Genomic DNA, 217,500 nt, shown 5'->3' on the forward strand with positions numbered 1-217,500 from the left:
TACACAATTAAATAACATGACTTATTAATATTTTAAAAATGGAGATATAGCGTTTTGGAAGCAAACTCTTTATATGTAAGTCACTTTGCTAAAGGCTAAACGAACAAATCTAAATGCACTAGAGAAAATAAGAAAAAGGGACTAATAGTGGTATCTACAAGATAGAGCACAAAAAGGTAACATTATGGTCTTCATTAACTTCATTAAATGGCTACTGATCAAACATTAACAGGTTAGGTTAGAGTGAAATGAAGCAAAAATAAATATTAGTGGGAAAAGGTGGGTGTTCATTTTAAGAGTGTAGGGGCACAGGGGGAAGCAAATTATCACAGAATCTCTGAAACAGGGTGTAGGCCTGTTAGAGGATACAGGAGATGAAAATTACATTGCCCTACAAAGACAAGAACAGAGGTGTGCCCCCTGCTGACGAGTTTGTTGCCTTGTCACAAGACTACTAGATTTCATCCTGTCTGACAATAGGCAACATGAGGTAGTCTAGAATGACAGAAATGTCTATACTGCAGTAGGCCTATAGGGTAGACTGAGTACAGAAATGTCTATACTGCAGTAGGCCTATAGGGTAGACTGAGTACAGAAATGTTTATACTGCAGTAGGCCTATAGGGTAGACTGAGTACAGAAATGTCTATACTGCAGTAGGCCTATAGGGTAGACTGAGTACAGTTGGAGCATGTGTACAGTTGATACACCTTAAATATATTGTGTGCATATGCATATGCATATTACTGTCCTCTTTGATCATGGAAAATTTATAAGACACAGGTCCAAATATATAGGCAAACTGTTTTTTTTTTTTTTTTAAGTAAGATTTTCAATTCACCATGTACCCTCTACAATGAATAGCTCATTACCCTTACAGTATGTGACTGTTAAACATAACTGGTATCATTACAAACATTATTCTGTGCCCTAAAAACTGGCATATTTCATGACATTGTGTTATGTAAGGTCATTGCAAAATCTAGAGAAATGTGCGAGGTGGTCAATGGGGTACAGTTGAGACACAATGCATTGATAGTGTTATTACTTGAACATTTTGTTCCTGTTTAATTCATTTTAACCAACGGTAATTTAAATTAAATTAATACATTTAAATTAAAAACCTTTGCCCAATTGCTATTTTTTATTACCATTTTGCAATGAACAGTTAGTTAACTATACATCATTAAAATGGGTGTCTCAACTGTACTAGGTACTGTCTCAACTACTCCATATGCGTTGAGACAGTCGAGACAAAAATGCACCTTATGTTCATGAGCTAACTGTGGAAAAATATAAACTAATTATGGGTATTATTGATTGATAATATCTTAGTCAATCTACTGTAAGGAAATGGCATGTGGAATGTCATTTGGGAAATCATTTCTTTTCAGTATCTATTTTTTGTTTGATTTTGTGTAAGCAAAAAGTGTCACAACTGTACTCAATCCACCCTACTCCAGTCCATTTTGCAATGCAATGATTTGAAGTTGGCTAGGCTATCAAGACAAGGTCATACAGTGAGAGTGCACCAATAGGCCTATTAAATATAAATAGGATTAGGCCTACATGAATATAGATTTATTTAATCGCAGTGCACTGTGAAACTTAGCATTTTTTAATTTAATCAGTGATCTTATCTAAGCAGCAGTCCAGTATGGATTGAACAATATGGCCAAATTTAATGTCTCTTTTTATTTAGCCTACCTGCCCTGGGCCACATCATGGGTACTGCAGCAGACTGAATGTTACTGCCGTTTATAGCTTGCATTGTGTGTCTAATTTAGCCTAAATGAGAGCAGTGAAATCCATGCTTAGGCTAGGTTGTTCAGGGCCAGTCGACTGCACTCCCCCTGCTGTAATGTAGGCTAGTCTCGCCAACTCTCGCCTCTTCAGCATATTTCAGCATCACTAGCGCTGCGGGAGGCTGAGTAGGCTAAGGTAAAATGGTTTTGATTTTAAACTGATTTTAAACTCAATAATTGCCCCATGGAATTCACATGTAGACCGTACAACAGAGCCGTAACTGCATCTTAAGCGCTGTCAGCTATTTGTTGGTTTAGACAATGTTGCAGATATAGCCTATCGTTGTTTCAATTCTGAAGGCGCGACATTTATAAATATGTATCTACAATAACAACCTCATTGCTATATTGACGAAAATAACAGTGGAATTATGCTAAATTAGCCCATGCTCAATTTTGCAGCCTACATTTATAGTGTAGCATAATCGGACCATTCTGGTAGAACTAAACGGTAGGCTACGTCAGTGCGTGGCACCAGAAATCTGTTATTCTGTAAGTGACAGCTAGGATAGAGTTGATTCTACTCACCCTGGTCATTGAATCCGCCATTTCTCTACGAAATACAAATTAATATATTTCCTGCAGATGCCGGGTGTTACAGTGAAAGACGTCAACCAGCAGGACTTTGTGCGGGCACTTTCTGCTTTCCTCAAAAAGTAAGATCAACTTATGTAGCAAAGCTGTGTGCCTCTCTAGTGTGAAGAACTAGTCATTTTTAATGGCTATTTTGTGTTGATGGCGCATAGACGGTTTCAAAACATGGTTTCAAATGAGTCACTTAAGGACATCCCATCCTGTTTCAGGTCGGGCAAACTGAAAGTTCCAGAATGGGTAGACACAGTGAAGCTGGCAAAACACAAGGAGCTGGCACCCTGTGACGAAAACTGGTTCTACATTAGAGCAGGTAAGAGAACTTATCCCAGGTGATTGAAACTAGCTCTAGAATGACAAGTCAGGGAGAGCTGCTGTAGGTTTATTTCACTAATTGGTCTGAGCCTAGAGCCTAGGTATTATTGTATACAATAGTATACAATTGTTTTTATTTTTATGTCGAGGCTTGTAGCACCTCTGTGCTTATCACCATTGCCAATATCTGAACCATACTGTAGCATCCACAGCACGCCACTTGTACCTCAGAGGGGGTGTCGGAGTTGGTGCCATGATCAAAATCTACGGCGGTCGGCACAGAAATGGAGTGTGCCCATCCCATTTCAGTGTGGGCTCACGGAACGTGGCACGCAAAGTGCTGCAAGCGCTGGAGGGCCTCAAGATGGTGGAGAAGGACCCAAACGGGTAAGGTGTAGAACCAGAGACGTTCTAATGAGGAGAGACAGCACTCAAAAAATCCTCCATAGAAATGCATGGGGTTAGTTCATAACACCAATATGGCAGTAGTCTCTACACATATCCTGTCACTTCCTGTATGCCTCCCCATCCACTTATATAGGAAAATAGCTGCCTGATAACTGCCCAAAGTGCGTTGCAAGATGTCCGCCGAGTGGGGGGACTTGCCTAAAAGGACTTTGGTAGGTAGAACCAGCTAAAGTAGTCTACATCATCATCAGAGATGAGAAACCCGGCTTCAGGACGTAAAAGTCCTACCACATTTTCCAACCATTTACTAAACCAGATTCTCTTTAGCTCAACTCTTCAGCCAGGCAGATGAGGTAATTAGTCAAATTACCTGTTTGAGATGCACAGGTAGGACCAATACATGAGACTTTTACTTTCTGAAGCCGGGTTCTCTGATCATCAGCCCCTTGTCAGTCCGTTTTATCAGTGACCAATGCTCCAATTTACAGTATCTGCAGCAACTTGGATCCCATTTTTGTCTACACTAATTAAGTGGTGCTTGAGTTTATCCTTCTGGTGGGATGTTGTAAGCTGCTATGCTGTGAGTTAGTACATGGCAGACCTTGGATTAAGTCAGAGTTTGACATCTCCTCTTCTACAGGGGCCGCAGACTTACTCCTCAGGGTCAAAGAGATTTGGACAGAATTGCTGGACAGGTAATGCTTTTACACCCTTGTAATCACACTGTAATACTCAAATGAACGCTATTGCTAGGCATATTGTTCTAAATTTCAATGTTATTGAAAGTTCAACGTTAATGTAACTTAACCCCCCCCAAAAAAAAAAGCCATTAAAGCCAGCCAATACAACCCCCCAATAACTATAAATATGAACTGTTATAGAACATGAAGACGTGCCCCTAACCCCCCAAATGTTTAACTCAAAGTTACGCCCTTGTATTTCATTGTGCTTTGGCCTCATCATTTTATGTAAGATTGAATTTCTGTGCTTGTATGACCACAGGTTGCAGCTGCAAGCAAAAAACAGTGATGCCTCCAAAAGGGGTTGAATCGTGGAACTAACCCCGTTGACCTCCTCAATTCAGATGTGCATGAGTGATGTAACTGGTATGGAATTTAGCATGTAAGAAGAGCTTATAGTTCATGGAAAATATAACACAGCCAAATAGACACACACTACACAAGTAAGATCAGTAATATGATGTTCTGGTCATACATTGTTATGGTTTTGAGTATGCAAAATGCTAAGAAAAATGCCAAAGAAGCAATGCTAATCAATTCTCTGCAAAAACACCAGTAGTCAAAAATCAATAAATCTTGCCATAAAGACTATGCTATGCCGATAATACTTGAAGGCTATATTGCCATATCATTGCATTTTTTGATGGTTTGGTTTGTGTGTTTATTGAATGAAATCTCTGTTGAAAGCCATGTCAGTCGCCAGTTGTCTTTATTGGCTACAGAGTCTATTGTGACAGTATAGACCCTTTCAACAATAAAAACAAAAACAATGCTTGAACGTTCTACTTGGGTCCCAATCTACTTCCTCTGTATTAAGATAACATATGGAATGTTAAAAAGGAAGTCTTGTGGGGCCAACTATGATGCTGATAATGGAACTCTCTTGAAAGGGTCTATAGTCCCATTGGAGCAGAGGGGTGTACTGTATGGGTGTTTAGTTGCTGCTCATGACGCTCTGGATCCAGCTGTTGTAGCGGCACACGCGGGCGTAGACACTGGGGTGGCCCTGCTGAGCACACTCGTAGCCCCAGGAGACCACACCCTGCAGCTGGCCACCGCACACCAGAGGTCCACCAGAGTCACCCTGTATCAAGTGAACACACAGACACACACACACACACATGCACAAGCAACACAGATACACACATAGATGCACAAGCAACACAGACACACACACAAGCAGTCAGTGCATACGCACACAACACATACATACATAGACACACACACACACACACAGACGCACACACAGGTGTATAAGCAACACAGACACACACACAAGCAGTCAGTGCATACATACAACACAAACACACACAAGCGGGCAATGCACACACAAACACACACAACACATACACACACTTTAATAAGTCATTCAGCTGCTTGGGCTTTCAGTTCTCTTTACAGTAGATTTTGCTGTTTGATTTCCGACAGCTCCTCTGAACTTGGACTGTCTTGAATAAGTAAAGCGTGATTATTTATTGATGTTTCAAGGTGTGTGAAGAAATGATAGTGATGTCACCAGATTCCAGATTGTGTGATTAATGAATTATAATATAAGGAGTCAAGTGGTGATTTTTGTTTTTGATGTAATAATTCCTGGGTGACCTGCAATTATGATAAAATACTTACAGGGGTCATCAATAGATAGATAGATAGATAGATAGATAGATAGATTTGATCCCCAGGGGAAATTCAAGCCTGACTGATATCATGATTCCAGGGGATATAATTATGACATGCATTCAGCAGCTTCCCATTTTTATGATGTTACAATAACTGTCAATTGCGATTATGATGTCATGCTTGCGGTTAACTGTGATTATGATGTCATAATCGCTGGGGGTTATGATTATGATGTCATGGCTCTGACCTGGCAGCTGCTGGCTCCTCCATGCATGAAGCCGGAGCAGAGCATGTTCTCTGTCATCAGGTGGGGGTAGGCGTTCTTGCATATGCGGTCGTCGATCATAGGCTGCCTAAGGCACTGCAGACGGTCAGGCATGATAGCTGATAAAGAGAAAACACACTTGAGTGTACATCGTATTGCACAATTCAAGTTTGCTCTGCTAGAGTCATTCCAATGAGTCCCTGCAAAAGACTGCAAAAATGTAGTGACCACAAAGTAATTAATACAACCTACATTTCATGTATGGAATCTAAATGCAAGATACACATGTAATACTGAGACACACACACACACATACACTCTCTCTCAAACACACAATCTTAGTAGGGCGTTTGGTGCCCATGTCTATAGTAAAACAACACACAGATCAGTGGTGTAGCTGTAGTGGGTATACTGTGATGTAGTCTTGTTAGCTGTAGTGTGTATGTGATCAACCCCAAATGTTAATACGTATCCTTGCCTATTTTTAGTGAGTATACTGAGATAGTGATACTTTTTAAGTGGGTACACTGTTGTCCTGCGTATCACATAGACTACACCACTGACACAGACACACGTACTGTACACACACTTTCACACATCTTCACAATGTCCAGGACAAATACCCACTTTGGCCACCAGTGGCGGTGTTTCCCCATCCGGACACCATGCAGGGCTCATCGGCCACGGGGCACCTGATGGGCAGGGACACGGTCTGGACGTAGCTGTTGAGCGTAGCAGGGTGGCTCAACTTGATGAGCATGATGTCGTTGTCCAGGTTGTTGTCGTTGTAGTAGGGGTGCTTGATGATCTTGCCAGCGCTGATGTGCTGCTCGGGGCCATCGTTGGAGTTGAGGCTGTGCTCACCCAGACGCACAGTGATGCGGCTACAGAGGGACGAGAGGAACTGGACTTAGCAAGAGTCTGAGTTAACATGATGCTAATGCTAACGATGCTAACATGACTGCTTAACATGCCGTTAAACTACAGTAGTGTAGCCTAACTACATTTAGCAGTAGTTGGCTGGTAGTAGTTCCTCTATTTTATATTTGTATACTGAATTACTCCATTTTTTATGCAATTAACCATAAATCTAAAAACATTTTTCATAAATGGGTCATAAATGGATTTTTGTTTTCAATTTACCATTGCCTCTCTAGTGTAAGCCTAACTGAAAACACTTTGACTAGTTTCTGTAAGACTGCTGACTGTTTGATGGACATTTCGTAAAAAACAAAGCTGACATTCCTTCCCATTAATATTTTGGGTAATTTTAACATTTTGCTTTATCTATTATCTGAGAATATCTTCATTTCCCCCAATAGTAATATCTATAGATCAGCATCTGTTCCATAAGCAAGTGTGTAGTTAGTTTCCCAGATGAGGCACTCCTGATAAATATAAAAAACCCTTTAATCAAAAATTGGCTACATGCAGTTTCCTACCCGAAACTAGTAAGTTGCGAGGTCGGTAATCGCCTACAGAGGGCTGCTCAGACATAGCCTGGGTGTTCCCATGCTGCCTTGCGCGCGATTTGATTCACGCTGCTAAGGCAGCATGTAGACCATGGAGCAAATTTTCGCCTGAGATAGGGAACCAATCACAGAACGGGTGGGAAAGCAAGACGATGATGAGCTATGCACAGACGCATTTGATAGACATCCGTGGCACCCAATAAACGGATCTGGGCATTTTTTTCAAATACGAGAAAATGAATGTTTGGTTCCCAGACCACGTCTCATTGAGAAGTGGTGGCGCTAGCCAGGCTAGCTCAGACAATGGCAGAATTGCCATTTGTCATGTTATCAGGTTATGTGCCATCAAAATGATTTTGGAATTGACGTTATGTCAAAGTCAAAAAACTGTTGGTGGATTCTGACACCCTAGTTAGGTGGATCCTGTGTTGAAAAGCTACAGAGAGACTCCCTGTTTGCGGCGAAGCGGTTGGTAGTGGTGTGCCACTCACGAGTTGTAGCAGTGGGCAGCAGACACGACCCACTGGCTGGAGATGAGGGAGCCACCGCAGAAGTGGAAATAGCCGTCGCTCAGGGAGACCTGGTAGGGAGCAGAGTGCTTGGGGCACTCATAACCTCCCACCACCTTCTCATCGGAGGCCCCTGTTGACACGACCCAACCAGAACAACAACATCAACATATGTATTATAGATAGATGGATTTTACTGCAGCACACAAGATGCAATAAGGTGTCAACACAAAAAGAACATCACACAAGGAAATAGAGTGAAACCCAAATGGCAGTGTGCAATTACAACCCATGCACATAACAACTGTCTGTGTAATTCATTTGCACCTGTTAAATCAAGGCTACATAATTTCCGGTGTCAGCTAATAGTTCATTAAAATTAATTATTTATTTACAGGTGAATCTCCAAAAAATAGAAGATTATGGAAAAGTTATTGTTTTTCCCAGAATGTATTTCAAAAAGTGAAACTTTCATATAATTTAGAATCTTAATGATTACAGTTTACAGCTCATGTAAATTAAACTCCAGTGTCTAATTTCATAAACTTGAATTTATAATACAGAAATGTCCTGAGAAGAGCTCATAATCAGCTAATTAAGTCAAAGTAGGCTACCGGCAATGCTTTCCTGAGCCTTTAATCTCTCAGTCTGGCAGGGCAGGCGATCCACTATATTGATTTTTTTTTAGATGCACCTGTACTTACTTCCATAGTTCCATACACAGTGACCATTATATCAAGGTACATTGTTGAAGCTTCTAACTCATAGGTGACACAGTGGTGAAGAATTAGAGGAAACATTCTACCCAGCAGCACCTAGGTCAATATGACCACATTCATTTAACTCCCTGTGCCACTTCTCTGCGGTTTACTTACAAGCCACTCCGAGCAAAGCCAACAAAATCAGGGTCTTCATGTCCAAGCCGGTATAAAGCTGTTCGCTGTATGGCATGTCTCCTCCATTTTATACCTCCTGCCAGACTACAACTTTGTCAAGCTTTATCATGTGGGAAAGCTGCAGGTGTCTCCGGAACCTTCACCCCATCTAGAAAAGAATGTTTACATCGACTAATTCACTACACTACTGTATGTGCAACGCTTTTAGTTCAATACAGCTATAATATAATAATAATATATGTGAAATGGCACAGGGTTAGATCATGGTTTGTGAGAAGGAAATCTTTTTTGCTTGGTTCTATAGCTGCCTGGTTCATGTTGGTATAGATAGCCTATAGAAGCCTGGGGAAAGTAAATAATATACAATGTCCTGGCCTTGTGTTTATCAAAGACACTGTTTGTTTTTATGTATTTTTGAATCTCTGACGTGCCAGCTAAGATAGCTGAGATACAAAGTAATGGAAAATCTTGGAGGGAAAGTTTATGCAAGATGTTGGTGTAAAGATTTTTTAATGTCATAGGGCAGACAGTGAAATCAATCAATGAAAAGAAAGAAATCAATCTGTTTTAGAAGCCCTACACACCCATTATGTTTCCTTGGTGATTTGGAGATCAGAGCAGTGATGAAACTGCCTTGGGTGTTGAGCTCCAAGATCAAGCTCCAAGGCCATGCCACAGTCACACGTGTAACATCTAGAAAGTAGCATCACTGAAGTGAATGACTAGCCTGGGTGCCATTCCGAACTTAGTCCCGCCCCACGGGAAGTTCGGTCTGGCATTGCTCCATTGTGGTGGAAGTATGCTCGCCCTAAATCGGGCGGACCAATCAAATCAGGCTTTACGATGATGGACAGGTGAGCAACAGCGCCTGGTCTATCACGTCATCGGAGCATGCTTAGATTAGGCTTATGTTTGAAACAAAAACGCTGTGGCTAGAAGGATACATGGCTTTTAAGACCCCATATGGAAAATTCATATTATTTAATGAGTTTGTATCACTGAAAACGATTATTTCTAAAAACTTTGGCCAAAGTTGAGATGTGGGAAAACTGGTGGTTTCACTTTCATCAAGGGAAAACAGCGCTGTTGCATTGCCACATGTTCCCTCGTTTGTTTGAAATCTCTGATTGACCACCTGTTCGAGGGATTTGCGACAGCCTTTCCCAGCTGTTTAACATGTTTGTAGCATATCACTGTTCAATCAATTCAATTCAAGTTTATTTATATAGCACATTTCATATGGCATACACAGACTCAATGCGCTTTTAGAAAAACATTATTAAATAGACATTTAAAACACATTGATATTAAAATAAAATAAAAATAAAAAGTTAAAATGGTAATAGAAATAAAAGTTTCTGATAAAAATAATAAAAATGAAAGTCGCCACACCAACTTGGAAAGACCTTACATTTTAACCAAAAGCTGAGGCAAATAAATATGTTTTCAGTCTGTTTTTAGAAGATCTCAGTTCAGAAGGTAGGGAGTTCCAGAGTGGAGGGGCATAGTGACTAAAAGCACCATGAGCGGAACTAGTATTTATTCTCGGGATTAAGAGGAGACCTTTGCTTGAGGACCGTAGGCATCTGGCTGGAGTATATGCAGTTAACATATCAGAGATACATGATGGGGCTAAGCCATTCAATGATTTAAAAACAATAAGAAGTATTTTAAAATCAATTCTTTGTTTTACTGGGAGCCAGTGTAGTGATTTTAGTACTGGCGATATGTGATCATATCTTCTCATTCCAGTTAGTACTCTGGCAGCTGCATTTTGAATTAGCTGGAGTTTGTATAGTGTTTGCTTTGTTAGTCCAGCAAAAAGAGCATTACAGTAGTCTAATCGACTTGAGATGAAAGCATGTACAAATTTTTCTGGAGTCATGTTGAGAAAGGAGGCATCTAACTTTAGAAATGACTCTAAGGTAGTAAAAGGCAGTCTTTGAGATGCTTGAGATATGCTTCTGGAAGTTGAGTTCAGCATTTAAAGTTACCCCTAGATTTCTGACATCCTCACAAGAATTTACTGACAGGGAGGTTAACAGAGAATGAAACTTTTGTCTCAGGGCCTTAGGGCCGACTAATAAGATCTCAGTCTTATTGTCGTTGAGTTTTAAAAAGTTCTGGGCCATCCAAGTTTTGATATCCGAGATACATTGGGTAAGATAATTTAAAGGGCTAGGATCATCTGAGGAAATAGAAATGTATAATCGTGTATCATCAGCATATGAGTGATAGGAGATGTTGTACTGCTGAATGATAGACCCAAGTGGAAGCATATATAAATTAAAGAGCAGAGGACCAAGAATTGATCCCTGAGGTACCCCATATAAAATATTAATGATATTGGAAGAAAAGTTTTCAATAGAGACAGAGAATGTCCTCTCATTTAGATAGGATGCGATCCAATTAAGAACTGCACCTTTAAGACCAACCAAATGTTCAAGACGATGTAAAAGGATAACATGATCAACAGTATCAAACACTGCACTGAGGTCTAAGAGGACTAGAACTGAAACTTGGTGATTGTCTGTGGCGATTTTAAGATCATTAACAACTCTGACGAGAGCTGTTTCTGTGCTGAGGTACGACCTAAAACCTGACTGATGGATGTCGAAAAGATTGTTTAGAGACAGAAACCTGAGAAGTTGTTTATATGCAACCTTCTCAAGTATTTTGCCTAAAAATGGTAAGTTTGAGATTGGCCTATAGCTTTCAGACAGAAGGATCCAGGTTAGTTTGTTTCAGTAGTGGGGTAACAATAGCATGCTTTAGACTGCTGGGGAAGATTCCAGACTGTAGTGAGGTGTTAACAATACCTAGGATGTCAGCAGCAATGCAGCTGAAGAGCTTTTTAAAAAGCGTAGTTGGTACGGGGTCAAGAGCACAAGTAGCTGAACTAAGTTGTTCTACAGTTTCTTCCAGCTCACTCAGGTATATAGGAGTAAAACTGCACAGAGGGCCAGTGGGCCTTAATTCACTGGGAGATGTATTGCTAAAATCAACAGATGTTATATTATCCCTAATAGTTGTGATTTTTTCATTAAAATAAGTTACAAATTCATTACACTTTTCATGCAAGTGGAGTTCTGAAGGAATCATTCGAGGGGGATTGACAAGCCTATCAATGGTATTAAATAACATTTTTGAGTTGTTCGAATGTTCCGCAATGAGGTGAGAGAAGTACTGCTGTCGGGACATTTTCATTTCTTTATTATATTGACACAGCTGGTTCTTGAAATGAATGAAGTCAGCCTGCAATTTGGTTTTACACCATTTGCGTTCGGCTTTGCGGCAAGTTCTTTTTAATGCTTTAACCCTCTCAGCATTCCTCCAGGGTGCTTTGCGTTTGCTAGAAGTAGACCTGATTCTCATTGGTGCAATATTATCCATAATATTTGTTAAAGACGAGTTGAAGTACTCAACTAACTTGTTGCAGCAAGAATAGGGTGAATTCAAGTCAGAGACAGAATTAATAGAAAAGTCAGGATAAGAATTAGAATTAAAATTAAGGGCAGGGCTCAGGTCCGAGAGTGGCCTAGTGTTGGTGTAAGCAGTAATAAACTTGTCAACTGTGTTTTCCCGAATGTTGCATCTTGTAATTATTTTTGAATCTTGAGTAGTCTTAGTAATCCAAGCAACATTAAAAAATATACAGTGGTGATCTGAGATACCAACATCTAGGGTACCTACAATGGTAATGTCAAGACCTTTAGAGATGACAAGATCTTGTGACCTTGATTGTGAGTAGGTACAGAAATGTGTTGGACAAACTCAAACATTGACAATAAGTCAGTAAACTGACCAGCATAGCAATCTGTGGTAATATCAACATGAATATTAAAATCACCTGATATAAGAATAAAATCATTCTTTACTGTAATGTTAGACAAAAACTCACCAAAGTCAGATATGAAGCCTGTTTTAAGCTGTGGTGGGTGGTAAACAGTGATCATTATACAGGAATTTGAATGTGAAGATCTCATTTCAAGAGCTAAGTACTCAAAAGTAGAGTAGGTACCAAGAGAGACATTCTTACATGATAACATGTTAGAAAAGATAGCCGCAACACCACCACCTTTCTTATTAACTCTAGAACAGTGTGAAAAGGAGAAATCAGGTGGAGATACTTCAATAAGTTCCTTACTGCCTGTAGAATCCAGCCAGGTTTCAGTGAGGAAGATACCATTTAGCTTATGAGAAGTAATGAGATCATTAACTACAAATGTTTATTTGAAAGAGATCTAACATTAAAGAGTGCCATCTGAAGGGGGGATGTGGAATTGGAGTTGTACAGTTCAGTAGGCCTAGAGCCAAAATGAAAAGAGGTAGGCTTTGTCATCTCATGGCCATGAGAGACAGAGCATACAGAAGCAGGACCCACAAAGCTTGGCATGTGCATATGACTGAATGTATGTCAGAGTGTGCTGAAGGCTATGAACTGAATAAAGTTGATGGTTAACTGTTGAGTTCCTTTTTTGTTTGGATGTACACCATCCGCCCTGTACAAACTGGGATTAGTCCAGAAAATATCAAAGTTTGAGATAAAGTCATGTCCAGCAGCATGGCAAAAGTTCTTGAGCCAATTATGAAGACTGTAAAGTCTGCTAAAGACTCTCTAGAATTGAACGGAATAGGGCCAGACATGATACAACGTTTCCCCAAGCTTTCAATAGTGCAGCATAGATACTCGAGCTCTGCTTGGAGTCTGATGGAATTTCTGTCCATGACGTCATTCGTTCCCACGTGTGTGATGACAATGTTTACAGTCGGATGCCAGTCAAGGAGAGAGGGGATTCTGTTCAACAGAATTATTTTTAAAAACGGAGGGGATATAGGAGAAGAAGGATGGTTTGTGTGGTTTTATCCCTACACCTCATGGTAAGCTATTTTGTTGCTCTGATTGGTTAGGTCTATCCAATTGAGTGCAGAGGCATTCTCCCCCTGTATCGGTTGAAACACGACCCATAATTACGTCCCAATGGAGCAGTATCAGACTCATATTCTGACTAGAATTTGAGTATGACAACGTCAGGCTAGTGAATGACTATGTTTTAATGTGATTGTTTTTTTTTAATTATCTGAATCTAATCAATAATTATTGGTGCATTAATTATAGTATTGGTGTGTGCCTCTTTGCAACCGTTTTAAAGAGGCAAAAGTAGCATTCCATTTGAATGAAGCAAAAGTAGCATTCAGAATCAGGTTTTATTCGCCTATGTCCATTCAATCAAGGGGCTCTGCCGTTTTTGCATCGTCACAGGACTGGAGGTGGGGTGGCCACAGGTTCCATGATGGCAGACAGGAAAGCGGAGCTCAGAGTGCTGAACATGGATCTGTAGGGTACAGAACACACAACAACACCACACTCATTTAAAAAGCAACAAGAAGGCGAGAAGAACACAAAACCAATTCAGCTGTGGTGGAAGAGTGTCTAAAGACCCGAATATAGTCTTGTGTCTGTGTCCCATGCACGCGGCGCGTGACGAGAATTGCGTCATCAACACGGCATGCTAGGGGGGGGGGCGGCAATGTGCCACTTGCCACTTCCTCCTTCCCTACTTGTATCAATCAAGAGCAAAGTTTTATTACAGGATTACGTGAGGGTTTATTAAAGCGTAGACTAAGCATTGCTGATTGCCCCCATAGACCCCTCAAAAACTAGACACTTATCTATCTATATCTATATGAGAATGTAGGTCTTGAGGGGACAACAGAGCCTGAGGTCAGGTTGTTCCCTGCACCGGAGGTATCTTAAATGATCGGTTTCTCACTCCATAGACTGCTGCAGTTTTTTACTGAGGGATTCGGCCGTCCGGTCCAGAGTGCGGTCCCAAAGGTCGTAGAAAGGTCGGCTGATAGCGGCTCCGACAGGATCCACCAACGCCTCCTCTGAGTCTGAGTCTGAGGAACCCGTGATGGGGAGACTCCCCACGCCTGCCAACAGGCACAGAGAAGGTCAGATGACTGACTTAGCCTACTCGTTTTCTCAGCAATCTAACCACTCCAGCACTCTCTGCTATACTCATGGATTGAAAGGGGTTGGTTGTGTTTCAAATATCTGAACCAGAGCTAGGACACTCTGATCTTTGCTCTCTTTACCAGACACATGCAATAATGGAGCAAGTCAAGTGCACAATATCTCTCTTGAGCACACACACACACACACACACACACACACAAAATCAGAGCCCAGCAATTTACAATGATTTCGCAAAAACAGATTTTTCTTTCCCATTAGGCTTACACATACACAGTTCTTACCTAGTGCAAAAGCTGTGATGATCACAATGACCAAAAACTTCTTCATATCGACAGAGAGGACAACCTTCATACTCACAAACATATCACAGACACAGAGAGAGAGAGAGAGAGAGAGAGAGAGAGAGAGAGAGAGAGAGAGAGAGAAACAAGGAAAACCGTTAAATGACCCAGAGCCTCAACAAAGCAGTCATGAATGAATACGAACCCTCTTACTCAACACAATCTGACCACCTTCTCCCCACCCACTTTAGAATTAAAGAAGTATACATTGACACTTACAGTACCTGCTGTCTTCCACAGATCTTTCAAAGACGCTTCCTGTGAGAACACTGTGTGAATTTCCCTCCTAGTCTCTCCTAGTCATGACTATGTGTCTGTATGGTCTTGGTGAGATAAGCAAATATTGAAAGCTGCAGACATGTCATTCACCTGATGATGGCATCCAATCAAAGCTTTTGAACCCGCTCCCCTCTGAACTGCAGGGGTCTGTGGCACCATATCAAATCAAACTCACTCGGGAGAGAGATGTAGCACAACGTCAGTATAATAATAACCTGTCCTGGTCAAAAAAACATAGGAAAATCATCGGCCTTATGTCTGTGATCTGGGTTCACCGCTGAGAGGTTGACGCGTGTCATCTGTGCTTGTTGTTCTGATGGCTTAATTTGTTTTACCAGTGCAAACTCTTGGTCTTGGTTCAAGCATAATTAATTTGTCATTCATTGCAATCAATGTTTTGTGAAGATCAAAGTATCATTTTTATGTGCAGCATTGGCAGATCAACAGGTAGACAGGAATATCAGGGCACATCCACAACAATTTCAATTATACTAAATAGCTTTCTATCAATAAACAATGCTTTTTTGACACGTATAGTTTTATTTATAGTATTTAGCAGACGCTAAATTTAGTCTAAAGTGACTTACAATGACATTAATAAACATTGCTTTAACATTTTGAGTTTATAATCATATAGTCATATCAATATGTAAATATATCTGCCTATATATATATATATATATATATATATATATATATATATATATATATATAGGCAGATATATTATTCAGGAAAAAGTTCAAGCAGACATGCAAAGTGCAAAACATATTTACAACATATGACCACTAGGAGCTGCTTTTGTCACAGTTCAGACAAAATCTCAGTTTACAACACCGTAAGTGTTGATGACGCAATTCTCGTCACGCGCCGCGTGCATGGGACACAGACACAAGACTATATTCGGGTCTTTAGACACTCTTCCACCACAGCTGAATTGGTTTTGTGTTCTTCTCGCCTTCTTGTTGCTTTTTAAATGAGTGTGGTGTTGTTGTGTGTTCTGTACCCTACAGATCCATGTTCAGCACTCTGAGCTCCGCTTTCCTGTCTGCCATCATGGAACCTGTGGCCACCCCACCTCCAGTCCTGTGACGATGCAAAAACGGCAGAGCCCCTTGATTGAATGGACATAGGCGAATAAAACCTGATTCTGAATGCTACTTTTGCTTCATTCAAATGGAATGCTACTTTTGCCTCTTTAAAACGGTTGCAAAGAGGCACACACCAATACTATAATTAATGCACCAATAATTATTGATTAGATTCAGATAATTAAAAAAACAATCACATTAAAACATAGTCATTCACTAGCCTGGACGTTTGTCATACTCAAATTCTAGTCAGAATATGAGTCTGATACTGCTCCATTGGGACGTAATTATGGGTCGTGTTTCAACCGATACAGGGGGAGAATGCCTCTGCACTCAATTGGATAGACCTAACCAATCAGAGCAACAAAATAGCTTACCATGAGGTGTAAGGATAAAAACCACACAAACCATCCTTCTTCTCCTATATGCAATGCTTAGTCTACGCTTTAATAAACCCTCACGTAAGTAACACACTGTTAGTGCAACACCGTAATAATTCAAACTATTTAAAACTTTGGTGCTGTACAAGACCAACCTAATTGCCTTCAATATAACTTTAATTCAATGTAATTCTTCATAATTCCATGTAAAATCTTTTGTGGGATTGAAAGTCAGATGAAACATTTCCAGAGTAAGAAGCCCTTTACCATCCATAACAACGTTTCATTTAATATAAGTGTAATAAAAGTGAAGAAAAAAAATCTTTGTGCTCTTAGTTTAGTGTCTTCACAATAGCTGGGTTTTTTTTAACAGATTGATGATGAGCAATGCAATGTGGTTGGTTCCACTACAATGAAGAAGTCACAGACAGTAAAGTTCTGAAATGAAATAGGGGGAAAAAATATATTTCTCATCAAGACATATGTATGTATCATGTTACACATACATACATACATGCATGCATATAGGTCTAAATAACAAACAAATTTCCTATTTAACTTATAGACTATATGAATGATATCAAACTTACATTTAAAGAGATGTCTGTTGACGTCCATCACAAGGTTACCTGTTACCTCAATTACCTCAATCACACCTGCTCCTGTTTCATAGGCTATGCTGGAAAGCAAAATAAGACAAATAGTTCAAAAGCCTGAAAGACTCTGAACAGGAAGAACATCTCATTTTACTACCAACAGAAATTATTTGAATACTTTTCATATAATTTATATACTTTTCATTCCAGCATCAAACTATGCTATTACAGTTTTTTTAATTGTTTACACACAATTTTGAAAACCGGGTTCTTTTTTTAAAAAATATAATCACAATTATCCAAAACCACACTCAATTTGCATAATTCCTAGATTGTTTGCAAAATGACACACTTCAGTCAAAACGTATACACATATTTGTGAAAATCCTAATAGTTTTCATTTAACCAACACAGTCCTCAATGATCAGACACTATTGCAGCCAGTTCCACACTGCTGTGATAAATAAAAAACACATTTGTAAAAAAACTAATTTTAGGAAATAGCATGTGCTAGATTTTTGGCCAGAGATTGTTATGTAAGGGATAATTTATACGACAAAAGAAAATAGTGAAAACCCACAACATTCTTTATGATTAGTTTGAGATATATAGGAGAATGTACACAAATAGGGCTACTATAAACTTACCAACCACTGCACAACACTGATGCTGCAGACTGAATATTTCAAGTATTTCTTACCATAATCAGTTACAGTAATCAACCAACAATGAAATCAATGAAACAAATAAAATCTGTAAACAAATAAAAATTACTGCAGGAAGTACATACACTTTGACTCTGATGAAAAACTAAGCAACAAGAATACTGTAACTATTAATCATCTTTCCATCTGCCTCTTCCTCTACCTCCTTCTTCTCCTCTTCCTCTACCTGGGCCTCTTCCTCTACCTCCTTCATCTCCTCTTTGAGCTCCCCCTCTCATTCTCACTCTTCTTCTTCTAGCTCCTTCCATTTTTGTTGAAGACAGGTGAACTCACCTGCTGCCTTTTATAGCACACCTGAGTGCTGCATTTTCAAATTAGCACGTGTGCTTCCACAACTGGTGGATGTGATTATCCAATTTGTTCATATGGTCATTGGCAATCCGGGGCTTTGTAATGACAAGTAACCTCACAGTCCTTATCTGTGTCCAAGGTATGAAAATGTGTGTAGAGTTTTACAAATCACTGTGTGTAATGTTTTGCAAAAAGGGTGAAGCAGACGTGTGTAATGTTGTTCAAATCTGTGGAGGTGTTTTGCTCCTTGGAGTAGAATTTTGCAAATTGTGTGGACATTTTTTTTAGTGTGTAAACAATCGTAAAAAACTGTAAAGAAGAAGACACTGAGACACTGAGGAATAAACATCTGGTGATAAACGTGGATAAATAATTTATGAACGTTTTGGAGAAAATCATACCTAAATGCAGCTTCAAGTTTCTTGTATCAAGTTTCAACTATCTTGCCAATCATCTCCATGGCCTCGTTATATATCAATAGCATGTTAAAGACCCAATCAGCAAGCCCTGGGATACGGAAGGCCTCCACATCTGATAAGAGAACACAGAACATACTGTATATAGTGTGTGTGGAGTTTTGTCCGATTCACAAATTGAGACAGTAGAACAAGGCATGTGCCCTGGTTTCTCTCTCTTTCTCTCTTTGCAACACACACACACACACAAAATAAAAGACACGCAGTCACACACACACATTCAAATGCACGCGCACACACACACACACACACACACACACACACACACACACACACACACACACACACACACAAACAAATAAACACACACACACAGACACACACATGTAATATGGGACTAGAGGTGAACTGATGACAAGTATTGCCAAGAAGAATGAGATGAATAGTAGCTTGGTCATGACGAGACTCCTGCACCAGGTAAACTTTTGACAAACAAGCATGGCAAATAATCACACACACACACACACACACACACACACACACACACACACACACACAATGCTCTCACTTATCAATCAACAAGTGCATATGAAGAATGTCTGAAAATCCAGAAGAGAAGTACAGTACCGTATATGCATCTGTGTGTGTGTGTGTGTGTGTAATGACTGAACAGCTTTTTGAAGTACCTTAGAACTTTGGTGAGTATCTGAGTTAAGTCTAAACCAGCGTCTTCCTCTGAACAGCCTGGAGGATGTCAGCTTTACTCAGCGTGTGCGGTCAGACAGCAGTAGACCCAGAGGGTGAAGTGCAGTCATACCACGGGGCAGGTTGGTCGCTGATCCACAGGCCAGCGGGCAAATCAATATTAGCAGAGCATTATGGTTTCACTTAAAGGAGAACAACAAATCTCCACTCCCCAAAGTTAAAGGATAATTCCTGTATTTAGCACTTCTCTGGTTTGTTTTGGATGAACTAGAGTGGTGGACACCGAAATTTTGACGATTGGTCCTTTCTCGACTTTTCTGACTACTTAGGATTCGTTTTCAAAACTGTGCAACTCACCAAGTGGTTAACAGTATAATGGAAACAGTTCCATTATAAGCAAGGGGGCAGGTGAACGTTCGGAGGGTGTAGCTACTATGGGCAGCTTTGAGGCTAGAAGTCGACCACTTCCAGCTAGCATTCCATTGACCCCCATTCATTTTGGCGTCACTTTGACATCCAATAACGTTACATTACATCTGAAGCGTTTTAAGCCTTTATATGAGCCTTTTCTATTTTGGGAAAAATACAACATTGTGTGATTGGTGTCATAACCTCGTAACTGACTTTACGGCTGAGTAATAAACTTTTTGTCCGAAAACAATGCTATCACAACGTAATGAGCATGCGACTTGGCTTTGCACAGGAGCGAAGTAACCGTATTCTCTGGATAAGAAACTCGAAGGCAGTCTGAGGGAAAGTCCAAGGGTAAGATACAGTATGGGTCAAATCAATACCCGCACACACAAAATGTATTAAACAGCTGGCTTAAGAGACAGCCAAAATTTACTACTTACATGACAGAATTTAATTCTAATCTAACCAAACATGCCTTTTTTCATGCTGCGATTTCTAGAAAGAAAAGAAATGACATGCACAGCAGGTATGTTGAGGCAACAACACATTTTTATCTGAAAGACCTAAATGGGCTTTACATATTTTACATAACACTTATGTACATATTCATCTAGGTGTAACACAAGACAGTCATTATCATTTGAAGGTGGACAAAATTCATATTTTTGTTAGTGTCCCTTCACCAAATAGGACAGATGCTTCTATGTTTGGTACTATAATTAGATGTACCGCAAAGCGGTTACAAAATATGTCTGCCGCTCAGTCCTGCACATTCTCTTAAAGTCACGCTTGTCAATTTGTCTCCATCTCCTACTCCAGCCCCTACTGCAACTTTTGTGTATGTAAATGAATTTGTGCATAGTGTGCGTTTGTTTTTGTGTATATATGTGCTTCTCTGTGTGTGTGTGTGTGTTTGCTTGTGAGTGTGTATGTGGGGGTAATGGTGGTGTGTGTGTGTGTGTGTGTGTGTGTGTGTGTGTGTGTGTGTGTGTGTGTGTGTGTGTGTGTGTTTGTGTGTCTGCTTGCCTATGTGTGGGTGTGTGGGTGTGTTTATGTGTGTGTGTGTGTCGTGTGAGTGTGTGCGTGCGCGTATGCGTGTTTATGTGTGTGTGCGTGTGTGTGCATGTGCATGTGTACTTTGTGTGCATGTGTGTGTGTGTGTGTGTGTGTGTGTGTTTGTGTGTGTGTTTGTTTATGTCAGCCAGAGATGCCTGTGATTGCAATGCCTCGTTTTTGCTTTTTCATTTTTAAGTGGGTGGCGCTATACCTCAAATGAGTGGATATGGGATGGGTTGAAGTTAGTCATCCTAGGCCCTACGGTTCTTGCTTCGCTAGCGCAGCAGTCATAATAATGTGACGAAATACAAGATAAAAGTGACTTAAAGAGGAAATCCGGTGAGTTTTCACAATGACCACTATTTGTCGAGGTCACAGAGTACTGTCGGTATGAAAAAAAAAAGAAAACAAACGGTTTAACCTAGCTCGAGTTAGCTCAAGGCAGCTAACGCAGCCAGGCATGAGCTACCATGTACTGTACATGCCCCCAGAGTGTAGCGCTGCAGCTGCCTTGCTACATTACCTGCTGGCTGTAGCAACTCAAGCTAGGTAAAACAGATTGTGTTCATTGTTTTGGTGACTTCGACAAATGGAGATCTATGTGAAAACTTGCCGGATTTCTCCTTTAACTAAAAGCTCTCATAAAAAGGTATGTTTTCAGGTCTTTTTTTTAGTTAAAGATGTTTACAGAATTTGTCTGTTTGATATACAGAGGCAGGGTATTCCATCTTCACAATAGCTGGGCTTTGTAGCAGATTAATGATGAGCAATGTGGTTGGTTCCACATCAATGAATAGGTCACAGATAGTAAAGTTCTGAAAAGAAATTGGGGGGAATTTATGTATTTATATATGTATATATGTTATGTTACACACACACTACCGTTCAAAAGTTTGGAGACACTTAGAAATTTCCATTCCACTCCATTAGGCTATAGACAGAGTACCAGCTGAGATCATTTGCATTGTTTTTTTACTCAAGGCAGCAGTTTTCAGATTACATTATGTGCTTATATAATTACAAAAGGGCTCTCCAATGTTTTCTCAGTTAGCCTTTTAAAGTGATATCAGATTAGTAAACAGAATGTGCCTTTGCAACATTGGATGAATGGTTGCTGATAATGGGAAATGTAGATATTGCATTAAATCAGCCATTTTTTTCTACAGTCGAGGACCCTTTTGCAATTATGTAAGCACATAATGTAATCTGAAAACTGCTGTCCTGTTTAAAAAAACAATGCTGATGATCTCAGCTGATATTCTCTCTATAATGGAGTGGAATGGACATTTCTAAGTGTCTCCAAATTTTGACTGGTAGTTTACATACATATAGTACATGCATATAGGTCAAACACAACATTCATACACCCATACACTCATTTATTATTCCTTAAGAGGTGGGTTCTTTGGATGTCCTACTTAACTTATAGACTGAATGATATCACTTACATTCAAAGAGGTGTCTGATGACGTCCCAAACAAGGTTAGCTGTTGCCTCAGTCACACCTGCTCCTGTTTCAAAAGCTGTGCTGGAAAGCAAAATAAGACAAATAGTTCAATCTTGAAGCCTATGATAAGCAACACTGATGAATAAACATCTGGGGCCGTATTCACAAAGCCTTTTATCTTACCACTAGGAGTACTCCTAAATCGCACTAAAAGATTTTAGCTGGGAGTTTTCTCTTAAAAGTTATTCACAAAGCCTTTCAGACCTACTCTTAGTAAGGAAAAATGACAACTCCTAAACTAAGAGTGAGTCTTCGTTGCTATGGATGACGTCATTACTCATGCACGAGCTTGACTGAAGTGACCACCTTGATTGGCTGATGATTGTAACGCGGGAATGATTCCAAACACCTCCCTTACGATGATGAGTGACAGGTGACAGGTCTGAGAATGCGTGCACTAGTAGTGCGAAGGACGGAAGATGAATAACTGAATAAAAAGGCCTAGCCTAAATGAATAAAGAGTAAGACAAAACAAATAGCCTAGTAGCCTAATGAAACATAGGCCTACGGATTGATGCAGTAGGCTAGGCTATCTTTGCAACATTATTAAATTAATCTGTCAGTATTCGCCACTTAGGAGCTACTTTTAGCCTTAAAATTCTTTGTGAATACGGCCCCTGGTGATTAACGTGGATAAATAATTTATGAACGTTTTGTAGAAAATCATACCTATATGCAGCTTCAAGTTTCTCTCGACCAACTATCTTGCCAATCATCTCCATGGCCTCGTTATATATTTTCATCGTGTCGAAGACCCAATTAGCCTCCACACCTGATGAGAGCACACAGAACATATACTCTATAGTGTGTGTGGAGTTTTGTCTGATTCACACATTGAGACAGTAGAACAAGACGTGCACTGGACATGTACACACACACACACACACAAACACATGCATATGCATGCACACACAAAACACACACACACAAACACATGCATATGCATGCACACACACATACAAGCACAAACACACACACAAACAAACAAACAAACACACAGATATGCACAGACACACAAATGTAATATGGGACTCTATGAACTCACTGATGACAAGTACTGCCAGAAAGAATGAGATGAATAGTAGCTTGGTCATGACGAGACTCTTGTACCAGGTAAACTTTTGACAAACAAGCATGGCAAATAATCAATCACAGATGCACACGCACACACACACACAACACACACACTGGAACACACACTTCACATTGGAAACAATGCTCTCACTTATCAATCAACATATCAAGTGCATGAAGAAAATCCAGAAGTACAGTACTGTATATGTATCTGTACGTATGTGTTTGTGTGTGTGTTTGTGTGTATGTATAAACACAGGCATAGTTACTTGTGAAATGAATGAACAGCTTTTTGAAGTCCCTTAGAGCTTTGGTGAGTATCTGAGTTAAGTCTGCAGCAGCGTCTTCCTCTGAACAGCGTGGAGGATGTGAGCTTTACTCAGCGTGTGCGGTCAGACAGCAGTAGACCCAGAGGGTGAAGTGCAGTCATACCACGGGGCAGGTTGGTTGTTGATCCAGAGGCCAGCGGCTAAATCAATAATTCAATATTAGCAGAGCATTATTGTTAGCTGCGGGGACCAATCACCAAAAGTACAAAGACATGACAGTGTCTATACACTCTGCTGTTATCATGTCTTATTTTTTGCCACACGAGTCTATGGTAGCCCCTAAAAGATCATACAGTAATTTCTTGTGTATTAGCCGCATTGTGTATAAACCGCTGTTTTATGCATGTTAAAAAAACAAAAGCATATTAATACGGCCCCCGTATATTAACCTCATAGCTGAAGAAATTTTGCAAAATAAATGTAGAAACCGTGTTAGACCAATAGGTCAGAGGGTCACAGGTTCATACTATTGTATAGAACTTTGTCTAATACCAAAAGCCTGACCAGGCTATGGACACTTAAGGCCGGTGTCTGTTTGCCACCAAGAGGGTCATACTGCCCTGTTGCTCGGCGACATCTGAGGCCTCAGTGATAACATGGGCCGAAGGAGATAGTGCGTTGTTCTGTTCGGGACAGTTTTTTTCCATCTGGTCAGAGCCAGTTTTGTGCAATGGCTGGCACCTGCCACGTTAGCATGATTTGCGTTCGTATGTTTTAGTATAACAGGCTTTGTCTCAGGTTTTGACTTTGAGACGAATCGAGGAAGCGACTCGGGGAGCATCTTCTGTCAGGACGCTCAGCAGCCCGCTTCTAATAACAACCACGACTGTTAGACTCAGCTTTACTGTTCGAGACTTAGCCTGTGTTGACCCCGCCTCCCTGCGATCCGGGTTCCCGGAAGTGGCACCTGATGAAATATCTTGCTTCTCCATTTATAATCTTTGTTTAAGGCCTGAGAGTCCGTGGGTTCCACTGATTTTAGAACAGCTAGGGGGCGTTGTTAGACACAACGCACAGCGAGAACCTACGGACTCAAGTGGCTTATTGCTTTTCTAAAATGGTTACTACACATATCTGGCAAGATTTCATAAAGTAAAAAAATAAATATTAAATCACTGATAGTGTTGCTTATTGTAACAAAGTTGCTTATAAGAACAATAGGTTTTAGCCTTTTTATAGTCAGTGGTTTCAGCACGTCATGAGATGTCCATGAGAACCTTATCCTATAGCAACTGTCTGAAGAGATTCGGCAGTTCCGCTTCATCCCTTAAAGGTGTACAGAATGTTGGAAAATGAACGTTCTAAAGAATATCTGGGTTCATTGAATTCAACATAGAATTTTAGAAACTTGAATTGTTGCGGAACGGAATCTTATGTTCGAATGCTCAAAACCCACACCTTTAAGGGTTAAGTACTGAAATCAATCGATAGACAGGTAAAGATCCGGGATGGTAAAGTTCAGTTGCAACCCTAACAGGGCGCCTGCTGGTTTAGGGTCTGCAGTTAAATCAATATCGACACACACACACTGGCTTAAAGGTTGTATCAGCGATAGCGGGGATACGTCACTTTTGTTGATGTTCAAACAAAACAGAGAGCTAGCTCGTTACTCCCTCCCCCTCCCTCCCGTGCAATGGAAACTCTCCTAAACGCTCATCTCGTCGGTTATTGGTTGAAACACTTTATTTTGCCTTTGAGTGGTTGCCGAACCCTGGTTGGTAGCAGATCTCGGAGCCTAAGTTGCCTACAGAGACGTTTTTTTTGACGGCCTGCTTAGGGGGCAGGCAGCTAGCAACCTTTTTTGGGCCTGAAATCAACCTTTAAGAGACAGCCACAATTTACTATTTACATGACACAACTTAATTCTAATCTAACCAAACATGCCTTTCATGCTACAATTTCTAGAGAGAAAAAAATCCACAGCAGAAATTGTGAGGCAACAACACATTTTATTAGAAAGACCTAAATGGGCAAACACTTATTTACATATTTATCTAGGTGTAACAGAAGACAGTCATTATCAGTCATTTGAAGGTGGACAAAGTTCATATTATTGTTAGGGTCCCTTCACCAAACAGGACAGATGCTTCTATGTTTGGTACTATAACTAGATGTACCGCAAAGCGGTATAAACTGTGATCTCCACTCAGTCCTGCACATTCTCTCCACAAAAATAAATTACGCTTGTCAATTTGTCTCCATTTCCTACTCCAGCCTCTACCATTCATATGCATGTTTTTGTGTGTGTGCCTGTGTGTGTGTGTGTGTGTGTGTGTGTGTGAGTGCCTGTACAGTATGTGTGTGCATGTGTGCATGTGTACTGTGTGTGTGTGTGTGTGTGTGTGTGTGTATGTGTGTGTGTTGTGTGTGTGTGTGTGTGTGTGTGTGTCTTTATCTGTGTATTTGTTTATGTGTGCGTGCGTGCGTTTGTGGGTGTGTGTGCAGTGCACGAGTGTGTGTGTTTATGTATGTGTATGTGTGTAGCAGATATGGCCCCCCATGAACGGAATTCCATGAAACTTGGCATGCATTCAGAGGGTAACATAATGACCCTACTCTTCACATTTTGTGTAGTTTTGAACATGTCAGCCAGAGATGCCTGTGATTACAATGCCTCTTTTTTGCTTTTTCATTTTTAAGTAGGTGGCGCTATACCTCAAATAAGTGGATATGGGATGGGTTGAAGTTAGTCATCCTAAGCCCTACGGTTCTTGCTTCGCTAGCGCGGTGGTGGTCATAATAATGTGAAGAAATACAAGATAAAAGTGAGTTAAAGAAGAAATCCGGTGAGTTTTCACATAGATCTCTATTTCTCGAGGTCAACGAGTACTGTCAGTATAAAAGAAAAAAGAAAACAATCGGTTTTACCTAACTCGAGTTAGCCAGGCATGAGCTACCATGTACATGCGCCCAGCACTGCAGCTGCCTGGCTACATTGGCTGCTGTACGGTGTTCATTTTAGGACATCCTCAGACTCAGGTGTCAGACTCAGAAAAACATTGGTCATCTTCAGACAAAACTGCCTCAGCGTCAGAAAAACCAGACTCAGATGTCAGACTCGGAAAAACATCTGTCATCTTCAGACAAAACTGCCTCAGCTTCAGAAAAACCTCTGTCATCTTCAGACAAAACTGCCTCAGCGTCAGAAAAACCAGACTCAGATGTCAGACTCGGAAAAACATCTGTCATCCTCAGATAAAACTGCTTCAAACCAAACTGCCTCAGAAAAACATCTCTAAGGAATCAGGTCTCAGAAAAAATGCTGTCAGAAAAAGTGTCAGGTCTGGTATTACATCATGACATAGCACATTTGTCTTTATGGGGGTTTGGGAATAATGATGTGATGATAATGATGCAGGTTTCTTACAGGTAGGTAGTGTACAACTGGGAAACGGTTAGCAAAAGTAAGAAATAATGGTCCAGGTGTCGTTCTGGACTTTCGTGGTGGAAAAATGTTTAACCCACTTTTCCCTAGCTCATTGAATGTACCGTAGTCCTACGAAAAACAAATTATTTTGCTGTATGTAGTACGTAGCTTACTCCGGTATGTGCCTTACAGCAGCTGCTAATGTTACTAGCAAAGTGAGGTTAGCTAAGTTACATACATGGATTTCCTACAATGTGTATACCATTGGATCACTTTCTACCTTTACTTATAATTTCTACATCTAACCAAGCACCAAATATAACATGCCAGTGACAGAATGAATGTATTAAGCATAATAATAAACTCACCGTTCTGTATCTGTCGTCTTCTTCTGTCCCCACAATAACTTTTCATTTGAGACTTTTTCGTCTGACTCTGACTTTTTTTTTTTCTGATAGCGTTTTTCTGAGACCTGATTTTCTGAGACCTGACTCCCACTTTTTCTGACAGCGATTTTTCTGAGACCTGACTCCTTAGAGATGTTTTTCTGAGGCAGTTTGGTTTGAAGCAGCTTTATCTGAGGATGACAGAGGTTTTTTCTTACGCTGAGGCAGTTTTGTCTGAAGATGACAGAAGTTTTTCTGAAGCTGAGGCAGTTTTGTCTGAAGATGACAGATGTTTTCTGAGTCTGACACCCGAGTCTGGTTTTTCTGACGTTGAGGCAGGTTTATCTGAAGATGACAGAGGTTTTTCTGACGCTGATGCAGTTTTGTCTGAAGATGACAGAGTTTTTTCTGACTCAAGCTAGGTAAAACAGATTGTGTTCATTGTTTTTTTCCTACAGTACTCTAGCCTTCACGCTGCTGGGCAGCCTGGATTCCGTGAACTTTGTTTTCACCTCAACGAAGGAGTCAATCACAGAACGGAGGAGGGACAGCAAGACGATGACGACATACCGAAGCGGTTATGAGCTACGTACAGACGCATTTGATAGACATTCACAGCGCCCAATAAACGGCTCTGGGCATTCGTAAACCATGTTTCAAATATGAGAAAATGTACATGTAGTTTCCAGACCCCATCTCAATGAGATGAGGTTTGGCTTTAGCCAGGCTAACAGTACTTGGTGACCTCGAGAAATGGAGATCTATGTGAAAACTTGCTGGATTTCTCCTTTAACTAAAATCTCTCATATACAGGTATGTTTTCAGGTCTTTTTTTTTATTTAATTAAAGATGTTTACAGAATTTGTCTGTTTGATGTACAGAGGCAGGGTATTCCATCTTCACAATAGCTGGGCTTTGTAGCAGATTAATGATGAGCAATGTGGTTGGTTGCTGATCCACAGGCCAGCGGGCAAATCAATATTAGCAGAGCATTATGGTTAGCTGCGGGGACCAATCACCAAAAGTACAAAGACATGACAGTGTCTATACACTCTGCTGTTATCATGTGTTATTTTCTGCCACAAGAGTCTATGGTAGCCCTTGAAAGGTCATACAGTAATTTCCTGTGTTTAGGTGGCATTGTGTATAAATCAACAGTGTTAATGCAAGTAAAAAAAACAAAACCATATTAATACCATATTAACTGCCCCTGTGTATTAAGGTGGATTGAGTGTCTTTAAAACATATTCATCAAGCTTTCTAATTTTCTAATTTACCACCTACTTTTGTTTTACTTATTTTATTGCATGGTATGTGGATATGTTGCTGATTGGACTCAATTCAACACACATTTAAACTAAATCATTTAGTTTCTTATGGTCAATTCAAATTAGTAACAAACCTCCCTGTCCCAGTCTGTAACTGTTTTACCTGATTGTCTGCATTTTTATCTATTCTTATTTATTTGATCTATTTTTATGGCTGTGATTTCAGTGGTTGCTGTTATTATATTATTGTTTTATGTTGTATCTCGGCTACATTGAAAATGAGGGCTGCCCTCAATTGTACACCCGCGAAGGAAAATAAAGGTTTGAAATTAAATTAAATGGATCATAAATGGCCACAGCAACAAAGAGGAATTACTAAAGTGTTGTTAATCAGATCATAAACAGCCACAGCAACAAAGAGGAATGACTGAAGTATTTATGATATTGCAATGTTAATATGTTGCTGATCAGATCATAAACGGCCACAGCAACGAAGAGGAATGACCGAAAAGTACATGTTGCTGATTGGATCATAAACGTCCACAGCAACACGTCTGACGTGCATCATGTGAAGGCAAAGTTTAGAACATTACTTTTCACAGAGCAAAGCACACTGGTGGCGTCTGACACAAATCGATGCCAAAGTTTAGGAAATCATTCTATCTCTTGGGCATCAAATCCATAGACGCGAATGTTGTCGCCAGTGGGCGTTGGCCTTTAGTCTGAAGGTCATTTATGCCATGCTTCAGACAAAATATGTGAATGCAAAATTACCGGTATGCATTGTACTCAACATGAACCAAGTGGAAATCTAATGGTACCAGCTCAAAACACATGTGTGAACTCTTCTCCAAATCTAACCCTCTGACCTACTGGTCTAACTTTAAGGATTACTCACAAGAAAACTACTATCAAAATTTCCCAACTATTAGCCGCGGTTTACACATTGATTTTGCAAAATGTCTTCAGCTATGAGGTTAACAACAAACTATGATCTGATAAGTAAACTGATGTTTTAACTGAAACATACTTAATAACAACTTAAAGGTGCCATGTGTAAGAATTGAGGTAAAAATATCCAAAAAAATGAGCTACACGCGATCAAAAAAAGAATGAGAAGAAATAAATAAGATGATGTCATTAAAAAATGACAAGGTATAGTGCTGCAGAGAGATCAACCTAAATTAGCATGCTAAATTACTAGCCACAGCCCGACAGGTGTCATATAATACCAGTTTCGACCATGGGGAGGCGGTATATCGCGGGCAATGATAACCCGCCAACCAAACTGCAATACACTGTCTTGGTTGTTACTCTAGGGTAGACCAACTCACTTCTGTGACACTCATGACACATTTCCAATTTTATTTGGCAAGATCGTTTAATTCATTGCATCACCATTTTGACAATAAATCCTTCACAATTTAACCCCAACAACATCTTGACATGTATGCTGTATGAATGCATGTATGCTGTGTGAATGCATGTATGCTGTGTGAATGCATGTATGCTGTATGAATGCATGTATGCTGTGTGAATGCATGTATGCTGTGTGAATGCATGTATGCTGTGTGAATGCATGTATGCTGTGTGAATGCATGGATGAATCTCCCGACCACTCTTCCTCCTTTCCCTTTTCAACTTCTGTGTGAGATCTTCTCAGCAGCAAGCACGCCACGGGCGTCTGAAAAGTAGCATTCCCCACACGGTGACATATGATTGACGTGCAAATTTGCGATAGAAAACTGTGTTTAAATGGTGTATTTAGCTGTCAGAATTTCAACATTTTTTACGGGGGAGGAACCCTCGAACCCCCGTCAATATCATAGCAGGTAGCAGCATGACTGTTTTCGTCTTGATTGGACGAACTGCAAATGTTGTGTAAATAACATGCTTCCGTCTGCCTGCAGCACATCCAGAGCTTTGTGAAGCAGACGTGACTGAGCAGATACGATGTCCCTGTGACAGAGTCCACCAACACCCTCATATGGTCTTTCATGGTTTCCACCCTGAGTCTGGGGGCCCTGTTTGGAACAATGACCTGCGTGAGCCTCTCATCGAAATACGGACGGTCAGAAGACGTGCCTCCCCTCCATAAATGATATACAGTCTTTTGGGCCCTCTGCCTTCTGCCTTGAAGTTGGGTGGGGGCCCAAAAGACCATAAAGCACCATACACACCTGCACACATTTGCAAAGATGTGGAGATAATTTTACAGTACCATATTTTCTGGACTATAAGTCACACTTTTTTTCATATTTTGACTGGTCCTGCGACTCAGGTGCAACATATATACATTTATATATATGTTTTTTTTTCCTCTTCATGACACATTTTTTGACTGGCGCGACTTATACTCCGGTGCGACTTATAGTCCGGAAAATACTGTAATTATCCACTGAAGTGCTGCTCATACTACATGACTGTACTGTCTCTCTCTAATAATAACTCCTGCAGGAAGACCTGTCTGCAGATTAATAATGTGGTGGCCATCCTTGCTGCCATGATAATAATCCTGAGCCGAATGGTGAAATCCTTTGAGATGATCCTCCTATCCTCTATATGGATACAATGCAGGTATGTGTAGTCATATGTGAGCAATTACATGATGCTTTACATTGCTTTGTCTTATCATTTTCATTCTGTCTTCCTGTTTCTGTCTTTATGTTCTGCTTCATGTTCCTCTCTTTTTCTAAGATGGTTTGGCATTGTAAAGTCTCCCCTGATCTCGTTCCCTGTATGAACTTCATCCATCAATGATTGTTTTTAGGTCTGGGGATAAATTTGCACCTGATGTACTTGGGAGAAATCGCTCCTAAGAGGATGCGTGGCTTTCTCGCCTTGACGAGTTCCGTCTATCAGTGCTGGAAAACTATTGGGTCAGGAGATCGGCCTCAAGTGAGTCTCTAGCTGCTGTCAGCCATTAACACAAGATACTTTGGAAAATAAATTACCCACTGGGTTTAAAAAACCCACTGTTGTTTTGAACAGTACAGTGCATTCAGTGCAAGTACACTTTGGTATAGTGTATATATGTGCAAAGCAAAGCACTGGTATGAATTTGTCTGCCAAACTGAAGCTATCAATAGTGGAGCATAACACTTGTATTGCATTCATTGTGTCTACACTTGAGATAAATAAGTTTGGTTTTTCTTTTATCACAGACACATATATTGGTAGATGTTTTTTCTTTACCTTGACATGTTTCGATGTATACTTCCGTCTTCATCAGAAGGTCACACGGTGGAGTAGTGTGACACGTGTTTATCAGCTGATGTTGTTACGGAGGTGTAATCCACCTGTCAGTTTTTTGACGGGGGCCTCGGAATCCTTTGCCTTGGGCCTCAAAGTGTCCAGGTCCGCCCCTGTACATGACAGCACTTGCAGATGTTTATGTATTTATGTCAAGTTTAAACATACAGTATGCAAATACAAAACACCTTTTAAGTTTTTATGACTTGTTTTCCCTCTTATTTATAATAAAGTAAGTGTTTCCATTACCATTGCCTTGTGGCTGTTTTGTGCCATCCAAGGACTATTTTAATTTCAACAATCCAACAGCAGTAAAACAAAAGTAGTATAGATAAGCTTGATGAATATATTTTAAAGACACTCAATTCACCTTAACAAGTAAACTGATGTTCTAACTAAAACATACTCAGCAACAACTCAATGGTAAGAGCATGACAACAGTGTTATATGTAATAACACATCTTGGTATAGTACAGGTTTTCCACATCAATTCAGGGATCAACCACCTTTCAGAAAATAATTGGGTTTGTCAGCAGGGATGTAGTGGTAAAATAAGAGATGGGTAAACTATGAATTCTGTGAGGGTGACTGCCATGCGGAATCAGCATTTTGAAAAAGGCATTCAGAAAATTGATGAGGGTGGAGGCTAATGTACATTGACCAATGTTTATAACGATATCAGTGGTATTAAATGGTTCCTAGAGTGTAAATATGAATGTGAGTGTGTGAATGTGGATAAACAGTGCGATTTTCGATTGATAAAAGTAGCTATTTTGAGAGGTGGATGGCTAAAAGTCGAATGAAAAATTAGCTTAGGTGGATAAACTCCTGAGATTTCAGAGACGGATAAAATGTGTTCACTTGTGTTTAGCCTCCACTACATCCCTGTTTGTCAGGTAAGATGCTATATCACAGTTTAGTGTCACAAGGTCATCAAGTCATGATTCCAAATAGGTGGTTTAGTGGCAAACCAAAGACAACCTAGAGGAAATTGTAAACCTGTTAGAAGAACAGCCCGGGGGCTTCAATCTCCAAACTAAACAAAACCAAAGGGCTCTCCTGTACACTTCATCCGTCTTTTTGTATGTAAATGAGTGTGTGTGTGTGTGTGTATATGTGTGCTTCTCTCTCTCTTTCTCTCTCTCAACCCTTCGCTCCACACCACCACCTGCAGGCCGATTTGTGTACAGTCAGTAAATGTACAAATAAATGAATTTATTGTATGGCCTCCCATGAATGGAATTCAAAACTTGGCATGCATTCAGAAGGTGTCATAGTGATCCTACAGGTCAAATTACGTGCAGTTCTTGACACAACAAAGGATACCAGAGGCATCACAGAGGACCAGAGAAATCCTGAAAGCAGACACGAGAAATCATTATTTAGATTATGTATAATAATATATTAATATTATAAGCAGGCACACTGCTGGGGCAGTCGTGGCCTACTGGTTAGCGCTTCGGACTGGTTACCGGAGGGTTGCCGGTTCGAACCCCGACCAGTAGGCACGGCTGAAGTGCCCTTGAGCAACGCACCTAACCCCTCACTGCTCCCCGAGCGCCGCTGTTGTTGCAGGCAGCTCACTGCGTCGGGATTAGTGTGTGCTTCACCTCACTGTGTGCGGAGTGTGTTTCACTAATTCACGGATTGGGATAAATGCAGGGATCAAAAGAGTATATATACTTATACATACTGTGCGTACCATCAAGGCTACTCAGAAACAAGACAGAGAACTTCCCCTGTGTGTGGCAAGTTGGCCTACATTTTCCCAACTCTGCACAGTATCCTATTAAATGCATGACAGTAGGCTATTTACATTTACATCCTGCAGGCGCCCCTGATTATAAGAAACTGAAGTAACTACAAGTCCCACCTTCCGATCAATGTGGGAAGACTTGGCTGCATTAGTCTACTGGTCACACACTAATACACCTACTCCACAATATTCAAACCCAAAGCCAGGGCAGACTCACCATATGCTCTGATTTGGTAGTAACTCTAGGCTTTGCTGATGATGGAGTCTATGAGCTTGGTTGCTGCATGCCTCACATTGGTGGCCATTTCAGCTGTCGATCTGAGACAGAAATGAGACACAATTTAGAATTTAACATTGTGGAGCTACACCACATTTTAACCATTGCATTATATTATAACTTACTTTACAACAAATTGAAATAACTTGGGCTAAGTCAGAATTTGTATCTTTTTTTCAGTATTACAGAAACATGTGGATGAGTACTATAAGTCATAACCTACTTTAGTACAGAAAGTAGCTGTTCTTCTCCAACTGCCTTGCCAATCTCCTCCATGGCCTGATCATACAGAAACCACAGGTCGCTAATAATGGGGTTCGCTTGTCTTGGAGCACGGACACCCTTTGCACCTTTAGAGAGTAGACAGGAGTTAAAATGGCCGCACAGAACACTACTACCACCACCACACCGGGTTCCATTTAAAGGCACACTATGCAGGTTTTTTAGCTTAATATGCAAGTTTTTTAACTTAATTTACCTTCATTTAACAGCTTCAGAGTCATTGGAATGGTTATATGACTTTTTTCGGGTTGAATGGTGGCCGTCTCACTTCCCCTAGCGCCTGTGAGCGGAAAAACCACCCTTGCAACTGTGGGCCGGCGGGCCGATGGCCTCAGTGTCAGGAAGTATAACAAGTGTAACAAATTGCTTTACTGCATTCAAATACACATACACGCCAGACACCCGCTAGAAAAAGGTAGCGATGGAGTTTCTCAGACATTCGTCATGACAGAGCCAGCGAAAAAGAAGCAAAAACTGAGAAAACAGTAAGGAAACTGCCAATACTGCATAGTTTACCTTTAAAGGGGTTCAGCTCTCCACTCCCCAAACATAACCACTATGGGACCAAGATAACCTGGAAATCCAGACCCTGGAAGTCTAGAAAGATTAAGGGTCTGGTCATGACTAATGTAATAGCCCAACTCAGCACCAGGGGCGGCACCAAGCATGCATTTGAAAATCTCACTGCACGCAATTGGGTGACACTGCGACCAATGTTTACTGAATGATTCTGGACTTCGACGCAATTGGATAACACTACGACCGATGTTTACTGACTGATTCCGTACTTTCTGAAGTTGCAGCGCTGTCGTCCTCTGTTTAGCTCACCTATATCAGATAGACTGATGTGATTGGTGCCCCACGATACAAGAGACATAAGTAATGAGCATCATTACTCCATAGGGGGATTCAACGTCATGTAGCCGCGTGCAGCCATCTTAAGCTGACTGCATAACGTGATTATTTCGAGATTCTGATACGTTTTCAACCATGACGTATGCACAATTCTGGGTTGAAAACGTATCAGAATCTCGAAATAATCACGTTATGCAGTCAGTTTAAGTCGAATCCCCCATTGCCAGAGTGACTCGCTGAGCAAATTCAAATTGTGCTCCCGTGAGAACTCTGGATTTCCAGGGTAGGACCAAGTTCCAAAAGTGTAAAATCATTCAGTGTCTACACTTTGTGGTTATTACATGTTGCAATTGCTTAATCGCATGGATGTAAAGTTCCATGATGTATTCAAGTCTTTTCAGAATCCGCCTTCATGCAATCGGGTAAACATACAAACAGACACTGTGTGCATTCACACATCACTTGTGGCTAAACAGGCAGACAGTGCTTGTTTTCACTGAGAAACATCATCACTGTTAGGCATCTGAGAAGAGAGCTTCTGCTTACTAAAGGCTAGAGCGGCCAGGAGGAGGGTGATAAGTGGAAGCTTCCTCATGGTGATGCCAGGATACCTGGAAGGTAACATTTCATCAAGCAAAACGTCAGATTTTCAGAGAACTTCAGAGATTCACAACTATAAAGACGGAACAGTAACTAATCATTAATAATAATTTAATAATAAATATTATAATTAAATACTAAATCACTGATAGTGTTGGCTTATTGTAAAAAACAAAAAATGCTTTTAAGAATAGGTTTTAGTCCTTTTTTTTATAGACTATGGTTTCAGCACGTCATGAGATGTCCGTGAGAATCTTACCTTGGAAACTGTCTGAAGAGATTCAGCAGCTCAGGAGCTCTTGTTCAGCTTTATGTACTGAAATCAGTCAAGTCACTTTTATTTATATAGCACATTTTTGTATGTACAGAGCCCAACCCAAAGCGTCGATAGGAAGATCGACCCTGGATGGTAAAGTTCAGTTGCAACCCTAACAGGACGCCTGCTGGTTTAGGGTCAGCAGTCAAATCAATACCCACGCAAACAGAATGTATTAAACAGCTGCTGGCTTAAGACAGCCACAATTTACTACTTTCAGAACTTATCATTCTAATCTAGCCAAACACGCCTTTTTTAATGCTGCAATTTCTAGTGCTAAAAAAAAAAAAAAACACGGCATGCATAGCAGATATCTTGAGGCAACAACACATTTTATAGACCCTTTCAACAATAAAAACAAAAACAATGCTTGAACGTTCTATTTGGGCCCCAATCTACTTCCTCTGCATTAAGATAACATATGGAATGTTAAAAAGGAAGTCTTGTGGGGCCAACTATGATGCTGATAATGGAACTCTCTTGAAAGGGTCCATACTGAAAGACCTAAATGGGCAAACACTTATTTACATATTTATAGGTGTAACACAAGCCAGTCATTACCAGTCATTTGAAGGTGGACAAAGTTCATATTATTGTTAGTGTTAGGACATGCTTCTGTTTGGTACTGCAAGTTGTTTGGTTTAAAGTTACATAAAAAACATTTGTTATTACAGCAGTCTGTGAGCAAATATAGACCCATGCCCTCATTTCGCAATGTTAGAGAGTAAAACCAAATTCCAGCACGTGGATTATCAATTTGGAGGACTTTGATAGGCTGACTCTAATCTGAGTACCCAGAAGCTTGCATCATGCTGAACGGGTTAATCACTACGCTACCACTAACCTGACTCTCGCCAGATGAATTTTGTTCCGCCTAGCTCCACTCATCCATCTGGGATCGATCCATTGGAGTGGTGCTTCAGAAGGCCGGTCCTTATCAAAAAATCCTTATATATCCTAAAAAAAAATCCTATATCCGCATATGATGGATAAGCCACTTGTCCGTCATCTATTGACGTGCTACTTCAACCACTCACATCGAAGCCAACCCGTGACGCTGAGAACAGTCTCACAGTCGCTTCTACGCTCACGCCACATCTATGAAACTCCGCCCTGCGTCCTGATTGGCTCTACCATACAATCTGGTGTCGAAATCACTCTCAACGGAACCGATCCCAGATGGATGTGAGTGGAGCTAGGCGGAATGAAATTCATCTGGCAAGTCAGGTTACGCTACCACAGTCCTGCCTAGACAAAGTACTGCAAGGGGCACATTAAAGAATGAGCAAAAACAATATGCTTAAGTATAAGTATAGTCTTTTGATCCCTTGAGGGAAATTTGGTCTTTGCATTTATCCCAATCTGTGAATTAGTGAAACACACTCAGCACACAGTGAGGTGAAGCACACACTAATCCCGGCACAGTGAGCTACCTGCTTCATGTTGGCTTACAGCAGTGGTTCTCAAACTTTTTCTTTCATTCCCCACTTTGATCAAGGGGGCATTCTCGAGCCCCACCTGTCCCTCATCGCTCTAAGAAAGTGGTAGGTCAAGCTTAAAATTGTCAAATTTATTGAAATAATGACAAGTTCTAAATATATCCTCTTCAACAGAGTTAAAATCAGCTGGTACTGCAGATATAATAATAAATAAATACATAACACACATATTTCTGTTTTCCAGCAACATATTAGGAAGCATAGGCCATTTTACAGCATTGTACAATATATTCAATGAAATACCAACATGCTGCATTAAATGGATCCATAATCCAGTCATACTGAGCACTGCTGGTTGGGAAATATTTTTGAAATAAACTTTGCAGGGATGTGATGTAGGCCTACTGTTTAATACATGGGATCACAAGAGTGGCTCCCGAATCAGAACTTTTTTTGGTGAATGCAGTAGGCCTAATCTTTTTTGCTAGGTGAGGTAGGTGCTTGTCTTTGCCTTGTAACTGGACATTTAACTGAAATATCGCTAAGATAGGTCAGCTTCGTCAAGAAATGTTCATTAGTGAACGTGCTTGCAGATTCAAACATGCGCTCTTCCTCCAAGAACAGGCGACTCCGAGCTCAAACACGCACGACAGCACTTTACCTCGGGAAAGCCACCTTGCCTCGCTGTGAAACAGTACAGCTACCATCTCTTTGCAAAGTGCGGAGAATAGACGCGCTTTTAAGGGCCGGGTTTTGATGAAATTCACCACTCACAACAATTTCATGTAGGTCGGGACTAAGCTGCCTTCACCAGGCCGCTACAGCACTACACTCTGAGGACATGTATGTGAGCCCCCATGTTCATCATGCCCCCAGAGTAGAGCGCTGTAGCTGCCTGGCTGCTTAAGTTGATGGAACTAGCAACTCGAGCTAGGTAAGACCAATTGTTTACCTCGAAAAACAGAGATCTTTGTGGAAAATCGCAGGATTTCTCCTTTGAGTTTGGGGGCAAACCAGGTGAAAAGCTGTGTTATTAGTCTACTTCTGTATGAGCCTCAAGTGTCTTCCTCTTCTGGGATGGAATAAGGGAAATGAGAGGCACTCCATCACTTTAGATTACAGACAGAAAAGTGCTGAGTCATCTTAGCTCTGTAACTGAAAAAAGCACCGAATCATCCTGGATCTCAGATTCTGTGCTGATCCATCTTGGAGCGAAGATTGATAAGAATGAAACAATCTTAGATCTCAGATTAAGAAGTGTTCTATCATTTTAGATCACAGATTTCTTTCAGCTTCCCATTTTTATTTAACAACACTGACACAATTTTCTTCAAACATCATTAACACCTTTATTTTAGATCATAGCATCATAAATTAAAAAAAGTGCGTAAAAAATTTGAACAAGTTAGGAAATTTCTGTAGACAACTATATACAGACAACATTTTCAAATTTGTGCTAGAACAGCAGGTAAGTTATCACTCAAAATTTAAATGTGTGCACCTGTACATTTCCGACCTGACTACTGGTAAAGCAAAACATGAAGTTCTGGACTGTCAGAAGAGGTCACCCATTCAAGCAAGCAACAACATACTTCCCAACATGGCTCACTCCTTACAGACTAAGGAGATCTGCTGACATTGAGGGTCAGGGAGGCTACGTTTGGGGTTTTGTGTCTATTCTGTAGTCCTTGATGCCACTTTAGGATTCAACAACATCTCAACAAGATCGAGGCCAACGATGGAATAGGGCTCCGCTGCTGTGCTGGTAAAACACAAAGGAGGACAGAGAAATGGCTGTTCTGAGGATGCTGTATTTAACACTTCAAGGGTTCCTACTGTATTTCTGTTATGAACAATCACTAGGACAAAAAAAAACAAACAAACAAAAAACAACAATCATAAAATTATTTTAGGGGAGGTGAATTTGTGATGTTTTGTTCCACTCTGGGTGCCTAAGAACCTCTATAAACTTGTCACAGCAGCCATAAAGAAAACCAAAGAAAATAAAAAGAAAATCTAGAAAAGCATTTTTTTCTCTATACAGGATCAAAGCAGGCTCTACTTATGAACTGGGTCTACTTCACTGGTAAGAGTTGGTTGTCTTCAAGTAGCACCTACATAGATTTAAGTCACTCGAAACAGCAAGGTGTTCAGTAGAAAGAAACATCACATCTTCCCTGCATTTCAATAGTTCTGCAGTAAAAAATATAGCTGCTCCAACAAACGTCAAAGAGTGACGAGACCGTTTGTTTGCTGTGTGATAAAGCTGCATTTCCAACGAGTCCCTGTTTGAGACTGTTAACCTGGCCTGTCCAAAGACATTGTGGGTACAACCCGACGAACCCGATGAGGGACTGCAGAGGGTTCTTTTGTCAGTTTTACCCACACTGCCCAGAGGGTTGCGCTTCAGCAAAAGACATGAGATCACAACACAGTACTCTCTTAGGCTCAGAAGAGTCAAGCATATATATAACCTGCTCATGACAGGAGGCAACGAGTCCTAGGAGAGGAGAGAGAGTAGAAGGAACTCTCTTAATAAGTGAAAGGGAAGATCAAGGGGCTAAGTTGTGAGTTTTCAGAGGTGAAGAGTACAGTGGCAAGAATGGTTCAGTCGTGAGTATGAAGAATTGAGGGAAGTGGGACAAAATCCAGATGTTATTTTCACATGAATGGGTCATTTGCCATGGGGTCTTCTTCAGCACGAACAACAAAATCTCATCACCTTCATGATGATTAGACCTCCCCCTAAAGAGATCATGACCGCTGGGAGCGACCGGGCCTTTTAGTCCCTGATGCATATCATTGTTCCCTGGTTTGTTCCCTCTTTTTTTTTTTTAAAGCATCTTGTTGGTGCAAGTGTGGCTCTGTAACAGGCAAATGTGGATAACCCTGCATCAAGCTCCCTGCCCATACCACACCTCCCCTCCCCTTCCCAGCCTCTGAAGTAGATAGAGCTCACACCACTTATGCTGGACCGCTTAACATGTCTGCTTTTTTTTTTTTTTTTTTTTTTTTTTTACTACAGGGCAAACCTACACCTGAATCCAGAGCATTTACCACCCTACACCCTAATGGAGCAGCATAACTTCCACCTTGACGCAACTCAATTCCTGTCTTTCCTTGTCCTCCACCCACTTTTTCTTCTTTTTTTTCTTCTCTCTTTGTTAGCGCCTCCTGGCCTCATTGCTGGCTAGCGCCCTCTTCAGTTGAGGAAGCGCCGGCAGCGCCTAGCACCGCAGTTGCAGTGCAGCTTGCTGTTGGCGTCCTCCTTGGGGAACTTGTAGTCGTATGTGAGCTCCTCGCCGCGGAGGACCTTCCGCAGAGCGAAGATGACTATATGCTTCAGACCGTCTACGCTGATGACGCGCGAGTAACAGTTGGGGTCGCACGAGTGGTTGATGAATCGTGCTGCCGCGTTGCCATGCATCGTGGCATCCACAACGTCAAAGTCGTCGATTCGGAACATGTAACAGCCAATGCCCTGCGAGAAACAGAAACAAGGGGATAATTTAGGACTTGAAAGTAATTGTGGTGAATAATTACTTAATATTAATCTTAGACTGGCAAACATTTCATGACACATGGATACATTATATCAAGGTAACATCCTTTGTCCTGTATACCTGACAGCCCCTTGAACCACTACATTAGCATTTGATTGGGGGAGGGGAGGGTGTCTGTTTTAAACCAAGAAGGGCCACATGGCAATTAAATTATTAATAATTTTAATCGTAAAATTATTGCTATCAGACTTAAATAATAAAGGGAGAGCAGAAAATGCAGACTGACTTTTAAAGCTGCAGTTGGCAAGTCTGACAGAACGAGGGGACTTAGCAAAATTTTTGATTTATGTCGTTTTGTCGGAGCATAGTGTCGGTTTCAGTAAATATGATCAAAAAAAATCTTGCCATCTGCAGCTTTAAAGGCGAAATCAGGGATTCTGAGAAAAAAACAGTTGGTGATGTCTGAGCTCAACAACAACAGAAACATGTATAGTCCTTCCTATGTTCATGAAGCAATGTCTCAATCAAAAATTAAGTGTTACTTGATTTCACGAGTGGTGCAGGCACTCCATTTACAAAGCTAATAGGACACACAACACCACCTAGAAATTAGCTTTTTATTTTTGTATTATATTTTTATCGCCTTAGAATCAAGGACCACACACACAAACAAAAGAGGAAATGCAGCATTTGTAGAAAAGATACACAATGACTGACAAGTCAGTTTTCAAGGTTCCTTCTTTCTTGCACAAACCTTTCTGTCATAGTGCTTTTCCCGCTTGTCTGTGAGAACGGATCGGATGACATTCCCGGCATACTCGATCACCATCTCACCCGCCTCAATGTTCCTTTTGCAGAACAGACCACGCCCATGGATGGGAGATCTAACAAAATAATAGAGAACCAGAGAGATCAGTTACGAACTGTCACGACCAGTTAGAAACAGTTATGAACAGTGCATTTTCATCTGAATTTGAAAATAATAGCCTACACAGTCAAGGTAGGCTATTACAGTGTTCTTCAGATGAATAATAATAAACAATAATGAAAATAAAAACACTTTTCTTTGCTGAAAAGGACTCAGACCCTTAGTTGATAACTTACCTGTAGACCCCCACAGCTTCCTTGGAGGTTCTCTTCAAGTGCCTGAACCTCATGGCCACAGGAAGCTCGCTGTTGGTGGCGCGCCTGCAGGACGACAAAGTGCCTCAGTGAAACCAGCACTACATTCAGAACTTTCAAATCATTCAGAACTTTCAAATCATTTAGAACTTTCAAATAATTCAGAACTTCATTACAACCTGGGTAATGGGTGACAATGTTTTCCTACAGCCAGCTCATAAAAATCTCTTTTCATATAAAAAAAAAAAAAAAAAAAAAAGAGTGGAACTACAAAACCTACTACACAATGCCTGTTTCCCTTGCAATCTTAGATTTAGAAGGGCCATAGACCTTCATCAGGGTACCTTCATATAAGAAGAGCATCAATATCAACATCAATAGCTCAAAAGGCAAAATATTAGTCACTTAGTCACTAAAAAGTAACCTAACCAAGAGGAGACATGGAATGTGTGGAGCTGGAGGGCAGCGACAGAGGCCACAAGATCAGCTTGTTTGTTTGTTTAATTTAAGCCCATTTCCGCAACTCAGGCTATTTAATGGCCAGAGCATTGTGTGTTATAGAAACTTAAATATGTTTCTTAAAATCTATGCTAATAAGATATTCTACAACCTTCAAAAGGTGGGACCTTACTAAAAACATCAGCTATAGAATTTTGATGATAAAATTGTTGTCTTTTGGTTTTCAAGGCAGGGCAACAGATCAAAATATGTCTCACTGACAGGGGCGTTTTGCAAAAATTGGCATAATGGAGGATCTTCACCACTCAATAGAAAGCTATGAGTGAATCTTGAATGTCCACAAGATCAGTACTGATGCACAGTACAAAACTATGTGGAAAGCATGTGGACAAAGGAGAGATTCTCTCACAAGGGGTCTGATGGAAAGGTTAAACTCCAACCTGGTGGATTTGAGTGGGAGGTCGTCCTCCTCTTCATCTAGAGCCGTGTACTCTGGGAGCTTTCGGTGCTGAGACGCCAGGAAGTCAAACATGTCGAAGGTGGACTTCCTGCAGAAGACACAGCCATGCATATGATAGACAGATGTGAGTGTTTAGAGCCTAGGAATTAAACATTCAAATGCCCCTTACCCTGTGTACACTTTTGTCTTATATTTCTTTTCATCAAACTAAACTGTTCCTTTATATAACAGATAGTCATAAACGACAAGCTTTAGATGGGAGACAGAAGGAATGAAACATTCAATCTTAGATTGAGACTAGTAGTCAATTTCTTTTCCGCCAAAACACAGATTGCTTTCACCGCTCAAAGGCAACTGTCCTCAGGCGTCTGCCGCAGCCTTTTCTGCCGCGTCTTAACTCCCATTTGATTGGGAGCTGAACAGAGAGGTTGTCAGCAGAATACAAAACATCACTGCTCAAAAACACTGCACTGCTGATGATGGTTCTTGGTGACCATCATGTAGAATGCACAGTGTTCATAAAACAAGTTCAGTTTTAATCACTAAACTTGAAAATATTTTGAGACACATTTTCCCCCCCTAGCTCTGAAGCATTGAAGTTCTCAATGGGAGTTTGTTGCATATAGCTGTACTGTACTCTGTCTGCAGCCTGAAGACTATGTGGAATCTGTTTGTAGACAGTCAGACTAGACTAGTTGTTCATTTCCCAATCATCCGGTTGAGTTAAGCAGCAGGTCAGTTTCTTAAATTTCCCCTTGGGGATCGATCATATGTATGTTATGTATTGTCTGTCTGTCTGTCTTTTTCTATCTATCTATCTATCTATCTATCTATCTATCTATCCTATCCATCTAGTCGCTTTGCTAGCCCTCACCGCTGGTAGATCTCGGCCCGAGCGCAGCCGCTGGGGTTGATGGGTAGTTCCTCCTCGGGCTTCTCCTGTGGGTGGAATCGGAAGCGGTACCCGCTGCACTTGGAGGCGCCCTGCAGCTGCTCCAGCAGGTAGAGCACGGCGTTGTGCACCACGCCAAGCAGCTGGGCGCCGCTGAGCACACTCACGGGCAGCTGCCGCATCCCGCAGCCGATCCGCGCCTCCTGGACGCCCTCCAACACCGCACGCCACGCCACTGCGCAAGGGTAATTATGGGGAGAGAGAAAGGAGGAGGAGGAGGAGGAGGAGACAACAGGAGCAGAGGCAGACAGAATGGGGGGCCAGAGAGAGAGAGAAGGAAAAAAAATGGAAAGAGATAGAAGGGGAGGGAAAGAAAGCAGGGGGAGAGGCATGGAGACGAGGAGGGAGAGAAAGAGGGAGCATGAGAGAGAAAGAGAAATGGACACAGAGGGAAAAAAAAAAAAAAAAAGAGAGAATTGTTATAACCCAAAATGGTTGGGTTTTCTGAAGACTTTTGTAAATTGATGTTTGGTGTCTCTCAATGGGGTAGCTCTTGATAAGCTCTCGATAGGGTAGAATACTTTCCATTTTTGTGACTTTGCCATTCATTATGTCATTGTCTGCAAGCTTGATGTCGACTTTATATGTATATATTTCTTCTTCTGTATGGGACTCATGTGTTTTAGCGCCTCCCTCTGGCGAAGCATAAACACTCAGCCACTGGATTCTACACAGCTGCTATTTATTCCAGTCTGATGATTGTGTATCTGTAAAACATTGTAAACACCTAGAGGTCGAAACACGTTGTCTGTGCTTGTTTGCCCACAATATAAACTTGCATTTATGTGAAGACTGAGTGCTTTGTTTTTTTTTTTTTTTTTTTTTTTTTAAATCCTGGGTGTGACCTGTACCTGCACCACACTAAAGAGCACCTGCTGTTGGACAAGCTAGTGAAGCCTAGTAGCACTTATTTCCCTTTCTACAGACTATGGTTATAAAACAGTTTGTGTTTGAGCTTGAAAATAGTTTGAGAGCTTTGGTTTGCAGACCCACCTTCTATACTGTCAGCCTCCACCTTGAAGCCGTCGTCGCTGGTGATGACGAAGCTCAAACGAGGCTGGTCCTTCATCGGTGACTCGGTGGGTGACCGCTTAGGGGGCGAAGACTCCTCATCGGAACTCAACCCTGTCAAGACCATCAGAAGGAAGAAGATGCTACATTTCTTCTACTGCTTAGATAATTGTAGAAAGTTCTAGAAGGTTATGGACCCGTAACACACCTGAGTAGGGACCCCAGTCAGATAGGTCACCGTCTCGAGCACTAACCCAAACATGGGTTTTTGCCGGGACTCCACCGTTAGCTTCTTTGGGGACAGTTGGTCGGTCATCTTTAGCCGTCTCCCTGGGAAGTATTGGGACAGATTTTAGGGAATTGAAAAACACCAAAGCAGTGATGGTATAACACTAGGTATGTTTAGATGGACATTTTTATTCCGATTAAAATATTCGGAATAACAGCTCAATCGGAAGAGAATACACATATAAACACCTTGATCGGAATAAAACCGCCGATCCGATCAGAATTTCAATCGGAATGAAAAAGGTGGTGTATTCTGTTCCTATTCCGATTGACCAGTCATGTATATGGTCAATCTTCTCAAGGTAAAGTAAGCAAGAACGGCTATTCCGATCAAAGATTCTAAAGCGCTTGAGAGCACCTGATTGAAATAGAATGTACGCCATGTAAACAGACGGCACAATTTTTTCAATTGGAATATATTTTCTCTGTGTGCAATAATGTTATGTAATATTATGATTCACTGGAAGTGGGTTAGACCAGTTAGCCTATAGATAGCCTATAGCGAAAAGGGAGCTATAGGCTAACTGTTCTAACCCACTTCCAGTGAATCATAAGCTAGGCTCACAGTGTCAAAAAGTTGGCATGTTCCTTATTTATAGATAGAATACAGTACCAAAGGACGTCACGTTGTCCGGGCAACCAAATTTTCGGTTCTAAACAACCAAACCTAGATGACGTTTTTCTATTGCTTCGCTGTGTTGTTTCTTTGAAAATGAGAATAAATCAAATTCAAGAGAATCACTACAGATCAAAACATGATTGCATTCAGGAGCTAAGCACGGCACCATGTTGACAGTGGTTTACACAATGTTAGTTGTTAAAGACGATCTATTCTCAATAACTGCTTCAATTATCGGAAAAGCAAACTGCTTATCAATACGCAAAAAAAGATAGATAACTTTGGTCTAGCCTAGTATTTCACGTTTTTAATTTGGTTTGTGTAGAACAGAAATTTGGTTTCTACGGACGTCACACTTTGATTCTCTATTTAGATATTTTACCTTTTGGAAACAACTGGTTTGGGGACGTCAGGTTTTGGCTGTTCAGGACAGTCAGGTTTTAGCTGATCAAGGGCCAAGATATCCTTTGATGATGGAGTTTTCATACGAACGCCACTAGCTCTGTGTGATGAATATGTGTGATGAAAATATAATTATACTGTCAGAATGAGAGAAAAGTTTACGTAGTACACTGCACATAAAAAATATAATGATTAGGGGTGTAATGGTTTGTGTCTGGCATGCTAAGGTTAGCTCAAGTTGTTGTATGAGTCAGTCACACTATAGCACAGGCACAGATGACACAAGTGAAGATCTTTGCTTTACACAGTGCAAAGGTAGAACATAATAATAATGACCAGAGAGGTTTCTGACCTGGAGGCTGCTGTGCTGCCATTAGGATCCTCCTTGTCCGTAGGGGGCGCCGGTGGCAAGAAGTCTGCACGACATTTCTTTACTCCGACACGTTCAGACACAGAGGATACCCTCTTAACCCGCACCTGGGGTGCCGATCGGGCCAGAATAGCTGGCCTGGTTCTCTTCAGTTCCGACGGGAGAGTTGCTATTGGCTGAGGAGACTCCAGTTTGTTCAGGAAAGGGTGTACCGTGAACTGGGACGGGCTCAGGTTGGGAGATCGCAGTACGTCGCGGTGGCTGGCCATTGCTTTGTCGATAATAGCCTGAGCCATTTCTCCCTGGCTCTGACCTTGGGGGAATGGTGACATTCTTAATTCGGACGTTGGAGGGTTTGCCGCTCTGGCTTTGAGTGACCTGCTGGGCTAGCACCGCTCCTTCGGGCATGTTCAACTTCCGCACCCAGACATTAGTGGGGGTTGCTGAGCCAGAACTGCTGGTGTAAGAGATGATGTGTGTTGTGACTCCCACACTTTGAGGCACCACAGTGCACTGCGAAGAAACGGGGGCCACCAGAATCTTTGGAACTGGACGTGGCAGGACGTTCCGACTGTGGATGATCTTGGCGATCTGGCTGATGTTGCTTAGGGAAGGCGATGATGCTGCATTGGGGCTCTGGAAGGTGTTGCTCTGAGGGTCTTTCACCAGGATCTGACCGAAGCGATTGACCAGAAGAATCTGAGGGGGCTTGGATGTGCCCGTCGCTACACCTCCCTGTGGTTGTATCGGCTTTGGGGTAGTCAGGCGAATGGCAATCGGTTTTCCTTTAGGGGTTTCGTTCAGTTGTGATGGTGACCCAAAACCATTGATTACAATAGGAGCCGCAGTTACGGGATCTTTTAGGGGTACAGCACGGAACGCTGGCGAGGAGGTAGATGGGATGATCTTACGAGGCCTACCCACAGGTGCGGGGATCTTACCTACTTTCTTCCGAGGTTGTCGAGAGGAAGCAACTGGTGGGTTCACAGTTATGTGGGTTGGTGCAGATGACGTTTCAATGAGCCGCACCCTTGGGTTGCTAAAAGGTCGGGTTTTAACAGGCAGCTGTCGTACATCTGGCTGTGGCATCACTTCGTCCATACTTACAGAGTCTGTTGAAGAGTCGCCATCTTGGGAATCTTTTGTCAAATCTATTGTCGAGCCAACATCTGCAGATACAAACTTGCCAGTCTTGTGGTCCAGCAAGACACTGTTTTGAGTACCTACAAGGATTACAGGTTTTGAAGATGCAACTGATGCTGCAGCAGAAGTTTTAGAACAAATGTTTAATGTTGTTACAGTACTAGCATGTCCTTCACTGGAACTTGTTCCTGACGATGGCTCTGATTCCTGAGACGATGGCATTCCCATTTCCTGACAATCGTCTTCTCCAGTCACTTCCCCTGCGTCGCTCTCCGATTCGTTGTCAGCTCCATCCAGCTGCGAGATGGTCCCTGAAGTAGGAAGGCAGGACAGGCCTGCTTGTGCCGCGTCCTTGGACGCATCGTGCAAAACCACGGTCCTCGAGAAATTCAAATAGTGGTCCACATTGTTGTCGCCACCATCGTCATCCGAGGAGTCGTTCCCCAGCACTTCCACTGCAGAGTTGGGAGGAGAGGGTTCTTTGGAGCCGGTTGACGTACATGCATCTACAGAGTACTCTTCAGTCTGGGCAACCTCCATCTCATCTCTTCCTCCTCCTTCTTCTTCTTCCTCCCCTTCTCTCATCTCGTCTTCCTCATCCTCACCTGTGTGAGCTCTGTACTGAAGCACCATGTCCTCGTGCAGCAGGGCCTCGTTGAACTCCAGCTTGGCGTTCAACACCGAGGCTACCGCCTCGTCTGCATCCACATCGAAGTGTCCATAGGGCACCCCCTGGTCCGTGACTAAAATCACCGTATCCTCGTCGCCGTTGTTTGGGTCGGCAGACAGCTCGTCTGCGACTAAGAGGATGGCCTGCTCATCACTATGCTCCTCAGTGTCCAGGCCGTAGATGGGCATCTCGGCGGCATCCTCGGGCTCGGATGAAGCCAGGAAGTCTTGCGGAACCTCCGCTGACTCGGGCTGGCTGACACGGAATGGCTGCGGAACTCTTGGCGAGTGGCGGAGTGTTGCGGGGAGGTTGCCGACAGCGGCGTGAAGAGGCAAATGTCCGGAGGAGGCAAGTGGAGATGTCGGGGAGGAGGGGGAGGATCGGTTTGGGGAGCTGAAGGGAAGCGACCTGGGGAGAAGTGGGCTGCTGCCGCTCGAGGGGAGTATGCTATGGCCCCCGCGACGGTGGTTGAGGCAGCCCAGGCGGGCGGGTTTCACAAGATCGCTGATGGTCAGGATGTGATGGGACTTGGAGCTGGCGTTACCTGGAGCACAGCACGCAGCAACAGGTGAGCACTTCTGGCACAGAACAATCATAACAATTTTAGACCACAGAATTACAAAGGTAAAGGTGCAAGCGCCTGATACTTCGCATTCACTTTCTTATCAAAAGGGACACAGTGGTGAGTAGCACGGGGGCTGCACTACCTCTGCTCTAGCACGCCCACGACAGCAATCACCACAAGCAGAACTGGGGGGGATGACTGGAGCACACAGATGTTTGAATTGCTTAGTTTGGAAAATGTGAACAGAAACCTTGTTAATGTAAAACAATGTGCACCTTGTTCACATTGCACTAAGCAGTCCAAAAATCTGTGTGCTTAGGTGATCCCTTTTATTCTACTGCATGACTGGTAATTTCCTGTGAAGCACCAGATTGTTGTCAGGAACAAAGTGGAGGTACCGTTAATTACTAGCAATCACCACATCCTGCATCACCCATTTCACATCATACCGCATCGCTCATGGATGTTACCATCAACAGGGGAGCTCACCTGGGGAAGGTAGCGGTCTACATAGTCCTCCTACTGGCCTTCTAAGGTGTGAGTAACCTGATTTGGATCCAGCATCCGGTTTGGCTTTCGGTGACGGGGTACCAATGGGAATCTCCACAGGCTGTGATGTAGCCGCAGCTTTGGTCTCCATGGCTACAGAGACAAACACCACATAGGCAAAAACGCTTGACACAAGCAGTACTAGATTTTTCCATCACTGGTATTCCTAACTTTACAGGCCATTTTCTCATATATGGGTTAAGCTAGTCACACACACACCACGGTTCCCACTCAAAGTCAAATGTAAAATTCCATGACTTTTCCCTGACAAAAACCTGAATTTTCATGACCTATAATGAGATTTCAGAGCAGAAGATGAAGTGGACATTGAATAAACAAAGTTGGGCTAACCATCACTACTCAAACAAGCAGAGGAAGCTAATAACCAGATACACACCAATTCTACGTGGAAATATATTTGGATTAAGAATATTTGAAACTGCTACAACAAAATTCCATGACCCGTGGAAACCCTGAAGGCTGCATGCTTAACCAGGCTTACCCTGGACTGGTGTTGGACTGTGGGCAATGGTCTGGTTGCTGCCCTGGCAGTGGCCATCTCGGAACACTTGCTTTGGCGGGCTGGGCTGAGCCTCCCTCACCTGACAGGTGTACTTGCAGCGGACATAAGGGTTCACTGTGCTCCAGTACCAGCGGGAGCACCTGTACACACGTATAGAGCAACATTATGGTTATAGCCATGGATATAGTTATGGATATAGTTATGGCTATGGATATACTTATGGCCATGGATATGGTTATGGCTATGGATATGGTTATGGATATAGTTATGGCCATGGATATAGCTATGGTTATGGCCATGGATATGGTTATAGCTATGGTTATGGTTCTTGGCAGATATATTCGTCCAAAGTGACATACAACAATAAGATAGACAATATATATATAAAACCTGTTCAAAATTTAGCCTAAACAAAAACAAACAAAAAAAAAACATCAAAGTGTAAGTGTCTATTACAACTCTTCTTGAAGGCCATCTCTAACCATTTCAAAATGTGATTATATTATACTATATTATTATACAATTATACTGTATGCTACTCCAATTTCATCATATTAAACTATAATTCATCCAACCACTATTGCTGTTATCCTTCATCCGATGACTCAGCATGGCAACAGACGGTCAGCAGCAGGGTAAAAACATCTCATCTACTCACTGGTAACGCATGTGTGTAGTGTGTGTGTGTGTGTGTGTGTGTGTGTGTGTCTAGGCATTTCAAAGAAACTAGCAGGAGTGCTACTCACTGGTAACCCACGGGGAACAGCTTTCCTGAGTTTGCAGACAGCTCTGACAACACCCCCAAATGATGGATCTGGAGAGAGCCTGAAACGAGTAAAAAAGAATGAAAACTTGAAAACTCCACACATAAAGTCTGATGGCAAGAAAGGACAGATGAGAACTCACTGCAATACCCTCTTTTGAGTTTGTGATTTTCTACAGAGTTTAATTACTTTACACTGCATTTGATATCCCCAGTGAAATGTCCACAAAGGTTGCCGTTAGTGATTTTGTTTTTGACTGTAAATAGGCTTGGTTGTTGATTGGGCGCTGTGGAAAACCCCTACACATAGCCCTAGAAAAGTAACATCTCTCCTGTATATATCTGAAATAATCATAAAGGTAGATGTATGTATATTTGAAAAGAAATTACTTCAGCACCTGACTTACCAATCATCATGTTAATGATGTCTGGCTCCAGGCCTGTGAGGAACTTCCGGCGGAGACTGAATCCTTCAAAATCCACATATATGCGCCGCAAAACTTCAAAACCACTACCAGTCACCTCCTACCAGGAACAAAAAATAGACATGTCTAAGTAGAAACAAGTCAATTCTTATGTTGTATTTCTACATTTTGAAGTGTTTGTAAAAAAAAAAAATGCAAAAATGGTAAAAGGTATGTATGTATATAGTTCTTTTCCACTCCTCTGAGCACTCAAACCGTTTTAGAAGTTCATGTCTCACAATCACTCATATGCGCGCGCGCACACACGCACACACACACACACACACACACAGAGAGATGGTGGTGGCTGCTATGCAAGGCACCAAACTGGCCATCTAGAGTCCCACACACACCTTGCCATTGATGAGGTCACAGTGCTTGTGGCAATACACATTTTGGTCCTCCTGAAAGACGCAGTTGCGGATCCGGGCGCACATAAAGTGGAAGTTACTCTGGCAGGAGCTGAGGCAGCAGCCCACAGTCGCCCCCGACAGGCCACACCGGTCACAGCGCTAGGGACAGAGGGGGTTGGAGAGATGAGCAGTAGTAGCATTCGCCTTGTCGGGGCCATTGTGTAAACCAAAACTAGGATACAGGCTACACTGACTATATCATTAATGCATTTTCGCCACCTACTGGCGAAAGCAGAGAACACAACAATCTTGTAGTTTGTGTACCCTGCAGCCTCGTTTTGGTTTATACAATGGCCGCTGAGCGAATAAGGTGAATAGTAACAGATCAATGAGGAACACACAGAAAGGGAGAAATTGGGGTTAGGGAGAGAAGAGGTGGAAAACCTGGCTTCAGACTGTTCTGTAGACGTCTGTAGCTTGCTAGTTTTAAACAAATCCTTACTGTTGGTTAAAAAGAAGCAAGGTGGTTAACACACTACCTTTTGGCTATAGGCTGACTGGTGTAACCCTCTTCTAGTGAATCACGCTAAGCTAGCCTGACTGTCAGAATGAGTCATTGACACACAGAAAGAAGAGAAGGGTATGGATCCTCTAATTTAAGAGTAGATGGCAAATTACTTAATAAACTAAATTTCCCCAAAATGTTGGTGTGTTTAAGCACAACTGCGGCATTTCTGCAGGCTGTTCTCACCATTAAGCGCCCCCTGGCCACAGCGCTGTGGACATGCAGCAGGGCCCCCTTGTCCTCCTGCACCTCAGCAGACCAGATGCAGCAGTTAACGTGAGCCCAGTCATTCTGACCCAGATACAACAACCTGCCCGCCTCCTGGAGGGGAGAAAGAGAAAAAGAGAGAGAGAGAGAGACAGAGAGAGAGAGAGAGAGAGAGAGAAAGAGAGACAGAGAGAGACATAAAGAGAGAGAGAGAGAGAGACAGACAGACATATAGGATGGAGAGGTGTGGGTCTCGAAGAGGTATGCCCAAACTTTCAAAGATGAAAAGGACTGTGAACTTCATGAAATCTATGATTGCAGCGAAAAAGTACGTATGTATACATGAAGTCAACCTTCACAAATGTGCAAAAATCATTGCTGTTGTTTTTATTGTCAATCCCTGGTCATTTCTATCAAACTGCAGTTGGGTTGTTTACATTAAAAAAATTATAATAATAAAAACCCAACAACAGAGTGACAGAGGGACTTCAAAGTCTGTAAAAGTAACTGCCTTAGCACTCACATTGGGCATGGCATCTCCATGCTGCTGGCAAAGGGAGCACTGTCGGCTATCTTGAAACAGCCTCTTAATTTGGCCAGGACTCAGGAGCCCTTTAGTTCCTGAGAGGAAACAGTGATTGTTTAGTATTAGGAGTTAGGAGTGAGACTGATAAAGGCATTCCATGACTGAGATTTTACAATCAATTAATAATTCGCCCTACCTTGTGCAGGAAAGTTGTCTCTCTCAAGCCACTGGGCATAGCTATGCTCATCAGAGGGCGGAAGCACCGCATCTGGGAGCATACCACTATAGAAGAAAAGAAAACCAATGAGGATCAGAAAGGAAAAAAAAAAATAAGGAGATGGTGTACAGTGCAAAATTATTTAGCTGAAAATGACCATATTTTTATCAGTGTTTCCCATACATTGACTTATTTGTGGCGGCCCACCACAATAAATGAAATTCTGTGGGAAACACTGTTTATGTTTTAAATGATCATATTTATGTTTTAATGTTTAATTTAATAGTGATTAGATTCATAATCATGATGGGTACAAAACTCTTGAACTGCTTAATTCTAATCAAACTGACTGGTTTGGGAGAAAAGTTATGACTGTAGTGTTATGTGATCTGTTGGGTACCTGGGGAATTCCTGAGAAAGTGGCTCCCATGTCTTCATGTGTCCTCCATTAAGCCAACTGAAGGCCTCCTTCATCAACTACAAAACAAACACAATGTCACACAAATCTAATGTTTAATGTTGAATTGTTATAACACCTCCACTTTTTGTAGTATTATACATGTGTATTTGGGCTTTGATCTTTGATCAGGGACGCAACACATGTGTGGTGAAAAAAGAGAGTAACACGACCTCGATGTACATCACTCAGTTGTGGTGCAGGCCTATGTCTTGAGTGATCCCTGTCCCTTTAAATGTCTGAGACTTTAAATTACGTTTCAACTTCATGCTGTTTTTGTTGATGGACAGTGCAGTCTTTGCTTCAGAGTTTTCCTAAGGGATTGTTGCAAACTCGTTTTCTTGCAATCCCTGCATAACATTAGATACTAGGCCTAGGTCACATTAAAACAAATGTTGTCGGTTACTATGTCTATGACAAGATCGAACTTCGTTACTGATAGGCTCATAGGTGGAATTAGTCAGATGGCAGCGTCAGCTGAACAAAATTAAATCAACAAATCAAGTTCACAGAACGCGTGTTAAAACTTACAGCTGAAGTAGATCTACTGCGGAGGTAAGATAAGTAACCTAGTGCAAACAGAGTGTTGCCTCCCAGTGGAGTGAGTGAAGTTTGCAAAGAAAATGACTGTGCATGACGCTAGACATTTTTAAGGCAATTGCATAGAATTAGCAATATTTCAGGCACAGCACCCAAGACATTTATTTATTTATATTTATATATATATATATATATATATATATATATATATATATATATATATATATATATATATATATCCAGGTCAAAAAAAGTCTAATTCCAAATTCACACTTTTCCAGACCTGTGCAAGCACTTTGTTTAACTACATCAACATAATTTAGTGAAGCTAAATACAAGGAGGACGATTTGTTGCACATTAGTAACCTGAGTCCTGAACTGTGTTCAGAATATTCACTTGTGTCTATATGGCTGACTACATAGTGAACAATAACAATTGCTGCAAGCCGTGGTTGCATTACCACATCGAATGTGCATTATTTTTCTGACAAGCGAACGCCGTGTCGTCCATTATCCCTTACTTATTAAACGGCTCTTCAGATTGCTGCAGAAAGTTCTATTAACATAAATGGGCCTTCCCAACATCCGGAGGCACAACAGGTTTTGTGCTTCTGATTTATGTCTTATCATTCTGCTAGTAGTCTGTTCAATTATCGAAATGGAATTTCATTGTCAGTGAAAGTGAGCAATATGTTGCTATGCAACATCTAAAACTTTCACATTCTATTTGCGTGGCAAACCTTTTGTTTCTTGGCCAAAGCCACAAAACAGTAACTTTTTTTTTTTTTTTTTTTTAAAGACACATTGTATGAAGTTGCTTTACTTGTTTTGGCAAGTAGCCGTATAATAAGCAGGATAATGTATTGTCAACCGTCATCATCGTAAAAGAAGTCCCTAGGACGTATTACAGTAATTTCCTGTGTATTAGCCACATTGTGTATAAACTCCAGGACAGTGCTTTTGCAAGTAAAAAAACAAACAAAAACATATTAATACCATATTGACTGCCCCCCTCATAGCTGAAGAAATTTAGCAAAATCAATGTATAAACTTCGGCTAACAGTTGGGAAATGACGGTACTTATTTTCATAATGACCAGCGGACAATACATGATCCCTTATATAGCACAATACGTAGTGAATGAGTGGATGCTCTGAACGCAGGTTGCCATCCTCAGGTCATACCTGCATGTACAGGGACTTGAGCTCATTGGGAAGATGCTCATCCTCGCCCTTCAGCTTCCTCCTCATCACCGTGGCAACATCCTCACTGAAAGCTCTCTGGGACACGAGACAACAACAGACAGGTGAGAGGAGGTAAAATATGACATTTTGATTATATGTGAGATTAGATTATACTGATATAGTGAATTAGTATAGTTTAAGTCTGTGAGTGGAACCAAGAGAGTGTGTGGATCAGAGAAAGAGAAAGAGAGAGAGAGAGAGAGAGATAGATAGAAAGAAAGAAAGAAAAAGAGAAAGAGTGTGTATATAAAATAGAGTGAGAAAGAGAGAGAGCACGAGAGTGAGATGGAATCGTCTGCATGTGACGATCTAAAAGTGTGTAAAGGGCCTGGTGGACTCACCACGGTACTGTAGCCGCCCTGTTCCAGCTTCCTGCTGACGGCACGCAGATCACACACAGCTGCGGGACTCTTCACACACGCATCCTCTGGGGAGGCTTTGCACTGCAGACGAAACACACACACACAAAGTTAACCAGAGTTTATATTCTGCAGTGATGAGACACTGAATGGGAGCTGTGTGTGTGTGTGTGTGTGTGTGTGTGTGTGTGTGAGAGAGTAAAAGTAAATGACATTATTTACTCTATTGAGCCCAGCTTTGTCAACAGAGTTCCTGTTTAACACAAGTGTCTCTTTTCAACGTGGGTCTCCTACACATCAGATTAACTGGGGCTCCTGTGTGTGTGGATACCAAAATGTGAGACAAACAAATAAAAAATAAATAAATAAATAAATAAATAAATAAATAATAAAACCATGATCCTCTGGCATTGGTGTGTGTGTGTGTGTGTGTGTGTACCTGTTCACAGGTGAGGACGTCCTCTGTGTGCGGGGAGTCGAGCAGAGTGGAAAGAACTGTCTGCAGGCCGGACCGTAGTTCCTCCTGAAGCTCCTCCCTCCAGCTGCCCAGACCACACGGCGTGCAGATGAACCCGCCCACAGGACGCCTCTTCATCCGCTCACACTCCTCATCTGAGGGAAATCAATCAATCAATCAATCAATCAATCAAACAAACAAACAAACAAAAACAGAAACAAAAAAAGGAAACAAAGAAGAGAGAGACAAACAGACAGACAGAAAGAGAGATAATCGACATACAGATTGTAAGGTAGGGTGGTGGGTGAAAAAAAAAAAAAAAAAAAAAGAGGCATCAAAAGGAGACATTTAAATGGGTGATTCTTGAGCACAGCAGAGGAGAACTGATTCAACACAAGTGGGTAATTATTAAAGCTTTGCTTCATGGCATACACGCTGTGGTATATCCTAGCATGCAAAAAAACCGAGGCAGAGAGGTTGTGCCAGGGCCACTCACCCGAGATCTTCTCACACTTGCTGTGCACCCAGCGGGTGCAGCGGGCACATTTCATCATGCGCTTCCTGCAGCCGGCCTCTTCGTAGCAGCACTGGCACACTGGGCAGACGTTACCTGGAGGAGACACGGGACAGGGGGCCAAGGATGACCACATCAGGACCAGCATTAAGGGCCGTTCACACCAGGAAAGACAACTATGAAGATAACTGCATTAGCACTTTGAGGCCATTGAGTTGATGTAAAGTGTGTTATAAATAAAAATTATTATTATTCTTCTTATAATTATTACTATTATTATAGCATTAAGGGCCGTTCACACCCGGAAAGATAACTATGAAGATTGCTGTAACTATAACGATATTAGCATTATAGTTTTTGTGTGGACGTAATCATAAGTAGACATTAGCCAGAGAGATGCTTTTTGCCACTATTGTTAGAATTATAGTTCTTGGTGTGAATGACCGTTACATAACCTACAAAAGCTATCCTTCTCAGGAATACATCCAGGATTCACTTGTTTCACGTCACTTGTTTAATTCTAATGTTTGCAATACTCATCTACTTTCCATCTGGTCTACTGTGCCTTAAAAGCTGACTGAAAGAGCACTTTGATGTGGTGTCGTGGTTTTGAAGAGTAAAAATGTAACATTCTCTATGGGTTTATTTTCGACAGTGGGCTTTCTGTAAAGGTCTGTGTCCGTGTGTTTAGGTGTGTGTGTGTGTGTGTACGTGTAAAGTTTTTTTACCCAGCTTATGAAGGACACTGCAGTCAGGGCACAGGTCCTGCTCATGGTTCCAGGCCATGTCCCACGTCTTCCCCGGGGTCATGCCACAACTCCTGCAGCGAATGCATTTCATGCAAACCTGCAACAAAAGACCAGCCGCCACGTTGGAGACAGGGACCTCACCTCCGCCCTCCAAAAAATGCTGTAAGCTGCGTAACTAAATATGTGTTCTGCTTGAGCTCATTGTGGCTGTGAATTTCTATTGTGTCACACAGACTGACTGCACTGCATGTTTTGCTGAATAAAAAAAAAAAAGAAAGAAAGCGTGTGAAGCTTTTACGAGCCATAATCCCAGAGGGGAAAGACCACACTCACCCAGGGTAGGTTGCACTTGAGGGGTTTAGGGTAGGTGGGTCCAAGACAGGTGGGGTGGTAGCAGTAGAGACATCTCCGACACTGCAACACTGGCTGCTCGCGCACACACACAAAGACACAGAGAAAGACAGAGAGACACACACAGACAGACAAACACACACACAGAGATAAACAGTCTTCAGTAATATACCACAGTTGGATAGACAGGGGCACATTCTGGGCCCACATCCTGTCATTAACATTCTGAACTCTCTCTCTGCGTTTCCAGCAGCAGTTACAACTGCCTAAAAACACTATGGATGCACGATATATCGGCGGCCAATATATTATTAGCCGATAAGTGAAAAAATGAAAATATTATTATCGGTCCGATAACAGAATTCTGGCCGATAATTTGCGCCGATATTTTTTTAAGTCCTAATTTAGGTCTACGTAAGGTCCGTCTGGCTACACTGAGCTACTTGAGCTTGGTTGGCTATACTTTTTCCTCAATATAATGTCAGCGGTGTGAATGTATTTCACCACTGTAACAAAATCTGTGGATATGCGTTCATTTGGGAATCTGTGCATCTCAAAATTCTCTCATGAATGATCCGCCATTTAACCTTAACAGAGCGGAGCTCAGCCCTATCTAGAGCCGCCTTGTGCTGGTGTGTTTGCACTTTTACCGCTGGTCGGGGAAACAAATAAACAAACTCATTAGTGGGACGAAAGTACATAAGTAGGCCTAGTTCTAAGTTGTGTTTTAGTGTTATATTTGCATTACTTTAGCTTGGGTTTTGTATTATTACCTAGAAATATGCTAACCATTCATGCTTCAGTTCCAGACAGGTCATCATAATAAGTTATTAAAACCTTTGGGGCTAACTCCTTTCATTTCTGCTGCAGCAGGTTGTGCGCAACAGAGTAGACGGACATAAGATACAGTCTGAGGAGTTGCAGCTTTATTCAGTTACCCGCAGTTGAAACTAAACCTAAGTTTCCCTCACAAACACTGATTTGGTCACTATACTGTAGCTTATTCCAAGCTGAGCCCTTTATGAGCGTTTAGTCCTAAATGAAAACGATTCAAACTCTCTAGCTCACTCACTCGCAATTCACTGACGTCAGGTTCACTTAAAGGAGCCACACATACTGTAGGGCTATTTAACGTCAGCAGTAGCTTCTCTCACCTTTGAGTGTTTGCTCTTGCGGCCACAGACGTGGCAGTACTTGCAGCGTCTGCAGCACCAGTTCTCCTTGTTGCCCTCCTGGGGGCGCTCTTCCTCCTTCAGGCAGAAGCTGTGGAAAGGCTCGCAGCACACCTGGCAATACACCATCTGGAGAGGAGCGCACAGGGGGGGAGAGGGGAGGAATAAAATGAAATAATGACAAAGGGTGAGAAGATGACAAGCAGAAGGGTTAGGGAGACAGAGAGAGGAGGATGAATGGAGAGAATGTAGCGGAAGAGAGGACAATGGGAAGAGTATAGAACTCTAATAAAGTTTTTAGTAAGCCAAAACCTATAGAGACAATGTGAGTGTGTGCGCGTGCATGTGTGTATGTGTGAGTGTGTGTTCAGACCTCGTGCTTTCCTTTGCTGGCACAGAGCAGGCAGACGCTGTCTGGGGAGATGGGGATAGAGGTGAGGACGCTGAGACCACCCATGAGCCACACATTCTGGACACTGCAGTCCTCCTATTACATACACACACACACACACACACAGACATTAACCCTTCAGCAGGGGAGTTTAACATTCTAACAAAAGATTCCGTTCCACAACATTATAAGGTTCTAAAATTCCATTTTGAATTTGAACGTTCATTTTCCAACATTCTCGTCACACCGGTGACACATACAGGGGAAAACAATTAAAAAGCATTTATGAGCTCATGCAGAAGAAACCTGAATCAAATGGGCAGGTCAGCAAACAGCTTCAGGGAAACTTGCTACTGACCCAAAGTCTGTAATAGCACTTTTAATAATTTCAATGCTCTTTTCGACACAAGTACTGCCAAGCGTGTTTTCTCTTTCAGCTAAGATGTGCTCTAGATGGGCTCCTGTTACCGGAGATAGTTTGAGTGGTTTTAGAAAACTGTCTGTCTGGAATATATTATAAAATACTATAAATAAAAAACTCAAATCACTCTACGACAAAAATAAATAAATAAATACATAAATTGTACTCTAACACTAATTAAATGTTGCCCTTTATCTCTCCCTCACACACTAAAAGTGCAGTCACACTTAATAGTCACACAAATAATTTCCTGTGCTTGTCTGTATGTGGATTTACATTTGGCTTGAGAAGCTTCAGCAGGCAACCCGATTGGCTGTATACATGACTGTTCAATCAGAGTAAGAACGGAATACACCACCCATTTCATTCCGACTGAAATTCTTATTTTTTTATTCCACTTGAGCCTTTATTTTGATTCTAATCGGATTAAAAGTGCCCATGTAAACCCACCTAGTGCTTGTGCACTGCAAAAAATGAAATCTAACCAAGTGTTATTAATCTTATAATAACATCAAATCTAATTGGTATCGTTTAATATGAAAAGACTTACCTAGTGCACTCTCGAACGATCATTTTGACTTAATTTAAGGAGTCTTATCAAGACAAATTTACTTAACGCACTGGCAGACAAATTTGCTTGGTTTCAGAATGGGATGTCTTATTTTAAGTCAAACTTTTCTTAAATTAGGTCAAATGATTTCACGAGAAAGAGCTAGGCAAGTGTCTTTATACTGAAAACGCTACAAACAAGTTTTTTTTTCCCATCTTGATAAGATTAATATGGTTAGATTTAATTAGATAAGCAGTTTTTGCAGTGTACCCTTCTGTTTCGTATGAGCCAATCAAGGCTCATTAGTTAGTTCGTTAGTTAGTTAGTGAGCCAGTTAATTGTCCACTTGTCTGTGCAGAGATTCATACTCAAATCCCGCTTCACATCAAACAGTTTGTTAATGTTTAGGTGACTGCATGTGTCCATGTGTGGGGGCCGTACCTTGAAGTCGATGCGGACCCTGTGCGCGGTGTTGGCCTGGCGGGACGCCATCTCTCGTTGGCCGAAGCGGTTGGCGAGCGCTGCCAGCGAGTTGGGGGGTGTGTTGGTGTTGGTGTGCTGCGCCGTGCTCTGGGAAGGAGGAGGAACACAGGGGGCGTGAACTTGGTGGGGCGCCGCGTTATCTGCCGCGCTACCCGCTCCAGTCCGGAACGTTCCGTCCTGCTCTTGCTGCTGGTGGGAGGAGGGGAGGAGGAGGAGGAGGAGGAGGAGGAGTGAGGCGGCAGCGGTCCCCCGGCCGCGGCCGCCCGCACTACGCTGGGGGGCAGACGCTCCAGCCGCAGCTGAAGGCACAGCCGGAGCTTCAGAGAGGGACTTCTGCTGCTGCCGCCGCCACAACCACCACCACCGGACGCTGATGAGTGGGAGGGAGGGAGGTCCTGGGCCTGTGAGGGGGGTAACTGCTGAAGCAAGGAAAAAGAGGAGAGGAGAGGAGAGGAGAGGAGGGAGGGAGAGATGGAGGAGAGGAGGGGAGGGGTGGGGTGGGGTGAGGAGGGTGTGGTAAGGGAAGGAATGAACAGGGAAAAGTAAAGGAGAGGGGAAAGGGAGGGTAGGGTTACAGCACAAACCAAGCAGAAAAAGCCAAGCAAAGCAACCTCACTTCTTCTAGCTTTCGGGGTGGGTATCAAGAACAGAAAAACAGTAACCGTTTTCTGTCGCACAAGGCAGTTTCGGTTTGAGTATGCGCCTTATGTTGAGGTCTGTGTAAGTAAATGTGTGAAAACAGGCTGAGCCTGAACAATTGTATCCGGTCTACCTTTCTACGGCCTTGTGCATAGTTTTGGCTTATTTTAATACAGCACAAGGCAGTTTGACATCAAGTCAGGACAAGTAGGTCTATAAATCATCAAGGAGCTTTTTTCACTTCTCAGATTCACTTATTTACAGTGATAGTGGTTAGTTTCAGGCTAATTTACATTTGCTACTTAGCAATAAAAAAAATACACAATAATTTGATTTGCTACTTAGTTTGTTTTGATATTTCTGATGCCTTTTTTATAGTAGTGACCTCTTGTAAGCCCAACATGGTAGACCTGAAGGTAATAACACTTATTCAAATGCGGAGCAGGCGTTAATGTCACTGCCTGCCAATCAGTCGGCTTGGGTTTGATACCCGCGTTTGCAAGTCTGCTAAATACCAGTCCATTTTAACTTTAACTGCTAATGCTGATATCAAACCCCTTTCAACAGCAACGCTAGAAGAGAGTGAGGAAACACAACATGGCTTTGGCGTTCAAGATGATGTGGTGTGGGGGCTTCTCTACGAGCTGGGATGAGGTTCATAGGAGGGCAATGGCAGGAAGAGAGGTTGGAGATGCAGGTAGAGATTTGCATGTAGGGCTGCACAATTTGAGGAAAAAACATTGCAATTTTTCTGACAGAGTGTGATTTGATTTGCGATATTCTTTTTGAGAGTCAAAGCCTAGTTAACTCTTGCAGGACCAGTCTCACAGCTCAAAAGCCCATGGAATAATGTTATTGTGTGGAAAAAAAGCCAAAAATGAAGCTTCAGTTCAATACTACAAATTTAGCTTCAAGTTGGGCTACTTTTGATTGGTGAGCATGCCTAGTGCATGAGGCACCACTTTCCTGTTAGGTGAGCTTCACTGACATAAAAAATTACATCAATATAATAATCAGATGTTATAAGTTTAGCCCATTGAGACAGAATTGTTCGCTACATGATTAACTGCAGCCTTTGTGAATAGCTTATTCCATCAGTCCAAATTGCGATTTCAACCAAAATGATTCAAATTAAAACCAAAATGATTAATTTCACAGCCCTATTTGTGGCAGATGTCATGCATCAAGAGTGTAGAAGAGAGGGGAAGAGGAAGAAAGATCCACCGACAGGAAACTAACACAAATAAGCACATCTGAATAAACTCCTGACGCCAAACAGCTACAGTAAGACCTGAAGAGATAAATGTGCAGGAAACTGTGGAGTTAAACATTCCTGAAAGAAAAAATGTGAAGGAAAACCAAAGAGAGAGAGGGAGGGAGGGAGAGAGAGCAGGAAAGTGTGCACGAGTAAGACCACATGCAAAGAACATGAGGAAAGCCAGCCAACTAAACATGTGTGTCATGCTCTGGAGGAGAAAGCCAAATTAGCTCCACTCTGGACTGAAAGAAAGTTAATTAACGCAGAAGAAATCATGAACAGAATCATGCAAAAAGACATCTACTACACACTAAAGCAATGAACTCTTTAGTATGATCTAAAAAAAAGCAAGAGGTTATGAAGCTAAAAGACAACAGAGGTTGCAAACTAATAACTGGCCACAGTAGTATGAGGCTAGGCTTAACTTTCAGTGAAACAGGTCAACTACACACAATATCTTGTTGTAAGGTCTAACACAAAGTAAAGTTTCACATCTACATACACTACCGTTCAAAAGTTTGAGGTCACTTAGAAATGTCCATTCCACTCCATTATAGACAAAATACCAGCTGAGATCAGTTGCATTGTTTTTTTATCAGGGCTGCAGTTTTCAGAATACATTATGTGCTTATATAATTGCAAAAGGGTTCATCAATGTTTTCTCAGTTAGTCTTTTAAAATGATATCGGATATCACAACAGAATGTGCCTTTGGAACATTGGATGAAAGGTGGCTGAATATAGTCATCTGTATACTTATGTAGATATTGCATTAAAAATCAGCCATTTCTTTCTACAACAGTCATTTTACAACATTAATAAAGAAAACAAGGACATTTCTAAGTGACCCCAAACTTTTGAACGGTAGTGTATAGGAAAACATTAACAGGAGGAACATTAAAACAAAAGTACTAAGGGGGAAAACAATTATTTTGAATCTGAAATCTGCAGTACAGCTAAAGTTACTTTTACAATAAGTTACGTTCATCTTAAAAATAGCTGTAACAACATTCCTCAATGTGAATCTAAACTCTTGCAGGACCAGTCCTACAGGTTAAAAGCTCATGGAATAATGCTTGGAATTGTTGTTTTTTTAAAAAAAAAAAGCCCAAATTAGCATAATCAAATATGAAATTTCAGATGTGAGAGCGTTAGGCAGGAATGACACGAAGAGGACGGACGGGCGCATTACCTTGTCAAATCTCCGACGGCCAGCTCTGACAAATGGCAGACGCCTGGGCTTGGGGAAGTTACCGCCATCCTCGTCCGCAAGACTGGCCGTGGCCCCTGCAAGAAAACAATCACATCAGGACCACGACCATGCTCTTTCCTCAGACAACCTCAACAACGGAGATGGGTAGCCACTGGTGTGCATGGTTTGCTTTGCATTATACGTTCATCTAGCATTCAATCTGACCAGGTGTTGTGGATATGTGAAATGGACGAGAGGTAGTCACTGTCAAACTGTTAAACAAGAATTCCGGCAATATTTCACATACATCTCCATTTATCAAGGTCACCGAGTACTGTCGGTACGAGAGCTTGCCAGGCAGCTACCTACAGTTCTAGACTCTGGGGGTATGTTCATGCCATGTTCAGAGTGTAGCAGACACAGAGATCTATGTGGAGAAAAAAAAAAAAAAAAAAAAAAAAAAAAAAACACAGGAATTCTCTTTTAACTCTCAACCCAACACTTTACAATACACTTACTATACACTTATACAATTACATTACACTTGAACCATTACATTACACTTACTTTATATTTAATACCTGCTACACTAGGTCAGTAGAAGCACAAGATGGAGCTCACGTCTATTGTTATAATAGGGGCTTCTCTTTTCCCATTTGCACACTTAATATCAAATGATTGATTAGTTGCCTAGATACAGCAGTGCAGGTGAGATGGTACTCAATACAGCTTGATATTAAAATATTCAATATTCGAATCAGTCTTTCATTTCTGGTTATAGTCGAACATTCTTTACATTTCAAAAAGGTAAAACATTACCCCACTTCGGCTTTAACAATATTATCGTAAATTGGTGGAGTGCCTCTGAGTAGGACAGTAAAGGCTATTTAGTTGGCAATTATCAGCCTAGGTGTTCAGTCTAGTTTAACTGTGAGCCTGTTCTGCATGAGGTGGGGTGTGTGATGATATGTAGACATGGCCAGCTGAGTGGTCTAAGCAGAGGGTAGTAAAGAATTAAAGTAAAATAACTTTAGGCTACAAATGCCTTGTATAGCATGGCTATGTAGCAAACATTTAAGTAGCAGGCAACACATTAGCTTGAAGTCTTACAGGCAGGCTACACCTGGAACGTAACTGAAACGCTCCATTTGTGCAGCATCTGCTGCAACAATTAGCTTCCACTACAGTCAATGGAATTGGCTACATCAGGGGGGAATTCCAAGTATATGGTTTAGTGACAAACCTGGGTAAGCTAACTCAGAGTAGGTGGTAAACCTCCTAATAGAAGAGCTGTATGGCTTCATTCTCCTCACAAAACAATGCCATAAGGCTCTTGTTGTAGAAAGTTTACCACTTACGGAGTTAACTTACCAAGGTTTGTCACTAAACCACATACTTGGAATACCCCGCCGGATGTGATAGCAACTGTGAAACAGACAGGTCTTTAAAAACTATTTCTACGCTCCGTGTATGGAGGACTTAATCTGCGGACCCGGTTTAGCCCAGGTATCAAACCGGTCAGGCCTTCAGAATTGTTGCACAGAAGCAAGCAAAGTCAAGGTTGTCCTTAAGCAAGTGACCATAGCATTTCAGAAATTACTAATGGAAATGACTTAGAAATTCAACCCTACACCAATTTTAAACTAAACAGGCTTGTGGTCTATTTATTGCAGAAAAAACCCACCACATCTGTGATTTGGATCATGGTCGGCAGTGAGTGCCAATGCGAATAACAAACTAGAATAACAAACTGCCTTTGCACAACATTTTGCAAAAACGAAGAAAAAGCAATGCAAAGCAAAGAAACATTCTTTTATTCAAATATGTGTTTTAATATTTATATTACTTAAAAGCATTTTTTGTCTGAAAGAAAAGGTATCCCCAAAGGAGACATACTGCTACACAAGAAAGCCAACAAAATGGCTTGTGTGTGTACAGACAACACTAGGAGAGAGGGAGACACATCCGAGGCAGTTGCATAAGTAGACAGCATTTGAACTATTGACAATATTCAACTGTTTTATTTATGTGAAATTGTTTTTGTATGATAATAGTTACAATTCATGTGAAGCCAATAAAGTTTGGCAAAATAATGACTCATACAAATTGTATGCACAGGTGATGCTTTATTAAGGGCAGACTTTACAGAGACTTTTGATTCGCCTTTTTCACCGAGCCCTTTTAACGGCCATCAACATGACTGAGGCCCAAGTGAGTATTGTTAAGGGTTTGGTTTATGTGCCAAATATTAGCTATTTAGTAGTCTATGCTGTCTGCCAGTCAGCAGACCAATCCAGTGTCAGTTAGTGAAGTTACATCAGCCAAGTAGTTACAGACCTTTGATAAAATGAGTCAGATAACATAATGCTGTAGTTATTATTTTAAAGAACGTTCCCAATAGGTTTTAAGGCAACAAACGCTATAGACCACTTTCTTCTAGACCGCTACAAAAAAAATTAAAAAAATAAAAATAATAATCAACTCATGACACTAGACATTAGATGCATCATATAGTTCAAGTGATGCAATGACCAGTCCAAGGCATGGAAAAGGGAGAGCCTCAACAGCAACAGGAGTGAGACAATGAGAGACAACTTTGGGAAGGCCACAATTTTTGCCGTTGTGACAAATCTTTTATTGTAGAAAAATAAAGGACCCCCCACCCTCCCTGTTTCTACAGCAGAATTATGTCTTTACCCAGCCATTCAACTCCCTTCAAGTCAAATCACGATTGCATTTAGATTACACAGTTTCAACGTAGAAAAAAATCTAGGGATGTATTTTCCATTTCTACAGAAAAATCACACCTTTACCCAGAGATCCATCCACCTCAAGTCAAGTCATGATTTCATTTCATGCATCCTCAGTTCAGACTTAAGGCAGATCACTCAAAATCTATTCCCTTGAGTCAAGTTTGTTTCTCAAGTCACCAAATTAGCAGGCCGAGTCATGAGACTCCAGCCCCTCACCACTGGTGTATAGTGTGCATTACCGTTGCTCAAGGTGGTCCTCCTGGGGATGGGCTGGTGGGTGGTGGACTCGTCCGATTCGGACTCGGACCGGAGCAGGTCACTGTAGCAGAGGGGTGTGACGTGCCTGCGAGGCTGCTTCCTGGAGGGGGAGGGGCTCTGGAGGTCAGAGGGCGCCGTCCGTGGAGCCGCCCCTTCTTCGTCCTCGCTGGACGCGTTTCCGCTGGCCGAGGACCGCCCGCCACGGCGCACCTGGACTGGAACACACACGCCAGTCATCAGACAGGAAATAAGTGCGCGAGGACAGCATCACTGACAACATTACCACGTTCGCTCACACGCGCGCGCGCGCGCACTCACGCACGCACTCACGCATCAATGCACATACATACACACCGACCATCTGATTAGTGCTGCACAATTACTCGATTTGTAACTGAAATCACAATTTGAAATAATGCAATTAACTGATCGCAAAGGCTGCAATTAATTGTGCAGCTCGCAACTTTGTCCCAATAGTTAATCTCATCACATCCATGATTTTTATACTGATGCCATCCACCTTGAGTAACAGACAGTGAAGTTCACCGAATACTAGACTGAAGCTTTACTTACTAGCCTGGTGGACACCAGACCCTTCTCAATTGTAACTGAGAATGGGTCTCGAAAAGGTTCATAGACTTAAAATCTCCAGCAGGGGCGTAACTAACAGTTAAGTTAAACTTAAATTGGTGCAATAAACTCAAAAGATCCCAAATCGTTTCAGAAGTGTAGCAATCTTGTAAACGAAGGTTTTAAATGCAGTTGTTTACTCAATTCTAAAGAAATACCGGTTCATGCCCGGATTAGCGATTGTATTTGTGTGCCTGTGTTTTAGGGACATCGGAAACGGGCTTTAATGGCCTCATGGCCAGACGGGCCTGCAGAGCAAATCATAAATTTGGTGGAGGTTCGTATGGGTATTCCCAGGCTGTTTACTTTCAAAAATTATATCGCAAATGAAATCGCAATATTGTGAAAAATCCAAATTACATATTTTCCACAAATTCCACAGCCCTACAGACAGAAAACTGAAGCTACAGTAAGCACTTGAGTGACAACTCACACTCACTCTCACAGCTCACCAGTCAGATAAAACAGACTATGTGACTGGAAGATTGTGTTTGGTTGTGACTAGACCAGAGGGGTCAGTGCGATCTCAGACACACACACAGAAAAGAAATACAGGCATACGTATTCACACACGAATAGTAAGACACACACAGCTATTAGGACACATACATACACCAGGCATGCAAAAAGCAAACTCAGGCAGAGAGGACAACATTTAGCCATGCTTCAAATCAAGGTGTCGTCAGATGAATCCACCTCCAGGCAGATATGTATTAAAGGTGTGTGGTATTTATCTGACGGTAGCTGTGATCAGGGCGCGCTCGTACCTTTGGGGTTCCGGATCCCCATACGCCTGGCTTTCTTCAGTGCAATGCGGGAACATATTCTGTGGCTGTTGGACAAACAAAGCAGCTCGTATTAACAGCTGGGCCATGCTGAAGCTGGCCTATAGATTAACTTCCCGACTGAAGCCAAGCAGCAAATCAAGTCTCTGATTTCCATGACCATACATGACCTTCTATTCCAACTAAAATCAAAGTTAAATGTTGACTGGTATTTCGCAGACACTTTTAATCCAAAGCGGATCCAAATCCACGGACTCTCATTGGCGGATTCGGGAATCGAACACAGGATTTTCAGGCGGTGACGTTAGCGTTAGCGCTGTCCCACCACGCCATTAAACATGCTTGTTCATAAACGATTGTGAATGGGTGCAATGTTCTTTTCTATTTTTTTTTTTTTAAAGTTTCAACAGCAGGTGGCAGAAAGGAAATGTGACTCCAGCTTTGGAAAGAAAAGAAAAAAAAAGAAAAAAGAAAAAAAGAAAGAAATAAAGAAATAAAAACCACAGTAGCCAGAAGGCAAGTGACGGTAACACTAGTGCAAACAAGAAAGGCCACAAAGCAGCAACCCAATTTCTAGAAGAGTAAAGGGCTTGTTGAGGGGTGGGTCTGGTGAATTGTAGACACATATAAAGTAGTAAAGTGTGTGTGCGTGTCTGTGTCTCTGTATGTCTGTATATGTGTGTGTGTGTGTGTGTGTGTGTGTGTGTGTGTGAGAGAGAAACTCACATGCAACACTGCCTCTTCGTGTTGGGCCCGCCGAACTTGGGCTTGTCCAGACAGTGGACGCAACGGCCGCAGTCGTCCTGCGTGAGGCAGCCGGGGCAGCTCATGCAGCGGCGTGAGCGGACGCCGCCGGTACGGAACTCCGGGCGACATGACGACGATGTCGTCCACTCCGAATCCGACGCGCTCTCGGGGTCTGATGCCTCACCTGCACCTGCTGTAACCAATCACAGACGAGATGAGGGCAAGAGGAGAAGAGGGCATGGAATAGGCACAGGTGGAGAGAGCAAAAAGGTAAAGACAGTTACAACCTGTGCTGCTCCAGACATTGGGGGAAAAAAAATTGGAAATTTTTTGGGGGAGATTTCAGCACCTTAACAGCTTTACGTGTAAGAATACATCGGAACTGTATAGATATTTTTCATAATAAATACCTTTCTAGACACTGCCCCTGTGATAAAAACTGTGTATAAATATGTTATGGCAGTAAACCTTCTGCGGTGGGTGAGGGGGCGATGCCTTCGCGCTCGTGCAGGGGAAGGGCGCTGAGGCGTGGGATGTCATCGGGCACCATGGCGCGGGGCTGGCCAAGGGCTACGGCCGCTGCTCGGCACACATGCTTGATGCGGGGCCCAGCGAGTAACTGCTGCTGCTGCAAAATGCATGAAGATGCAAATACACTGCACATTAAAGCAACACCAAAGAGTTTTTTGTACCTTAAAATAATGTTTCCAAAATTGTTTCCGTGGTTCATCAACTCGTAACAGGGTGAACGGCACTTCTGCATTCGCTTCGCGGCCCTCTATCGGCTATAACCACACTATGCAAGTTTGCTAGATCGGGTAGCGGATCTGTAGTTCGATGGAATGAGACATAAGAAACTACAAATTTGACTTGTTTTGCGACATCATGCATCATAGCCTACTTTCATAAAATCATGCAACAAATTCTACCTTGTGTATGGACATCGTTATTTACAAAGCCGTTGGATAAACAATGCGTACGTGCTAGAGGAAAAGTTTTTTGGTGCTGCTTTAAATACACAGACAAGAAACAGCGTTTCCCACAGAACTGAATTCCATCTGATTGGATCATAAACAGCCATAAGCAACGAAGAGGATTGACTGAAGAGTTTGTTGATATTTGTCGGTGCCCCATCAAGGGCATGCAGTTTGTTGGCAGAGAACTCATCACAGTGTTTCCCACAGAACTGAATTCCATTTGTTGTGGTTGGTTTGCAGAATTAACTTGAATGCAACCGTTTTTAACAAATTAGCACAGCGTGGTTATGATGCTAACCAGATTTAAGCAGAATTTAGTACAACCTGGAAAATCATTGTGTGGTGGTCAATGTTGATATTGCGGTAGGCCGCCACAAATAAGTGAACGTATGGGAAACACTGAGAAAGCATACATTCAGGGTTTTTGCTGTATGGCGAATTGCAAGGTAGCCGTCTCAATCAAATTCTGTACAATCAAATAATTGTTTTTACAAAAAACATTTAACTTGAGCTCTATGCCACAATGGCGCTGTTTCGCACACATTACCGCCTTAGCTTAATTTTTGCTCAGGAAAAACCCTGTACATCATAATAGATCTCACAGGCAGGGCTCAACATTAATTTTTAGAAGTGGTTGCCAGCTTGGTAACCAGGCATGAGGTTTTGGCTGTCAAAACGAACCAAATCTGTTTGCCACTTGTAACAATTTGGTAGCCAAGGGCAACCATTAATGCTGAGCCCTGCTCATAGATGACCCATTTTGATAGCTAAAAGGTGAGTCTCTCCTAAAAGGTGAGGAGTTTACATCCATGAAACACATTTAAAAAACATTATAACATAGTAACTGCAACTTCAATGGTGTATCACACTTTAAGACTCAATATAACTAATACTGTGTCCAAACAGACACACACACACACACAAAAACAAATACAAACATCTAGCACATAACATACCCTAGCAGCAAGGTCCCTGTTCGGCGCCCTCGCCATCCTCCTTCTTCTCCTCCTCTTCCCCCCCGTCTCACTGGATTCTCCCAGCTTGACTGAGCCAGACAACAGCTGCAGAGGAGGCTAGTCGGTTAGCGCTCAGTTAGCTCACTCTAGCAGTACCCAGCATGACCAATACACGCTTATATCAAACTTTATGCATTACGGACAACATCCAAATGAGGATTTCTTTCATGTTGCAAAAGGAAAATCATCTCAAGGCACTACAAAATACTTGTAAACAAAATGCTTTTAGACAGCATGACAAACACTTACTTTAACACGCTTTAAGCCTGATTCATAGTCTACGCAAGCTATGTGAACATACTATATGGCTTGTACTTTCGTACCAAAATTGTTGTCCATTTTTTTTTAACAACATGCAAGCCAAGTGCTGTCATGTCATATGTTTCAGTGTAGTTTGCGTAAACTATGAGAAGGCACTTCAAAAACATGCTTGAGCCTTGCGTTGTCAAGCAGTATGTTGCATTTCAGACAACATCCAAATGAGGATTTGTTTCATTCTTGACTTTTTTACCTGAGAGGATTTAAGCTGTTTTTGCTGGTCAATTTTGATTAGCTGAACTTTTGCCCTTTTGAGCAGGTGGAACATTCTCTTGTTGGAGCTGGACACAGAGATGCGATGGGTCGTCCCCTCCTGTTCAACCAGAACACGCTCTCCCAGATCCCTCGGGGTCAGGCCCACACTCTCCATTTGGGTCGGTCCCTCCACTACGGTGGGTAAAAACAACAGTAACAACAACATTACACTAGGCTTCCTTCACTGTTCACTGAAGGCAGACATTTTCTTTAAAAAGGTATAGCTATGAAAAAAATTATACATCAAGTGTCTGTCTATGAACGTTGCGTAGCCATTAAGTTCACATTTAGACTGTTGATGAACATCCCAATGAGAATGCAAGAGAGTGGATATTCGTACCGTTGACCCCTGTTGTAGTATCCAAATGCTCTACACCAGGTAGAGTAGCACCTGCGGCGTTTAGGTGAACCGCTAACTTCCTCACCACCCCAGGAGACTGGATGTCCTCCATCGTCAACTTGGACCTCCTCCTCCTCCTCTTCTTTACTGGGCCTTGTGACTCCTCGTCGCCTCCGGCTTCGCCCTGCTGGTCGACTGGTGTGCCGCCGGCCTTTCGCACTCTCTTCTGGGCCAGCGTAGCAGTCAGCTTCTTCAGCCTCTCGTAAAATTTCAACTTGCCTGCGCCGGGGCCGAGCGCCTGATCGCCTTTGGAGCTCTGTGGAGCGTCTGAGGTAGATTGGTCTTCCTGAAATCTGCCTGCGGCATGCCCATCCCCTTTAGTGTCCGCATAGTGGTGAGATCGTCTCCTGTGGCCGGCTGGTTTTGGCACATCTGGGTCTAACGTGGAGCCGATCCCATTCTTTTTCAAGGGACTCCTGGTGACCAGGTGAGACATTCGCTCGTCGTCAAGAAACCTCTTGGGCGTCTTGATGACTCGGGAGGACCGACCGCTGACCACAGGCGTGACTGACGGCGTGCCCTCCACTGATGCCAGCTCGGTGTTTCCTGGGGCACAGGACACCTCTACCTGTTGCTCCCCCTGGTTCTCGGAATTTAAAGTTACCAAGGGCTCGTAAATGTTACCGGCAACCTTCCGCTTGCGCCGCTTCACTGGGCTATCCGCAGACGGATCCGTTTTTTGGACACCGGGCTTCCGTCGCATGTTTAACTTAGACTTGCGTCTTTTGAATTTGAAAGGAGGTCTCCTGCTCACCGAGTTTCCCGACGAGGTAGCGGGCTGATCAGAAGGTCCGTGTCCGCTCTCCCACCCGGCCTCCGCACCCTCTTCCGGTGACCCCTCTGTTCCCTTGGAAACTCTCCTCTGCTTGCCGACAGGCTTGGGCGACACAGCCACAGTCGTTGCCGCCACTGCCGAGCTGCTGCCCATGTCTTTCGTCCTCCGTTTCTGCGGTATCCAAAGCAAATGACTGGGGTTTCGCCTCTGACTGCTAGGGCTCGTACTAGCGGACGGGAGGCTGTTTCCACGAGTCGGACTACCTAAGGAATCTGAGCCTTCCTCCTGAGCGGCAGGTCTACTTCTCTTCACAAACTTCCCAAGCATTGGGCCCGTGCTTTTACGGACCTCGGTGGGCGACCTCCTTACAGCGGACGTCTTACCCTGGCCTTTCACCAAAGTCAGAGTCCACACAACTTTGCTTTGCTTCTTCTGTGAGGGACCTTCACTTTCAACAGGTGCGGGGCTAGCAGATCCAGCTAGCTCAACTTTGGAGTCCTTCAGCACTCTAATAATTGGAATGCTGCCACTAGTGGCGCTGCTTGTCGGACTATGCAGGGTAAGCTGCTTTCTACCTTTACTACTTCCGTCAGTGTTCAGTTCTTGCACTTCATCATTAGTTAAATCAACTACCGATTTCCTGACCTTCTGGTTCTTAGCTAAGGCTTTGGCTGGTTGTCTACCATCAGCACCTGAGCCTTTGCCTTTCGAGGCCTGTTCAGCCTTCACTGTTTTTGGTGGCAAGACTTCCTTTGTGGTCTTTTTGACGGCAAGTTTAACGACCAGTTTTGACTTGGGCGTGTTCCTTGCCCCTGGTACCACGGTAGAGGGTTGATCTTTCCGGATTCTCTCGCCCCTCTTAACAACCTTCCCGTAGAGTGGCTTGATCTCTGAGACCGCGGGAGCTGGTGGAGGAGCTGCATCCTTGGCTTCTATCAGGTCTGGGGCAGGAGGAGGCTTTTCCGCCGGCGACAACACTGACTTCAGGGGAGTGCCTACTGGGACAACAGAGGAATAATTTGCACAAACGGCTGTAGGGAAAATATAAGCAACCATCTAACATAATTTATTTTATATGATTTTTATTCATCCTATATTTACTGCTCCCCTGGTGCTGTATTAAAGGCTGCCCACTGCTCCAGATGTGTATGTGTCCCCATGGGCTTCGAGTGAGTTCAGTGCTCCAACTGTGTGTGTGTGTGTGTGTGTGTGTGTGTGTGTGTGTGTGTGTGTGTGTGTGTAAAAAAATGCAGAGAACAAATAAAGTATAACTTAAAGCGTAACTCTCGCCAAAATGTAACCTAGGGTCTTTTTGTGAATGTTCGTTTAAAAGCATAATTAGGACGGAAGCGCCACTTTTAAGATTGACCGTATTGTTGTATTCAGGTCAAATGGCCTTTTGAATGGGAGTGGCATGGGCACTACTATGATCGCATCACCAACCATGTCTTTAAACAAATATCAATATTGGGCATACAAAGCCTTGCAGCACTAGAGGGGAGGCTATATACTTCTTAAAGACAAGATAAATTATTACTTTGGAATCTGAGTCTCTGTATCGGTCACTGAAATCCCCATGGGGGAAATTATTCATTCAAATGGCTATTTTTAGACCATGCTATTTTGTACTGGGGTTAATATAACCAAATAACATCTGTTGAAAAAAACCCTAGTAATTGAAAAAACAGGGAATGCGTTTATGAGTTTACTATGGGGACTTCCAACAGAACAACTGAACAGCTATTTGCCATTCATCACATGTTCAAATGTGTGTAAATGTACTCACTTTGTGATCCACTGCGAGAGGAGCGTAGAGATCTGCCACCGTCGACTCCAAAACCAACAAAATTGTCCTCCTGAGGAGATGAGAAAGGGGCAGAGACGGTCACATTTAGATCTTCCCAAAAAGACACACACTTTTACTCCCTACAAGTGAATGGATGCAATACAATGCAAGTTTTGCCTATAGTGCAGAGCATTCCATGGATTAAAAAGAACGTGCTGCACAATGTAAGGGTTGATTTAACAAGACGATGTGCCACCCAAAACATCTGCATCTCTGCGTGCGCTTCCATATTACAGGCCCTAAACATGAGGACCTTGGATTATATTTGCCCAGGGTCAAGCATGTGAAATATAATCCTTGACCATACAAAGGAGGACAATGAGATTGATTTACGGGTTATGCTTATAATAACACTGCACCGTCAGCTCTTTGGGGAGATGCAGAAATATCTCTACGAAAAATACATTCACAGGTGTAGACCCAACACAATTACAATGTACATACATACATACATACATACATACATACATACATTAGGGCTGGGATAAACGATTATTTTTTAAACGATTAATCTAGCGATTATTTTTTCGATGCATCGATTAATCGAACGATTCATTTTTTCAGTCCGATTCGATTTTTGATTATCTCCCCATTAATTGACTAATAGCAACTTATACATGTTGATTTACATATCTGAATGAAAAAACATGAATTCCTTAACATTGGAATGTATGTTTATTGCTCTTAAGATTCCAAAATAAAAGACTATACAAGTGCAAAGTAATGCATTCTTAGTCAGAGGTAGCATTCAGCTCAGTTCAGTAGTGTATAGGTCTAATTGAGTGCCTGTCACTTTAAGACGACGTTCGTGAGGGAATCCTTGCAATTAACATTAACACCGTTAAAACGCTGCTGATGTGTGGATGCAATTCATAACTTAGTTCAAATAACGGTTCGTACTTCTCCTTGGGACAAACACTTTTGAGTCTTGGAAAACACTTTTCCATTTACATCGGGATTTTGCAAACATTCAGAGTCAATAAAATGAGCCCTACATGAGTAACGAAATTGACAAGCAGATGTAAGTAAGCATGCTAAACTTGACATCCGAACAGTATTCTAACGTTAGCTTTGAGATAAGTTATGCAATCAAGCAGTAGCCTAACTTAGTTTGGTCTCCTCAATGTACTATGTTGTGATAAGACCTTAGCAGAGTTAACTTTAATGCAGCAGTTTTGAACAAATTTGCGCAGCATGGTCATGATGCTAAGCGGATTTAATAGCAATTTAGCCCGCCGTGTTCTATGCAATGCTTCTATGTGGCAACAACAATCTTAAATATTTTGTTAAATGTGCAGAGGAGGGGCAGCGGGCTCGTTACAAGAGGGAGTGGCTGGGGCAAGGAAAGGCTGCGTGCGTGAAAAGCACAGCTCAATGATTTTGTGGCCCCCAGCCACAGATTAGTCAACGTATGGGAAATACTGAAGGTGTTAAATTAAAAATATTTAGCGCAACACATTATGCTTAACGAATCGACGCGCATATTTTGCGTCGACGTATTTTTTGCGTCGACGTCATCGATTACGTCGACGCGTTGTCCCAGCCCTAACATACATACATATGTATGTATAGATGAGGGCATGTATTTGCGTGTGTAAGAATAAATTGCACCTGTTTGGCCAACCCTAGAGATAACTTAATGTTGTTTTACAAGACATTATCACTCACAACTCAAACATCTGTAGTAGAAAAGGCATCTTAAACAAGCAAAGACTTGATCACTACAACATAGATCCATTTTCAGATTCCTCTATAATGATGTAGGCTATTAAAAGGTATGGTTTGGTGTGTGCACAAGAGAGTCTATTTATGGATGATAACGAGTTCAAATGACAGTCTTGGGGCTGGGCGATATGGACCAAAACTGATATCCCGATATTTTGGGGCTGATTGGCGATATACGATACGATATTGATATTTCAAACAGAAAGAGCGAAGTGCTTCATATATTTCACTCAACACAACAATTATGACAGCACAGCCAGTTTTAATTATATTCATTTCAGACTGCTCTAACAGAGCTGTGCAAAAAAGTGTAAACAATAACATAGGCCTACAATAGGCATAGGCTACAGTTGCTCTGATAAAGCTGTGCAAATAATAAAAGACCAAAAGTTGACCCTGACTGACAACGCAGGCCTACATTGTACTGCACAATGCAATAGGCTATTTTGGGCACAACAATATTGAAAAAACCTGCAGTTTTGTCACACAATGCAGTTGTTTTACCTGTAAGGGTTTGATAGTCTACATTTGCTTGTCATCTAGGCCCTATGATGGCCTAGACATGTTGTGATCAACAACAAAAATAGTTTTAAACAATTAGGCTACTTAAACAACGTGAACTGAGTCACTCATCAAGAGTGTGATAGACGCTTACCGCCGCTTTGTATGTTCATTTTTGCATGTTCCGTTCGTAAGAGAAATCCCTATGCACGATTGAATGGGGTTTCAGGAATCATAAAAATGATGCCCTAACTGCTTCGCGAAGTCGCGTGCATATCCTCTTAATAAAATCAGCGTGTAGGTTGTCTCCCTGAGGACTTTAGATCTGCTACTGTATATCGCTAAACGCAAGCATTCAGTGTATTTAAATTAGCTAGGCTTTGTACCAAAAAAGACATTTTACCGTGTGTCGAAGAGCTGTAAACAGTGTTGTAACTTAAATCTGCGTGTACAAAACCGCTTGGAGCTCCAGTGGAATTTTGATATCACAACGAGAATTCTCGGTCTAGCCGTTGATGTGCCGACGGAATAGGCATCAGCACCAACCTCTGATCAAGGTAAACAAAATCTGACTCAGTGTCGTCATGTTTGAAAGTTTGTAGTGCTGTGAGGGAGAACGTGCACACGCAAGGGGCGCAGTTGAGCAGAGCTGCGGCTATCTGAATGGTCTGAACACAAAAGAGCAAGTGGCTTTGATAAAATGGCCCATTATTTGACATAATACCGGTATTACGATATTGTCTCAACTACATATCGTTTTCAAAAATATATCGGTCGTAGTCGCAATACCGATATATCGCCCAGCCCTAGACAGTCTAGCTCAAAACTCCTGCGATTAAGTTCATTTTGCTCCCCCCAAAAAAAAGTTTGAACTCATTATCATCCATAAATGGACCCTAGGTTGTGTATACACCGATCCATCCTGTTAAGTATAAACTACCGGTACACCATCATACCAGTCAAAATAATGCAGTGGTCCAATTAGTAAGCAAGAAATCCATGAAGCAGAGCTGTCTGTGCTGTATCTTATCAGCCTATATATAGCCTGACCCTTTCCACCCTCCACAGTACCATGGAATGAGAGGGGGGGGACACAAATCCCTGGAGCAATCACCAGATTATCCTTAGCTTGGACATGGACAACGCATATCCAGACAGTCTAGCATCCCCTGATAGACCTACAGCACAGTGTCCTAGCATAGCCTATAGGAAAGTCTCCAATAGGCCACCATAGACGAGTACTAACCAGATCAGTGCCGCCATCAAACCTGTTCAGGAATTAACTAGCCAAACATATTGAGGGCAATGAATTAATGAAAGGATTGGAGTATCCCAAATTTAAGGCAAACTTCTTATGTGTCCTGGAAGAAGCTAAACTGCTCCTAAGTAGGCTAAATGTAGGGCAATTGAGATTTTTATTTTTTTAAAGCCACGTGCCAATTCCTCCTACGCCACCTTTGGGGACAAAACAGAAGATTTCAATATTGTTCACATTTCCAAAGGAAATTACAACAAAATATGTTATTTCATCCAAAGACCCTCATTGTCTATACCAACCAACACCTATTTACCTAACTTGCATGTTTAAGTTCAAGTAGGGTACACAGCTTCTTTTTCAGCCAGTATATTGGCTGGAAATTAAATTATTGAGTAACAAAAGTTTACCATGCTTAAGTCGTTAAAATACAATCAATAATTAGCCCATTTCTGACTCATACAAAGAGCAACCTTAAAATCCATTTTTTTGCAGTCACTAGTGAGAGCGATGTTATACACAGGGTATCTAAGTCCAAATTTAAAGACTTAAGACCTTAAGACATCTAAATGGAAAAAATTAAGACTATAACACGGCAAAAAAGATACATACGACAACTTAAAACTGTTTTATGCAATCGTTTTTTTGTACTAATTTGAACACCCACCCCATTTTAGATGTCTACAGAAGTTACCAAATATATTTTGGTGAAAGACAAAAATTGTGTATGAATTACCTTCACAGCTATAAATACCCAACTTTAGGGTATGGACTCGTTGCTTTTGAAGCTGGCTGTACATATCTGGTTGTGCTACTGGCTGAGACTGACTGTTCTTCACCTGTATCTGTAGTAGCCTAGGCTACTTGCCAAACATGTGTACTGGACTGGATTCCCTTCAATATTTTTTCAGAGGTAGACTAAGCTATTTAAATATTTTAATAGGCCTACTTTATATAATTTACGATGTGCATCTATTGCTCTCAAAATAAAAATTACAAATTAGTCTGCACACTAGAGCTCCATTATTATTTTCTTTTTATTCACCACATGTGACGTTTCGGGACACACTGCCCTTCCTCAGACATAAGACAGGTACCTAGCAGCCCATACTTATACTAATTGAACACCTGACATCACATGATGCAAGTGATTAAAGTGCCGAGTGCAAAGTGCTTCAAGTGCTAGTGTGCAAAATGCAGTGTGCAAAAATGCAATAAGTACAATACAATACAATAAAGTGCCAACGTGCAATAAATAACACAAAGCACAACAGTATTTCAATGCACTCATATACCAGATAGTACCACTAGATCACATTGAGGAGTAGTGAATAATACAAAAATTACATAAATGTTACAGGCAGCCACATCAATATGTGCGATATCAATTCGCACATCAATATGTGTTCGCACATCAATATGTGCGAACATGAACAACATCAAAGAAGGACCCGATCAAGACAAAGCTAACAGACTGGAATTCAGGACCAGAAAGATATTACACCATGCTACAGATCAACACAACAGTCCAAAAAGGCCAAGGTCAGTTCATAGAAAGGGACACAAGTCAAACTCTTCATTCATTCCTCTAGGGGCTAGAGTGTCCAGTGTGTAAATCCAAAACGCTTCTTTTTTTAGAAGTAAAGAGTTAATATCATCTATTGCTCTCTACCATATGCAGCACAGCAAATCAAAGTTGATCCACTACTTGCACACCAGTTGTATTTAAGCCAACCAAAGCTTGACTGAAACATTGTAAAACTATTGACTTGTTTTAAAAAAATGTATGGGAAAAGTGAAACCACCCCATCAATTAAGAGACAGGTCCTCCTCACATGTTCCTGCTGAAAAACTGCTGGTTTCATCTCAAGCACGCACGTATTATGCAGTTTTTTATGTAGCCAACATTTTATGTAGTCACCGACATGCAGTTATATTTCACAACTTTTGCGAAGTACTGGGAAATGCTGGCAAGCAAGCTGCAGACAGATATTACAGGTAGGCTATAGACAGATATTTACTTAGGCTAGGCCAGCAACACACGCTGGAGAGATGCAAACAGATCAACTTCACGTGTCCATAGTTTTGAAACGATGCTGCCTCCCGATTGCAAATAAGATTCTAAGCCCAACGCAACTCCAAAAGGAGGACAAATGAGCTGTCCGGCTTTCCATGCGCCGACAGGGCTTTTAAAATCAGCAAATGTCCGCCAAACGAGCGTGACAGAAGCACCCTATCGCTAACTGGCCTAGCAGTTTCTCCCTCTCCAGTTTCTGAAAGGATGCTGCGTCCGATCAAATAAGGCCTTGGCTACACCAATGAAAAAAAACGTCAGGCATATATTTACATATTCACTACCGTTTTCACACCTTTAATGACACCCTCGCGGAAAAAACATCTTCACTCTGCAACCACTACACCTTAGTCACTTATAGCCCAAAGTTCCGTTTTAAAAAATGGCCTAAACCGGGTGGAGACATTTCACTCGCTCTCTCGCACTCGCTAGCCTACACAAATCTAATACCTGCTTTTCGAAAAGACTTTTTTAGGCCTTAAAACCGAAAGGTGTACTTTTTTAAGACTTTAAGGAAAAAGGAACCAGGTACACATTGTACACAACTGTTCCTGTTTAATCATCTCCAGGAAATTTTTCAAAAGGCGGTTTTTCCTCTCCATATAAATTTTAAGGTTGTTATTATTGATTAATGATTGTGTATGTGGCTTTTTGTTGTTTTAGATCAAGGTTTCCAATGACAAAAGGGAAGCTATTGCAACTTGCCACACAAAGAGAACATCCACCCACGCCCAACATGGTTCAACCTCTAAACTCAATGAGATATCGAGGAGCATATGTTTAGTAGGATCTGAAGCTTACGTTTCACACGTATCAGCCACAGATGACACAGCCTCTGAATGACACACTATAGTCTACTGACAGGCAGACGCTGAGATACAGTGTGTGGACAATGCCAGATGGGAGGGGTGAGTGTACACTACTCACACACACAGGCAACAGACGAAAACGAGAGCTTCAGGCCACTCCAGCAGGTCAAAGAGATGGCTTCACTGCATGTTTGGGGATTTTACAGAGAGGATCATGTTCTATTTACCATTTCCTCCAGAAATCCACTAGATGGCACAATTCTGCCACTGGCCTATCACAGTCATCTATTTGCAAATTCAAGCACAGAAACTTTTGCAAAAATCTGCCAAAAAAACACGAAAAGCCGACTCACGACACCTGCATGTCTGCCATCCTTCCAATTACGCTACACTACAGCTTATGCATTCAGCCCAATGTTAAAAAAAATGACATACAACCACACCTATGAGCATGCTTGATATTCACCACATCTCTGTGTCTGTAACTACCAGGCCGACACTCAGCTTGCCAAGCTCAGGGGCAGCTCAGAGGGGAAGAGATTGCCATCTGCTGTCTTCAAAAGACGGCCGAAGCCTCCGCGTCACACTGCCTGTGACTCGAGGCATTACAGCCTCACAAACATATTTAGTTTGTTTAAAAACACTGATGATCATTCTATTCTTCCTCACCAGTTTGAGGTAACGTGAGGAAGAACAGTTCCCTTTGACAGATTGCTGAAATTCCTGCAGTCGGGGCTAAAGCAATAAACAACCTAGATAACAGAAGCAGAGATATTCTGTAATTTTCCACCTCATGCTCTCCTCCCACATATGGAGATGTGCAATAATCCTAAATCTGGTACACAACATACACCCTGCTGCTGCCTCTCTTTACAAAATTCAGTGGCTTTACACAGGATGCCAACAAGCACTGGTACGTACAGCAGTCTGAGCATCTGCATCACGTTGCATCAGCCTAACTCCAGGTGGCAAATGAGCACATACAACTTCACTACAGCATCAAACTTGCATCTTCCAAACCCCTTCATCTGTAAATCATATTTAAGAACATCAATTCAGAATATCAATTACCCTCATCTATAAATTGCTATGGCCATCTCAATCGCATGCTCACACACGCTAATAATGTTACAAATTCTAAGAGAGAAGGTATAAGCAACAACAGCAGTAGCAACAAATAGTCATATGGAATCTATCTGGGATTCCCCTACAAAAGCTCAATTTGACCTGCCAAGTTACATCCATCTCTTCTACTCACCATATGCATTCTGAATGAACGAAACACTCTTGACCTTTGCTGTATTCAATAGATGGTGAGCAGTAGTGCCACTAGTGCAGAAGTTAAACCTGTCTCACTGCACAGAACAACTTGACCAGAAGAAACCTTTTTTCTGCAGAACCAGGAGTAGAGTGGACGCATCTAGGAGCCGGCACCAGAGGTAAGCTCTTTTACTGGGCATATATTACAGTTCAGTCTCTGTTGTTGCATCAGTCCGATCACAGACTAAATAGTGATGTCACAGGGTACAACATGGCACATTTTCAGGTCAGAGGCCGGATAGACAAAACCCAATTGTAACCTAAACCTATGCTGACATGCCCTCTGTTTCTTGACTTGTTTTTCTAAAGAGCAATACATGCAAGAAACAAAATGGGAGTTTCAAAAAACCCAACGAGTCAAGGTTATTTTTTCGATATATACATAGGGTGTTCTATTACATTATGTGCGTCGTGGCTATAAAGAGATCATCAGAGAAAGGTGCTGCGTTAAGGTCCTCCATCCCCTCTCCTCGTGATGAGGAGAGGGGTGTGACTAATACCCAAAGACAGTGAGAGTAGTAAGTGAGTAATTAAGTCAGAAGTATATTGCTTCCCAGTTGAGGTCAAGGTAAGCATGAACCTAGCCACATTTGTTATCAAACTGAACACATTAACGTTAATGAAAGGCAGGCACACCCGTCTCTCGAGCCTGACAGCCAGTTCACACCACCTTGTCAGACCTATAGTTAACTTAATTTAAAAAATGCTAACAATCCGTTGTCTTATCCAATGCTCTTCGTCTGACCGTGTAACGAAGTTTAGCCACGTTTATGTTACTGAAAAATGTAGGCCAATTAATGACCTATTTTAATGACCTTTTTGTGCGTACTATGGAAATTAAACATGACTGGCTAGCATTAGCTAGCTAACGTTAACTTTTTAAAACAGTTCATTAACTACTCATCTAACTTACGATTGCAAGCCAAATCTAGGCAACGTTACTGACAAGTTGGGTATTTAGATTCTATTCAGGGAAAAAAATAATTGTGTCCAGATATCCTGGACTTGTGAACTGATGTTACACATCCTGTCAAAAGAGCTGATGTGGAGTCATTCTCTGGTGCTATGTAGCATACAAGCTAACTAATGTTGTCGAGCTAACTCGGTAACTTTTAATTAGCACGCGGCAGGTGCTTAACTTTGCACGCGGGGTATACATCTATGCATGCAAAATAGGTTTCTGAAAGGTAAGCTTCAAACGTTATCTTTGTCAAATGTAACGGAACCATTACTGCAACTTCTGCTGATTCTGAAAAGTTTCCTGGCAATTTAGGCGGAACAAGCAGCAGTAATACATCTCTCAAGGTAAGGCAAGGGACGTGGCAATGCAGATCCAACCTGCACAAACTGACTGACCAGTAACGTTAATGCAATACCACGCTTAATTTATACCACTGACACAACAACACATCAGACGTTTAACCGACCAAACTCATTGTTGGCTGTCTAACGATAGTAGCCACGGTGATGCTCGACTAGTCAATTCAACAGCGCGCAAATGTATTGCAGCGCGCCAGTGTATTGCAGCCAATGGCTGAGGCACATAGACAACACCGCTCACAAAATGGTATTTTAACAAAAGGCGAAGAACTTCTACTTCCCACAATCAGCCCTGGCAGCTAATGCAAACGTAGTTTCAACGTTATGGGCCGTTGCGGACATGCGACAACGCGTCCAGAAACTGAAACTCACTAGCGTTTAAGCTAGCTGGCTAAAACATTTGGACAACAGCATGGATGTTTTGGAACTCGATTGTACTAGCGTTAAGCATCTGAAGCGCGGTAGCGTTGGGAAGCGGTGGTTGTCTAGTACTCATTTCTTCCACAAACCAAAAAGACGAAGCATACAATTCTATAGAGCTGGATAATTAGCAAGGCTATAGCAACCGACCTCCTCACTCCCGCTTGAGTCGAAACCCGCCTCTCTCTTGCGCTTGTGTTTTTCTGCAATCCGAAGTAAGCGCAGTAGTGACGGGTCTTCTTGCAACGTAAGTCCAATGTTGACGGGCCTCGGGCCCTTTGAGGCAGTCTTTCCATCTCCAGTCCACAGTCGACCAACTCGCAAACGCCTTTCTGATCGTGCTTGGCTGCGGGATGTGCATGGTCGAGCTGGAAAGCGACAGCGAACTGTGGTTGAAGTGTTAACGCCAGCTAGAACAGCAGAGGCTGACAATCCACCTCCCACTGCCGCCATTATTAACTACCACAACAACTGCGCTGTAGAAGTGGTTTGGGGTGGGTGAAACAAGATGGAAAGGCGCGAGATAGATCCGTGTGCAAAGCATCATGGGAGAGCGAGTTTCCATCTCCCATTAAAAAAAAAATGCCTGAATATGGGCATAGACTTTACCATAGGTATATCCAACACTTTTACGATTAGGATGGTATTAGAAATCCTATCAATAGAAAATGTAAAAAAAAAAAATCTAAATTTGCAGATGTGATTAATTGTTTTACCATTAAAATTAGTCACATTTAAGACACACATAAGTTAAGACAGGAGAGACATTTACAGTCATTTCAAATATGAAAAATGTACAAAATACAACAGATGAACTGATTATTATTATTATGATTATGTTTATGGTATTTAGCAGGCGCTTTTGTCCAAAGGACTTGCAATGACAATAAACATTACCATTGACCTAAAAAATACCAACAGTAATAGACTAAATAGAATTTAACAGAATAACAACAATAACTATAAACATATAAAAACTGCAACTCCATAAGAAAGAAAAATTAGTCAGATAAGAGGCGTTTTGAAGATCCCAAAGCTATCACTACAACCAAGAACAGATAAATCACCCTAGGACCTTTTATGGGCAATTCCATGGAAAAAAATTTTTTTTGTAACATCCATAACGCCAATAAAATGTAATGGTATGGTATGAATGATTACATGAAATTTGAGCATTTGCTATTTTTGGCTGAAGAATGTACATGAGAAAAAATGCACAAACAATGAATGTTATCCTTCACATTATACAAATGCCAAGGCATTTCACTGGCATTATGGATGTGACAAAAAAGTAAATTTTCCGTGGAATTGCCCTTATGTATTACCAATTATCATTATTCATAATAATTAAATTATTTGATTTTAGCACAGCCTGGTGAGGGTTGCCTGTAGTAGTTGCAGCTGCAATGTCGTCAGTAGCCTAGTAAATATATTTGAATATTTTTCACTCAAATAAGCAAAATATGATGGAAGAAAGAGATGTAGGGATCTCACAAGAACTACACTGTGAAATGTCTTATCTTTACTTGTACACTACATGCATATTATTTGTGAAGTTATTTCCAGTAAATCAGTGTTGATTTATTTTCCTGAAAAACACAACAGAGGAGTCAAAATAAGTGAAGTTGAGATACGAATTTTAATTTCAGTACATGAGTTTCTGGACAGAAATTGACATTTATCCACACGATGTGTCATGCATGATGTGTTATCCGAAAGCCAAACCACCTGTTTTCCATTTAGAATGTAAAAAACAAAAACTATAAGTGACCTCAGTTTGAAAATGTTCATTCCTCTACATAGACATACTATTATGAAGGGAAACTCAGATGAGCTCTGAACACACCCCATGCATAATCTGAAGCACCACAAAAAACCTCCTGTTCAACTCCCATTTAAAGGCAAACCAAACTTCTAATAACTATATTTGACACATACCAAACCACACTAAATCAGCAAAATGGACTTAGTATATACAAAATAAAGTAGCAAAATAATGAAGGCTGTGATTTCATTTCAACAACAATTGATATTTGTATGTACAAATGTTGTATATGATGCTTATATTTACAATAACTCAATTATTAGACATCATTAAAACAAGTTTAAAATGACTTCTAGAACCTATTCAGACTTCGAGAACCTATTCAGACTTCTGCTCCAAGTCGGGGTTAACGACAACTCTCTTATTTCCTCCAGTCTGAGTCCAGTCCTCTTCTATTCAATCCCTACATCCACTCCCATTTCCCTCTATAGTAATACCCATAAACCCCGACCATTGTCCATTTCTGACTTGCCATCTACCCTTTGTCTTCGTCTGCCCCTTCGCCCTCACTGTGGCTCTTCTGATGAGCCTTCAGGTTGCTCTCGCGACCGAAACTTTTGCCGCAGGTGGGGCAGGTGTGCCGGTTGGACCCATGGGCGCGCTTCATGTGCGCTTGCAGTTGCTCTGCCCGGCCATAGCTCTCCTCGCACTCGGTGCAGGCGTGGGCCTTCCGTGGCGGGGGCGGTGGCGGGTGGGCTTCCTTCTTGTGGACGCGGAGTTGCGCCAGACTGGTGCACACCGTCTTGCACTCTCCTACGGGGCAGGGGATCTTTGACTCCTGCTTTGGCTGCTGCTGCTTCGGAGGACGCCCACGACGTTTGGCAGTCTTTGCCTCTTCTGAATTCTCTCCAGCTTCCGTTGTCGGTACTGATGCTGTTGCCTCCTCCACCTCCATCTTCTCTCCGTTTTCTGCCTCAGGAGTCGTCGTCTGCAGCTTTGCGGGTCTGCCACGCTTGCGCGGTGGGGCCTTGCCGTTGCAGTACTCGTCGCCTGCGTGTAGCTCCTGGTGCTGCAAAAGCTCGGCCTCTGTCTCGAAGCCTTGCTGGCACTTGGGGCAGCGGTGGGTGAAGCCATCGTCAGGTGGAGGTGCGTCCGGGGCCGGGTGTTGAGTCAGGCGATGCGTGCGTAGTTTAGCTGGGCCGCGGAACAGCATACCACAGTCCTTGCAAACGCAATGACGCTCAGAGCACAGGTTGCGGCGGTGATCTGTAAGCTGGAAGGGAAACAAGACGTGCCAGAGGCAGGAAAAAACAGGAATAAAGAATGAGGAAACTTTAAAGAATATGTTTAAAGACGCTATGAGAAATATCTGTTTTTCGATAGAATTCCAAGCTGGTTTCCCAATTGGATAGCTATTAAAAAAAAGTATAAAGGAATTCTCAGAAACTCCTTTGAGCTCTGTAACCTACCACTAACACTGTGAACATTGCACAATACTTGTGATGGGGAAAGAGTATGTCATATTACTCATCAGAGTGATAGATAGGTCAGATAGACAGATAGGTCATCGGCAGGTCAACCTCACCTCCGAAAAGGTGGCAAAGCTACCCTGACAGTGTGGACAGCGAAAGGGCTTGTCCTCTGTGCTGTGGGTGGCTTGGTGCTGCGTCAGCTCCTCTGAGGAAGGGAAGGTGCGATCACACACGTAGCAGGTGAAGAGAGTGTCCGTCTGAAGGAAGACATACAGCATCAACATAAATGATCACAACCCTTGCCAAAATCAGTAGTAAAATCAGATCGTCAGTCTATCTATGGAGGACATACAGTATTTCGATACATTTCGACATAAATGATCACGAACCATGACAAAATCTATAGAGCATTTAAATATTGATTTAGTTAAACAGGCTAATTGTTTTCAGTTATGTTTTCTTCGCTTGTCCAGAGGGAGCCGGATACCTGCTGGAGCTGCTGTTTGTACTCCTCTCTGTGACTCTTCCTCATGTGTCTCTCCTTGGCCTTTGAGTTGCAGAAAGTGATGAAGCACTGAAAACACTGGAGGCTGTCATGTTGATCTACAAAATGCAAGATGCAAAAGGGAGACAAAAAAATGAGAGGCCTACATGCATGAAACACCACTTGCCCTATGACAAATCCTAATCCCCTGGACAATTCCATTTCCTATGCTGGACTTTTTGAACTTTCTGACACTAAATTAGGATTAATGCATTATCATACCAGATATGTAACCATCCCACCTCTTTTAACGTTCACCTAAAGTGGCTTTAAACACCATTTCCTATTCTCTACACCTGACTATTTGTCATGTATACAGACCTTACTGTCCTGTATCTGACCCTAGGCAGATGGGTCAGGCCCTTGAGTAGTGGATCTGCTCGAGGTTTCTTCCTATATGTATCTCCAATTCTAGGGAGTTTTTCCTCGCCCAGCCCCGTTACTCATGGGCCTTCTTTTCTTTTCTCTGATTGTCTAACACTCTGTAAAGCACCATGAGACATGTGTAATGTTTTGGCGCCCTATAAGTACAATTAAATTGAAATTGAATTGAAACATGGAAAGAACAACAATAAGACAGCCAGTTTGAACAGCTCACTGGTTGTGACCACATACAAAGAAGGGTTGCAATCAATGCTCCAATTAGCCTGGAAAGTATGAGTGTGTGTGGCTGCACAGAAGTTGTTCATGGAGAGTAACTGCTTACATGGTTGTTGGTTTATGACTGGCTTTGACTCTTTCACAGGGGCAACAACACTTTCTCCCACCACAGCCTGGTCCAGTTTGAGCATATCCAGCTCCATTTTCCCATCTGAGGCCATTCAAGCACTGGCCAACGGGGGCTAAAGTAAAATGAAAAAGGCGGGAGTCTCATGAGATCAGTGTTATAAGTACACAACAGCACAAGTGTCAAGTATCAAAGAACACCAGTCCAAGTATGTGTTTAAAGTGGTGGCAGAATGCACCCAATGAGTTGTTAAAGTAGACAGATTATCAACACGCTGTAACGTTAGGTCAATTTGCTTTAACCAAGCATCTTCAGTTTACGTAGTAACGTTAGCGCTCTAAAAAATATGACGCATCATTCAAATGCATTATCTATCTGACAATCTGAGGGGGTCCTTCAAACCAAACACAGCCGACGACGACGCTAAAGTTGACGTTAGTTTCCAGCTAACTGTTATGGTTTCTAGCCTGCACAATGCTAATGTTAGCTAGAAGCTAGTTAACTTAGCTAGCTATATTGTATGCATTTCGCTCAGTCTGCTGTCGAGCACTAGGAGGCATTATTGCGTTTCAAAATAAAATCTTTCACATTTACACTGGTTAGCCATCAGATATGATACATGGGGGAAGTTTCTACACGCGAAGCCTGTAAATTCTATCTGGTTGCTGCTGCTCGCTTGAATAAATACAGGCTAGGTAATGCTACCAAGTGCCAGAGGCTAATAAGTTCTTTGTGCCTAGCGATTCCGTTAATGTTATCTACCTTGGTGGTGATATGCTGAATTGTATCCTGTCCAAAAATTACGGTGTGTATAAAACTATTGAAATAGTCACTTATCCGGCCTTCAAAACGGCACAGATAACGTTTTATCAGAAACAGCTACCTTTATTAAGTCTCAATTTAAACTTCAGATCGCCAACATTAGCTAACGTTATCTAGAAACAGGACGAACAAAACAAGTGATTGATTCAAAATATATGGAGAGCGCTGAATGTTTCAAAACGCTAGTTTGGTATTAGTCATGATCTTCTGCTCAAACAAGATACAGCAATTCACAGGTTATGTTCTTAACATTCCCCTTTTATTAATATTTTTATACATTTGAATCGGTTAACTAGATTTAGTAAACAAAATACCAGTCGTTGCTTACCTTTCAAAGTGTCCAATGAAATGAAGTCGACCCTGAACGTGTACTCCTGCTAGGTGACGTCAGAGTTGGCACGCCCGTTTAAAAAATTATTAACTCTTGTGTCCAATGTATGTGGACCCAAAGACCTCACCCAGCACTCAAAGGTTATATTCCCATTTCATTTGTTGTTGATTAGATTGCCATTACATCCCGGCACCTTTCAGTGTGCATGTAAGTTTTAAACATTGCAGTTTAGCACAAGACCAAAGCTTTATTTCATTGTAAGCCTTCATTTAAATGATGGGTTAAGAGCAAAACTTGATTATTTTAATTAATAAACTAGGCAAAATGTACCACCTAATTTAACAAGGTGACCTTAAGCACAAACAGTGGCGAGTCATCTCAGAGTATAGAAGCCCCATCCCTTCCATAAGCTTGGTCTCAGTGCTGCTACCTCAATAGCATACCATGCCACCCAATAGCTTTAGTTCATGCACTCTTTACTCATTGCCTGGCTTTGCACGTTGTCAGCCATTAGCATTTTAGCGTGTTTGTATTTAGAAGTAATTATTCTGTGGATATGTTGTGTCTGAATAAACACTGTTTAATGGCATTTTGTATATTTTGTCCATTTTATTGGCGAGACCTAAGTCATGCCTGACATGATGATAAAGTGTATTCTATTATGATCCTATTAAAGTCATAAACTGTATGTAATTGTGCATATTCACTTTATATAAAGAAACACATGCCTCAGTGGCTCCTGCACCAGTGGGATCTAGTCCCAACCCCAACCAAACCTGAATCACTAACACAGAAAACAAGACTTTAGTTTCGACTTGTATGACTTTATGAATTGTAGAATAATTCCATATCTTTAAAAATACACAGAAATGTTTAAATACAGACACAGGATGAGCTCGACTCATACATGTATTCATTCATGGAAGAGTCAAAGGCTTTGAGTGAGGTCATAATGGGTTGGCATGGCCAGGTTGGCATGGTGGAGGTAATCACCCACGATCCGAGCATTCTAAATATCTACTTTTAAGGTTCTTTGAACTCTGGGGCGATTGCCTACAGACAAGGCGAAGAAAGGAGGCAACACGGTGGGTCACCGAGGTGGGACATGAAATTCATGTTAAATAACAATAACTATTTGTGAGATGTGCGTCCACTTGTGTCCATTCTTGATGTGATTTAAGCCCTGGCCTGCTGCTTCTGTTTGAATTCTGCGATGCGGCTCTCCATGACTGGGCGGAAATGACGGATCAAGCCCTGGTGAGAAAAAGGAAACATATTGGTTTGTAAGTTATAATGAAGATATTTTTTTTCTGAGATGTATGTATGTGTGTGTGTCATGACAACTTGACCATAACTAACCCACTATTAAATTGATTATACCATTTCTACTTAATGCCGTGTTTTGGCCATTTAACTCTCGTTAACACATAATCATCTACCTGTGTGATGCATACAGTATCTCAAACATCCCATAATACCTGCACAGGCCAGGCGGCACCGTCACCCAAGGCGCAGATGGTGTGACCCTCGATCTGCTTGCTGATCTCCCAGATCATGTCGATTTCTGCCTCACGGGCATCGCCCTTCACAAACCTCCACATCATGTTATTCATCCAGTCCACACCTGCGCCATGGAAGACCAACAGCAAAGTCAGGCAAAGAAAAAGGAGATATATTCCAAATAGACAAACACAACAGAGACCACTATTATAATATATTATTATTATTATTATTAATACTATTGATATATTATAACTTGAAAAGAAAACACACACACACGCACATACATATGCTTTTACTAGTGTACATCATCTCATTCTGGGTGTCTTGAAAGGTGCTTTGAAATGAAAAGATACATTATCTTTCTCTTACCTTCTCTGCACGGTGTGCACTGGCCACAGCTCTCGTGCTTGTAGAACTCAATCAGGCGAGCGATGGCTCTGATGACGTCTGTCTGTGGTCACACAGAACAACAAGTCAGGACACTTAGTTATAAAAATGTGTGTGTGTGGGGGGGGGGGGACGCGCTGTGACCCAACTGTCTGCAGCACCTGTACCAAATACGGGTCCAAGTGACCACGAGTACCCGGGTTAATTTCCGATCCCACCCCAGTCTCTTGCGGTCCTATAAAAATTAAGGCAAAAGCCCCAATATACTTAAAGGTAAACTATGCAGTATTGGCAATTTCCTTACGTTTTTTCTCGGTTTTTGCATTTCGTAAAATCCCATTGATTTCTGTTGGAAGACTCATTGCACGTTGATATTACTGCGCCACCATCTATGCTTCAAGCTCAAATATTGAGCGGAAGTTTATATGCGGTTGTGAGGTGTCTGAAAAAAATAGTTCCACAATAGCAAATAACACGGCTGGAAATCATACATTGCACCGATATACTTATTTTAATAATCAACGAACACCACTAACCACTCGGTGAGTTGCACAGTTTTGAAAACGAACGTTAAGGGTTGTTTTAAGGACATGTTTGTGCATGCCTGTAGGCAGCCACTCTGAAGCAGTAAAGGCGATTCAAAACGAGTCAGAAAAGTCGAGACAGGACCAAATTTCGGTGTCCACCACTCTAGTTCATCCAAAACAAACCAGAAAAGGGACTCAAAGTGCTAAATACCGGAATTATCCTTTAAAAAAAATGGCATCATTAATGTTCAAGACTATTTCATATGTTCTGATGCTGTTGAGACTTATGTATCTAAAACAATGACTAAAAACTATGGAGTGCAGTGAGTAAAATGTTCTGTTTTCAAGCCGATTTTCTGTTTACTATACAGCCAACATGGCTGACTAACATTGGATTTATTTCTTAATAATGTTAAGTTCAGGAAGCAACAACATCCATGCTTTCACAGACATTGGTCTATGTTAATAAACCTGAAGTGTTAATGAGGTCAGTGCTTGAGTTAATGACTTTGGTTCGGTTACCACATATCAGGTGAACAGAATCACTAAGTACAACGTGTGTTCGTGTGTGTATGCATGTCTGTGTATATGTCTGTGTGTGTCTGTGTGTGTGTGTGTGTGTGTGTGTCCAGTCAATGAGACAGACACTCACAGACTTGTCCATGACAATGAGGGCAGCTGTGCCCAGGCCGGTCTGAGCCTGGATGAGGCCGTCGAAGTCCATGAGCACATCATCACAGACATGACGGGGAATGAGGGGAGTGGACGAGCCACCAGGGATCACACACAGCAGGTTATCCCATCCTCCACGTACGCCACCTAGAGGACGGGAGGAATGACAGTGAGCTAACCAACCATTACAAACGTATTTACACACTAATATCAACTTATTCATCTACCCTTTACAAAAATGTGGTACCACCTAACACCAGTGATTATTATCATAGAAGTTATTATCAATGAAATCATTAGCATCTGTCAATGTTAATGCATGATCCTTTATTTACAGCTGAAACACATACATACAACTGATACACACACTTTTGCACCAAGCATGTTGCAATGTCAGCGGAGTACTTAAGTCTGGTGCACACAGAACAACACTACAGCTAAAACATGTCAAATCATGCACAAATACATGGATAAATGACATCGACTGACAATCAGCCGACCTGGGTTCAATTCCCGCGGTTGTGAGTCTGCTTTGATTTGGATAAATTTGCTAAATATCAGTCAACTTTAAATGTACTAATTAAATCTAAGTAGTGGCAGATCCAAGTACCTGCATGCCTCTCAATAAGCTCCTTTAGTGGGATAGACATCTCCTCCTCCACTGTGCACGGAGTGTTCACGTGTCCGGAGATGTTGAAAAGCTTCGTCCCCGAATTCCTCTCACGACCCAGGCCTACAAACCACGAGCCACCACGACGGCAAATAGTGGGCGCCACCGACACGGTTTCTACGTTGGCGACAGTCGTTGGGCAACCAAACACACCTGCGCCAGAAGAGAAACAGTTCACATTAAATATCATGATCCTGATTTTTTTTTTTTTACACTTACCCTACCCCAGGCCTCACTTGTGTATGTAGCAGAAAACATAAATGGCTGAAACCACTGAGAAAGGGATTTGTTCTTATTAAATATCTTTGAGATGTGCACATATGAAAATACATGGAAAAGTGCAGATATATGTGAACTCTTCCAAACAGAATCCTACTGAATGCTCTATTCTTCAGTCCCCAGGAATCATCTAGTATAGAGCTTATGTAGCTCATGTAAGTGAGAGCAATGCTCTCTCATAATAACTTTCTGTCTGCACACTGCTTCAACCTGTGAATGTGAATCATTTTTCTGGTTCCTTCTAGAATTCTGTGCAAACGATCTATAGTTTCAGTGTTCTTTATACAGGCTATGGGGAAAATCAGAGCCATATAAAGGTTCTGTGGAAAATCTCTGAGGGTAATTGTCCCATCATAGTGGAGAACTTTCGGTTTGCGGAACATTCTAAACATTCTAATTCTAACCGTACTCCTCAACTGGTTAATGAACTCGTAAATGTACTGCCTGTTGTTCAATACCCCTGGTCAGAAGAACTAAACACACAAAATGCAATGAGGCTGGTTAAAACCTACCATGCCTCGTACGAACATCCTACGAGTCCTTACCAACGTCAGCAGGGAAGGGAGGCTTTAGTCGCGGCTTGCCCTGTTTGCCTTCAATGGACTCGATGAGAGCGGTCTCTTCCCCACAGATGTAGGCACCAGCCCCGCGCATCACAAACACATCAAAGTCGTAGCCAGAGTCACAGGCGTTTTTGCCGATTAGACCAGCAGCATAGGCCTCGTTGATGGCCACCTGTGAAGATTAACATGGAAAAGGCAGAACACCAAGAGAAAAGAGAGAGAGTCAATGAAGAGCAGGAATTAACATTTTCCAGCGGTCCTGTTTGTGTCTCAGCCACTCTAGCCCTGACTTTAAACAAAAGCAGTGAAAGGGGCACAACAAAGTAAAATACCCTGAATCAAGATTCTTACATACTGTCAGTACTGTCAACAAATTGTATGACGGTGGTCTTGGCACTGGAGGAAATGTGTCATCGTGCTTACCTGCAGGTTGGAGGACTCATTGTAGAACTCTCCGCGGATGTAGATGTAGGCAGCGCGGGCGCCCATGGCCCTGCCAGCCACCAGGCAGCCCTCCACCAGCTTGTGGGGGTCGTGGCGCATGATCTCCCTGTCTTTGCAGGTGCCAGGCTCACCCTCGTCCGCATTCACCACCAGGTACTTGGGCCTGAAGGATGGAAGGGAAGCCAAAGAGGAAGTTGAAAAATAAGTATGTGTTGGATCTGTCTAGGTACGTTTGTGAATTTGTGGATAACGAGAGAGTTGTATAAAACAGTGTCAGTGATTGCTTTAGTAAGATGACAGTGACTTAACAAGATGAGCATGTATTGTTTCTTAGCGAGTGAATGTGCGCAAACAAGGTGTGTGTGTTTCTGTCATGAGCTGAGATCTTGAGTTGCATGCAGACCTGCCATCGCTGGGTTTGTTCATGAAGCCCCATTTCATGCCGGTGGGGAAGCCAGCACCTCCTCGGCCCCGCAGGCCTGAGGTCTTGACCTCGTTGAGGATCCAGTCCACGCCCTTCAGCAGGATCTCTTTGGTCTTGTACCAGTCTCCACGGCTTAGTGCTCCCTTCAGCCTGGAAACGACATCACCATCAAATGTTGCAGAAAGATGGCCATGGCATAGAGGAGTATCACAGGATAATCTTTAGTCCCCCCTCAGGAAAACTTATTTAAGTTGTTTCATAACACTGGCATATCAAAAGCCTGTGTGCAGATTACAATAAGGGGCATTCCATATCCATATGCCATCCTGTTCTAGTTGCATTTGTTGTGGACATGGTTGTTGTCATGCGATATATATGCTATATACCACAATGTGCTTTAGAGTCCTACCTCCAGTCATGCCTGCCATACAAATTGGTGAAGATTCTGTCTTCGTCAGCCAAAGGGCCAAACTTTGTCTTCTTGGGCTTTTCCTAAATATATAGAAATTGGTTATAACCATATAAAAGTTGGATCTTAGAAATCTTGTTTAAGCTAAATTAGCTCAACTGCCAGTAAAAAAACATTATTGATTTCATTTTAGGTTTGTGAGAGTTTATTGTTTGTGTGTTTTCATTTTTTCCCTGAACGTCTCTTCAGATGTCTATTAAATGTTTCATTTTTTAATTTATACACAGGAAAATATGTTAACTTTAATGTGTTTTAAAAGCATAGTGCAACGCAGTCATGTGGTTAGAACTAGGTTTTGGTGCTGAAGAAAACTTTTGCCTCTTTTACATAAGGCACCGACTTCACGTGCACTACTTACCTGCTGCTGAGCAGCGGTGCTGTTAAAGCGCGTGATAGTTGTTGCTCCACTCTGACTGGCAGCAACTGCTGCAGCAGCTGGAACGCGTGCAGCACCGCTGACCAGGATGCGCGACAAGGTCAGCATCCTTACCTGAAGTAAAAAAAACGCTTAGAAATTAGCAAGCATATGTAAATAGAAAGTGTCTTTGAAGTATTCGCTTAAAAATAAGTCAAAGGCACTTGGTTAAAATATTCCATTCCACATGCAAAACCCTGTGAAGACCATGGCCACGTGATTCGTCACTGTTTGATAACATAAAACCTGGTTACTTTTCAGACTTATTTACCCCTCATCCAGGCAAAATTCCTACCAACACTCTATTCATTTTCACTTATGTTACCATCTTTAAATTACATACATTGTTACAGCCTACTGAATTTGCCTAAATTATCCAACTTCAGATTATGTATGTTGCATAAATTCCTAATAGTTTAGCTATGCACTAACGTTAGAGTAAACAGGCCAAGTAACTTAATGTTTTTGGTAAAGTTGGCCTACTTGTTACATGAAAATGTAAAATGATAATTTGAGGATTCAAATAAACAATACAATGTTTTTGGGTAGCAAGTGATATTTGGAAGTAATTTCAAGGAGGGTCGTCAAACATAACATTAACAAACATTATGTACGGTGTTATCTCCAAGAGGTCTTTATTTTAACGTTACATTAATCATCATCGAGCACGATGAAATTGGTAGGTAATTAATTTACCCAACAAACTAGCACAACTAGCTAGCATGGTGACATAAGATGCCCCCTTACAAAATGCCAACGTGAATAACACAATGTCCGATCATTAAGAAAAATTAACAACGGATATCAGCATGACGAAATGTTAAAATTGTCACCAACAAACTCCTGAGTGACCCAACGTTAATTTAAAAAGTGTTGTCCTGTGGTGACCTCCATATTCACTTTCATACATGGCGACTTTGGGTGACAGGGAGCGCTAACGTTGGCTAATTAACTAGCTAGCCGCATATACTACATTAAACAATAACGGATTCATTATGCAGCATGTAGTGTTTGTTATCGGACAGACACATAAGAAGATATACAATATATTCGTGTAAATTCCTACCGTGGGGATTCCAAATCCTTCGGCCGCTGGAAATTTGTAGTTACAAAATGTTTAACGGAAGTGATCCGTTCCTGACCGGGAAGTGGTTTGACTGTTCTGATGACTTGTGTTGTGAACTAGTTGTAATCGTCTATGGTTGTAATGATGGCCATACAGAAGCTCTGTTGGGGTCCACCCCTCTCATGATTAATGCATATTCATTGAATAAGAGGATTGGATAACTGTCTTCTTGTCTATCAAAGGTTGTCCAAAAGAAGGTTAGTGAATAGGCTACATTCCTTCAAATCTTACATGAAAGCTCTGTCAAATAGGCTAGCTTAGACCATGTTGACAGCATTACTGTCATCTTCAGGGGATATGTCCAGGTTATCTGATGACCTCTTACATCCCTTGTATGTCTACTACCTGCCTTGTGCTGGTGTTTGATAGAAATGTATAATGGTCCTCCTTATTGCAGGATCCTCTGCCTAGTCTGTACCTTTGAGACATACAACCTCAGCACACACACATGTAAGCACAAAACACATTGATGTGCCCTTTAATCACCTGAAAATGTACACACAGTTGTATATGGTCTGTGTTTGTTGTGTTAATAGTTAGGCCTACTCCCATAATATGACACAAGCAGATATTGTTGAGTAGCATTATAACATGTTGATTGACTCTACAGGCCTATGACACATTGAATAAAGGTGCTAGCTCCAGCATAGTGAGAAGGCTTAATATCTGCCTGTTTGGTACAGTCATATGCACACTATTCTACTGTCCATTTTCATAAAGTGTTGTAAATTTACCGTTGTGCCTTGAGATCAAGTAACTTCATCTAGGAATATTTTCAACATCGAACTAAGTCCTGAAAAATGATATAGCTGCCTTATGATAATGTGCATTTTCATAGCTGTTTTTTTTTTCTATTAACAACAAATATCAGTTTTTTGGAAGTCAAACCTGTGAAAGAAAATCAGTTGTTTTACATATATTTGTCACTAGAGGTCACTATGACCATGCTAATATACTAGAGACTGTCCCATATTGAAGGAAAGGAGAGTATACATCCATGTACAGTCCATTGGAAATGGCAGCGTTTCATGATATGTCTGTGATTGACTTTTCTAGAAATTAGTCCAATCTAATGATTCATTCAAAACATGCATGCTGTTACAGCGGGTTATTTTTGGGATGTTTATGGTCCCTCCGTTTTGATGTGTGTTTTGGCATCCCCTTGTTGTCATCACTCTCCTTGTTTTTCAGGCCTTCAAGCTCGCGCCCAAGTGTATGGCTACACCTGCACCTAGGGGTGCAATGCTATTTAAGGCCAACCTAACCTTGCTTGGAGAGAGGCGTTTAGGATTCGGAGTCGTCCCCATCACTTCCGTCCGTCCCGTTGTTGGAGGCCTTTGCCATATCACTGCTGTCTGGTTGCCTGTCCTGAGAACCTGCTTGCTTTTTGATTTTCGTTTGAATACCCTAGATTGTTTGTCGTTACTGTAATCTTTAATTTTTGGTAATAAATATATTTTTGTACCCTGCAATTTGTGTGCGCCTTCCCTCTTTATGTTACTTTGGTTCGTAACACATGCATATCAGTTCCCAACATTCATTCAGGAGAATGTTGTGAACTGATATGCGTGCCCCACATTTAGTGAAAACTGGACATCAGGTTTTGGTGCAGGGCTTATGATTATCATCTGAATACTGTACAGTTCAAACCTAATGTTGAGGTACAGCCAAGGTGTAGTAGAAGTTTCAATGAAGGAATTTCCTCAACCGCATAGTTCTATCTCAGACTTCCCAGATATCCATGTGGGTCTTCATCACTGCATCCCTCCTCACTCTACTCTCTCTCAGTGTCTTTAACTCTCTTTCTGTTTCTCTGGTGCCGTGATAGAAATGTCTGGTCGATCTATGCGCTCCATTGCAATGCTCTCGAAAGCTCTGCGTATGAGAGGATGCTCTTCCAGGACCTCGTTGAAGCTCTCCACACTCAGGGAGTAGAGGCGGCAGTATGTTTCTGCCTTCACACTGGCCGTGCGCCGCCCACGAGTTAATAAACAGATCTCTGAGAGGAGGGCAGAGAGAGGGAGGGATTTTTTAGGATGAGCATTATATAGGATTTATAGGAGAGATGTTGTATCAAACATGCAGAAAGAAATGTTCAAGTGAATGAATCAAGGCATTCCCATAAAGAATTCTATGGATGATGCTTTGACAATCTGGGATGAGATATTCTGCAACATTTTACACTATTGCATTCTGTTAGTGACACAAGGGTCTATGGAAAACACAAGGGTCTATGGAGACAAATGAGTTGAAACCTAAGCTTAAGTAAAAAAATCAAGCTCAGTGCAAGTTCCCAAAACCTTAGATCCAAACCAAAAAAGGAGCATACCCCCAAAGTATGAGCCGTCAACGAGCTGCTTTTCCTTCTTGTCACTGGTGATGACCGTAACACAGCCGTGTTGTATGAAGTACATTTTACGGCCAAGCGTGCCTTCCCGTATGATGACGTCACCTGGGAGAAACACCTCAAAGCACAATTTGCTCAGCACAACGGTAACGAAATGGGGGTCAATGTTAGCGAAGAATGGCATGTTGGCCACCAGCTCACGGCAATTGTAGCCCTTTATCTCCTGTTTGGACACAAATAAATATGGACAAAATCGACACGGATGAAATAAATGTCATGGATAACCCAGGAAAGACACAAACAATACTTATTTATCACCTAACTAGGCATCGTGCATCTCAAAAATGTAATATCATGGAAAAGTTATTTTTTTTAAATGTATTTTTTTAATGTATTTTTAAAGTTACGTTTTATCATCCAGATCATTACACATGAAATGGAATATTTCAGTCCTTTTTTATGTTTTAATCTTGATTAAAAAAATTCATTTATTGATTTATAAAAATCCAGTATCTCAAAATATTACAATAAAGAATTTATAATACTGGCAATGGTTTCCTTAGCATTTAATCTCTCAGTCTGGGCAGGACAACTGACTTTTCCACTATATTCAATTTTTTTTAGATGCACCTATAAACAAATTGAGCACAGCCACAGAGAACATGACAGTGCAGTATGTGATGAGAAATACAGAGGCTAGATAACATTAATTAGTAAAAGGGAAACCATTTGAAGGAGTCAGACAGGGAGAGATCATCAAGGAGAAGAGCATAATAGTGCAGGTTGAAATGCACTGATGGTTAAGCCAAATGAAATGCATGTGAGGGACCTCTTTGAGTGGATCACTGAGCTCTTCTAAGATGTTGTCCTCATCAAACATCTTGCCCTGGAAGCGGTTTTCATAATAATCGTGGATCTTCTGTCGCAAGTCAGCAGGAAGCTTGTGGAATGACATGTACTGTTCCACTTGCTTATACTGAAGAATAAAAAAAAAAACACAAAATGCCATCTCAGATACACGTGCCAAAAAGTGGAAAGATAACATGTGTCATCGTATTGAGCTAATATCACACAGGTAATTTCAATGCATGTGTGCTGAAGCAAATAGATTAATCCTTTTAATAACCCTATAAGTAGATTTCTCATCATGTCATGCTGAGGAGGCAAGGGTATCTGCTGAGTCATTCATTATGCATGCACGCTGCCCAAACACGCACAAAATCTTCACCTACTTCCTGACAGGTTAATACAGAAATGTGGGTTGTGTGTTTTGGTCAAACCTAGCATTATTACTCTATTTTGTAGCTGTGCTTTGTTACTAGCATTAAACCTAACATTATTACTTATAAATAGTGAGTGTTTAATCGTGTCTGTATAGAATGAGAGTTTGTAATGTGTCTTGGCAACCTTACCTTATCCTGGTACTGTCGGCGGGAAGAGTCCAGAGATTGCACCAGGTTGGTAGCGGTGCCCAGAAACATGGCATAACAGGTAGCACCGACGATCATGCTTAACATGGTCAGCCAGACATCTGTCTGGCTCACAGGAGCCTGCATCCCGTACCCAATGCACAGCATGTGGCTCATGGCCATGAAGACAGCATAAGAGTACTGTAGCTGCCAACTGGAATGCTTAGTGATAGAAGCACAGAGAAGAGAAATTAAATAAGTCAAATTGATGTTACTAATGGAATGAATGGATTTTGGTGGTATCCCTCTGTGACTGACTGGAAAGTAATGGGAAAGTAAAGATGGAAAGTGGCTATCAGACTATATATCGGTAACGCTTCCCCTCTTTGGCTGATGACTGATGAGACATATCTTTTTTTCTTTTTTCTAACTTGTTTTACTTTCTTGTTTGTTTGTTTACATGCACAGGACGGTGCTGTTGTGGCAGTCAAATTTCCTATGGGAAGAATGAGGTATTTCTTATCTTAGAAAGTGCTTTCCATGGCCGTAACTAATACACATCCATACAGCACACATGTCCAACTCACCACCATGTTGTTTTTGGCGACCCAGCAGTCGGGCGGGAAGTCCTGCAGCATGGGCACCATGAACTGCAGGCAGCCATCCCAGTGGCACAGCAGCAGCATCATGCCAATCAGGTTTACAATCCGCACCACCGCAGCCGCGAGGTCATAGGTCATATGGAAAATCTGGGCGACACACAAGCCAGAAACCAAGGTCACAGACTATCACATCCCTTTTTCTCTCTCTCTCTCTCTCCCTCAACTCATCCAAGATATTTGCATGCCTTTATCCTCTATCCAATCCCTCACTTTCTTTTCTCCATTCACATTTCACTGATTTGGCAGATGCTTTTATCCAAAACTACTTAAATAAGGAATAACCCTAAACCATCTGTACAGAAGGAGTCATTGGAGTAAGCACTAAGTACTGAATCTATTCAGTAAGACAAAGTGTAAAAGAGAAGGTAAAGAAGAGGGTGCTGGAATCTGGCAACCCTCACACAGTCTGGGTGTAGTGTTCACACATGAGACCTCAGCCTCTGACATCACAGCTCATTGCTCTAATTCCCCTGAAAACGTATTCCATAGCAGAGGAGTGTGTCTGATGGAATCTGGCAACCCTCACAGGCCGATTGAGTGCAATGTGCAAGCCCGAGACCTCAGCCCCTGACATGACCGCTCATTGCTCTACTGAGAGTAGGTCAGGGTAGGGTCAGAGGCAGACCAGCACGTCTCAATGACTGATCATACGTTCTCCATGAGTCCTTGACCCTGTTTACATTTGTTTGTAAAAATGCGTGATGCATGATCCAATTACAAGTGGCTAGTTATAAATGCAAGCATTTAACAATTACCAAGACATATTGTGATCCCATCACTCAAACCACTTGCTGACGTGGTCTGAGACACCTGTGCCTACATGTGTTGTGGTGTAAACACTGATGCGTTCAAATGCGTGCTGAACAATGGGAATTCTAATGAATGTGATGTTGGCTGGAGGTGAATCTAAAAACAAATGGCCAGCTACAGCCAATACATATGTAAAAGGCCATGTGTCTCGGCTGACCTCTTGTGATCTGATCACTTAGGACGCAAAACAAATGTAAACGGGGGTCTTTGTTTGTCCTTGACCGCTTTGTCCTTGTCCAACTTTTCCTTTCCTTCTTCCTAGTATACACTTAAGTATTCTAAAGTACACTGTAAGTCCTACATGTGTCTTCAGTCATCCTTGACCTCTCTCTCCGCCATCCTTCTCTCAACTTTTCCTTTCCTTCTTCATAGTATCCTAAGTAAACTAAAGTACACTGTAAGTTCAATATTTGTCTTCATTCATCCTTGACCTCTCTCTCATTCATCCTTTTCTCATCTTTTTCTTCCCTCCCCTCCCCTTCCCTCCTCTCCTCTCCTTCTTCCTCACCTCCTCCCACTGGTGGATGTAGCGGATGAGTCTGGAGAGCCGGAGCAGGCGCAGCAGGCTCAGGATTTTGGTGAAGCGGACGATGCGCAGTGCCCTGGCTGTGCGGTACACATCTGATGACTCCAGCCGAGACTGCAGGTCCACCACCAGGAAGAAGTAGTCGACTGGGATGGACGAGATTAAGTCCACCATGAACCAGCCGCGCAGGTAACGACTCCGGATCACCTGAGAGCCCACATGCCTCGTCATCATTTACTCAAATCTTGTACAAATTTACCCATGCGCTTCTCTGTTCAAAATGCATAGTAGCTTAAAGCTTATCATATTGTTGTCCTGCTCTAACACGTAGTGTGTACAAGCTTCAAAAATCCTTTATGGCTCATTCTGAGTAATATAGTCTTACTTTAATATGCCTTTCATCTCTAAGCACAAACCACCTTTTCTTGAGTAGAATAATTGGTTGGAATAATCATTATGATATTTGTTTCACTGGTTGTTTTCCACACATATTAATAATAATAATTCTGATTCTCAGATCATGAAAATAAGTACCATACCCAACACAAAGCGACACAATGCAAATAAAATGAACACCTCTTGTCTACAAACACTGTTTACCAGCATTTAGCTGCACGTCTGATTTCAGATTTTACCGTTGGATCCAAAATGATCTGATCATTGTCGTTTTCCAGTACACCTGTGCGGAAGTTAAGGGCCAGGTCAAGAAGGAAAAGTGTGTCGGAGGCCATGTTAAACATGATCCATGGTATCGTGTTCTGGTCCTCAAAGAAGGTGATGCCCCACGGCAGGATGATTAGGTTCCCCATCATCAAGAACAGCATCACCAGGTCCCAGTAGAACCTGTTAGAGGAACGGACATCATCAGGAAAAGAGATCCAGAAGTCAGTAGAATCTTTGACTGTACCTCTATGTGAAATCACTGCTCTTTCCCATACACCATGCAAGCACCTAAACCATCTGTGGCACATATACAACTTTTAGCTTTATAAACTCAAGCCACGCAGTCAATGGTTACTTACTTCTTGTGTAGTCTAGTTCTCCACAACCCATCCAAGCATCTTTAATGATGCAAACTGCATGCATAATCAATAAGTTAATCAATGTATTGTTTATAGTGCAGTGTTACCATTCAATAATATGCTCCCAATACCATTGCTTGTTATACATTTAAAAGAAAATAAGGCATAAGTACTAAAACATTAATTAATGAAAAACATAAGTAATGAAAACCCATATACACTGAAATATGTTATAAATACATGGCAGAATCCCAGCTGAGCCATAGAAATACTTGAGATACAATTCCAGATTCCACATCTTCATTCATTACAATCAGCAATTGAAAACATTTACCCACAGGTAGGTTTGTATGTGTTGTTGTGTTTATCTCCTTATCATCTTATGAATTCTCATTTTCAAGTTCTCTTAAGTCTGAAGTCTCTCAAGTTCAAGTTTTTTTTTTCTTTCTTCATTTTTTAGTATTCGTATTTTAGTTCACATCAATATCTAAGTATAGTCTGGACCTGTAATTAATTTAATTTAATTTTTATTTAATCTGCCATTTCTTAACTCCCACTGTCTTAAGTTGAATGATGTGTGATATGTGTCTGTTTTGTTCCCCATATGTGTGTGTGTATGAGGACTCTATACTGCAAACAAAATCTACCTCTGGGTACAAATAAAGTAACTTGAACTTTAACTTGATGATTATTATTATTTTTATTATTATTATTAAAATTTTATACTAAGAATTCCCCTGAAAACGTATTCCACAGCAGAGGAATGTGTCTGATGGAATCTGGCAACCCTCACATGCTGATTGAGTGCGATGTGCAAGCCCAAGACCTCAGCCCCTGACATGACAGCTTATTGCTCTACTGAGAGTAGGTCAGGGCAGCCCAGCACATCTCAATGACTGATCGTAAGTTCCGGAAGACCGCATTCCTGAAACAGAATATTCTTGTCATGTGTCCCAAACCGAGACCATTCATTATAAATGTGTTGTAGTCCCTTGCAGTGCTGGAGAGCCGCGTTCTGACCTGCTGATCCTTATATTGTACATTAGAAGAGGCTTTTATACACAGCCACGTGAAATATTTTAAAGGACAAATCCTGTAACCAACCCATGTGCATTTTCACTTTGGCAAAAGCATCTGCTAAATACCATAAACATACACAATAAAGTTGACAGAGCCTTGCACTGGTGACAGAATTATCCATTTTCACATTTGCATTTGCAGTTCAAGTCAATGCTTCCTGCATTGATTTTAATTCAATGTTTGTTCATTGCTCAGAACTGAAAATGTGATAACTACTGTTTTAGAATGACTTAAAGGCCAACTGTAACCTGTGACCTATTGTAATGTAAATGTACTGTGTGTGTGTGTGTGTGTGTGTGTGTGTGTGTGTGTGTGCATATGTTTGTGTGTCTATATGGGTGTGGATGATAGACAGATAGAGACTGACAATGTATCGCCATGAACTCATCAGATTGAACAGTGCTGTGGTTTGAAATTACTTTCCATAGTATTTTTTCCCCTATACAGTTACGTTAGATAGTTGCTGTGAACAGTGACCCTCTCTGGAACATGAGTTTACCTCAAGTCTAATTAGGCCAGACATCCTGTGGAACATTACAAATATTTATTTGTTTAAGCTGTACGTATATAAAGATGTACCTGAGTGACAATAAACCCAGAATATATTATATAATACTTAATATAATATATACCCAGAAGTTAAACTATTTTACTTTTTATTAATTGATTTGGCATGTTATGCTTAACATATATCACAATTTGCTTTAGAAAATATTAGTCGATTTAACATAAAAACAAACTGACTAACTGACATGAACCTTAATTGTGAAACACAGGTCTCTTTTTTGACAGGCAGACTAGCAACACTGTATCCGTGAGTTCACAGCTTTGGTTAGATTTCATGCTTTGATTTGGATAATGAGCCAGAATTTACGCCACATGAAACCAATTAAAAAAGCTTTCAAATTCACTGTTCAGTGTTTCATGATGCACAACACCTCGTCCTTTTCAATAACAGATACCACTGGACTGGAGTGTTTATCGTCCATGGATTGGCCAGACACAAGGACTCATAAACATCATTAATCCAGATCATCTTTCCTGACACACAAGCACAATCTGTTCATCCACTTAGTTAACTCTGAAGTGGGTGTACTGACACCAACCCATATTACTCAATCTCACTTGACACTTCCGAAAATTGGTTGGCTTTGACCAGTGGGCCTAGCAATAACCGGCGCTGTTATGGAGGGATCGCCTTGATGAAGTAGGAAATGGTGACCGGGAGAAGGACACCTGCACAACCTCTCAACCTCGGTTATATGTGGACGCCCAACTGTTTGTGGCTTGACTATTTGTATAGGCTAGTTGTCATTAACTGGGCACTGAACTAAAGCCCAAATATTTCCTTTGAGTAAGCAGCCGAGTTCCCATCTGATAGTTTGAAAATCAAATGTATGAAAGCCTCACATTTCTGAACTTGTAGGCCTAACTTTGAACATGTGCAAATTACCTAATGAGTGTAGGCTCACAATGAAGGACCTTTTTCTTAATTTGGCAACCATATTGGTCCCATATGATCTAAGCCTACCTGTCAATTGTTCTATTTTTTTTTTACTGTACTGAGTGAATGTAAAATCCAATGTAAATTATTTTAAGCTGTCATTTACTTGAGGTTCAGGACTCACTATAGGCTACTGTACAATAACATATATGCCAACTCAATTTACAATGTAACCTTTAAATAGGACCATGCTGTACTCCTAACTCCTACTGATGTTAACCTAAAGAGGTAAAGCATGATACTCCTCTTCCAGATTTTATGAGTACTCATTTATTACACCGATGTCTCCAAACTAAATTCTCTTTCATGACCTCTGCCACCCGAATTACCTGAAGTCGCTGTAAGGGTGAATTATCCACACGTCGAAAGATTTTACCCGCTGTTGCTCCGCGGCCACTCCTTTAGCGCTACCAAACATTCGCAGGGAGAATTTATTGACTCCGGGTTGGAGCATTGTACTGAGTCTTCTATTCAAGAAGGTATTGTCCATGCCATCAGCCTGTTCGTCTATGTCTGGTGATGGAGTTCTCGGCATTTCACCCGAGTACTTATCATCATAAATGTTCGAACCACATCTGGTTGTGGAGGTGGTCCCTGTGGAAGTCTGAGATCCCCCAAAGTCTGTCATTTTGGAGTTCTGGTTACTTGAGGCCCGTAGGTGATGTGGGTTCACGAGAGACATCAACCTCCTGCTCACGTTGTCCGTGCGATCACCCCGCACGGATGTCTCCGATACTGAGCGCCAAGGGGATGAGAATATCCTGGAGCTACTGCGCGGTTTGGAGTCCCCATTCGGTGCAATGTGTTGCCCATCGATATCCATATCCAAGTTGAGTGGGAGAGTAGTCAGAATAATCTAAAACACTTACAACATACAAATAGTTAGTTTCCAAAAGTGTGCAGCCCATGAGCCAACCCCAAGGTGCGCACCTTGACGCGCGCGCTCAGATTAAGATTCTGCTTTAGCGTCGAATTGTTTTCCTCCGTTTATGGATGTGTGACACCATGGACTTCAAGTACATACAAGTACGTGTTGCTGTATCAGTAATTGATTAATTAGTTCTATCGCGTAAAGATTGGACTGGTGTGCCTGCTCGCTCGCTGCTCGTGGATGAGCACGCATACAGGTGTGCAATTGCACAGGTATTTTAATCGGCTTGCTCACAGCCCTCCTTCGCTGACACCTGAGGGCTGTTGCGTCGGTGGGGCTGGCCATATGAGTCACAGACTGGTTCTTATCTGAGACAGATTATTAGCCTATCTAGGGAGAGAGATTATTGATGATAGTTGACCGTTAGCCAAAAACATACTGCCTTTTCTTGACTAGCCTATATATTTTTTCTGATTGGCAGCATCACTCCAGTGAGGTGTTTTGTTGCAAGTGTGGCAGGGATCCAATCAGTTAAGTGCCCGGTGTCCTATTCCGGGATGCGCATCCAAAAGCTTCAAACTTCTAGGTGAACTTAATTAAGGGCACGGCCTAATTGCTTTGAGCGTGGTAGCCGATCAGCTCCGACAATGGATGGCCACGCAAACACAGCACGCGCCAGTACAATGACAAGTAACAAACCGCCTGGTTTCAAGATGTCATTGGAGCCCAGGATCAACAGAGAGACTGCCCCATCGTGCCGCTTATATCAGCTGCAGGGGAAATTGAGATGGCACAACTAAAGCGGGGACAAACAGTTTGCCGACATTGTGATTCAGCCATATGATTTGATGTGAAAGGCAATATCGAGAAAATCAATCATCTCTACTGGAGTTCTAGACTAATATGTATGACACCAGACCAGTCCAATTGTGAATTGAGCCAATAAGATTGTGACCTTGGATGACACTTGGCTGCAAATGACAGTATCAGGCCTACCTTAGATCTGATGCTAAGTTTTTATTCAGTTATTTATTTAGACTGGAAGTTTTGGAGCTCACATACAGTGTGCAGACCTCCCTCTGAATCTCTGACACGCTTTGTCTGGCACCTGTAAAAACACATTTGGATGTGCGCATCACTTCTCCACAATTCCAAATGAACGGAACCAGTTCTATAGAACCTCCTCTGTTTGTCCAAAAAGGCCCTGAGTGGAATGCATCTTGCAGTCACCAGGGTGACCCAGTGGAAAGGATGAGAAAGTAGACACAAGCCACTGGCACACTCCTACAGGGACCACGGAGAGCGGTCAGATGGAGCCAGGCCACATCACACACACCATTGCCCAGTGCAGTGCAAAGGTGGACAACCACATACAGGAAATAAAAGTCCTCCCGTGCGCAGGCAACCTTATGAAAAAGCTGATACCTGGCTGAAGTGTTGTGTTGATTGGTTTAGTGAATTGGAACAAATATGTGGTAGGTATTTTATTTTCTGAAATCTGAATGCATATTACAGCAGTAGTATTTTGTAGCCTTGATCATAACTGAATGTCAAAATGGATGATTCACTCCAAAATTATTTTGTTATTGCTTTTAGTCCTTTTATTGTATGAAAACAGTTATAATCTGCTATTGCACCTGTGGCATGAGCAGTAAGGAGAGCTATTACCTATTTAATCAGACAATGTCAATCATTGAGAATTTCACCCATGAGAATATTAAACTAGAACCCAATTGGCAAACCAGACTTTGGAGACAGGTTTGAAATCACTACGCCAGAGACGTGAATCACAGCCACTTATTTATTGGGAAAATACATACAGAAAGGGTTGATGAGGGCTGACCTCAAATAAACTCAAACACTGGTTCAGTCAAAGAAGAAAAAAAAAGGTTTATTATAACATGTTATCTCAAAAGCATCCAAGAGGTGGCACTGTGGAGCTGACTAATGGACAGGCACTCTGAGGAATGAAACAAACGTGTACACTACAGTATATTAAAACTGAAAAGAAAACTGTTTCAGAAAGCAAGGGCTTACCTTAAGGAGTCTTGCTAGCTGGGGAGAGTATTCCAGGACCCACACCATCCTTAAGTGTCCATGCATGCACAAAGGCACACACACACACACACACCAAAGAAAAGCAAGTTGGGCACAGCAATTTGCACTGCAACCAGCAATGCTTGCACTACGTGGGTGACTACCTTTTTAAACGTGTTACTTTAAACCAACAGAAAAGAGTTTTGGTCTAAAACCAGCCACAAAGGCAAGTCCTGGACAACAGGCTGACTTACACAGTGCATATAACCTGGACAGCTATTAGGAATGATCCTTCCTTCAGATTTCCGTATAGCGTCAAAAATTAATTTGATGATACCAAAAAGTAGTTCCTGTAAACACATCTTGTGGTGCATTCCAGGCACAGGTCCTTTTTAGATTTAAACCAAAACTGAAACATTTTGAAATCGCAATACCATACATATGCACTGTATGAAAACAGCAAAAGTAGTTGACCCGACATAAGAATAAATGTATGCAATAATAAATTGCCTAATTGACATCTGTGTAGAGTTGACTACAAATTACATTCTTCAAGTTCAAACAGGAAAGGGTGCCATGCTTCGAAGTTCACTGGCTGTCACAATATGAAACTGTTTGACAGTCTGCAGAGAAGTCAGTGTGTGTGTGTATGAATAAATTAGAACAAGCCAATACATTAATTGAAGTCTATGTGGAACATTAACTATACTTTTGCCGAAAAGGTGCATAAGCTGGAGTCATCTGGAACTAGGTTTTAGTATGGCTATAACTTTGTTATAATATAAAAGGGCACCCATTCTTATAGTAGGCCATTGTAGTTTCTCTGTGTCCTGAGACAGAACGACTGATGCGAAAAAGAACAGAAATTATAGACGTGCCAAAGCATAGACATGGCTGATATTACCTTGATCAAATACAAGCGCTCAGCACATTGCTTCCTCTTCCTCCTTATAGGCTTACTTTTTCCACAGCACAACACAATGAGGGACTCTGTAAAGATAGGCCAGAAATAACACCAGCTGCATTTGTAGATTTGTATGTCATTTACATATGTATTCATAAAATATACTGAAAGGTATACATGTGGTTATAAATTATATTTAGTATAATTGGTATAATTTAGTATGCAGTATAATAAGGGAAGTTTTACCAAGGCTACATTTCTAATGAAATTACTGAGTATTTGAGAAAACATTGGTAGTCATGACAAATAGTCATATCGGTAAAGTTTTCTTGTAAACATCACAATCTTTCAACTTCTCTTTAACTTTGGTCATGTGACTATCAGAGAATTTGGTCAGCTGACTTCTGAGAAACTGGCTTTCTGTTGCTTTTTAAAGCCTCTGGGGCATGCTGTTGCTAGGGCGCAGGCAGAAAGAGCATAGACCAATCATAATGTACCAGGAAATACTCCGTACATTTACTCACTGATCTCTAAAGAACGACTCTAGAGATCAGTAACATTTACCGTTCTAAATGAAAGTTAGTTAGTGTCTGATGTTCCTTATGTTTACAAAAAAAGTATTAAAAAAAAAAAAAAAAAAAAAAAAAAAAAAAAAACTGAAATGATCATTTGAAACCCTTTGAAATGACCTTTGAACACAAATCTTCCTGGAGTAGTTCTGCTTAGGCTATAGATTCACAGGGCAAAAGCATTGAGTCAGCCAGTCTATTTTCTTTAGTTCCAAGACAATCACAACAGTAATAGTCCATCTGGAATAGTTAACAAATTATAGGTTACCGAGTGTGAAATGGGGGCACAACACTTTAAACCTAAAACTGAGAGAATATTTGTGTTTCCAAATGGTTAGTGATGTGCAAAAACACCCTTTCAGAGAAGGGAGGGGGTACCTCATCTACACACATTTGAAAATAAACCCTCCTCCACCCCAAAAAAAAAAATCCCCAGTGCCATACTGCTAACCTGTCTGCACTTCCCCATTGGGTTGGCTGATGAGGTTATGTAAGGAGTCAGAAAACTAAAATACACCATTGTCTTAGCCAGAGTGGTGTTTCTGAAACAGGAAATTGTGGAGACCTGCGAATGTAGGCTGTAGCGTCAAGAGTTAGACTGTGGGACGATGGAGTGATGAAGTGTGACTGCCATTTGACTGTGGGAAACCCAAGCGTTTGACTCATTTGTTTTGGTTCCCCAGTAAGGGGGCACCACCCTTCATGTTTTTCCCAGAGCAATGTGGATGTTGCCAGGCAAACAGCTGTATGACAGCATAAAGTGCAACTACTTTTCATACTAAATGTGAGTCCACAACTGTAGCAGGTATATTCATTGTGTTGAATGTTTGTGGTTGAATGTCATCTTGCCTTAGGGGAAATGGCTAATCCTGATCTAGTACTGGGAAGACCAGAAGAATTGGTCAACAGTTTTCTTGCTAATTGTAAACTCCCGAAAACAAACAATGCCAATAAGACCCAACTTCTGTAAAAACGTTGCGTCACAGGTAATACTAAAGATTATGTATTTGCGTTTGCTGCTGTTGCGAGAAACCCACTGTTCCATCTGGTGAGACCATCACATCAATGTTTACTCTATAGCCAGATAAGATCAACTCAAATTGGTAGCATGTCTCAGTCTGGCTTGTAAAGTCAACTATGACTTAAAAATAATTTGTTAAACATTATTTAACCAGTGAGTCATTTTAAATGACACTTCCTACACAGTAAAACAGGGAATTTGACTCATAAGTTCATTAAAAAGCAGAATTATTTTACAACGCCACAATTACCAGTGCCAGCAACACAAAATGGAAGCAGATCAGATGGTTTTACATGTCTTTTTCTGAACGTCTAGAGGTTATACATTTCAGTAACAGCATCCAATAACAGTAACAAATCTATACCATGATATTTACATGTACATTTCAGGATGCTATATTTAACCATGCACACAAGTACCAGCAATGCCACATCAACCAATCTAATCGACAGCATTTAACATTGTATAATAAAAGCAGACCCCCTACTAAGCTCAGTAAAGATATTTCACAATGCAGAGGAGGAAAACAGATTTGTGGAACTGTTATGTGAAGAACAAACTTTTGTTGTTAGATCTACATCACTAAACGCAAATGATCAACATGCAAGGCACTTAATTTGTAAATATGTAAAATACATATGCTAATATTAATTTTGGTCTTGTTATAAGCCATTATAAGTATTATATATACCACTATTATAAGTGGTCTAAGTTATACATGGCCTACAAACATGGTTCAAGTGATTGTGGTGGGCATTTCAGAGTACTACAGTGGGTGAACGTCCACCAAAACAATCAAGAAATGTAACACTTCATGTTGACGTAGATAATGGGGTAAGAGAGGAAAAAACCAGCCATGGTGATGTATGAGAAAAAAACAAAACAAAAAAAAAAAAACAGAAGTAGGTTACATAACTACTGAAAGGTCTTGGGTGTCTGTTTCGGTTCACACTCTACAGGCTTCTGAGAATTGCGAAAACATCAACCTCAACAGTTTTGCAAACAGCGGTTTGTGGGTCAGAGACAAAAAGAGCGCAGGAACGGGTGCATCATAGTTACAGGAAGTGGGCTGCAGAGCCAGAGAGCATTGTCTGCTGCGTGAAGCTTTAACGTTTGCCTTAGTAACCGTTTGAGGTTTTCGAGGAGCAGCCGCCGCCACCATCTGTGCCCCCCCCCTAAAATGTGTTGCTGTGGCAACACCTTAAACAGTAAACACAGAGCTTGCTAGAGAAGCTACAGGTATAGTCATAAGGCCTTGTCTAGGCTAGCACCACCTCCAGTGGAAAAAGTGAACAGGAAGACCTTCATGACTATGATGTGTACTTCAAGGAATTAGGCATCACCAAACCTTTCTCCAGACCTTCTCATGTGTGTTTACAGAAGCAGAAGACTCGTCTGAGATGATGTGATGATTGGCCTTTCCTCATCGGTTGGGGGTGTCGGCCATGGATTTGGCACTTCCCCCGCCAGCAGCCATGTTAAAGTTTTATCTGTAATGAAACTCCCAGGCGTCGCTCATGCATTCCACAAACTCCACATACTCACACGAGCATACAGAGGTTACCACAAACATTTTGCCACAACTTCTGCGCAATAGCCTTTACATTAATGAAGAATTCCACATTTACCAGGATAATTTTGTGATGACAGACTTTTCTAGAAAAAAAAAAAAACCTCCTAGTTTTACACAATGACATTTTGTATTGTTCTGAAATAACCAGAGATAACATTTCAGTTTCCGTAATTTCATACCTGTGTGAATCTGAGACAAGACCATTGACCAATAACCACAATGTAAACGTGGCACTCACGAGGAGTGCCCTTTCACACACATGGAACATTTCTGGAATCTGAGTCACCAAGCAGGACTGGACAGGGAGGCGTACCATTTTCATCCTGCTGGTCTAAACCGCTTCTAAACCAAGTTCCTTAACCACAGCAAAGTGAATGACGAAAACACCAGACAACAATTCTTCCACAAAATAAAGTTTTTTTTATTTTACTGAAAATATAAATATTTATATCTATATATATATATAGATATATATATATATTCATTTATTGATCTTTGTGAGTTTCTTTGTATTTTTTTTTACAATCTACCATCTGATTTAAGGCGCATAATCAGAATCATAAATAAAATAAACAGTGTACAGCAACCTTAAATGAATCAGACTTGTGTTTCTCACCTCAGTACTTATATAGACTTGAGCATGTGTGCTGCTGAAAGATTATACAGAACAGCCTTTTGTGACTCAGCCAGGAACAAACACAGAAGTCTGTGCCTCGCACGAAACTAACACCAGGCTATCCATTAGAGATGGCTGCAACTGTAGAGATTTGGTGGGGTTTGGAGGGATGAGATAACACACTAAACTTTGAATAGATTCTGGAACTTTACATTACATATAAAAATAATTTCACTACTGACAAAAACAGCAAAAAGTCAAACGCCACAAAAGAGTTTGATTCCACTGGGGCCAGCTCGACTACCGCAGAAGCCATCTTCCGGGTAACTACGACCTGAGGCACAGAGAGAGCGCTGTAACTGGGTGTGCCGACACATGGGGGGGGGGTTCAGACACCTCATAGAGTGCAAACAAACCTGCCCCTGACTTCACAGAGGCCAGAAGACAGGCAGACATCAAACCCACTGCCACATCTTTGATGGTTAAAGTGTATATACGATCTTCATTCATTCATTTGCTTGCCTTGTGATCCCAGCATTTCTACACCGGCCTCAACTCTGTGCTGTGATTGGCCAGGATGGAGAGGTGAGGAGGATGGAAAAAGTCCCTTTCACCTTATCAGGAAGGCCAGTCCAGCTCCGAGGCCGGCGAGACCTGCAAACACCATGAGTGTGTTTCTCACCGCAACCTCCGGGTCATCCACATGGAAAAAATTCACGAACCCATGCTGCAGAGAACAAAGTAGTGGAGCAAACTTTAACTATAGTCACAAAAAAAAAAAAAAAGTGGCTAAAATGTTCCTCTACTATGGGGCCTGGAGCTTGGATATGGGCCCTTCATCTTAACAAGGAATTAAATCATTCATCTACCAACATTAGGCCCCATGAAAAATTACACTACAGATCAACTGATACAAGCAAAACGCTGTTTATTAGTCTTCAATCACTAAAATCATGCCTCAATCTCAATTTCGGTTGCTTGAGTCGATAGTCTACATGGTATCAGGGTAACTCACCCATCCATTGTTATTGAAGAGCCAGTCATACTTCTGGGTGGCCAGGTATGAGGAAATCTCGTTAGCTACAGTCTCCACGCATTCTGGTCGTCCGGCCCCTTTCATGTGTTCACTGAGCGTGGCCCCGAAGGCCACCAAGGTGGCGATGCGACCCCAGTTTGTGACGCCATCTTTGAATGTGTTCTCAGCCACGCTTCTCACAAATGACACACCATCATCAATGTGGTCCAGATCTACCCTCTTCATCATACCTGCAGACAACAGAAATAAGATGACCATTAATTCACATATGGTAGAAAGGCATGGGGTGCTCTTACAGAGATCAAGGACATATTTTTGTTGGTATATTATTAATCCATATGGCATCATACCACTGTGAACAGAAAAAAAAAAACGTAGGCCTACTATTTAGTGTGCCATGAACACAAGTAAGCCGTGAAATCTCACATCTGATTATGAATTAGACTGAACGGACTCTGGGTTGGGAGTTGGAACTGACAACAAAATGTACTCCAGAAACCATTTACAACGAGTTAGTCAATTTCCCCAAATTATACTATATTATTTATTTTAAGTTATACTCTGTATGTTCTGTTGTTAGCAAACACCACAAAAGTGGCGATATGACGCACGTCTTAGTTTGCGCTTGCGTGGATCGCAGCTTCCTGTGTGTGTTGAATGCCCTGATAAGGCACTTCCGCAGAATTTGGGCTCTAGTTCCAAGAAGCAAACTTTCGAAATGACGAAGTTTCGCTGGAATGATTAGATCGGTTCCTCTAAATATTTGAATGTGTAGGCTGGACAACAACCACGGTCGAGTATATCGTTACTTTCTATGGAAATTCAAGTTCTTCATCTGGATTAAGACTTAAAGTCAATTACACAAAATTACACAAAAAATAACGTTAAAGTAAACAGCAGTGTGGCTAATGTTAACCTTGAATAAAGTTCGCGCTAAATCAATAAAGCTCAGTAAAATCAGTAAAGCTACTTCCGCCTAGCGTCAGCTAGAAAGGGATTTTCTCATGTTGCCAGTTTGTCTGAGAAGCAAAGTCCACAATGTGAAGTTATGGCTCAAATTACCTTTGAATGCGATCTCATGCTTTAGTAAGACTTGATGGACGACTTTTCTCATAGTTCCCATGGCTTTATGTCGACACCGTTCTGGTCCCGAGAGCCCTGTATAATTCCGGTAAAACTCCAAGATTAATTCTCTTGTTTCTCGATGGAGTTCCGTGTCCTCCGTAGGGAATACATGACATGGCTGAGAATCTGGAGATGTGGGTAAAGATCCATCGTCATCCGAACTGTGAAAACCACTATCAAACCCTAAGCCTTTTCTCACAGGTAGTGAAACTCTGGGTGAACCAACTTTATCCACTTCATTAGTACAATCATCCAGTTTATTTTCGGTTGCAGAGGGCGCTCCGATGTCTTCCATACGGACCTTGTTGTTCACGACTCCATTTTGAACCGTGAGAGGACAAAGCAAACCGACGACACCAACGCTGTTGGGCTTCATTGTTGAACGACTCATGGCTACTGTCGATGAGTTTAAGTAAATATTAGGTAAGATTATGTAAAGAGTAAGAACTCGAAAATATCTTGTAGAATGAAGTGACGTTCTCGACAACACTCGACAGTAGAGTGAAGCGGAAGTACATACCAGACTTACCTGCTATATATATAAACAATTATGGGGCGTGGTCTTTAGCAGGAAAACCCTTATTTGGTAGGCCTATTGGTGTATTAGCCTTTTCCCACGTCCACTAGGAAAAAAACGTAGAATGAGGTTATTGATTAAAATATGGTTTGGATTATGGTTATGGTTCTTGGCAGATAGTGGGCCAGTTAAGTAAAAAAATTGAGCTTGATCACTGTGATAAAAGCATCAAATTTGGTAGCCTGGCTCCGCCCACCTAGATCTTTGTGAATGAGTGGATTTTTCCAGGCTACAAATTAGGCAAACTAGATAGATAGATAGATAGATAGATAGATACTTTCCCAAGGGGAAATTCAAGGTTGCAGTAGCATACAGACATCACACACAACATGCACATACAGCAGAAAAAGTAATGCATATATATAAACTCCACTGTACAATAGAGACAGAAGAAGATAAACAATACTAAAATACTAAATACTAAATATACTATATAAACGTAATCAAATATCCACATAGTGTGCTTAAGGATGATCAAGCAGGGCAGGTTCTGATCAGATTTAGAATCATAGGCGCCTGGGATTTGGCCCCTGGGCCGTCAAATTTGGATTTTGCAGTATTGTAGGCACCAGAATGAGGTTCAAAGTGCTGGGGACAGATATGTCTGAGCGAGTTAAGGTTGAAGGTGGAAGTAAATATAGCAAAGGCATATTTTCAAATTAGCCTACATTATGATTACAGCCTTGCTAAGTAGGGTTCGGTTGACAAAACAAAATTTGGCAGCATCTGAATCCTGAAGATTCAGCCGAATCCAAAACGGAATCTTGGGTTCTGTGTACCCCTAATTCATTATTCTACCTTTCTGTGTAGTAGGCTATCTACTATTTCTTTTTCAGTGTGCCCACACTCCACTCACATCTACATTGATTTTTCATATTATTATGGTGGGAGTAGGTTATTATAGTATAGCCTGTACAATTTAACATCAATATAAAAATAAACTGATTTGACTTAACAAAAAAGATGAATACAAAATATCTAACTCTAGTAGTTGTTAGTTTCTTTTTTCTATAATTTTCCATCTAATAATGTCCATATTTGTGCGCTATTTTTAAAAATTATAATTCTAAATCTGACCAGACCCCTTTATGAGTTTATTTGATGCATTTATCATAAAATGGTCAATTATGAAAAAGACGCTTATGTCCAAAGTGAAGTACAACAATAACCATGATCATCAATCTGCTGAACCCTGAGGGATCATTGCAAGATATTTTTGGTGTATATCCAGAAAACATACGCTCATTTTACTAAATTGTGCTGTTATTTTCATTTTTGTAAAATATGGGCATAATTCAGTAAAATGTCTTCTACACTGAGTGCAAAAATGAAATAGAATAAGAAAACAACAAGAGAACACATATTTTACTAACTTAAGTTCATTATTATTGATTATTATTATTATATTAACTTTTAAAGATGGTTGAAATAGCCTGGGTTGGTTTCACTGTCCTTTTTGTCTGGAATTAAATAAATAATATTAAAAAAAAATACTTTTACCGAGTGTCGGCGGAACCACACATTTTCTTCATTCATCTGACTAATGAAACCTAGCAAAAACTTTCTGGTTTGTTCTAGAAGAAAAAAGGAACTTAGGAAGCCACCCCTGATGCCTGAACCTGATCTGAAATCCACAGCAAAGGAATTTTACCCTTTGATTGATCACACCAGAATCAGAATTTCACCCTTTGATCTATCCAGTACAAATACAAAACCTTAAAGGTATTGAATGTTTTATTGTTTTGTTTTTTTGGGCTTTCAAAAATACACAAGCCATAGCAACAGTCGTGTGCATTCAACAACTTGTATGTTGGCATAGGCATACAACTACTGTAGATCTATCCAAATGGGCCTAGTGTTTAATGTCACTTCCTATATATTTGTTTTTAAAACAAAATCAGACATCTGCATCTGAAGACAATCCAATATACTATCTGATTGTTGAGGGACATAAACTATGGGACATTATTTTCTTAGAAAACAAAATAAACAAAACAAAAACATGTCAGGTGTGTTTTCTCATCTGATGCTCTTTGCCGTATGTAACTTGGATTTTTGTGTGGGATCCTAACCAGTTCAGTTCATCTTTGCATTTGTCAAATTTATTCTTCAAGTGTGGGTTTGAAGACGGTGTACAAATCCTACGCCTGGCCCTGGAAACTCTGCTAAAAACCCCACAGCAGAGTATCCTGCCCATTCTGAGATTCCAGAGATTCTGCCCTCTATTGGCCAATGCTGATACTGGCTCATTTCTATAACATGACACCAGGTTTACTGTCAGACTGAAATAATGCTTGCGATACAGTGCTGATTCTCATGTTACCTCAGGAAGGAAATGATCGCTACACAGCACATGATGTAAGCCCCAGAAACAGACCCCTATATTTAAAAGTACACCATGACAGTGGTACCATACTGCATGTCAACAAAAACAACTTCCAAGTAAACACGGTGCCATGCAGATGAACACAGTCAGCATTGCAGGAGTCCATATGAAAAAATTCAGACAAATCTGAGAATTCATGTAAAATTTTATTTCAAATACTGACAAAAAAGTCCTTTCCACACTGACATTATTAGACATTCTCTACATTTTACCATATTTGTCCCATTTCCAGTCCATCAATTCACTCCTTTCCTGGCACAATTCTGCAGTTTGTTTGTTACAGTAGTGTGTTTATAATTCAACAGCAAAAACAAATGAAACAAAACAAAACAAAAACATTTGTTTCACAATGGCAAGTAGTGTAGTAGAGATCCTGCAGGGGCAATGATAAAGCATTAGCTTGTCCTATTTTGTAGCCACACCTTTAATAAGAGGCCTGTTCCATCTGTCTGTGCAGACACAAGGTGACCTTTAGACAGACTCTTGATTGGCTCACACTATGCCATTCCAAAGACGCTAAACACACCCAGATGCAGAGTAATGGGATATGTCTATTATCTGTTCATCGAATTGTTCACTGAATCACTGGATTCACCTCTGTCACTAATAGAGTTATAAACACATGTGTGTGTGGGTGTGTCCATACTACATATATAGCCTCTGCTAACGTCAGACAGCTGGACAGCTCTCCCCAACTGACCACCCAACGAGGCTTTGCATCCGACCAGAGGCCACCAATGATCCCATAAACAAATGCAGAAGTGTCTCTAATGGCTGGCCCCTCCAGAGCCTAAGATGGCACTCCCCTGAACTAAGCAGCCAAAGCATGTGAGAAATGCACCAAGGTCGACCCCTGTGTGTTAATCAATTCCGTATAGCACCTTTCAATTCTCCTTACATATAGCAGCTATACATTCCAGTTTACTCGGAGTTCACACAATAAATAAACACATAGGCCGATTCCCTTGTGAGTTATTGTGGAGGGTTCTGAAGGCCGATTGCTGTGCTTGTTGGGCGCGGTATATGCTTGGCGGTTTTATTTTCGTTTCCTGCTTTTTCTGCCCACACAGGTTAACATGGGAGCAGCGGAGTCAAAACAAAAGAGAGAGAAGAAAACAAAAACACACACACACACAAAAACGAAAGACTGAGCAAAAGTGAAACCAAAAAACCAACAGATTTGTGTTACAGAAGCAAAAAACAAAAGAGAAACAACAGCTATTTACATGAGGCTGGGACTAAGGCAGATGGCAGAAAAAAATATATACACTCACATCACACATCATCTTTCTCTCTGAATTTCCCAGTTCTCAAAGCCCATCTCACTTCTCTCGAGAGCAAAATCACTTGTACACCTTTGATACATTGCACACAAGTTGACCACTAGGTAGGTTTCTTGCCATCTTTCCATTTAACTCCATTTACTGGGCGTGCATTGTCAACTGGACATCTCTAGAATTCAGGGGGAAAGATTCTCTGAGTTTGCTGCCCACCCCAGTTGCCAACATAGTGGCTGGCCAAGGCTTGCTGGACAGCGCAGCTGATGATTGGATATGAAACAAGCAGGCCAGCTGATGATTGGTTGATGAAAAGCCAATATTATAATTGGCTGAGATAGATGGCAGCCTAGTAAATGATTGGCTGTGAAAGAAAGGGCTGCAATATCTCATTCTCCCTTTAGACTGTAGGTTTGAAAACATGAGGTAATATTCACCTTTTTCATAATCTTGTCAATATAATAAAGTGGAAATGTGCTGGGGAAGGCATTTAGGCTATTTTCAAAGACAGGCATGGAAAGTCAAGCTGATGACTTGTTTCAGGAGACTTATTGAATATATTTAACACTAGCAATTTAGAACCTTCAATTCATTTTCGAAAAGCAGGGATATCATTTAAGCATTAGGGGTAATTCCTGTCTCAGGTAATCAAGGATATACTGACATCCATTATTTAAAGTGATTCAAAGCTGTCCATGCTGCCTTAAACACCTGAGATGTTCCTGTGTGTCTGCTATTGAATCAACTTCCGTCACATTACTATCAGCAGTTTCCATCCCACCAAATGCTTGTGACCATGGTAACAGCACCTGCTGTTACTTACCACAGCCATGACATCCTCATCATCATCATCATCCTCATCAGCTCTTCAATTCACCCACAATATCAGAATTACCCGCCACTGTTCACTCAGCATTAGCGACAGACGTGATGTTGCACTCTGTGCTCCGATCACTCCCACTGTATAATAACAACTCAAAACGGGAGTAAACAGCTCCTTCTCTAACTTAAGACTCAGGTCATTCACTGTGCTCTCCCAGCGGCTGTGGTCACGTCTTGAACTCACACAAACGCATCACTCTCCTGGCAGCGACTGCGTGACCCCCCACACACACACCCCCACCCATCTCGTTCAGAGCAGCAACAGAAAGCGTAGTAGTCATGACAACAGTAGAAGCAGTGATCATAAAGAACGCTGCCTGTCCCAGCCCAGTATGGTACAGCACAGATACAGTCTTGTTAGGGTTCTTCCTTTTCTCCCCTCGTCCCTTTCTTTTTTTGTTCCCGGTGTATGCCCGGCCGGGCGGGTCAGAGAGGGATGGGGGATGAGGGACACCGAAGCTCTGGCTGCATCTGCAGCAACGATGACGTGGGGAAACTGCTCTCATTTCTGCCATTCCTCACCCTAGGATCACCAGTTCTTTCCACACCCACAGGAATGCGTCTTATCAAGTAGGTATTTATTTCTAAGGTATGTTAATATGAGTGATACCGCCTCACATATCTGACTGATTACAGATTTAGTGACAGGCTTGTTTTGGAATTTATGATTTGTCCATGAATATTTGTATAAATATCATATAGTTATGATTAGTCTTTGTCCCATATGTTCTACCAATTCATAATCATTTTTTATCCACATCAAGTTTTAGACAAAAAAATGTGCATTCAATATATATATGATGCATGTTGAATGCACAATTTTTTGCACAATTATATATATATATATATATATATATATATATATATATATATATATATATATATATATATATAATATCACACACACATGACTTCTTAATGAAGATTCAGAAATGAAGATTCAGAAAACTGGTGGGTAAAGATGACATATGTAAATCTGGGTCATACAGCCAAAACAGCAACCACTTGGGGCACATATGAACATGGCTGGCGTGATAGGCAAGCACCAGCAAAACATGCCCAACAACTAGACACAAAGTTGGGCACATTCTGATTGCATAAGGGTGATCCCGATTGGTTTGAAGGACAGGCCTTGAGGAACAGTCAGTCCTTGAGTTGGCCTGCTAACACTTGTTTTTCTCCATTGTCTAGTCGTCCCTGTCTCTTTGGTTCCTTAAATTCTTGGGACAGGATGCTAGCTCATATTGCACGGCACACCAACAACAAACATGTGTTGCAACAGAGCCAGTATCCAGGAAAACATTGGTTACATTTGGTTGTGAAAGTATCACTAGAGGTGCACTGGTCTCGGCCATAGGTACATGACTGGAAGCAATGCACATCCCAGTCAGATTGAGTTTGTATTCAAAAAGAGTTGGTGAGCTCATATTAAGAAGATAATAAACGTGGTTAAACGAACAAGTTAAGGCCCTTGTTTAAGCCAAAACAGGAATCTTCTAAGCGATAACTGTATAGGCCTGGCCAAAATGGCCAACTGTGTGCAAAAAAAAGATTTGGGAGGACACATCAAGCCATTTAGGAAGAAACAAAAAAAAATCCCTTTTCTGAAACAAAAACACATAACTTTTGCGTCACTGCCTCTTCTATTCTGGATAAAGTATTACTGTACGGTACAAGTCTTATCTTTAAAATACTTTTAAAGTGTTTCCTGGATTTTGAATTCTACCTAAGTTTATTTGAATAAAGAACGCATTGGCCTTTGATAAGGAGTACCTGTGCACCTCTATATCTCACTACAGCTTTAAAAGACAATCTGATGCTATAAGGTATGTGGCGGACCAGGGAAGGGTTGAGTTTGGTGGTGGTGGTGGAGGCAGTATGGTCATAGGGAGGGTTTAACTAAAGGGACGAAAATGGCAAGAAGACACAATCAGCAGTGATGAGAGAAGAGTTAACGTTACTATCTGAGGAAGGAGACACTGAGGGGGGGGGGGTCGATCTATCCATCATCTTCCGTAATGGGCTGAGTGTGTGGGACCTGCACCCTGCTTCAAGACACTCATAAGGAACCCGGTGGGGAGGTGGGGTTTGGGCGTGGAAGGAGGAAGGGAGGCATTGGGGTTAGTATTGGGGGGGGCGTACTCAATTGGAGTGGTGGGGGTACAGGGATAGGGGTTTGGGGGGGTGGCAGGTGGGTGACTCTGCTCTTATCCAGCCAGCTTGCTGGTGACTAGAGAGGATTTCCTCTGAGGCAGGTCCTGCGGCGTGGGGATGTGGTCCCCGGTCACCAGCCCTTTCTCCTGACCGGCCACCGGCAACTGCTTGCTCTTCATCTTGGCCTTGGCCATGTTGTAGTCGCCTGAGTCAAAGTACTTTTGCTGCAGAGAGAGAGAGGGAGGGAGGGAGGGAGGGAGGGAGGGAGGGAGAGGGAGGAAAAAAGTGAAAGAGGCAGAGATGACAGAAGTGGAAAGAAGAGAAAGACAATAAAAAAGAGAATAGAGGAAGAGATAAACATATAATGAATCAAAAGTCTGTAAACTTATGAGTCACAGGCCTGCAGGCTGACAAACAAGAGGGAAGAAAACATCCAATTATATATACATGTAACAAGTCATCCAACTAAAATACAAACCTCCATCACCTACTCCATCCCCTACTTTTGTGTATGTAGACTGTGTGTGTGGGGGTAATGGTATGTGTGTGTGTGTGTTTGTTTGTCTGTGTGTGTGTGTGTGTGTGTGTGTGTGTGTTTGCTTGTAAGCGTGTGTGTGGGGGTAATGGTGTGTGTGTGTTTGTTTATCTCTGTGTGTGTTTGCTTGTAAGTGTGTGTGGGGGTAATGGTGTGTGTGTGTGTTTGTTTATCTCTGTGTGTGTATGTGTGTGTTTGCTTGTAAGTGTGTGTGGGGGGATAATGGTGTGTGTGTGTGTTTGTTTATCTCTGTGTGTGTATGTGTGTGTGTGTGTTCATCTGTGTGTGTGTGTGTTTGCTTGTAAGTGTGTGTGTGGGGGTAATGGTGTGTTTGTTTATCTGTGTGTGTGTGTGTGTGTGTGTTATGATTATGGGATTTGTCCAAAGCGACATACAAATAAAAACAATACAATAGCTAAATTTAACAGTGAACAATTTAAAAAGACTGGTAAGACTCCATTAAGGAGACAATTAACAAAATTCATAGCAACAACCATCTAATGTTAAACATTTTCAGATACACCAGGTTGTTTTGCTACAGTGGCATTTTTTAACCCTTAAAGGAGTACCGTCACACCGGTGTGACGGGAATGTTGGGAAATTAACATTCTAAAGAATATCTGGGTTCATTGAATTCAACATAGAATTTTAGAACCTTCAATTGTTGCGGAACTTAGAATGTTCAAAAACCTACACCTTTAATTGCAGTTCCGCTGTAGCAGTGTGAGCACAACAGATGCAGAGGCAGCGCCAGTACCTCACACACTCACTAAGTCTCATCGCACCATTTGCAATTATGAGGGGATGTGACAACCACTGAGGAGAAAGCCCGAGGCACTTCCACTTTCATTTTTAAAGTGCACTCTAACCACATTTACTTCACAATTTTCCTCTCACAGAGAATGTGCTTTGGGCTGGAAGTGCAATGCTTTATTTTAGTGTGCATATACTCTGGTGTGTAGTGGCAAAGCACTGCACGTGGATAATTTACTTGTATGGTACTAGTAGTGATGAGGAGAGTAAGAAAAGCCACTACATGAAGAGGTTAGAAATTTGGGTTCCTCTCGTAAAAATGTAAAACCTTTATGTGAGGTGATAGTTGAATAAGTGGTGTGTGTGTGTGTGTTGAATCATACCAAAGCTTAGCATTGTGATAAATGATCAAAAACACTCTTTTGACAGTGTTTTGAGTGCATTGTTTAAAGTGAGTCCTTGAAATGTGAGGTGCTCTAAATGAATAAATGCTGCCACTGAATCTTCCTTTCATCAAACAGCAGGTGGTAGGACACAAGTGATTAACCCTGACGTCAAAGAACAGAATCTATGCTAAGGCAGATAAAAATGAATCTAGACCACCCTTCTTAACATGTTTTGTCCCCTTTTAAATTAGGGCCCAAGTGTCATACAAATTAGAACCAAGAGAGTACAATAAGGTTGAACCAAAGATCCTTTATCAACCGTCTCTGGTTGAACAATCCTATGTTCCAAATTAGAACCCAGAGAGTGCAATAAGGTTGAACAATCCTAAGTTCCAAGCACAATTCCCTTACCCCTTTCTGTAGTCTCTTCATCAGGAAGTCTGACCCTCCTGGCTTTTGCCCCAGGTTGGGGTACTTGGCCTTGAGCTTGGCCTCCTCTGATTTCACTGGGTTGGCGTCCTTCTCCTGGGAGTCCTGCTGGGGACAGAGATGCTTATTAACGGCCACATGCACACCAAGTTCAAAAATTTCATCCGAAATTATTGTCACAATTTTAAAATACAACCTCAGGTTGTGTCAATCACGATAACACACAGCGTCTTTGAAACTTTATTTGAAACCTATTGTTTACATTTTTGGAACGCGTTTGACTTTATGGGTACGAGTTTGACAGCATATTTTGCCGACAGTGCATACATACGCACTGTGGCCAGAGCGAAGTGAGACGCAAGTCGAAGTTAAGTAAGTCGAAGTTAAGTAATAAACATAGATCAGAATTTAATATTGGTTGCATGTGATTGGTTTATTCGATTTCAGTACACTGGAAAGGTCTCGTCCATTTCAGAGTCCCAGCCTTGACGTAGCTTCCTGTTACCTATATCGCTGCCGAACTGTTTTTATCGTGTACTTGTGTAGTGTCAATGAATGAGCTTTCCTATAGCAGTGTTTTTTATCCAATCGACAAAGTTTAAATTAAAGTTGATATTTAGCAGATGCTTTAATCCAAAGCATCACTGACTCGCAATGGCAGATTCGGGAATTGAACATGGGTCGACCGATCATCAGCCGGTGACATTACCATTGCTCCGCCATGCTTGTTAATTAAAAAAAAGCTCCCTCTACAACTTCAGAGTAGATATTTTACGACACTCCTCGCTCGGTCAGTCTACTTTGTCCTCTTTCCCTGTTCCTCTGACAACGGTTTACTCACTTTCTGCTTCTTTTCACCGGATCTGTCTGAGAAACTCCAGCGCTACCTTGTTCTAGCTGGTGCCTGGCACATGTTTGTAGTGGCGTAAAGCAATTTGTTACATCGTGAGACAGCGAGACTTGAGACGCGGACCAAGGGTGGTTTTTCCCCACAGACGCTAGGGGGAAGCGAGAAGGCCACCATTCAACCCGGAAAAAGTCATATAACCATCCCAATGACCCCGAAGCTGTTATGGTTAAGGTAAATTAAGCTAAAAAAAACAGCATAGTTCCCCTTTAACTTTGTGTGTGAGGAGGCCTTATAAAATACCATGAGAATAACAGGCTAGTTGACATGTGAATGCAACATATGCAGATGGGGGAAGTTCCTTTACAAAGCTTTGCCTCGCTTACACCCCCACGACCCCCACCCCCTTCATTCAGAGCTATTAAGCTGAGGTGCAGCCATTTCCGAAAGTCCTTTCTGCCATGATTCCGTGATAAGGGTGTTGGTCCTGACCCTTATCAACCAGGGGCGCGTTTCCCAAAACCATAGTATTAGTTAGCAACTTTGTTGGTTGCAATGCAATTTCCCATTGTCAACCAACTAAGTTGCTAACAGGTTAGCAACTATGGTTTTGGGAAACGCACCCCTGGGTTGTGGTTCATCGAAACATTATATCATCCAAGGTTGCTTGGGGCTGGGTAGTGGATTGGTTAAGGAGCTAGCATGCAGTCAAAAGTTGTGGGTTTAATTCCTGGCTTCCACCGCTGTGCCCTTGAGCAAGGCACTTAAGTTGCTCCGGGGTCAATATAATCCCTTGAAATATAGCTGACATATATAAATCAGTTTGGACAACAGTGTCTGCTAAATGAATAAATGTAAATGCAATATTGTAGCAAAGAGCTTTGCCTCAATACTCAACATGTCTGGGTTACTGCCTTAAAATGGACAGTCTAGTCTACTTTATTTTTCAAAACTAGGCTACACAATGCCAGGTCTGAATGTGTCTGCTACAGCGAAAAGGTAAAAGACAAGCCAACCCTTTATGCCATCCTTTAGTGGTTGGTATTAATTTGCATTGACAAGATGATACTACACCACAAGGCACACCAATCGGATGTCCATGGTTTATAAAAGACTTCTTTGGCGAGCCACCCTGTTATCTCCACGTCCAACGAGCCTCACCCCGTCCTATCTCGCCAGTCAGCAGAGCAGAAGCCGACACTGGGCTGACTGACACATAGCTCTGGTCATCTATCTACTGTATGTCATTGAGACCACAAGGGAACAATATCCCATCTATCAGTGGCCTGGCCTGGCCTGAAAACAAAAGACAGACAGTTAAACTAAGCCTAGTAGGTCTATCTGTACTTGGTCTAAGTGCTAGATTGAGCAGCACACCTTTTTTATGAAAGTTTAAATGTTTCTTTTTTTGTTTTCACCCAAACATTTTGATTAATAAGCTTCCTGTCTCCCTTATTAGTGAGGCTAGTTTCATTACCATCTCTACGTGCACTGGGTAGCACTCAAAGTCTTCTTTGCTAGCATGATTAAGGAAGGTGGTCTAAGCGTCCTGATACACAACAGCACACAACTGACACAGCAAGTCAGAACAGTCGCTTTGGTGTTCCTTCATCTGACGGCAGCCTCCAGGGTAGGTCTGCACGATTTGGGGAAAACATCTAATTGCAATTTTTCTGACCAATATTGTGATTGCGATTTGATTTGTAATATTCATTTAATTTTTTTTAATTAAGATTCAGTTCAATATGCCATCGCTTTAAGTTGAACCACTTCTGATTTGTAAGCATGCCTAATGCATGAGAAGTACAACACTAGGTGAGCTTCACTGTCTGTCACACAAGGAGGATGACATGAATATAAAAATCACAGATGTGACAAGATTAACATTTGGGAAAGAGTTGCAAGCTGCACGTTTAATTGCAGCTTTTTTGCGATTAGTTAATTGCATTAGTTTAAATTGCGATTTCAATTAAAAATCTATTAATTTTGCAGCCCTACTCTAAAGCCAAGAGACCCTTAAGCCAGCCCCACATATGACTGAGATTGTCTTTGGTTACAAAGCCCCTTCATAAGCCTGGATGTAGTCAGCTATAAGCAAGAGCAGGAAATGAGAAGGCCACAAAAGCAGGGGGCTTTCGTGGTGGGGTTTGCTGCAGACCCTAACTGTGCAAATGTCCTTTGAACAAGGTGCTTAAAAGTCCCTGAGGGTGACTGCTGCATTATTGTGTACAGAGCTTTACAGATCCAACAGGATGATCCCTCCTTCATGGCATTAAGTGCCTTAGCTAACCTATACCCATCCAAATGCAGCACATCGGCCTTGCATACATTTAGAAGCTGTAGCGAGGGACAGATGGCACCCTATATAGGCTACACCAAGGTAAGCTGCAGGACAGGTGTGCCTAACACTTCCCTTTGCATAAACAGTGTTACCGTCCAGTTTATTCGTTGCTGCCGTTTGTTTATTTTAGTACCTGAATGGGTGTTTCATTCAGTACATGAGAAGTCTCCAAGATAGGGTGACGGTGCGTGGGCGGATGAGTTTATGATAAGATACACAAATGAGCAAGGTACAGAATATTTACAACACTGCTATAAACAGGTGAATGATTAACATGTCTGGGACTAATTCCACCTTTACTGTGCTGATAACGGCCTTGGGAATAGTGAGTTACTTGTCTTTATGCTGGTCATATTTCAACACAGAAGCAACAAATCATCCTTAAATATCAACAGAGGAAGTATTGAATTGAATGATCATGGACCTTGGAACTCAGAACACTTTTAGCAAGTCATCATCACAATAGAAACCACACCCACATAGTCCCTCACTGTATACCAGTGTTTCTCAAAGTGTGGTCCAGGGACCACTGGTGGTTCGCACGCTATTCCAAGTGGTCCGAGAGCAGACTTGGTAAAATATAATATAGATGAGTTGTTTGCAATATTGAACCAACTTGTATGTAAATCAAAACAGTTCTGCAACACTGCCTATGTAAGCTGCGGCAATTTAAATCATACGAGTCCTCTGACACTATAAGCAAGGTGGTTCAGTGAGTAGGCCTATTGTGGAATATACTGTTGAAGTAGATCAACTGTTTTTAGGTGGTTTGTGAGTTTTTTTATTGGTTCAGTGGTCCTTGGTCTGAAAAAGTTTGAGAAACCCTGCTGTATACCTGGCTCATATATTACAAAGGTATAGACCCCCTACATATGCTTAGCTTCAACACTCCCGAGGTTGTACCATTCATGATCTGACCTGACTGAAGCACCATGAAAAGCCATAACCTCAAAAGCCAACAAACTATGCATGTTCATGAAAGTGGGCGGGGGAGCAGGGAGAGTATTTCACATACATGGTTTGGTGACACCGTGCAGCCGCGGCCTACTGGTTAGTGCTTCGGACTTGTAACCGGAGGGTTGCCGGTTCGAACCCCGACCAGTAGGCACGGCTGAAGTGCCCTTGCAAGGCACCTAACCCCTCACTGCTGAAGTGAGCAAGGCACCTAACCCCTCACTGCTCCCCGAGCGCCGCTGTTGTTGCAGGCAGCTCACTGCACCGGGATTAGCGTGTGCTTCACCTCACTGCGTGTTCACTGTGTGCTGAGTGTGTTTCACTAATTCACGGATTGGGATAAATGCAGAGACCAAATTTCCCTCACAGGATCAAAAGACTACTTATACTTATACTTAGAAGATCTCTAAGACGTTGTTTTGTTAGGTTGTTTTATTTGCCAGATAGCCAGCTGATGAACGTGGAGAAATGTTTGAGTCAGTCCACATCATCAAGTGACGGAATATCCAAAGTTGACAAAATACCAAGTTGCACACCTGCCAGAAAACACAGGATAGTGAGCCTAGCCACAACTTCAGAGAATACAAATGGCATAAGCTTAATTGCTATGATTATGAGGGGCTCCTCGAAAAAATGTTCTCCCTCACAAGGAGTCTTTGGAACCAAAAGTTTGAGAACCCCTGACTTAAACCATGTTTGTGAAATACACAGACTGGACAGGTCACTTTAACCATTTATGCGAAATAAATCTTAGTCTGGACAAGTCACTTTCCAGCTGGAGAGAAAACAGCACTACAGCACAGAGACACAGGCTACTCTCTCTCCTGGGTTCTTTGGCTTCCCCACTGAGGGCACACTGAAGAGTCTGTCTGTTCAGACTGTACACAGGCCACATGTTGTCAGTAGTGAGTATTGGAGGTCTCTCTCTCTCTCTCTCAGCAGCACGGCCACTGCGTCCGCAACAAGTCACTGCGGAGAAAACTCCAGCTTTAAAAACAATGCGTATGCATGATGATGATGCATGCATGCATACGTCTGCCCTGCCCACCGTCATGATTTTGTCACGGACTGCAAAGTCTGCTTCAACTGCAGGGGAGGTAAAATATTTAAGAGACCGTTACACAAAATAAGGTCATGTCATGAGCACTATGTGCTGTGCCAAAAGCCTTCAGGCAGACTTCGTTATAAACGTTAAGATGGCTGTCGGGGCTTTTCTGTTTTATGGTAGCGCTATCCATTCTTTAGTTGGGATTTTTATGTAGGTTGTCAATATAGTAAACTACATCTATGTAACAGTGGGTAGCACCAGGTGGGTGCTACACATTGATGGTAGTTAGTGAGGTTCCCTCTGCACTGTAAAACACTGTAACCTGACAGTTAGGAAATATTAAGGTAATTAGGTACTGTTGAGGTGCCATGTGGTGACGCCAACAAGCCTATACTTAGATCTTAGAATGGCATCAACACTCTAGAGCTTACAGGCTACCCTTCTATAGGGTTAGAATTCTACTGATGAGCACTCTGTGCAGTAAGATCAGGTAGTTGAGCTGTGGAGAGGTGTAAACTGTGGGGTGTCTGCTGATGCAGTGCAGTTATGATTTATGTAGCTTAGCAGCCGCTTAGCTGAGTTACTGTGCATTTAGGGTGTCTGACGAGCAACAACTTATCAGTGATGTGAGCATTTGGTAAGAAAGTGGTAACAACAATACTATGGAAGACTATGGTTGCTACTTGTCAAATGCATTGAATGTGCCTTTACCTTGCAAGACACTCAGATGGCAGGTAGTCTATGGGTTTGGACCAATACAGTCACCTGAGGCTATGGGATTATTGATTAAGCCTGATATTTAGGCAGAAACATAGGCCTTGCAGAATGTGTAGAACATTAGCCATCTTAAAGAATAAAAGAATGTCTCAAAGAATGTTATGTACATTGATTGGTACTTGTATTTGAGGATAAGAGCAGCAGTATCCCGATATTCTGCTGTGTTTCTCGCCCTAAAGGCACTCAAGAGACCGTGTACTTGACATCTCAGCCTGCTAATGCAGTTGGACACCAAGAGCCTCAACAGCAGCAATCACGCCTACTCTCTCCTCCACTGTTCCTGTGAACTGGATCAACATCGCAGAGCTGCGCACGAAATTTTTAGTCATCATAACCGGAAGACACCTCTGAAGCTTGACAACAGCACTGACCAATGAGGGGAACGATTTTTTGCGACTGATCACCTAACCTGCAATATGGGAAAGGATAACTTGTGCATTAATGCAGGATATCCGAGCCTTGCCCGTATATGGGCTAGCTCGATGTCACGACATGTAATTACACATTCACAATAAGGCGACAGGTAATAAAACGTGGCTAGGACGCAATATTACAATCAATACACCCATCTCAGCTTAATTCTATGTCAGGGTACTGTGACAGTAAGTCATTGGTTTAAAATAAGCGACGTAGCAGGCTTAACGTTACAGCTAGCTAACGTTAGCTGGCATCCAAAGCCCTGCTCTGTTCAAGGTAGGCTGCACAATAAAACCTACCTGTTTCTCCTCTCCGAACTCCAATGGCGCCTCGGACTCTTGATTCTCTGACGACATGTTTCTACTTGGGAAACGGTAAAGCGCCTTTTCGTCGCCTGAAAAAGGGAGCTTTTATATATACTCTGCCCTCAGCCCACGGCACTCCTGTACAATATTCCTATTCTTATTCCAAAATGGCGATTGACACATCTGACGTCACGCAAGGAGGCGTTGGAAGGATGAATGACAAATACATTCACCAATGAGGTTCACCAATGAGGAAAAGTAACCGCCAGGAAGAGAGTACAATTTTATTAACATGTCTTTGGCATTTAAGGAAAACACACTATTATGTAGGCTACTCTTTTCTATTGTGTTGCCTAGATAAAAAAAAAGCCCAAACATTGCATTTAGAAATCGACATGTCTCATCATCTGACAGGTGTAGGCCTAAATCATCAAGGAATCATACACTGTAGGCCTACAGAAGTTAGGCCATGAGTGTTTTTTTTACTTAGGCCTACATTAGCCTACTTCAGCAATCTCTACTATTGTAAGACCTATGTCAAAGTCCGTTTTTCAGAGTCTGTGTCAATGATGCTTATTAATTTATGTATTACATTACATTACATTTAGCAGACACTTCTTGACCAAAGGCCTATACCTTATTATAGCCAGCCATAAATAAATAATAGCCTAATCATAAAAAGAATAATAGCTTAAGGTAATAACTTTGCTTCATTGTATGTAAAACAAAATACCTTTAGCCTACAAGTGTATAAGTTATTTATAAGAATAAAATTGAATATTAAAAAACCGAATAGTAGGATAGAGATGTTTCCCCACAATATTTGTATAGCCTAGTGACTCTTGGGTTGGGTTGGGTCACTTCACAGTATCGCTTTGAGTGCCTTAATAAAGTGCTTAATAAATGTAAAAATGTTGTTGTTGTTGGGTTGGGAATAGCCTAATTCACTGAGGCAATTCATGGCAGGTAGTAGGCTAAAAGCTCTCTTATTGAAATGCTGTGTCAGACAGACCAAGCCTGATAGTTGGGTTATCTGGAATTTTACCTTTTGTCATGAATGATTCTCTTGTAGGTGGGGGACCATGAAGGGCCTGTTTTCTGCGATTAGTTTGGTCACTGTTACGTCGGCATCTCTCACGGCCTGCATTTTTCAGGCTCTGACTGGTTAAAGAGAGGTGTGAGGCATTCCATTACACCTCAACCTCCATTTCAGCTCTGACGTAAGCACATTGGCTTACTGTGGACGTGTTGATTGGTGTGTTTAAACCATAGACTGTATATATAGAACAGTTTATGGTTTAAACAGCACTCTTTTCTAAATGATAAATAAAAAATAATGAATTTGAAATGAAAGTTCTATATTCTAATATTCTTATTTCATGATGACTTCTGTACTGTACTAGAAGTCGCTGAATGTGATGAATGTCATGATATAAACAAACAATACATGCAATTTATTTTAGCCTGAACTCTATTGTTGCTGTACAAGATGTAAATCTAAATGCACTTCATTTAATTGTTCATTTTGTATTTGCAAGGTATAAACACTAATTCTTGTTTTCGGTGGGGCTTGGAAAGTCAGATTGAACAGATCAGATCAGACTTATTAGACAATGGATAGTTGGATTGTCTCATTTTGTCTTTTATTACTGTGGACTGTCCCAGAAGTTGGATTCTTTTTTTATTTGAACATAAATTAGCAAAGTCCCCCTTTTTTTTTTTTTTCGAAACCACTTTGATTAGAGATTGCAGGATAGTCATTATGCTGCTTGTGGGCTAGTGTCATGAAACTAATAGAACTGCACTGTGAATGTTGCCATAGCAATGCAGGACTCAAATTCCTGCACTCTGTAGCCTTCAATCACACCAAAGATTCTAGAATCTTTGATCACACTGTCTCACAGCCACGCCTCCAGACAAGGATGCAGAAATGTAGGCATGCCCTATTTCCCTAAGGTTTAGGTTTAAACAGGGGCTTGTGTATGTGTGTGTGTGTGTGTGTGTATGTGTAGACACATTTACGGAATATTTGATCTTACCCAAACATAAGATGCTTACCCATACACAGCACACTATCCCATCTCCCCTGTCATCCCCCCAACACACACACCAAGACCCCTGGCAGTTGGGTTAGCCCCTTGAGCCGTGGATCTGCCCAAGGTAAGGGAGTTTTTCCTTGCCCCTGTTGCTCTTGGGTGCTCCTTGTTGGTGCCCCCCACCCAATCCCAATCCTCCCCCACCTTTTTATGCAGCCCTTGCCACTTAATCTACTAAATCCCTCTTCTACAGCACTCCCCCCCCCCCATTAATGCACAATTAGGCTGACACCAGACATAATTTCACTGCATTTCATACTTCCAGTAACTATATGCATGTGACAATAAACTTCCTTGTATCCTTGTATAACAATAGCATCATTTTACTTCAGTAAAATAAGTTAGGTTTTCAGGTAGGTAGGCTACATGCGGAACGTGTGTCTAGCTTTAAGTTCCTTGGGGTACACATCACCGAAAATCTTTCTTGGTCTCTTAACTCCTCCAGTCTGGTGAAGAAGGCGCATCAGCCCCTTCACTTTCTACGAACCCTGAAGAAAGCACACTCTGTCCTAGGATTCTAACAGACTTCTACCGTTGTGCCATTGAGAGAATACTCTAACTGGATCTCTGTATGGTACGGCAACTGCCACGCTGCTGATCGCAAGGCACTACAAAGAGTAGTTATCTGCCCAAAGGACTATTGGCTCCCAACTCCCCTCCATCCACAACACATATCAAAAACGCTGTACAAATAAAGCCAAATCCATTGTCAAGGATGCCCACCCAAACCATGGTATTTACTATACATTATATTTATATTTATTACACGGCTCTTCATAATGCTAAAGAATGCTCCATTCACTTGAATGGGCCTTCCCAACATTCGGCGGTCTGCTGCTCCGCTGCGCGTCGGGGTCCGGTTCGCCCTGTGCAATATATGTATTACATGTACATATAATGTACATATTTATACTCTACATATATACTCTACTTATCTTTGTAGACATGTCTTCTGGAAAACCTGTATTTATCCAACTATACACTGTACATTATTAATCTCTATTGTCTACACAACTGCACAGAATAGGCTACCATACTAAACCTGCACTTGGCATTTAATGCTTCTTTGCACTTCTGGTTGGATGTCAACTGCATTTCATTGGCTCTGTACCTGTACTCTGCTAAATGACAATAAAGTTGAATCTAATCTAATCTTAAAAGAAACACCAGCACTGGCCTTCAGAAAATCCATTAGGCCCTACTTCTTGAAGAGCCATAGCTGTGACCTACACTGCCCTCTGTTGGTTTCCATTAGCTACTGCAGTGACACATTTAAAAGGTATGCCTACATTTTAGTTTTCGTCATAGGCAGCGCGTATCGAGCTATAAGTGTCAACTTTAGATATGCTACAGTGTAGCGGTATGGTCGTCGAGTTTATTTCATAAAATAAGCGAGTAGGCCTACTTCATTTAGGAGTTCAATTAAGCAATTCCCGGCTACTCGTTGGACCTAGGCCTACACCAGCACGCACAGATCTTTGACATAAAGTTTATTGAAACCACTGATCACACATTTACTATCCAATCAGTGTAGCAGTTAGAAACTCCATAATGCCTCTCACCTGTGCAACCGGTGGACGCTGCAGACGCAGGTGATTTGGAATCTTCATTGGCGTAGAATAAGCAGATTACATGCCCAATAAAAGTGGATCCAACACACGAATTGCTCACGTCCTTCTGTTCTCAATAGAAAGGTGAGCTATTGTTTGTGTTCTCTTTCAAATTTGAACCTAAAGATGTTAGCAACGAAAAGGCATTTTATTTATTTTGTGCAGCATGTTGGGCTTACAATGGGGCTTATGTAGAACACATTGGATTCAATAGATTTTAATGTCTAAAGCTTTTTTGTTTTTGTTAGCCTTTTGTAAAAGTTGGATTTTAGTTGGGCCCCATGCTTTCTCAACAGTAAGTTGCACTGATTTAAAACAATTTCATTACTCACAGGTTCAATATGTTGGGGAGCTTGTTGGTTGCCTTGTTCTGTGGAACCACTCTGGCCCTTATTGATCCTGATCTTGATGAATATTGGATGGTTTGGAAGAAGACTTATAATAAAATGTATCCCCACAAGGTAGGCTTGTCTTCGTTAGTATTTTAGTAATTTTTATTATGGTCAATTTGGGTAATGTCTGGATTGCATTACATGTTTCTGGGTGGAGACCAGGTTAAAGCACGACATTAAAAAAAATGTTGCTGTGTAATATGTGACTAGTAATAAGTTGTTGGAGTTTCACCGTTTGAACCCTTCACCCCCAGTTTGAGGAACTAAAAAGGCGCAGTATTTGGGAGGACCGTTTCAATATGATTGAGCAACACAACATGGAGTCGTCCCTTGGCATTCACTCCTACCAGCTGAGCATGAACCATTTGGGTGACTTGGTAAGGCGCATCCCTCTTCATGTATTCCAGATGGCTGTTTTTCATTCTATCAAATGAAAGGAGTGGCCCCTTTTTTGGCTAGTTTTGATGGGAGGGCTCTTCTGTTGTGCAATAGGCATCAGGGGAGCTTATTGCCATGCTCACCAGCACTCTGGAACCACGGGAACTGGACTTGGGCCCACGCAAACGGCCTCTACTGCTCCAGAGGCCCCTGCCAGAGGCTGTCGATTGGAGGACCAAAGGTTTCGTGACTGAAGTGAAGATGCAGGTTTGTGACTTAACACCTCTTGTGGACTAGCTAGCCCCTATGAACGGGGTCATCCTTGACTAGTGCAGCATGCAAGCTGAGTTGTCTTTGTCTCTGGTTTGTGTTTTAGGGAAACTGTGGTTCTTGTTGGGCCTTCAGTGCTGTTGGCGCGTTGGAGGGGCAGCTGAAGAAGACCTCTGGATCGTTGGTGTCACTGAGCGCTCAGAACCTGGTGGACTGTGCTACAAAGTACAGGACCTATGGCTGTCATGGTGGCTTCATGACCAATGCCTTCCGATATGTGATCGACAACCAAGGCATTGACTCAGAGAAGGACTATCCATATGAGGGCAGAGTAGGTTTTTTTTCCTTTTTTTTTTTTTTTTTTTTTTTTTTTTTTTTTTTTTTTTTTTTTTTCCCCTTTTGCCTCCCTAACCACCTATCCAGATTCACATGGAGCTGTAAGTCCTTCTGATGGGGGCTTGGTGACTTTAGTCCTTGCAAGAATATTTCAAGTGTGAATTGAGGGATTCTGCTTTGTGATATCCATTGTTGAGTCCTGTACAGTCTTGACTAATGTTGCTGAACTGTTTGACTCCTCTGCTTCTACTTCCCGCACACCCCAAAACAGGAAGGCCGGTGTCGTTATAACCCCAGTTATCGAGCGGCTAACTGCACCAGCTACAACTGCCTACCAAAGGGGATGAACAGGCACTCATGGAGGCGGTCGCCCACATCGGCCCAATTGCTGTTGCTATTGATGCCTCTCTGCTGACGTTCATGTTTTACCGCAGTGGTGAGCAGTGTTGCTCTAAAGGCTGTTGATTCAAAAGTTTAACTCCACTCTGGTACAATTTTAAGATGTTGACTGAATTCTGTAAATGTGTCTTTGGCCACTAGACTGACTGTTGTATTTTGGTCAACTGTCACAACCTTCATGGTGTTTTTTTCTCTTGGTGTGTTCTACAGGAGTGTACAGGGATCCAGCGTGTTCCCAAAATGTCAACCATGGAGTGCTGTTGGTAGGCTATGGCACCCTTGGAGGACATGACTACTGGCTGGTTAAAAACAGGTTTGTGGTTTGTTTCCCCTACAGCCTATTTTTTGGGCCACAACATTTGACTGAGATTTGATACTGTTTTGACTTCTCCCTCTTTTCAACAGCTGGGGCAAACACTTTGGCGAAGGGGGCTACATCAAGATTGCAAGGAACGATGACAATGAGTGTGGCATTGCCCTCTTCCCCTGTTACCCAATTATGTGAGCTTAAAGAAAAGCAATTATTGTATTGTCTAACATTTTAAACATTTTCAATAAATATCTTTTTTACCTGTGTTCCTATGGTCAAGTGTTCTTAATTATCAGCAAGTAGCATCTCTTTTACAAATGTCACATGATCTTAATTCCTTAATGTTATGGGTTTGCCTTTTTTCTGACCTGAGCACATTTTGATGCCAGTATCAGTTTCCATGTGGGTGTGTTGGTCAGGTAATTCGGGTAATACTTTGAACAGATATTAGAAATCTAAATACCTCATTGTTCCATTAGGTGGCATCGTAAACGCGGCCGCCATGGAGGCGGCACCTTTATTGCCTGCAAGTGTTGCCCATAGACAATCACGGACACCTGTCTGATTTCCAGTCAGAGTCACATGCTCTTCCATCGGCCTCCAGTGATTGTTGCCCCCACCAAGATGGCATCGATATTTACGTACGTTCTGGATCCCAATGCGGTATCTAGCTTTCTAATATCTATGACTTTGAAGACCCTAAAGGCTGCCTGTGTCCTGTTGGAGCTTTTTTTTTTTTTTTTTTATAAAACTCTTGAGTTGGTTTCAGTTTTGAATTCCTGTCCGCTGGCACTACTTAATGTGGGGTGGTTTATTAACTAGTTTAACTAGTTCTGTAAATGGGTTTCCTGTGAGTTCAAATTCTGCATCAAATCCCCCCCCAATCTGTCCCTTACAAATTAACTGCACTTATGGGACTTGTACTGTAGTTTTTCTGGAGTACAGCGACGCGGTATTTTGTGAACTTGCTTTTGAAATGTGGTATTATGCAATGCAGGTTTCCTGTCTAAAAGGTTGTTTCCTGCATATGAACAGCAAATTTATCAAACTGCAGTTGGATTGTAAGGAGCTACAAGTCGATAAATTTTAAGAGCAGTGGTGGAACACTGCCTTCTACCACATTTTGTTCCAACTAAACACCACACCAGCTAATTGCCACAACCCTTCAGCCAGATCACCCAATTGGTGAAATCAAGTGCACAGGTAGAAATGATACATGGACGGAAGCTTGAGATTTTCAGCTCTGCTACAGAGGATGTCAGTCATGTAGTTGTATGCCAAGTTGCCAACATGAGCAACCAAGGCCAGTTATCACAACTTCCATTTATATTCCTAAATAAATGGCACCATTGGGGGATTCTGTCTTCTATTCTGAAAAAAGTCAGTGTGTGGTTTCATATTTGAGTCCAAATAAGAACATTATCCTTACTTAAGCACTGCTGCTACCTTCATCTTGGTTGCAACTTTTAACACTGTGTCATGATCAACATCCCACTGTGTAAGTAAACCATATAGAACAGCCAGAATACTGATCTCCCTTGTGGACAAGGTAAGCGCTCGCCAGGAATGCTAGTGAGTAGTGACTGTATAACTACGTACACACCGCCGCCGACTTGCGCTTCCAAAGAAGCTCGGGTCACCCTGTCAAGGACGCTTGTCAAAAACAGTGCTTTGGTCGTTCTGACCTGGCAGCATTCTACGTTCGATCATGTTCTATCCACTAGGCCGTCTATTACGATTGGTTGCTGGTCGTTGGTCGCTGAACCGCGTCATAGCTCATTACCATAAAGTTCACCAATTTCTGCTCGACGCCTAAAACGCGACGCAGATGGATTTGCCGCTTCTTGCAGCTGAGAGAAGCCAGCTTCCTTTGAAAATGAATGACTTTCTGAATCTTTGAAGCTCAAGTCGGCAGCGGTGTGTACGTACAGTTAGCCTGTATTTGAGTGACTCCTTTTGGGAGGTAGGCCTAAAGATGTAAAAGAAAATGTGTCATTCAGAAAATAAATATTTCAGACAATGACTTATTTGCCTTTTTTTGAAAACACGAAAGAATAGACACATATGTTTTTAAAGCCACATAAGACTTTTCTTTCACAGGTTTAATAAAATGCATACACAGGTTTAATAAAATGCATAGCTTCCTGCAGATCTGCTGAGTCTGTGAGATTAGGAAAATGTGGCATACAAAAGTGTAATCTTTTTTTGTTTAGACAGGGCTTCTGACTGGCTCTGAGATTAATGATTAGAAAATAAAGCCCAAGACCAGTGGACAGCATCTGTTCTGATCCACTTCCTCATCTCCAGGCAGCTGGAGAGTGACCGTAAACTGAGGAAGGGGACTCGGCCGTCAACATAAATAGAACATAGTACACAGACCAATAGTTGTACAGAAGACCTCTTGCTAAAAAATAGCTTTACGTCTATACAGTCTAAAGAGCAGCAGATGTGAGAGATTTTCATACATTCTTCAAAGTTGAAAGGACCCCAAGACCATAAATAGAATAAAAAATAGAATCATATATAGAAAAATAATTTGATTTTTTTTTAAAGATACAAACAAACGAAAATAAAACCCATTATCTTCCTCTGATACCTTCATCTCCAGGATGGACTCTTTGCCACTCTGTTCCCTTCTCTGTGAGGAGCCAAGAAAAGAGAGCAAGAGTGCAAGGATTGGGAAAGGCCTCTCCCATCAGCTACACCTTTCAAACACACAAACACGTGCATACACAGTTACACACACACAGGTACACATAGCTGCATGCACGCATGCACACACACACATGTGCACGCACACACACACACACACACACACACAGGTACACATAGGGCACACACACACACACACACACACACACACACACACACACACAGGTACACATAGGCACACGCACGCGCACACACACACACACAGTTACACATACACACACACACAGGTACACACACACTAGGGCTGGGCGATAAAACAATAGTGATATGTATCGCAATAGACATGTAATCGATATCAATAAAAATGCGTTCGATAGAACATTCGATAATTAAAAGCAACACACACCTCCCGCCTTACGTTGTCCATAAATAAATAGGCTAAATATATCTTGCATTGTAGCTAGTATGTGCAACTCTACCAGAGTAGACGATAGAAGTAGGCCTACCTCAACACAGACTCTCAATGAGTCCTTGCCCCGTGCGCGCGCGCTCTCTCTCTAGGCACGCATCATTAGCACGCTGCACGAATTTGTTCAAAACTGTTGCATTCAAATTGACTGCTAAATTCTAATCAACTCAATCCCGATGCAAATGGAAAAGTATTTTCCAAGACTCAAACGGGCCTGTCCCAAGGAGAAAAATATTAATTTGAAACTTAAACACACGTGGGAAAACTGAACAGAACCAGTAGACTTACTATGATAAACTAGCAAATTACTTTGTTTACAATATTTCCAGGCTTCAACCAGTGCTGCTCATTCAGACTTATGTGCACAATTATTTATTTAAGTGTTTTTCATGATTGTGTTGCTATTTCTTTTTCCCTGTTTGCTTTTGATTGATAACTGAGGTGATTCAAATCAGAGGAAGGTTAAGTTTAAAATAAAAGTGTTTAAATTTAACTTTTTTTCCCTTCTGGTCCTTATCTGAAATAGATAAAAAAAAAAAAAACAACAATTATCAATATCGACTGATATGAAATACTTATATCGTGATACAGTTTTCAGCCATATCGCCCAGCCCTAACACACACATACGAACACACACTGACACAGGCACATGGACCTCCTCCCTCAGGCGTTGGCGGCCAGTACGGCCCAGATCATCTCATCGGCAGGGGAGGTGGTTTTGCAGGCCTGCTCGTCCGCGTCCGCCTCCAGCACGGCCTTGGAGCGCGCCGCCGCCGCGTCGAAGCGCTCGTCCGACAGCGAGCTTAGCGAGCTGTCCAGCACGTCGGAGATGTGCGCCAGCACCATAAGGGCCAGTGTGCGGCGGTCCAGGCGCCGTGGCTCGCCCGCCCAGCGGTCCAGCAGGCACTCCTGCAGCTTGGCCACCAGCTGCTCCTTCAGCTGGCTGTTGCTTAGCGGGTGAGTGGTCATGTCGAAGAACAGGAAGTTCTGCTTCTCCGTGGTCAGCACGCCCTTCTCCACCAGGCTCTTGGCCAGGCGCTCACGCACGTTGCGCATCTGGTAGTGCATTCGCATCGGGTTCCACGTCTCGCCTGGTGGGGGGCACACACACGTCAGCACGTGCAACAGACAAATGTACCACAACTGCTCACTCACAATGTGGTGTATGTATTTCATTTAAAGGTGTTTTTTTTTCCTTCTTGTATTTGAATGAATGCATTTCCACATTGTTTTGAAGCAAATATCCTTTATTTATAGTTCCTGATGATGACCAATTAATTGACCAGATCTTTGAATACTAAGATCGAAACGTTACAGCTTAACAATGCCTGGACAACAACAACATAAAAAGCAATGGTTTTGTCCTTGACATACAGATGAGGAAGTAGATTTACCGGTAACCGTGGCGACCTCAAAGCCACGCATGGTGCTATTTAATCATTCCATGACCATTCAGGAATTCCATTCCATAAAGGGCACTGAACCATTCATGAGTCACATGTGGTGTATTTGCTCTATCTATATGCCTACAATCTGCATATCCTGGCTCAACCGAGCTTAGCGCTGCTCCTCATTATATATTGTAGTTATGGAAAAGTGTAAAGCAGCAAGTAAAAGGTTTAATATTATGTAGAGGTATGAGAGAGCGATGAAAACGACAGATAGATAGATAGATAAATAGATAGATAGATACTTTATTATAAAGTATGGATTTGACTTGGGGATCTAATGGATCCATAAAGTATGGATCTGACTTGGGGATCTAATGGATCCATAAAGTATGGATCTGACTTGGGGCTGTACTGACTGTTCTGCTCACTGGCAGCCAAGTATCCATCATCAAGTAGGAATCACCCAATAATCTGAAGTGTTCAGACTGCAGAGCTTCCACGTCTCAACTGGACACTTGGGGAACACAAACACAAGCTTCTATCCAATTAGTTCGGCTAATTCTATCCAATTATTCTGTCTGATGACCACTGGCTGACAGCGTCTAATTTTCAATGATTACTGGTTCATGAGAACCTCTTAGGGCCTCTTGTGTAAGGTGTGTTTACTAAGAGGTGTGTTTACCAGATCTGAGATAAGATTGTCTGCTCTGAGTTACCAGTGATAAGGCTGAGAAACAGGTGAAGTGTGATTGGTCCCTTCCAAGAGGAACTCAAGACTATTTCGTTAGGTGTGATGGGGTGGACCGACCTGTCAGTAACTGGATCCAGCTGCTCACGGTCTCGGGGGGGTGTGTGGCTTTCATGTGCTTAAGGGCTTCGTCCAGCAGCACGTCCCCTGTCGGGGCGTCTGACCGCACCAACACCTGAAGCAGGAGAGACAGTGGCAACTTTACAACACACACACACACACACACACTCACTCTCTCTCACACTCTTAACACACACACACAAACTCACATATTCATTCTTTTATACACACACACACACCTTAACCAAACAAATGCACGCCTGCTGTCGTAATGCGACAGGGTTTGTGAAATACTGATGGAAGGCAATAGGATGTACTTCAGTTCATCCTTAAAAACTTTTGTTCTTCAGTTTGTTTAACCTTTGTATGATAAGTATAAGTATATATACTCTCAATAATGACAATGGGCAAGACTCTCAATCATGTGAACCAGGTGTGTGTGTATGTGTATGTGTGTGTGTGTGTGACCACAAAAGACAACGGAGACCTCAGTAGGCTGGCACTCACATTAACTAGTCTTTGGCTTTGATTTTCAGACAAATTATTTTTATAATTAAAATAAATTTTATAAAAAAACAAATTATTATAATTTCTCCAACGTCCAGCTCCTATCCCTCCAGGTCAACCAGGCCTGACGTCACACCTTCACCAATGAAGGTCACCGGCCTGATTTAACTCCAAATCCATTACTCCAAACACCACAACCAGATATGGCTACCTCTTTCTTATCTGTTTGAACAGCCTGGCTATGGAACCGTTGCTAATCTAACTGGCACAGGGTACAGTTTTGGATACAGACATGTGCAAATCATTCTGTGTATGAGCTTTCTGGTGTGAAAGTGAAGTGGACATGTAATGAAAGCAAACAAATAAAGACAAACAGAAACAAACAAACTGAAATGTGTCTATCTGACAAGCCTGTGTTATGGTCAGAGTTGGGTGTAATCACATTCCATTCGTCAATAACGAGTATTGTAACGTGTTACTGTTCTAAATGCAGTACTGGTAATCACACTCGAGTTACTAACAGTGTGTGAGCAAAGATGACTATTCTCCTATTTGAGATTATCCTATTAGGAAATAGAAATTCTCCTCAAGCCGCGGAGACGTACGTTGCCGTGGTGTGCTTTACCCTGTCATGAGCAGGGTGCGTGGAATCAGGCCGCCTGCTATAGCCCTGCCTCCATGACGATCTTTTGGCTTAAGATGATACTTCTTTGCTTTCCTAATTACAATCAGGACGTTTATAAGAGCTAAAAATAAAAGACTAAATATTCACCAGTTTAAAATCTGCTGTTCAACATTTTGCAGTAGCAAGTGCATTTTAGTTAAACTGTGTTGCCGGTATTACTGTGTGTGTGTGTGTGTGTGTGTGTGTGTGTGCGTGCATCTTCTGGGAGGGGGGCAAGAACATTCACTAAAAAACAAAACCCATCCAAGTATTTGTTAGCTTAATATTGAGCGGGAGAGTGGGAAACAGTGCACAACTAACTAATGACTAGTCTGAAGTCATTCACACCACGAATTGCCTCCAAAGAGATTTCAGGGTGTTTTAGGACTAAGCTAGGACTGCCACTGTTTTCAATGTGAACTAGCGAGCTCACTTCACTCAAAGCAGTTAAAAAAAAGTATGCGTGTCTCTATTCAACATTGTCATGTGGATTTGTTTTTTTAAATCATCCTGTTTATGTTGTTGTGTGGTGTGATAAGCTACTGGGACCTTGAATTTCCCCTTGGGGATCAATAAAGTATCTATCTATCTATCTATCTATCTTTCTTGTGAGGGAGGGTGCGCAAGCTGGGCAGCAGTGCTTCCATAAAGCAATTAAAATTTGCACAATTTTTAAAAGCAGCGCTGAGGTGCCGTGTTTGTGAACTTGAAGGCAGCTTTCAGTAAGACAAAGCAATGCCTGGAAGCCTACAGCGCAACCTTGGTTGGAGTAGTGTAGACTATTATGCTACCTAATATTTCATACAATGTCATTAATTAAATAATAAATAACAGCGTCCATAGAAACATTTCAACGCAGCAGAAAAGAAGTAATGTAAGGGATTAGTATTTTTTTTACAGTAGCGAGTAATGTGTAATACATTACTTTTTTTGAGTAACAAACGACCCCAACACATGGGGTCGTATGGTATATGGAAATAATAAGTTGTGTGTGAATGGCTTTACTTATTCAGGATATGTTACTCAAATAGGCTGACAATAACCTAATATTACAATTCCCTCTCAAAGATTTGCATTCAAGTCATGTGGTAGCAAAACCAATAGGTTGAAACGATACGTGAAGACTGACATCAGTTGAATGAATGCGTAGAATCACTGTCACACTCAAGGTTACACACACACACACACACACACACACACACACACACACACAGACAAACACATGCTTTACAGTGGCCTTCCCGTCAACATCACCGAACTCCAAGCCCTTAGCAAACATTAAAGGCCCACACAGATCCTGCTTAATTTATGAGCCTCACAGGTCAGATGTGTCCATAGTTTTAATTCTCACAGGCAGGCCACACCAAGCACGAAGCTGAAGCGTTCCGTTCGTGGGGCGTATGCTGCAACCATCAGCTGCCACTATAATGGAGCTATTTTTTCGCTCTGCAAACAGTTGGAGTACCCAGGTGTAGCCTGGCTGTCAGAGTGAAATGGATCTTTTATATCTGTGTGCAAACTACACACATTGTGTGGGGTGTAACAAGCAAAGTGGATGTATGTGTGTCTGTGTGTGTGTGTGTGTGTGGTGTGCGTGTAGGCGTGTGTGAAAACTCTCTATGTTGTTACACGTCAACCTACTTCTAAGATCTTACTGGCCCATCCAGATTAAGTGTTGTGTGAGTGAGCGAGCAAGAGATAGATAGAACAAGAGTAAGCCAGTAGAGAGAGAAAGAGAGAGAGAGAAAAGAGAGAGAGAAGGTGGAGAGAGATAAAAACCTGGCGGTCCAGGAGCCTCCTCTTCCTCTTGGTGGGTGGCTCCAGGTGAATGCGGCCCCTGATAGCCAGCTCGATCATGATGCCGCTCCGCAGCCCCGAGGAGATGTTGTCATTCCAGAACGATGTGTAGCCCTGAAACAGCAAACCATGTGGCACAAGACACCACAACACACAAGCTGGGTTTAGATCTAACTCGAATGCTCATATTTCTCAGCTCATTCATGAAAAATTGGCAAGGAAATCTGTCTGGGTTTCCATTGGCTTTGTGAAGCGAATTAAATACCACAAAAGGAATTTTTAACAGTTTTCGGGTTGCCCAGGCCAGCTTTAATAGAAATGTTTTGTTAAATATCATGTGTTGACATTAAATTCTCGCTCCAGTTTAATGTAAATAAACTTGTGTTACCTATGCGAGTCGGGTGTTAATCCATTCCCTTCTGTCATTGAAATATCTTCTTAAATGCACATTTTCTACTGTTTTTGTATATTATTTCAATGCAGAGGATTCAATGCTCAAAATGTGCATAAGTGGTTAAAAGGAGTTTAACTCCTACATACTCCTCCTAGGTACTACATACACAAAAGGCATGTAACAAAGAAAGTTCTATCTGGTTGCCTTGAGGGACATGTCAAATTGACATGTTTCTAGTGTTGTCTAGGAACTGTTCTGCCCTTTAGCAACACCACATGCCATTTAAATGTCACAATTAAAGGCATCCTATGCAGTTTCAGGTATTTTTGGCGACTCTAGAGCTCGCCCAAAGTTGCGATATATTTATATTTTATTTTGCCGTTGTAAATAACTTACTTTTCATGGCTTGTTCTCCCTGTACACAATGAAAATGCTTTTTTTTATGGAGACGAAAGAGTAACAACAGGCAAAAACGATCTCCAAAGAGCTATATCTTCTGACGAGGTAATGTTTCACGATTATCGCAATTTTTGAAGTGGTATTGCTGGTTCTCTCGTTAGCGACGGCTATGTTCTATGGCTATGCTACATGAACGATTGCCTTTTACAAGTTTGTTTACCATCAAATTGGCTTTGTAGAGGTTATATTAAGGTAAGAATCTTGCATAGTGTATGCAGTGTTTTGCTAACTGCAACAGTTTGGCCTTCTAGTGAATGGTCCACGATGAACTTTCCCACAACCTGTCTGTAGCAAAGTGTTGGACTCTTACTTCATTCACATCGTCACTCTATTAAGTCCTACCGTCATGCCCATTCTGGTAAATCTATAGATATGGCAAGCATTCCACTCTGAACAAAGGGGGTGATCTGTCTGAGAAAGAAAGATATGGCTTCTGTTTGTCTGCATCGAGTTACACAGTGACCTGAGGAAGAGATTAGGGATATCATTTCAAGTAAATCAAACTATGTCAACCTATCCCAAGAAACATGACCAAATCAGAGGAGCAGGTCCCAGAAGCCTTGTGCATGGCCCTGAACACGACAACATGACTAGGTCAAAGTTCTTTTAGTCTACAAGATCAAACACTCAACAAAATTAAAAACGACAATGTGGCAGCCTTTTATGAGGCACAGGCTGAAGAATGTGTGTGGCCTAAGATTTGAGATACATCCTTCAGGCGACAATCTGACCAACCCTGTTAGACCGGTTTGATTCCTCGGTCAAACTCACACACACAGACACACCACAGCGACTAAACTGGAAAGACTGCTATGTTTAACCACACAATGACCTGCACCGTTCACATAGCCTTACAAAAGTTGGTTGGGAAAATCCCCACTATAGGATATAATCTTTAATAACCCCAGTCTATCAATGCAAGACATCATCTAAAAATATCTTACGTAACTTTATTGAAACCGAAGTTCAGTTTATACGCCTCTAACACAAAGAGACAAAAAACACGGCATTTCTCATTTCAAACTAAATTAGACCATAAACAGCCACAATATCAATGATGCAACAGTTCTGGGGATAAACATTTGAGAGTGAAACCCAAAGTTAGCACTCACTACTATACAGCTACTTATTACTATTGCACAAATGACCATTCCCTACATACAGCTCTGAAAAAAATTAAGAGACCACTGCACATTTTTGTGATGTCATCCTACGGTTGCTGAGTGACAAATCTCGAAGAGAATCTCTAGAAAATGTAATTTCGAGGACATTACCAGTGCATGAAAATATAAACATACTGTATATTAACATAAAATGCCAAACAAACTTTTATTTGGAAACAGTTGGCAGGAGTCATAGTTGATAACAACTGACAGTTGAAATGGCTGAACAGTTAAATAATTGAGTAGTTTAAATAGTTAAATTATTTAATAGTGAATTATTGTAGTGAGGACATTTATTTTTAAACAGTTGTAGGCAGAGGAAATAGTAGTCTTAAGAGAGCCAGATTGTATGCTTAAAGCCTGAGACAGAGTTTATAGTTTAAAAGTTGAATGTAGATAGTGTAATGGATGTTGATAGACAGAAAGTTGAATGGATGTTGCTAGGCAGATTGTTTAATGGATGTTGGTGGATAGTTTAATGGGTGGATGAGTGAATGGTTTGAAGAGGATGAATGGATAGAAAGTTGGATGGAATGTGCCTTATATCCTTGTAGAATGGAGAGACACAGAGAGTTGGCCTAGTTAAGCAGAAAGCAGTTGATACAGGTGCAATCAGTTTAACTGGCCCTTTGATGGGTCCTAGTTGAGCAGCTGGAAGTTAATACAGGTGCAAATCAAGCAAATCAAAATAAAAAATACAAAAGTGTCCTTTACAAAAGTAAAAATACATTCCTCGGTTGAAGTGAATTCCAGAAGACCTGGGAAGAAGAAGAAGAAGAAGAAAGAAGAAGAAGAAGAAGAAGAAGAAGAAGAAGAAGAAGAAGAAGAAGAAGAAGAAGAAGAAGAAAAGAAGAAGGGAAGAAGAAGAAGAAGAAGAAGAAGAAGACTTCGGATAACAGAACAGTGCATTTTCATGCACTGTAATAATTGAAAGCTGCTGCAGACTGACAGGACAGTACCTCTTTGTCTTTGAGACCCAATAGCAGGATTTCCTCCATAAGAGTGAGCCGGAGGGCTTTGGAGGAGTCATAGTCATCCTCTTCCTCAGAGTGACCACCACCCTGGCTGTCCACATCCTCAGGACCGCGTCCATCTGCCACAGACGTCTCAGCAGCACGCTTGCCTCGACGGATGAGGGTGGTCATCCTGACAATCAGGACCACCACCTGAGATCAACTGTACAGGGTTGTGAAGAATATGGTCATGGCTAAATAAATACCATGCAAAAAACAACCATTTTAATACCACATGAGTTTCTATGACTACAGGAGCTCGGAGAGTTGAAGTTATCAAGCTCAAATGCTCTAAATGCAAGCTGGGCATAATTTGGTTAGTTGACCCCAGGATATCACGTGCAAATGTCCTAGATTCAACTTCCTTTAAAACCCCTTTGTTTTTCAGCCCTATAACCACGCTTGTTTGAAGTGGTAGGAAGTCAACTGCTTACATTATGCTTGCCATCGTAAATTACACTGACATGTTCTATTTCAATCAAAGAGAACCATTCACTTTAAAATAATAACCTCAGTCAAGGTAATGCAAATAGTTATTGCAATCGTCAGCTTTTTACAGTTTGTAGCCTAGCTAATGTGAATTATATGTGGTCCTAACCTTAATCCAATGTCTCTTAAAACCAGGCATTCTAACCAAGAAAGCTCCCCTGTGACTGTCTGAATGAAGAACTCGGTTCATTCAGCAACCACAACCATTATAGGCCTAACATGGCTATAAGTCAAGGTAGTTATACATTTAGCAACAAGGAATCATGTTCTGTTTACGATCATGACATGACGGCTGACAGATATCGATATGCCTAAACAACATTATGGCAACAGTTAACATAACGTTCACGTTAATTAAGCTTATGTGTTTGTAACGTTAGAAAATGCATAGCTTACAACGTAATTAAAAGTTTGCATAACTCAGTTGTATTAGAAACGGTTCCGAGATTTACACATCTGTTAACTATATCTACAACTTCCGATTAACAAATAATTCCTAATATAATTTCTTGTCTTGTAAATTACGTGTATGTCGACGAGAGAGAGAGGCACTTATTTGGATAGAAGCTAGGTAGATTCTAACGTTAGTTACGTTAACTATCCTAGCGATAACTTAGCCCAATCCTAGCAACAGACAAACACTGCCTAATTTAGGCTACTTACCATGCTAAAAGTATATCGTATTAAAACATGAATATCATAATGAGAAGAGCTCTATATCATGTTCAATCCAAATAACCTTACCCGGATAACTTAGATCTTACAGGGAAATCGATGTCCGGTTGCAAGGACGTTAAGTCACCTGCTTACTCTGTGAGAACACCGCTGGAAATACGTGTTTCTCACTCACTGCCATGCAACTATTGCTTCCGTGATGAGATGCGAAGTATTTCTAGTTATATTAGGTCTACAGCGCCCCCGCTCTACCGGCCTTTAGAACACTGCTGAAATGTTTTGTGTTATCCAAATCACCAGTAGGTAGGCCCTAAGGCTACCCATTCTATAACTAATGTATCGTAACTCCCCTATTACCGTCTCTACCGGCCTTTAGAACACTGCTGAAATGTTTTGTGTTATCCAAATCACCAGTAGGTAGGCCCTAAGGCTACCCATTCTATAACTAATGTAGGCCTCACACACAAACAAACAAACAAAAACACACACTTCACTGGTAGGCCATTTATGGTTTAATGAGAGTTGAGTGTAGAATTAAAAACACAAATAAATTAATCAATGATAGATGTATAGATTAAAAACAACCGAAAATGTTTCATAAAATATAATGGAGTTTATACACAAGGAAGTCTCAGAGGGCCAAAGTGAACTATTAGACTGTTGGGAAAATGGCAAAGTTGGAGATGCCACACTGGTTTCTGTTGCGGGCCATGCGTACATATCCATTTTCACCCCAGGCTGGTCCCCAGCTGAATAAACAAAAATGACAAGTTATAATGAAAATATGCAGTGATGGACCAAGTTTTAGTTATTTAGGCTTCATGCTATAACACACATTTTACAGTAGATTATTATTGGTGAATATGCATCATATTTTGTCACAAATTGTACTTGTTTCATTTCACACATTTATTCTTTAGTCAGAGATATAAACTATGTGAAAAATGACAGGAGAAATAGACATCTTAAATATATTGACTACCTGTTCTTAACGAGCCAGTAGTCTTGTCCATTTTCAGTGCCATAGCCCACAACCAGAACAGCATGATTGGTCAGCTTTGGGTTGCATTGTGGATCACTGTATATACCTGGAAAGCCAAACAGACAAAATAACAAACATATTTCACAAGATGTAAAGGAGTAGATAAAGAATCTGTTTGCAAATATGCAAACAAACATTTGCACACAAATATAAAGCAGACCAGGGCTAAATATTTCCTTTTCACAGATAATTGTGGCAGTGGGCTATAGTACACTGCTGAGGAAATACTTTTTAAATACAGTAGATACTGACTATATCGTATCATAGACTATCATAGCAACATACTGACTATATCGTATCTAGACTATCATAGCAACATTTAACATTAGTTTTACATACCTCCTCTATAGTGATGGAGGGATGGTAGCATAGCATTGATCCCTACGGACACTGGGCCAATATTGGCAACTGTGTGCTGCAGGGCCTTCTCACTCCTTGATGGAAGAATCCGGAAATCTATACAGTACCCCGCCCTGCCTCTGACAGAGTAGCGACATTTTCCCTCCTTAAGACACAGAAAGGGTATTAAAGTAAGCCATAAGACAGTGATAGTTGGAAAGGCATGCCTCATCTTTGTGTAACCTCTGTAAATGTTTAAACCTCATATAACTAGGCTGGGTGAACTCAGCTGATTTCTATTCCACCCATATAACCTCATGAGACATCAAAGTCTTTCTAACTCATTAAGTCCTTCAGTAATGACAGTCAGACATATCCTACTTGGATATCACCATAAAGCCTCTTCAGTATGATGCTGGCCTGCCAGTCTGCAATCGTCATTACTCATACAACATGATATAACAGATGCCATCATTAACTAAACAAAAGAGATTTGAGTTCAGTGACACTCAGACCTTCTCATTGTGTCCCTGTGCTTGGCCTGTTTTCTAGCAGTTAACACTCTGTACACCTCACCAGTGACCAGACAATGATCTAATCATCACCTGACTAATCTTGACCTCTAAAACAACTGCATGATAAATATACAGTTTGCAGGGATGGATATTTATAGACCCTTTCAACAATAAAAACAAAAACAATGCTTGAATGTTCTATTTGGTTCCCTATCTAGTTCCTCTGCATTAAGATAACATATGGAATGTTAAAACGGAAGCCTTGTGGGGCCAACTATGATGCTGATAATGGAACTCTCTTGAAAGGGTCTATAGAAGCTACGCAGAGGGTTCACTCTAGTCTCCACTCTATAGACAAGGCAAAGTAGTTTAGCTGCTAGCCCATTTCATACATAATACAACTCAATGTGCTTAATAATGATAAATAAAACATGTGGGACAAAAGTATATATAATAGATATATTAAAAAGGAAAATATAAAAAGAAAATAATAACTCTATAATCATGTCCCTGTTCTCTCGAGCTCACCCTCCTCTCATAGGGGTAATAATTTGCAGAGTCGATGCCCTTGTTGTGGATGACGTATATGAAGGACTTGCTCAGGTAGCCCCCCCTGCAGCCGTGGTTGCCAAAGGCGATGCTGCAGTCTACAAGGTTCTGTTGGCTAAGTGGAGTTAGTGTGCCTGTCCGACGCTTCATCTGGGCCTCCAGAGCACCTGCTGAACTGAACGCCCAGCATGAACCACAGGGGCCCTGTGGAAGACACCAAACAGCCATGCATCAAGTCATCCACTTTGTTATGTATATCGAATGACAATCTAATCATTAAAGAACAAATGGAACGGAGGTGGTATGCAGACAACACTGTGTACTTGGTAATCTCATCAGCCAGTATATACACAGGACAACATGCATCTGAGGTGCTTCACAACGGTGTGGTCCAATGGCAAAATTAAGATTATGAAATATAATATAAACATTTACATTAGTTTTCATTATAGAAATCTAAGATCAAACTTGTATGTGGAATTAATAATTAATTCAGCTCTATTTTTTTTTATTTGAAGACGTTTATTCTATTCTGTTTTCAACAGTAGATTTACATAAAGAGACAGTCAAGTTAATTTATTGTTATAAAAACAGATGATTATAACTTAATTGGCGTCATTCAGAACAGAACTTTTGAACTAACAGCAGCCAGACTTGGTGTAGGCTATTAGTTATGACTTACAGCAAGGTATTATCAAGTCCTAATGAACAGCAAGTCTCAGGACAGTCTGGTGCCACACTTCTGATTATCCACATCCCTCAGACCCACAGAGATTACACTGACCTTATATAGCCAACTCTAAAGCACATTTACATTTATTAATTTAACAGACGCTTTAATCCAAGACTATTTACAAAAAATAGGATTAACTTTCAAGATAGAAAGCAGAGGAGTTCTTAGGTAGCAATTAATACTATATTAATCAATCACAAGCATACAAGAAATGGTTATCCACTATGGTAGATGGTAATCCGCTATGTCTTAAGCACAAGTACAAAGTACAAAGGGCACATTTGAAAAAAAAAAAAAAAAATCAACAACCTACCACAGTGTCTGAAACTGAAAGTGTCTGAAACTCATGATAAGAATAAAGTAGTAAAGTGTAGGAAGTCAATTAAATAGTGTTCAGTTAACTCTTTAAGAGTTCATTTGAACTCTGCTCTGAGTTCATATGGTCCCATTCGGTTGAGTGTTAAAATTACTCTGACAATGGTTGAGTTAGTATACAGTAGAGCTTGATACTCTTCTCAGATCAAAAGGAAGTCATACAACACTTACTGTATTCAAATGAACTCCTACATATTTTTGTAATTTAACACTTCATATTATACACTTGTGATTTTATTGTGTAGAAAGCCAACTGGTGTTAGACATTAGCCTGGGTGAACCCAGACAAACCTGTTTGCAATAATTAGCAAATTTGAATTTGCTCTACCGGTCCATCGGAAAGAATCCCATTGACGCCTGTTTCAGCATTGACACTTCTGAACCTCCCATAAATTGGTGCATTAAACTCTTACCAAATCATTTCAGGAGTGCAGGAAACACATATTTCTTGTTAAAGCTGCAGTTGGCAAGTCTGACAGATTGAGGGGCCAAAATTTTGAATGTTTACAACTCTCATGCCCCTCCCCCACTACCACCGAGCGCCCTCTCATCGAGTTTGTGCTTGTCAGTCCGCACCAGACTGCACCAGACTGTGATTGACAGATCAGATGGTCAGATCTCAGGAGGAGGTAGAAGTGTGTTTTTTCCCTAAAACCGGCTGATTTATGTTGTTCTGTCGGAGCATAGTTTCGGTTTTAGTAAATATGATCAAAAAAAATCTTGCCAACTGCAGCTTTAATGACTCAATTCCAAAGAAAATGCACATTGCTGGGTTTTTGGTGAGTCGGAAAAGGATGTCAATGGGATCCCTTCCAGATCGATCTGCAGAGCAAATTCAACAATTTGGCTGGTTTCACCCAACTGGATTCATTAAACATCAGAGGGAACCTGAACTTGAAATGTTGCTGTTGTGTGAAGAAACATATTTGCCTTGTGGTGCTGTGGTAGCAGATGTATGCCTAAGTCATGTGCTAATATCATACCTGATTCTGCACCTCGCTGACCAGACCCTTCTCAACCCAGTTCACTTTCTCTGGAAGAGGCTCCTCCATTACTGGAGTGAAAGTTACGTTGTGATGGGCGGAGGGATCCTCTGACTTCAAACAGCTCAGCATTTCATTGACTTCATCTGTAGTCTGGGCAGATTGAGATGCCAAAGAGAACATAAAGACCTACTTTATTTTTTGGGAGGAATTTATTTGAATTAATTTTATTTATTTACATTTTTCTACTTAGAGAATATGATTATACATCCTTAACAGTATACGTTTAGAAAATAAGTTAATAGATACTTCCACTTCCCGGTTCTTTTTTTTTTTTTTTTCAGTAGATTTTACAGAATGGTTTGCGAAATTAGTTAACAATGAATTAGTTAATTAACAATGAAGCCGCCTCTGCTTGGTTAGAGAAGGAGCCACAAGTGAGAATGTGAAAGGAAGTCAGCTACATTCTCAAATAGTGTCAACATGCTACCACTAGGTATACTATGTAAAGCATGCTACCACCAGAAATACTATTTATAAATTCATGGCAGTACTACAGTTTTTAAGCACTTGAAGCACATTTGAAGGTCAATCTGTAACCTACCATATCAGCAAAGTGGTTCAGTCCTAACATGAAGGAATACAGGCCTTGGGAGGCTTCCAGGTTGTGTCTCATCACTTGTTGAACTGTTTTCTCCCAAATTAACTTCCTATAGACTTCCTCATTCTGAAATGTAAGTACATGCAAACTCAGAGACAGAAGACAGTAAGACATACTGTAAAACCCAACTGGTAAAGATGAGCTTAATATCACACGTATACGCACGAGAGAGGTATATACTTGGGTCAGTAGTACCTGGTTGGGGTAGACTTTGCTGTGCTCAGCCTTCCAGATCTCCCATGTGCCATTCAGGCTGAAGGGCCCGGAGAAATGACAGACAGCCTCCAAGGCAAAGACGGAGAGGCTCAAGAGGTGGTGGAGCATCCTTAGAGTTCAGCAGGGGACCAGCTGCCCTCTCTCCTGGACCTCTAGAGCTTGACCAGAGTGAGTATCAGTGGAGATACTTTTAGTACATGTATAGGCCTACAACGACAGAGGAAAGTATTTTTACAGGGAGAGAGAGAGCTAGAGACAAAATGTAGGTATAGGACATCAGGGGCATAGCACAAGATCTTGGGCTCCTGCATAGGCAGTCCTGATGGGCCCCTATGTTCCTCAACCCAGGTAAAATAAAATATTCCAGACTTTTCAAGGTGGTTTTACCCCCTGTCTGACGCCCCTGTAGGACATGTCCAATCCATACTTCCCCCCTCTCTGAGGACATTTTCCAAATATGTTACAATCTGTATTTGTTCAATAAATGAGGCTTCTGTATCTCCTTTTAACTAATTCATTCAGCACACTTAAGCAATTAAAAGTAATTGGTAGACATTTGTAGACAGCTGAGGTCTGACTCAAATGAGGTTTCTCCTGAGGCAAGTGAAGGAGACAGGCCCATAGATAACATCTGTTTGGGCTTGAGTCTTTCCTTAAAACCACTTCTCCTTTCGCTGCTAAAACAAATGTGGTAATTTCATAGCCAACTGCCAAACTGACATTTTTAGATGTTGCTCTTGTTCCCTTTGTGTTTTCACTCAATGGTCCTTTTACATATCAAGGACGTTCATTCAGCTTCAGACAGTCAGGTATGTATAAAGAAACTATTACAGTGAAAACATTTCTCAGTTTACTTTCAGTGTAGCCTACCTGCCATGACCTGCAAACCTGCATAAAAGGCTTTTACCAGGAGTCCAGGACATGTTTCTGAAGTTAAAACAAGCTAAAATGTTAAAAGTGGCTTCACTGCAAAAAATTCTCTTAACTCTGTGGTATATCAAAGCCTCAAAACATAGATAAAGATATTACTATTCATGTGGAAAAGTGACAGGAAACACGAGAAAGAGAGAGGGAGAGAAAAAAAAACTCGGAATATGTCACACACACACACACACACACACACACAAGATAGCACACAACACAGAAATAACTGATGATCCGGATATCACTGATAATAGGGATGAAATGCAAGCTTACCAGATTGCGCTGCTTCACGTCTGATTACCTCACAAACTCTCGATGAAATACTCAGTGTTTGTCTGAACCTTGAACAGGGAAGTAGCATTTCCTGAGTTCAGTCTCCACTTTTAAAACATTCATGGTTTTGCTTTCACACTCACACAATACCTATTTATCTTTTGCTCTAGCAAAGATTTGTGACACTCACAGAGAGAACCACATTTACACTCACAAATGAGTATACGTACATTGCCTCTTTCTCTCTCTCTCTCTCTCACACACACGACCCCCCTTGTCATGTGAAAACAATTTTAATTCATCAGCTGTCATTCCTTTGCCCCAAAGCGGCACCAACCATCCTTTGGTTCTCCGCTCCTGGAGCAAACAGACTTCATATTTCCATTTGCTTATCAAACACTGAAGTATCATCTTCTCCAAGCAGCACTGCACATGTATATGCCACACCACCATGATATGGAGTCATGTTGATAGGTGTTGATAGCATGTCAGATTAAAGCTGTAAGTTGTTCAAAAGTGAGTGAGTTCTATGTTTAGTGGAACAGCTGGGCATGTAGCTGAGGCCCAGGCCAATCAGGTTATTTTTCAATTGAATAAGTGCATGCGCACTACACACACACGTGTTTATCTGGGGAATTTAATGAAGCCGAACAATTTCTGTACATTTCAAACATCTCTGTATCATGGCCTCAAAATAGGATTCATCTGGTGAGGTGATCCTCCCCAAGTGTATTGTTTTTTTATTGTTCTAACCTCCCTTCACTGCGTTTAATTAAAACTGGGACCAGGGAGAGACCAAGCACAGCAGTAGCATTGGCATCTTTTATTATCAGCATCTCTTACCATAAAAGGTAGTTTGAGACCTACCTGAGGTCATTTCCTTGTCCCACTCCCCATTGCTCTCTCCCACTCATTTCCTGTCCTCTCTTCACTGTCCTGTCTAATAAAAAGGCCTAACACATGTAGACACACATGCATGCACACACATGCATGCACACACACACACATTATTCTAAGCTTTGTCATGTACCTTGCCACCACAGTTGTAATGGTTAAGGTCTTCATTTTCCTTAATTGTAGTCGGGATTCTTTTGGAATATACAGTATTGAACTATTGAATGTGTCAATTTTTTTTCCCAGTAAGTATACTTCCAGTGAGGCTATTTGCATACACACATTATTCTACTCATGGACTTTAATGTTTGGATTGTTTTATATGGGTGGATAACCTGAGTTAATAATGTCTGGTGAAAATGTCATGCAAATGCTTTCTGCCATTTCCAACGGCGGAGACACGGCCTGTTGCCATACAAGTGGACAAAATAATGATCGTAAGGAAATCTAGGCAGGTGGTGCTGCTGAGCAAGAAAGAAAACTTCCTGCAGTGAGCACAGAGACTACTTAATCTGGGATTCAGTAAACCAATCAACCAACCGTGTGTAGAGGTTTATAACTGAAACTCAAGGTCACACGGCAGGAAGTTACATCACATTACAGTATGGCTTAAAGTCATGGTTTCAAAGCACGTGTAGTCCTTTGTATGTTTTTTTTCTCCCATGTTGGCACCAGAGGGTTATCCCAGGATCCTTTGCAGATATTGCATGACTGGTGGACGGGAAAGGGCTGAGTCAGATGCGGATGCAGCGGGCCACCTGTTCAGTGGGAGAGCCAGCGACATACACGGCCATCTGCTTACATATGCAGCCTTTGCCATCGTTAACGCTAACGTTTCCCCTTCAGTGTGCTGTAGCAGGTTTCAGTTCAGCTCATTATGTCCAGCACCTGGGAATGACTCTCTCACTCTTCACCAATGGCTTGCCATTTCAAGGACAAAGGGCGGCTTAAATCAGGGCACTTTTTATTTTTTTCCTCACTTTTTCAACTTTCACTGCTTTGCCAGTTACCAATGGACCCTTTCAAGAGAGTTCCATTGTCAGCATCATAGTGGGCCCCACAAGATTTCCTTTTTAACATTCCATATGTTATGTTAATGCAGAGGAAGTAGATTGGGGCCCAAATAGAACGTTCAAGCATTGTTTTTGTTTTTATTGTTGAAAGGGTCCATAGCTTTGTCAGTGTTACCAAGCTAAAGAATGCCCCATGTGTTTATGCATCTTTCACATAAGGTGGAGTTCTGATAGTTTTTAATAATAATGATATGATATTAGTTTTTATTATATATTTATTATTTATTAAACCCAACTGTTGTATTTTCCACTTTATGGCCTCATAATAAGGGTGTCTGAGACATCTGGTGAAAAAGAAAGTGTGTTTACGTTTGCCTGTCCTTCACCTCATTACGTAAAACACACTCAACCAGCAGCTAGGCCATCTTGTAGACAAATAATCCTCCAGAGTCAACAGCACTGTTGGCTAAAGACCAATAGACAGAAGTACATATAGGCTATGTAGAAGGAAAATAATTTTGTAAAAAAAAATAATACACATATTTTGGGGTACTTTGTAGAATGATTGGTGTCAACAGTAGTTTCTGTTATTGAACACAGAACTACCCTAACAGTAGACCTATATTTACTAAATCCAGTATAAATTGTATGTGGGCAAATACTGAAGTTGCCTTGTATCTAACTAATGAGCTTTTCCTTGCAGTCACTATGTGTTTATGTTTGTTGCTATTGTAATGATTTGCTGTTGTTATTCTGTTACAACTATATTACTGTTGTTAATATTATGTCACTCTATTTCGTTTATTGGTATTTTCATAGGCTATGAATTTTTATTTTTGATGATAATGTTTTTGTTAATATTGTACATCGCTTAGAACAAGAACACAACCACTTTTCTCAATGTTGCCAAGGTGTGTTAGCTGCATAAGCAAACCCATGCTGTCTTCATAAGTAAAAGGGATATACCATTTAAATACATAGCAGACACTAGGCCTACATTCAAATTGGAGATGGACAGACAGTTCCAGGTTTTAAACTTTAAATAGGGTTATTTTCTTTGTGTTGAAGACGGTTAAACAACTATGCTGAATGCCTTGATAAGCTGACAGCAAGATTTGTTTCCTTCTAATTTACTTCCCTCTGTTTCCTCCAAAGTTTGACTGACATGCTCACAAACCAATTACTGGAGGATGAAAGGACGCTTGTGTGGGTGATTGGCAAAGGCCATCTTTAGGTCAATCTGTGGCTTTTGCTCTGTGATATGATTTCATAGAGGATGACTTCCACCTCGCAAAAGCCCGTGTTTGAATTCAGCTCTTAGGCTCCATCTGGTGTTTTCACCAAATCCCCTGATTTGGCTGGCCCGTCCTTTCTTGCCGTCATCCCTTTAGATAAAGCTAGGGGAAAGTAATGCACTATCCTGGCCGGATTCCACGGCGTGTTTAAAATAAATATATAAATAAATTCGATCACAAATCCTCCAACGCAGGACTTGTTTTCAGAATATTATTGTCGCTTTAACTCAAGTAACAGAAACTATTACGACTGGAAACAACTAGCCTATATAGCCTATCATTGTAACTGCTGAGATTTTGTGAAACTACAAACAACATGTTTTGCTTGTCTCTCGGTGGCGTGCGTGCTGAATATGAGCGTGATGGTCAGGTTTGAGACGGACGACCCAAATAATCCGTGAGACAGATGCGACATACTGGCGGAAACAACGCTGTGGAGAATGTTGTTCATTGAGAATATGACAGTAGGCTAACACCTGTGGACTTCTGACAGGGCTGGATACGGAAACGGAGTCCGCGGTGGTCCTCTGCATTCACAGGTGTGTTCACCTGCCGCCGTGGCGCTTAGCAAGATGCACCGCGAACGGAATACACCGCCTGGATGTCCATAGACGAGTTCGAAACTTCATCACAGTCCAGTCAGAATATCGGTGAGTTCTTCATGTTGGCTAACAGTTGGGTGTTAGTTGTAGCCTAGCCTAAAGAATTTCTGGCGGCAGTAAAATTCGCTAATCAAACACCTGATGTAGGCTACTTTGTAATGTTTTCCTAATCCATCCTGTAGGCCTAGTTCCTCTGCGAATTTAATTACTCCCTTTTTCTGGAAGAACGCTATTAAACTAATTGGTTTGACAAGCTGATTCGATAATTTGACAAATAGGACTGACTCATTAATAATGTAGGTTGCTTGATGCCAAAATAATTTTCTGAAATATTCTTCATAATTACTATGTCGAATTAGCAGATGATTCATGATTTTTTTTTATATGCCAGCATTTTGCTGTGCATCACCGTTTCTCTCCTGTCTGTCTGTGGTGAGATGATGTATTTTTTAATTAGGCAAACACAGCAAGGAAGACGGATAACAGTAACAGAAAAGATAGACACAGTAACAAAAACAGAAAAGATAATATTATTATTATTATTATTATTATTATTATTATTATTATTTTATTACAGGGCATTCATAATCAGCAGTTCTTTGGTCACATTTTACAGTGTAAACTTGAGTATGCCATCAGGGTAGGATACTCATTAACCTTGCCCCAATGTTGGATTAATAAAAATAAAAAAACACTTGCTGAAAACGTGCTGCTAGGGGAGGTGTAGGGGAGGGGATTATTGGGTATTGGGGAACAGAAAGCTACCTCCCCTCTTTGGACTGGTTAAGGCTGCTGTGCTTGTAAGGACAGAGGGCTTCCCCATCTTGTCCATCTGCATCAGGTTCTCTCTCTGTGAGAGCTGGGTGTGCGGTGCAGCTGCTAAGCCAGCTGTGGGTGAGGATCGGCCGTGTGATTAATCCCCCTTCGCGCTGGATCCAAATTTGGCTTACCTTTGGCCAGCATACAATAGGCCGTAGCTTTAGTAGTGCAGTGTGAATCAACAACATATGCCATGAGGTTTTCTCTCCCTCAATCACTGGTGACCTCTCTGCAGTGAATTAATACAAGGGTTCATCTAAGGGATTAGCATTAGAGTAATCAAATTGTTTTACCTTTGACTCCATGGAATTGGTGGGTTGTTGCTGTGTGAATATCAGCAGTCAGAGTGACATATTGCATAAGATGTCCAAAGCCAGTCCCAAATGTCTTTGAGGGAGGATTGAGTTAACACAACAATATAATGATTGTACAGAATTGAATAGAACAGAGCAGTAATAATAATAATAATAGCATACCAGTGTGTGAGTGAGATATAATTAATATATAATATTTAATACTTTCTTATGCTGGGCCTGTTCCTAAAATGTAGTTATTTATGCTTTAAATACAGACATTTGCTGGATCATTTTGCTTGTGGTTTTGTGTTGTTTTGTTTTGTCTTCTTTGTAGTGAACAAGTAACTTCAAACCATCTCTGTATGCTACAACAGCAAGAAACATTTTGACACTGAAGTGAGAGAAGGACAACATGTCAGTTCACCAGACTGCATTGGGATAAATTAATAGTTCATGTTCTAATGGGCACCACACACACACACACACACACACACACACACACACACACACACACACACAGCCCTTGCCGGCAAATTAATCGACACATGGCACATGGCACACGGTACATGTTCCCTGTCTGCCTTCCCCTGTCGGCACGACAACACTGACCGATGGGCCTCCCCCCTCTGGGTCGGCCATGCTGAGCTCAGCACATCGCGGCACGTCTGACGTGAGGTGTGCATCCTCCGCAGAGCACTCCTGCAGGGGGTCCAGATGGCTTTTTATTCAGACCCAGCCTCTTTTTTCCTCTCTTTTGTGACTGTGCTGTTTTGAGTTGCTATTAACGCAACTGCCTGATAATTATCAAGCGAAGTCAAGTCAAGTTTGTTGTAGCGCATTTCATACACTGGGGGTCATTCAATGTGCTTTACAGAAACAAAAGCAAAGAGATAATTACATAAAACAGTCTCTGATGACAATGAATCTCAAAGTTATTCACAGAAAACATATTCAATGTTCTGAGTACTAGAATGGGTAGAATGAGGTAAATGCAGATGCAAGATGCATTTCAATGACTAGGAGGCCTGGCGTTAAAGCCTTTTCCTAGTTCAAGTAGGCCTATGAAGAAATCTGCATTGCCAGGAGAGGCAGCTGGTCTACTGGTCTGTGAAGTGCTCAGTTGACCTTTTGATGTCTTTGCAAAATCTTTGTTGTTGCCTGGGTAATTGCAGAAAGGGAACTCAGACAGTGTATAGAGGAGAGGGCAATAACTATAGGCATGACATTCACAGTGAACAGAGTGAAGTAGACAAAAAAGCAAAAACAACGCCAAAAGAGAGGAGAAAAAATGAAGAGAACTCATAGCGAATAACTCATAAGAACTCAGCAAATGTCACCAGAAGGTGTTATGATTGAAATATCTGCTAATAGGGTAATGTCACTGTAAGTATGTGTTTGTTTTAGCTTTAGTCTGTCTTCTCTGGCAGGTGAGTTTGACAAGTGAACTCTCTAAACACAACATGCCTCATCAGAGTAAAGCTCTTTGCATGAGTAAAGCAACCTTTGCATTTCCTCCAGACTCCCGATACACATTGCCAAGTTTTCACTGGCTAGTATCGGTCTATCTCTTCTCACATTTTTTGTCTGATAAATACACACATATAGGCCTACACACCAGTTTGTAGTTGAAATAGAAAAGCCTTTGGACATTGGTTGGCTCAGTAGCATGTCTGTCCATCTGCCTTACGGTGACTCCGACGCACTCGGTGAGGTCAGCGTCCTTGAAAAGCCCAGGCTGGCTAAATACACGGTTGGCAAAACGACCTATTAGGCTCCTGCTATCACAACATTTCTGTGGAAAAATGATAAGCCTGCGCACCAGGTGTAGAGAAACTGCTTCAATGAACAACAGAGGAAATAAGCATTTCAGAGTGTATTGTCCTCAGGGTCTGAAAGACATTGGGTGGGATCACATGCTCCCAGTATAAGATCATAGAAAAGTGGGATCACATGCCTTCAGTGGAGACGTATGGCAGTGCAGCAGTATGTATGTTATCAAAAGTAAGTACCATGTTACATTCTCAGGCTGGACATTTGACAGGGCAAACAGGAAATGTGTATATTTCACAGCGGAACAACGGTTTTACAGTTGGATTTGTGTTTTACAGGGCTTTGTGTTTTACAGTTGGATTTGTGTTTTACAGGGCTTTGTGTTTTACAGTTGGATTTGAGTTTTAAAGGGCTTTGGCACATTTTGCCCTACTGTGGTATTGTTTTTGAACATGTTTGACAGACTGTAATAGAATCCTCAGGGCTGTGTAAAGCCAAATAAACTCTTCAGAGAAATTTTCGGTTTATTTTACATTATTTTTGATAAATACTATAATACGATCATATTTTGCCAAATCATATTAGTTTTTTTATTATTTGGTTCAGATCATATAGACCTTATAGACCCCAATTCTCAGTTTATGATTTGTGTTTCAGCTGATGAAATCCTGTTGCTGCAATGCCAAGGTCATGAGTCAATCTCAAGGACAGGTGGCAGCAATATGAAAGCTTTCTTTTAGAATATTATTAAAGCTGGCTGACTTTGCATCATGATAGCTGCTGTATCAGGGGAATAGATGTTCTGAGAAAAGAATCTCATTCTCAACAGAAATAGTCATTGTAATCTCACTGTATTAACAGGAAACTTTAAGACACATTGGTATCTTGCTGCTGGTAGTTTTAGGTATATATCCGCACACACACACACACACACACACACACACACACACACACACACACACGCGCGCGTGAGAGGGAAGAAAGAGTGTTCTGAGTCTATATTGTGTGACTTCTCAGTGTAGTGTGTTTTCAGGGAAGTACTGTAAATACAAAACAGCTCTACAAAACAATTCTGTTTTTATTTTAATGGTATGCCAGTTAAGTGTTCACACTGCTGATGATGTGTCAGTTTTTTTTTTTAATGGTATACCAGTTAGGTGTTCATATGATGATGTGTCAGTTGTTTTTATTTTAATGGTATGCCAGTTAGGTGTTCACAGTGCTGATGATGTGTCAGTTGTTTTTATTTTAATGGTATACCAGTTAGGTGTTCATATGATGATGTGTCAGTTGTTTTATTTTAATTATGCCAGTTAGGTGTTCACAGTGCTGATGATGTGTCAGTTTTTTTTAATGGTATACCAGTTAGGTGTTCATATGATGATGATGTGTCAGTTGTTTTTATTTTAATGGTATGCCAGTTAGGTGTTCACAGTGCTGATGATGTGTCAGTTGTTTTTATTTACCAGTTAGGTGTTCACAGCGCTGATGATGTGTCAGTTGTTTTTATTTACCAGTTAGGTGTTCACAGCGCTGATGATGTGTCAGTTGTGCTGATGGACATTTTGTGTTTTGCCCGTCAGCACTCGCTCATTGATGATGCTCAATCACTGTAAGAGTAAAGTGATGAAGCCTCAACTCAGCCAATGCATGTTATTATCACAACCAGTCAATTTTTGTTATTTTCATTTCAAATTATGCCTCTCTGAGACTCTTTGCACAGCTGGGGATAAGGCACTTCATCAAAACAGTCTGCTTCTCTGAGTGTTGTGTTATGCTGCTTACCAGAGCTTCATTGGCACACTCCGGTTCCTGCAGGTTTTTAGTGACTCCACCGCGTATCTGTCCCTAGCCCGCTGTGCCAGTGCTGATGTGTGACTGCAGCACAGCGGTTGACGGCGGCCAGCCTCATGTTAGTCAGACGGAGCTAAATTTGGCCAGATCGACACCAGAGCTGAGAGCTCAGGGTGTCTTCCCGATACAACAACAGGACTGGTTGGGGGTTGGGTTGGTTTATATTCATAATTAGGTTTACTTGTTTTGAGTTTTTGAGAAATTATTTGGTTACACTTTACTTGACAGTATCGACATAAGAGTGACATGACACAGTCGTGAACGTGTCATAAACAAGTCATAAATGTTTATGAGATAACGCTTCTGTTATTAAGTGACATTCGTTTTTTGTCATAACAAGGTAGGGTTACGATAGGGTTAGGTTTAGGGTTAGAGGTTAGGGTTAGGATTAGGGTTAGGGTTCATATGTCATGACAGTGTCATGTCACTCTTATGTCGATACTGTCAAGTAAAGTGTTACCAATTATTTTATATAATTAACATATATTATTACTGAGCATAGTATATTGAGCACTGATGAAAGGAATGTAGATATGAAAGAATAGTTTTTTGTAATGGGATTTCTATTTTAGCATGATAAAATAACAACGTGTAGTCTGCATGCCTGCAATGCTTTGCACTGTAACCTGCAAAAATGAGACCACATTAAAGACATCCAGTGACAATAATCAAATTGAAATGCGAAGACCCTGAAGTCTGAACTGCTCAATAGCAGAAAGTCTGTAGTGGTCAACAACAAATCCTCCCACAGGGGCGTTTCATCTAAACCTCTTTTTACTGACAAGATAAGAAATGTCAATCAAGGGTCACCATGGTACTCAGTCGGGTGGTTGGATAAGACCAGAGCTACTGCAGCCAGAGGACACAGGATTGGGCAGGTCTGGAGGGAGGGAGGGGGGTGGGGCAAGATTGGACAGGGATCCAGACTTTTCAGCAGCCATACGGAGACCGGATATCATCCAGTTGTTTACCTATTACATAATATTTATTTTTTCCATTCAGAAGACTTAGAAATAAAATGAATTGAAATAATGTGTTTTTAACAACAGCAGAAATGATAACACTCTTGTCCCTCCCTCCCTTTATTTTATAACATTTATTTATCTTTTCATGTGTTTATAACATAAGATGTACATCATTATTAATTAACATTTAGGGACCTCCTCTTTATGTTTGGAAAATGCTTACTTTGGGGCAGCCGTGGCCTACTGGTTAGCGCTTCGGACTTGTAACCGGAGGGTTGCCGGTTTGAATCCCAACCGGCAGGGACGGCTGAAGTGCCCTTGAGCAAGGCACCTAACTCCTCACTGCTCCTCGAGTGCCACTGTTGTTGCAGGCAGCTCACTGCGCCGGGATTAGTGTGCTTCACCTCACTGTGTGTTCACTGTGTGCTGAGTGTGTTTCACTAATTCATGGATTGGGATAAATGCAGAGACCACATTTCCGGTAACATTTTACGGTAAGGGTACATGAATTATCATGAATTCATGCATGAATTCATTCATGATTTATGCATTAATTCATTCCTTTATATCTATGAATCATCAGGAATTTACATGAGTTCATAGTCTCTCATTAATGACCTCATGCATGAACAACACATCAACTAAAACATTCGGTACGATGGGTACATCATTATGATTTATGATTTCTTAAGCATGATCATCATGATTACATGTATGTCAGGTTAATTACTCATGAGTCAGTTTGTGGCCCCTTAACTAAAGTGTGAACAATGCCATGTGTTTAGAGAACTGCACAAATTGTGTTCAAATCAGAATTTGAGTAGTGATGACTACATTTTTGGCAGAAAAAGAAATCATCATGATCATTCTTAATAAATCATAAATCATAATGATGTGCTCACCATAGCCTACTTAATGCTTTAGTTGATGCGTTGTTCATGTATGAGGTCATGAATGACAGACTATGAACGCATGTAAATTCCTGATGAAGGAATGAATTAGGCCTAATACGTAAATCATGAATTAATTCATGCATGAATTCATGATAATTCATGTACCCTTACCGTAAAGTGTTACCAAATTTCCCTCACGGGATCAAAAGAGCATACTTCTACTTACTTATACTTATCATTTAGTTCCAACTAACTCTGTCTCTGTGGTTGATAAGCAATTTTTGTGTTTCTGGATCAATTTACCAATTTTACGCTTCATAACCCATGCTAATGGTTTACTTCAGTGTGCAGATATCAGTAGGGCCTAAAATATCAGAACATGGTTTAACCATTAAATACGGACAAAAACAGGAGTATTTGATGAATAGAACAAAATAATAAATGAAATATCGTAAACGTGCTAATTACCAACCATTTCGTCCTATCCTATATCATTGAAATGTATAGTCTGGAATCGAACCATTTACCTCGCTTAATCCAAGGGGCGGGCAGAGAATTGTCTTTCAAACTGCCTAGGCATGCAATAGGCCAGCGCCACGACCATATCCATTATCCGGGTCGGCAAAACGGCAAATACATCCTTCTTCGAAAGGAATTAGTTAAGTGCATTGTGTTGCTCAACTTTCAAAGAAAAGCACAAGTCCAACTCCTCCAAAGTTGTAGCCAACGCCGATTCAAACAACTGCTCTTCGTTAGCCATAGCCACCTTCCTTGTTGTTCACCGTCACAGGACTGTCGTTATCCTGTTAAGCCCGCCTTAAGACTCTCTAACAAAATAGAGCGCTGTGATTGGATGAAGTCCACGGCGTCAGCCAATAGAAATCCCTATGGTTTCATACTAGACGTACAGGCTGAGCAAATTAATTTGCCGCCGCTAGGGTGCATCTAGATTTCTAGGCTAGTTTTTTAATACTTCAAAATAACATTTGCTAAATAAACCTTACATTTTTCAGTAGCCATAGGTGTGTAGATTTGAACAAAATCTAGTTTGGTTCTTACCGGGGCTTTTACTGCCTGAAATATCCGATTTTGTTTACCACATTCGGAGTTTAGTGCTGGGCTGGTGGATATAGGCTACTTATTCCCAACCTTTCTCACTGCACATCAACAGTTAGCCCGAGAATTCTCGTCGTCGCAATTCAAAATTTTATTAAGCTCCAAACGGATTTTTTGGTTTGTTTTGTTTTATGTATTATGTCTTCTGATTTTGTATGTCTGTGCACTAACATACTGTATTGTATTGTTCTGTTGTTGTTTACATTATTTGCAGGTTAGTCACAGGTCAGAAAGGACTGGCGCGTTGTGAAACACTGTTGGTTATGAGAAGCTGCAGCCACTCGGCCAATTGGTAAGTTCTTTCAACCTCTACAGAATCTGTTGATTTTTAAGTTGTGTTAGGTATGGTTTGCTTTTGTGTTTCACCTCTGGTATAGATTGACCTTTCTGATAAATTGCTAAAAATTCAGTATCACATGAATTAATGTTGGTCAGGTTAACCTTTAGGTAAAGTCTGGAAATGTTTATGTAACACGTTGAAAAAAACAAAAAAACAAATCTAGACATAGAAATGTTCAGGATAAAGACATCACTATTGTTTTTTCTAAGCCCACCTTTTGTTTGTGACATTTCACCATTTAGCAATTGTGCTAAGTAGCAAGCCAGACTGTTGACACTCAGGACGTGGGATAATGGTGTGCTCTTTGTCTCCGGAGTTTCTCATGCTATGCGGGATTATTCGCCTTTAATGCTTTGTCCATGGAGTCTCTAAGCTCAGATGAAACCCCAGTTCCTTCAGAAATGTCAGCCCATCCATTCCAAACTAGTGTTATGAAGTGCTTTTAGGCCTACTTAAAGGAGACAGTAGTGGTTAGGAGCCTAGCAAGGTTTAAATAAACTGAAAATTGAAATTTGACACTTTCAAGACCCTGAGATAAGACCTAAACACTGTGACTATGTTTCAAATAGTGAGAGTGCTTTCAAAGCCTATTTGAAATACCAAGAGACTAATATTTCAGATGGGTCTTAAAGTGCTTTCAGTTTAAAGTATTAAGAATTATTGGGTGCTAATTTGAATGATGGGCGAAGAGCAAAGTCAGTCAACAAGCTAAGTGTGTCGTGCATGAACTAAAGCTATCGCATGGCATCATGGGGGCATTGTGCTGACCTTTATGTAGACTTCAGACTTTAGGTAGACTTTAGACTTTGCACTTTATGGTAAAGCATGTCAAGTTGTGGCTTTCTATTTGTGATACACTGATATTATGTGTACTCTGATACACTGATATTACTGTTCTCTGACCAAGGCTTTGAACCGATTCATGGGACGAAAACGAAAACCAGAAACAATTTATAGATTGCTAGGAACAAAAACAAAAGCATAAACTTTACTTTTTTCAATGTTCTGGAACAGAAACATGTATTTGAAATAATGGTAACCGGTTAATAATGTTATTTTGTTGTTTTTTATTATAACGCTTAAAATATTTTCTGCTTCATAACTGGTGTACAGTTTGCATGTCTAAATGGTGGACTTGCTGGCTGCAGGCAGTGAACTGTGAACTGTCTCTACTCTACGGAACTAGCTTGAGTTGCTGCAGCCAACAGTTAGAGCTTCCAGGCAGCTACAGTGCTACACTCTGGGGGCAGAGCTAGGTAAAGCTAGGTAAAACAGATTGTTTTCGTAATTTTTTCATACTGACAGTAGGCCTTCTCGGTGACCTTGAGAAATGGTGAAAAATCACCGTCTTTCTCCTTTAACCTTAAAGTGAAATGTGTCTCCTTATTTTCAACCAGAGGAGGTAAATATTGTGCTGTGTACCTTGGTCTTAGATATCAACTTAATTAATGTTTGAGTCTATCATGTAAACTAGAACTATCTTGAAAACTGCTAGCTAGCTCCATGCTCTATTAAGCTATTGTAGGCTGTTTAGTAGCCCTAAACATTTTTGTTGTTGTTTGACAATAATCAACCTTGCATAAACAACCAATGTCTTCATTTCTGTATACAGAAAAAGGCTGAATGCATAAAATGGATGAGTTTAGTTTACAAGGACAGATTGGATACTCCAATGTGACATCAGCAAAGAATATTGAATAAAATATCTAGGTCTATTAGCAGGCTAGACATTTGTATGCTATCCGAAAATTGTCATGTCACATAGCCCTAAATGGAACGTTATTAACCATTTTTTTTATTTTATTTGGTTCTAACCGGTTCGGGAACATTAATTTTAAGGTGGAACACAAAACCAGAAATGTTAAAATACTGATTCTGCTTGTAACAAACCAAATGAAAACATATTCTGGTTTGAAGCCCTGACTCTGATACACTGATATTACTCTGCTCTGCCCCCTACAGGCAGGTCCCCAGATGTGTGTGGAGGTTGCTTTCTGGTGGGCGGTGTGCTGGAGAGGCCTCATCCTGTGGGCAGTGGGGCTAGTGTCAGTAGCCGACTCCCTGTGGCCCTGCCCCCTGCGCTGCGATTGCTACTCCGAGGTGCTGATGGTCAACTGCTCGTGGCGCCACCTAGCGTCCGTGCCCGAGGGAATCTCCGGAGACTCGCAGCGGCTCGACCTCTCGCATAACCGCCTCAAGGCCCTCGGCCGCCGGCAGTTCTCGGGGCTCGGGCAGCTGCGGGAGCTGGACCTGAGCGACAACATCCTGACCATGATCGAGGTGGAGGCGTTCCTGGGGCTCCAGAACCTGCTCACGCTGCGGATGTTCCGCAACCGGCTAAAGATCATCACCGTGGGGGTCTTCTCCGGGCTGCCCAGCCTGCGGCTGCTGGACATCAGCGAGAACGAGATCCTCGTCTTCCTGGACTACACCTTCCGCGAGCTGGCGCACCTACAGCAGATGGAGGCCAGCGAGAACGACCTGGTCTTCATCTCCCAGCGCGCCTTCGTTGGGCTGGCCAATCTCCAGGAGCTCAACATCGACCGCTGCAACCTGACCGCCATCCCTACGGACGCACTCTCGCAGCTGAGTGGCCTGGTCAGGCTGCGGCTCAAACGCCTGGGCATCACTGCCTTGCCCAACAACTCCTTCCGTCGCCTGGGGCGCCTGAGGGAACTCGAGGTGTCCCACTGCCCCTGGTTGGAGTCCTTGGCAGGGAATAGCCTTTTTGGCCTGAACCTGACCTCTCTAACATTGAGTCACTGTAATCTAAGTACGTTTCCCTATGCCGCCCTCCATCACCTGGTCTACCTTCGCTATCTAGACCTTTCATACAACCCCATTACCTCCATTCAAGGTAAACTACTGGGTGACCTGTTGAGGCTGCAGGAGCTGCACCTGGTTGGGGGCAGTCTGCTTCAGGTCGAGCTGCTGGCTTTCCATGGCCTCGCTTATCTCCGCCTCCTAAACATCTCCTCCAATCAGCTTGTGACGCTCGAGGAGGGGGTCTTCCATTCGGTGGGCAACCTCGAGGTCCTAAGGCTGGACGAGAACCCGTTGGCGTGCGACTGCCGTCTGCTGTGGGTGATGCGTCGCCGGCTGCGCTTGGACTTCGACGCCAACCCGCCGACCTGCAACGCACCCATCCAGGTGCAAGGAAGGTCCTTCCAGGACTTCACGGAGTCCGAGATGCCTGGACTCTTCACGTGCCGGCCGCCTCGGATCTTGAGCCGTAAGCCGCAGGAGGTGAGAGTGGAGGAGGGACACACCGTGCCGTTACTCTGCAAGGCAGATGGAGACCCCATCCCCTCCATTTCCTGGCTCAGCCCCAAACACACCAAGCTCTCTCCGACGGGTCGGATACGCATTCTCCCCGATGGTTCTCTGGAGGTGCGATATGCCCAGGTGCATGACAGCGGCACTTATCTGTGCGTGGTGTCGAACGCGGCCGGAAACGACACGTTTCCCGTGAGCTTGCGTGTCCGTGGCTTCCCGTCCTCCGGTCGCAACCGCTCCGCCTCGTACTTCCTGGATGGATGGAGCCTGGTGACGGCACCGACCGCTGTCAATGGCTCGTCGCAGCAGACCAAACCATACCCGTTCGACGCCAAGACGCTGGTGATCGCCGTGACCATGGGCTTCCTGTCGTTTCTCAGCTCCGTGGCCATCTGCTTCGTGTTCATGCTCTTCTGGAGTCAGAGCAAGGGCCAGATCAAGCACACCGCCACCATCGACTTTGTGCCGCGCTCCTCAGGGGGTGGCGGTGGTGGCGGTGGAGGTGCAGAACCCAGCAAGTTCACTATGAAGCTCATCTGAGGGGGATGATTCTGATGCTGATTCTGCACTGGGCATGTCTGACAAGGCGGAAAAAAGAGGACGAGAACGAGAACGTCCCAGTTGGTTCTTTTGGAGAGGAAGATGAATATGATCAGACATCGATCAGAAACATAAAAAGCTCGGGTGGTAGTGTCGCCACCTGGCAATCGGTTGGCCTGGGTTTGATACCCAAACCCACCATTGCGAATCCATGTTGCTTTGGGTAAAAGCGTCTGCTAAATACCTAAACACCAGTCACCTTTACCTTTCAAAAGAGATAGTGTGTGTGTGTGGCAATGCACTGGCCAGTGGTTTCCATAAAGCATCCATGGACCACAGGAGACCATAACATTCATTCATTGCACTGGTTATGAGCTTAAGAGTCCATACTGCATGTCCATGAGTTAAGCTGGAGGGCTCTACATATGTCTGCCTCGCTCTCCAAATGAGTTAAAGGCTCAGCTCTGAGTGAGAAAAAAAACCTCTGTTGTTCGGAAAACCCCTGATATGTCTCTGATCATGGGGAGGATAATAAATGCCTTGGTGATCACGTGACCCAAGCAGTCTGAGATCCCATTGGAGGAAACTGTGCCACAGTCGGAGCTCTCAATGGGGTTTAGTGTCTATTTGTTTTGCCCAGTGCGTTTTTTATTATGGCAGACATGCACTTCCACAGCCACTGGATGATGAGATTAAAGATTGGATTTAGATCCTAGGACTTTTATGTATGGAACCGCTCATCTCAAAACAGGACTGGAAGTGTCATTCACGTTTTTTTGAATGAAGTCACATGTACATGGTTTGTTGTGACAAAAATAGTCTCAACAGGGAAAAAAAAAACATTTCCCTTTTCAAATCACGTGGAGGGAATTGAGAAGCACCAGATTCTTGAGCTTGTTGACAGACAGCTGCAGCAATACAAAATAAACTCTGTGTTCATTTAGATTGTATTGTCCACTGATTGTCCAATGATATACGCGTATACCTTACATCTTCCAGTATAACATTTTCATTTGGATCAAAATGGTTCTCTTTCTCTAAACACAGAACATTTAATTTTGTTCAGCTATTGATGTGTAATCAGTAATCACACTGGGTAATTCTGCAACATAATTACTCTATTCGGCAAGTTCATGTTTTTTTCATAAACTGGAGCTGAACTTAAATATATATGTAATGCATGCTTTTGCTCATGTTACCTTTCACTTCTACAGGCTTAAACACCAACATCACACAACCATTAGTCAAGACTTCATCATTAGCCTTGGCATGCCTATATATCACTAAACATATCCACACATTTGAAAGATCCAACAAAATATACAACGGATTATTGTAAAGCTCCAGAGGTTTCACAGTCTGCTCTCTGTGGACTATGACAAATTACCTGAGGCTAAATCAACCTTGCTACTCTGTGAGGGGATGTTCTCTTAAATCTGCCCTTTTGGCCCTGGCGGTGTCGATCTCATTCTGCTAAACAAATCCTGTAACCTCCACTGTCCTTTATCCTTTGACTGGACTGACATTCTGATAGTGCTGGAAAGATTTAATCAAAGGTTTTCAAAAACCATCATCTTAGCATTCTGGGAAATTTGTGTGTGTGTGTGTGTGTCTGTGTGTGTGTGATAGCAAGAGAGAGAGAGAGAGAGAGAGAAAGAGAGAGGCTGATTCTCACCAGCTGCCTGCCTGAAGTCCTGAGAGTGTTCTGTTTGTCAGACCATATGAAATTGCAGACTTGAATTGATGATATGTGATATTATCCCACAAAACAATAGAGTTTTATATAAGAGTCGTATCTCACTAGTACCAACCACAATAAACCTTAAATATAAGTAAGCAGTGTATTGGATATCAGCTTCTCTGACAGTGAAATACATGGAAAAAAATGAGTCATTAATAGGATGCAAGAAAGGGGCGCAAACAAATACTTCATGTCATCATGTCCTTCGTTATTGGGAAGATGCAGGGACAAAAGAATGGTTAATGTACAATTATCATTATAGCCTACATTTTTCTTTAAGAGCAGCTGACAGTCAACAATCAGATGACTAACATCAATATATAAAATACACAGGTGAACTGCCAACTGTTTGATTTGCAATGGCATTCAACAAAAACATCTTGTTTTATTTTCTGACAAGAACTTTTAAACATTTTGATTGCAAACGGCAGTCAATGCATTATGTAACTGCATGTTAGCAATGTTACTGAATGAGTGAAGAATGCATCATTACACGGTTCCTGCTTGCTGGATACAGAACTATTCCCTTATATGTTTCATAACATCTGCCACCTCAAACAGTTGTTTTTTTTCTAATGGGAAACAATAATAATTTGATTTACTGTTTTAAATTATTCAAAAAGAGTAATAAATGCGTTTTAGCTGTTGAATTATTAATGTTCTGTATGAATCCTAATTTATTGTTGACTTTTTTTATTACTTCTTTTTTTAAAACATGATAATAAATAAAGACATGAAGTTCATTTAATACTGTGAGTAGTGCCAGTTCATCTTTGTGATCATGCTGAAGGTTAAAGGTAGAATATAATCAGGTGGTGTTCTTCAAAAACTACCTTAAAATTTAACCCAATTGTTTTATAGCAAAAAACCCTCCAATGTGATAAAGAACATTAAAAAAATATGCATAAACAGTGTATTTCTATACCTTAAGAGTCCTTTATCACTGTTGGTTTAATGGATCTATTGGACCTATTGCCTCTTTGCATTGCAGAGTGACTGAACTACCAGCATCCGCAAATGCACCAACGATGTCCCAGATTACAGCCGTTTCTGGAGGAGATCTGGATTCGGATCTGGCTCTGGTGCGGAGCCAGATTAGGCCGGTGTCCGGACGGGGGTCCTGTTGCTATGGCGAGATGAACATTCTGTGTGATTGCTTTGGCTGCACATCATTGCCAACCCACAGCTTTTAACCAAATCCTCTTTTGATAATGGAGCCGTGGTGAAGATAAATAAATAAATAAATAAACAAACAAACACACCCTTCTCCTTTAAGAGGGGGGCTTAACTATTAAACCACATACATACATATCAAATAGACAGATTATCACTCTTGACTGCAGGGCTGTACATATATGTACATATATGCTACAAAACAACCAGTCTGTGCTATGGATTATTTACCATCTTGGCACCAATGACACCTTATTAAAAATGTTTTTGTAGAGTGTAGCCTACAGCATGAGGTATTTGAAACTGCATACCGCTCAGTGCTACAGATTTTATGGATTGTGCTATGCTTGTGCTCAGTGCTATAAGCAAAAAAAGTTAACATACAGTACCTGAGACTGGACTTTGGCCGCATGTGTCCATTCATTCACATGGAGATTGTAACAAAAGCCATTACTGTAACTGATAATGGTGTTTATGATAGTGATAGTGGCTGTCTGACTATTTGACCTTAATGACCTCCAGTGCATTAGTTACTCAGTAATGTACTGTATAGAGCATAACTGGTGGTGTTGGAATGCCGTTCTATTTGCACAAACTACAGTACATCAAGAGAGCTTAGGTTGTTTACAGTTAAGGATTATTATACAAATGGAGAGACAGTGTGCACATTTGACACAAACAAAAGCTGTTTCTACCTGGGAGATTCTTTAGGCCTTCTGAGCTTAATCTTGCTGATGACTTTAAAGAAGGGATCAGTCAGTGGTTTATGTGTGTGTGTGTGTTGGTGTGTGTGTGTGCGTGCAGGGGCGGAGTGGGTCTTTAATTTCAAGCTCCAGCGGCCCCCTCCCAATTTGGCCTGATTCCTACATTAGAAGGGAAATCCAGGGCTACTTCAAACATATCACGTTCGGTCATCTAAAATCGTAGTAGTCTGTACCCATCTCATAAGCATCTCATAACCTGCATGTCAGGTCATAGTTGGTTGTTACCAAGTTATTACCAGGGTTGTGTGTGTGTGTGTGTTTGTGTTTGCGTGCATGCGTGCGTACATACGTGCGTGTGTGTGTATATGTATTGTGAGTGCTTGTCTTCACTAGCTCTTTTTTTGGTGTGTAACTTCTTGTGTGAGTGGCAACTTTCACCTTTGCCTCTGAAGTCGGAAGAGGTCCATGTGAGGCTTGAAAGCATAGTTGTCTCTGACCCTGATCCAAACAGGGTTGTATTGAGGTGCAGGGTTGAGTGAATCAATGGCATATGTCTGGTTTTCACAACAACAACAACTAGGCCTCTAGCCTTGCTGAAGGCCTTTGAAATGGATGACCCACTCCAAACATAGGCGTGTTATGCACAGAGGCAGACTGGCCATCTTATATACCGGGCATTGTCCCGGTTGGCCAATGTACCTTGGGGCCGATATACTTGAATTAAAAAAAATGTAATTGTTATTATTATTATTTTTTTAAAACAACAACCTAAAAGCAAGGATAGTCAGCCTCCCATTGGTTAATTTTCTACACACCGACACTAGGCTGGCCCAATCACAACTCTTATCAGGCCACCCCTCCCACATTGGCTCAGAACCAAAATTCTGTGTGCGTGTCAAAATGGATAAACAAAGTGCATGTAGAAGTTGCAGCAGGTCGATGTGGGTGGTGCAAAAAATAACACAAATGTAATAGTGGAAGAACTTCCTAAAGCCTCAGGCTTGTCCTCACTCATCTCACGATGCCTTTCTAACATATCCTATTCATATGCCTTTTCTAACATATCCTATTTGTGAAAAGATAATCATAACAACACTACAGAACAACCATGTCACGCTGCATGCTTTACTTTGCTACTCCTATACTGCAATGATTACATCAAGCTGTTAAAACCCATGTATAAGTAAACGGGAATTGTTATAACAAATAATGACATGGTGTTGTCTATTTTATGATGGAAATGGAATGTTGCCCATTTTCCTCTGTGAAAAAACCCTACACTACCCCCATCCCCCTCCCCCCCCTTGTCTCATCCCCTCTGGTCTCCACTCCCTCTGCAGTGCAGATTAATGCACAGACAGCAAATCCCAGGGACTGCGCGCCAGCGCTGGCACAGCCCCAGAAGGAAAGGCAGATTGAGATTTAGCCTGTGGAAATATGGAGATTTATCTGCTGCACATCAGCAGATTTCAGCAAGTCCTGCACAAGGGAGCGATCTAAATCAGTTATTCATATCACGGGTTTCAGTCTTCCACGTTGGTACAGGTTTATATATATATATATACACACACACACAAACTGTATACATAAAAAACAAAGAGCTCTGGACATTATAACGTGAGTGTAGAAAAGTGCATATAATGCATGCACTGTATGTAATAATGGAAATGATATAGGAATAACCGCTGTGTAGGAGACAAATCATTATGTATTCTCTATAAAATCAAACTGTTTTTTTATTGGTGTAATTCATGCTATAGTATTCCCATGGATGATTGGATCAGTTTATTTACATTCCCTCTGTAAAATGTACATTTATTCATGTTCACAAACGGAAAAAATCAATACATAATCAACCATCAAATAATCAAATCAATATAATTGTAATGTGTATACATACATAAATATTTGTATTACCATTATGATAAACATTTAAAGCAAATCTTTATAATACGTTGTCAACATTATTTATATATTCAATCTCTCACATAAAGGTATATACATATATGTATGATTTTTAAAATACACACACACACACACACCACATTCATAAGACACTTTAGAGGGACAGAGTGAGATGTTTATGGCTTAGTCATGGCTGGCTGAAGGGTAGGTCCCTAGGCCTACAGCAGGGCATTAGAATGGGGCAGTAGAATGGGAAACAACCTACTGTACAAGGCAGAGAAGGGCTTCCTTTAGTGCACCACCCTGCACAACTGATCTTAAAGCAACATAATGTAAGAATTGGTATGCATACGCCTTTCTTGCCAATTTTCAATGTACTGTGAGGGTGGTGGGGCGTTGGGTTACGACCCCCCCCCCCCCAATATTCAAAATTGACCAATGCAACTCTGTCAATAATCATATCATGATGAAGTGACAGCCCTCCGCCAATGTTCAGCTTAAAGCTCCGTCCCTGTGGGAGGTTAAAAAAAACTACCTAGTGTTGATTTAAGACAGAAAGCCAGAGAGCAGCTAGCAGTCAGACACCGGAGCCTGCATGAGCGCAGTGCACTCTGCTTTCGACACTCGATTTCTCAGACAACATGATTGTGCTGCACTGCACTTATGTTGGCCCCCGTGTCGGCAGCGCTTTAGTCTGTCCGGAAAGCCATATCAAGTCAGGAGAAGAAGAGAAACCACCTAATGTTAAGTTGAATTATCCACTCCATAGAACATCTAGAGTATCATAAATAATGCTGAATGCAATGAAAGAGCTGCACAAATATATAAATAAACAAAGTCTCCAATCATACATCATCATAAATTTATATGCATAAATGTATTAGCAACTGAGAAAAAGTTATAACAAATATTTTCTCTGAGGGTATGTGTTGACAGGTTGTCATAATTTTTAAACTGCTGATTATGTGTTGTTGTTGTTGTTGGGAGTGAGGATGCCCTATCAAAAGGCTATTTACAGTTTTCATTTGTTTCATTGGTACTTCAGAGGCCTTAGCACTGTCATTCATAAAAGGTTGGTTGAAGCCAAAATTGTCCCCCATCAAATAGAAATGAAAACATTTCATTACTCATCAACATTTATTACTCACCCACCACAGATGCTATATACATCAGATAGTCGATATTGGTTGATTATTGTCATTTAAATTGTATTTAATTTTTTTTTCGTGAAAGGCTGGCTTTTTGAAAAATGCAATTTCCAGTCAGTCATTCCCTTCTATCATCACACGTTTGTCCACTCATCCACTTGACATCTCAGTGGTCGTGTGGGGGGGGAGTGTTGCTAGTGGGTAATTATGTTGGGGCAAAAATGCTGGCTGTGGTCTGCAGAGCCTGCTGTTTTTCCCTATTCACATACAGAATACCAGCTGGTAACACAGAGTAAGCCCCCACGATGCTATTACATTGGTTACACTTTACTTGACAGTATCGACATAAGAGTGACATGACACTTCTGTTATTGTATTAAGTGACATTCGGTTTTTGTCATAACAAGTTATATATATGTCGATACTGTCAAGTAAAGTGTTACCATTACATTTAAAACGATAACACAAACGCATCCCACAAATCCTCCTCAGGCCCAAGCACAGTCAAACAACATGGAAATTTAAATAAAACCCATACATAAGTAATGCACTTCTACTCCTTGTTATATTTGAATGGAGACTGACAGTCCTGATGGTGTTGTGACAATAAAAATCGTTAATCTTTGTTGATGCCAAGCGCCATTTGCAGATGAGGAGGCAGGTTTGTGAGAGAGCAGCTTTGCATGTCAGTTTACAGAGGGAGAGAGGAGTACATGTAAGCAAGTAACTTTCAATTTATACTGAATTTCTGCACATAAATGAGCAAGGATATGTGAATGTGGAGGTGTTCTTATGGTTGTACATTCAAACATGCAGATAAGGATAACCGTTCTGTTAAAACGATAATTGATGTACATTTTCTTACACAGGAATTTATGTATGTTGAGAGATTCCTTTTGTGATGGTGTATCATAATGATATAAAAGCATAATAGTTAGCTAGGGATGTCACCCAGATAAGCCAGTAGGCAGACACTTATGTGGATTACATAGTATCAAATCATCGAAAGTTATTATGTTATTGGTGCATTCCTAGTAAATATATCACATATGTATATATATATATATATATATCTGTGTAGAAGTCCTCTTTCCATAAAAGGATCATCATTGTACAAAATACTGTGTTCCCATACAATAACACAAGTACACACACACACCCTCACTTGCACACCCACACACATATACACAAACATACACACATCCAAACACAAACAGAAAAATAAAAACAAATAGAGAAATTAAATTGTAGATACAAACTTTTGTACAAATGCAGGCCAAGATGTAGCAAGACTATGCAGCCTACTCAGTTGTTTGATGCATTCGGAAAGATGAGGTTTTATATAGGAGATTCAAACACTCCTCAGGATGTGATCAGCGTCCTCGTCTCCAAAATCATGACTGAAATGAAAATCGGCTGCCGGAAATGGGGGGAAATGTCTCACTGGAATAACACACGTCAGTCTTGGATTGGTAATGACAGTTCTTGTTAGTGCAGAAAACTGCTTGAAGGAGTTTGTACAATAGACCAACCCAAGTCTGCCTATTAAAAAAAAAAAAAGTCCCCACGCTTTAAAAAAAAAAAAAAAAATAAAAATAAAGCAAAACATCTGAAACAAGGAAAATGTCTCTTCCATATGTTCTATTAGGCAGGCCAAGGGGAATGACACTTTAGTTTTCCACGTCCAAAAGTGCTCAAATCCAGCAGAAATGGTTCTTGAATGAAATCCTTCTCAACGGAGGTCACGGTTGAGATGAATAGGCTGCTTCTGTAATAAGGCATGGCCCTAAACTCCTTGATAACACACACACACACACACACAAATTCTACATACACACACACACACATACCTACCTACACACACACACACACACATTCACCCATATGGCTGCATCATTAGGTCGGCAAGCTATCCAGTGCAGACGACAAAGCTCAGACGCCATAATAGTTCCAGAGGGGGTGATGTAGCATGGTAGCGACTGCATGATTCAGTGGGCCTGAGCTGCTTAAGTCTTTGTGCTTCACGGGTATGTCAGGCACTCGCGTATACAAGATGTCAGCTAGGAAGTTGTGCTTTAGCTTTTTATGTCTCCCAATTCTTGCTTTTCCCTGCAAGGGCATTGCCGCATAGTCACTTGTCTGGTTAGGTCTGTTTGGAACACTATGTGGATATGTGTAAGTCTATATTTGAATGGTAAAGTTTTGTCATAAATAAAACTGATTTAGACATCTTATTCTACATTTCAACTACAGTATCTTTGGCAATCATATTCAGACTGTCAAGCATCACTCCTAGAGATTGACCTGTTTTAATGAGTAGGCAACACACCTTCAAAATCACTGCTTCATAAAGTCAATGTAGAGGCTTGTAATAAAACGTGAAAATACTTTGGATTTACGTATACCCTCTTCTTATGTAAACAATGTTTATGTTAGATATATTGGCATGCATTAAATACATTTCCATTAAGAAATATTTTATTGATTGTATTTAAACAATTTATTGATCTATTTTTGTGGTCCATCAACTGATTCTAGAGACCAGAAACATGTCAGATTGCTTAATACTGTATCAAGAATGAGTACTCAAATCTTCTCAACAGACATTCAGTAGGATAATATGGCATTTTTTGTACAACCCTAAATCAGAAAAAGTTGGGACATTGTGTAAAATGCAAATAAAAACAGAATGTGATAATCTGCAAATCTCGTTAACTCATATTTAGCTACAAAAAGGACGCAGACATCATATCAACTGTTGAAAATGATATATATGGCTATTTCATTTGAATTTGATACCAGCAGCACGTTTAAAAAAAGTTGGGACGAGGCCAAGAAAATGCAAAATGAAAATTCTTTCAACTAATTAGGGTAACTAGTGGTAACATAATTGGGTATGAAAAAGAGCATCCAAGAAAGGCAGAGCTTCTTAGGAGTAAAGATGTAGAGGTACTCATCACTCTGTGTGAAATCTGTGTGGACAAATTGAAACAACATAATTATAATGCTTCTTAAAGCAACACCAAAGAACTTTCCCTCTGTCGCACGCACGCCATTTGTTTATCCAGCACCGCTTTGTAAATAATGATGTCCACAGACAAGGGAGAATATGTTGCATGATTTATGAAAGTATGATGATCAGATACAAGTAAAATTTGTAGCTTCTTAGGTCTCATTCCATCAAACTACAGATCCGCTACCCAATCTGGCAAATTTACATAGTGTGGTTATAGCCGATAGAGGCCGCGAAGCGAATGCAGAATTGCCATTCACCTTGTTACAAGTTGATGAACCACTGAAACAATTTTGGAAAATTTTGGTAAAAAAAAAAACTCTTTGGTGTTGCTTTAACATGAAATTGCGAAGTATTTGCGGAGTTCATCATCTACAGTACATAATAACATCAAAATATTCAGAGAATTCAGAGAAATCTTTGGAAACAAGGGACAGAGCTGAAAAACAACATGGCACGGCATTAAAACCAGACCTGTTTCTGTGATGAAAATTATTGTATGGGCTCATGAAACCCTCCGATAACCATTGTGTATGAGCACAGTTCGATACTCAATTCACAAATGCTATTGTAAACTTTACCCTATAGAGGTGATACAGAAATACCACCATCTTATCTGGGCCTGAGCTGGTTTAAAATGGACTGAGATAAAGTGGAAAAGGGTCCTGTGGTGAGATCAATCAACATTTGCCACTATTTTTGGAAACCATGGACTCCTCCGGGCTAAAGAGAGGGTCTATCCAACTTTTTATAGTGCTCAGTTCAAAACCCAGCATCTATGATGGTGTGAAGGTGCATTAGTGCCTACAGCATGGGCATGGGCATCTTGCACATCTGGCAAGGCACAATCAATTCTGAATGATGCATGTTTTGAGCAACATATGCTGCCATCCAGGCAATGTCTTTTTCAGGGAAGACATTGAATATTTCAAGAAAACAATGCCAAAATTAATTTCTGCACATATTTAAACAGTATGTCTCCATAGAGGAAGAGTCTAGGTGCTAAAAATGGCCTGTCTGCAACCCAGACCTGTCAAATTAGGTGCTTCATGGAATGAAAAACATGATTAAGAATACCCCATGTTGAGCAACTGAAATCCTGTATCAGGCAGGAATGAGACTGAGAGGAATTTCATTCTCAAAACTCTAGCAACTGGTCTCTTCAATTCCTAAACATTTACAGGATGTTGTTAAATGAAGAAGTGGAGCAACACAATGGTAAACATGCCACCGTCCCAACTTTTGTTGAAGCATGTTGCTGGCATCAAATTAAAAATTAACATATATTTTCCATGAAATAATCAACATTTGACATGTAGTCTATTTCCATTTTGCAACTAAATATGGGTTTATGAGATTTGTATAATATCACATTCTGCTTTTATTTGCATTTTACACAATGTCCCAACTTTTTCTGATTTGGGGTTGTATAATCATTTGAATAATTTCTGTAATAATATTACATTAAATTCTAATCTAGGCTAAACTACCAAAAAGCTGATTGTCTGGGTTGAGGCTCAACATCAGATAGAGAGAGAGAGATAGAGAGAGACAGACTGAGAAAAAAAGAGAGAAACAGACTGAGAAGGAAAGAGAGAGAGACAGACACAGAGAGAGAGAGAGCGCGAGAGAGCTGTATGTACATGTGTGAGAGGGTCATTATAATCTTCCTACCCATTTGTGTGTGTGTGAGTGCTTGTGTTTGCATGTTTGTGCATGTGTGTTTGTATGTTTTCTGTGTTTGAGAGATAGAGATAGAGTGAGAGAGAGAGATAGAGAGAGAGAGAGTGTATCTGTGTTAGAGAAATAAATGTCCCCCACTGGCTCCGAGTCCTCTGATGGCTTGGCTTGTTGGAGGGTTATCCAGGGGACAACGCAGTACTCACTCCACCCCTCACGAGTTAGCCAGTGGTCAAGCGTGTGAGAGTCTGTGGTTTGAGGTTAGATCCTCTACACTTCCCCCTACTGCAATCACAAAATCCTCCTTCTGATACCGGAAAGAGCCAATCAGTTATTTTCCTCTGATGGCGGCAACCAATCGTGTTCAAGCTTCAAGGGCTTTGGAGCGACTGTCTAGGGGAATATCGGCTCATATGGGCTGCGTCGTGTCATGGTATTCTTGAGAAAGAGAGATTGTGTGTGAGTGTGTGTGTGTGTGTGTGTGTGTGTGTGTGTGTGTGTGTGTGTGTGTGTGTGTGTGTGTGTGTGTAAGTGTGTGTGTGTGTGTGTAAGTGTTAATGTGTGTGTGTGTGTGTGTAAGTGTTAATGTGAGTGCATGTGTGTAAATTTCAGGGCCTTGCGGTCGTAGGGCTAGTGGTAGAGGCGGATGTTAATGGATCTCCGCACATGCCGTATAATCCCATGAGGATGGAATGTTTGTCCATTAGCACTCATTCAGCTTTTAAACCACTGCAGTCCATTGAGGTCATTCTGAAAAAAGGAATAATGTACACAGTGAGCACTCTATTAGCCGTTCCTTTAAGCGAAGGATCACGATAGTTACAGTCCATTCATGCGTTCCGTATATTCCTCCAGACATAACTTTACCCTGTCTAATATAATCTTGTGAAACATTGTTATATCCAAAAGTTGTTTGCAGTTAAGGGGGAGTTAGCTTTTTTTTTTTTTTATCTCTGAGGTTCAGACACCTTCATAACATGGTGGAGTGACATGGCTTCAAATCACTGCCAAAAAAAAGCTACTTATGTACGTCAAAACCGTTAACGCACACGTTAGCAAACAGAACCCTTACAAATGCACACAAACAAGTAAACAAACAAGTAAACTAGTTGGAGCATGCTCACATAGCCTGCACATGCCCACACTCTTCTGGCTGATGAAACGGATTGAAACACTTTTTTTTTATCTGTGTCGCACAGATAAGACTGTTGTGCAATGCGTGGCCCCTAATCTGTCATAATTTTATAAAATGTGTTGTCATACACCATTTATCCATGCAACATTTCCATTTGGACTGTGAGACAAGCAGAATATCGATACACTGTAGACCAATGTAAACCTAGATTAAGCATTTTTGTATCATTGGCCTTTATCTGAAAATAAAAAAAAAGGCTTTCGATACATACAGTATGGGCAATATGAAATATTACTGTAATACTATTACTTTACTAATATTACTGAACCCAGATGGACCTGTGTGAGTGTATTTGAATTTGCTCAGCAGAATCGTCTGGCAATGCTCCCATTCCAGCCCATTTCCGACTCACCAACAATCCAGAAAACCATTCACAACCAACCAATCTCACCAACAATCCAGAAAACCAATCACAACCGCTTATCTGTTATGGGGCGGGCTTTGCACAATATAACAATTAACTTTGACAACTTTAACAACAGACAGAGGAGGATGGCTGGCACTGCTAATGGTGCGCTGATGGTATCAGTTTTTAAATAGCATTTTCTTTGAAAGGAGACAAGAAAGATGCTTTGGAAAGGATTTGGCTTAATGGACAATGTCCAGATAAGTGTTTGCCAGACAGATCTGCTGAGCAAATTCAAATGTGCTCACAGATTCGCCAACTGAGAGCAGTTTCTGAGAGAGTTTCTTTGTTAGCTCTACTGGCTCCAGAAGAATCCTATAGACGAACCTGTCAATGTATGTGCATGCATTTGCATTGTTGTGTTTGTGTGTAGGTGGGTGTGTGTGTGTGTGTGTGTGTGTTTATGTATCTGTTTATGTGTGTATTTGGGTGGTTGAAGCACTGAAGTTCCTTGTTAAGTTCTGTAATGTGTGTTCATGTACTTGTACTTGTACTTGTACTGTGTGTACAATATGTATGTATGTACAGTATGTATGTACAGTATGTATGTATGTATGTATGTATGTATGTATGTATGTATGTATGTTTGTACAGTATGTATGTGTTTATGGTTGAATTGTGTCTCCAGCCTCAGGTACAAATTCAACACTGAGGAGTTAGGTGTTGCTGTTGCTCAGCGTCCCTCAGGCTACACGTTCCCCGGTGAAGCCTGGCGCTCTGTCTGTGTTCCAGGTTGCCGTGCTCCCCGCCGTCATGGCGATGCCTGACGAAGGTAGGCCGCCATTGTGGCTGATTAGCAAGCGGGGGGGCAGCGGGGGGAGGGCGCTGTTCCAGGGGGACCCCGCCGAGGACGTGCCCAGGGAGGAGGGTCCCGAACCAGGGATCCCCCCCGGCACGTGGCAGGGGTCCACAGAGCCCAGGGAGGAGTATTGCTCTTCCTAAGGAAGGGGGTGGAATGCGGGGAGGGGGAGGAGAAGGGAAGGCAGGTGGGAACGTGAGACGATATTTCAGGAGGGGTTGAGCAGAGAAAGAGAGAAGAGCATGAGAGAAAAAGGGAGAATGAAGGGATACGTTAGTCGAGGGAGAGGAGGGAGGAGGGAAGAAGGGGGAGAGGTTGAGGAAAGAGAGAGAGAGAGAGAGAGAGAGAGAGAAAAGAAAGACGAGTTACTGAGGAGTGAACTGAGCGCTGCTCTTAAGGAGAGGAAGAGGAAGCCGAGGCAAAGGTGAAAGACGTGACTTGAGGGTTGAGGGAGACAGGGGAGGGGGAGCCAATGCTGTCTGCCTCTGATAACAAGGCAACAGAACTCGCCGTCTTCACATTCCAGGAACTTGAAATAGTCTTCAATTGTTTGAATGCTCAATCGACCATAGTTGAATTGCATTGTCTCCCGTAAGAAAACTTGATTAAGTAGGAAATAACATGCTAAACATACTGCATATGGTAAACATATGATGACAAACCAATACATACACTCATCTATGGCAATGATTCTGTGATTTTTTGCATGTTTAGCATGTTCAGTGGCAAATTAGCTAACACAGGAGCCCTACAAACATACAGAATTTTGTGGTGACACAAAAAGAAAAAGACTCAACTTTGACAGTGGGGTGATGTACAGAGTTTATGTCCATGCAAATATTAATCTCTTTTCACAAGGCACGAGTTGCTTTGATATGTAATTTCACAGCCTGGTTTCATAAAAGACAACATAAACTACAGTAAAACAAAATAGCTTTTTAGAAGGCTGTTCACTATTGTGCCAAATGACAACTGGCAAATGCATAATCAGTGCTTTTAATGCTTTATCTACTGAGAGCACTGACATATTCCTTGCCAGCAAAGAGGTTTCTCGCAACCATGGTAACAGCTCTTGGACAGTATAGTACATTACAGAGTGAAGATCACATAAGACATAAAAAAGAACACACAAGAAATAGAGAGGTTTTAAGACAATCTTATCCCTAAGAGTTATTTTTCCCAATTCCAAGACCGCAATCAGAATTTTTGCACAAATTGGTAAGTAATGGTTTTGTCTCTGAATTAGCCTGGTTGTGACATATAAATGATTACAGACAACACTGATCCATTTAGAGAATGTTGCATGGCATGGATATATGACAAACCTACTCAATCTTCCACAATAACCATAATTTTCCCAATCCAAAAATGAGTGATGCTATGGACTGGTTGCAATGCATTCTCACTCTTGTTCCATGTAATTTCAAAATATTCCTGCAGACAGTATTCTTGCATCAGACCAACTCACTTATCATTGTGATCATGTGTACTGGTCACAGTTATTCCCGATTTAGTGCAGGAGAGAATGAAAGGTTTAACTAGCCATGGCTGACTGAAAATGCACTGCCATATTTGAACCCATCAGGTAAAGTCAGGTAAAATTGGAAACAAGACTTGGAAACAAGACAACGTGAAAGTCTGAAACAAATCGATAAAAGTACAAACACATGAAAGTGAAAATAGTTAGTGGGCAAGTGTACACAAATAATGCACAATATACTGGCTTTGAATTTCAGTAGTTTCCCTCAGGGTCCATGGGTATTTGTCCTCAGTATACTGTAGGATACCATAGTATAACTAGACAAAACCTCATCCACGTCATTTCTTTAACATTGCTACCTTGATTTTCCCCTTGGGGATCAATAAGGTATCTATCTATCTATCTGTTCTGTTCTGTTAGTACGTATTGCAAAATGGACGCTTTCCTGCTGTATCACTCTGCTCATATGTAGCGTTCGATCTTGGGTAGTATACTACCCAAGTACACTTCACTCAGCCCCCTTGTGTCTTCTTAGGAGTGTTCAAAGACACCTGACCCTGAAAGAGTTTCAACAAGAGACATCCTCCCCCAGACCAAGGCTAGATCCAGCCCTGGGTTCAGTGGTATTTTTGGAACACAACATCAACAACAACAACAAACATTTAAATAGCGTTTTATCAAGGCACCCAAAGTGCTTTACAATGAAAGGGGAACCTCACTAATCACCACCAATGTGTAGCACCCACCTGGGTGTTGCACGGCAGCCATTATGCGCCAGAATCCTCACCACACACCAGCTTGAGGTGGAGAGTGGGGGAATGAATTAATAAACGATGGGGGTGGGATGGCGATTAGGGCCACGTGTTTTTCATGAGACACAGGGCAATTGTTTGTGTTATCATACAAAAAAACCTGTCCATTACACAATTCAGTTAGGCTGAAAATGTAACTAAAAAAACAATAGTGCAACTAATTTTCAATACTTTAAATCTACTAATGAGTGAACAATTACTGCATTAAGGTTGGACACTGTTGAGCTTTACTGAGCTTTGCATTACTGTTGGCAAGGCAGAGCCCCGAGGAAACAATTCCCACAATTTGTTTTTGTTTTTTGTTTTCTCCCGGTGTCTAAATTAGTGTCAGTGCCAAACTGGTATTTGCTGTTGTGGAGAGGAGAGTTGAGTTAAGCCTCTGTATGTGTCTCTGCTGGAAACTGGCGGCATGTTTATGTAACAGAGAAACTTTGGCAAAGACACAGTAAAAGTCAGTGAGTGCTTAGAGCAGCCCCCTGAGGGGAGTCTGAAAGCAGGACAATGCTCAGGTCACGTACCTGCTCAGGAAAGAGACGAGTCTTCACCTCCGGCACGGGGCCAGTGCGCAACTCATCCTCCACCGCCATTAACCTGGCCATGACAGAGAGAGCGAAAGTGAGAGAGAGAGAGAGTGGAAGGGAGAGAGGGAGGGAGAGAGAGAGAGAGAGAGAGAGAGAGAGAGAGAGAGAGAGAGAGAGAGAGAGAGAGAGAGGGAGAGAGGGAAGGGAGAAAGAGGAGAGAGAGAGAAAGAGAGAGTGAGAGATAGAGATAAAGAGGGAGAGTGGAAGGGAGAGAGGGAGAGAGAGGGAGAGAGAGAGAGAGAGAGAGAGCAAAAGAGTAGAAGGGAGAGAGAGAGATGGGGAGAGAGAAGAGGGGGGGAGTGTTAGACACACATATACTTACAAACACATGCACACATACACACAAATATTTTTACACACTTTGAAATGAATCTGATGATGAGAGACAGGTGCTGTCAGTTGCACGAACACACACACAATCTGGAATTCTCTCTCTCTCTCAAAACAAACAGTTGCAGTAGGACGTCATCAGGCGCACCTTCAACACACATGGTCAGAGTCCTCGCTGAGAGAGATTTTTATACCTTATCGTATGACACATCATGACACTCTTATGTCAACAAACTCCCTCTTATGACAAACAAACCTACACCGCCAAACCCTTCCTTCCTCAGCACAGAAAGATACATCTATTCTAGAGCTGTCACCTGGAGACACCAAGCACCAGTAAACAACAGCTCCTCCGTCACCGTCCTGACAGTCTCCGCCTGTAATGATGGAGGACCTGCCACTGCGTAGGGACAGGACTGAAGACTTATGGACATCAAGCTCGGGCTTGACAGTTTGTCACCACCCGACACCAAGCGCCACTGGCCATGAAATGCATTAGTCTGGAGTGAATGTCACCACTGATACGCTACTTTGGTGACTGTTTTTTTTGTTGAGCTGACGTGTTTCCTTAAAGCCACAGTGCAAAAGCAGGCCTTTCCATACAGTGCAGTACACACAGATAAACACCTTTAAAGGTGTAGGTTTTTGAACATTCTAACATAAGATTCCGTTCCGCAACAATTGAAGGTTCTAAAATTCTATGTTGAATTCAATGAACCCAGATATTCTTTAGAACGTTCATTTCCCAACATTCCCATCACACCGGTGTGATGGTACTCCTTTAAGGGTTAAAGCTGACGATACATGAGGCAACCTTTTGTACAATGTTGCTGGGCAGTGTTCCTGTGTATTGTGGTTCTGTCAAATTCCCATTGACATTGGGCAACAATCTTTTTTCTGGAGCTTTAATCATCTTTAATGATTAAAGTTTAATGATGAACATTTAATGAACTTTTAATGATGAACTTTAAATAATCATCAGAGGGCTGTTATGATCATCCAATTTGTTGTTATGATCATCCAATCAGAACAAATGGAACCGGTTCTGTGGTTGCCAAGCAACATCGCTAAAAAAAAGTTGCCCCATGTAGGCTATCATCACCTTTAAGAGAACCACACCGTATTTTAGAATTCTATTCCTACTCAGGTGTGCAGTACCGATTGATGATGCCTTTGATCTGTGAGTCCTTCTCCATCTGCTGCTGGCGAAGCTTCCTCTCGCTGTCGTCCAGCCTGCACTGGTACTGCTGGAGGATCTGGCTGGTCTGGTGCTCCTGCGACATCAGCCTGCGTTCGTACTCCTCCAGCTTGCGGTGAGACATCATCAGGCGCTCCTTGAGCGAGTGGATCTCCTCCTCGTACTCGCGCACCTGCAGGCACAAGAGCAGGGGAAGGGAGAGAATGATCCTTTTTCCGAAACTAGTTACTTCGTACTCTCCCCAGCAACTTGCACTGCGTTTGCGCGTTCACGCGGAGGGTCCGTCATATTAAGGACCGTCCGAAACCAATTACTGTTAAGTGGTAGTGAGTTATAAGCTCTTCAATGGGGAGGGAACACCGATGCCCCCTTGTCGAGGGTGTGCATCAATTAATGTGGCACGTCACCAACGCTTCATACAAACGTGAGTTCCGTGTGAGTACACCTGTAAACAAATAAGGCATAAGGCTGCCTCAGAACCTGTTCCCACTAGGAAGTTCGTTTCCAAACCTACAAAATCCAGATATGCACCAATGCAACCATCAAATGCTTGCAACGTTTTCTAAAGCATGTACTGTAGAACCACAATCCAGGACAGCTGGGGCAAAAACTATATACTGCATCTTTAAAGGAGACAGGGCTGTCACATATAATTTCCCCTCAGAAACACACACACACACACACACACACACACACACACACACAAAAACAGGACATAATTAGTGTCATGCTGCAGAGAGTTCTCCATGACTGACCCTCTCAAGGCGGGACTCATCCATGCTCTTGGAGTGCTCCTTCAGCTTGAACTCCTCCCGGTCCACGCGCAGGCTCTCGATATCGGCCGAGAGGTGCGGCATGTTGGAGACCCAAGCCACCGTGCGCTCCGACGCCGCACTGGAGGGGGTCAGTGTGGATGGAGATTTAGCGCCCTGGACAACACAAGAGAATCGGATGACAAAAATAGCCTGTCTACTGGGAACAGATTAGCAACCAGAAACACCTTTTTTTTGTCATTCCACCAGAAACTGTATGTGTACAGATAGACAATATATTTTGTAACAGATAGACAATATATTTTGCCATTTAGTTGCTGGATGTTGTGAGAAGCAATATATTTTGCCATTTAGTTGCTGGATGTTGTGAGAAGCAATATATTTTGACATTTAGTTGCTGGATGTTATGAGAAGCAGTAGAGTGCAGTAAAAATATTCCTTTTCCCACTCCAGGACATGTCTGTTGGCTTTTGGGGATAATACCAGCCCAAACAAACAAACCCACACAAATAGCACTTTCATGACATTTAATTGGAGCACCCGTTGATTTCTCCCAGCGCCTCACCGGCTTTGCGTTGGTCGGCTTAAGCAGCTGCTGCTGCTGGGGAGACTTAGCAGTCTGGTTCTTTTTCGGCGTGTCCGTGCTCTCTGTCGCCCCCTCCTGGGCCGGAGTCTCCTGAGCCACGCTGGGCTGGTGCGGGAGCCCTGGGGCCGGGCTGTCCTTGACAGAGAGCTGCTGCCGGGGCTGGGGCCGGGCCCCGTAGCTGGACTCGGGGGACTGCAGCAGGTTGCCGCTCTGGGGCCGGGCTTTGGGTGGGTGGACGTGGCCGCGGAGCCGACGGAGAGCTGGTGCGGCGGCTGGGGCTTGATGCGCGGTGGAGGCGGGGGGGCCAGAGGGGACACCGACGCCTGGCGGACGGGGTGGATGGTGGTCGGGGGGGTGGCGATGGAGGCGGGCGTGCCCATGCCTGTGGCCGTGGACGGAGCCATTCCCATCAGAACCTGCTGCTGGAGATTTTCCTGCAGAGAGAGAGAGAGAGAGAGACAAAGGGAGAGATAGAGAGAGAGAGAGAGAGAGAGAGAGAGAGAGAGAGAGAGAGAGAGAAAGGGAGAGATAGATAGATAGAGAGAGAGAGAGAGAGAGAGAGAAAGGGAGAGATAGATAGATAGATAGATAGATAGATAGATAGATAGATAGAGAGAGAGAGAGAGAAAGGGAGAGGGAGAGAAACAGAAACAGAAAGAGAGAGAGAGAGAGAGAGAGAGAGAGAGAGAGAGAGAGAGAGGGGAAGGAAGGGGTGAGAGGACGAGAAGAAGAGGGCTATAATTATGAGACGGGGAGACTGAACTGTACGACCCCCAAACCAAAAATAAAATGAAGAAATACGCTTTGCCACTTTGATCTACCAATCTTTAATTGGGTGCATATTGTCTGACACGGCCCCGTGGGGTCCCATTAACTGTGTCCTACGCAAAGGCCATGCATAATTTCACGAGTCGGGTAGACTCTCGGGTAAATAGAGAAAAGGTGCTACTTTTCATAACACCTTTTATGAAATTACAGCGTATGAAAAAAGAAGTATTGCTTACAGCGTATGAAAATGAGTATTGCTTAGATGGTAGACACCTAAAGCTCAAGGACTTTCGTTATTAATGAATCAATCATTAATCAAGCTAAAGGCCCCGTTTTCAAACATCTCATCTGATGCATACAGCACTTTTCCGCCTGAGCTTTTCCGAAGCTTTTCCGACTGAGCCTTCCGGTCAGTGTTACGCTTGTCTGTCAGCCGAAGAGTGGTCAGCACAGCAAACGCGCTAACAGTGAGTGAGCACGGTTAATCGCCTGCACTTGCAGAGTGGTCAGCACAGCAAACGCGCTAACAGTGAGTGAGCACGGTTAATCGCCTGCACTTGCAGAGTGGTCAGCACAGCAAACGCGCTAACAGTGAGTGAGCACGGTTAATCACCTGCACTTGCAAAGTGGTCAGCACAGCAAACGCGCTAACAGTGAGTGAGCACGGTTAATCACCTGCACTTGCAGAGAGAGCTGCCGGCGCACGTACTCGGCGTCCTGGTTCTGGCGCGTGAAGTCGTCGCTGTAGCTGTGCGAGTGGATGATGCTGGGCTGCACCAGGCTGCTCTGCGGCCGCATCCCCGCGTGGTCCTCGCTGCGCGAGAAGCCGCCGCGTCCGAACGCCGGCATGTACCCCGGCGGTCCATTCTCGGGCTCGGGGGCCAGCAGGAGCGGCGGCGGGTGTGGCTGGGGGCCCGGGGCCGGCTGCGATGGCGGCTGGGGGTGTGGCGGGTACGAGTGGGGCTGCCCGTGACTGTGGCCGTGGCCGTGGCCGTGGCCGTGCGCATGCGCCTGGACGTGGTGCAGCAGCGGCCCGTCGGCGGCGGCCATGTGGAACAGAGGGTTCTGGAAGGACAGCGGCACGTGCATGGCGGCCGCCTGCTGCTGCTGCTGCTGCGAGAGGGCGTCCGACGTGACGCCGTGGCTCAGACGCAGCCCGCCGGACATGCTGGACGCGCCCGAGCCTGCCGACGTGCGGCCACCGCCTCGCAGGACTCCGAAGCTGCCCAGCCCAGCCAGTGAGGCCTGCGAGGAGTTCAGCATGTCGCCCGAGTGCAGGTTGGAGATGCTGTTCATCCGCGAGTCCTGCAGGTCCATCATGGACACACTCTTGTTTACACTGAGCACCTGAGACAACCATAGCAAGAACAGAAAACAACAACAACATTTAAACAACATGTACACAACTCGTGAAAACAACATTTTAACCACATGTACAGTACACAACTCGTGAAAACAAAATTTTAACCACATGTACACAACTCGTGGAAACAACATTTTAACCAGATGTACACAACTCGTGAAAACATTGTGTAAATATTGCAAAATACAGCATGTTTCTGAAAAGGCTACATCCAAAGTCTAATCATTTTTTAGCTGCGTTTTAATTGCCTGCTGGTCTCTACCCTTGATGAGCTCAGTCTTTGATGAGCTTGAGGTGATTACAGGCAACCCTCTTGAGGTTAGCTATTATCACCTCAGCGCTGCTATGGTGCCATATGACAACAGAACTTTATTGCAATCTCACTGTCTGGGACCAGTAATGACAAACTACTTATTACATTCTTTTTCCAACCTAATATTATTTTATATTTTGACAAATTAAAAACTGGTGGTTATCTAACACATGGGAATTGTGATAAACACTGTTCCCACATAACCAGATTCTGAGCACAAATAACTGAGCTTTATAGCGTAGCTGAGCTTTATAACTCAGATGTCATTTACCAAATTACTCACCACAGGACTTTAGAAGGACGAAAGGGCCGTTAACACCAGGGGCCCTATCGTGTCCCCGGCACAAGCTGGCGCAAAGCAACACACATTTTATTCATATCGTACACCGAATCAGTGGTGAAAGTCGCCATGCGCTCGATTTTTATTAAACTTTGTTCCCAGGGGTGTGGCAATTAACGAGATAAGGTGTGGTCTGGGGCAAAATCCTGATCCAAAAATCGCTATCTTTTACACCATCTAAAAAATCATTACGCCACTGACTAAGAAAAACCTGGTCTATAGCGAAAGGCACATATGAAGAACAGCTGAAGACGCACCGTCACGAGATGTAAGTAGCAACTCCTCTGCAGGATAAATATCCTTAAGATTTCTATTCAGTCATACGAACATAACCGTATTTGGGTAAATGTTGCTCAGGCTATGTTTTCGATGGTAACCCCTTGTCAGTCAATAGTGAAAGTAATTAACTGTGTAGAACTGTTTTGTTGTTGACTATGAGACCACGGTGAAGTTAGTTTCACTTTGCCTGTGAGTTCAAATAATAGGTGAGTGCAGATGCATGTAGGCTATATACTCTGCTAGTCACAAACAGGTTTTTAGTAAAGCAAGGTTTAGTGGAATCCCTGCTGTTTGAAGTTGTGCTGCTTGCTGTTAAAGGGAATGACAGATGTCAATAACAATGAAGACAACTATAATGATAAAAGCATCCACACTGACCAAAGTAACAAGTCCCTCCTGGTGTTAATGAATGTGACGGCTAAAATTTGATGGATTCTGATTGGCTGTTAGCTTTTTATCATTCTCAAAATCGCTCAAAGTAATCCTTCATGATGTTATCATTATAGTTTGTGTGAACGTCATCATTCATATTAACAAGAACAATATTTTTTTATAGTTATCGTTATAGTTATTGTTCTTAGCATGAATGGCCCTTAAGTCTGGCCCTATTTTGGCTAATTTTGAACACAACACTTCTGAAGCATCAGCCTCTGAGTGTGATTTCCTCTTTTCCACTTACCAACTTTATCTGTTGGACTCTACGCACCAGGCAAAACACCTTTACATACACATACCTCAACACAAGGTGCAGACACCAACCACAAACACACTTTTTTGGGGTAAACGCACATTGTCTCTTGGTGTTCTTTTCCTTTCAGTTTATTTGTTCTGTATAACTGGACCCTGTCCCCTTCTTCAACTTAGGTTTTGATTAACTTGCTTCCACACTACCACACTACCACCTAAGTGTAATGCTATTTTGAGCCTTGTCAGTGGTTTAAAATAGGGATTTGTTTTGACGTGTCACCATTCGCCCTTGTGCTTTCACTATAAACCATTTGGCTGCAAAAACGGACTAGCTCAGAACTCCTCTGATTGTATTATAGCCCCCAAGCGAAACTTTGAATTCGTTATCATCCATAAATACACCCTAGGTTTTCTTTTTTTATCTCTGGATTATTCCTTTAACTTAGAAGCAGCACTAAAGAAGATTTGCTCTCGGTGTCCCATTACAGTTGAGAAGCACAATAATAAACAAACTAAAAATGTGTCTTTTGCAACAAAGTATGAACATAACTCGGATACAATATAGAGGGAATGCACCGACAGCAGTCTGTAGAAAGAGATCTTCAAATTCCTGTAGCATAGCAGCTTATTCAAAAGCTTGTTTTACAAGCAATAAGACCTGCTCAGAGTGCGGCAGAAGTGCCGTTCAGAGAGTTTATGTGCCATCTAAATGATTTTGGAAATGTTATTTTCAGGTAAAAAAAAAAAAAACCTCACAGAGGGGCACACTTACCTTCTGGTCAGGCTCGGTGATGTCTGAGCTACTGGTGCAGTAAGCCGGACTGGAGCGAGCCAGAGGCGGGCGGGTCACGTAGAACAGGTCTTTGGACGACGCCCGGTGGTCCCGCTCGCTGTATGGCCCCATGCCCATGTGAGCGAGGCCCGAGGGCATCCCAGAGGAGGGTGAGGGCAGTCGAGAGATGTCTATGGAGCTGGTGGGCAAAGACCAGACACACAAATCAGACCACGGGCAAAACAGCCAAGCTACACCGGGAGGGCAACTGAAGTGTTCCGTTCACGGAGCGTAGAAATGGTTTGTGCGCAGTGCTCTCGTGTCCATGATGTTCAGGACATACTATATCTCTATTACTCAGACTTGCGCCCGGTCTGATAAGCTGTGTGTAACTGTTCACAGTGCTCAGCTCAGAGGGGTATACTACGAATCGAGGTTACTGGTTTACCCCGGTAACTTCGGGAGTAACCACTGATCTCTAAAAGAGTGCTTTACTCCATGTATTGCTTCTGAAGTGACATAATGTTTTGAGATCAGCGGTAACTCCTGAAGTTGCCTAAGTAAGCCAGCAACCTCGCTTCAAAGTATACCCCTCATATCTGCAAACTGACGGTAACTTCCTGTTGGTCTCGGCATCACACAGTCTGGTGCTACTGACCTATCCAGCGGTGTGTACCTGTTGAGGTCCCTCATCATGAGGCTCTGGAAGTCGGACGAGACCATGTGGTTGAAGCTCGTGGCGGCGCGTGTGAGCAGCCGGTCGGGCGGCCTCTGCTCCGGCTGCTGGGTGGCCTGGCGGTGAAGCTGCGGGTTCCTGAGGGCTACGCTGATGTCGTTCAGTAGCCGGGGTAAGGGCCCCAGCTTCAGTATGGCATCCTGCGGGGGACACAAGGCACAACACCGCACAATCCTTGTGACTATCCCTTTCTCTTCTTCTTCCTCTGACTTAACCTCGCTTGAACTGGCATTCTATTCTATGCGAGTAGTACTTACAGTACTGCTGCACTAACATGACTGATCCCTTTTATGTAAGTCATCTTGGATGAAAGTGTCAGCTAAATGACTAAATGTAAATCTAAATGTGAGCACAGCACTACAGGTGTACGGAGCCCGGGAGGTGTCATTGCAAGATATTTTTGTATATTGAGAGAATGTGCACTAGTTTTAGTAAATTTTGTGCTCATTGTACTAAATTGTGGTCTCATTTCACTGGATCGTGTGCACAATTTAGTATATTGTGTGCTCATTTTACTACATAGTGCTCTCGTTTGACTAAATTGTGGTCTCATTCTATTCGACAGGCGCTTTAATTTAGTAAATCATTTTACTATATTGGCAAGACAATTTACTATATTGTGTGCACAATTTACTAAATTTACATTTATTAAAACGTGTGCACAATTTAGTAAACCGTGCGTACAATTTAGTAAAATGAGCACACGATTAAGGAAAATGAGGACACATTTTCTGGATATATACCAACAAATATCTTGCAATGACCCCTCCAGGGTTCTGTACAGGATGATGCTCTCTCCATTTTTCAGGAGTACAACAAAAACCCTCTTGCTGATTGAGTATGAGTACTCAGAGTGCTGATGTAAGTGCGTTTAATCAAATCAATCAAATCTACACGCTATAGCCTGCCAGGAACTGTTGTCATTGTTGAATTTAAAGATTCAGTAAAAGCTTTCAAGCAGACAACTAATTTCTCTCTGCAATTTGGCATACTCCAACCTGATATTTAGTAGAGTGAGAATGACCAGTAGTCCCACTGACACAGCCAGTATTCTTACTCTAATTCAGCATTTATTGGCTCTGATGAAAGAGAGCATGGTGTTGACACACTGCAGGTAATTTGTCATTAAGTGCTACACAGAACTTCAGTTGCTGGGTTTCATAATGAACTGGCAACATAACATGAAGTTACATGATCCAGCTGTAGAGATGGAGCTCTTGTTAACCTTGCTGAGTTGAGCCATGACCTCCCAGAGAAGGCTATGCAGCACGGAGAGCTCCCGGCCAAGGTCGATGTAGCCTTCGAAGGGGCTGGCGTTGCTGCCACAGTCCACGTTAGAGATCTCGTAGAGGAACTGCTGCATGGAGCCCCACTCCATCTCCAGGAACTCGTTCATGAAGCACATGTAGTCCTCCTTACCGCCGAACCTGACGGGGAACAAGGGGATAAAAAGAGAAGTGTGTGGGAGAGAGAGAAAGGAGGGGTGGGGGAGGAGGGGGTAACCAGGAGGGAAGAGAGAGACAGAGACAGAGAGAGAGAGAGAGAGAGAGAGAGAGAGAGAGAGAGAAGAAAGGAGGATGAGGAGGAGAGAGAGAGAGAGAGTGAAGGACAGAGCAAGTGGTTGGAGTGGAGAGGGAGAGGGAGAGAACAGGAGTGAAGAGAGAGGAATCCATGTTGGGAGAGAGAGCCAAGCGGCAGATGACAACATGGAGGACACCATGGAAAAGAACAGAGAGGAAAGGAGAAGAAATGGAAACAGGAAGAGAAAGGGACAATGAAACATTTCCATGGGAATGGACAACACTTGATTGTACTGCTATAGAACCTACTGCTATTTTGCATATTTAATTATACTTTGTGTTAATGTCTTTCTATTTATGTGGATGTGGGGTGAGATGATACAGAATAGTACTGTAATTTGAGAGCTTAGTATCTTCCTAAAATCAATATGCTTTATGGATTAGTACATGAATGAAACTGGAAAACTAGGTCAAAAATGAATTATGGCATTTGGGCTGTTGCTGACTGGTTCCCAGACATATTTTAGCATATGGATTAAATACAATGTTACATAAGACTCTTAATACTGCTGTACAGGACGCTGGTTTTGGAGCACGTAGGCTATAGCTGGTTTTCACACTGGTTTTCATTCTACCATTAAAAAATAACCCCTGAACAACAACAACATCAACATGGTCCTATACCTATACTACAGTATAACTATACTGACCAACAAGGAAATATATCAATAGGTGGGTCTCACAGTTTTATTTTTATGTGACCCACACAAAGAAAGCATTGATCTTAATAATAACGCTAAGTCATACAAAAGATGTTTATATGACTCAAAGGACCTTTTATGATCTTGTACAATGAACTGGCATGATGAGGACAAGCAGTAGCAAGTAACTGTTTCACCATTTACTGTATTTAGTTAACGTACTCCAATGTGCTCCTCAATGTTTATTTATCAATTCAACGACTTTAAAAGCAGAGGATGTACAGTACATCGGTGGTGTTGACACAATGGCACATGGTGTTATTGGTTTGAAAGCTCTTGGGACAGATATAGCACACCATCATATGCTTAAGTTATGTCATTATAGTGTGTGTACTGTTCAAGCTGTCTGGTACATTAGCTCTGCTGAAAATAAATGAATGAAAAACATGACATAACAAATAAGAAAATATGCTCCGCAGCAAATAAACACAGCTTTGTCTGACACTAAGCTGGTCTGTGAGTGGTTCCAGCTCCTTGATCTTTGTTAGCAAAAGAAAACATGGCGGCTTAGTTTAATATGTGAATCTAATCAGAAAATCTGCTATTTCTTGACAGGCTTGACATTTGAGGCAATTGAAAGAGAACACTGTCATTTCAACCACTCATTCACTCAAGACAGGGAATCTAAAACATCTTGAAGTGACTCATCTTTCTTTCTTTCTGAGACTAACATCATGATAATGATGTACACACAAAGGCTAATTCTACATACTGGGTGCAGTGGTGACAGACTTCGGACAAAGACACCAGAGACACCATGATGCTTGAGAACAGTGGATCAGAACTCAGGTCTCTGACAAAGGGCGTATGAAGGGTGTAACGAGGGTTGTGAGGGAGGTGAGTGGATGTAGCCTTAATGGGAGTGGACCCTAGTGACTGACTTGGAGAAGCTGGCCAGGTTCTGCACCACCTTGGCGATGAGAGTGAGCGTGCGCGAGGTCCGCGGCCCTGGGTACTCCTGCGTGAGGTTGAAGAGCGACGGCGACATGACGGCCGGGCACAGGAAGCGCAGAAAGAGCGAGGCGCTGATGAGGCGGTCAGCGATGTCCTCGCGCCCGTGCTCAGCGCAGCGCACCCGCCAGGAGGAGAACACCTCCTTTAGCTCGCGGGGGAACACACTGCAGAGACAGAGAGAGAGAGAGAGAGAGAGAGGGAGAGGAGAGGAGAGAGAGAGAGAGAGAGAGAGAGAGAGAGAGGAACAGAGAGAGAAAGAGAGGGAGACAGAAGGAGACAAAGAGAGAGTGAGAGAGAGAGAGAGGGAGGGACAGAGAAAGACATCTGAATTTGAAAGATGTGGTAGGAACTGTGACTGCTGTAGGATTAAGATTAGCCGCTTCAAATGGTGTATACATGGAGCTCTCGTTTCATTATGCTAACATGACACTCCCCAGTAATCAGTGTGTAAACAATCAACATTTGGAGGCTTACAATTACAATTCAGTTACAGTTATGATTGCGGTATTTTGCAGACACGTTTGTCCAAAGGATTCTTTCAAAACATTAGTTAAAAAACAATGGTAAGCAATATTATAATGTTTGTACACATATTATCTATTTATGGATATACTTTTTTGCTTAGCCACCAACGAGCAACCAATGGGAGTTGATGATATTGCGATAAGAGCCAGATCATTGACCAATGGGAGTTGATGATATTATAATAATAAGTTTATTTTATATAGCGCCTTTCTCAAACCCAAGGTCGCTTTACATAGTAGGAAGGCAGGGAAACACAATAACAAACAAACAAACAAACAAACAAACAATACAACAGAGACAAAGGCAGGGAAATACAATAACAAACAAACAAAACAATACAACCAAGACAAGTTATCTGTAGGAACTATGTGTTGGGTGTGGAGGAGAAGCGATCATTAAACAGAAAGATCTTGAGATGTGCTTTGAAGAAAGGAAGAGAAGGACAGGCACAAAGGGGTTGGGGGAGGGAGTTCCAGAGTTTGGGGGCCAAGGCACTGAAGGACCTGCCACCCAGGGTGGAGAGTCTGGAGCGGGGGATAGCCAAGAGGTTTTGGTCAGAGGATCTGAGAGGAGGGGAAAGGAGTGTAAAGGGGTCAGGGGGGTCGCAGATGGTGGGGGGAGCAAGGTTGTGGAGGGCTTTGAAGGTGAGTAGTAGTACTTTGTATTTGATCCCGGGACGGAACTGGTAGCCAATGGAGTTGATGGAGAATGGGGGTGATGTGTGCTGATCGTCTGGTATGGGTGAGGAGCCTAGCTGCAGAGTTTTGAATATATTGTAGTCTTTGAAGGGTTTTAGTGGGGAGACCAAGGAAAAGTGAGTTGCAGTAATCTAAACGGGACATAATGAAAGAGTGAACCAAAGTCTGTGCATCACTAGCAGAGAGGAAGGGTCGGAGGCGTGCAATGTTACGGAGGAAAAAAAAAAGCAATCTTAGTGAGTGATTTGATATGAGGATCAAAGCTAAGGGTGAGTCAAGCTGAATGCCAAGGTTTTTAACAACAGGGGTGGAGTGGACAGATGAGCCATCAATGTTGAGAGTGAGATGGGGAGATTTGGTGAGGATGCTTTTAGGGCCAATCAGCAGAATTTCGGTTTTGTCTGTATTGAGCTTGAGAAAATTGTTTTGCATCCATAATTTTAAGTCAGAGAGGCATTCAGTGAGGGAGCGCGGTGGGGGTCAGAGGGAGAGGGAGTGGTAAGATAGAGTTGGATGTCATCTGCATAGCAGTGGCAGTTGAGACCGCGGCTGCTGAATAATCTGGCCAAGAGGGAGGATGTATATGAGAAAGAGAGGGGCCCAAGTACAGAACCCTGGGGGGGACACCACGAAAGTGACAGGGGACTTGGGGACTGATGTGGACCAAGTGTTACAAACTGCTTTCTGTTGGTGAGGTATGACTGAAACCAATTGAGGGCTGTGCCAGAAACACCAATAGCAGACAGACGGGAGATTAGAACATTGTGGTTGATGGTATCGAAAGCAGCACTAAGGTCAAGGAGAATGAGAATGTTAAGTGAACCAGAGTCAGCAGACAGGAAGAGGTCGTTAACTATGCGTAGAAGGGCAGTCTCTGTACTGTGACATGAGCGGAAGCCAGATTGAAAGGGCTCATACAGGTCGTGGTGGTTAAGAAAGGTGTGTAGTTGTGAGGCCAGATGTTACGACCTGTGATAGTTGTTTTCTCTGAGGAGGGAGGAGGAGAGATCATATGACAACGGCATACAATGAGCTTATGGTCAGAGACACCAGAGATGAAACCAGAGACAGAGATGTCATTCAGACCAGAAGAGCAGAGCAGATCCAACGTGTGGCCATGAGTGTGAGTGGGAAAGTCAACATGCTGTGTCAAACTAAAACAGTCCAATACAGAGTTAAACTCTGAGGTGTAAGAACAATTAGTATCCACATGAATGTTAAAATCCCCTAACATAATCATAGCAGAACAAAGGGATGAAATAACAGTGAGAAGTTCATTTAATTCAGACAGAAAGTTTGCAGATGGTTTTTATTTTTTGCAATAAGAGCCAGATCATTGACCAATGGGAGTTTATGATATTGCAACAAGAGCCAGATCATTGACCAATGGGAGTTGATGATATTGCAGTAAGAGCCAGATCACTCACCAATGAGAGTTGATGATATTGCAATAAGAGCCAGATCATTGACCAATGGGAGTTGATGATATTGCAGTAAGAGCCAGATCACTCACCAATGAGAGTTGATGATATTGCAATAAGAGCCAGATCATTGACCAATGGGAGTTGATGATATTGCAGTAAGAGCCAGATCACTCACCAATGGGAGTTGATGATCTTACATAGTGCCAGCTCGCAGCACATGCGGAGGTTGGCCTGGCGGTCCGGCAGCACAGAGGGCGGAGTCTGCATGGGGTCCACCTCGCAGTTCTCCTCGGACTCGTACAACGCTCGAATGAACTCCCCTGTGGAGAGGTGCCATCACTGCTGTCACACACAGCAGCCTACATTTTATTATTAATATTATTTTTCATATTTTTTTTTTTTTTTTTTTTTTTTTTTGGGGGGGGCGGGGGGCATTTATGCCTCTAATCTGACAGGACAGTAGAGAGAGTGACAGGAAGTGAGTGGGAGAGAGAGATGACCCTGCTGAAAAAAAAGCATATTTCTGAGTTCTAAAGGAAGTACTAAAGGAAGTACTAATAGGCTACTATGCTTCTTCCAAGGGCAGTAAGAGTTGTAGTTCACAACTGATACATCCAATCAGTTTAGACTTCTTCTCCCTTTGCAGGGAACATCACTAATGAATGTTATGTTAATAACAGATAGAGTGTGGGGTGTGTGTGTGAATGTGTGTGTGTGTGTGGTCGGTGTGTGTGTGTGTGTGTCCTATTAAATACTCTGCAATGGGAAAATAATCTCTTGTTCACTGATCCAGTCATTTGCACTGCAGCGACTGGGAGAGAATTAATTCACAAAACAATTTATGGATAACGGATCCAACCATTTGGGGAAATTACTATTGACAACAAAGAACACATTTGAATGACAAGCACCATCACATTCAATTATAAGAATTTAAATGAACCTGCCTGGTGCATCTGCACTGAACTAAATGGGCACCAGAGCTGAATACTTTATTGTCATCAAAAACAGCGACTCACCTATGGCGTCCTTGAGGTACCTGTGTCCGATTAGTTTGAGGTACTCCTCTATGGCTTTCGTAGCCAGGGTGTTATCCCTGAAGATGAGATGTTCTCGATCAATGAAGCGGTCCACTTCGCTCATTGCCATGTCTGACAGAAAATCCTATAAACGTATCAACAAACAAATCACAAACTCAAGGCTGAGCGGGATGACACTGAACAGATCAAGATGTTCACATAGCTTCAAAGAAGTTAAAGAGTACTTCAAAAGTCTAGCAAGGAAATCATTTGAGTTAACCAGTAGATGTATTACCAGGTGGAAGCAGCTTAAAATGTTGCAGGTGTTGTGGCCATAAAGTGAACTCATATAATGATGTTATGTATACCTTCTGTCATTCGTTATTGGTAGAACAATATGGATGCAATAATAACCATCATCACCTGTTATCCCAGGACCAGATGTGACACACTGCAGTCCTACCTAACTGATGACTATGAAACTACGGTGGCTGAGAGGGGTCAGAGCATACATCTTTTATCCCAGGACCAGATGTGACACTGCAGTCCAACCCAACTCATGATAATGACGATTGCTCGAGGAGTCTATGTGTGCTCCTAGTGTGTGTACTCCAAGTGAGATCACTGCTCCAAGTGTGTGTGTGTGTGTGTGTGTGTGTGTACACTACCCCCAGATAGGTAAAATGCAGAGGACAAATGTCTTACAGGAGTTTCCTACAGGACAATAAAATATAACTTTACTTAATGAGACTACGGTGGCTGAGAGGGGTCAGAGCTACCTTTGCTTTCCCCGTGCTCTGCAGGATGTGCACCAGTGCGCAGGCCACCTCCTCTTTGCTCTTGACACTCAGCAGCGGCTCCAGCACGGTGCAGAGCGTGCGGTAGTTGTTGGTGACGTACTCGGCGAACTCCTTGTACAGCTCCATGGGCAGGATGCTCATGGTCTGGTAGCGCGACTTGAGGCGAATCGAGGCGTTGATGATCTTGCTGCCCCCGCCCCCGCCCCCTTTGGTCAGGATGCTGGGCTGGATGACGGGGTACCATTGCTCCACAAACTGCCGACCGGTGAGGCTGGAGATGGGGATGCTGACCAGGCCGAGGTAAGTACTCTTCTCCTGGTGAACAACAACAGCAACAACTTGAATTTATATATACTGTACAAAAAAAAATATATATACACTGCACTTACAGTTTTTCACAATTGTTAAAACACATTTTTTTTAAACCTTCCACCCTTTTCTCCATTCTCAAACTACATTCACAGAATGTCTGACAGTTCTTGCAAAATAAAACACTCGCCTCAAAAGTTTTACTTGTGCTCAGAACCAAACGGTGTCAGAGTACAGATCCAGTGTATGATTGAAGTGTTCCTTTAATTTTTTTGAGCAGTATATATACATATATATATATGTATATATTCATACCGAACTGTTTAGGTACAGGATGAGGTTCAATACAGATGTGTACCGAATGTACTGTATCTAATGAAGTCATAATCAGTAATCAACAGTTTTTTACCTGTGGACCATGTTTCAAATTCGAGTTCCCTCACAAACATATTTAAGTGGCGAACCATATGTCAGTTTAGTCAATTAACATCAAAAAACATTTGACACCTTTTCAAAATACTACTCCCGCTGTGCATCAGCAATATTGTCAGTGAGTTTTAGGCTTTGCAGTTAACCGAACCGAACAATTACCGGAACCGTGACTTCAAAACTGAGGTATACACCGAACCGTGAGTTTTGTGCACTGTTACACTCTAGTATATAGCGCCTTTTTCAAGGCAACCAAAGCGCTTTGCAGTGAAGGGGGAACCTCACTAACCATCACCAATGTGTAGCACACACCTGGGTGATGCACGGCAGCCATTATATGCCAGAACACTCATCACACACCAGCTTGAGGATATTAAGGGAATGAATGAATGAGTCAATTACACTGGGGCATGATTAGGGGGCCAGATTGAATGAGCCAGGTTGGAATTCAGCCAGGACACCGGGGAAACCCCTACTATTTGCGATAAGTGCCATGGGATCTTTAATGACCACTATGAGTTAGGACCTCGGTCTCATCCGAAGGACAATCTCACCCGAAGACCAACAGTCGCTGCATGTGGTGGTTAGCCAGAATACATGTCATGAATTTACATTCACTAACGAGAATAGAGAAAATATGACTTTTAAAAGGAAAAATTCACAAAATCTAAGCTACCATCTACACATCTATCAGAATAACATAAAAGACCCAATCCCTCTCAACTTCAGAAAACTTGAACAGTAAAATACAGTGGTTGTTAAAGATTTGGACGCAAGTGCAAGTGAGTTGGAATGTGATATAAACTGCTGCCACTGACCTTGCGTTTCTTCTTGTCTGTCTCCTTGTACAGGTGCAGGCGGAGGCTGCGGATGGCTGGGAGGTTGTTGAACTCGAAGTGCTCCCCCCAAAAGACCGTGTCGGTGCGCAGCTTGCTCGTGGTGCGCGCGTAGAGCATGTCGTCCAGGTACAGCTCGCAGTAGTAGCGCTTCTTCGTCGGCAGATCCCGAGCCTCGATGATCCACAGTTTGAGAACATTGTCGACTCGTCGGCTGTTGTCCTGGGTGATGAGAACAACAGCATCAGTTGAGACACTCATATGGCATCTATCTCATATTTTGTGTCGCAAATATGAATGGCAATAATGCTTTTTCATGGATATATCAAAGGTTACTAGATATTATGTGTAATTATCATATCATCAAATTATATCACGTATAAACAATGTATTATAACTATGACTATGTCTCAACAGTCAGAATCATTAATGTGAATTGAACGGCTATAATGGGCAAGTAGTGGGCTTCTGTGATATTGTTACAGTGAAACCGTGCTGTTGGTTCTCAGAGACTTGATTAAAACTGCTCTTACTCACCTTGTTAGGTTTAACAGCACGTTGAAGGTTCTCAGAGACTTGATTAAAACGGCTCTTACTCACCTTGTTAGGTTTAACAGCACGTTGAAGGTTCTCAGAGACTTGATTAAAACGGCTCTTACTCACCTTGTTAGGTTTAACAGCACGTTGAAGGTTCTCAATCCACTTATCCCTCTCTGCGGCTGAACGGCAGGCAAAACATTTTGTCCCTGAGGCAGTGGTCACCTGAGGCAGCAGATACAGTATATATGTTACAAGAGGAACTACAATAGTAGACAATAAATAATTATAACTGTGCATTACACACGCATACACATATTTAGCAGGATGTAATACAACCAAATTAAATATTCAAATGTAATATATAAAACCCCTGAAATGTGGATGGAAGGCAGCAAGCTTTTCCCTGCACGAATCTATTAACCATATCAGCTTTTGTGGTAAATATGTTTTATATCTCATGAAGTATGTGTATGTGTGTACGTCTGTTTATATAATCTATCACCATGGAGAGAGGCTAGTGTTTTTTTGACCTTCATGCATCATAAAATGGCTGGATACAACATCTAATAGATGATGATCATCTGAGCAAACAGCTATTAGTGAAAGACCCTTTGAGGTCACCAATTACCTTGATGCCTAATCTGCCACTCTTTATTGCAATTATTTTTGATGTTTGTAAATAGAAAGAGGCACATTTGAACATTTGTTTATTTTTCTAAAATCAATCAATATTTCAGTGTTTACTTTTGCCACCGTTGCTTTGTACACAGGTTTTGTTGCCTGTTGCAACTTCATTTATGAGTTGCAAGATCTGAAACATAAATTATTTCTGTTCAGGTAGAGCACTGTGAAACATACCAACAAAGACACAAACACACACAGACACACACACATACACACACACTTACAGATGCACACAGGCACACATGCACACAGACACAAACACACAGACACAGACACAGACACAGACACAGACACAGACACACACAAACCTCAAAGCAGTACTCCTGTCCTAGAATACTGGAGTGGACCGGCTTGATGATGGCATCCTCGTCCAAGGTGATGTCCAGAGCTTCTGCCGCACTGCTGGGGGACAGCAAGGACTCGTGGGAGTGCGACTCCTTAAAGCTCTGCATCAGACGAGTCCTGAGAAGAGAGAGGAAGAGAGAAGGACACAGAGAGCATGACAAATAGATAGAGGAAGAGAGGACAAACAGAGGGGAGAGAGAGAGAAAGAGAAAGAGAGAGAAAGAAGGACAGAGAGAGAATGACAAATGGACAAAGAAAGAGAGGACAAAGAGAGAGAGAAAGGTGGAGAGAAATATAGAGAGTGGGTGAGTTAGACAGGAGTGAAGAAAAAGAAAGATCAGCACTTTTTTACTTTCCTTTCATCAAGGAAAACTACATTTGTGTTTCGTTAACAACTGAACAAGGTAATCAATTCAATCTCACGTAATCTTAAACACCAAAGTACATTCAGTAGAAAATGAGAAGGCATTAATGAGGTAATAAATTGAAGGTAAAATTATTAAATTAGAGGCAAATTAGAAGGTAAAATTAGTGATAAGAAGTTGAGTTGAAGATTGGCTCCAAGTGGCTTATGTATGCCACTGAAATGCAGTTAAATACAGTGGCTCCAGGGTGCTTACAAATGAATACATCAAGGTGAAAGGTCAAAATAATTCAAATGAAAAAAAGAAAGCTTTGAGGGCGCATTCACACTGGGTCTGTTTAACTGGACCATACCCGAGTGCGATTACTCGCCCCTAGCCCTGACCCAGCTGGTCTCTGTTCACATTACATTTTTGTTTGCGGACCTGGGTCCGTTTATGTCATAAACGCTAGCTTCTTTTTACGAATATCACTTGGTAACATTGCAAAAACGGCAGTTTATTTCCTGGTTTTGGAACAGACAGCATTCAAACTGCACCAGATTTCTAACAAACCGTAGACTGCATTTACATCGGTAAATATTACCAAACCATCGGTACAAACGAACTCGGGTCGGGACCAAGCGGTCTGATGTGAATGCACTCAGAGAGATTGGAGGACATAAGTTGAGCTTGGAACACTTTAGTTCTACAGAATATTCCCCCAATTATTCCCAAATAATGACTAATGCTAGTACTATATCCACAAGCAGAATTTGTTCCAGTCTGTCAATGAAAGACGGATGGATCCAAACCTCTCTTGGTCGGCACTGCGGAACCGTGGGAGAATCATGTGGCGGAAGCTGTTGGTACGGTCCAGTTTGGGTTGGCTCTTTGCCCTCTTAATTGAGCCCTTCAACCGGCGACTCAGAAAACTCTAGAGAAGCAAAAAAAAACAGACACACAAAGAAGCTATTAGAAAGGGAAAGCTCGGATACCCAGATAGATTAAAAAAACTAGATGTACCGCAGAGCGGTACAAAATATGACCGCCGCCCAGTCCAGCACATTTTTTCCACAAAAAGAAATCACGCTGAAAGGCCTATATGATTCTAACTGTCTCACTAAATTGCATTATCCACACTCAATTCTCACTGGTATCTGCTAGACAACAAGTACCAAAACATGATTAGTTCATAGATTTCACATGTAAAATTCATTTTATACAACCCCACCTCCATCTTGCCTGTTCATAATTCTGAGAAATTCTTGATTGTTTGTGTTATGTTTGTGTTATGTTTATGTTATGTGTGTGTGTGTGTGTGTGTGTGAGTGTGAGTGTGTGTGTGTGTGTGTGTGTGCTTGTGTGTGTGCCTGTGCCTGTGCATGCAAGCGTACATATGTCTACTGTGTGAGTATGTGTCATACGTATAATAACTGTGAATGTATGTGTGTGTGTGTGTGTGTGTGTGTGTGTGTGTCTGTTTGTGCACATGTGTGCACATGAAATGGGTTAACATGACCCCTGGAGGCAAACATACGGAAAAAAATGGTCATCCTAGGCCCTACAGTTCTCAAGATATTCACAGAGAACTGTGTCTGCCCTACCCCTTTTTGGGGGGTCCAGTCCAGCTGGGGCTACAGATCAAAACGAAAAATGACGGTTCCATGCTATCCATGTGGGGGTACATGCCCACCAAGTTTCGTGTACCCCGGTCTTTCAGTGTCCCGGGAATCCTTGTTGGTGTACGTCACTAAATGTACACATAAATGATTTTATTGTAAGGCCCCCCATTAACGAAAGTACACAAAACTTGGCATGCATTCGGTGGGTGTCATAATGATCCTACACTTTTAATTCCGTGCAATTTTGACCTTGTCAGCCAGAGATATTGTGATGAAAAAAAAAATGACACCTCATTTTTTGCTTTTTATTTTTAACTAGGTGGCGCTATACATGAAATAAGTGGTAATGGGATGGGTTGACATGCCCCCTTAAGACCAACATACATAAAAAAAAGTGGACATCCTAGGCCCTACGGTTCTCGAGATATTCACAGAAAACTGTCTCTGGCCACCTACAGGCCAGTTGGTGTATAGTAACATAAATTAATTTATTGTGTGGCCCCCCATGAACGGAATTCCACAAAACTTGGCGTGGATACAGAGGGTGTCATAATGATCCTACACTTCCAATTTCATGCAGTTTTGACTATGTTAGGTCACAGATACCTTCAATTACAACACCTTATTTTTACTTTTTTGTGTTTAACTAGGTGGCGCTATACATGAAATGAGTGGTTATGGAATGGGTTGACATGGCCCCTTGAGATCAACATACAAAAAAAAAATGGTCCTCCTAAACCCCACGGTTTTCGAGATATTCACAGAAAACTGTGTCTGCCCTACCCTCCTTTCAGGGGTCCAGTCCAGCTGGGCTACAGATCAAAACGAAAAACGATGGTTCCATGCTATCCATGTGGGGTTACATGCCCACCAAGTTTCGTGTACCCGGTCTTTCAGTGTCCCGAATCATTGACGGAAATTTGGGCATGCGAAAAAAAACAAACAAACAAAAAAAAAACCTATATGACCGCCCTACGGCTGCTTGGCGGTCATAATAATACACAAATAAACAGCTGAACTGTACGGTACAAGGACCTTTTAGCACATCAAGTGTGAGGCTATTAGGAAAGAGAACATCATTTATCTTTGTTTGTCTAGTGGAGAAGCCTAGAACATCAGTGGTGTAGAATATGAAACTCCTGAGGGGGTTCTTGATATGATTCTGTCTCAAGTCTGAGTCGGTCATATGCACAGATACGTCAGTAGTAAAAATAATGTGACATGCCTTTTAAAAGAGCGAGGTTGATTTATGTTCATGTTCATGACGTGTTCAACATAGAGAGAAAAAACACCAGAGGTGGTTAAAATACCGATCTGAAAATGTACTCAAGTAAAAGTAAAAAGTAGTTCATTTAAAATGTACTTTAAGTAAAAGTTACTTAGTTACTTTTTTTTTTGGGGGGGGGGGGTACCAGAACAACCAGTTTTACCAAAGACTTTCTAATGAGGAGATACAGCACTCAAAAAATCCTCCATAGTAATGCATGGGGTTTGTTTGTAACGGCAATATGGCAGTTGTCTACACATCATATGTCTACACATATCACAACCCTTCCGCGGCAAAACGTCGACATGTGAATTGAGCCAATCATGTGGTGTGTTGTAAAACACATTGAGTCAATCATTTGGTGTGCTGTGAAGACATCGTGCCAATCATCTGTTGTGATCTCGCTGCTGGAGCAAGATTGGTGTCGTGAAGCCTTACGCACACGCATTTCTGCTGAAATAGATGCACGATAAGTGCCCAAAAAGTGTTGCAATATGGCGCCCGAGTGGAGGTACTTGCCTGAAAAGGGCGTTGAGAAATGGAGATCTATGTGAAAAATCACCGCAGTTCTCCTTTAAGTTTGAGCAGTAGTTGATTTTCAAAGTTAGTTGCACTCATCCTTGGTGCTTTGCAGTGAACAGTAATCCAGCACAACTGAAAAGCCCCTCACAGGCAGTTTTAGGCAGGCAGGCCAATATTGAGTTGCAGAGAGTTTTTTATATTTGGAAACGAGCAGAAGGTTCAGTAGATTAAAGGGGCGTCGGGGGGGGAAAGTGGGAAGTATAGGGCCCCAATGGAGGAGAGGGGCCCGTGAAAAGTGGAATACAGGGGCACAACATTTTCACCAGGCATTAGTAATAACTCAGGTAATCCACACATAAAAAAAATCCAAACAACTCCATAAGTAGAGTCATGTAATGAAGTGGAATAACACAGGGGAAAAGTATTGAACATGCTAAGAAAAAAAGCACTAAGGCAAGGAAAGGGAAGGAACGAGCTGGAATCTCTATAGAGAGTAGTTATCCTTTCTATCTGTACAAATTAATATAAGGTTGGTTCGTAGCCTACATATTGATGGGCTATAAAAAAGGTTTTTTCATTACCAAGGTGTCACACAAGAAACATTTCATGATGGATAAAAGCAAAAAGCTCTCCCAAGACCTTTGCAACCTTATTGTTGCAAAACATATCAATGAAACTGGTTACAGATGCATTTCAAAACATCAGAATCTTCCAGTAAGCAGCATGGGAGCCATTATCTGCAAGTGGAAGAAACATCACTGCATCATCAACCCGCCATGCACAGGATCTCCTCGGCAATATTTCTGACCAGGAGTCAGAAGGATAGTCAATTCCAAGAGCCAAGGACCACTCGGAGAAAGCTCCAGAAAGACTTGAAGGCAGCCAATTCAATTAAATAGTTCTGGAAGTAAATAAAGATCAGGATTCACAAGAGGGACCCCTGGAATCTGTTTAGAACAATGGGCCAAAATCACACCTGATACTGCAACTAATAAGTTTTGTCATACAGGAAATGTCACAAAGTTTCACAAAGTATTAAAGAAATTTCAGTAGGCACGTTCAATACTTTTTTCCTGTGTCATTCCACTTTAATACACAAAACTCTTATGTTTGGATGTTTTATATGTGTGTTAATATAATATGTGGTGAAAATTTCGAATAGAGTCACTGGAAGTTTAGGCTAATTACTGAAAAAAAAATGTAAGCGTTCAATACTTATTTCCACCATACTGTATATTTATTTTACCTGAATATTTTAACTTCCAAATTAAATGTCAAAATGAATGTCAGACGAAATTTAAAGTTTGACTGACTGGATTTTGTATACAAAACATAGTGAAAACTGTGTAAGGTCACTCTCACTCTCCTTTGCTAAAGAGCTAAATGGTTTAGTCCGCCTGCACGATTCATAAGGTAGTCTATCTTTTTTTTATGCTGCTGGTGCAATGTCTTTCTCCAAGAAAGCCAAGTCAGGTTACTAAAAACAAAGGCCAAAACAGGAAAAAAAGAGACATCAAAATGAGGGGAAACAACTGCTAATAAACTTCTTTCCAAAGAAAGGTGAGCACAAACGTCAAAACACAAAATCCCATGGTGTTTGCTTAAATATCTCCGCAATCATTAGTGCTAAAACGAACTGAGACAACCGATTGGAATAGCGGAAAATACACTTTTATAGGTTAGGCTAATCTGATGCATCTCGTGATCCAGCTCCATCACTTTCAGAAAGACTGCATGGCGCCAGCTTGATTCAGGTCCTGTTGTAGGCTACATGCTGATCACATAGACAGTAAAAGAAAAGAAGTGATCATTATCACTAGGCTAGTGGTTTAGGGCGCGATTTTTTTCTCTCCTTTTCTGTTTTCGTTAGTCTTAACTTTTTTTTTACTCAAGTAATGGATGTGATTTTTGATGTAGCGAAGTACAATACTTCACTCAAAATGTAATCAAGTAAAATTTAAAATACCGATTTTAACTACTTAAAAAATAAAAAATACACCGAAAAACTACTCAATACAGTAACGCGAGTAAATGTATTTAGTTACTTTCCACCTCTGAAAAACACAGATGAGATGTATTGGAGAGCTTAAGAGAAAACTCAAATGGAATACTGCATGTATGAACGAGCATGAAACACCCGAAAAATAAGCCCAAAAACAGTAACAGAACCTATTAAAGACCCGTATTGAAAAATCCCCACTGTGCTTCCATTAGGCTACCACCGGAGGATGGTGCAGGACCATAAATAGCCAGACCCCACTCCTTGACACACACACACACACACACACACACACTTCAGGCTAGTGACATTTCCGCTTCTGGAAGGGTGAATCACATAAAGCTATGCCCACGCACAGTCTAAGAGCTACCCAAGAGGGTACCTGCCGTTCTGCAATTGCTGATCCACAACACACTGAACACATTGCAGTGGACTGGCCCACTTCACATCATTTCAGCTCTGTTTGCCCACTTTCAGCCAGCAACCAGCTAATTACTGGCATCCAAACGCATGCATTTTTTTAAAATGCCAAATAGTCATAGATCCCACTTATTTCTTAATACACGTTAATTACTAATTTATATTTTTATTATCATTCATTCATTCACCACTCAGTCCTGCACATTCTCTCCACAAAAATAATTCACGCTTGTCAATTTGTCTCCATCTCCTACTCCATCCCCTACTTTTGTGTATGTAAATGAGTGTGTGCATAGTGTGCTTCTGTGTGTGTGTGTGTGTGTGTGTGTGTGTGTGTGTGTGTGTGTGTGTGTATGTATGTGTGTGTGGGTTCGCTTGTGAGTGTGTGTGGGGGGTAATGGGGTGTGTGTGTGTGGTGTGTGTGTGTTTGTGTATGTGTGCGTGCATGTGAGTGCGTGCCTGTATGTGAATGTGTGCATGTGCACTGTGTGTGTGTGTGTGTGTTTGTCTATGTGTGTGTGTGTGTGCGTGTGTGCATGCATGTGTGCGTTTATGTGTGTGTGCGCTACACCTCAAATGAGTGGATAGGGGATGTGTTGACATGGCCCTAAGTTCTCGAGATATTCACAGAAAACTGTGTCCGGCCTAACCTCCTTTCAGGGGGCCCAGTGCGGTGGGTGGGCGACGGATCAAAGCGAAAAACAATGGTTCTGTTTCATCCTTGTCGGGCTACATACCCACCAAGTTTTGTGCAGCGCGGTCTAATTGTATATTCAAATTATAATAATAATGATGAAGTAATATACTGTATAGAATGCTCATTACATTGTGTTGTCTACACATAACTTCTGCTGTCACTGTGACTTGGGCAGCTTTAATGCACTCATAGAACTTCTAGAACTGGATTTCAAACATTTTTGAAAATAAATAAAACAATCACACTCACCATTATGCTCAGATTTAAAGCTATTAGTTGCTAAGACTTAATACCATTATGACTACAATTTAATAACCAAAACATGTAAGACCAGACTTTGTGTATTCACATTTAACAATGAAACAAGAGACAGTGGATTTTAACATGTTTTAGGGGAAAAAAGAATGTGCAAGCTCAATAAAACGTAATCTTCAACTGTCACCGAGCAGAATGGAATTCAATAGACAAAGCTCAGACATTTCAAGCTGAGAACATTAGATTTTCTTACCTTTTATTTAAGAGCTCTGACATCAAAGCTTTGACATACCATTGAATTTAGTATGATATATCTAGTGCTCACCTCAACTGAGGACACACAACATTCAAATAAAAGTATGAAATGTTTCATTTCAATGTAAAGTTGAAATGTGCTTGTCCTTGTTGAAGATCAGTTCAATGGGTCATTCTGAGGGAACTGTCTGGAATTGTTTTTGTTGTTCATCTTATTTCATATCTTCTCAGACACAGTGTCCCTCAGGTTGTTGTGATCTCTCCATGACAAAGGATGATGGTGTTTAAATCGAGTTTGTCCTTACATTTCTTTGCCAGATGGGTCTCAGGACAGTTTTTTTATGATTGTGCTCAAATGTGATAGCAAAGGAAGGGAGCCGACGAGTTTGTTTTTATTGAGTGATAAATGCTGATATGTTTGTGATTTTTTTTTTTTTTTTTTTTTTTTTTTTTTTTTTTTTTTTTTTTTTTTTTTTTTTTTTTTTTTTTTTTTTTTTTTTTTTTTTTTTTTTTTTTTTTTTTTTTGGGAAGGAGGAGGGTACTCACAGGCTGTCGGAAGGGTTGAGAAGGGGCATTGGGAGGGGTTTCCATGCTTGTCTGCCTCGCTTGAGGCAAAGTGGCTCCTAGGAGCACCAGCGTGCTCTGAGAGAAAAAGAGACAGCAATAAGGGAAAATAAAAAGAAAGAAAGAAAGGAGAGAGAGAGAGAGTAAAGGGATAGGATGGAGGTCTGAAGCAGAATATGGCTGATGATAATGATGAGGATGATTATGAAACAGGTGGAGGACTGACGTGTTTTTTTTTTTTTTTTTTTTTTTTTTTTTTTTTTTTTTTTTTTTTTTTTTTTTTTTTTTTTTTTTTTTTTTTTTTTTTTTTTTTTTTTTTTTTTTTTTTTTTTTTTTTTTTTTTTTTTTTTTTTTTTTTTTGAGAGAGAGAGAGAGTAAAAGGGATAGGATGGAGGTCTGGAAGCAGAATATGGCTGATGATAATGATGAGGATGATTATGAAACAGGTGGAGGACTGGCGTGTTTTTTGGGGGCGTGAGAGGAGGGTACTCACAGGCTGTCGGAAGGGTTGAGAAGGGGCATTGGGAGGGGTTTCCATGCTTGTCTGCCTCGCAGGGGCAAAGTGGCTCCTAGGAGCACCAGCGTGCTCTGAGAGAAAAAGAGACAGCAATAAGGGAAAATAAAAAGAAAGAAAGAAAAAGAAAGAAAGAAAGAAAGAAAGAAAGAAAAGAAAGAAAGAAAGAAAGGAGAGAGAGAGAGAAAGAAAGTAAGAAAAGGACTCGTCAGAAAATGAGGGAGAGAGAAGGAATACATACATAG

At 41.8% G+C, this 217,500-nt stretch overlaps 13 protein-coding genes and 2 long non-coding RNA genes across 22 annotated transcripts in view; 3 read left to right on the plus strand and 12 right to left on the minus strand.

Annotated features, from left to right (window-relative positions):
- The first annotated feature begins 1,817 nt into the window (after positions 1-1,817).
- On the plus strand, positions 1,818-4,449 carry LOC125284947 (40S ribosomal protein S19). Of its 2 annotated transcripts, none has more exons than XR_007191965.1 (6): positions 1,818-1,940; positions 2,390-2,460; positions 2,608-2,708; positions 2,914-3,097; positions 3,252-3,813; positions 4,121-4,449. XR_007191965.1 is itself a non-coding variant. In XM_048229117.1 (6 exons), the coding sequence occupies exons 2-6, from the start codon at positions 2,390-2,392 to the stop codon at positions 4,145-4,147; spliced, it is 438 nt and encodes a 145-aa protein (XP_048085074.1). In that variant the 5' UTR covers positions 1,818-1,940; the 3' UTR covers positions 4,148-4,449. The 2 variants fall into 2 exon arrangements, 1 of the variants encoding a protein (XP_048085074.1); XM_048229117.1 differs by having other exon boundaries at positions 3,759-3,813.
- Positions 4,450-4,550: 101 nt separating this feature from the next.
- LOC125285643 (serine protease 1-like) lies at positions 4,551-8,675 on the minus strand. The gene is made up of 5 exons (XM_048230172.1): positions 8,600-8,675; positions 7,707-7,857; positions 6,371-6,627; positions 5,726-5,862; positions 4,551-4,942 (listed from the first exon to the last, which is right to left on the minus strand). The coding sequence occupies exons 1-5, from the start codon at positions 8,673-8,675 to the stop codon at positions 4,793-4,795; spliced, it is 771 nt and encodes a 256-aa protein (XP_048086129.1). The 3' UTR covers positions 4,551-4,792.
- Positions 8,676-16,601: 7,926 nt separating this feature from the next.
- On the minus strand, positions 16,602-18,746 carry LOC125284953. Its single transcript, XR_007191968.1, has 3 exons — positions 18,706-18,746; positions 17,283-17,371; positions 16,602-17,130 (listed from the first exon to the last, which is right to left on the minus strand). It is a non-coding gene; the product is annotated as an uncharacterized LOC125284953 (long non-coding RNA).
- A 2,221-nt stretch (positions 18,747-20,967) lies between these two features.
- On the minus strand, positions 20,968-33,149 carry LOC125284952. The gene is made up of 6 exons (XR_007191967.1): positions 32,022-33,149; positions 23,746-23,945; positions 23,448-23,520; positions 23,072-23,174; positions 22,344-22,423; positions 20,968-21,710 (listed from the first exon to the last, which is right to left on the minus strand). It is a non-coding gene; the product is annotated as an uncharacterized LOC125284952 (long non-coding RNA).
- A 5,778-nt stretch (positions 33,150-38,927) lies between these two features.
- Positions 38,928-84,796, minus strand: LOC125285644 (histone-lysine N-methyltransferase 2A-like). Its single transcript, XM_048230174.1, is given in 39 exon segments — positions 38,928-41,084; positions 41,861-41,990; positions 42,211-42,294; positions 43,128-43,235; positions 44,022-44,274; positions 45,093-45,224; positions 45,319-45,440; positions 46,400-46,519; positions 46,772-46,941; positions 46,943-49,146; positions 49,657-49,809; positions 50,219-50,379; positions 50,986-51,064; positions 51,410-51,527; positions 51,820-51,978; positions 52,571-52,705; positions 53,115-53,212; positions 53,314-53,399; positions 53,735-53,811; positions 55,516-55,611; positions 55,917-56,018; positions 56,374-56,546; positions 56,888-57,001; positions 57,634-57,751; positions 57,988-58,080; positions 59,160-59,306; positions 59,551-59,664; positions 60,981-61,346; positions 61,349-61,441; positions 64,111-64,205; positions 67,103-67,336; positions 68,519-68,583; positions 69,263-69,476; positions 69,752-69,911; positions 71,217-71,321; positions 71,788-71,981; positions 72,190-74,022; positions 74,811-74,880; positions 84,445-84,796. Coding segments are annotated over 39 exon segments (9,357 nt in total). The 5' UTR covers positions 84,748-84,796; the 3' UTR covers positions 38,928-40,805.
- Positions 84,797-85,914: 1,118 nt separating this feature from the next.
- LOC125284933 (zinc finger protein 567-like) lies at positions 85,915-90,038 on the minus strand. Of its 3 annotated transcripts, none has more exons than XM_048229091.1 (5): positions 89,953-90,038; positions 88,782-88,917; positions 88,019-88,134; positions 87,645-87,788; positions 85,915-87,332 (listed from the first exon to the last, which is right to left on the minus strand). In XM_048229091.1, exons 2-5 carry the CDS (start codon positions 88,894-88,896, stop codon positions 86,595-86,597), a joined length of 1,113 nt encoding a protein of 370 aa, XP_048085048.1. In that variant the 5' UTR covers positions 88,897-88,917; positions 89,953-90,038; the 3' UTR covers positions 85,915-86,594. The 3 variants fall into 3 exon arrangements, with proteins under 3 accessions (XP_048085048.1, XP_048085051.1, XP_048085050.1); XM_048229094.1 differs by lacking the exon at positions 89,953-90,038 and adding an exon at positions 89,565-89,855; XM_048229093.1 differs by lacking the exon at positions 89,953-90,038 and adding an exon at positions 89,397-89,420.
- Positions 90,039-90,758: 720 nt separating this feature from the next.
- On the minus strand, positions 90,759-97,588 carry ndufv1 (NADH:ubiquinone oxidoreductase core subunit V1). Its single transcript, XM_048229082.1, has 11 exons — positions 97,375-97,588; positions 96,252-96,383; positions 95,834-95,916; positions 95,404-95,574; positions 94,980-95,163; positions 94,539-94,728; positions 93,655-93,867; positions 93,025-93,191; positions 91,828-91,909; positions 91,434-91,579; positions 90,759-91,209 (listed from the first exon to the last, which is right to left on the minus strand). The coding sequence occupies exons 2-11, from the start codon at positions 96,375-96,377 to the stop codon at positions 91,132-91,134; spliced, it is 1,440 nt and encodes a 479-aa protein (XP_048085039.1). The 5' UTR covers positions 96,378-96,383; positions 97,375-97,588; the 3' UTR covers positions 90,759-91,131.
- Positions 97,589-97,885: 297 nt separating this feature from the next.
- hcn3 (hyperpolarization activated cyclic nucleotide-gated potassium channel 3) lies at positions 97,886-108,639 on the minus strand. The gene is made up of 8 exons (XM_048229076.1): positions 107,124-108,639; positions 103,824-104,031; positions 103,171-103,395; positions 101,778-101,939; positions 101,194-101,412; positions 100,611-100,757; positions 99,764-100,004; positions 97,886-99,433 (listed from the first exon to the last, which is right to left on the minus strand). Exons 1-8 carry the CDS (start codon positions 107,615-107,617, stop codon positions 99,228-99,230), a joined length of 1,902 nt encoding a protein of 633 aa, XP_048085033.1. The 5' UTR covers positions 107,618-108,639; the 3' UTR covers positions 97,886-99,227.
- An 813-nt stretch (positions 108,640-109,452) lies between these two features.
- On the minus strand, positions 109,453-117,075 carry mcl1a (MCL1 apoptosis regulator, BCL2 family member a). Its single transcript, XM_048229111.1, has 3 exons — positions 116,484-117,075; positions 115,401-115,651; positions 109,453-115,112 (listed from the first exon to the last, which is right to left on the minus strand). Exons 1-3 carry the CDS (start codon positions 116,935-116,937, stop codon positions 114,996-114,998), a joined length of 822 nt encoding a protein of 273 aa, XP_048085068.1. The 5' UTR covers positions 116,938-117,075; the 3' UTR covers positions 109,453-114,995.
- A 5,543-nt stretch (positions 117,076-122,618) lies between these two features.
- Positions 122,619-133,261, minus strand: LOC125284948 (alpha-endosulfine-like). 2 transcript variants are annotated; one of them, XM_048229118.1, is made up of 3 exons: positions 132,609-133,261; positions 125,908-126,033; positions 122,619-124,046 (listed from the first exon to the last, which is right to left on the minus strand). In XM_048229118.1, exons 1-3 carry the CDS (start codon positions 132,663-132,665, stop codon positions 123,876-123,878), a joined length of 354 nt encoding a protein of 117 aa, XP_048085075.1. In that variant the 5' UTR covers positions 132,666-133,261; the 3' UTR covers positions 122,619-123,875. The 2 variants fall into 2 exon arrangements, with proteins under 2 accessions (XP_048085075.1, XP_048085076.1); XM_048229119.1 differs by having other exon boundaries at positions 125,908-126,030; positions 132,609-133,256.
- A 3,034-nt stretch (positions 133,262-136,295) lies between these two features.
- On the plus strand, positions 136,296-138,671 carry LOC125284936 (cathepsin S-like). Its single transcript, XM_048229101.1, is given in 9 exon segments — positions 136,296-136,404; positions 136,655-136,781; positions 136,967-137,089; positions 137,205-137,357; positions 137,467-137,691; positions 137,968-138,036; positions 138,039-138,132; positions 138,306-138,408; positions 138,501-138,671. Coding segments are annotated over 9 exon segments (1,056 nt in total). The 5' UTR covers positions 136,296-136,342; the 3' UTR covers positions 138,601-138,671.
- A 3,429-nt stretch (positions 138,672-142,100) lies between these two features.
- Positions 142,101-151,078, minus strand: LOC125284939 (Golgi phosphoprotein 3-like A). The gene is made up of 5 exons (XM_048229106.1): positions 150,957-151,078; positions 149,670-149,886; positions 146,677-146,808; positions 143,727-143,841; positions 142,101-142,618 (listed from the first exon to the last, which is right to left on the minus strand). The coding sequence occupies exons 2-5, from the start codon at positions 149,853-149,855 to the stop codon at positions 142,191-142,193; spliced, it is 861 nt and encodes a 286-aa protein (XP_048085063.1). The 5' UTR covers positions 149,856-149,886; positions 150,957-151,078; the 3' UTR covers positions 142,101-142,190.
- A 316-nt stretch (positions 151,079-151,394) lies between these two features.
- Positions 151,395-157,558, minus strand: ctss1 (cathepsin S, ortholog 1). Of its 2 annotated transcripts, none has more exons than XM_048229104.1 (8): positions 157,498-157,558; positions 156,280-156,507; positions 156,028-156,150; positions 155,424-155,576; positions 153,312-153,536; positions 152,269-152,434; positions 151,870-151,975; positions 151,395-151,636 (listed from the first exon to the last, which is right to left on the minus strand). In XM_048229104.1, exons 2-8 carry the CDS (start codon positions 156,406-156,408, stop codon positions 151,540-151,542), a joined length of 999 nt encoding a protein of 332 aa, XP_048085061.1. In that variant the 5' UTR covers positions 156,409-156,507; positions 157,498-157,558; the 3' UTR covers positions 151,395-151,539. The 2 variants fall into 2 exon arrangements, with proteins under 2 accessions (XP_048085061.1, XP_048085060.1); XM_048229103.1 differs by having other exon boundaries at positions 153,279-153,536.
- Positions 157,559-160,745: 3,187 nt separating this feature from the next.
- lingo4a (leucine rich repeat and Ig domain containing 4a) lies at positions 160,746-175,592 on the plus strand. Of its 3 annotated transcripts, none has more exons than XM_048229077.1 (3): positions 160,746-161,349; positions 169,229-169,306; positions 171,317-175,592. In XM_048229077.1, the coding sequence occupies exon 3, from the start codon at positions 171,329-171,331 to the stop codon at positions 173,168-173,170; it is 1,842 nt and encodes a 613-aa protein (XP_048085034.1). In that variant the 5' UTR covers positions 160,746-161,349; positions 169,229-169,306; positions 171,317-171,328; the 3' UTR covers positions 173,171-175,592. The 3 variants fall into 3 exon arrangements, with proteins under 3 accessions (XP_048085034.1, XP_048085036.1, XP_048085035.1); XM_048229079.1 differs by having other exon boundaries at positions 169,234-169,306; XM_048229078.1 differs by lacking the exon at positions 160,746-161,349 and adding an exon at positions 163,576-164,417.
- An 8,248-nt stretch (positions 175,593-183,840) lies between these two features.
- syngap1a (synaptic Ras GTPase activating protein 1a) overlaps positions 183,841-217,500 on the minus strand; it is a 48,195-nt gene continuing 14,535 nt past the window's right edge. The window contains 19 exon segments of the mRNA XM_048229067.1: positions 183,841-187,073; positions 189,745-189,817; positions 191,296-191,507; positions 192,091-192,264; positions 192,674-192,924; positions 192,927-193,128; positions 194,138-194,809; positions 197,217-197,415; positions 197,893-198,092; positions 199,178-199,379; positions 201,115-201,351; positions 204,010-204,154; positions 204,854-204,998; positions 205,633-205,968; positions 207,210-207,449; positions 207,891-207,989; positions 208,760-208,913; positions 209,953-210,074; positions 217,235-217,329. Of these exon segments, the coding sequence (XP_048085024.1) occupies positions 186,819-187,073; positions 189,745-189,817; positions 191,296-191,507; positions 192,091-192,264; positions 192,674-192,924; positions 192,927-193,128; positions 194,138-194,809; positions 197,217-197,415; positions 197,893-198,092; positions 199,178-199,379; positions 201,115-201,351; positions 204,010-204,154; positions 204,854-204,998; positions 205,633-205,968; positions 207,210-207,449; positions 207,891-207,989; positions 208,760-208,913; positions 209,953-210,074; positions 217,235-217,279 (3,963 nt within the window). The 5' untranslated portion in view covers positions 217,280-217,329 and the 3' untranslated portion in view covers positions 183,841-186,818.

The sequence above is a fragment of the Alosa alosa genome, chromosome 20 (genome assembly GCF_017589495.1).
Source record: "Alosa alosa isolate M-15738 ecotype Scorff River chromosome 20, AALO_Geno_1.1, whole genome shotgun sequence".
NCBI classification, from domain to species: domain Eukaryota; kingdom Metazoa; phylum Chordata; class Actinopteri; order Clupeiformes; family Clupeidae; genus Alosa; species Alosa alosa.

Coding starts and splice junctions, on each gene's coding strand:
- LOC125284948 (XM_048229118.1), bottom strand. CDS start 132,665: ATGTCGTCAGAGAATCAAGAGTCCGAGGCGCCATTGGAGTTCGGAGAG. Junction 126,034..132,608: donor AGTTCGGAGAGGAGAAACAG/GTAGGTTTTATT, acceptor CTCTGTCCCCAG/CAGGACTCCCAGGAGAAGGA. Junction 124,047..125,907: donor TGAAGAGACTACAGAAAGGG/GTAAGGGAATTG, acceptor CTCTCTCTGCAG/CAAAAGTACTTTGACTCAGG.
- ctss1 (XM_048229103.1), bottom strand. CDS start 156,408: ATGCTCCACCACCTCTTGAGCCTCTCCGTCTTTGCCTTGGAGGCTGTC. Junction 151,976..152,268: donor CCTCCATCACTATAGAGGAG/GTATGTAAAACT, acceptor TTGGCTTTCCAG/GTATATACAGTGATCCACAA. Junction 151,637..151,869: donor TACTGGCTCGTTAAGAACAG/GTAGTCAATATA, acceptor TTGTTTATTCAG/CTGGGGACCAGCCTGGGGTG.
- LOC125284933 (XM_048229091.1), bottom strand. CDS start 88,896: ATGGCCTCAGATGGGAAAATGGAGCTGGATATGCTCAAACTGGACCAG. Junction 87,789..88,018: donor ACAAACAGCAGCTCCAGCAG/GTATCCGGCTCC, acceptor GTCTTCCTTCAG/ACGGACACTCTCTTCACCTG. Junction 87,333..87,644: donor GCTTTGCCACCTTTTCGGAG/GTGAGGTTGACC, acceptor TTTCCCTTCCAG/CTTACAGATCACCGCCGCAA.
- LOC125285643 (XM_048230172.1), bottom strand. CDS start 8,675: ATGCCATACAGCGAACAGCTTTATACCGGCTTGGACATGAAGACCCTG. Junction 7,858..8,599: donor GGCTTTGCTCGGAGTGGCTT/GTAAGTAAACCG, acceptor TCGTGTCAACAG/GGGCCTCCGATGAGAAGGTG. Junction 4,943..5,725: donor GAGGAGCCAGCAGCTGCCAG/GTCAGAGCCATG, acceptor CACTTGATACAG/GGTGACTCTGGTGGACCTCT.
- LOC125284939 (XM_048229106.1), bottom strand. CDS start 149,855: ATGACCACCCTCATCCGTCGAGGCAAGCGTGCTGCTGAGACGTCTGTG. Junction 146,809..149,669: donor TGGGTCTCAAAGACAAAGAG/GTACTGTCCTGT, acceptor TTGCTGTTTCAG/GGCTACACATCGTTCTGGAA. Junction 143,842..146,676: donor GGAGGCTCCTGGACCGCCAG/GTTTTTATCTCT, acceptor CTCCTGCTTCAG/GTGTTGGTGCGGTCAGACGC.
- mcl1a (XM_048229111.1), bottom strand. CDS start 116,937: ATGAGTCGTTCAACAATGAAGCCCAACAGCGTTGGTGTCGTCGGTTTG. Junction 115,652..116,483: donor GCATGAGATCGCATTCAAAG/GTAATTTGAGCC, acceptor TGTTGTCTGCAG/GTATGATGAAGAGGGTAGAT. Junction 115,113..115,400: donor TCTTCAATAACAATGGATGG/GTGAGTTACCCT, acceptor TGTTCTCTGCAG/CATGGGTTCGTGAATTTTTT.
- ndufv1 (XM_048229082.1), bottom strand. CDS start 96,377: ATGCTGACCTTGTCGCGCATCCTGGTCAGCGGTGCTGCACGCGTTCCA. Junction 93,192..93,654: donor GCTTATTGAGAGGCATGCAG/GTACTTGGATCT, acceptor CCCGTCCTCTAG/GTGGCGTACGTGGAGGATGG. Junction 91,580..91,827: donor GTGCACACCGTGCAGAGAAG/GTAAGAGAAAGA, acceptor TCCATGGCGCAG/GTGTGGACTGGATGAATAAC.
- hcn3 (XM_048229076.1), bottom strand. CDS start 107,617: ATGGATATCGATGGGCAACACATTGCACCGAATGGGGACTCCAAACCG. Junction 104,032..107,123: donor CACCCTTACAGCGACTTCAG/GTAATTCGGGTG, acceptor TTCCTCTAACAG/GTTCTACTGGGACCTGGTGA. Junction 100,758..101,193: donor GCCGACAGTACCAGGATAAG/GTAAGGTTGCCA, acceptor TTTATTCTTCAG/TATAAGCAAGTGGAACAGTA.
- lingo4a (XM_048229077.1), top strand. CDS start 171,329: ATGTGTGTGGAGGTTGCTTTCTGGTGGGCGGTGTGCTGGAGAGGCCTC.
- LOC125284947 (XM_048229117.1), top strand. CDS start 2,390: ATGCCGGGTGTTACAGTGAAAGACGTCAACCAGCAGGACTTTGTGCGG. Junction 3,098..3,758: donor GTGGAGAAGGACCCAAACGG/GTAAGGTGTAGA, acceptor CCTCTTCTACAG/GGGCCGCAGACTTACTCCTC. Junction 3,814..4,120: donor TGGACAGAATTGCTGGACAG/GTAATGCTTTTA, acceptor GTATGACCACAG/GTTGCAGCTGCAAGCAAAAA.